Here is a 288,358-nt window from a genome sequence, read left to right as displayed (position 1 = left end):
CCGTGGCCTTGTTGATATAGCTAAGCCCTGAGCGTCACTAGAAAATCAAAAAAGTGACGTTCTGGCAGCCCACAGGGCTTGGAAATAAGCTGCTTTGTCTCTGAGGTTCTACTTTTATACCCTGAGGCCCTGGTTTTGAAAGGTGGTAAAAGGTTCTAGGTGGTTCTTTGAAGTCCATGGAATTTCCAGACTCCCCTACCCTGGATCCAAGCTAGCTGCAGTGACATGAGGTCATGAGGGCATTTGTGTTGAGGCAGAGCACACCCTATTCAGTTGCAAGTTGGGCTCCATCCCTCATTGTGCCAGCAGATGGTCCATTGTGACACACCTAACAACCCTATTGTGTGTCTGTCTGAGGGGAATTCATAAAGTCTAACTGTCAGCTACACTCAGTTATGTGACCCAAGAAAGACTGCAGGCACAAAGGGCTTAGGACAGGAAAATGCCAATTTTCTCATATGGAATGTGAAGATGCGTGCCCTTCAATGGGGAACGCCCCCTTGGCAAGACGATGTCCCCTCTGGGGTTGTAAAGGTTTCAAATAGGAGTCTAGACTCCAATGTTAAACTCTGTATTTACATCTTCATATTTATTTACTTCATATGAACAGTTATATACGTTTTTTTCATACAGAGAATTAGTTCACTCCCAACATGTTATGGTTCCTATCAATGCATTTCGTGTACTCCACCCTTTGTCAGGGAACATGAATCTGTGAATGAATAAATGTGTCTTAATACACAAGAAGACCAATAATAAGTGCTAAAAGAGTTAGTGGAAGATACCTATTAGCTAGTGCTGCAGTGTGTATGACAGTCCTGAATTAAACGTGTGATTGGTGTGTCATTGAAGTGGTCTGCTTAAACCATGCAGGCCATTGGAGTATGAATAGTGTGTTAGTTAAAGTGAACGGTTGGAAATTAGCCTCTTCGTACTGAGTGCTTCATGGGCTGGTGCTTTGCAATTTTGCTTGAGGTCCCCTCGTAACTCCTGGTCATTTGGCCTGTGGGTCCTCCTGAGGGCCATCTTGATTACTCTTGGGCTTTTCCGGTTGCTCCAGACGTGCCCTGACTCCCCATTGATTGGTGAGTCCCCTGGACCTTGCTGGTCCACACTGTAACCAGTTTGACCTTACTGCGTGGGTTGCTTTTGCCAAGACTTATTGGTGCTCCAGCCGGACACCGACCCCTCAGCACTTGACATAATTTGGGGGACAGCTCGTATCCGGCTCCTGGTCATCTTTGACATTTCCTGGTCCTCGTGGCTGCAGAGTCAAGCATCCCTTCTTCACACCTGAAGCACCCGACATCGCTGGGCATTCGTCTACCGAGCCCCTGGTCACTCTGAAGTGACCCAGACTCTGTACCCTCTGCTTTCTGGTTCCTTCCATCCAGAATCCAGGCTTGGATTTCACCGGACCCTTTTCACCTTCACAGCAGCAGAACTTCTTTGCAGACCTCCTTTGAGAACGACAGCAGTTTCCGACGCCACTTCAGACCTATGCACCCGGCTCCTCTGGGATTGGTAACTTGGGTACCTCAGTATCCATGGGTTGGGTGGCTCTGCAAACTCTTAAGTTCCAAGGGGTTCGCTTGAATTCCTTCTAGAAGGGTCCTTAAACTTTAAAAGTGTAACCAGGACTTCCCCATAGAATTGTACGGAGCCCATGGTCATGTTCCCTCACTGCACCCGGCATCCGTGGGGGTCCCGGTCTACTCACCTTGGGTGGTACCTTGGGGTCCCAGCGATTCTACGTGCTCCAGACCTTGTCTTGATCTCAGTCGTGACTGTTATACCACTATTTTAGTATATGGTTTGGTCTCCCCCTGGACTCCACTGTGTATTGTGCTACTTACAACTGTTCTATTGATATCGTATTGTGTGCTTTATGTTCTATCCTCATGTAGAAGATAGTAGAGAGTGTTATATTAATAAATACATATTTTTTTATAAAACTACTGTGTGGTTCCCCTTCATGAAGTCTTTCAGGAAGTGATATTGTTTTCCACAATTGTCTTTTTTTTAAATTATTTTGATTCATATTTTTCTAATTCAAGAGAAACCATGGTAGCCTTTTCACCAAATAAGCGTAGAACAGTGTTGGTCACTGTATCAATCATTTCTGTTATTCTAATGATATGTTTATTAATAGGTTTAAGTTCTGCTGCAGAGCAAGTTACCCCTACAGCAAAGCCTACCTTACCACCGTAGCCAAGCAAACTCTTTTACAGGAAATTCTTAAGCAAAGTTTGTTAATTCCTTTTGCATGTGAACACTTTTGCATTCCATGCAAAAGAACTGCTATTTGTGCACACATCTGCCTTCATCTGTGTTGGAGAAAATGACATCGTCATATCCCACATACATACAGTATTACCTGAAATATAATTATGAGCCTATTATGTTATACAGGTCGATTTGAGTATCCATTGTCAATTTGTGATGTGGTCTTTTCAGAGGTGCCCATGTATAAACATGTAAATCCTCACACTAACACTCATTTTATGGACACTGTTGTCCATTTCTTCAAACTCATAAATAATTTTGACGCCTCTTTAGCTGACAGACAAGATCTCACTTCTAAATTGAGTCGGGTTGAAAAAAGAATTATTGATGATTTAGAAGACAGGACGGTTGAGATCGAATCATAGGCAAAGAAAGGAGGTGAACAATCATAGCAATTTTGGACTAAGGACGTTATAGAGACACAGGGATGCAACCAAGGTTTAGTTTAGTTTAGATTGGGAGAAAGTGTTACAAGAAAGAAAGGAATTATTCCCAGTCGGATGATGATGGGGTTAAGTGAATGTCCTCATTACTTGAGCTTTTAAATTTTTCTGAGCATGTATTAGCTGGAAAAGTGCACTGTTATTCCTGCAGTTTATTATATCTGGGGAAAGTATGCTTATTTTAAGCTTCCTGCAAATTAGTGGGGGAGCTGCTTTTTAGGTTTAGTATTCCCTGGGGTGTATCTCTTAGAGAAAATAGAAAATTGTTTTTCGTGGGGGAGTTAGGCGTAGTGCTTCATAAATAGTGAGAGATATATTTAGAGTTATGATCCTTCTTTAGGTGCAGTTTTGAACGATGTGAAGATCAGGAAGCCATCTATCTTAGTGGATAAACGGGCAACCAGCATTTCAGGTGCCCTTTTGCCTATTCACACAAAACGATTTGCTATTAGAGCAATGGTTCTTCAGTAAAGGCTCACTTTAGATATTTAACTCACAAAGAATGGCAGCGTTTGCAATATGCTACACATTCAAAACTGTTGCTCGTATGTGCCAGATCAGAGCAAGGATAGTATCAAGTAAGTGAGGAATCACACAGAGGTGTCGAAAGATTTTAAGAAATTGGAGGAGGCAGGTGCTTGAGAGGTAATTTGGAGGGGATTGTCTGCTGTGGTCAAATGATTTAGTGAACTTGGTAGTGGGCTTTTAGAAGCAATATTAAGACCTACACGTATTATTGCAATGTGTATAACTTGTTTCTGATGGTGAAGAAATGTATATTATTGAAAAGAGATAAAAATTCAAGAGACAACGAGGAAAGGAGATCAGCTGAGAGCAAGGGAGTGAAAAGAAAGAGGGAAGAACAAGAGATGGATGCAATGCAGTATCATCTCTATGACAATCTGAAGCAGCAGACAGCAAACAGTTTCTGAAAGTGTCATAAGAGAAAAAGGTTCTTTTTTTTGTATGATGGCTCCCAGAACCATCAAAGGAGGGGAATTATGGCAGTGTCATTTTTATTTATTTGCGCTTAAATAATATGATAATATGTAACCCACATTAATTAAAGCTTACTTGATTTACATATGAGTTATTCATAATGTACTCATATCATGTCACATTATTTTTCATATTGTTTATTTATGTATAGATTAAGAGAATGAGCCGTATATTTGATTAACTATAGTTAGAAAAAGTACATTTTGAACTTGACATGAATGGGCCTAGGTGCTTCACTCCATCTTGAAATAAATGTTGTGTTCCTGCTTATTGTGTAGGATACCTTTCTGTTTCAGAAGATACCTGAATCACTGTTTGCTTATTTGAAATGTTATTCCATGCTAGCTTATATTTTGAAAGTCATAGTGTAGCAATTAGTTGGGTTGGACCGAAACTTTAACACCTGCAGGCGATGAGAAAACAGAGGGGGTGACTGCTCCTTTGTGTGATATCATGAAGGTTGCGGTGGGAGAGGAAGTTGACATTGTATTATCTGTGAGAAGCAGGATGAGATCAAGTATAGAGAGAACACTGGGCTTTGATTGCTCATTGCCTAGTGGGAAACCTGAAGATTATATAATTTGGAAGGAATGTAGAATTATAATAGTGTGAAGCTAGATAGTTGGTTAGATCACTTGCCCCTGTCCACCTTAGCAGGCCGACATTATTTCTCATCTCATGAAACCAATGCTCCTTGTTTTTCTGCTCATAGAGATACTCTCGAAGGCAAGTATATTTCTTCTCATTCTCACTGGATGCTTGTTCTGGTCGCTTTCCCGATTCTGTATTTGCTGACAGCAGGAACTTCTGAATTTCCTTCACCTGCCTACAAACTTGGTTTAGAATTAGGGAATTTTCTTTATGGAAATTAGTGTTTTCTGTGTTGCCTTTCATAATGGAATGATTCACATTACTAATTAAATTGCTTGGATTATATTCATGTATGCTGTATCTAGGTGGCTCTCGATTTATGCCTAACTGATTTGATTGAAGATTGTAACTTTACTAATCTGGGAATAAACCAAATGCTTTTCAATCTAATCATCTCTGTTGTAACTGTCTGGAAAAATCTGCTTCATCGTCAATGACATTTTTAATTCCTTTGTGATTGCAGCCTCAGTTCGAGACAAAAACCCCTGTTGGTGAACTCAGCGAAGATCAAAGTTTGCGTCAAGTACGTGTGGTGCAAATACCATCCGTATCTCATCTACTATCATAGGTTGGCATCAAACAGTCACTTAGAAGAGTGGTAGGTGAGCATAAGTTAAACAGAGTTACGATGAATTATAGAAAATTCAAACAGAAACATTAACATGAAAACTAATGAATTTTAATAAAGTTAGGTTAGGGACGAAGAATAATGATGAAAATGTCCAGAATCTGAGGACTTCTCAAAGTGGGGAAAATGGAACAGCAGATGTAAATAATTTGCTGAAAAACAGAAAGCTCGGATGGTTGATTGCAAATTAAGTCTCTCCTGGATTTGGCTTTGCTTTTGGAACAAAGATTTTATTGGATTACCTTGCGTGAGAAACATAGATTGATTTTCAGTTTTTATCCGTAAGGAAGCAAGGTTTTTCCCCAATTTGGGAGAAATGATGCTTAGAATGAATGTAATTATCTGGGGCTCTGGGGAGTGTTTGATGTGGGTTGTTGTGGGTTGTGAGTTTAAGCCCCTCAATCGACCACTATGACAGAAAGTTTTGGAAGGAATACTGACCTTCCTAACACAGTTCTTTTTTTGTGCATTTCAGTATTTCTAAGGTTTGAACTAGCTACTTAGCAATTGATTGTTGTATACATGAGAAATATTGTTGAATGCACTTTTTCACTTGCCCAGGGAGCCCAGACAACTGCCACGATCCAGTTTTCTAGGTACATTTCTTCTCCACCCTGTTGGGCCCTATCAGAAACAAGATGTAAAATTATGTTAGCAGTTTAGCCCAAACATAACACATTTGCGGCACTATCGGAACGCTGAACCCTTTTAATCCCCAGTGTGGGCAAATATAGTATCCAGGATGTTATCCTGCAAGGCAAGAAGGTATCTGTTAGAATTGGGGGTCTCTGATTGGCACAGGTAGGTACTTCTGACAAGCAGGGACCCTCTCCTAGAGTCAGGGCAAGGGAATTACTCTCTCCAAATTACTCCTGCTCATCCTCTAGACGGCGTGTCGCGAGCAGTCAAGGCTTATTTCAGAGGCGATGTAAGTTAAGCAGTTGTGACCACATACAGTAACCCAGTGACAACACTACAAATGGACACCACACAGGTTTTATATAAAAAATAAGTATACTTAATATAGAGTTTATCACAAGGCCAATAAACGACAAAAAGAATACACAGTACAATTAAGTTTCAAGAGTTTAGGTTTAAACATGCTTAATTCAAGGTTCTGTGTGTGTTGGTAGCCTCGTCCGGTTACAGCGTTGCTGAAAAGAACACAGAGTCTAACAAATCCAGCGGACCGCGGTGGTCCGGGCCCACTCAAATGTCGACAGACTCAGACACAGTACCTTTTCCTTGAGGTGGCCGGCACGGATGTGCGAGCCAGTTCCGGGGTTCGTCGTGGTGTAGAAAAAGAAAGTGTTGCAGGTCACGCTGTCCTTCCAGTCGCGGTGCAGGCTATGGCTCGTTGACTGCGTCGAGATGAGTCGGTGAGCTCAGAGCTTGCGTTGTTCGAGGCGGACGTTGCTCGTTGCGGTGCTTCCAGCTTTACGGTGCGGCGACAGAGCCGGAGTTCGGGAGCTGACGTCGATCACTCCGGACAGCGGTGCGAGTCGGGCAGTGCGTCGCAAAGCGTGCGAGGCGGTGCCCAACTCCGGTGCGGTCACAGGACTCGAAGTCAGCAGCAGTGACCGCGTCAGTCAGACCAGTTCGGTTCGGTGTAGCGAGGCGTTGAACGTCGCGGTGTCCTTCCTGTCACGGTGCAGGCTACGGCTCGTGGACAGAGTCGGTGAGGGCAGAGCTTGTGTTGTTCGAGGCAGATGTTGCTTGGTGCGGTGCCTACAGGACAACGGGCCGGTCGTGAGAGTCGGTCACAGCTCCAGCAGCAATTCGCAAAGGCTGGTGAAGTCCACTGGTCCTGGAACATCAGTCAGGGGGCAAGCTCTCTTCCAAGCCCTTGGAGATCTTTGCAAAAGTTGAAAAGAAAAGTCTACAAAGTCTTTCTCCTCCCTTTGGCAGCAAGGCAACCACTGAAGGCTAATCCCCCAAGCAGCACTTCAGCTTGGCAATAGTCTCTCCTCAGTTTCTTCAGGTTCCTTCTCCTCAGCAGAGGTTTTCTTCTTGTCAGTTCCAGGAGTGATCTAGTTTCATGGGATTAGGGTCCCAATATTTATACCCCCAAATCCTTTGTTCTTTGAGGGGAGAGGGGCCTGTGCCCAGTTTGAGCCAGTTCTGAAGCACTCTGTTTACCAGACTTCTCCTTTCCTTACACAGCGTAGGGCAGGCACATCAGATGCCCCACAGGAGGTGGAGCCAGCATTGTGGAAGGCAAGTACAGTCCTGGAGCACTTTGCTGACAGTCTTCCTTCTCTTCTTTCAGTGTGCAGGGCAGAGACATCAGATGCACCACAGGGGGTGGAGCTGGTATTGTAGAGGGAAGGCCCAGCCCTATTCAGGTCCCAGGTGTAACTCTCCTCCCTCCAGTCTGGATGCAGATCTCCCTATTCACCACTGGGCTGCCCCAGCCTGTCTCCTGGAATTCCCCAGTCCTGTCACACACAAACCCAGACAAGGAATACACAACCTAGCGGAGGCGGGCTCAAATGGTTAGGCAAGCAAATACCTCCTTTCTAAAAGTGGTATTTGTAAACACAGAATATTAAAATAAACTTTACTAAAAGATGTATTTTATTATTCTGAGTCCAGGCATACTAAACTCAAAATTCTAGCATGTTCTCTGAGTCTGCTAGTATTATAAACATGTAACAATCCAGCAGCCCATTTTGGCCTATGGAGAACAGGTAGCCTTGCAATAGTGAAAAACGAAAATGGCTGTAATTCACCATTAGGACATGCCACACACATCAGGGCTTGTCCTACCTTATACTTACAATTCACCCTGCCCGTGGGCCTACCATAGGGGTGACTAATATGAAGTCAAGGGAAGGTTTAGGGACTGGCAAGTGGGTGTACTTGCCCAGTCAGCATGACAGTACCAGACTGCATGCAGGCTCTGCAATGGAAGACCTTAGACACGTTTTACAAGGCCGCTTCAGTGGGTGGCACAACCAGTGCTGCAAGCCCACTAGCAGCATTTGGATTTACACACCCTGGGCACACTTAGTGCACTGTACTAGGGACTGACAAGTAAACCAAATATCCAATCATGGAACCACTAATCAACACATCAATTTACAGTAGGGAGCACTCACACTGTGGCACTGGACAGCAGTGGCACAGTGCCCAAAGCATCTAACACCAGCAAAAACACATGAGGCAACAGCAAAAATGGAAGGGAGACCCACGCCAATGGTGCCAGGTCTAACACGTGCCCCTCCAGCTGAAAAGTTGGGAGAACTACCCTACCTCCTGGGAGTTCTCATCACTAAGGCGGAAAATTCTGGACAGACCATCAGCGTTGGCGTGTTCTGTACCAGGGCGGTGTTCCACCGTAAAGTCCATACCCCATAGGGAAATGGACCACCTCAACAGCTTTGAATTCTCACCCCTCATCTGCATCAACCATCTGAGGAGCCTGTGGTCTGTCTGAACCCGGAAGTGAGTCCCAAACAGGTATGGTCTCAGCTTTTTCAGCGCCCAGACCACAGCAAATGCCTCACACTCAATAGCACTCCACCTCTGTTCCTGTGGAAGTAACCTCCTACTGATGAAGGCTACAGGTTGATCTAGGCCCTCTTCATTCATCTGTGACAAAACAGCCCCCACACCATGCTCTGAAGGGTCTGTTTGAACGATGAACTCTTTGGAGAAGTTGGGTGCCAGGAGCACGGGCGCTGGGCACATGGCAGCTTTCAGGGCCTCAAAAGCTTTCTGACAGGTGTCAGTCCAAATCACTTTCTTCGGCTGCTTCTTGGAAGTCAGCTCTGTCAAGGGTACAACCATGTTGCCATACCCCTTGACAAACCTCCTGTAGTACCCGGTGAGTCCTAAGAAGGCCCTCACCTCTGTCTGGGTTTTGGGGGGTTCCCAAGCCAGGATGGTTTCAATCTTGGATTGTAGGGGGCGCCACCTGGCTGCTCCCAACTTGGTGTCCCAAGTACACCACAGAACCCTGCCCGATCTGGCACGTACTTGCCTTGATCGTGAGGCCTGCCTTCCGCAGCGCCAACAACACTTCCCAGAGGTGGCGCAGGTGTTCCTCCCAAGTGACACTGAACACTGCGATGTCATCCAGATAGGCGGCACTGAACTCATCCAGTCCAACCAACACCTGGTTGACCAACCTCTGGAAGGGCATAACATGGAACTGGAAATGCCCATCTGGTGTGGAGAATGCTGACCTCTCCTTTGCCTCATCAGTCAAGGCGATCTGCCAGTACCCAGACGTCAAGTCAAACATGCTGAGGTACCGTGCAGCCCCTAACCGATCAACGAGCTCATCAGCTCTGGGGATGGGGTGCGCGTCGGTCTTCGTGACCGAATTGAGCCCTCGGTTGTCCACACAGAACCGGAGTTCGGGTGTGGCACTCAGCGCTGCAGCCTTCGGGACCAAGACCACTGGGCTGGCCAAAGGACTGCTGGAGGACTCAATCACCCCTAATGCAAGGATTTTTGAGACCTCCTCTTTGATGCAAGCCCTTATTTATTTATTTATTTATTTAAACTTATAAGGCGCGCGGCTACCCGCAATGGGTTTCCCGGCGCCAAGGGATAGACTAAAGAAGAATGCACTGCCAAGCATCCATCAATGAAGCTACTGAAGAAGACTGTACAAATTACTGCTGAAAGAGCCAAGTTTTTAATCCCTTACGGAAGCGAAGAAGATTTGTCTCCAACTTCAGGGTCACTGGCAGGGCATTCCAAGATTTAGTGCCTAGGTGAGAAAAGGAGCAGCTGCCCATCTTCACTAACCTAAATCTAGGGACGATAAAATCGCCTTTTCCTGAGGATCTCAGACTGCGACTGGGCTTATACGCATGAATGAGATTCTGTAGGTACCTCGGGCAGAGCCCTGTTTTATCTTAAAGATATAACATAAGGCCTTGAATTTAATTCTACTCGCTATTCTCAGCAAATGCAGATCACGAAGGGCTTGAGAGGCAGATGTTCTCCGAGGAACATTGCGTAACAGCCGTGCGGCCGCATTTTGGACGACCTGAAGTTTACTCACAGTTGTTAAATCGGCACCAAGATAAAGGACATTCCCGTAGTCCAGGCGAGATATTACCAAAGCCTGGACCACAGTCCTCTATGTAGAGGCGGGAAGCATCCATAAGATTTTTTGCAGCCATCTTAAGGTGGCAAAACAAATAGAAGCCACCCTGACGGCCTGTTGCCGCATTGTGAGCTTTTCGTCAATGAGGAATCCGAGATTGCGAACCTGAGCAACTGGTTGAGGGGTAGGACCCATGCTCTCGGGACAATGTTTAGGGCCCCATAGATCTTTGCCCTTGCCCAGGATCACAACCTCGGTCTTATCCCCATTTAACTTGATGAAATTCTCCTGCATCCACTCTGCCACTCGAGTCAGACCCTGTTTAATAGCCGAGATGTTATTACCTTCCCTGTTAGAGAGGGAGAAGATGATTTGTGTGTCATCGGCGTAAGAGAATAAAGTCAAACCGGCTTCCTCCACAATAGTTGCCAGGGGTCTAACATAGATGTTAAATAGTAATGGACTAAGAATAGACCCCTGGGGAACGCCGTACGCCGATGCACATATTTTCGAGGATGCTTTGGCTGAAAAAACCTGGAAGGTACGATCACATAAAAAAGAGGCTATCCAAGCCAGAGCTGAACCCCCAACTCCCAGAGATTTGAGAGATGTGAGAAGAATGGAATGGATGGGTATTGAATGCCGCACTTAAGTCCAGAAGGATAAGTGCGGATGTATCCCCGCGATCGATACCATGCCGTAAATTCTCAGTAACTCCCAAAAGTGTGGTCTCTGTGGAATGGTGAGCTCTGAAACCGGATTGCGATGGGTGCAAAAAGCCTGAACTCTCTACCAAGAGAGTCAGCTGTGAATTAATGTGCCTTTCCAAGATTTTAGAAAAGATAGGCAGCAACGAGATAGGCCTAAAGTTGGATAAATTGGAGACATCCGCTCCAGCCATTTTTTGCAGAGGGATAACCATCGCATGCTTCCACTTCTGTGGAACACAGGATTCTATCAGCGAAAGATTGAGGAGCTTCATCACCACACGACGAGGGTTCAAATCAAGTTGTTTAAAGATTTTAGCCGGCAAAGGGTCATGGGGAGAACCGGATTTGATGCTCGCGAGGCAGTGTGCAAAAGAAACATCATCAAAAAGCGGCCACTCAGTAAGTTTGACTGTTAGGGGAGACTGACTGTTTTGAACAGGCACAGGCATAGATGATAATTCTTTGCTTAAAGGTAGAAGACTCAAAGAGTCATAAATACCTTCCACCTTGGTGACAAAAAAGTCAGCAATAGAGTTACATTGTGCCTCATTCAGAACAGGAGGGGCGGGAGTAGAGTCTGCACCTGTCAGTTTTCTTACTACAGAAAAAAGTTTGCGGGGACAATTCTGAGCGTGTGTTACAGTATTGGCAATGTAAGTAGCTCTAGCTATTTTACATTGTTTATGATAATCTCTAAGAGCCACCCTATATGTCACCTTACGAGAGGGAGAGTAGGAACGCCTCCATTGCCTCTCAAGTACCTTACATTGGGATTTTATAGTTATTAAATTCTCTGAAAAACATGCCGCAGGGTGACGGTGGGGCAGAGAATGCATGGACGCAAGAGGAACAAATTTGTCAACAGCAGTAGTCAACCATTTGGAGACTGCCGCCTCCAACACCAAAAGAGATGAATTAACATTCGGTGAGGTATTAGACAGATGCAAGTTAAAGTCAGTGATATTTACCTTGCTCCAACAACTTAACCTTTCTCCTGTAACAGCATCATCAGATGCTGTGATCTTAGTACATGAGAGAGAGAATTTAACTGCCATATGATCCGACCATTCCAAAGGACGAGCGGCCGGTTCACAGTCATATGAAAGGTTCGAGAGAACAGGATCCAACAAATGTCCCGCGGAATGCATAGGTCCTGAATTGCACAATAGAATATTAAGAACGTCTAAATCAGCTAAAAAGGTTTTGCTAGTCATGCATTGGGGGTCTTCCAAATGTAAATTCAGGTCCGCCAAGATGGTGAAGTTGGCAGCCTTCAGGATCAATGGAGCAATAGTTTCAGAGAAGGATGTTGCCCACACATTTGAATTACCGGGAGGACGATATATCAATAGACCAGATAAAGTCATCTGAGCACTAATTGCTAGTTTGAATTGAGCAGCCTCACAACCCTGAAGGGGAAAGGCTTCAAACTTACAACTGTAACTGGATTTAAAAACTATAGCAATACCACCTTCCTTACCAGTATCTCTATCTCTCTTGACCATGACATAGCCAGGAGGAATTGCAAAAGCAATGTCAGGTCCAGAGCTGGCATGGAGCCAAGTTTCCGTCAGGAACATGGCATCAGGTTTTTCATCGACTATAAAGTCATAAATGTGATTTTTGTGCTTTGGAAGAGACCTACAATTTATGCTCCAAAACTGAAGTTTGGAAATAGTAGAAGAGGGTCTAGCAACATTCGATTTGCCATATTTATGCGGACGTTTCCACTGTTTACACCTGCTCATCCTTCCTAACGAATATCCACAATTGTTACAGTTAAAACCATGAATGGGAAAGGTGCAGGTTGAGCAGTATGTACATGGCAGATGTCTGAAAAAATTTAATTCCCCCGCAGTGTATGTAATAGTCGTACCTTGATGACCTTTTTGAGTAGAATTAGTGGCCCCAGGGCCCAGCCTTGCGCGGACGGGCGCAGACGGGCTGGACTTAGGCGTGACTTCGGCGCGCCCGCTGCACGTGTCCGCTGCGCGGAGAAGTGGCCATCTCCCTTTGTAGTCCCGTGTACAGTGCAAGAGCGCTGGGACTTGTAGTTCTTTAGGAGATAAGGCTGCCGTGTAACACAAGAGACAAGAGACGTCTCAGGCCACAGTACCCAAATGTCAGTTACCCTGTAAGACGTGTGCTTCACAGGTAAGCTGTCTCTGGTATCCGCATCATGGACGCACCAATCTGTGATACTAGGAACCAGGGAGAACAGATCAGAAAACTGCCCCAGCAACTGGCGGCAGTCATTCTGTGCTCATGGGTCAGGGTGGAAGAGAGGATAACACCATCCACTGACCCATCTTGCTCTGTGGCCAACAGGAGGTCAGGAAGATGCTCAGTCTCCTCTTCCATTCCAGCATCTTTCGCCAAGAGCATGCCTACTTCAGACCTCTCTAAGTGGGGATTAAGGCGGTTGACATGCAGGACCCTCAAGGGGTTCCTGGGAGACCACAAGTCCACCAAGTAGGTAACTGGACTCTTGCGCTCCACAACCTCAAATGGTCTGGTCCACTTATCGTGGAGCACACAGGCCTCCACTGGGGCCATAACCCACACTTTCTGACCAGGTTGAAGCTCTACCAGAGTGGCATTCTGGTCGTACCACCGCTTCATCTCCTCCTGGCTGGCTTCCAGATTCGCCTCAGCGAGTTGCCTGAAATGCCTAGTCTGGTTCCTGAAGGCCAGCATGTAGCTATATACATCCTGGGGAGGTTTCCTGGGAGATTGCTCCCAGCCTTCCTTGACCAGACTCAGAGGTCCTCTGACCGGGTGCCCATAGAGAAGCTCAAAGGAACTGAACCTTAGAGATTTCTGTGGCACCTACCGGTATGCAAACAACAGGCATGGTAAGAGGACGTCCCACTTACGCCTCATGGGTTCCTCAAGACCCATAATCATGCCCTTCAGGGTTCGGTTGTACCTTTCAACCAACCCATTTCGTTGGGGGTGGTAAGGAGTGGTGAACTTGTAAGTTACCCCACACTCCTGCCACAGGGACTTCATATACTTGGAAATGAAGTTGGTCTCCCAGTCAGACACCACTTCTCGAGGGAATCCTACTCATGAGAAAATTCCCATTAGTGCTCGTCCCACCACGGGGGCCATCACTGTCCTCAGAGGTATGGCTTCCGGGTACCGGGTGGCATGGCCCACCAAGACCAGGATGAACCTGTTGCGCATGGCTGTCTTGGGGTCCAGTGGCCCCACAATGTCAATCCCCACCCGCTCAAAGGGGGTACTGACCACAGGGAATGGCTGGAGAGGAGCCTTCTGCTTCCTCCCACTCGTTCCAATTGCCTGGCAAGTCTGACAGGTCCTGCAATGAGTGTCTGAACTCTTGCGCATTTGGGGTCAAAGGTCTTGTCCTGCCCCAAATGTCCTGCCAATGGCATATCATGAGCCAGCCCCAGTAGGAAGGCTCTGAAGCGCTGGGGTACCACCAGCACACGGGCTGATCCAGGCTAAGCAACCTTAGGCTCACTATACAGGAGACCATTCTCCCAGTAGATCCAATGTGACCCAGACTGATCACCTGCTGCCTGGCTTGTAGCCTGCTGCCACAAGCCCTCAAGAGAAGGGCATTCTCTCTGCTACCGGCAGAATTCTTCCCTGGAGGGGCCTCCTTCTTGCTGCTAATGGGTCAGCTCAGGCAGGTCCGCCAGTTCAGCTACCTGTTCCCCGGTAGGCTCCAGGGCATCCCCCTCAAGGTCTACCTCCTCCTGGGCCGTGGGAACTTCAGGGCCGGTTTCCCGTGCCCCCGCCACTTCTCTCTAAGGCAGGTTCATGGGCCTCCTTCTCAGGCTCCAGTTCCTCTGGAGCACCCCTACTGGCTGCCATTGACTGGGTGGTCACGCACGCCCAGTCAGGCAGACCCACCATCCTCAGGTGAGTACTCTTCTCCACCTTCTCCCAAGGTGAGCTCTCCAAATCGTTCCCCAACAAACAGTCAACAGGCATGGCCGGCCTCACAGCTACCTGAAGAGTACCAGAGACTCCCCCCCCCCCACTCAAAGTGAACCTGAGCCATTGGACAATGACTCTCTGTGTTGTCGGTGTTAACAACTCAGCAGAATGCATGTGGAATAACCTGCTCTTGAGACACCAGGTGACACCTGACAGATGTCACACTGGCTCCTGTGTCTCTAAGAGCCTCCACCTTTTGGCCATTAATGGTCACCCACTGCCCATATTTCTGTGTTGTTGGACAGTTGGTTCTCTGGGACCACCTCACAGTCTCCTAAAGAGACAAGGGACATCTCTGCGGTACCCCACCCACCTTGGACTTCCACCTCCTCCCCAAAGGCTACTCTAGCCATCTGCCGGGGCGGAGCACCAGTGAGCGCTGGTTTACCAAACAGGCGGCACCTGGTATCATTCGCCCTATGACCCATGTCCCCACATTCGTAACATTTTAGGGGTGCCTGTGGAACAGGATTACCTGTCTGGACCACTGGCTTTTTCTCAGGGGGAGGCTTGGAACCTTTCCCTTGGGAATTACTTTGGGGCCCTCTGCGGAACTCCCTCTGTTTACCCCTGTCCCCCCCACTCTTCTTCTGGGGACCCTGCCCACCTTTGGTTGAGCCTCTCACGTGACCCTTGTGGACCCTGGTACTGACCCAGCGGTCCGTCTCCTCAGCAATCTTCCTAGGTTTAGTCAGCTTGCTATCAATCAGGTGCTGGCGCAGCTCTGGAAAACAATTTTCAGACAAGTGCTCCCATGCAAGCAAATCCAAGAGACCTTGTAAATAATTAACTTTGCTGCCCTTTACCCAACCGTCCAATGCTCTGCAAAAGAAAGTGACATACTCTACTCAGGTACTGTTTTCTATCTTGTTGCACTTCCTGAACCTCTGCCTGTAGAGTTCAGGGGTCAACCCATACCTAGTCATGAGTGCCTCTTTCATGTGGCTATAGGAATTATGGACTTCAGAAGGCAAGTCCAACAGTGTGTCCCGCCCCTCACTAAGGAACCTTCCCCACAACCCCGCTCCCCAATCTCTCTCAGGGACCTAGTGGGAAGATATGGCTACCTCATAGCTCTGAACCACTGCCCAATATCATCATTCTTAAAAAACTCCTTTACCACATCTTTGGGGATGTACACTCTACCTTCCCCAGATGCTGACGGTGTGCTGCTTCCAGAGGGAGAAATCTCTAGGCTCCTGGATTTCAGATCCAACTCCCTCAAAACGTTGTCATGCTCCAATTGCAATCTCTTTTCCTCTAGAGCCATCTTCTTGCTTTCTAGCTCCAGTTGCCCATTCAAGTTGGGCTTGGCCATTTCCATTTCATGCATCCTGTTTTCTTTTCTGTCTGCCAACTCTTCTGGGGACAGACCTTGGGCAGAAACACTGCTACCCAGTGGGGAGGGCGCACTCCTCCTCTCAGGACCCAGTGGCCCACCAAGCTGCTCCTCTGTATCCTCATAATTAAGTAACTCACCAGGGGCATTCCTTGCTTCCACCCAGACCCTCAGCGCCTTGTGGTATTGCTCCTTTTTGGTGATTCCAGCTACTGAAATTTTAAACTTTTTGCAGAAGCTCTTGAGCTGGGTGTTGGTGTAGCTTTCTAGTTTCTCTTCCTCCCAATCACAGTCAACAGATGCAATTGATGCTGCCTTTTCCATTCTGACTGAACCAGGCATGACTTTTCAGGTAAAAAAATGGAGATCTCTTGCCAAAACAAGTATCAGAAGTATGTGGCTGCGTTATGGTCTGCACTCACTAGGTAGTGTTCACCAATCACTGCACATGAGTCACAACTGCAAATTCGGAATCCTTTCCGCTTGACTTCCAATGTTAGAATTGGGGGTCTCTGGTTGGCACAGGTAGGTACTTGTGACAAGCAGGGACCCTCTCCTTTAGTCAGGGCTAGGGAATTACTCTCTCCAAATAACCCCTGCTCACCCTCTAGGCGGGGTGGCGCGAGCAGTCAAGGCTTATTTTAGAGGCGATGTAAGTTAAGCAGTTGTGACCAAATACAGTAACCCAGTGACAACACTACAAATGGACACCACACAGGTTTTATATAAAAAATAAGTATACTTCATATAGAGTTTATCACAAGACCAATAAACGACAAAAAGAATCCACAGTACTATTAAGTTTCAAGAGTTTAGGTTTAAAAAGGCTCAATTCAAGGTTCTGTGCGAGTTGGTAGCCTCGTCCGGTTACAGCGTTGCTGAAAGGAACACAGAGTCTAACAAATCCAGTAGACCGCGGTGGTCCGGGCCCACTCAAATGTCGACAGACTCAGTCACAGTACCTTTTCCTTGAGGTGGCCGGCACGGATGTGCGAGCCGGTTCCGGGGTTCGTCGCAGTGTAGAAAAAGAAAGCGTTGCAGGTCACGGTGTCCTTCCAGTCGCGGTGCAGTCTACGACTCGTTGACAGCATCGAGACGGAGTCGGTGATCTCAGAGCTTGCGTTATTTGAGGTGGACGTTGCTCGTTGCGGTGCTTCCAGCTTTACGGTGCGGCGACAGAGCCAGAGTTCGGGAGCTGGCATCGATCAGTCCGGACAGCGGTGCGAGTCGGGCGGTGTGTCGCAAAACGTGCAAAGCGGTGCCCAACTCCGGTGCGGTCACAGGACTCAAAATCAGCAGCAGTGACCGCGTTGGTCAGACCAGTTCGGTTCAGTGTAGCGAGGCGTTGCACGTCACGATGTCCTTCCTGTCAGGGTGCAGGCTACGGACACCGGGCCAGTCGTGAGAGTCGGTCACAGCCCCCTGCCTCTGTAGCCACTTGTTTCCAGCAGCAATTCACAAAGGCTGGTGAAGTCCACTGGTCCTGGGACTTCGGTCAGGGGGCAAGCTCTCTTCCAAGCCCTTGGAGATCTTTGCACAAGTTGAAAAGAAAGTCCATAAAATACTTTCTCCTCCCTTTGGCAGCAAGGCAACCACTGCAGGCCAATCCCCCAAGCAGCACTTCAGCTTGGAAATAGTCTCTCCTCAGTTTCTTCAGGTTTGTTCTCCTCAGCACAGGTTTTCGTCTTGTCAGTTCCAGGAGTGATCTAATTTCATGAGATCAGGGTCCCAATATTTATACCCCCAAATCCTTTGTTCTCTGAGGGGAGAGGGGCCTGTGCCCAGTTCGAGCCAGTTCTGAAGCACTCTGTTTACCAGACTTCTCCTTTCCTTGCACAGCGTAGCACAGGCACATCAGACGCCCCATAGGAGGTGGAGCCAGCATTGTGGAAGGCAAGTATAGTCCTGGAGCACTTTGTTGACAGTCTTCCTTCTCTTCTTTCAGTGTGCAGGGCAGAGACATCAGACGCACCACAGGGGGTGGAGCCGGCATTGTAGAGGGAAGGCCCAGCCCTATTCAGGTCCCAGGTGCAACTCCTCCCTCCCATCTGGATGCAGATCTCCCTGTTCACCACTGGGCTGCCCCAGCCTGTCTCCTGGAATTCCCCAGTCCTGTCACACACAAACCCAGACAAGGAATACACAACCTAGCGGTGGCGGGCTCAAATCGTTAGGCAAGCAAATACCTCCTTTCTAAAAGTGGTATTAGCAAACACATAATATTAAAATAAACTTTACTAAAAGATGTACTTTATTATTCTGAGTCCAGGCATACTAAACTCGAAATTCTTTTATGTTCTCCGAGTCTGCTAGGATTATAAACCTGTAACAATCCAGCAGCCCATTTTGGCCTATGGAGAACAGGTAGCCTTGCAATAGTGAAAAACGAAAATGGCTGTAATTCACTATTAGGACATGCCACACACATCAGGGCTGGTCCTACCTTATACTTCCAATGCACCCTGCCCGTGGGCCTAGCATAGGGGTGACTAATATGAAGTCAAGGGAAGGTTTAGGGACTGGCAAGTGGGTGCACTTGCCCAGTCAGCATGACAGTACCAGACTGCACGCAGGCTCTGCAATGGCAGACCTTAGACACGTTTTACAAGGCCGCTTCTGTGGGTGCCACAACCAGTGCTGAAAGTCCACTAGCAGCATTTGGATTTACACACCCTGGGCACACTTAGTGCACTGCTGTACTAGGGACTGACGACAAGTAAACCAAATATCCAATCATGGAACCACTAATCAACACATCAATTTACAGTAGGGAGCACTCGCACTGTGGAACTGGACAGCAGTGGCACAGTGCCCAAAGCATCTAACACCAGAAAAAACACATGAGGCAACAGCAAAAATGGAAGGGAGACCCACGCCAATGGTGCCAGGTCTAACAGTATCTTTCTTAGTCAGTTTTGCACTTTGCTCGGAACTCGTTAAGGCATAGTAAAGAACCATTGGCCATGCTGTCAGGGTGGGTCAAAGGATACACAGACGACCAGTACTGACAACAGTGTACTGATCAGCCACAACTCTGGCTCCATTATATTACAAATCATCCTGCCATTCATCCTCTCACAAACAAGGAGTGGAGCCTCCCCTCTATCCGAGGTAGAACCAGTGGGATAGATAGCCCAAATAAATGGGAGGTAGACGTGCAATGAAAGTGCACCTACCGACACCGGCAGGAATCCTTCAGCCCAAAGTAAACACTGACATGCTGTAGCATATGTGGCCACCACTGAACTAATGACTTGCGCTAAAGTACAAATATGGGGTTGGCTTCTCTTGGCTGTATAACACTACCTTCTCCACGGTAAACAAGCATTGGCAAAGCCAATCGATCGTGCCTATGCTAGTATTGACTACTAATAACTCTTTCATTTTCTTTACTTTCAGCCTTGCTGCCCAGTGACTGCTCTGTTGTGCAACATAGCTAGTAAACGATTGACAGAGCCAATGGCCCTTGCATAGGCAAGACTTCTTGGATTTTCCAATGCGTGTTAATAATGGAATCCAATAAAATGCACGTAATGGAAATCTTGTTTAATCTACCAGGCAATTTTAACCCCTCGCCTGCATTTCTCTCGGAGCCCTCTACCGTACTCTGACCCTACTGATCCCTCTGCACGAGCTTCAAATCCACTCTCCCAATGTTTTATTACTCCTTCCAGAACTTGTCACAGCATCAACACATAAAGTAAGAATGAGTCCAGCCCTCGCACATACACTGGAAAGAGAAGGAGACAGAAAGCAAATTGGAAACTTAAATAAAACAACGTAATTATTGCAATAAATCACGTAGCACACTATGCTCCCGCAAACTTTCTTAAAGTAGCATTGCCAGAGCCAATAAATAGCTTTGAATGTTTAATAGCACACATGAGAAATGTGTACACGGTGGTACACAGCAGCATATGGTGCACACACAGCATGAGGGGGGACACCAGGGAGACACAGGGGAGGAGGGTGGGAGCAGCAACAACAGGAGGGGTGAAAGGCACAAGGGGAAGTATGAAGGCGAAGAACAAATAGCACCTGAATCACATTGGACGGACACTAATTAAGTTGAATCAATCTGTGCTTGGGCCACGCGCCACAGACAGGAATTGAAGTGACTTTGGCATGCCGTGGCTAATTAGGAGGCAGCAAAGAAGATTGACACTCAAACGAACGAATGATAAGCTATGGGTGGGATCCAAGCCTTATATTGTGAACAATAGTGTCTCCCAAGTGAGAGTGCATGCAACTTTTTTGAAAAGTCTGATTGCTATTTGCTCACCTGTAAGTATCCAAACTAGAAACTCTACACCAACACTTGTAGAGAGGGCTCAAAGGATGGATGTGTCCAGACCTCACTAAGACCCCATGGTAGATGTAATGTGATAATAAATAGCATTGTGTCCCATTAGCATTGGCATTGTAGCAGTGTATTTAGCCACAATGCAAGGAAAATGAGCTTCTTTGCCCCAGTTTGAGTGGTAAAAACCGACAGTATGGGGTTGCAGGGGACCCCTTATATCCCTGTGCCCCAGTACCTCTTATATCCCTGTGCCCCAGTACCCCTTATATCCCTGTGCCCCAGTACCTCTTATATCCCTGTGCCCCAGTACCCCTAATATCCCAGTGCCCCAATGCCACTTATATCCCTGTGCCCCAGTACCCCGTATATCCCTGTGCCCCAGTACCCCTTATATCCCTGTGCCCCAGTACCCATTATATATCCCTGTGCCCCAGTACCCCTTATATCCCTGTGCCCCAGTACCCCTTATATCCCTGTGCCCCAGTACCTCTTATATCCCTGTGCCCCAGTACCCCTAATATCCCAGTGCCCCAATGCCACTTATATCCCTGTGCCCCAGTACCCATTATATATCCCTGTGCCCCAGTACCCCTTATATCCCTATGCCCCAGTACCTCTTATATCCCTGTGCCCCAGTACCCCTTATATCCCTGTGCCCCAGTACCCCTTATATATCCCTGTGCCCCAGTACCCCTTATATCCCAGTGCCCCAGTACCACTGTACTGCTTGCATTAATGATTGCTATGTCAGCCAATTAAGAGCGTGCGTCCTTCCACCAGGAGATGAGTGCAAGCTGCACTTGTCCTGGTTCTGCAAGAGGCAGTTAACACCAGCTTACTGCACAAGGGTCAATACCTAGTGCAAAGCATCCCCTCGTGTTATTCCCCATTACTTACCACCAATATAAGCCATGTGGAAAAAAACAGCTACCTGTTGTAATCTCCTGGATCTAAATGACCATATGGATATGTTAAAATAATGTAACTTTTAAAAATCAGCAGCATGGTAATTCCTAGTTAGAGTAAACCCAAGCAATGGACACGTGCAGGCAGATTAACATTTTTACCACGCTTAACATTAAAATACACGAGGGAAAAGAATGTTCGGAGAAGTATGCAGCCTTTCTCTCTCTTCCCTGGAGCTCATGAAATAGTAAATTGGCCCTAGTGGGACCATTGGCTAACAGATATAATCATGCTAAAGCATAATTGTACTAAAGAATGACTGCCGGAAGGTATCAGCACGCTCCATTTCACAGTATTATGTGAAAATATTGTTTCATGCATCATCTTAGTCGAGCGTAATTCAATGAGTAGACATATGCTAAGAAAGATAAAATAAAACATAAAAAAACAAAAGCATTTCTCCACCACTCCGAAATGTTATATTTCTTTGATATTTACAGGGAAGTAGCAATTGCTGCAGTTTCAACCAGATGTCTGAAGGTTCTAAACATCTTTAAACACTGGTAGAAAATGACTTATGTGGATGTGCAGCATATCTATTTTGTAAATTTCTATCTCCAGAATGCAAAGTATTCTCCCCCACAAAAGTGCAATCGCTGTCTCACACAATGAGTTCGTGCCCCTATGATGCCACAGTGGAAAAACAGAGGAGGAAAGAAGTAGGTTTTCAGTGCTAGGTTCTGAGCAAGAAAAGACAACACAATGTTCTGAAATTGCTAGCATTGAATGCATTGATATATTTGCTTAAAACCGGTGCGCCTGACGTGCAGTGCAGAGACGAGGTGCATAACTTGTAACACTCATAAGTAATTAATTCCCTTTCTTCTTGGAACAGGACTCCACCCACAACAACTCTCCCCTCACAACTGATCTGAGCCAAGCTATGCTCTTAGCTATGACCTGGTCCATGCCCTATCTGTCAGTATTCCGCTCCTGAAATTATGCCCTATTTACACAATGTCGAGGAGTTAAACACAAGCCTCGACGATTCCATTTGAAGGAGTAGGTGCTCAGAATCCCAAGCTACGAAGTTAAGAAACGCTTAACCTGGAAAAGTATCCATATGGAGAATCTGTGTAGTGAGAAATTGCATGTATGGGGGTACACATGGATTCTAATGAGAAAAGTTAATGGTAGACGTGCTACCATACAAGGGGGGGCCAATAGGCCCCCACGCAAGCATGGCGGGGCCCGGTCCCTCCCATAACCCGTCCCCTTCGGGGCCGCGTTCCCCGCCCCCTCGCCCCGGAAGTACTGGTGTGCTTCCGGGGCGGGGGGGCGGGGTCGCGGCGGCGAAGGGGTTAAGAGCCTGGGGAGCGCGGGAAGCGGCCTCTTTGTGCCCGCGCTCCCCAGGCTCGCTCCTCGCCCCACCGTGGGGCCGTTTAATTTTCTCTTTTCTTTTACAGGTTCCCGAGTCGATCTGTGTCGCCGGAGGATTTCGCAATTGCATCGGAGTTGTCGAATTTTCCAGGATCACGAGCGGAGCTAGTGGGAAGGAGCTGGAGAACGTGTCGGGCGGTCGCGGAACCGGGAGAGCGGTTGCAGCGGAGAGGCGTTGGGACAAAGCGGCGGGACATAGAGCGAGAAGAGCCCACACGGCGTACAGCGCTTAGCGGTTGGACTGAGCAGCAGGACACGAGGTATTTTTCGGGGCGGGTGGGCTGCGGCAAGAAGGCGGGGCGGACGTGCGAAAAGCCTGAGCCAAATTGCCCCAAACAGCGGTGGTACCATTAAACGGCACCTGAGTCAGGTTCCCGCCAATAATTACGGAAGCGGAGCGTATTTAAGTCCTTGGTCTGATTTGCCTGCCTGTTTCGCGTACAATAAGAGGTGCGAGTGTCATTAACGATAAGTGGGTCACTTTACTGCCAGTATTTCGGGAAGGCGGAGCGTCTTCCAGTGATTGCAGTCTGGTCGGTGTTGCGTGTTTTTCCTGCCTGTTCCTCGCGGCAATATTAGCATAGACCGATAGGGACAGAACATTTTTGAAAGTAAGTGTTTTATCTCTCTGTGCAATACGTGTATTACAGTACAGTTAAGCAGGGACTGCGGGGGCAGGGGGCCTGTTCCTCGCATCATCATTGGTATAAGGGGCAGAACGATCTGAAATTAAGTGTGTTCTCTGTCTGGGCAATACGTGTGATTTTCAAAAACGCATAATTCGGTTGGTGGGGGCACTGGGCTTGATCGTGCTGAGGGGGGTTTAGCAGTGCATCTTTAGGCTGTGATAATTTCTTTATGCTGACAAGTTTAGTCAAGATCTTGAAATTGAAGTATTGACGACCAAGCAGTTTAAATATCCTGAGAGGGGAAGGACCTCCAGGGCAGCAGAGGAATTTGCATTTCTGCCGGTTAGGGTTTTGTGTGTCTATGCGAATTGGTGAGGAAGCTAACTGGAATTTACTAATATTGTTTTACCAGTACAAGGTTTCTCTAGTTCATGGTCACTAGTTGGAAGGTAACGCTCTTTGTTTTTCAGGACTGCGAGACTAGGTTCTGGTCGCCATACATCAGCACAGGCGCTTTTGGATCAGGTCAGGTATTGCAGGTCGTGCAGCGCCAACTGGGTCAGGTACGGAGCACGGTGTGCTCATAAATATGTCTCAAAGAAGGGGGCGTGTCAATCCAAATGTGGGGGTAATTTTACAAAAAATGATGCGCAGAATGTCTGCAATGGATAAGAGGCTGGGGAAGGTTGATAAAATGGGTAAGGCTTTAGCGGACCTGGGGGCCAAAGTAGATGCCCAGGCCGGTCCATCTGGAAGACCCAAGCGAACGATTGTACCGCCCAAACCAAGGGGCGTCTTTGTGACACCACCCAGGCGGGCAAGGAATAAGAGGGTGGGGGGGCAGCCACAGAGTATTGCTCCCATTCTACCTCCTGCTGCGCCAATTCTGCCACCACAGGTACCCCCTGCTGCCCCACTCCCGCCACCTCAGGTCCCGGTGCCCGTTCCAGCCCCGGTGCCCCAGTTGCCAGTGGCAGTCCCAAATGGGCCAGTGATACCGGCGGCGGCACCGGTGCCACCCGTCGCGCCACCACAGGCTCCGGTGCCCCTAGGTGCGGGCCCTACTCCCATTCCTCCGCCAGGGCCGGTGCCAATAGACCTAGCAGCTCAGGTGGCGGCTATTCTCCCCTGGTTAGGGGGGGGTGCGTTGCCGGTCAATACTGCCCTGACAACGGAGCAACAAGCGTTGGTGACTCAGATATTGTTGGCTAGTGGTAGGGGAGCAACGCCGCCTGCACCGGTTTCTCCCCAAACAGGTCCAGCGAATGATGGAGGCGGTGCCAAGACCGCGGAGGCAACTCTACCCAACGACAATGGGAATGGTAAGGAAATTGCCCTTCCTTTGCTGGGCGAAGGATCATTGCCCTCTAGGGGTGAGTGCTTAGCACAGCATGTGTCACAGAGCGTAAAGGAAATGATATGGGCTGACAAGTATGTGAACATGTTTTCATTGCTGATAGATAACAGGGAATGGGAATATGCAAAATCACAGAAGGAAATGTTGTTGCCCAGTGAATGGAGAGCGAAGTTGTACAAGTTTAGGGTAGAAGAAAACCTCATCAACTGGCTGAGGGCTTTTGCAGTGTTCGGCGCAGTAATGGGCGAACGTTTTAAGGGAATGCAACCAGCCATGAACTGCTATCAAAGTAGGATAACAATGTTCCATGAGAATCATGCAGGGGATGTATGGAAGGAATATGATGTCGCTTTCAGAAAGTCCAAAGAATTTGATAAAACTTTATCATGGGACAAGGTGGATTCTATCTCATGGCACAATCAATTCGAGAAGGGTCAGGGGGCGAGCACAAGCACAAATGCGGGTAGAGGTTATTTCCCAAGACAGCAGCAGCCGTTTCAACAGCCCTTTCGATCAGCGCCGGGAGGGGAGACGGCCCAAAAGCAGAGAGCAAATGGAGGGGCTAAGGGGGTATGTTGGGATTTTAATAGGCGGACATGCAACAGGGCACCAGGTACCTGTAAGTTCAGGCACGCATGCAGCGTATGTGGTCACCCGTCCCACCCCGAAACAACATGCCGAAATAAAAATAGTGGTGCAGGACACAGGGGTAGGAGGAAACCTGAATAGTAAGATCCACCCTCTAATTGCACATTCACCCATTCACTTGTCAGCATTGATCCCCTGGTTGAACAGGTACCCGAATCACACATCGGCTAGATTATTGCAAGAGGGTTTCACACATGGTTTTCGAATTCCTGCTGGGGGGTATGTCGGGAGACCACAGTGTAAGAATCAGCTATCAGTCCTTGCCAATCCAACAGTGGTGTCAACAAAAATAGCTAAAGAAGTGCGTTTGGGGAGGGTAGCGGGACCATTTCACGTTATTCCCACGCAGAATTTTGTGTGCTCTCCTCTGGGGGTGGTGCCTAAGAAAGAACAAGGGGAATTTAGGCTCATCCACAACTTGTCCGCACCAAGGGGGACATCATTGAATGATGCTATTGATGATACAATTTGCTCTGTGAGGTATGCGTCCTTTGATCAGGCTGCGGGCATGCTGAGGAGTCTGGGCGCGGGTACACTGATGGCTAAGTCAGACATTGAGTCAGCCTTTAGACTACTCCCGGTTCACCCAGAGGACCAGCACCTGCTGGGTTTCTCCTTTAAGGGGAAGTACTACATGGATAAGTGTATGCCCATGGGTTGCTCAATATCATGTGCTTATTTTGAACAGTTTAGCTCCTTTTTGGAATGGGCATTAAGACAACATACGGGTCACCGGTGGGTGATGCACTACCTGGATGACTTTCTTTTTCTGGGCCCGGCGGGTTCACGGGAGTGTGCGTCAGCATTGCAGGAATTTTGCGTGCTCATGCGCTCTTTCGGGGTCCCGTTGGCACAGGGGAAGACAGTTGGACCAGTGACATGCCTGGAATTTTTAGGCATTGAACTGGATTCTGTTGAGGGTTGTTTTAGATTACCAGCAGAAAAGATCCAAAAATTCAAACAGACTCTGGGACTGTGCTTACAAGCAAAGAAAGTGAATTTAGGGCTGTTGCAGCAGACAGTGGGACAGTTGAATTTTGCGTTGAGGGTAATTCCTATGGCTCGCCCATTTTCACGCTCAATTGCACAGGCCATGAGGGGTCTTCGTGAAAAACATCACCGGACACGGCTGTCTGCTGAGGTGCGCCAGGACATGCGGATATGGATGGCATTCCTGGCGGATTTCAATGGAAGAGTGCTGTGGGGTGCACCCACGGTGTCTTCGGAGGACATTGGTTTATGGACCGATGCGGCGGGCAGTGTTGGGTTTGGTGCCATCCTTGGCAAGAAATGGGTGGCGCAGAAGTGGCCCGCCTGGTGGGAGGAGAGCGGGCTGACGGTGAACATTGGTTTCCTCGAGCTCTTCCCAATCTGGGTGGCACTGAAAGTCTGGCCCGAGGAGCTGGCCAACAGATCGGTAATATTCTGGTCAGACAATATGTCAGTGGTGGAATGCATCAACCAACAAGCTGCAAGGTGTCCACTCATTTTACGCTTGATCAAAGAGATTGTGCTGTGTTGCATGACAAGGAATATACTTTTCAGAGCAAAACATGTCCCAGGGGTGTTAAACAATGCAGCTGATGCCCTTTCTCGCTTTAAGATGCAGGTGTTCAGGGATCACTTGCCGGAGGCAGAGACAGCGCCAGCTCAATTCCCGGCGATTCTTTGGCAAATTGGTGCCCCCAACTACATGACCTCGTGGCAGCCAGCCTAGCACCCAAGACCAGGACGGCATACGAAGGGGCGTTCAGGTCTTACTGTCACTTTCTGGGACAGGGCTGGGAGAGTAGTTGGACTATGGAGGCTAGTTTCAATGGGTACTTAGGCAGCCTACACAAGGAAGGGCGCACGGTGGCAACAGCCAACAGGCACAAGGCCGCTATCTCCTTTTTCGCACGGGCACGAGGGGGCAGGGACCCTACACACAGCTTCCAGGCCCAGAGGGCATTAAAAGGATGGCGGCGCATGCAGCCACCCTCCATAGATACTAGGAAACCCATAGGTTTTGAACGTCTATCAGCTGTTCTCCTCGCGCTGCCGGACACATGTAGCTCTACATCTGAGGTGGGCCTATTTAAAGCTGCTTTCTCTTTAGCCTTCTATGGGGCATTCAGGGTAGGTGAACTCGTGGCGGCCAACAAAGGTGATAGGGTAGGCGGCCTTCAGCTGCGGGATGTCAACATAAGGGGCGACACTATGTGGATCAGCATCAGGAAATCTAAAACTGATCAGGACGCTAGGGGCCAAAGTTTGGCGTTACATCGGGCAAGGAACAATCCCTGCTGCCCGGTGACGCATGTGGAGGAACTAATAAGACAGCGGGCTCAGGAGTGTGTGGGGTCACTACTGATGCATGGGGATGGGACTCCTCTTACCAGGTTCCAGTTCCAGAGGGTACTATCCATGAGCATGGCAAAAGCGGGTTATAATCACAAAGAGTTTGGGACACACTCCTTCCGGATAGGGGCAGCCACAGAAGCAACAGCTAGGGGTTTGACCACAAAGAGTGTGCAAAGAATTGGGAGATGGTCCTCAAGCGCTTATAAACGCTACGTGCGGTTGCACATGTTGTGAGAGCTGCCGCCATGTGGAGTATTGCTAATACCTGCTGTTTTTCTGGTTATTTACAGTTTCACGGGCCTGTGACGCAGGACGGAAACTACCCATGGAGCATCAAGGCAACTTTACTACAGCATGGAGGGACCAGGAGGACAGACAGAAGACCGTAGTCATTTGGGTAGTGGGGCATTCATATGTCAAACGTGCTAACAAACTTTTTCTTGCAGGTTCAGGCAAACAAAGGGTGGAAAGTAGGGGGTGCAGGGTCTCCTTCCATGGCCGGGGGGGGCTCCGCCTCAATCAGTTCAGGGACTATATGTCGGACTTATTAGCGCGACATACTACACCACCCTCGGCGGTAATACTTCACTTAGGGGGGAATGATCTGGCAGGTCTGGGCAGAAGGGTCCTCCTGGAAGAAATTATATCTGCAGCAGGTTGGCTAGCAAAGCGGTTACCAGGTAGTGTTGTAGTATGGTCACAACTGATACCAAGGATGCAATGGAGGGGGGGGAAACTCAGTCAGCGCGTTGAACAGCTCGTTAAAGAGGGTCAACAACAAGCTGGGCAGGTTATTTAGGACTCCGGTCTTACAGACCATCCCTCACGGTTGCATTTGGGGGGACCACTTCTACTTGCGGGATGGGGTGCATTTAACAGAGGAAGGGAATGCCCTTTTTATAAAAAACATCCTGGCATGGGTGGAAAATTTTGCAGGAGGAGTATGACCTTTCTAGATGGGGGGAGTTCTGGGGGGGGGCCAGATAGTCGGTTAACTATCTGGCCTGTGGCGGTAAGGTCATTAATCGGTGAGCAGCATTTTAAGGTCCTTACGGGGGGGGCGGACCCATTCACGAAAGGGGCCGCCCGCGGGAGGGGCCATTTGGTCTCTCTCAGAACTTCAGGGGCAGGAGATGGTCTCCATTAATTTAAAGGGTGCGGGGGAGGGAGTCTACGCTTTCCTCAGGCTGGTAGCCACCCCTCACAACACTATGACGTCATTAAGGTGCGCGAGTGTCTGGGCCCTCCTGTTATGGTTAAATGGAGTTCGGGGAGCGCACGTGGGTGTAACGTGCCCTGGGTTGCGCATGCGCATCTTCAACGCGAGAGCGCAGCTGTAAAAGGATCTGACACCGGTTGGCGACCTTGCCGTAGGCCTTTATTAAAGTTAATAAAAAGTTAATAAAAGTTATTAAAAAGTAATGGAATTATTAGAATGCAGTTTAATTTTCAGGATGACTAGATTACGTTAGGAGACACGCTGTATTAGCTATTTGTTAAGGTTAGCCCATCATACCATGTCGAAATGGATGTCAATCTAATATTCTGAAAAGTGTGCATTTTAATAATTGTCAGAAATGTTTATTTGATTAAAATTTTTGATTTGTTTTTATATTTTAATAAATACGGCCAGGGGGGGGGGCCCCGTACCCCCCCCTTGACTTCCAAAGACCCCCATGTGTTGACTGGTTGAATTGGGTAATTCAGTCGGTGTTCAAGGGGGGAGGTGGCCGGCAGTCCAAGACCATGATACAAGGGGGGGCCAATAGGCCCCCACGCAAGCATGGCGGGGCCCGGTCCCTCCCATAACCCGTCCCCTTCGGGGCCGCGTTCCCCGCCCCCTCGCCCCGGAAGTACTGGTGTGCTTCCGGGGCGGGGGGGCGGGGTCGCGGCGGCGAAGGGGTTAAGAGCCTGGGGAGCGCGGGAAGCGGCCTCTTTGTGCCCGCGCTCCCCAGGCTCGCTCCTCGCCCCACCGTGGGGCCGTTTAATTTTCCCCACCCTCCATCCCTTATTAGCAGACCTTGGGGCTTGGCAAATGGTGAGTATCAGGTTTTGTCAATGTGCCGGTACATAGTTATAAGGGGGACTTGATCCAGTAGGCCTTGAATTTCCTGTTTACTTGAAGGAAGTACAGAAGTTGAACGTGGGTGCAGTGCCGTGATTTTAACCAGTTCTTTCCTTAGGCCTTTTTCCCGCTTACAGGAGTAACTATATATGTGGATGTTTATGCTTTGCTATGTGTTAACAATTTTTCCTTAGGCCTTTTTTCCTTTTAGAATAGCATTGTCGTATTTATTATGTGTGTCTGGCGGTAAGGTCATTAATCGGTGAGCAGCATTTTAAGGTCCTTACGGGGGGGGCGGACCCATTCACGAAAGGGGCCGCCCGCGGGAGGGGCCATTTGGTCTCTCTCAGAACTTCAGGGGCAGGAGATGGTCTCCATTAATTTAAAGGGTGCGGGGGAGGGAGTCTACGCTTTCCTCAGGCTGGTAGCCACCCCTCACAACACTATGACGTCATTAAGGTGCGCGAGTGTCTGGGCCCTCCTGTTATGGTTAAATGGAGTTCGGGGAGCGCACGTGGGTGTAACGTGCCCTGGGTTGCGCATGCGCATCTTCAACGCGAGAGCGCAGCTGTAAAAGGATCTGACACCGGTTGGCGACCTTGCCGTAGGCCTTTATTAAAGTTAATAAAAAGTTAATAAAAGTTATTAAAAAGTAATGGAATTATTAGAATGCAGTTTAATTTTCAGGATGACTAGATTACGTTAGGAGACACGCTGTATTAGCTATTTGTTAAGGTTAGCCCATCATACCATGTCGAAATGGATGTCAATCTAATATTCTGAAAAGTGTGCATTTTAATAATTGTCAGAAATGTTTATTTGATTAAAATTTTTGATTTGTTTTTATATTTTAATAAATACGGCCAGGGGGGGGGGCCCCGTACCCCCCCCTTGACTTCCAAAGACCCCCATGTGTTGACTGGTTGAATTGGGTAATTCAGTCGGTGTTCAAGGGGGGAGGTGGCCGGCAGTCCAAGACCATGCTAACTTGCCCCTTTGGTGCACTTGGCAGTGTCCTTGCTTACATGGGCATCATGCGACATGAAGGAAGCAGCAGGACAGAAAGTAAAGAATTTTGTCGGTGTCTTGTCTATTTGTTCTACTCTTCAAACTCACCACAGCCTACAGCACTAAACTGGAGAATTTTGGTGGGTTAAGGATATGACATTAGATGGACCCCCCCTAATTTCATAAGGTGATCAAAAGTTTGATGTCACTCCAGCATCCCCATACAATTTTGTCAATGAGCATTCAAGGATGCACAAAATACTGATGTAGTTTGGGCAAGCAATGCACTAGCCTATATGGTGCCGTCGTTGGTCTTGCAGGAGCAACATGCAGCCACTACTCCCTCACTCACTTGCAACCACTGAAATGAAATATCAAACCGTGAGCAACACACCTGAGTGGGACAAAGGCGAATGGGGCACATTGAAAGAGAACACGTCCATTGTCCTGCCTGGTCAATACTCCTCGAGTAGGTATGCGTCCACAAGCTTCTCATGTCCCCTGTGCTGGGCATGATGTCCTAAGCTATGGTGGAAAAGGCAGCAGCTTATCCAGCCATCAGTACTTCACTATGGATAAGTCTGCATTTGTTACATTATGTTATGTTTAAAGGATTTGTAGAGTGCCTGGTTACTCCAAAGAGTGTCCTCACGCTTAAGGAAGCACCAATCCACAGTCAAATAGAGGTGAAGATGTCAAAGACCCAGAGGCTCTCCTTGCTCTGCCTATACAGCCAGGTCTTGACATTTTTACGGAAACTTGCTTCTAGAGGATTGAGTCGCAGAGCCAATGGCATTGAGTTCCTGAGTTTAGCTGCAAAAAATCTAAAGGAACTGCCCCCTGATGCATTCTACGCCCTCTAGAAGTACAGTCAGTGCCGCTTCACCAGATTGAAGGTGTCTAGAGGGGTTATAGGTTTGAATCAGAGGAGACAAATAGCTTGGACCCTCCGATTCAGTATCCTATGCGTAAAACATAGTGCCTTAAAAGAGACTCCATGCTTAACTAGAAGCCAGTGGAGTTCCGCAAGACCCAGACTAATGGTCATCCATTTTGGTCTTTTTAACAGCATCTGGGCAGCTGCATTCTGAATTCTCTGAAGCATACCCAGCCTGCCCATAGAGACTCCCAGATAGAGTACAGTAAATTAATCAAGCCGGGACACTAATAGCTCTTGAATTACCGTTTTTTTTACCGAGTCTGGCAGGAGCCCTAAGATCTTACTTAGCAACTTTAACACTCCAAAACATATACCAATCGTGACCTTGATCTGCCTCTCAAAAGATAGCTTTGCATCAAAAAGGATATCCAGATTTTTTACTTTTGGTTTAGGATTTGGAATGGGGCCAATTGTTTCGGCCACCACGCGGAGGACCATATTGAAGGCCGTTTCCCAATCCCCAGGACCTCTGTCTTGTCTGAGTATAACTTCAGACAACTAGTATTCATCCAAGCTGCAGAATCTACCAGGCTGGATTTGAAGTGCGCTGCGGCCCTCCCATCATTCTGTGCCAGAGTGATGATTAAATGAGTGTCATCAGCATATGACACGATCCTCACCGCATCCCGTTCGATTATGTCTGCCAAAGAACAAAGAAACAGGTTAAACAAGGTAGGGCTCAGAGCGGATCCTTAAGATACTCCCTGCTGGAGGGGGATAGTCTCAGAGGTGAAGGGTTTCCGAAACATCTGAAAAGAGCACCCAAGTAAAAAATCAGCAAGCCATTAATAAGCTCTTCCTCTTATGCCCTATGACCACAGCCAGTCTAGCAACAAACCATGCGATACCATGTCAAATGCTGCGCTCAGGTCTAACATGAAAAGAGCAGCAGATTGCCCTTTATCAGCCACTCTTCGCAGCGACTCAGAAGCTAGAAGGAGTGCTGATTCCGTGCTGTATTGTGGCCTGAAGCCAGACAGCGCCGGGACACCTCCGGTGGAGGTAGCTGTGCGCTTTACAAATTCCGACATTTACATTTACATTGTGTCTTATGAAGAAGGCCATTCTCATCAATGAACTTCATAAGTTGGGAATTTACATGCTTTTCAGCAATGTTTGCAAGGAATGCAAGCAAAGAGATAGGCCGAAAGCTCTCTGATTTTGAGGAGTCCAAGAACGGCTTCTTCAAAAGAGGGACAACCATGGCATGCTTCCATTCCACAGGAAGTTGACATGCTGCAAAAGATAAACAGAGCAGAGTGCATAGTTTAGGAGCAAGGACAGTAAGCCCCAGGGCAAGAATAACCTGTGGCCCAGGGTCAAGAGGAGAGCCAGATGTGATTTGGGCCGCTAGGAGGCACATTTTGTCCACTGAAATGTTCTCTAAAGTAAAATAACTTTCTGATAAAGATGAAGGAATCCACTTTGACAGAGAGTCCTAGCGCTTTCTGGGAAGGAGGCACAGAGAGACGATATTTCATCAGAGAAGAAATTAGCAATCTGTTTGCAGCTGCTGGTGGTAGGAGCTCTGACCGAGGACATAGCATTCAAGTACGTGAAGAATTTGATTATTCTAAAAATCTCAAGAGAAGAGTTCTTTTCTCATCTATTCTCTGTGCAAAAAAACGAGACTGGGCTAGTCTGATCTCCTTATGATATTCCTTCAGAGATTGTAGGTAAATCTATTTTTCTACAATACAATATTATTTTGCCATTTACGTTCTAGGCATTTGCATGACTTTTATATCAGATGGAGGTCTGCTGTAAACCAGGAGACAGACAGTCGGGAGCGAGAAATGGTCTGAGATTTCCATGGGGCTACAGGGTCTAAGGCCTCATCAATCTAGGCCGAGGCCGGTTAATTAGCAACCTGGGGACAGAACTTTAAGCAAATAGGCCAGCTGTTCAAAGCAGATGTAAAAGCCTCTTGAGTAATTAATGTCCAATTGCGAAATATAACAGAGTGGGCAGGAGGAGGTTTCAGCAAAGGAGAAGTCTCAAGAATCTGAAAGGGAAAAAGAAAGTTATCGGACCACGCAATGGGAACCGGGAGAGCAATTTTGACTATGGCAGAGTTGGCAAAAATATGATCACGGGATTTGCCCCCGAGTGTGAGTGGGTCCCTGCACCGGCTATTGAGAGCGAAAAGTCTTTAAATCCTCCGTCAGGCTTATAACTGGATGGGAAGTCACCTCATCAAAATGGAGATTAAAAGCTTCTAAAATTAGAAATTTAGAATGCTGCAGAGTATATGCAGGAATTAAGTCCAATAGAGAAATGATAGAAGAGGAGGGAGGCCTGGGGGGGGCTATAAATCAACAGGCCGCTAAGCGAGCAGCGGGCCGTTAGTGAAAGTGAAAAGAAGGCTGCTTCAGATCCATTGATCTGCACTTCAGAGAAACTAACTGCAGCTCAGAATCTGTTTATATATCACCGCCAGACCACCTCCCCTCCCCTTTGGTTTGTCTAGTCTTAACATAACATAGCAAGTGGGAATAGCCTCTAAAAGATCAGGAGCAGACTCAGAATGTAGCCAGGTTTCCACCATAAAAAAGGTGATCGGTTGATGGTTCACTATAAGGTCGTCAATTTCAATTTTATGTTTGGGTAGAGACAGACAGTTCAGCAAAAAACAATGTACAGTCAGCTGGTTGCTATAGTAGTTAGTGCCCTCCCACCCTTCTGCAAAGCAGCACAAAAGTACACTCGAGACATGCAATCTGACCTATGCCCACATTTACAGAATGGGGGCATGTGGTAGTGATCTCAGTGTTCAGAGGCCGTAACTCATCTGCTGTGTAGTGCACTGAATCTGGCCCAAAACCAGCAACATGCCTAGCCCCTGGCGTCGTAGAGGTGCGGACGGGCGCAGACGGATTTGCTAATGGTGCACCAGCGGCACAGCCACACCAGTCTTCTGCTTTTATAGTCAGCAAGTCTAGGCGTGAGCTTAAAGTGTAAGGGATTTAAGATGGCAGGCCGCTTTTACTGGAGCCGCCAAGAGTCAAGGGCAGCGCAATCTGAATACATAATCTACATTGGAATTCCCCATCTGGTTATGTACAAGCCAGGGAGGCTTGTTCTGCCCTCTTTGTGAAGTAGGGTGTACAATACAAGTTGTCTATCGATATTTGATTTCTCAGTGAATGTAATAAAAACAATGTTAACATAATTCTGTTTGAGATACTACTGAAGTAATGTTAACAACATGGTATAGAGAAACAACTCACCTACACCACTATACACTCATGGTGGAAGATTCTGGAATTCCCTTTACGCATTACATTATTGTGAGCGGGCTAGAGGAACTCTCGGAAACTTTAAGTGGTTTTAACCCAGTTTTTATTGGTTTTGACAGTCTCTTTCGCCTAGGACTGGGTGTAAAAAGGTAGAGACGCTTTTTGGTCCTTGTCGGGGGATAGGCGCCCTCTCAGAAGTTGTTTTCCTCTCCTCTTCCACTCCAGGGTGCTCCCGGGGCCAGTCACCGGTCCGGATAAAAAAAAAAAAAAAAGACAACAGACTTGGTTTCAGTCAGGGTTCCCACTATATATAGCGGTAGGGAAGGGTAGTGAGGAGTCACACGGTGCCCAATATCAAACTAAATGTACACAAGCAGGTCGATGCTACGTGCCGGTAGTGCTCTGGAAAGTGGAGTGACTGGGGTTATCGCCGGTGTGATTACGGGAGTTTAAAACCCTTCCTCCCAGCCCAACCCGAGATGCGTGCCCGTACCTGGTTGAGCCACGCGTCTCCTGACGTGTGGCTGGGCGATGCGCTGTACCGTTGGCCTCTTGGCTTCGTCGCACGTCGACAGGGAACTTCTCCGCTCGTTGCCTCCTCCAGCGGTCTCCTCTCGTCCAGCTCGGCAACTTCTCCACGCTTGCTTCCTCCTTAGGGTGTAAGACACACCTCTCCGTCATCGCTTCTGGGTTTTGGCAGGTGTGACTCTGTGACGTCCCCGGGGGCGGGTCCCTCTGCTAATTCGGCCCAGTTAAAGAAACAGGGACCGGCTTCGTCGTCCGGGCGGAAGAGCGTTGTTTCTGCCCAGTTCCAATTTTCAGGTTGCTGTGGGGAGAGAGGTGAGACTGGTATAGCTCTCGTCTTCATAACATTTCTCTTCTCGCTTCCGAACTGGCCCCCCTCGTGACAATTATGCATTACGATGAAGAGCCGAGATCAGGTAGATTGGAGTCAGAGGTGCTGGAGCCTGAAGATATGCTGCTGCCTCTTGTTCAGAAGTCTCAAACTCAAGCAGAGAGATCTAGACGTGAAGTCGCTTTTATACTGAGTCACATCCAAGTGCTGGAATGACATCCACGAACCAAAGTCAGAGTAAGTCTCACCGGTAAGAAGAGGATTCCAAACCACTGCCATATTACAGATCTGGTGCACTGTCCTTGTGTGCACAGCACACTTTTAACCTAGAGCGCCGGGTGCAATGAGGGACAGTGCACCCTATTACAATTATTGCACTGCCCTCAGGGCAGCCGTGAAACCATGCCTGCAGCACATTAAGTGAAATACGGAGTGGTTGTTTACAAGCTGTACTGTGTTTCACAGTGTAGTGGCATGCCATCTGCACTTTAAAGAGGGAAAGAGATCCCATAGCATTCAGGTGCAGTGAATGACTGCATCTGCCTGCAGGAGTGTGTCGGGGGCATGAGACTCCCTTCAAAATTTCAGGAGGCCTGGCTTAGGGAGTCACAATGACAGGGCATACCTTTTTCTTGTGCACTGTAAGTACACCGCCTAAGGGCCTGTTTGCCTCTGCACCCACGTCTCAATTATGGCACAGGGGCAGAGGCAAAGTGATCTCCTCATTGGCATGGTGCCACGAAACCAAGCAAATGATGGAACACCTTCTGAAGATAGCACTAGTGCTACACGTATGCTGGCACTATCAGTATTAAAGAAGAGGCTGCATAAGAGTCTGCTGCCCCTTCTGTAATACCATTGTGCCCCAGAGCATACTAAGTGGGTGCTCCTGGGAAACTATGTGTAATACGGCCCCTGGTGTTACTTGGACTCGGTATGACAGAAACTATGGGGCTTTTGTGACACGAGTATACACTTCCCTTGGTCACCCCAGGGCTGGCTCTAGAGTGGTGCGATTGATGGCACCAACCGGGCACTGACTTGGGGGAGCGCTGCTTTTTCGAGTACAGTATGGTTTTAAAAGCACCTGCTGCCACGTTACTTGCCTCCAGCAATTTTCAGACAACCATAAAAATGTGAAAAGAGTTCAGAGTTTTGTCTAGGGGAAGTTTTAACTCATTAGAAAGTAGCGCTGGAGGTTAAAATGCCTTCTGCAAGGCATGTATCCAATGCAGATAACAATGTTCTTATAATGTAAATAGGTCAGTGCGTTACTGCTTCTGTCAGAGAGCCCCTTCTGTTACTTTCAGTTCACAAGTTTAAATCCTAATATTGAACAGTAAGCTATTAACTATGATCAAACAGCTGCATGCAAACTGCAAGGTATAGATTAGAGTTTATGATTTCCTCCTCAGTTTTTAATTATCTCAATGTTGCAAAAAGGGTGCACTTGGGTGAAAATCTATTCTCATTAGTAAAGCCAACCCCCAAACTATGGTGTTACATTTTAAATTCTGAGTTTGTGATTCTCTAGATTAAGCCCTATTAAACTATATGCCAAGTAGTAGGCGTGACTTGTGAAGTCCTCTGTCTGACCTATCATTTCATATAGACTGATTTACACACTTATGATTCATTGCCTCTGTGTAATGTGTATATGCTATTAAGTGCTCTGACACCTTACACTGGTATGAATGTTGCTGTAAATCTTGATGGGCACTGTTAAAGGGTGGTAGTAAGGGAATTTGTGGAGAAGGAGGTCATTGGGGGCACCAACATACATTGTTGCACTGGCAGCCAGCAGCCCTAAAGCCGTCCCTGGGTCACCCCAATCCATCTCATCAGTGTACTTGTTCATGGCTCATTGCTCCCAGATCACCCTTGGATGAGATGAGAGGGAGAGTGCAACATTGTCATTTTGTGAAAAGGAATGTAACATTGGAAAAGTTGAGAATGTTCCATTAAGTTTGCTCTCATTCAACATCACATGCTGACTGTCCCAACAAGATTGTATCCTAACTCAACCCCTCTACATAGTAATATGCACCTATACATTATGACAGGCTCCCTAATTCAAAGGGAATTTTTCACTTGTTCCTTTTCGCCCCACTCTAATCTGAATATGAAAGTACCACGTAGGGTGAGTGTCTCAATACAGGGTTAGAAATACCAATAACACTTAGATTCTTAATCTGAACCATTCACAGTTTCAGGAGATGTCTTGCCCAGTATACAGAGTGTATTAACCCCTAATAATTCCCACCCGCAGTTTTTGGCCTACAGCTCAAGTCAGAATGATTAACTTCTATTAAAACTTGGCAGCATGCATGAAAAAACCATCATCACCAATTTCACAAATCACACTCAACACAAAGAAATACCACTACTACATGCTTATTTATCTCCCCAGCAACGTACCTAGAATGCAGTCAATCAGAACTATTTAGTACCATCACTTTAGGTGGCCTGTGCCTGCTCTCCACCCAGCTGTCTGAGACAGCTAGGTGGAGACGTTTACACTGCGCGAGTCACGCTGGCCGTTGCAAGACGGCTGGACAAAGTTACTTGTGCAGTGTAAACTGGTGAAGTGAGCACCACTCCCTGCCAGTCGGCATCAGCCCCACCCACAAACACTGGGAGCAATGAAAAATAATTGTAGCGTTAAACAGGGACCCCCTGAATAGAATCAGATTCCTGGATCAGGGCAAAGCAATTGATAGCAAAAAATTCACATCCAGGCAATAACGGTATAGACAACTGGCAACAACTTAGTGTGACATTATAAACACAAGTAAAAGAAAAAAGGTTTAACCAATAATCATAATGATATAAAATGTAATAACAATGATAAAATTTGATAAACACATTCATTTCGATACAAAATGTTGTAAAAAGATAATAAGGAAGAATACAGTATTCAATTGCAGTATTCACTCTACTATTGGGGAAAAAATAAAAAGCTCTGATAACTCCCAAGGCTGATTGTCGGAATTGATGTCTGTCTGTCAAGCAGGTGGTAGGCAGCCACCCTTTTCTTTTTCAACCTTTATAAGTCATGGAACTTTGAGATGGCTTGCATTATCCTTATACTTATACTGTATGGTAGGGGTTACTTTCTTGCTTATAATACATGGTCACACCATCACACTTCACACAAACTGCCTTAATCATTGGTGTTTTGCTATTTCACATGAAAGAGAAAGGATGTTTGCTGACACATAGGATACAAGCATAATCTGCAATGTAAAACTAAACTCCCCAGAAAGCAGTTAGATATGGGTTTAAAAAAGAAATCAGTGTCAGTTTAACAGAAGAGCGATTTAAAAAAAGCTGTGTAGAAACATGCAGAGAGATTCTATTTTTCCCATAATGACTTAAAGCCTGCAAAAGTAAACTTGTGGCCATAAATATCTCTGTTCTGTGCATCACTGTTCATCTAGAACAATAGAGCAGAAGAAGGAAAAGGTAGGTTTCATTTAAATTGCAGCTGTAATTATGTGCCCTGTCCTGCCTCTGCCCTTGGGTGCTGGCAATTGTAACAGGCATTGTAATGTCAGAACTCAAGTGTAATATGTTATTACACTTGAGCAGCTATGCCATTTCTTTATTTTTTTATTTTTGATAATCACATTTTATTAGCTTTTATGCGAACAAAAACAAACGAGGACAGAAAAACAGTGCACAATACACCAGTATCCATCATCAGCAGGTAATAAGAGGGCCCAAACGAAATACAAGGCCCTTGTGGCAAATCTCATGGATGAAAAAGAAAATCACAAAGCAGGTTAGACATTATCGTAGAGGTCAACCCAATATGTTTAGCCATTTGCCCCAAACCTTCTCAAATTTCTCAGGACAGCCCCGGACCTCAGAGAGGTTCTTCCTGGGCCGCACACCAGTCCACCCCCTTGCGCCACTTATGCACAGTGGGAGGCCCTACCTGCGACCAGGCCGCCAATATGTCCCGCTTGGCCACCGCTAATGCCGTGCCCAAGAAACACTTATCAGCTCGGGAGCCGTCTAGGCTATCAAACACCCCTAGTAGGAGACAGATGGGATCATGTGGGACTTGCCACTAGAGTGCGGTATATTTGTGATACTCCCCCTTTACCCGAATTGCCCATCATGACCTGAGCTCCAAGGGATGAATTCAGGGAGTGAGGTGCCAGATGTGACATGTGTAGTAAGGGCGTGACAAAGTTGTAAGTATTTGTAAAATTGAGTAGGGAGAAGGGAGCCATTTCTTTATTACAGACAACTAGAGGTAGCCCAATTCACCTGTAATAAGGAAAGTGTAGATAGGCTGCAGTATCCTATGAGTAAAACATAGTGCCTTAAAAGAGACTCCATGCTTAATTGGGAGCCAGTGGAGTTCCGCAAGACCTGGACTAATGGTCATCCGTTTTGGCCTTTTTAGGTCTCGCCTAGACGAAAGCAAAAGCGAAGCTTTTGCTGTCTAGGGCGAGACAACTTATGTTGTCACTTTTGGGGGAATGTGGACAGCAGACTGTCACGTGCTTCTCCTGCCGGAGATTTGACCTCGTGGGCGCGCACGCCCAGCCCGGCGCCGTGCACGTCCCCTGCCACAGATTCCCTGAACACACACATGCACACGCAGGCAGGAAGGCGCACACACACACACACACACACGCGCGCACCCCCCCTACTCACCGGCACCCCCCCGCCGCACACACACAGGAGCGCACCTACACACACTCACGCACACACACATACAGAGGCGCCGCCACCGCCGCCGCAAACATACAAGCCCCCCCAGCGCCACTTACCGCCATTCTAAAGTCAGTCTTGCAGCCTCCGCGGGGCTCTCCCTCTGGCATGGGAGCCCCGCGTCACCAGCACTGCTTCTCTCCGTGGGCGCGTGCGCGGGCTTCCGAAGACGGAAGTCCCGCCCCATGGAAGGTTTCGGTTTCAGTCCGAGCAACTTGTTTTTTTAGTTCCTGTTCAGCCGGTTGGCAGCTGCGAGGAGTGCCTCGGTGCCTCACACCGCCTGCGGCTGCTACAGGGAAATGCTGGTTTTATTTTGTGGAGTTTTTACAAGAGCAAACGAACCCTGGCAGCTCAGATAGGCAGCGCGTGGCACACTTAATGTTAATGTTGTCTCTGCACAGAGGAAGGCGAAGGGTGGCCCCCATGTACTGCCACAGCTCTTAAACGTAACGATTTGCAATACAATTGTACCTATTGTATTGCAAATGTTTGTTTCGTTGTTGTATGTGCATGCTGAGCGCGGCGCCCCTTCAGGGACACCGTGATCTATTTGTTTATTTTTTTTTTTACTTTAATTCGGAGCCCGGCACACCGCTCTCCTTTTCTAAACTTTTACAATGCATTGGGGAGAAAGGATGGATAAAAAATGTTGTATTTATAAATACTTTTCATTGAAAGGGCAGATGAGTCCCTCCTTATGCATGGAGGGCAATGGCCTTGAACAGGTGCGCCCCCCCCCTCTCCCCCGAGATTCCCATACACCCCCAGGGACTGTGAGGCGGGAGGGTGCGAGTAACAGGCAACCAGTGGGCAAGGGAGGTTGGGCAGAGGCTCACACTCGCTGGAACCTGTTTGTTCTCTTCTGCGTAAACATGGGGGGAGAGGGGCGGGGTGTGTAGCAGTTTCCCGCTTAGCTGCCTCTATCCTGGGAGGAAGACCTGTCGTTTTGGAAATTAAGAAACCTTTTTGCATTTCCTTCCTCACATTAAAAGGCATTACCAATGTCCTCTCCTGTGGCCCTCGAAATTCTACTTCGAATGCGTTGTATCTCATTGGAAATTCCAAGGAAGCAGGAGTTCGAATCACCTTTTACTCAATGGCCCATCACATACAACTCCCCCCCCCCCCAGGTGTGAGAATGCACCCAAGAACCGAGCCCACGCTCCCAAATGGGCGACGCCACTTCCAGGTGTGAGAAAGCACTCCTTCTGTGAGACTGCATTTATAAGCGTGAGAGAGAGCACTCGTGCTTTGAGACTGCACTACCAAATGGCAAACGGCACTCCAAGTGTGAGACAGCACTCCAGGCTGAGATTGTACTCCCATATGTTAGAAAGAAGTCAGAAGTGACACTTGAATCCCTGGGGTGAGACAGCACTGCAAGCGAGTTAGTATGACAGCACTCCAGGCGTGACACTACGTTTACTGGCGTCAGACTATATTCTGAAATGCGGGGAGCCACTCGGCCATGAGACTGTACTATCCGATGAGAGTTAGCACCCTAGTTGCATGGTGTGAGACTGCACTCCAAGGTGTGAGATTGCACTCTGAGATATGCCATAGTTCGCCTGGTATCAGATTGCATTCCCACGCGTGAAGCAGCTCTCCGGCTACGAGACTCGTCACGGGTGTTAGAACCACTCCGGGTATGAATCTGTGTTCTGAGGAGTGAGACTCGCAGCCAGTGAGTGCCACTTGCACCGTGTGTAACATGTCGAGAGCTCCACTCGTGTTTCCTTTGGTCCGTGCTGGGGTCCCTCATCTGCCGGGTGGGTGCAGGATGAAGGGTGCGCTTTACATAGCCTGCTCCAGCCAGAGGTCCCAGGGCTCGCGGAGGTCCGAGCGGCGCGGCCGGGCTGCAGGGCAGCGCTGGACACCACCATGTTTTTCAGCTGCTTGATGACGGCGAAGAGCAGGAGTAAGAGCAACACCAGCAGCGCCCCGAATAGGGCCAAGTACAGCAGCAGGACTTGCAGAGGGACCATTGGGCACAGATGTTTTAAGGCACAGGCGCATTGGCTCTGGCCCAGGGCCCCAGCCTTTCAGGGGGCCCCCTGATAGATTTGGATCTTATCTCCACACAGTCGTGCCCTGATGACCTTGAATAATTTGCAAACATACATTATTCTAAATACCATTTTCCTTGAATTTGTTTTTAATACAGGTAACAGGTGGGAGTGTATTACATTTTGTAGAGACATGTTGCGTTTGTTTTTTAACACCATGCAACATCTATAAACAAGCATTTGCAATGCAATAGGTCTCACATTTACGTGAGTTTAAGCTATTGGCATTGTAAATGACCATGCCTTTTTTTATGTTTTAAAAATGAAAACAAAAATAAAAGGCATTGTCATTTGCAATGTCAATAGCTCAAACTTGCGTTACTGCGAGACCTATTGCATTGCAAATGCTTGTTAACAGCATCCAGGCAGCTGCATTCTGAATTCTCTGAAGCATACCCAGCCTGCCCTTAGAGACTCCCAGATAGAGTACAGTAAATGAATCAAGCTGGGACACTAATAGCGCTTGAATTACCGTCTTTTTTTGCCGGGACTGGCAGAAGCCCTAAGATGTTACTTAGCAACTTTAACACTCCAAAACATATGCCAGTCATGACCTTGATCTGTCTCTCAAAAGATAGCTTTGCATCAAAAAGGATATCTAGATTGTTTACCTTTGGTTTAGGATTTGGAATGGGGCCCAATTCTTTCGGCCACCACACGGAGGACCATATTGAAGACCGTTTCCCAATCCCCAGGACCTCTGTCTTGTCTGAGTATAACTTCAGACAATTAGTATTCATCCAAACTGCAGAATCTACCAGGCAAGATTTGAAGTTCGCTGCTGCCCTGCCATCATTCTGTGCCAGAGTGATGATTAACTGAGTGTCATCGGCATATGACACGATCCTCACTGCATCGTTCGATTATGTCTGCCAGAGGGCGAAGAAACAGGTTAAACAAGGTAGGGCTCAGAGCGGATCCTTAAGGTACTACCTGCTGGTGGGGGATAGTCTCAGAGGTGAAGGGTTTCCGAAACATCTGAAAAGAGCACCTAAGTTAAAATTCAACAAGCCATTAATAAGCTCTTCCTCTTATGCCCTGTGGCCACAACCGGTCTAGCAACAAACCATGCGGTACAATGTCAAATGCTGCACTTAGGTCTAACATGACAAGTGCAGCAGTTTGCCCTATATCAGCCACTCTTCGCAGCGACTCAGAAGCTAGGAGTGCCAATTCCGTGCTGTGTTGTGACCTGAAGCCAGATTGTGTCTCATGAAGAAGGCCATTCTCATAAATGAACTTCATGAGTTGGGAATTTACATGCTTTTCAGCAATTTTTGCAAGGAATGGAGGTAAAGAGATAGGCCGAAAGGTCTCTGATTTTGAGGAGTCCAAGAACGGCTTCTTCAAAAGAGGAACAACCATGTTATGTTATGTTATGTTATGTTAATATAATTTTATAAAGCGCACGTACGCCCATAGGCTTCATGGCGCTAACTACACAGAGAACTCAGACACAGAGGGTAGAGCCTAGGCTTCCATTCCACAGGAAGTTGACATGCTTCAAAAGATAAACTGAACAGAGTGCATAGTGTAGGAGCAAGGACAGAAAGCCCCAGGGCAAGAATATCCTGTGGCCCAGGGTCAAGAGGAGAGCCAGATTTGAATTGGGCCGCTAGGAGGCACATTTTGTCCACTGAAATGTTCTCTAAAGTAAAATAACTTTCTGATAAAGGAGAAGGAATCCTTTTTGACGGAGAGTGTCTATAAGTTCTAGCGCTTTCTGGGAAGGAGGCACAGAGAGACGATATTTCATCTGAGAAGAAATGAGCAATCTGTTTGCAGCTACTGGTGGTAGGAGCTCTGACCGAGGACACAGTGTCCAAGGACGTGAAGGATTTTATTATTCTAAAAATCTCGAGAGAAGAGTTCTTTGCTCATCTATTCTCTGTGCAAAAACTAGACTGGGCTAGTCTGATTTCCTTAAGATATTCCTTCAGGGCTTGCAGGTAAATATCTTTTTCTACAATACAATAATATTTTGCCATTACGTTTTAGGTGTTTGCATGACTTTTATATCAGATGGAGGTCCGCCGTAAACCAGGAGACAGACAGTCAGGAGCGAGAAAGGTACTTAGATTTCCATGGGGCTACAAAGTCTAGGGCCTCGTCAATCTAGGCCCAAGCCTGTTGATTAGCAACCTGGGGACCGAACTCTAAGCATATAGGCCAGCTGTTCGAAGCAGATGTAAAAGCCTCTTGAGTAATTAATGTCCAATTCCGAAATATAACAGAGTGGGCAGGAGGAGGTTTCAGCAAAGGAGACGTCTCAAGAATCAGAAAGGGAATAAGAAAGTGATCGGACCACGCAATGGGAACCGGGAGAGCAATGTTGACTAAGGCAGAGTTGGCAAAAATAAGATCAAGGCATTTGCCCCTGAGTGTGAGTGGGTCCCTGCACCGGCTGTTGAGAGCGAAAAGTCTTTAAATCCTCCGTCAAGCTTATCACTGGATGGGAAGTCAGCTCATCAAAATGAAGATTAAAATCTCCTAAGATTAGAAATTTAGAATGCTGCAGAGCATATGCAGGAATTAAGTCCAATAGAGACATAATAAAAGAGGAGGGAGGCCCGAGCGGCCTATAAATCAACAGGCCACTAAGCGAGCAGTGGGCCGTTAGTGAAAGTGAAAAGAAGGCTGCTTCAGATCCACTGATCTGCACTTCAGGGAAACTGCAGCTCAGAATCTGTTTATATATCACCACCAGACCACCTGCCCTCCCCTTTGACCTGTCCAGTCTTAACGTAACATAGCACGTGGGAATAGACTCCAAAATATCAGGAGCAGACTCAGAATGTAGCCAGGTTTCCACCAGAAAAAAGGCGATCGGTTGATGGTTCACTATAAGGTCAGCAATTTCAATTTTATGTTTGGGAAGGGACAGACAGTTCAAGAAAAAAACAATGTACAGTCAGCGGGTTGCTATAGCAGTTAGTGCCCACCCACCCTTCTGGAAGCTTTGTGGACAGCACAAAAGAGCACTCGAGACATGCAATCTGATCTATGCCCACATTTACAGAATGGGGGCATGTGGTAGTGATCTCAGTGTTCAGAGACCATAACTCACCTGCTGTGTATTGCACCGAATCTTGCCCAAAACCAGCAGCATGCCTAGCCCTTGGTGTTGTCGAGGTGCTGACGGGCGCAGACGGATTTGCGTATGGTGCGCCAGCGGCACAGCCACACCAGCCTTCTGCTTTTATAGTCAGCAAGTCTAGAGCATGAGCATTAAAGTGTAAGGGATTTAAGATGACGGCCCACTTTTACTAGAGCCGCCAAGGGTCAAGGGCAGCGCAATCTGAATACATAATCTACATTGGAATTCCCCATCTGGTTATGTACCTGCTAGAGAGGTTAGTTCTGCCCTCTTTGTAAAGGAGGGTGTACACTACAAGTTGTCTATCAATATTTGAGATTGCTTTCCCAGTCCTGTGGCGAAAAGCCGGGAGCTGGTGGTACGAGGACTTTGTCCATTGATTTTAAAATAACTGCTTCTTTTTAACATTGTGTGGTGTCACTTACTTGTATTCTATGTTTAAAAGCGCCACAATTTAACCTCCTCTTCAGCGCACAGCCGATCTTAACGCTGCTCGCGCTTGACATTTCTTGAGCGGCCGCCATCAGCACAGGCGTGCGCGCTGACCACGCCCCCTACAGGCCACGCCCCCTAAATCCTTCCTACATAAGCGCTGAATCACTAGCGCTTGGCAGATTGCTTTCCCAGTCCTGAGGCGAAAAGCCGGGAGCTGGTGGTACGAGGACTTTGTCCATTGATTTTAAAATAACTGCTTCTTTTTAACATTGTGTGGTGTCACTTACTTGTATTCTATGTTTAAAAGCGCCACAATTTAACCTCCTCTTCAGCGCACAGCCGATCTTAACGCTGCTCGCGCTTGACATTTCTTGAGCGGCCGCCATCAGCACAGGCGTGCGCGCTGACCACGCCCCCTACAGGCCACGCCCCCTAAATCCTTCCTACATAAGCGCTGAATCACTAGCGCTTGGCAGATTGCTTTCCCAGTCCTGAGGCGAAAAGCCGGGAGCTGGTGGTACGAGGACTTTGTCCATGGATTTTAAAATAACTGCTTCTTTTTAACATTGTGTGGTGTCACTTACTTGTATTCTATGTTTAAAAGCGCCACAATTTAACCTCCTCTTCAGCGCACAGCCGATCTTAACGCTGCTCGCGCTTGACATTTCTTGAGCGGCCGCCATCAGCACAGGCATGCGCGCTGACCACCCCCCCTACAGGCCACGCCCCCTAAATCCTTCCTACATAAGCGCTGAATCACTAGCGCTTGGCAGATTGCTTTCCCAGTCCTGAGGCGAAAAGCCGGGAGCTGGTGGTACGAGGACTTTGTCCATTGATTTTAAAATAACTGCTTCTTTTTAACATTGTGTGGTGTCACTTACTTGTATTCTATGTTTAAAAGCGCCACAATTTAACCTCCTCTTCAGCGCACAGCCGATCTTAACGCTGCTCGCGCTTGACATTTCTTGAGCGGCCGCCATCAGTACAGGCGTGCGTGCTGACCACGCCCCCTACAGGCCACGCCCCCTAAATCCTTCCTACATAAGCGCTGAATCACTAGCGCTTGGCAGATTGCTTTCCCAGTCCTGAGGCGAAAAGCCGGGAGCTGGTGGTACGAGGACTTTGTCCATGGATTTTAAAATAACTGCTTCTTTTTAACATTGTGTGGTGTCACTTACTTGTATTCTATGTTTAAAAGCGCCACAATTTAACCTCCTCTTCAGCGCACAGCCGATCTTAACGCTGCTCGCGCTTGACATTTCTTGAGCGGCCGCCATCAGCACAGGCATGCGCGCTGACCACGCCCCCTACAGGCCACGCCCCCTAAATCCTTCCTACATAAGCGCTGAATCACTAGCGCTTGGCAGATTGCTTTCCCAGTCCTGAGGCGAAAAGCCGGGAGCTGGTGGTACGAGGACTTTGTCCATTGATTTTAAAATAACTGCTTCTTTTTAACATTGTGTGGTGTCACTTACTTGTATTCTATGTTTAAAAGCGCCACAATTTAACCTCCTCTTCAGCGCACAGCCGATCTTAACGCTGCTCGCGCTTGACATTTCTTGAGCGGCCGCCATCAGTACAGGCGTGCGTGCTGACCACGCCCCCTACAGGCCACGCCCCTAAATCCTTCCTACATAAGCGCTGAATCACTAGCGCTTGGCAGATTGCTTTCCCAGTCCTGAGGCAAAAAGCTGGGAGCTGGTGGTACGAGGACTTTGTCCATTGATTTTAAAATAACTGCTTCTTTTTAACATTGTGTGGTGTCACTTACTTGTATTCTATGTTTAAAAGCGCCACAATTTAACCTCCTCTTCAGCGCACAGCCGATCTTAACGCTGCTCGCGCTTGACATTTCTTGAGCGGCCGCCATCAGCACAGGCGTGCGCGCTGACCACGCCCCCTACAGGCCACGCCCCCTAAATCCTTCCTACATAAGCGCTGAATCACTAGCGCTTGGCAGATTGCTTTCCCAGTCCTGAGGCGAAAAGCCGGGAGCTGGTGGTACGAGGACTTTGTCCATTGATTTTAAAATAACTGCTTCTTTTTAACATTGTGTGGTGTCACTTACTTGTATTTTATGTTTAAAAGCGCCACAATTTAACCTCCTCTTCAGCGCACAGCCGATCTTAACGCTGCTCGCGCTTGACATTTCTTGAGCGGCCGCCATCAGCACAGGCGTGCGCGCTGACCACGCCCCCTACAGGCCACGCCCCCTAAATCCTTCCTACATAAGCGCTGAATCACTAGCGCTTGGCAGATTGCTTTCCCAGTCCTGAGGCGAAAAGCCGGGAGCTGGTGGTACGAGGACTTTGTCCATTGATTTTAAAATAACTGCTTCTTTTTAACATTGTGTGGTGTCACTTACTTGTATTCTGTGTTTAAAAGCGCCACAATTTAACCTCCTCTTCAGCGCACAGCCGATCTTAACGCTGCTCGCGCTTGACATTTCTTGAGCGGCCGCCATCAGCACAGGCGTGCGCGCTGACCACGCCCCCTACAGGCCACACCCCCTTCTCTTATACAAATGTGCATGCACAGGAAGCGCAGCGGACGAGCGCAGCGGGAGCGCCGTTTGCGCGCCGAAGGCGCGCCTAAGGGAAGCCTGTCTGCGCCCATCCGCGCCAAGACCGCGACAGGCGCAGGAAACTCTGCCCAATCTACCACATACATCAGGTACCGCCCAGCGCCCTCCACCTACTGCGAGGTAAGAACTACTGCTCATGCAAAATTGACCTATCCATTGTCTCTGGCTCAACCAGCTGCAAATACTGCCGCTGGTCCCTTACCTCAAACCCAACCCACTCCCTCTCCCCCCACCCCTTCCTAAAGCTTCCCTTCCACCCTTCACCGGCGGTTTGATAAACCCTCGGTCAATGTGCAAGCATAGTCAAGACATTCATGACCTCATTGTTGACTCTGACCTTGACTGTCTTCTGATCACCGAAACCTGGCTAACGGAGGACTGCAACCCAGACATAGCCAACACCCTACCCCAGGGATACTCCTTTTTTAGACAAGACAGGCCGAAAGGAAGAGGGGGAGGCGTCGCAATCATATTGAAAAATACCTACACCTGTCACACGTTTAATTTAGACCCCCTAACCAACACTGAAGGTTTAGGCTTTTCAATTAAAATCAGTCAATCCTCCTCCTTCTCAGGTGGTTTGATCTACCGTCCTCCCGGAAATGCTTCCAAATTCCTAGACTCCCTGAGCGACTCTCTGGGCCACTTCTTTCTCCGTTACCCACATTTCACTCTCCTTGGGGATTTTAATTTACACCTTGAGTCCTCATCGGACTCTCAAACTAATAGCTTCCTGCAGACCCTTGAAGTCTTTAATCTTCAACAAAGTGTCACTTTGCCAGCCCATTCACTAGGACACACCCTTGATGGTGTATGCTCCAATCTCCCTTCACTCATCACCTCACCCCCTCTCCCCATGATATGGACAGACCACAGTTTAATCCCCTTCCATATCACTAAGGTACACCCCCAAACCACCAACAGAATTAAGCCACTTCGCGTCGATTCCGTCAACTGGAAAACAGTACAGAAAAACTTTACTCTTAATCCCATCCCTCAAACCCAATCCCCCGTCTTATCTGGTAACACCGAACTAGACGCAAAACTCTTTAATAATTGGATTTCACAAGAAATCAAAACTCGGGACCCCACCAACCACCCCTGTAGAATCCATAAAATAACCAAAATTAACGCCCCTTGGTTTACCCCTGCTTTAGCCACCGCCCATCTACTTTGCAGGAAAGCCGAGCGTAAATGGCGCAGAACTTATGACACCGACGACCGCCTTTCTTTTATTCAACAAAGAAAAAACTACTTTTCCGATATCAAATCAGCAAAAAAAATCTTTTACGTTAATGCCATCAACCAAGCTAGTCATAAACAAAAAACCTTGTTTTCAATAGTCAAATCATTCACCCAGCCAAAAGCACTTCAACCTGAAATCCCCCCTTCCCAAGATTTTTGTGACAAGATATCAGACTTTTTCGAAAAAAAAATTGCCTCCATTCAAAATGACTTCCCCCCCCATCTACGTCTCCAGGGCCTTCTAGTCCTGTCCAACTGGATTCCTCAGTTGACGGACTCAAAAACGTCACCCCTGTCACCCTTGTGCAAACCAGAGAAGCAATTCTATCTTGTAAATCCGGTTCCCCCGCTGACCCCTGCCCCCCCAAGATTCTCCACCAACTCATAGAGGTGGTGAATCCCATCATTAACGACATAGTCAACTCATCTCTCAGTACCGGATCTGTCCCCCGCATTTGGAAAATGGGAATAGTGAAACCCCTCATGAAGAAGGCTAATAAATCGCCGATGGACCTGACCAATCTCCGCCCGATCACTCTTCTCCCGGCTTTGGGAAAAATAACAGAACAGTTGGTCCATAGAGAACTTAAAACCTATCTGGACGCTCACAATATACTCCACCCGCAACAATCGGGTTTTCGTCCTAAACACTCGACCGAAACAGCTCTAATCGAATTATCAGACACAATTAAGCTGCTGCAGGATCAGAGGAAGAAGGCTATTCTCATTCTTCTTGACCTCACAGCAGCTTTCGACACCATATCCCACTCCATCCTGATCAACAGATTGAAGGACATAGGGATTTCAGACACTGCCCTAGCATGGATTAAATCATTCCTTACTGACAGATGCCAAACCGTTGCTCTTGGCCCCTTTCAATCCAAAGAGAAAAAGGTCTCCTCAGGAGTACCCCAGGGCTCCATCCTTAGTCCCCTTCTTTTTAATGTCTACCTCATCCCTCTTCTATCCCTGATAGAATCATTCGGCATACCGGTAACCTCGTATGCCGATGATACACAGCTGATTGTACCCCTACAGGACAACTCAACCTCAGCTGAGCTCAATCTTAAAAACTGTTTAACAGCTGTCTTCCACTGGATGGACTCTAATCATCTTAGATGTAACTCTAACAAAACAGAGATCCTCCCCATTGGAAAGAACAAAGCTGCCACTGTTCTCCCAATAATAAAAAAACCTGGCCTGGACCCTTCCTCACCCTCTAATTTCAGGCCCATCTCCCTTCTTCCCTATTTGGGGAAGATCGTGGAAAGCCATGTCACCTCCTGCCTGTCCTCACACATTGAGAAGCATGGCCTCCTGGCTTCCCACCAGGCGGGTTTCCGCCCGGGTCACTCTACCGAGACTGTTGTCATCGCTGTCTTGGACGAGCTTAAGGGAAGGGCCGATTCCAATCTCCCCCAGGCGTTGGTGCTCCTCGACTTGTCGGCTGCGTTTGACACGGTAGACCATGCCATTCTTCTCGACCGTGTCAACGCAGCCGGCATCAGGGGGGCAGCACTCTCCTGGGTGAAGTCCTTCCTTCTGGATAGGTCCCAGGCAGTCCAGCTCGCTGGGTTCTCCGCTCCTCCCCGCCCTCTTGTGTGTGGGGTCCCCCAAGGTTCCTCCCTTTCCCCTCTTCTCTTTAATCTTTATATTTACCCCCTTATTTTTTCCCTCCGTGAGCTGGGGGTCTCCGTGTACAACTACGCTGATGACCTCCAGCTCATCTTCGATCTCTCTACTCCCGATTCTTCTTCTTTCTTCAGTTCCACCTTAGTTTTTATTTCAGATTGGATGATCACGAACCACCTCAAACTAAACCCTGATAAGACGGAGCTTGTCCTCACTGGTGGTTCCTCCAATCCCTGGTCCCCTGCTTACTGGCCCCTCTCTCTCGGTACCCCCCCTCTTCCAGTCCCTTCTGCTCGCACTTTAGGCATCAAGGTCAGTAATGACCTCTCCATGCACTCCCAAGTTAGTTCTGTAATCTCATCTTGTTTTCTATCCCTCCGTCTCATTCGCAAAATCTCCCGTTTTTTTTCCACCGATGCCCTCAAATCTATCATTACAGCCCTTATCACCTCTCGCCTCGACTACGGGAATGCCCTCTATTCTGGCATCCCCGCTTTTGAGATGCGCCGGCTTCAGGCCATCCAAAATCAGGCCGCCCGGCTTATTTTTCACCTCCTCAAATTCTCCCACGTCACGCCCGTTCTCAAGTCCCTTCACTGGCTTCCTGTACGCTTTCGTTCCTCCTTTAAATTAGCCTGCCTAGCTTTTTTAGCCTTCACTCGTTCCGCCCCTCTTTTTATCGTTTCTCTGATCACTCCCTACACTCCCTCTCGCACCCTTCGCTCGTCTTCTCAACTTCTTCTTCAAGTCCCCCGCTACCGTAAAGCCCGCACCGGTGGCACCCGTTTCTCGGTTCTGGCCCCTCAGTTCTGGAATAGTCTTCCATTATCCATTCGATCGATCCCCTCCTACCCAGCTTTCCGAAAGGCAATAAAAACTTTTCTTTTTCTCCAGGCCTTCCCCGGTTAGTCCCTCCGGTTGCAGTGTAGAATCCGTTTTTTCCCCCCCAGCGCCAGGAAGCCGCTCGGCCACAGTGCGCTTAATTAAGTTTCTTTTTCATTTCATTTCATTTCATTTCCTTCTGTCCAGCCCTGTGGTGGCCAGATAACTCTGTTGCCCCTCCCCAGACCGTAACAACAGCCAGAAACCTTGGCGTATTGTTTGACTCGGATCTCTCATTTGACCAGCACGCCAGGAATGTCGCCGGCAGATGCTTTGGGATAATAAAATCCCTAAAAAAGTTTTTTGACTTTTTACCTCTGGCCGCCAGGAAAACAGTTACAGTAGCCCTCATACTCTCGCGCCTGGACTACTGTAACGGCCTCCTGGCAGGAACGAAAAAATCCACACTGATCAAACTTCAGAGCATCCTTCATACTGCTGCCCGACTGGTTTTAAAATTACCCCGTAAATCTTCTGCCTCTGCAGCCCTCAGATCCCTGCATTGGCTCCCCCTGCATAAAAGAATACTTTTTAAAATGCTTATTATCGCCTTCCGGTCGTTTAACACCTCTGGCCCGAAATATCTAATCAGACGTTTCCACCACTACATTCCGACTCGTCCCCTCCGTTCTGCACATGACAACCTCATGTCCCCTGCAAGGTACAACTTGAAGACGAAAGGTGGAAAAATGTTAAGCTTCCTGGCCATCAAAGCCTGGAATAACATGCCCAAACGCCTGAGACAACAAACCCTGGAGAAACCCTTCAGACATCTCCTAAAAACATGGATCTTTACCCTACCCGATGACTGGACTAAAGCTGCCATCTAGCCTCCGACTACCTCTTACACTGGGCTTCAGGAATCTCAGCGCCATGATGCTCCCTCCGGAGCGAACGTTGCGCTATATAAATACCCCTTCGAATATCAAATATCAAATATTTGATTTCTCAGTGAATTTAATGAAAACAATGTTAGGAATATGCTACTTTCCAGTATGCATCTGTTCTTGGCATGTAGAGCTGCAGAGTTGTACATTTAGCAATAGATCGCCACCTGGTGTTGGGCTCGGATGATTGCAGATTGTTGTCTTCTTGGAAGAAGTCTTTGTAGTCACGAGATAGGTGACTCCTCCCTTGGACAATACTGCGCATGGTCATCGACTCCATCCTCAGATTGTTTTTCGCCATGATGGGAAAATGATGGAGTTAGTAGAAGAAAAGAGAAAAGGATGTCCATGCGTGTGCATCTAAGTAAGATGAGTACTGGAACAGATACAAGTCCCGGGGAGGCGGGAGGGCATGTACAACTCTGCAGCTCTACATGCCAAGAACAGAAGCATACTGGTAAGTAGCATATTCCGTTCGAGGCATATGAGCTGCAGATTGTACATTTAGCAACGATTGTGCAGCAGTGTCTCCCCTAGCGGTGGTCGCTTGTATCCGTTGCAGCATACTGAAATAGTGTTTTGAGTACAGCTTGGCCTACTGCAGCTTGCTGCTTGGCTTGCACATCAACACAATCGTGTTTAGTGAAGGTGTGTATTGTAGACCATGTTGCTGCTTTGCATATGTCCTCTAATGATATGTTTCCTAAGAAGGCCATAGAGGCTCCTAGTTTGTGAGTGGAGTGCGCTCTAGGAGGAACTGTTAGTGTACGTTTTGCTTTTTGATAGCATATTTGAATACACTTTACAATCCATCTGGCAATTCCTCCTTTAGAGATGGGATTGCCTTTGTGTGGTGGAGAGATACAAATAGTTGTTTTGTTTTTCTGAATGATTTTGTCCTGTTTGTGTAGTATAGTAGAGCTCTTCTTACATCTAGGGTATGTAGAGCTCTTTCTGCAATAGAGTCCGTTTTTTGAAAAAACACTGGCAACTCTACTGATTGGTTGAGGTGAAAAGGAGTAATCACTTTTGGCAGGAATTTTGGATTGGGTCTAAGAACCACTTTGTTCGGGAGTATTTGAAAAAATGGTTCTTTTATTGTGAATGCTCACTCACTCTTCTGAGAGAGGTAATGGCAACAAGGAAGGCAGTTTTCCATGTTAGGAATTGCAGTTCGCACTTGTGTAAAGGCTCAAAAGGGGGACCCATAAGTCTTGTAAGGACCACGTTTAGGTTCCATACTGGTGCAGGTGGTAATCTAGGTGGGATTATTCTTTTTAATCCTTCCATAAATGCTTTAATCGCAGGTACTCTAAAGAGAGATAGATGCTGTCTATTTTGTAAATAGGCTGCAATTGCTGCTAAATGCAGGCTTATGGAAGAATAAGCCAAGTTGGACTTTTGTAGGTGTAGAAGGTAGCAGATGATATCTTGGATGGAAACATCCAATGGATCAATATTTTTGTTGGTACAGTATATTGCAAATCTTTTCCACTTGGCCGCATAACATGCTCTGGTAGTGGGTCTTCTAGCTTCTTTAATTAGGTTCATACAGTCTTGTGGTAGGTTTAAGTAACCGAACTCTAAGACCTCAGGAGCCAGATCGCCAAATTCAGTTGGTTTGGGTCTGGGTGTCTTATTTCTCCATGGTTCTGTGTTAACAGGGATGGCGTGAGCCGTAACTTTTGATGTGGAACCAGAGAGAGGTCCAGCAGTGTGGTGAACCACGGCTGACGTGCCCATGTGGGGGCCACTAGTATCAGTTTGAGAGACTGTTCTGAGCTTGCGTACTACTAGTGGAATGAGTGGGAGAGGCGGAAAAGCGTACGCAAATCTGCCTGACCAGTTCATCCATATCACATTTCCTTCCGATTGTGGGTGTGGAAATATGGCGGCGAAGCTTGGGCATTTCGCATTTTCGTGTGTGGCAAACAGATCTATCTGTGGATGCCCCCACCTTTGGAAGAATGGTTGGAGAACTTGTGTGTGCAGCTCCCATTCGTGAATCTGTTGTGACTGACGACTCAACAGATCTGCTATTTGATTGTGAAATCCTGGCAGGTGTTCTACTGTCAGGTGTATGTTTTGAGGGATGGCCCATCTCCAAATGGTCTGTGCAAGTTGGGACAGTTGCAGAGAGGGCGTCCCCCCCTGTTTTTGTACATAATACATGGCTGTCATATTGTCCGTCCGGATTAGAACAGCTTTGTTTTGTACTTTTACTTAAAAGGTTTTGAGTGCTATGAAAATTGCTAGCAGCTCTAATTGATTGATGTGTAACTGTTTCTGTTGATTGTTCCATTGGCCCTGTGTGGTATAATGCAAGAGATGGGCCCCCCATCCTGTGAGGGATGCATCTGTCGTGAGCACTATTTGTGGAATAGGGTCTAGGAACGGCCGTCCCTTTGTCAAGTTTTTGGTGTTCCACCATTGCAGAGAGCGATATGTACGGCTGTCCACCAACACCAGGTCTGTGAGCTGACCTTGAGCCTGATTCCACTGCTGTGCTAGACATTCTTGTAGCGGGCGCATTTGCAGTCTTGCGTGAGGGACTATGAAGATGCAAGATGCCATCATGCCTATTAGTTTCATGAACACTCTGGCTGGAAGAGAGTGTTGGCATTGAAAAAGGGAAACTAAGTTCTGAATGCTTTGAATCCTGGCTTGACTGGGATACGCTAGAGCTACTGATGTGTTTATGGTAGCTCCTAGATATTGATGAACGTGCAAAGGCTCTAGGTGCGACTTGGTGTAGTTTATTGTGAACCCTAAGTCGTGTAATGTTTGAATCGTTTGTTTTGTGTGTTGTACACACTGGTTGAACGATCTTGCCTTTATGAGCCAGTCGTCTAGGTAAGGGAAGACATGTATCTCTTGTCTTCTGAGATGTGCTGCTACTACTGCTAAGCACTTTGTAAACACTCGTGATGCTGTTGTGACCCCGAATGGAAGGACTTTGAACTGATAGTGTTGTCCTTGTATGACAAATCTTAGATAGTTCCTGTGCGCAGGATGTATAGGCACATGAAAGCAGGCGTCCTTTAGGTCTAGTGTTGAAAGAAAATCTCCCTGTTCTAGCAATGGGAGTACTTGTTGTAAAGTGATCATGTGAAAATGATCTGATTGTATATAATGGTTGAGGGGTCTGAGGTCGAGAATTGGTCTCAGTGTCCCGTCCTTTTTGGGGATTAAGAAGTACAGTGAGTAGACTCCTGTTCCTTGTTCTTGTAGAGGAACTAATTGAATAGCATCTTTTTCTAGGAGTGCTAGAACTTCCTGTTGAAGCAGAGTTATGTGTTCTGTGGACATTGGACGCTGCCTGGGTGGTATGTTTGGGGGGGTTGCTGTGAGTTCTAGGCAGTAGCCATGTTGGATAATCTGTCTTACCAACTTGTCTGTTGTGATGGAATTCCAGACAGGTAGGAATTGTGATAGTCTGCCCCCCACAGGAGTGGAATGCTGTAGGGGAGGCAGAGGGAAGTCACTGTTTGTGAGTGGAAGAGGAGCGGTTGTTGTTATTGCCTCTACCTCTTCCCTTGTTGTTATTGCCTCTGTAGCCTGCTCTAAAGTAGCCTTTATTAGAGGAGGTCTGTGTGTGTGTTTTAAAAGATGATGTGGTATCTGCGCCGGTTTGCTTGGAACCTCCTCTATAAAAGGTTTGGGTGGATTGTAATGCACCCATAGACTTAGCAGTGTCGGTGTCCTTTTTCATCTTTTCCAGTGTATTATCTACTTCCGGCCCGAACAGTTGGTTCTGATTGAGGGGCTGGTTTAATATGGTAGTTTGAACTTCTGGTTTGAAACCTGAAATGCGTAACCATGCATGACGTCTGAGAATAACACTAGTGTTAACTGCTCTGGATGCTGTGTCAGCTACATCTAGTGCGCATTTAATGGAGGCATTAGATATGAATTTGCCTTCTTGTAGGAGCTCTGCTGTCTGATCCTTGTATTGATCTGGTAGGTATTCCATTAACTTTTCTAATTGATCGTAATGAGCCCTGTTGTATCGTGAGAGTAAGGCTTGTGTGTTTGCTATGCGCCATATGCTTGTTGCTTGTGCAGCAATTCTTTTCCCTGACACATCAATAATCTTGGATTCTTTGTCAGGCGGAGGTGTGTCACCAGAAGTTTGAGAATTGGCCCTTTAACGTGCATTTGACACTACCAAAGAGTCTAATGGCAGATGTCCCTTAATGTATACTGTATCAGCTGGTGCGGGCCTGTACTTTTTCTCTATTCTGGGATTTAACACTCTACACCTTACTGGATCTTTAAAAATGTCCGGAGCATGTTTAATGACTCCTTTGATCATGGGTAATATTTGAATAGACCTTTGTGACTGTTCAAAAGTGTCTAATAAGAAGTCCTCCTCAATGGCATCAGAGTCCATAGGAACCCCATGGTAAAGTGCAGCTCTGTTTAGTAAATGATTAAACCCAATACTATCCTCTGGAGGGGAGGGTTTTGTTGGGTAGTACTGAGGATAAGGGATGGGGATAAAATTCAGCATGTGAATAGTTTCTGCTACCTGGGGGTAAATTTCACTAGTGATGGCAGCTGGGGGCAAGAACTAACGAATGTTCGAACTAAAATGAGTAAAAGTTCTTATGGCATTTTTAAATTCGCGTCTAAGCTGGGGGATAGGCGAATCAAGGATATGATGGAAATCTACAAGGCACGTAGTATATCCATTGCCCTTTATGGGGCGGGGCTCTGGGGTTACTGCAATATTGAGCGTTTGCAGACAGAAGAAAATAACTTCCTTAAGAAATTATTGTGCCTCCCTAAATCTGCCCCTACAAAGTTGATTCACAAAGAGGATGGGGTCTCTTACCTGAGTGAACTTGCTTCACTTAGGCCTTTGTTGCTTTACCGAGCCATTTGGCTCAAGGAAGAGACTGAGTTCAATCAACTTGTAATTAGGGACTGCCTTGGACTAGACAATTGTTTGCAGATACCATGGCTTAAATATGTTATAGATTGTTACAAAAGCATCTTTGGTATTAATCTGTTGCTAGATCACTGTCCCCCTAGAGGTCTTGCCAAACAAGACATGAAAAACTCTTTTAAGTCTTACAGAACCCATAAACGCTCAGCTGTGAGTAATTCTCTCGTTACTGTTAAAACTTATAATAAATATATTGTTACTGAGGGATTCCAGAATTACCTGAGCATGGTAACTAGGCCTGCACATAGATTTGTACTGACTAGACTAAGAGTTGGAACTGCTCATGTACTGGTGGCTTTCCCACATCCAAAAAAGCATCCGGTTGGCCCCTGCCCCTGCGATGGGCATTCGAAACAAAGCACAGTGCACTTTATGCTCATTTGCACCCTGTTCAAGAACGTTAGGATATCCTTTTTAAAACCAATATTTCTCAAGTATGGTGTTTTTAATGTGGAGGATGCAATGTGTTTGTTGTACAACTTGGACCGCCCGACATATGTTTTTATATTGTCAGTTTTATTTGTAAATCCATGACTTTTAGGAAAAGTATGATCTTTGAATTATTGCTTGTATTTTTATCTTGTTGCATGTTGTTCTGCTTTTATGGTTACTATTCTTAATGACCGAATAAAGCTTCATGAACTGAACTGAACTGATTAAACCCAATACTATCCTCTGGAGGGGAGGGTTTTGTTGGGTAGTACTGAGGATCAGGGATGTCTGGTGCATTGTTTGGTGCAAAATTATATGCATCGTCTTCCTTGGGATATTCTGGGTTGATATCCTCATCTAAGGGGTATGTATGTGTCTCTGGTACATCATCCCCCCCACCCAAATCATACTCCTCGTCAGTGTGGTGTGATGATGCAGGAGATTGGATAGGAAAAGTTATAGGTTCAATATATGGATTAATAGGAGAGGAAGAAGGTGAAGGAGAGGAAGGGTGCATTGGAGAAGTTGCACAATCCTTTTTGGCAGGAACCACAGGTGTAAGTGGTGTGTCTGCTGGCCTTTTTTTGTAAGGAATTGCTTCCACATGTCCAGTTTTAGGGTTAATATGGACTTTTTTCTGTCTAGGATCTGGTGTAAACAGATCTTCCTCCTGTATAATCTTCTTCGGCGTTGATTTTTTCGGTGCTGATAGAGGTTGCTTAATGTTTTTTGCCTTAGAAGGAGTCATCGAGTCCTGTGGCAATTTTTTCGGTGCCGAAGGTGTCCTAGGTTTGTCTGTAGTCTTTGGTACCGATATTGGTGGTTTCGGCATGGAAACAGGTTTTGCTGGGCCTGCGGCGCCGGAATCTGGCTTCCCTTCTTTGTTTTTGGAACCGGAATGTTTCCGAGTAGAAGCTTTCGGCTCCGGTACCGATGTGTCTTTTTGTACGGGTGCCGAAGGGTCTTTGTCTGTGGGCACCGAGGGACGTTTTGGCTTCGGTGTCGACGAGTCATTCGGTGTCGAAGGATTTTTCGGTGCCAATGGAGGAGGTGGAATTGGCACATGTGATTTTTTTTCGGTGCGGAGGCACCGGAAGGCATAGTCTGTTTCCTCGGAGCCGAGCCCGAAGGCGGGGCGTTAGAGGGTACATTTCGGTCTCGACTGGGCCCCATGGGGGAGTGCCGACCGTTGCCTTTTGTTTGGGTAGTGTGTGTTGTGCAAGGGCAGAGGTACTCACGGGTTGTCGAGATGGAATCGAATCGTCCGAGTCCTCTGCCCCTGATATGATCTGGAGATCAGGCGAGTCTTCCTCGGCGACGAGTGGAGCCTCGTCTTCGGAGATATCTTCGATCGGATCTTCGTCCGCGGAGACTTCTTCTGGAGTAATGTTAACAATATGGTAAGAGAAACAACTCACCTACACCAGTATACACTCATGGTGGAAGGTTCTGGAATTCCCTTTACCTTTATGCATTATATTATGCATTACGATGAAGTGCTGAGATCAGTTAGATTGCAGTCAGAAGTGCTGGAGCCTGAAGATATGCTGCTGCCTCTTGTTCAGAAGTCTCAAACTCAAGCAGAGATATCTAGACGTGGTGACGCTTTTATACTGAGTCACACCCAAGTGCTGGAATGACATCCAAGAACCAAAGTCAGAGTAAGTCTCACCGGTAAGAAGAGAATTCCAGACCACTGGCCTTATTACAAATCTGGTACACTGTCCTTGTGTGCACCACAGCACACCTTTAACCTAGAGTGCTGGGTGCAACCAGGGATAGTGCACCCTATTACAATTATTGCACTGCCCTCAGAGCAGCCGTGAAACCAAGCCTGCCATGGAGGCAGCACATTAAGTGAAATACGGAGCGGCTGTTTACAAGCTGTATTGTGTTTCACAGTGTAGTGGCATTCCAAGACAGAACATGGAGGGACCTACTGCTGGTCATCTGGGTCACCGGTGAGGTGAAAGCAGGGCGAACCAGAGGGGCCCTGTTCCCCGGGATAGCAGTGAACTGCAATCAGGGCGGAAAGGTGTGGCATGTGCAAGGTGATATGTTGTCTGGTGATGGCGGTCCGGTATGCGAATATCGGGCTGCAGACAAGGAGGTAAAGATGGAGCCTATACAAGGTGATGTACTGTCTGTCGATGGCGTTGCTGTGTAAATGTCAGGCTGCCGAGAAAAAGAGAAAACAATGCCTCAGAAGGAATGTTTTTTTAATGTAGTACATATTATTTGTTTTTAGGTAACTTTCTTAGGCACATAAACTCAAAATCCATTGTGTTACACTTTGTCAGTTTATGGAGCATTAATAATGGTATAGTGTTTTGCAATGTAACCCTGGTTATTGCCTAATCTGTAAAGGGAGGGAATGTGCTGTAATCTATGTTGGGGCTCGTGAGGCCCTCCCTCGCGTGTGCCCCCGAGTATTCTATAGCCTTTATGACAGGCCTCGGTGAGGCGTTCTGGCAGTTGGTTGCTGCTTTGTGCAGGGATCACCGCGTCAAGAGCCATTCCTGCAATGATCTTCAATAAAATTACTTGGTTTAACTCTTATCCAGTGTGAAGGATATTACTACAAATTAAGCTTCAATACTCCCCATATAATTGTGTCCCTAGACCCTTTGCCATAGGTCTCTGCATCAGCTAATTCATGTTGAAAGAGCAATGATAGAGAAGTGGACGCAGTCCGTGAACTGGAATCCTTCTGCATGCTGGTGATTCAATGTCATTTCATTTATAGAATGTGTGCATTCAAGGTAAGCTCTTGGTGCACATTGTGCATGTGATAGAAATAATGATGGTCTATTAGTGTGTCTGACTGTATATGTCTATGAATGGTGACTGGACATCTCAGCAGGCATTATCACCTTGTTTCCATAAAACGATATGTCACTTTAAGTTCTTCTGCCAGTATTTTTAATTCTCAATTTCATTTCTCAAAAATAATTATTCTAAAATGTCTGGTCTCATGTAAGGAAAATCATCACTTGCATGTTTCATAGATCAGATTCTCGTAGCTCATTATTTTAGAAAACACAGCATCATACGTGCTTAGCCATTCACTTGGTAGCTATGTTAGGTATACAGCACTTGGAAATGTAGGGTTCGGCACTTTATTCAGCATAGCAGTGTGTATAAACTGTTCTCTCAATGGTTTAGTCAATTGAGGCTTAGAAATCGTTATGGTCAAACTCAATTAAGTACTTTAATTGCAATTTCCATTAATATTACCACAATCCCTTGCTTGGTTTACGAATGCTACGTTAAACTCTACCTTCTTTGTTTTGCATGAAAAGCAATCAGAGAATATGCAAATAGCATCTTTAACATTCAACATATGCACAAGAAAAGGTAAGCAAAGAAAAAGACTGCATAATTAAATCTCTAGACCAACATTACGAAATTAAGGCACTAACTGGTAATACTCTGGCACAACCACTGATAAAGCTGGCCATTTAAACATTATCTCAATGTTAAATATGGGTTCAATGATTATTGTCAATGGTCAATGTCAAATGTACACTTGTTAAAATCTAGTGTTCACTGCTGAGATGTCACAAAAGTAATACACCACATTTTTCACTGCTTTACATACCAGTGTCAAAGTAAACCCACTAAATCTGCCCTGCTTTTCAAAAGCAAAGAAGTCTTCACCAAAGAAAGTTCACATTTTCCACATTGGATCAGACATAACAGCAAGTAAATATCATGGTGCTATTAACAAAGAAACACAAAGACATTTCCATTGTCAAACACCAACTGTACACTGCAAGAAAGTAAATAAAAATAATTATGAACAACGTAAACAAAAAATACTGAAGTCTTAACACATTTGAAAGGTTAGAATTTCTAGAAATGAAAATAAAAACAGCTCACTTTATTAGAAGATTTACCAACACCACATATGGGACTGAAACAAAAAGTGGAATTCTAGAGAAGTTACACTCAGCAAGGTAAACATTTTCCCTCCAACGGTCCTGCAAGAAATCATAGATAAATCAATCTTCACTCTCAGTCACTGGGAACCACGCGATGAAAATCAACCTCTTCTTTGACAGATGTCCAGCTACAATTCAACATATTTAGGCATAGTTAGCCCAGGTTAGATGGCTTGAATGTTTAGGTTACAATCATTCGAGTGTGGGTATCACTTCATGCACACAATAGATTTTAACTTTGTTCCCACAGTTACTCATAATACATATTGGAAAATCTACACAATCAACACTCCTTGTAGAGCAGTATTTTAGAAATCAATCTTAGTTTTTTACTTGTTTGGAAGAAAACAACCAAAACAACCATTTGTAAAAAGTAATCTTGTGAAGAACATAAAAAACAAACTTAACATACTGCTTCTAATGCAATGCGATTCGACGATCTTTAGTGTGTTGAAACGTTCCATCATTAGCTTAAGGTATCCCCAGGAACATTAAAGTCTTTCACAGATCATGTGAGATGGAGATTTTCTGTAGGCTCCAACAAATCTTTTTACCTGGAGGTTATTTAAACTTTTAACTCAACCATCTTAATCAAAGTTTGATTTTATTAGGTGTCTTCCTGGTAAACAAAATTCCAACCCAACCTCTAATCATTTTAACCTTTCGGTGCAGCGCTGTAACAAGTAAAAACACATCCTTTTGCCAATTCTTTCAGATAAAGTATTCCTTTTTGCTATCATCCACATCTTCAAGGAGTGAGGGATCATCAGCACTCTCTGCGTACTCTGTGCCCTTGTCTTCATTGGTTTGGTAGGTGCCCTTGTGCCGGTACATGTAACGTGCAACCACTACCAGCAAGCAGACCAGGACCACAATCATGGCGGCAATGACACCTGTGGGGAGGGAAACGTATGGATTGATTAAATGGCTCATTAGGTTGTCCTACACACTTCAGGAACACATGGCCCGCACTCCATGTATGCCCCACTCTTAAAGGTACCGCCAATATGCTCTTTTTCAGCTCTGTTTTTTCTTACCAACTTGTTTTTTAAATGCAGTGACTTGCAACTCACAGGTCTTTGTTTAATAAGGAAAAAAGTGAAATGTTTTCTTTGTATATCAGAATATCATAGCCTCGAAATATCAACTGTGAAAACATCTCTTAATATTGCTTACTACAATATCGTCTCATTGGATGTAGAATTTCTATTAACTCCAGTAGGGCGATATATATTTGTTAACAATATTTAGTACACCACATTTATGTCAGATGATATTCTGAAAACAATAGGCTAGTTGCACATACATCCGTTTTTTTCTAGCTAAGGAAAGTCAAGAGCCAATCCTCCATGTGTACTACATGTAAGTGTGTTTATCGCTGCTAGTTCGGTAACTTAATTGATTGATTCTTTTCTGAATGGTATTTTGCAAGATACTGGGACTTGTGAGGTAATAGGGCTCATTTGTCATGGCTGTGCTAAACCAGCATGGAGTTTCTTGTGAAGCTTCACTTCGCAGGTGCTTAAGGTTGACCTTGTTAAGCATGACAGCATTTGAACCCTGGTATTTATCTACTGGAGGTGGATGGATTGGTTTGGCATTGCACATCTGGTGGAGCACAGCAGAGTCGGCATCTGGAGGCACAATGCAGATATAAAGACTTTGGATTCTGGGAGCCAGCATGTCACCAGCACAACACAGTCTTTAGTTTTCTATCCCACTCATGGTGCCTCTAAACTTGCATCTATTAGGGAATGTTTGTCCCCAACATGGGGGATACATATGTTGGGAAGAGTCTGAAGGCTGAATGTGGTTGCAATAGCAACCAATTGTTTCCAAAACTGTGATTGGAATACACACACCAAAGTTAACAGGTCCATGAAAGTATTGTAAAGTGGTAACCCTATCAGAATTTGGTTTGAAAGCCACACTATCACTCCCCCAAAAATGTTTGGAAGGCAATTCCTTGGGATTAATATTTGCTTCTGTGTGTGCCTTGTGGGCCAAAGGTTTCAATACACTGTTAATGAACAACAAATTGCAATGGCATGCACTACCTAAAACGCATTCAAAATTTCTCTTTCAAAAAGGCCACGGGGTACTCTTATATTATCCTACTCACAGAAAAAAACGAGAATGATGTAAGAAGGCACTGTGTTAAATCAAGAAAAGAGGCAAGCCTTTTCTAGCGGATTTTTAGGACTGTTGTCGAAGGCCTACTATGAACAAAACAATACATAGGGTGGGTGTTTGGTTAGTTCCTTTTTATTGGATGGTTTCCTTGTCTATCTTTGACCCTTTATACTGATTTGATAGCATTCCTCCCCATTCTTGTGTATGTCCTGCCCAGGATCATGACGGTCTCACCGAGTTTTGATTGGGTGGCATGTATCGTCCAACTGCCAACGTTTGACTTTGCACTGCAATGCATTTGAGCCACTCTTTTTTCTTCCTATCCCTCACTGCTCCCTCTCCTGTCCTGCTCTACCCTTTCAATAAAATGATCTCCCCTCTGTGCCATTTTACCCCTCCTCCTAAGCCTGCAGGTGTTGTAAGAACCACCCACTGCTGTATCGACAGGCAGCCATCTTAAAAATATTTTTTAACCATTTTAAGATTGCCATCCGCCAATTTACATAATCACTGAGAAATAAACACACTAATTAATCCGAGCACAATTGTGGATTTTAATAATAGAAATGGCTGAATGGATCATATAACCTTGATTATCAAATCAACTTCTCACCATCTTCATCACCATACTAGGACCAATTGTAGCATGCCATGCACACTTTCAACACATGCCATAACTTCACCGCATTAGTGCTGTCCTACTTGTGCATATCACAAGCAGAACATAATTGTGGTGTTGGTTCCTCCACATACCTGCATGTCAAGAAGCTGAGAGACCATGCACATACATCAAACAAGTTGGTTTAGTTGGAGTTAGGGGTCAGAGTGTATCTCACTAAAGTGCTGTCCCCGAGCCTGAAGCCTGTGGCTGGGACCATGCTCTGTTGCACTACTTCTTAGCTGTCTGCGAGTTGTGTGTCCTGCGAACCAGCTGCTGTCTCAGTGGGCAACTCACTGGAGTGCTAGTGGAGAGGTTAGGGATGGAGGATAGCATACTGGTACCGTGAGCTGAGATCGCTGTTCCTTCTCACCCAGTCCATTAGAAGACGCTATTTGTATGAATCAGAGTCCATGAGATGCACTGATCGTGACATTTTAATTCCTTATTACCTCATGCACACTTACCCATTACTCCTTCACTTTATTTAGCAGACTATCACTGTGACTGGGTGACCTCATCACAGCCAAGATATGCAATATAGGAATCTCCCTGCATTAGATAAACCTTTTCTGGGAATTGCGTTCTCATTTATTCCACTACAAAATTGTTGTAGGTTAAGATATATATATTTTTTAAGTGAATATATATATATATATATATATATATATATATATATATATATATATATATATATATATATATTCACTTAAAAAACCATAGGTTTCAGGCCTTATATAGTTAGGAATTAGCATTTAAAAAACCATTGAAATTGCTCCTATATAGTTAGTTGTACTAACTATATTTCGCGCACCCGCAATCCACTACTGATGATGTCACATATTACATCATTCATGACATGGTCAGTGACATCACTGATGACATCTCAAATGACATCACTGATGACATCACGGATGACATCTCATTTGACATCACTGATGACATCATCCAGTGACTGTGTGTTTCTGTAAAGTTTAAATATGTTTTACATATTGAAGAATGAGTGGATGTATAAGTGTCTGGATGAAGGATTTAGTAGGTGCGTGACTGACTGTATGAGTGAGTGATTAAATGTGTCTTACTAAATTCATGGGTTAGTGACTAAACTGTCTGAATGTGTGCATCAGTATGTCTGTTGTTGTGTAAGCTGCTGCATGTGTTGATCAGTAGCTATATGAGTGGCTATATGGGTTATTGATTGGTTGCCCAAGTATTTGAATGGGAGACTGAGTGTGTGTGTGGGTGGCTGGGAGGTGTGTGACTCTGTGCATAGATGTGTGAGCAGTTGATTCACTAGGTGTATGAGTTCAAGAGTGCATGTGGGAACAGCTATATGGGCGGTTGACTGTGTGCATGGGTGGGTTGGTGAGTGAATGGATATCTCAGTGCTACATGTCTAAGTAAGTCCATATGTAAAACACAGTGCATGTGAGAGTTGGCATATATAAATGACTATACATGAGAGCCAGTGAATGTGCGAGTGGCTGTATGGATCATTGTGTACTTGTATCAGTGATTGTACAAGAGAGTAAGTATGTGTTAGTATATGTTTGAATAAGTAAGGTGTTGTGTGTATAACTGTATAGTTGAGGAAATGGAAGTGTGATTGATTCTTTGCATGACTGACTAGGTGTGTGAGTAACTCCATGGATGAGTGGCAGTGTGTGAGTGTCTGTATAGGTGTATGAGTGCATATGATAGTGTTGTATTGATGAGTGACTGTATGTATGAGTGATTCTATGGGTGAATGAGTGAATGTGTGTGTAGACCTAGGAATCAGTGAGTGCGTATGTAGTAGCTGGTATTGGTGTGTCAATGGTTTCAAGAATGGTAGTCTGTATTTAACACTGGGTGTATCAAAGGTTATATTAGAGTGTGAGGAGGTGCATTGTAAATGCTAATTCCTAACTATATTAGGCCTGAAACCTATGGTTTTTTAAGTGAATTTGCAAGTTTTTTTAAATGCTAATTCCTAACTATATAAGGCCTGAAATCTATGGTTTTTTAAGTAAATTTGCAAGGTTTTTTAAATGCTAATTCCTAACTATATAAGGCTTGAAACCTATGGTTTTTTCAGTGAATTTGCAAGGTTTTTTAAATGCTAATTCCTAACTATATCAGGCGTCAAACCTATATTTTTTTTCAATAAATTTCAAAGGTTTTGTAAATGCTAATTCTATTAGCCGATAACGTTTATATATGTTATTATCCTTCTGGGACCACCTGAGCAGCCATCTTGTTTCTCAGGAGAAGTGAGGCACAGGAGAGCACAAAACAAGAGTGGAAAACGTGAAAAGGGGGCAGGGTTGAGACCCCCTGACCCCCTCTCAAGGGGTCCCAGAAGAAATCGTGGGGTACGCGCACGGTAGGCGTACCGTACGCGTACCCCGCGATTTTTTTGATTTTTTTTTTTTTGCCCTTGGGGGTCCTTTTGGGACCCCCTGAGAAGGGATAGAGGATTTGGGGGTCTCTACCCTGCCCCCTTTTTGTGTTTTCCACTCTTGTTTTGGGCTCTCTTGTGCCTCAGTTCTCCTGAAAAACAAGATGGTGGCCAACACTTCCTGGTTTGGACAGTTTGGAATGTTTAGGGAAAACAAAAAGGAGAGTGAGGGTATTTTCACTCAAAAGTGAGGTGAGAACTCCTGGTCCCCAGTAAATATATGAACAAAAACAAAAGGAGGAGTGCCCCCTGGAGGCGAGGCAGAGAAAGTCTCTGCGCCTAAAGATTAAGGCTTAATTAAGCACTTGTGCCCAACCTTGATAGAAGACATAACATGTCTTTTTTTGAAGACCCCTCACTCACCAACCTAGTTGGTGACATGCTTCATCATCGGGGTCCCACCCCGAAGGCCGAGTGCCAACAGGGTGTGCTACGACACCTGATTACAGTGGAGCAGGTATTTTCTCTTTTTATATGTGCAGTGATAAAAGAGGGGTAAGTGTTTTAAAAGGGGCCAGATCTACTCACTTCAAGACTTTATTCCTGAGTGACTGGACACCTGGTTAAAAAACTGTGACACCTTTGTCTAATTAGGTAGACTTCGGTGTCTATGACGTGTTGTGTTGTAAAAATAGCGACGTGTGCTATGTGATTAAAATATAGGTCTTAGGTTTACAATTGTGAAATAACCATCTTGGGAAATGATGTGGCACAATTTGATTCACTATTCAAGTGAAGCATTAATATTATGGCTAGACCATGTTCCTTTGCTTTTGAATGCTCTGTCTTTTAATCCTCCTGTTTTTATGAATAAAACGCCAAAAACCCGCGTCATAACTGTAACCTTCCAAGTGCGCCTCCGAACATTCCTCGAAGCGCCCTCGGTTACCATAGAAACTGAGTTCCAAGCCTCAGTTTCAAACATCTATCCGCCGATTGGCTGAGCGATCCACGTGATCAGCCGGACAACGCCCTTTCCAGGAAGCAGAGCGCATACTATTATAATTCAATTAAGAGCTGCAGAAAGACAATGGAGAAGTGTACCTACTATCTCCCACAGAGACAAACTTAGATCCATCCGGAAGAAGTACAACAAGCTCTAGACAACGCAAAGAACAGACCCAAGGAGCTCTTCAGTATTATTAAACAACAAACCTCCAAGCCGGATTCCTCCCTTGGACAGGCCTCCAAAGAACAATGCGACAACTTCGCCAACTTCTTTAATGACAAGGTCTCCAAAATCGAGCGCTCTCTGGTCATCAACTGCGCTCCACAACCCCATAGCAGCCGGGGGAGGGTGCTTGGTTGCGCTCCACCACCAAACTCTAAATCATGGTCACTCTTCCAGCCCATTCTAGAAGAGGAAATAGTCAAACTTATCTCCACCTCGAAACCTTCATCTCACACCCTTGACCCCCTTCCTGCTCTGCTAACTAAAAAACTGAAACTCTCCCTAGCCCCACTGTGGTGCAGGATCATTAATAGCTCCTTACAAACCGGAAATGTCCCAGATTGCCTGAAAGTAGGACAAGTCACTCCATTGCTAAAGAAACCTGGCCTTGATACAAACGACTTAAATAACTTCAGACCCGTCTCCAATCTTCCTCTCCTTTCCAAAATACTAGAAAGGTGTGTTCTCCAACAACTAACACAGCACTTGACAAATACCAACCTCCTTGACTCACATCAGTCAGGATTCAGGAAAGGGTGTAGCACGGAAACTGCAATCCTTAACATAATTGACGACATACACAAATCACTGGACCAAGACCAATGCTGCCTCCTCATTCTCCTCGATCTATCTGCAGCATTTGACACAGTTGACCATACTCTTCTCCTCAAAGCCCTCGAAGAAAGGGCTGGACTAGATGATATGGTACTTAATTGGTTCTCCTCTTTCCTGCATAATCGCTCACAAAGAATCAAAATGAGAAGCTTTGAATCCGACCTTCATCCAGTCATTAGAGGAGTTCCACAAGGTTCAGTGCTCTCCCCTCAACTCTTCAACATCTACATGGAACCCCTCTCCACCTTACTTAGGAAAGCTAACATCCCCTTCCACCTTTACGCAGATGATACCCAAATCTATCTGGAAATCTCCTCGGCGCAAGACATTCACAGACTCAACGAAACACTAAAGGAAGTCCAATGCTGGCTGTCTAGCAACCATCTAAAGCTGAACCCTGACAAAACTGAATTACTCCTCATCTCGAACAAAGAAGAGAACCCACAAATGATCGAATGGCTAAAAGATATTGACGCGCTAAATAAGAATCTCTCCCTAGCGGACTCTGTCAAATCACTTGGCATCACACTTGACTCCAAACTAGATCTAACCAAACACATCAAGATCTCGGCGAAGAGCGCCTTCCTCAATCTGAAGCTACTAAGCAAAATAAAACCTTTCATTCCACCCAGTGATCTCAAACAAGCCACCCAAGCACTGGTACTATCAAGGCTTGACTATGGGATTGCAATCCTCTCTGGAATACCCAAAATACATCTGGCTCCTCTGAAAACAACCCTCAACGCGGCTGCCAGAATGGTCACTGGAACTAAGAAATTTGACCACATCTCTCCGGCACTAAAAGAACTCAAATGGTTACCAATAGAATTGCGGGCGAACTTTAGAACAGCCTGCCTCACCCACAAAGCCCTTCACACTGGCAAACCTGAATATCTGGCATCCAAACTTAAAAAAGCGGGTCAGAACAGGAACCTCAGAAGCTCTAACACCCTACTCCTGATCCCACTTAAAACTCGAAAACAAAAAACCAAGGATCGGTCCTTTGCCGGGAATGCACCCACGATTTGGAACTCTATACCCCCTGACATCAGAACTATTCCTTCTTTCCCTAAATTCAAGAGTCAGCTCAAAACCCTGTTCCTCGATCGTTCCTTAACTATCAGATAGGTTCACCCTGGAGTGCACCTCAAATGTCTCTTTGCACTGTATTGTACTTTGCTATGCTTTGGTATGCTATGTTGGCTTTCTTTTGCACCGCCTGTACTTATGTGAAGCGCTCCGATACCTTGCGGTCTGGCTAGCGCTATACAAAACTTCAAAAAAAAAAAAAATTAAAAAAAAAATATATATATATATAATGCCCCCGCACTGAAGGCAGGGGATCACTACGGGGCGTATCGGTGATGGAACCAAGTAGGTTACCAATCTGAGGAACAGAAGCCGCAAGTAAGTCAGGCCTCACACGATCTCCTCGGATTCCATTTTTACGCACGAGATGACGACCAGTCACTCATTGCATTTTCTCGATCGTGTTTTGTCCGTTACTCCTTAGATTACGCGAGCATCACCCTTGGACCACGAACGCCCATGAGGCGGATTTCTACCGCTTTATGAGTAAGCTGAATGTTTTACCACTATCCGTGCGTGATTTTGCTACATCAAAAAGTTACGATCAGATCCTATAACTGGGATAATTGTATGTGGCATGCATTGGTATTTCGTGAGACATTACCACCTCCCAAAAAGAAGCCGTTAATCCACCATGATATGCTTAAATTGCACATTGTTTACCGCTAACCAATTTTTACTGATCTGAAGGCTTGTTTAGCCAAAAAACTCTCCCACACAAAAGGCATATATAGCGCAATTGCCTTTGTGAGAACAGCAGCAATATCAGAGCCACATACAGATGAGCTCATTGGCAGCATATTCTTTGAATGGAGTAGATATATGTATGGCTAATCGACCAGCTTTATCTACTGATCACAAAAGAAACAATTTATATGTTATATGTACAAGCAATGTTTGTCTTGTAATGTGTGTTCCCAACTACCCTTTCCTGATATTTTCTTTGCAGGTTTTTCTTCCAGAGTGGGGAGAAGACTACATTTTGCAGGGACACAATTTTTGTGTACCCATCTTTCACGGATCTAGGGCAGGGCGCTCCTTAGCGTGGGCGGACCACCCAGGTCCTTCTCTTTTTCCTTTTGGTCCTGATGAAAACCCACAATCATACGAGGTTGAAACATGTAGACCTAAGACCTATATTTTAATCACATAGCACACGTCGCTATTTTTACAACACAACACGTCTTAGACACCGAAGTCTACCTAATTAGACAAAGGTGTCACAGTTTTTTAACCAGGTGTCCAGTCACTCAGGAATAAAGTCTTGAAGTGAGTAGATCTGGCCCCATTTAAAACACGTACCCCTCTTTTATCACTGCACATATAAAAAGAGAAAATACCTGCTCCACTGTAATCAGGTGTCGTAGCACACCCTATTGGCACTCGGCCTTCGGGGTGGGACCCCGATGATGAAGCATGTCACCAACTAGGTTGGTGAGTGAGGGGTCTTCAAAAAAAGACATGTTATGTCTTCTATCAAGGTTGGGCACAAGTGCTTAATTAAGCCTTAAGCTTTAGGCGCAGAGACTTTCTCTGCCTCGCCTCCAAGGGGCACACCTCCTTTTGTTTTTGTTCAGTTTGGAATGTTGACAGTCGACTGCCAGCCAATCAGAAACTCGCTTGTGCACGTAAGGGTACGCGCACGTACGCGTACGATACGCGTACCGTACGCGTACGGTGCGCGTACGGTGAGCGCATATAGATATATAATTTGCTCAAATTCAATTTTCTCAACAACTACTGGAGGGATTTTCAACAAATATAGAAACAGCACTACTGCATACCTGTCCCTACCATTTTGCCAAGTTTGGTGTAATTCCGTTCAGCCGGACGGGCTGTAGCCGTGTCTAAAGGTCCCATAGAAAATGCCATTTGAAAAATTTCAAATTCAATTTTCTCAAGAACTACTGGAGGGATTTTCACCAAACATAGCAAAGGCACATCTGCATACCAGGCCCTACCATTTTGCCAAGTTTGGTGTAATTGATGTCATGAGTGATGTCACTGACCATGTCATGAGTGATGTAATATGTGACGTCATCAGCAGTGCTTTGCACGCGCAAGTTATAGTGAGTCCAACTAACTATAACGTGGGAATTTCAATGGTTTTATGAGAGTAAAGTTTCCAGCTAACTATAACTGGTGTGAAACCTATGTTTTTTTCAGTGAATTTAATAGGTTTTTTAAATGCTAATTCCTAACTATAACTGGTGTGAAACCTATGGTTTTTTCAGTGAATTTCATAGGTTTTTTTAATAGCAAATATCTATAGGTATGAAAGTAATAATTTTTATAACAAATTTTAAATTGTGTAAATATATATATTTTTTTTATTGTTTGCCCCGGTACGCAACTTGGGGCGCGTACCGGTGAACGTACGGGTGAGCGCAATGCTAAGGAGCGCCCCAGGGCGCGTACCGGGGAGCGTCCCGAGAGCACTATTCCCGCGAACGAAAACAACATCATGACGTTTCGCGTAGTCGCGTGATGCGTCATATGACGCACTGCGTAAGCACACCCGTAAGCACGCGATCGCATACGATCGAGCAACGTCTCGACTTGCTTACGCGGCGCGCCCCGGGGCGCGTAGCATAAGCGCGTCGGGTCATGTGATCTGAAAATAACACTTTTCATTGGTGCAGATCAGTTTTGGTTTCCAAATGATGAAAGCTTGGATCATGTGACTTGAAAATAACACTTTTTATTGGTCCAGAAAACTTTTGTTTTCCAAATGATGAAAGCCCCCTCCTTTTTTCCTTATTCTGACTTTGTCCTTTGACTGAGGAAGACCTGTCTCGAGTTCTATCTCAGAAAATGGCTACAGTAGTATCAGCAGCTGGAGCATCTGGCCCACCACCACCACCATCTAAAAGACCACCTGAAGATTACGTTGGTGGTGAACAGGAAGAGGAGGAGGATGAGGAAGAGGAGGCACCAAGAAGGGAGTTCCTGCCTGAAGATAAACAGCCCTACAAACCCAAAGAGCACTTTGTATGGCAGTTCTACAAACTCCCAAGGGGTTTTAAAAAAGTCAACGCAGCAAAGGTGACTTGCTTAATTTGTGGTGCTGAGCTATCCAGGGGGAACCCTAACAAAAAGTATTCCTTCGGGAATCACACGATGATTCGCCACATGATGCGTGCGCATCCAAACAACTACTCTAATGCAGATTTAAGGGACCTCTGCAGTAAACTACCCCCATCATCGGCTCAACGCTCAACATCAAAACAACCCACTCCATCGGGTTCGGGGGCAAGAGACACATTGGCTACTATCCAACCAAAGTTTAATGATTACAAAATTTTATGCAAATATTGTAACAAGTTACTTGCTTATGGTGAGCAAAGCATTGAACTTATCATGGTTTCTGGTGATAACCATAAGTGTCCAAAAAAACCCTAATTTTTCCAGATTTTTTTCATGCTCCAGTTGAGCCATTTACAATTCCCTGTTGTTTGTTTCTCCCCATAAAAAATACAAAAAAATATAAAAGTGTTCAGAAAAGCCAAAAAAAGTACAAAATGTTCAAAAAAACATAAAAAAATATAAAACAACAAAAAGAAGAAAAAAAAACAGTTCTTTTTAGAACTACCTTTACTTTATAAAAATAAACCTATATTTTTAAAGAATCTGTGTCAATTTTTTTTCTGCAGGGTACGCATACCGGGTCGCTCCCCGGAGCGCGTACCGGAGAGCGCACCAAAAAAAAAAAGAAAAAAAAATGAATGAAGGAGTTAGCATGAGGGAAGAACACAAAGAGAGTAATGTTAAGAGAAAGAGAGCTAGAGGGAGAAACACAGAGGGATTGTTTACTACATAGTTAAAAACAGAGAAAGTGTAATAGGGTGAAAGTGAGAAAAGTAAAATCACTAAAGGAGCGAAAGAAGGGAAGAGAGAGGAAGAACACTAAACTAGAGATAGTGGGAGAATGTGAGTGGGTGTTGAAAGAAAAAGATAGGACAGAAAAAAATTCAGAATGAACGGTAGTGGCGTAACTGGGATAAATGAAGAACGGTGAGGGAGGGTAAGAAAAGACCAGTTAGTATAAGTAAAGAGGGGTGATAGAGAGTGAAAAATTGAATTAGGATAAGAGATGGGGAGTGACAAAGACAAACGACAAAGAAAATAAAGGTAACAGTATCTGAATGGGTTTAAGTGAAATAGCAAACAAAGATAAGTAATGCAGTTTGTGTGAGTTATAGGGAGTCAGTGGGTGTAGGTCGGGGTGTGGATGTGTAAGGTGTTTCTGTGGTTGTGGCTGTGTGGGGTGTTTTGGTGTGGGTGGAGGTGGGGGTGTGTGAAGTATGTCTGAGGAGTGTATGGATATGGGGTGTATATGTGTGTGATGTATGTGTGTGTATGGAATTTGTGTGTATATGTGAAGAGTGTGTGGGGGGAGATTTTTTGTGTGTATGAGGTGTGTGTGTGCTGTGTATGTGTGGGGTATATGTTAGAGGTGTGTGTATGTGTTGAGAGGGGGATGAGATGTGTGTGTAGGAGTAAGGTAAAAAATTAAGAAAAACAAAATGAATGAAAAAGCAATGCAAGGGAACAGACAGTAAGTGAAGTAAAGAATAGGGATTGAAAGAAGTTGAATATGAGAGGAGAAATAGGGAAATTGGAGTAAACATGGAGAATAAGAATAAGTGAAGGAAGCAGAGTAAAGACACAGGAGTGAGGTTGGTTGAGAAAATATTAGTAAGCTTTAAGCAAAGGGTGATGACAAACTACATTTTTTTAGTCATACTTACCATATAATAAATGTAACTTTAATTATTCTTTTTTTACTACACTTTGTATCTGTGAAAGAGAGAAGAAAAAATAAGTTATAATTAGTAAAATGTATATTTTAAATTAAAATATACAAATGAAGAGGTTAAAAATCAAAACACTGTATTTAGAAATAAAGTAAGAGTGAAGGACACAGAAAGGGAAATAAAGTAAGGTAGAAGGATAAAAAGAGAAAAAAAGAAATAGGATGAGAGCAAATTACTAAGAGTAAGGCATATAGATTCACTGACACAGAGGAGGAGAAGTACAGAGAAATTAACTGAAGGGAAGAAAGATACTAAAACAATGTGAGTTAGCAAAACTAAATCAGGAAACAGTAGTAAGTAAAAAGATAATGACTGAGACAGAAAACAGTCTAATTAAGGATGCATTTAGAAGAATGAGGAATAGAAGATAACTGAGAGTAAGTGAAGAACAGTCATAGAGTGAAAGGATGAAGGGAGAGAGGATAATATACAACGATTGAGGGAAATGGACTGAGGAAGTTAGTAGGCAGACACACTAAGAGAAAATCTGAGTGAGGTGGAGTACAATGAGTGAGAAAAGGAAATGAGTAAGGGAGCAAAAAAAGGAAAGAGAGGAGAAGACGACTAAAACAGTGGTACTGAGAGAAAATAATTTGGTGATGAAAGTAAAGAGAAGGACATTGAAAGAAAGAAAATCAGGGATAGTAATATGAATCAGAGTAAAATAAATGGGATGAAGAACGATGAGAGAAGAGCAGTGAAGTTGTTCTAAAAGAAATGATAGAAGGTAGATAAACACAAGTGAACATAAGACAAGGAGAGTGAGGCACTGAGGACATAGAAGTAGTGAACGTAAAATAGAGAGAAGAGGTCAAAAGTAAGGATTAAACAAAGATAAGAGAGGAAGAGTGGGTGATTTATAGTGATAGAGTGCGACAATACTGCTGAGTGAGTAAAGAGGAATTACTAAAAGAGCAAAGGAGTAAAATACGGAAAAGGGAAGTAAAGCAGAGAGACTGAAAGCTGAAAAGTTATGCAAGGGAGAGAGGGGATGCACACAGTTGAAATGAGAATGAGGGGTTGTCAAAGAAGTGGAGTAAAGGAACGGGGGTTACAGAGAGTGAGAGAAAGACATTATAAGTGAGTAAAAAGAGCTGAAAGAGGACGGAAAAAGAAAAGTGAGTGTCAGAGAATGGGAATACAATTTAATTTACACAATCCAAAGTATACAATAACTTGTACAACATGTTACATAGTTTATTTTTGCTGTTCTCAGAATATATTGAATTTCAGTTAAAACAGTGAGTTCAAACTACTCATCATATGACAGCGGGAAAAAAACCCACAATCTAAAAGATTGTGTTTTAAAAAAAACCTTAGATACTGACAAATGACAAATGTACACTAATCTTGGATTGACTTACTTTTCCTTGAGGCCAAATAGTATATCATGGAGGTCCTTTTCTCGTTGCAAAGTACTTTGCTGTTCACTTAAAAATCCATTTCATCGACTTTCTATAAGAAAAGCTCCAAGAACATCTGAAATATTTTCATTATTTTCATATACTCCTTTTTTTCAGTCATGACTCTTTACTCATTCCTGCACCTTTCCATTTGGCCAAATAGTGTCAGATGTATGAGTATATATGAGTACTCCTCCCGTCTTCATAGGCCAATTACCTTTACCTAAATTTTGGCTGTAAAAACACTAGGTATGAATTTATAAAGCCAAAAGGCAAACGTTTTTTGAAAGTCAAATGAGTGTCGTTACATTGGGTCCAACCTTTAGAAGTTTTTAAATAGCATGTGTAATGCCCTGATGTTGTAGAAGGACCGTCATGAAAAATAATAGCTACAGTTGTAAAGGTTCTTCCTGATATCGATAACTGAGAAGCCACGAAATTTTTAATAGAAGTTGTCAATTTCGTTCCATCAGGTCTACATCGTTGGAACATTAAAATGACATAGTGACCATAATTTTGTAGAAATAATGTGGACAGCATTGCAAACTTACATTGGGTACACACCATATTGTGATCCGCTGCTTTAACTAGATTATTAAAAGGCACTGATTTGCAGTCTGGTAAAGTCAAATATATAAATCTTTCAGAGTCTATTCTAGTAGTACTTGATGAAGCACAGTTATCACAGTCATGTTGCCATTGATAAGAAAGGTTAAAACGATTTTTTATATCTACTCCTTCATCTTGCAATACATCAAACATATACATTAAAAATTCCTGACAATCCTGCTGAATATTCTGTGAAAATTGATTTTGACCTGAACATATGTCTAGAAGATTTCTAATTTCTGAAACACTTTCTATTTTTGCTCTATCACTACTACATTTCTCTAACACAGAATTCAATAAACAGCACAATGTTTGTTCCCGATTTTCGACAATCTGTTTTTGTAAATTTTGAAGAACAAAAACAACATTAACTACTACATTAGCATAGCAGTTGACACCAGAACTGTTTTCAAACTGAAATCCAACAACATCTTCAACAGAATCCTTTTTCTTTCTCTTTACAATTACACTTTTATCTACTTTATGCCTTTTTTCTGATACCTCACTGCAATTACTCTCATTTCTTCTTTTTCGGCCTACCACACGTTTTTCAATCAGAGGATATTGAGGCAAATGTGGAGCATACTCTCTTCTTAACCTATTGTATTCTTTAACACAATGTAGATCTGCACAAATCTTTGTTTCATCACACTCAATCAAGTACAATACTGATAAAGTTCTGACTCGTGATAATGCCACATATGCCATACCCTCTTTAAACACAGAACTTCCAATGTTCACCAAAGCGCTATCTATACTTAAACCTTGAGACTTATGAATTGTCACCGCATATGCCAAACAAATAGGAAACTGTTTTCGGCGAACATATAAGTCTTTCACAAGCAAAAACTCTAGCTGAACAACGACAAATTTGTTCTATTTCATCAATGCCATCAAATTTAATTTTTAAAATTTCAATTCCATCTCTATTTTTGTAATTCACAAAACCAACATGACCCATTGCTCCATTTACCAGACCTCTTTCAACATTTAAATTCCTTCTCAAAATGATACGACAATTTAAACACACATTCAGAGTCTTTTCAAAACCAGCAGTTTTAGATATAGTCTTCTCTAATGAATCCAATTTTGATTTCAAATTTTCAGACAAAATAATTGTTGCTCCCATATGCTCTATTTTATCTGTAGCTTCCAGTTTCACTATCTCTTCATTTTCTAACTGTAACATTTTGTTATTGAACATGGAACATTCTTTCAGAGTTGGCATCAAACATATGCCAGATTTCTTCTCGTTAATTTTCTTAAAAATATTCTCTGGAAGAATGTTTTCATTTGGGTACAAATTTGAAATTAATCGTCCATGTAAAGCTTCTTTCCCCTGCTCACTTAGTTTTCCGATTCTTACATCTTGTAAAATATTTTTATAATCTTCATCCTTTGCCTGCCGCATATTTTGAAGCAGTTCTGCATATTTGAAGTTTAACCATATATTAACGTTTCCAATGCTCCCTAAGCACTTCCTGGTATCTTCATGCGTGAGCATTTTGAACACAGGTTGTCCTTTCACTGGAGTCAACTGCAGAAGATCTCCAAAAACAATAATATGTTTTCCTCCAAATAAGACATCATAGTCTGTTCTAAGAATTTCTTGCATTCTCAAATGCACAAAAGCAAGCATTATATTTGACACCATGCTTACTTCATCAATGATAAGAAGTTTCATTTTCTTCAGGACTCTCGAAACTTCGGAACACGCATCTCCAGATAGCTTGTGATACTCCAATTTGTTATCATGCTCCACTGGCAGCATCAGTAAACGATGTAAAGTAATCCCTTTAATGTTATGTGCTGCCAGCCCAGTTGGAGCGGTAACAACACAAGACAGTGATGATTCAGTCCTTTTCTGCAGATAAGTTGTAATTGTTTAATCAGAAAACTTTTTCCAGTTCCCGCTTCTCCACTCACGTACAGTTGGACAGGCTTAAATGATGTACATGAGCACTCTTTTTTCTTATGACTGAATCCATGTTCAATCTGTTCTGTGACTTCGTCATATATCTGTTTCTGCTCAAGGTTTAGTTGTTTCACCAAATCTTCTAAGTTAACTTCATCATCTTGAGCTTGTTCCATAGCTCTTTCCACCTCATCCATGGCAGTGGCAGCTTCATTTTGGATAATTGGTCCTCCAAGTGGATCCTGACTCAATGAAGCAGAACTCTGACAGTCTTGAGAACTGTCTCTAGCAATCTCTGCAGCAATTGTAGCTTCTTGCTCTATTTCTTCGTTCAACATTTGCAGATAATTTGGAAAAACAGGACATTCTATGGTATCCTTGGTTGCATTAAAAGAATCTTCGTAACAGAGAAAATCTCCAAGTAGTTCCTCTTCTGTACGCCATGGCTTAAAGAGTTGCAAAAGAGCTAAATAGTAAAATTCCCTTTTCTCTGGATTTTCGCAACTCAATTTTCGATGATTAATCAAATGGCCTTTTTTCTGTCTCACTAGACATCCTTCACACCCAATGATAGCATATATTCCATTGTTAATATCTTCTCTGATGGTTCTCTTATAAATATAGTTTGGCAGAACTTCATACAAACAAACGTTCTCAAGATGACTACTTCTATTTGGATAGTATGTATCCAACATGTTGGTCTTCAAAATATCTGTACTTTCTGGTTCTTTCTCCGCCAAATACTCTATTTTTTGTACAGATTTCAAAACTCGATTTCGTGTTGTAGCAAGACCTAGACTCACCCAAATGATGGTTCTAGATTTGGCATATAGACTTGCTGATGACAATCGATCAGAACATTCATATGCTCCAATTTCTCGATGCGACAACATCTTCAGACTGTAACTGTATAATTTCTTGCTTAGACTCTTTTCATGTGAAATGTCCTCCCACATTTCCTTCAGTTCTGTCTTTTCTTTTTTGTGATGTAAGATGTCACATATCGAGCCACAGCAATAGAGTTGTCAGCAACGAATTGAATATCCATGTTAGCATTCCACATGGACAAAATCACTGGGTTGTAGTCGTTGATGTACTTGGACTCTTCGTTTCTTTTTAAATTGTATGTATTTTTTGGTGATTTCCTCGTCACAGTATGTCGCAGAGAAGACATCAAATTATTTACTCTTCCTTTAAAAATCACTGGTCGTGGAAAGGCGAAACGACATTTTGTGTAGAACTTGTCCTTGTTTCTGAATTTTCGACGACAGTACTTTCCACAACGATGGGATTGAAAGCGTAAAACTTGTTGCCTTAAACTGTTTTCTTCGGTAGTTTTCGGAACAGCACATGTTGAATACTCTTCAATAAAGCTCATCACTGTCTCATCCGAATCTGTTCCAAATTTGGGTGCATCTTTAATCCACAACAACATATGTATGTGAGGAGCACCTCTCGCTTGATACTCCTTTCTCCAAAAGAAATCCAAAACCTCTCCAAGGGGAGGATTTTTTTTGTTGGTAATAAAAGACATCATAGCTTCAAATCTATGATTGAAATATCTGCATACATTTACTGGATCCAAAGAACACAGTTCTCCAGGTGTTTTGAATTTTATATTTTGTATATTTGCATTTGCCTCTCGTAGAAATTGAAGTAAGTCATCCCATGCATACTCGGCACAGCTAAGAGTGAGGAACCATGTAGGAGTTCCTAAGTTTCTTAGCATACATTTCAATTCCCCATGACGACGGTACCAATACTCGTTTGTACCACGCTGACATGCCATGAGATTGATTAGATGAGATTCCAAAATATTATCTTGCAGATTCACTTTCTCCATAAAGTCCCTCGCCGAAACATTTTGCAGATGTGCTCCACTTTTCAGTATATGGTTTACTGCATAAGAAAGCCCAGACAAGTCACTTTCATACAGTAGATGAAACAAATAGGGAATGCATTGGCGAAACCTTGGATCTTCAGCATATAATCTTACAGTTCGATATTCAGATGCAGGAATTTGAAGTGGTCGATCGTCATATCGTCCACCTCGACCTGTTGGAAATAGCTGTGGAAAACAACGAGCTTCCAAACTTTCTTCCCATACACTAACGGGACTTCCTTTTGCTGCTTTCATTTGAAACAATTCAATTGCATTCCCCATTACTTCTTTGGAATGCAAAGGATGAACAGTATAATGTTCATATATTTCTTCACTTCTAGAGACATCAACTTTTTCAATTTGGCCGACTGAACAATCACTGTCTTTATCTGCAGCTGTTTCCTCTGCTGCAACACATACATGTTTATAATACTCATTGTTTTTGACTAAATACAACGTTGCCTTTTTGACTTTCCTAACATCCACTAAATCTTGCCAGATTTTTTTACTCTTTGTCGGAACCCCATTAACTAGAATAACTAAAGGTTCCTCTTCTACTTTTTCTATACCAATTGTATCAATATTTTTTTTGAAATCTAGAGGCAAATAAACAACTCTTCCCTTTAATCCTCTCTGCAAATCTGTAGGAGGCAATTTCCCTATCTTAGGCTCCATGCGAACAATTGCCTGAAAAGGGTGGACACATTGAATCAAAATAGACTCATATGTATTTAAATCCATCAATTCAGGGGGAATGTCTACCAACTCCAGATTATTATGAACAGCTCTAGCAGGCATTCTGTTTTGATTTAATTTATCATAACAATATTTACAAATACGCTGATCAGAACTCAAATCAAAACAATTCTCCACCCACAAATAAGTTGCAAAATCCTTCCACTCATAATTATTCATCTTTTCACTTTTTACGTATAAATCAACTAATCTAGTTTGATGCTTATAATGACTTCGTCGACAACACACACAAGTAAATTTCGGCCTTTCACTTGATTTCACCTTAAACCTGGTAATTTCCTGCTCAAACTTTTCTGTACTTGAAATCTGTACATTGTCTTCCACATTACCTTGAATTGCTGTGTCAATTTCTACACTATCCTCTTTTTTATCAAAATAACAAATCTCAATTTCTTCACAAATCTTCTTCACATCTAATTCAGTTCCGTGCAAAAGAGCACTGTTTAATTGTTTAAGCTTAAGTGCTGGACTTTTTGCATAATACAACATTCTCACTAATTTCCTCATTTTGGTATGATGCACTGCTAACATCCTAAAATGATGAAAAACACTCTGGCAGACTTTTCTAGAAAGACAAGCCAGTGAATGGCCTTGCAAACCTGTCTTTTCTCTCACTCTGCAAGGATCTAAGTCTTGCAACAACTTCACTTTCTGCTTTAGACTTTCCTTACTATATGTACGTAAGAAATTACAAAACAAATCAATTGATTCCTGTCGCACACTACAAATACGACTACACTTCCAAGTGTACACTGGACCCTTAGTACGTCTCCCTAAAACTTCATCAGTTAACACCTCTTCTGGTTCTCTAGGCACAAGTTTCTCTTTTTCAATCGGACAACCGTCTTTCATTTCATACGCTCGACCACTGGTGTCAACTGCATGCACTAAATCATTCTCCTGGAAGTAACTCTCCTCATTAAAAAATGGCTCACAACTTGAACTGTGCATCCATTCTCCAGAAAAAACTTTACAAAAATTAGTCCGATTAATTACTCTTTTCCATCTACTGTTTGATTTGAAAACATCAATTGTCTTGTTAAGTGTCCTAATTCTATTGATTATTAAAATAAATAATTTTTTCTTAACTTCAAAAGCCTGATCAACAATCTTCTCTACACTTTTCATTTTCTTATAATAATATTTTCTGTTTACCTTTCCTAATGTTTTTTAACAAATTTAAAACCACCCTATTGCGAAACATTCGTCTATGAATGTCTCTAAACTGATTCTGCCTTCTATTCCTATACATATTTTTCTCTCCTGCTCCGGTTGTAGGATTCTTTGAGGTTCTCTCCTTCCTTTTCAAATTTACTCTCTCATTTTCTTTTCCTACATGCTGTCCATCATTTTGTTTTAAAGTACATATGTTTCGAATAAAAGACTTAGTTGTCTTACCAGGAGCTTGGTTCCTGTTTTTTGAAGTATTTGTTGTGGAAGAGTACTGTAATTCCGTTGCTGTTTTTGATTTTTCTCGGTTATGTTGTTTTCTTGTCCTTTCCCTTGTGGGCATGTTTGCTTACTCTTGAAATCTTGATTTCAATCTGTGTTAAAGAAAAAAATAGCACATTATAGACCACTATTACCAAACAACAAAGCAATGACAAAAAGCAAACGATCTATTCAGGGTTACAGATCAGGTGAGGATTCTCCAGGGGTACACAAAAGGTGAGGCCTGTATTGAAGAGTATAGTGGAAGACAGCTCTGTCCACAGGTACAAAGAAGATGAGACCTGTGTCTAAGTCCGCTGCACTCTTATACACAGGCTTCACCACCTATGCTTCCCGGGAAAGCCCTCTCTCCCACTACAGTCTTGATCATAAACCTCACCTCCTCTGTCCCTCTGGACATGTCTCACCTCATCTGCACAATCTACTTCCTAATCTCAGGTAACACAGACGACATAATTGATCCTCATTTATAAAGCCATGCGTCAGTTTTGCGCTACTGAATCGTCACTTTTTGTGACGCATTGGCATCATAAAACATGTGCCTTGTTGCACCATATTTAAAAAGTGACGCATGTAGGTAGATGCGTCATTTTTAAAACCTTTTGCACCACATTATACCTCTGTCAAGTGTAATGTACAGAGAGGGGTCATTTCTCTGCAAAAAGCCTCGTAATAATGACACAGTGAAATCTATAAAATGTCACTGCGTCACTTTTAGGAAACTGTTATGTCAAAATCTTGCACCTGCCTCACAGTAGGGATAAGACTGAGGCAAACGCTTTCACATGGGGCTTTGCCCATGTGATACGATTCTCACACCTAAGCAGGAGTGCAGATGAGATGAAGACTCTCCAGGGGAGCACAAAATGGGAGGCTTGTGTCCAAGAGTGCAGTGGACAGGACTAAACTGGAGTAGTGTGCAAGAAAAAGATGAGCCTCATTTATAAAGCCATGCGTCAGTTTTGCGCTACTGATGCGTCACTTTTTGTGACGCATTGGCGGCATAAAACATGTGCCTTGTTGCACCATATTTAAAAAGTGACGCATGTAGGTAGATGCGTCACTTTTTAAACCTCTGCGCCACATTATACCTCTGTCAAGTGTTATGTACTTTACAATGATGTTACCTGTGTTAACTCAGTGTAGGGAGCATATTGAGTTTGTTTGCATAGAGGAATTGTATTTTGTAAAATAGTGAGGTTTCAGTAATGACATGGAATGCTTGTACATAGGACCTGTGCTGTGTTTCCTAAATGTGATGTCAAACACGATTGTGAGGAAAATGAATGGCTTTTACATTTTTGAGTATAATGTGGCGCAGAGGTTTAAAAAGTGACGCATCTACCTACATGCGTCATTTTTTAAATATGGCGCAAAAAGGTACATGTTTTATGCCGCCGATGCGTCACAAAAAGTGACGCATCAGCAGTGCAAAACTGACACAGGGCCTCATAAATGAGATTCTTTTTTTTTTGCACACTATTCCAGTTTAGTCCTGTCCACTGCACTCTTGGACACAAGCCTCACCTTTTGTGCTCCCCTGGACAGTCTTCATCTCATCTGCACTCCTTCTTAGGTGTCAGAATCCTATCATATGGGGAAAGCTTCATGTGAAAGCGTTTGCCTCAGTCTTATCCCTGCTGTGAGGCACATGTTTGTACATAGGACCTGTGCTGTGTTTCCTAAATGTGATGTCTAAAACGATTTTGGGGAAAATTAATAGCTTTTACATTTTTGAGTATAATGTGGCGCAGAGGTTTAAAAAGTGACGCATCTACCTACATGCGTCACTTTTTAAAAATAGCGCAAAAAGGTACATGTTTGGGCTTTCCTGGGGAGCGTAGGTGGTGAAGCTTGTGTCTAAGAGTGCAGTGGACTAGGCTTCATGAAGCCTATCCCTGACTGCACTCTTAGACACAGGCGTCAATTTGACTCTTTACAATGATGTTACCTGTGTTAACTCAGTGTAGGAACCATATTCAGTTTGTTTGCATAGAGGAATTGTATTTTGTAAAATAGTGAGGTTTCAGTAATGACATGGAATGCTTGTACATAGGACCTGTGCTGTGTTTCCTAAATGTGATGTCAAAAACGATTTTGGGGAAAATGAATGGTTTTTACATTTTTGAGTATAATGTGGCGCACAGGTTTAAAAAGTGACGCATCTACCTACATGCGTCACTTTTTAAATATGGCGCAAAAAGGTACATGTTTGGGCTTTCCTGGGGAGCGTAGGTGGTGAGGCTTGTGTCTAAGAGTGCAGTGGACTAGGCTTCATGAAGCCTATGCTTGTACATAGGACCTGTGCTGTGTTTCCTAAATGTGATGTCAAAAACGATTTTGGGGAAAATGAATGGCTTTTAAATTTTTGAGTATAATGTGGCGCAGAGGTTTAAAAAGAGACGCATCTATTTTTTTTTATTTTCCCCAAAATCGTTTATGACATCACATTTAGGAAACACAACACAGGTCCTATGTACAAGCATCTGCCTCACAGCAGGGATAAGACTGAGGCAAACGCTTTCACATGGAGCTTTGCCCATGTGATAGGATTCTGACACCTAAGAAGGAGTGCAGATGAGATGAAGACTGTCCAGGGGAGCACAAAAGGTGAGGCTTGTGTCCAAGAGTGCAGTGGACAGGACTAAACTGGAGTAGTGTGCAAAAAAAAAGAATCTCATTTGTGAGGCCCTGCGTCAGTTTTGCACTGCTGATGTGTCACTTTTTGTGACGCATCGGCGGCATAAAACATGTACCTTTTTTCGCCATATTTTAAAAATGACGCATGTAGGTAGATGCGTCACTTTTTAAACCTCTGCGCCACATTATCCTCAAAAATGTAAAAGCCATTCATTTTCCTCAAAATCTTTTTTGACATCACATTTAGGAAACACAGCACAGGTCCTATGTACAAGCATAGGCTTCATGAAGCCTAGTCCACTGCACTCTTAGACACAAGCCTCACCACCTACGCTCCCCAGGAAAGCCAAAACATGTACCTTTTTGCGCCATATTTAAAAAGTAACGCATGTAGGTAGATGCGTCACTTTTTAAACCTCTGCGCCACATTATACTCAAAAATGTAAAAGCCATTCATTTTCCTCAAAATCGTTTTTGATATCACATTTAGGAAACACAGCACAGGTCTTATGTACAAGCATTCCATGTTACTACTAAAACTTCACAATTTTACAAAATACAATTCCTCTATGCAGTAAAAACTTTTTACCAAGCATTATCAAAAAGCATGACACAAAGCAACATTGAAAAACCACAATTTGCTTCCAAATCTTCTCCATAGAGTATACAAGTCTCTATGTATATTAAATGAATCATAACTCACCTTTACAAATGCTTTAGGAGATTCACAACAGTGTCAGATACACACACCAATATTTCTTTAGCAGAGCAAAAGGTATGTTCTCCAGGCACTGCAAACCTTAATGGCACAGAAAACCTCTAATTCTACACACATATTGCTCATGGTAACCAATCAAAACTCTTCCCTCTATATTTTCAAACCATCACCCTTCCCCCCCTCAGCCCTTTCTACCTGTTACCATAGCAACTCCCTCCTCACTGAGCTCTCAGGTTTAAAAGTTTATTCTACAATGTTGCAAATCACCTCAGCAAGGATGTTTGACCTGCGAATACACCAGCTTATCTGGTGCAATGTTTCTTTAAATGACTTTTTTTTAACCATTCAAATTACTTCTTACACAGAACACAACCATGCACCCTAACTTTCAGTTTTCAACTATCTCAATCTACCAATCATTGCTTGTGATTCAAGAGCACTGAAAGTCTACAGTTTTTTTTGTTGCAAACTCCTATTGTTCCAACTGCCATTTCTTTCCCACACTTCATCTGACTGCACCAGAATCTCCTCTCACCATGTATTCTGTCTGGATTATTGGGCATAGCTATATCCACTGGGCTCAAAGGTATGCAGCTACCAGAAATTTTCACAACCTTGATTTACAAAATGTGAACATTAAATGGATTGGCCAGAGAGGATTAAGAGGTCACCAATTGATTCCATTGGTGAAAACCTTTTTGCATTTGCCACACCCTAACCTCATAATTTTGCACTGTGGTGGAAATGACTTAGGCACTTTGACTGGGGTAGGTCTGGAAATGCTTTTAAAGGACACCTTTGGGCAATTGATGGCACTTTTTCCTCAAACTGCCTTGGTATTTTCCAATATATGCCAAAGGCAGAAATGGAAGTGGTCCAACCAATTTTGTCCACAATTTGAGAAAGCACGGAAACATGTGAATAAATCTGTTTCTGCTTACATGAGAGACTATGGAATGGGTTCAATATACAACAACAACTTGCGTTACAACATGCAAGATATCTACAGAGGAGATGGTGTGCACTTCTCAGATGAGGGGAATAGAATATTCCTTCTGAATTTAAGACTGTGCATTGGTACCTACTTGTAGGTACCTAAATCAGCCACAGAACCCAAAAGCTCTTTTCAGAGCTACCCTACCTCTGATCACTCAAAATAATTATCTTTTTCTAACTTTTTTCACTATTTTTCACTAAAGTACGCTTCCCGGTACGCTCCCCGGTGCGCGTACCGGGCGCTCCCCCCGTGAAAATTTAAAAATAATTTTCTTTTTTTTTGGCCTATATGGGCCTCCTAACACCCCCTCAGAAAACCTAGAGGGTCAGGGAGTGCCTACCGTGCCCCCTTATACCCATTCCCAACGTTGTTTGTCCTCCATTTTCTGACTCAAATGTACCGAAACACAAAATGGAGGACTCCCGTTGCGCTGCCGGTACGCGTACCGGAGCGCGCACCGGGAAGCGCTCCCAAAATTTCAAAAGTTAATTTACATAAAAACCAATGGAGACACTTTCACCAAATATAGAATAGGCCTGTTGGACTTGGCCCTTAGGGCAGGTTCACCCCTAATCTTTTTGCTTTTATTTGTGACCCAGTGTTAGTGATTTTTGGGTCTTGGCGCACTTTTTCCCTGTGCCCCAGAGTAAAGTGCGTGCGTGTAGTATGGCTGGCCTGCCCTCCCATAGGAATGCATGGGGAATGTGTGTGTCCATGTTAGTTCCTGATGTGTGAACTCGTGAGAATGAATGCTGCGCAATGGTATGTGCGGCTTGTATGTGTCTAGAAGGGAAGTGCTACTTCTGGACATTGATGTATGTGTGCAGTGAGGGTGCTGGAGCGTGATTGGCTGGAGCTGGCTGGCATGCCAAGCTCCAGGAAGTCTGGATGGGTCTGCCCGGTGGTGAGTGTGAGATCAGCATGAGTGATGTGTGGGAGGAGTGCACCTGGGTCCTGGATGGGCTGGGTTTTTCCCCACACAATGCTGGCTCCGCCCCCCTGTGGTTTGTCTAACGACCCAAGCCTCCCCAGTGAATGAAAGGGGTGGTTGGGCCATCAAGGGTACTCCCAAGCCAGCTGCAACTGGTTTCCCCCCACCCTGCACCCTGAAACAAAGGATTTCTCTGTATAAAAATGGAGCTGTGTCCCCACAGAAGTTGTTCTACTTTTGGATCCTTGCCAGAGGGGGCTGTTGTTGCTGCTGGGGCCAGGAGGACCGCCACTTGGCTTGTCTCCCTGCCTGGAGACCCAGTGTGCTGGCTCTGGCCCTGCCTTGCCCCCCTGCCTGCCTCCAGACCCTGCTGGAGCTTTGCTTTTGGCCAGAGCGCCTAGAAGCGCTTTATTCCTCCCCTCAGCGCTGGGAGCGCTTTGCTTATATTTCTAGCGCTGTGAGCGCTTTATTTTGTCCCTGAAGCGCTGGGGAGCGCTTTTTGTGCAGCCGGTGCCCACCCGGCATCTGCCCGTTTTATTTTGCCGATTTTCAGCATAGCGAGTGCCTACCTCGCTTTATATTTAATTTAAAGGCCGGTGCCTACCCGGCATTGCCCCATGGTGTTTTGATATTTACGAGCCGGTGCCCACCCGGCATTGCCCCATGATCACCGCCGCAAGCCCCGGAGCCGTGAAAACTGTTGCCGGGCCGCTGCCTACTGCGACCCGGAAGTCCCGCCTCCTGACCCCCAGGGCCGCGCTGCCATTGGCGGCCCCAGCGGAAGTCAGGCGGAGGGCAGCGAGACGAAGTCAGGCGGGAGACGCAAGAAGCAGCCTGTAGCGTCTCTGCGAGGCTCCCGAGTGAAGGGGAGCCCCGCCCGCGGCCCCTGCAGCGCCGCCCAGAGAGGAGCAGCGCGAGAGGAGCCGTCCTGCAGCCCCAGACAGCCGGTGAGTGTCAGGAAGGGAGGGGCGCCGGGACACATTGTCGGTGTCCGCCCCCCCCCCCTCTGCCCGGTAGCGCGAGTTCGCGCTAGTTTCTAGAGTGAAGCCACGAGGGCTTCAAAGGGGGCATTTCCTGTTTACGAGCCTTGCGAGGCTCGATTGCCGGCACCCCTGTTTCGCGAGCCCTGAGAGGCTCGAGGCCAGTGCTTTGTTCGTGAGCCTGTGAGGCTCTTGGGGGCATTTGCTCTTGCTCTGGGTCCCCCGTGAGGTACTCCATCGTGCCTGCCATTGGGCTGACGAGTCCCGAGAGACTCGAGGGGCCAGGTCATCGTTCTTGGAGCCTGCGAGGCTCAGACCCGGCCCTATCGTTCTTTTGAGCCCCAAGAGGCTCTCCAGTTGTCCCTGGGTCCCCCGTGAGGGACCCCCCTTGCCTAGTGAGGCAGAGTTCTTGTTCTAGAGCCCAGAGAGGCTCACCAGTGCCACAGTGGTGGTTCTTGAGCCCACAAGGCTCCAACGTTGCCCAGCATTATTTACAACTGTCCAGCACTTAGTGGACAGTTGCTACGTTTAGGCTTTGTGTTCTTGGCTGCCTGCGCAGCCTTCCCTGACATTGAGACTCAGGGCATTTCAGCCCCTTGCGAGGCCAGTTGGCCTGGGGGACAATTCTAGTGTTGTGCTACGTGCACCCTGCGCAATTTATGATTTACTGCTTATGTGATTTCTGCGCAAAAGTTCTACCTGCACCTCTGAATGTGTTTTAATGTTTCATGTGCAATTGTCTATGTTATTACCTTTGCTAAAAGTGACCTGCTTAGGTGATTCTTTATGTTTTATTCCCCTTTGCTAAAAGTGACCTGCTTAGAGGAATGTTTGTTGTTACCTTTGCTAAAAGTGACCTGCTTAGGTAATTGTTTATGTTTTATCCCCTTTGCTAAAAGTGACCTGCTTAGAGGATTGTTTATGTTATTACCTTTGCTAAAAGTGACCTGCTTAGGTGATTCCTTATGCTTTTATTTCCCTTTGCTAAATGTGACTTGCTTAGGTGATTATTTTAGGTTTCCTTCCCTTTGCTAAATGTGACTTGCTTAGGTGATGGTTTTCCTTCCATAGGTCCTGATGATAAGGTCCTAGTTCCCTGCGTGATTTCCCTACAGTGTTTAGGGTGGCGTAGGAGGTATTTACCCTTTACCAGTAGTTACTGGTTGTATGCTACATTTACTATTTCTGTGTTACAGTCATTATATGTTTATGTGCTAAGTGTTATACCTACAAGTGCTATTTCTAAAAGTGCATTCCCCTGACAGTGGTCCAGGTGGCCCTGTCTTGTACATAATCCCTTGTAAATCTTGCCCGTGCCTGTTGGCACATTGTAAAGTGTGTGTGTTATCTAATGTGTTTTTATTATTATAATACAAAGGCTATTTTTGATATAACCTTGTGTGGAGTTTCCTTTGTGGTGGGCCTAGGGTGTTGTCGCTGGGGTGCGCGCGCAAACACTTTACACATCGCCTCTGAGATTAGCCTTGCTGCTCGAGTCACGTTACCTAGAGTGTGAGCAGGGGTTATCTTGGTGTGTAACTCCCTTGCCCTGACTTAGAAATGGTGATCCCTGACTGACTTTGGCATGAGCCTTGGCCGGCCGGGGGTTCCGTTTCTAACAAGGCCATACTACATACCAGTCCCTACCATTTTCCCAAATTTGGTGGAATTCCATTGAGCCATTTGAGCTGTAGCACTGTCTAAATATCCTGAGGTAAATTACATGACAAAAACACATCTGAAGTGTTAGGATTTACAACCAATTAAAATGTTACTTTCATTTTCTACTTTTTTTCCCTGACATTTGATTGGTTATGTACATGAATATAAATGAAAAATGAGAGGGAAACACGGCCATTTTGACTACAACTACCTGAGGTACATCTTGAAAGGATTTTCACATTTTTTCTTCTCCACCTCTCTCTAAAGTAAGTTGATAATTTGTAAGGGGCACTTTAAGTTAATTTGTAAAAACGTTTTCTGATAATTATTTACTGTCCCTCTGCTATAGTTATAGATAGAGATAGGCTCCTCTGTTATATTTATTGATTGACTTAGGCTTCTCTGCTATAAATATGAATTTACTTACGCTTCTTCACAGGCACTTTTTTTTATTTCTACTTCCTGCCTGTTACCATACACTACCCAAAGTTAACTTAACTGTTAAAAAAACAGAACTACCTGTCTGAACTTAAACACAACACTGCCCTAAATCTACTGATATAGTTATTTTTTATGCAATTTACAGCAAAAAAATGGAAGGGAAGCAAGAAAATATCAATATTTCCTTCGAGATTACATCTGAGGAGATTCTAAATGAAGATTTTTTGGATGAAGATTTTATGGATCAGTCTTTGGATGAACAATTTATCGTATGTTTACAAGACATATAAACATGCATGTTTGAGGAGATTCCAGATGATGTAATGCTGGAAGTTTTATTGAACTATGAAAATTCTGACCAATAAATTTTTATTTAATAATTAAAAATTGTTTGAGACATTATTCATTTTTATATCTAATTCATGAAGTACTACCAAAATAATTATGTTTATATTATAGTATAAAGTGAAACCTACAATATACTGTGCAAGTTTAAAACATCATAAGGGAGCAGGGTAGACTACCCATGATCCCGTATGTCTTCTCAGGGAGTACTTAAAGGATCTGTTTCTGCTTTCCTGACAGACTATGATCTGGATTCCATATACCACAATAACTTCTGTAACAACATGCAAATTATCTACAGAGGAGACGGTGTACATTGAATTTAAAACTCTACATTGGTACCTACATGTTGGTACTTAAATCACCCACACAACACATCAACTCTATTCCGAGCTACCCTACCTCTAAGCACTTTAAATTATCATTTTACTGTTTCACTGAGTTTTCCCCATGTGTGGGGGGGGGAGTGTGTGTGGGGGATGGTGGGGTGTGTCTGTGAGGTGTGTGTGTGTATGTGTCTGGGGGGGTGAGGTGTATAGGTGTATGTAGGTGTATGGGGTATGTGGGTATTGGTGGGGGTGTGGGTGTGTGTGTGGGTGTGTGGGGTGTTTGAGTGTAGGTGGAGGTGTGGGTGTGTGTGTGAGGTGTGTGGGTGTGGGGGGTATGTGTGTAGGATATGTGTGTATGTGTGGGATGTGTGGGTGTGTCGGTGAGGTGTGTGTGTGTGTGGGGGGGAGGTGTGTGTGTGGGATGTGTGGGGTGTGTCTGTGAGGTATCTGTGTGTGCGTGTGTGTGTTGGGGGGTGAGGTGTGTGTGTGAGTGTAGGTGTGTGGGATGTGTGGGTGTGGATGTGTAAGGTGTCGGTGTGGGAGTGTGGGGTGTTTGGGTGTGGGTGGAGGTGTGCGTGTGTGAGGTGTGTGTGGGGAGTGTGTGGGTGTGGGGGTGTGGGGTTGTGTGGGTGTGCGTGGGACGTACTTGTAGGTACCTAAATCAGCCACAGAACCTAAAAGCTCTTTTCAGAGCTACCCTACCTCTAATCACTCAAAATGATTATTTTACACTACTATTTTCACTATTTTTCACCAAAGTACGCTCCCTGGTACGCTCCCCGGTGCGCGTACTGGGCGCTCCCCCTGCGAAAATTGCATTTTTTTCTTTTTTTTTTTTACCCGAGGGACCCTTTTATGGCCCCCACATCAAACCTAGGGGGTCAGGGGAGGTGTACCCTGCCCCCTTTTGGTCATTTTCCCCTTTGTTTTTCACCACCTCTTGTGTCTCGATCCTACCGAGACACAAGTTGGCGGCCGCTGCGGACTGTTTCGAATGTTTACAGACACCCGAAAGCCAATCAGCTTTCCGTGCGCAAGTCGCGTGGCGCGCCCGGAGCGCTCCCCGGTGCGCGTACCGGGGCGCACTTACAGATATATAAAATTTTTTGAACCTAAATTACTCAAAATCCTCTGGAGCACATATCTTGAGACATAGCAAAGGCACATCGGGCTACCAGTCCCTACAATTTTGCCAAGTTTGGTGAAAATCCATTCAGCCATTCGAGCTAAAAGTGCGACAGACCGCCCTATGGAAATTAACATGGGGAAAACACGTTTTGGGACCCCCCTTTTATCTCGGCCCCGCTTGATGAATCCCCCCAAACTTTCAGGGAAGGACCGGAGCGCCGCGAGGCAAAGTTGCTGAAAAATTCAGGCAGATTCCTCAACCGGCGCCAAAGTTATTCCCAATAGAATGTTGCGATTTCCCTATGGAAATCAATCCTAACTATAACTACCTACTGGCGACCGCCAGTAGGTAATATACATATAATTTGTCTGTATGGTTATTGGTATTTGTGCTGCACTTTGTTGTTACTACAGCCTGCCTCAGTGACTTCATTGGCACAAGATCACAGTGACTAGATTGGAGAATGTAGCGGTGGAGTGTTCTATGGACTGACAGCTGCGAGGCAGACTGGAGATAGACAGCGGTGGAGGTGCGAGGCTTCTCGTGTAAGAATAAATCATCTAAATTATGCAAGTCTCAGCCTCGTTTGTAAGAACCCTACATAATTTACGGCGACAAGGATGGCTCAAGAAGAAGCCCTAACCACTATTTCAAGGTACAATACATATTACATCTTTCTCGCAAGTGCAATTTGCACAGGCAGCAAATCCGGTCTATTGGAACACTTCAGACAGCAAATCATGTATTTTGGAAACTTAGGGAGCCTTTCTACAGACGTCCTTTCTGCTGATTTTAGACTCGTTTAATGGATTTACATAGCGCTGCCAGTCAAATGAAGTTGGGTGAAGGAGGATATCACGATTGCAGAAAGAGGCTTTGTTTGTAATTGAAGGTAGTTTCATGTAATCATTTTATTGTTTAAGCAAGTATTGCGTGTTGCTGGTGTGGCATGTGAACATAATTTATTTATGTATTTTTTTGGGGGAGGGGGTTATTTGATACTTTGCGAGCCTAACATTCATTGTACTTTGTGGATTTTGAAATGCTTTCAGTGTTCTACAGAAGCGGTTCTTTGTTTACCTGCACTTGAGTTAGGGAGCGCAATCGTCCTAGAATACAGCCATTCTTCGTTTCTGGGCATCGATAGTAGAGAAAGGCGGGGCTGGCATCGGCCCTGCCGCAAGTATGGGGGGCGCACCGTCGCTTCACAATGACGGTGTGAGCGCGCCTTAAGCACTGATTGGACCCCGGGTCCCCTAGTGACCTCGAAGTGATTGAATCACTTCCGGGTCACTGGGGAGCAAAGGCCAGGCCGGTTAGAACCGGCTTGGCAGGAAAGGGGTTAAAAGGCCAGGGAGCGCGGGAGTCTGCCTCTTTGACTCGGTGCTCCTCGGCCTGCCCCTCCAGCCTCTAGAAGGCTGTAATTCTTTTTTCAGTTTTTTCTCCTTTGCAGGTGTGCATTTGCAGGGAGGAATCCACATTGCGTTTGGAGGCTCAATGACGTCAGGAGGAGGAGTCAGGAAACCGATGGAAGGCACTCAAGCTGTCGTCATCCTATGGTATTTATTGGTATTTGTAAATAGTTTAGATTTATTTAATAATTAATTTATTAAATATTTTTAAATGTTAATTGATTTAAAAGTATGCTATTTTTAACTTCTACGCTATATAACACTTTCCCTACTGTTGCACTCTCTGGAGTTGGAATTGTAATGTTTACCCCTACGCTATCCAACACTTTCCCTACTGTTGCACTCTCTGGAGTTGGAATAGTAATTTTTACCCCTACGCTATCCAACACTTTCCCTACTGTTGCACTCTCTGGAGTTGGAATAGTAATTTTTACCCCTACGCTATCCAACACTTTCCCTACTGTTGCACTCTCTGGAGTTGGAATAGTAGTTTTTACCCCTACGCTATCCAACACTTTCTCTACTGTTGCACTCTTTGGAGTGGGAATAGTAATTTTTACCCTTACACTATCCAACATTTTCCTTACTGTTGTTTTTTTTGGAGTTGTATTCCCTCCGTTTTTAATATTTTTTGTATTGTTTTAGTTAATGTAGTATTTAATTCATTTTAAAAATGTTAAAACTAAATTTATTTTTTTAATTTGTTTTGCATAATTATTTAATTTTTATTTGTTATTATTTTATGTGTATAGATGAATTTGTAATTTATAATATTTATAATTATTTATAAGATATTAAAATAATTATTATAATTGATTATTAAGTATCTATATTACATATATGTATATGTTTAATACATTTTTTATTACATTGTGTATATTACTTATTCATTTTAAATATTATAAAATATTTTTAACTATGTTTATTATATATTGTAAGTATTATTTACTTCAATTTACATATTTTTGTTAATTCAAAAAAACGATATTTTTAAAAAAACGATATTTTTAACATCAATATATTTTTTTTCGATATTTTTGTACTTACCATGTTGTAGATAGGATGTCGATATTGTTGACATCGATATTTTTGCTCCAATATTCTTGTAGGTTGATATTTTGTCTTTCTATATTTTGTCAGACGTTCAACTGGAATGTCTTTGGACAGTCTGAGAAGCAATAAGGGAGGATATCGTCTGTGCCTGGCCTATCTGCACTCCAAGGTCACAAAGAAGCAAAGATTTGATTGGAGAAGTCATGGAAAATCACCGGTATGCTGGAAAAGTGGAATAATTTGTCACGTGATCCATTTAGGAGGGGACTGAATTAGTCCTTTTTGTATTGTACGCAGGGACAGAAAAATCAGACTTCTAGATTTTCGGAGGAGGAGCATCTTAAGAGCGAGCTCCATAGATTTAAGCTATTTGACCCATTTGACCTGAGTACTTCTAAGGAAGTCTACACGTGCTGACACCTTTGAAAACTAAAATGGGGGAACCAGCTAGAACCATCAATTATGCTTCCTTTCCTGATGAAAGGGGATTTGGATTCCGCCTCGATATTGGGTTGTGTATTATTCTTGGAGTTCATTGTTTTGTGTCTCTTTTCCGAATCAATTATATGTGTAGATTTGGCTCTGTATTAAATTTCCTGTACCTATATTCACTGATTTTGCGGTGTGTCTAAATCCAGTTATTTTTGGCCTTATAATAAAAATCCATAAATGAAATTCAGAGTTAGTGGTCTTTACAGCATGACTACAATATAAGTATAAATGTAATGTGTTTCTTCCCCTCAACAACTTTCCGCAGACAAATAAAAGACCGTCATAGCTGAACTTGGATAGTAAGGAAAGGCCCGAAGTTTGGCTTAATCACTCCTGATACAGCAACATATATGCCTGGTACATAAGACTTTGTAAGGTGGGGGTGCCTTGGCCATGCAGGTCAAAACCGTTGGGATATTTTGGAGATACCCTTCGGTCAGCAACATAATTCCAACTGTGATAAAATAGACTTGCCAGTTCTCACCAATCCCCTCAAACCAGACCACCCCCCGCCCAAAATGTATACAGAGCTTATCTCTGTCCGGATTGAAATGAAGGATTTTAAATGATTCTGACATGCTGCTTTTAAAACACGTTTTAACGAGGAACATTTTAAAATAATTTGTATGCCTGTTTTAAGGGCATTTTTCTGAAAAAACAACAACTCACTGATGTTGATGATGATGATTCTTTTAACATCTTAAGTTTAGTTTTTCGCGTTATTCAGTTCAGGGTTTCTGCAGTGCTGCTCTGCGAGGGCCAACAGTGGATGGAAGGTTGAATCTATCTTTCAAGGAATTAGACTCACAACCTGCCTGAAACCGTGTACATCAATGATTGCGAATAGCTCACTGTCCCATCCTGCTGTGAGTAGTAATTAGCTCACTAAGCCATCCTGATGTGTGCAAGACATGTCACGGTTGCAGGCAGTGGTGGGACTACTTGTACTCTATTCCTGCTGACCTCTCACTCATTATTATTGTAACAGTACCATGCATGAACATTTTTTTTGTGTTCAGAAAGTGAGATCTATGTGCAAGGCATATAGTTGGCCAGCATTTCAGGAACAGCTTTTGCCCACGGTCCTAGTTTTAGTGGAGGAGGCTGATTTCTGCAAGTTCTGCTAGATGGTGGCTCACAGCTGCACACAAAAAACTGTGAATAGAGGCAGTCTCATGCACACTGTTACAGACCCATAGTACAGTTGCCTTCTCCTGGTGGATAGTGAGCACTGATGCCATGTTAGCTTCATCAGTTTTGCTCCTCAGTGGGGGTTTCTGTGCAGGATTTGGTGTAAGTAGCAGTGGAATGTCTGTTGTATTCGTTATGACAGTGACGGCATCTGGGCATTCTTGTGAAACGCCCAATGCGTAGGAAATAAATGAAGTCCCTGTTTCTTCTCTTCCCATCTAATGCCGTTCTTGTTTATTCGTCCCCATCTGCCCTGAACCTGTTTCTACTAGCCTCACCCGCCACCCACTGTTTCTTCTCCTCCCCAAATCCACAACATCCATTTATTCTCCCCTCTCCCAACAGACAAAAAAAAAAAACATTATGATGTGGCCGGTGCTGGCTGCTTCATATTTTTTTTTACCATCCTGAGCGCCACTAATGAGCATGCCCTTGCATTCGCCACCTCAACCCACTTCCCATATACTATCCCCACTGGACAGCCAAAGCTAATAGCTCGCCTATAGGTGAGACCTATTGGCTTTGCCAATGTTTGTTCCTCTATTGCATCAGGTAGTTGGCTGCTGACTAACCCTGGGCGTAGTACGGGAAGTAGCGCTACATGTAGCTACGCGAAGTGCACTTCGCACTAGGCAAGCTATGCGCAGGTACGCGAACTGCGTAGTGCACTGTGCAAAATGCTATCCGCATTGATTGCACAGTGCTGGATGCTTGTCCGCGCTGTGCAATCGTTGCAAACCGCATCTTGCACAGTGCAAGCGGTCGTTTTCTGCCGCTCGAGAGTAGATTTGTACTCGAGCAGCAGCTTTCTCAACGCGGACTGGTAGTTTCACATCGCAAGCGGTCACAAGCATACGCGACCACTCGCAATGAGAAACCTGACCTCTCGCGTTGAGAATCTCGCCAGGAGGTTTATTTTCCACGCTCGCCATCGGCAACTTGATGTTGCTGATCGCGAACGAGGAAAAAGTCTCGCCGGGATGTTATTTTGCTCGATCGCGGTCGCCAACTTGATGTTGAGGGCCGCGAGCAAGCAAAAAATGCCCGCTACGCGTTTTTGCACTGTGCTACGTGCAATTTGCGTAGCGCGTAGTTGCGCAAACTACGCAAACTATGCAAGCGTAGCGTTGTCCTACGCCCATGGTTACTGCTGACACATTTTGGGTGGTTTCTGTTGTTTATTTGCCTTCATCAAGATTCTGAGGGACTATAGGTTGTCCATCGGTTTTGCCTCATGGTATTATGTGATTTAAAAAAATGCAACTTTGTGTATTTAACATGCATTAATTTTAGGAGCAGTGTTTAATTTTTTATCTTGAAATATGTGACTGTTGGTGGTAGGTGTATGATCGACTTGCTATAATGCATTTTCTGAAAAGCTATGCTTCATCATTGCACAATCTGTTGAGCTTTACCTAACTGACACAAGTATGGTTAACTTTTCTTTGGTGTGTGCAGCCATGTATTTGCTTCAAGGTGTTTACTGGTCCATCCTTGTATTATTGCCGATTGGGCATAATTCCTAACTTTCCATTATCTACCTTCTGGTATTTGTGCAGCATAAGCTGCTAGAATGCATTAACAACATGCTGTTTTGAACTGTAGTTCATCTATTCTCAACTACCTCCATGTCTGTATGCTTGCTACCCCCACTCCATTTCATCTCAACTATTTTTTTTTTAATATCTTCCCCTGCATTTTACTTGTACCAACTTTTATCTACATTTTTGCTTTCTGTGTATTGTCTTTAACTGTATGCATGTCCTGCCCCTAACCATTACATATAAATCTTCATTAATGTGTACCTGTTCGTAGTGTATGCACATTTGACTGTCCCTACTGCCTTGCACGTTGTGCATCAAATTTCGGTGTTGTCTGAATGTCAATGATGGAAAACTGTTCCCATGTGTGTATGCTTTGGTGTCAATAAGAATTATGGACGATCCTGCAAAACCCAACTTGACGGCTGGGTTTCTAATACTTACCGATACAGTCTGTTTTTTTATAATGCAGAACCAGTGCCATACATCAGGAAGTGGGCATCTTTCTATACTCCTAGCAGAAAATTAAGATCTTCTCATCTTCGACTGATGATGGTGCCTAGGTTTTTCCGCTCGCGGCTCGTCTCTGGAATGGGCTGCCCACTACACTTAGACAATTGGAAGATTTAGGGCTCTTCAGGAAACAACTTAAAACATGGTTATTCCTTGATCAATCTATCTAGAGAGTCTGCCGTGAAATGTTTTTTGCACGCTCAGCTTAACGCCGGGACACTCTATTGAGTAGCTGTGCGCTTTATGTAAATGTAAATGTACATGTATTTATATAGCGCAAATCACCGACACGGTATCTAAGCGCTTGCTTAGGGAACCCGTCCTGGTATTCCCCTGTGAGATACCCCGGCAGGGTATCCACAAGGTGAAAGCCAGGCATCCCGCCGCGAGGGGCCGTAGTGGAGATTAAGCAAGCTATTGCCCAGAGTCGCAGAGTGTGACCCCGTGAGTCGAGTAGGCACAGGAGCGAGAATTTTAGAGCCCGAGACCCGCCGAGGCGGGAATCGAACCCTGGTCCACCGCCGATCTCAGTTTCCCGGTCTGCCGCCTCTAACCACTGAGCCACACTTCTTCACTTAATAAATAATTAAATAACATAACATAAGACTCGTTTCAAGATGACAAACTTTATGACATGCAGAGAGTAATCAGATCGAATTACAAAACCGAGGTATACTCATAGGAAATGGCATTGATTATCGGGAAAGTAAGTGAGTTGACATAATGACGAGAAAAACATTCATAATGAGGTAAATAAACTATAGGAACACATAGAAAAAAGAGGGAAATAAAGAGTTGGAAAAAAAGCCACTGTTAGTCTACCTTTACTAGTCAACCTTTGGGATTTATGTCTGTAGCTCAAGGAAGTGTTACTTCACCTTTCACTTATAGCTTATCTGATTGTTTTCTAGCCATAGGACTTTAGGAAGCTGTTCAATGCTATGTTACAGTCACTCATTCCGAGTGGGTCCACTTGACAGGTATGTCTGCATATGATACCCCTATACACATTTTCCTTAAAATCTTGATTAATGGTAATAGTACTTCCTACTGCTTACCTCCCATCCCTCAACTTGCCAATTAATTCTGTTTCTTGGGCCCTATAAAATATGTTGGTACATGCTCTACATAAGAAAATGAAACAAAATACGTACCTCCAATGACCGCTGCATCACCCCTGTCAGCATTGTTGGCATCAGCTACAAACAGACAAAAAAAACACACATGTTAATATGATTACAAGAGGCAGGAAAAAGATCAAGTATAGCAAATTGTGATGTATTAGTTTTCGTTCATTTTGGAATATGTATATATAAGCAAAGACTTAACATATTTGATATTCTATTTTTTTCTGAATATCGGCATCAAAAGAGTACTTTGAATTTCATACAAACTTAATGCCATGGACAAAGAAAGTGTAGGGGTGGGCGATATGTTAATAGCAACTGCTTAGGAAGCACTTAGATCATGGGTATTCACTAACCGTTGAGGGTGCACCAAGTCAAATGTTCAGTGTAACCAATGAGCACCTTTATTGTGCCTGTACACGTCTATGTAACTGTCCTTGCATTTAAAGGCATACACCAAGTCTCACTGTTCTAAAGGGTAAATGGGTTCAAAATCCTATTTCTATATTATATTATTAAGTTCATAAAAATGAAACCATGCGCCATAACTTTCAAAAGGTTTATTGAATAAGAAAGAAACCACAAATAAGATGCCAGATCTAACTCTGCACTCACATACGAGACATCAGTCAGAAACATACTTATCAGAAGTGTCTAAACGAAAAGGTGATTTGTATAATATTCCCCTCGTATCCAGGGCTTCAGATTTCGTTGGGAAGTTTTCCAGTTATGCACACAAGTATTCCATCGTTTCTGGTGACAATTAACTATGTTTCCAGTAAGCCTGAGGATATTTCTGGTCAAGTTAGTTGACAGAGAAACAGAGGTAGGGGAATGTAAATATATCTCAGGGGTCACTTGTGCATTTATTTTGAATATTAAATATTTGATATTGTGTTTTCATGTTTTTTATTTTAGCCTTGAAAAGTTGAGGAACTCGAGATACTCGTCTGCAGTTTTGATGATTGATTGGAAACTGAACCATGTAAGATATTATTGAACTAACTTGTGATCTTTGAATCCTGAAGAATCCAAGCCACTCTTCTAGAGATGACTGCGTTATTGTAGAATTTGGCGAAGTTGTAAACTGCTTTAGTTTAGGTCTGGTACAGGCTACTTTAAGTTAAAAAATATAGAATTAAAGATTAATAAGCTAATGGGCCTGATTTAGAGTTTGGTGGATGGGATACTTCGTCATAAACGTGACAGACATCCCATCCGCCGTATTACAAATGCATTTAATTCAATGGCACTTGGTAAAAGACATATGGGATATCCAGTTCGCTTGTTGAGGAATATCCCATTCGCCAAACTCAAATTCAGGCCCTTAATCTCCTTTATTTATATAAAGGTTAGATGGCAAGCACCCTCCTAATTTATGGTGGATAATTAAGCTTACTTCCAGACTCCCACACAGGCTATTTTGATCATATTGTTCAATATCGAAACTGAGGTTGATCTGGTGAAGCAACTCCAGAGTTTTCAAAATGGAGAATCTCACCCAATGCACTCGAAAGGATTATGGAAGGATAATGTGGGCAATTCGATTTAGAAGGGAAAGTTGTGGGAGATCTGCGGCCACTAAATCTTTTTCACTATGCCAACAGTAGAACTGGAGAGAGTGACGCCAATTAAAATTTTTAGATCTTGTGCAATACAGTCTGCTGTTTAGTAGCTAAAAAGGCAGCCCTCCAAGGTATTTTTCTACTGTCAAGCACCAATTAACCACACTAAGCAGGGAAACAGTATATTAAGAGAGTGTTTCACTGAACACCCAGCTGGACTTTTCGCTTGCACGAACTGTCGCTCTTCAAGAGCTCACTTGAACATTCTACTAGAACCTTTGAGCTCGTGGACAGCTCGTGACTCACGGACAGCCCGCAGATGTCACAAGCTCAACATGCCAGTATGACACATCACACTTCTCCCTCTGTTAACAATGATTGTCAGATTTCTACAGATAAAGTCCTAAATAGCAACATAGGCAAATGCAACAAAACAACATATTCAAATATATTAGAAAATGCAGCAACAAACAAGTTCCGAGCATACCTTTTAGTAACAAAGTATGACAAATGAATTAACAAAGTCCTCTAGATAAACAGGAGGTTTCTATATCCACACACTTCTCCTTTGTGCATTTTGTTCACTTTGAGCAACACATTCATCAACCCTTCCTTTATCAAATTGTACATGTGTCTTGAAATATATCTCTCTCTCTCTCATATGTATACCAATTTCCAGTGGAATTGACCATAACAACACAATTTAAATTCCACACCCTTTCATCATCAATGTTCAGAGTATTTTTACAGTTTGATGACTTTGTATACATTTGTAAACTGTGACCAAGGTGCACAACCTACTGCTGCTTTTATTCTCACACAATCACCCACCTTAGCCACCATATTCTTTACATTCATTTGCTCATCATACCTCTGCTTTCTCTACTCCTGTTTCACTATTTAACCATTTCTCCAATCACCAATAATTAAATCTTTTACACCCTTATTCCATAGCATCAAACTGGGACACAAAACAGTACTAGGTGTCCTACCTTTAAATTATCCAAAAAGAATCTTCCCTGTTGATGAATGAGGAGTCATCCAATAAGCTGTGATTCTTTCCTGTAAAGTTTGTTTCCAATCTAATCCATTAGCTTTAGCTAACTGAATACTTTCTTTTAGAGTTTTAATAACTCTCTCAATGGCACACTAAGTCACAGTGGAGTAGTGTGGCTCACTGCTTAGAGGCGGCAGGCCCGAGAGCAGAAGTCGGCCCGGGACCAGGGTTCAATTACCGTCGTGGCAGGGTCGTGGGCCTTGGTCAGCGGACTCGATAATTCTCGCTTCGGTGCTTACTCTAATCAGGGGTTCCACTCGGCAACTCTGGGCATTAGCTTGCCTAATCTCCGCAACGGCCCCACCAATTCCGGGGATGCCTGGCTCCACCTTGGGGACTCCCAGCAAGGGACCATCCCACAGGGAAAGCCAGGACGGGTTCACCAGAGTTATACAGCGCCAGGAAACCTATGGACGGGTAGCAGTGTGCTTTACAAGCTCAAAAAAAAAAAAAAAGGCTGATATACTGCACATTTCTTGTGTACCTCCTCCAAAAATCTCTCAAATGTATTTGAGCAAAACTGAGGGCCATTATCTATTAAAATCGAGCTGTGGAAACCATCGCTTTTAAAAATGTCATTCAGAAAACGTAAGATACTCCTAGTTGTAATATCGAAAACACACTTAACTTCTACCTACCTTGATTATAAATCAAGCAACACAATAAAACACTGTGTACTTTGCTCACCATACAAAAGTCCTATTAAATGAAATTTCATCCCATGGATGTTTTGGTAACTCCCTCACTACCGTTGATATGGTATTGGTCCTAAGTATCTTGTTGCTCAGATTACATTCTACACACTCCCAAACAACCCTTTCCACTGCCACATCAATACCAGGCCACCATAAGTAGGATCTAAACCTTTCCTTTATCTCTGCTATACCCAGATGCCCTACATGAGCCAACTCAATTACTCTGTCTCTAAGAGAACTTGGAGGAATAAATTGTGTCCCTCTTAATAAAATTTCTTTTATTTCTTTATTTACTGTTAGTTCATCTTTCCTTGATTCCCAGATCTTTCCTAATGTACACCAATTACTTTTCGTTTTAAGTTCTTTAATGACTGCACTTAACACTTCTTCATCCACAAGTGCCAATTTCCATTCTTCTTCTGTAATCACTTCATCAGTCACACCCACATAGCTTCAATTCATCTTCAAATTCTAACTCTAGTTCCCCACCATCTTCTATCGCCCCCATTGACTGGTTCAACTAGTCTGGTCAGGTAGTCTGCAGACTGATTTGTGATACCAGGAACATATTCCAGTATACAATCAAAATCCTGTAGAGAAACTATCCATCTCTTTAATCTTGAAAAGATCTTAGTGGTTTACGATCCATTTGCAAGGTGACTGACATTCCCCACACCAAGTTTGTTTAAAGCACAGTAAATCGCTATGGCTTCTCTCTTGATGTCTGAATTGTTTTTTATTCAGAATCCCTTAAACTCCTGGAAATACACATGATTTATTGTTCCTTGCCTTCTCTCCTCTGAACTAACATATCTCCTATACCCTTTGTGCTTACATAAGTAGTCACAAATATTTTATTTCCAGATACAAGTCTACAAAACAGGTGCCTTAACCAAATCCTTCTTGATGGATTGAAATTCCTGTGCTCATTCTTCAGTCCATAAAAAGTCTGTTTGTAAGCTTTCTTAACTAAACTGATTTTTCTGAAAATGTTTTGATAAATTTGCTATAATGTACTATTCCTATAAAGGAAATGAACTCATCCTTGTTACTTGGTTCTTGCAAATTAAAAATGGTATCAACAAATTTTTTCGTAGGCGATATCAAACCCTATGTCCAATGTAATTACACTCTGATAATCCAAACTGGCATTTATCATTCTTCAATGTTAATCCTGCCTCCGCCAACTGATTTAACACTTCAAAAACTTCACCATCATGCTCTTCCTTACTAGTCCCAAAAATCAACAAGTCATCTTGATATCAATGCACACCAACAACCTCTTCAAGTACCTTACCCTACACTCTCTGGGGCCAATATAAATAGAAAAGCATTCCCTTGTACTTGAATGCACCAAATGGTGTTATAAAGGCCGTCAAGTTTGGGAAGCCTCGTCTAGCTCCACTTGATGGTATGCAAACGCTAGGTCTAATGTTGTAAAATACTTAACCCCCTCAAGTGTCATGATCATCTCATCAATGTTTGGTAACAGACACTTATCAACCACCACATCATAATTTAATGCCCTTAGATCCACACATAACGTTATGGCCCCACTCACTTTTTTCGCAACCAAAATAAGAACCAACCACACTGTGGCTTCCACCGGCTCAATCAGTCCATTTTTCTCCAAGTCTTTCAACTCCTTTACAACACTCTCCTGTATGCATACTGGGATACGTCTTACTTTTGCCATTACCGGAATTGCTCTTCTTTTCAACGTTATATGATGTTTGTACCCAGCTAAACAACCTAGGGAATTCCTGAACAATTTACTGAAACGTTGTTCATATTCAAATTCTTATGAGAGATGGATTGAATTTGCACTAGCGGATCTGCATTTGGGTTCAATTTAACACCGAATTGTCGTTGGTCACTCTATTAATTCATCTCGTTTAAGTGATACATACTCTTTTCCTGTAGTCATGCAATTTCCTTATTTCAATGTCATTTCAAAATAACCCAACATATCAATGGGAATTCCACCATACCCCCGGTAGTTATATCCATATCAAGTAATGTTACTTTCCCTTAAAACTCTCTTGCAAATATTGATTTTGATACTATTGTCAATTGCAAACATGAATCAAATCACATTTGTACTACAGACTCACCAATTTTCACCATTTCACTGGGATGATGGCTCTTGTTTCCCATCTTTATCTCTCCTACCTGAAATATCACTTCCTATGTAACCTCATTCACCTCTTTTGCTACCATTCGTCTTACATTTTTACTATTGCCACATTTACAGAAATGTCCTTTCTTCTTGCATGTGATAGAAATCACACGCAAAGCTTAGCAGCTAACAGAATTGGCACTGTGTCTTATCCAACCACCTCTAAAACATTCTCCAGAGAATCATTTGGTAATATCTCAGCTATCTTTCTTTTCCCTTTCAATTACACTAACTTCATTCACTATCTAGTTTCTCCTTGTCTTGCTCCATCAATTCTTCAACGTATTTTACAATGTGCTCCACCCTTTTCGATACATTAATACTCTTCTCAAGAGGAGGCTCATCTTTGAAACATAGTTCCTCACAAATTTTGTCACTGCTACATTTTAATCAAGAACTGGTCTCTAATCTTTTCCTCCAATGCCACTCCATATTTGCAAGTGGAGGCTAGTTTTCTTAAACAAGTGCGAATATTCCTTCACCATTTTTTCGTGACCTGAGCCCTCAGACTAAAATATTATCTCTCCATTATAGTTCTTGTTTTAGGAAGATAAGGCTTATCAAGTTCTAACATATTTATTTCACATTCGTTTAAATTACATTCCTCTTCAGAAGACAAATCTGGTAAGTTCCTCAAGTATTTACTGACCCTCACCGCTAAGACAGTGCAACAAAAGTGCATTCTTCCATTCTGCACTAAGATTTGTGCCGCACACCCTTGCATATTCCCACACATTTTCTTTCACTTGCTCCACCACAAGTTCGCCAGGGCTACACGAAAGACAATTGGGCCAGCGTTACATTCTGTATTGTCAGGTGCGCCTATCACCATTTACACTCTTATGACAGGCAAAGTTGTGCCAGCAAATCCTCTAACTCTTTATTTGGCTGGTGAGCCTCTCACTGTTTACCCTCCAATCTTCAAGTGACAGGCAAAGAATCAATAATAAAGTGAGCCTATCACTGACGATGCAGTAAGTGTGTTAATACAGCTTCTATACAAAATAGTGTGCCTTTCACTGTCTTTGTCAGATTTCAAAGGCATCAACACTGTTGTACAACACAGAAATGGTGTGTGTATCACTGTCTTTATCAGGGCTCATAGGCATCCAAAGAAGAACTTCTTTCACTTTTATACAACAATGGTGTGCCTGTCACCGTTTTTAACAGGACTCACAGGCAAACAAAAAAGCTGTTTTCTACTGTGATTCTTAATTACACTGCCATCAACACAATCTACTGCTCACACGTTGAATCGGGGCTGCAGCTTTAATTTAATTCAAAGCTAAATGCAGCGGAGCTGTCTTTTTCCGATGGAAATAGCCCCTATACAACTTTGAAAAGAGACGCTACTCCACTAAAACAAACTGGACCTTTCAACTGGGCGACGGCATTCTACACGTGATGAGGAACCAAGTAAGCACAGCGGAGCAGTCTTTTTCTGATGGAAAACCCCCCTATATCGCTTTGAAAAGAGACCCTACTCCATTAAAAGGAACTGAACTTTTCGACTACGCAACAGAATCTACAGTTGATGAGGAAGCAAGAGAGACATTCTCTAAACTTTTCTGCATGCCCAGTTCAAAAATTAGGCGAAGACATGAGCAAGCTGTCCAAACCGCCCTTGAGCCAAAATATACCCTAAACACCAATCTAAATGGCAGTACAAGACAGTGTGGTACCGCTGGATTATTCCTGTAAAATCACCCGATCCAACCTCGAAGGAAGTTACAGTAAGCAAATTCTTATTTAGCCCCACTTAATGTTTGCTTTACACGGAGGTTCCTTCCTCAAATAGTCCCCACAATCTTCTCACCTGCAGGTCTCTAACATATAGTGGCTACCAACCATCATAGCTACTTTATCCTTTGGGGTGTTCCTCTCTCCCTTCGATCGGATCCCATCCTCTGTCGCCAGTGTCAAGTACCAATGCACCACATTAGGCAGGGAACGGGTTTATTAAGACAGTGCTTCTTTGAACACCCTAGTTGGACTTTTCCCTTGTACCAACTATTGCTCTTCAAGAGCTTCCTTCAACATTCTACTAAAACCTTTCAGCTCGTGGCTCACAGGCAGCCCACAGATTTCTCAATGTGCCAGTATGATACATCAGATACTGTACTATAAAAATGTTGATATCTTTAAGAGTGGCCCCTAACTGATACATCAGGTACAGTACTATAAAAAATTTGACATCTTTAAGGGTAGCTCCAAAATGGTTGCAACAGGTCAGAGAGTATCTTCTTACTAGGATGCTGTAGGTTACCTTAAATGTTTTTATGGCCTCTGTGGTGACACCTCTGTAGGAGGATGGATATCTGACTATGGTTCCCCCAACTTTTTGCCTAGTGTTTAGCTGGTTTTCGACTTAGTTGGCCTGGGATCCTGCTATTCAGGGCCCCAGACTATCTGCTCTCACTGTAAAATGGACTCCATGTACCTTAGGTACATCTCCAATTGGATATTGGGTCACCTTATGAGCCCCTGTATAATGTACCATGGGTACCCAGGGCATAGGTGCATCCAAGGCTAACCAGGGGCTGCAGCATGTATTATGCCACCCCTTGCTGGCCATCCAAACTGACACAACTGGCTGATCACTCAGCTGGGGCAAGGTCGTGTAATCACCTCTTGCTTAGGTATAGTATTCCTATACCTACCATTATATATAGACACATATATACCTATAAGTCACTCCTATGGCAGGCCTTAACAATCCTGAAGGCAGAGTGCTTGGTTTTATGTGAGATGAGGCTCTAGCATGAGCTGAGCCTGTCTTCAGCTTTCTGAACCATGTCCTTATAGCTGTTCTATGATATAGCCATACCATATACTCTTAAGTGCATTATAATCCACGCGGTTAAATGCTAACTCTGGTTTGGCTTTATCAAAACATGTCGTGTAAGGTGTCATACGCTTTGGAATACTACCCCCTCGCCAGTTCTGGCGACGGGGGTAGCATTCCACCCTTCTAGAGGGAGAAGAATTGTTGTTCCTGTTAATCCCAGTTAAAGTTAACCAGAGCCTCAGCATCACAAAATGGATGCTGCTGCCACAGACACAAGTCAGACATCCTGCTGCTGGGAGTCCTTCCAGCGAGGGAGGCTTGGACAATAGGTTTCCTGTCTTGGGAGGTGCTAGCACCACCCCAGACAGGCCATAGTGTATTGGGGCAGGGAGGGCTGAATGAAATGAGACATTGCCTGGGGCACACAAGGTGTACCATGCATAGCCCGGTTCAAACCAGTTGCTGGGGCACTCCAGCCCCAGCTCTGGTGCGAAACTGGACAAAGGGAAAGGGGTGTAGCCACCCCCTTCCCTGGTCCCACCCATAGGAGGGACCTAGCAGGTAATCCAGCCCCTCAGATTAGTATATAGGTAGGAGCTGAGTCAAGAGACTTTAGATTTATCCTGAACTGAAACCTGAAATGAAACTCTGGACCTTCGACATTCTACTGCAACTAGAAGACTGAAGAATCTCCCTTGTGGTCAAGGAGTGACCACCCCGTGCAAACAGGCACCATCCAGCGATCTGCGATTTACTTTGGCGACGCTCCTGCCGGAGCCCGAGCACAGAGTCCGACGAGAACCAGACTTCCAGACTTCTTTGACCCCGATCCACAGCCACAGCAAAGCTGAGACCCCTGGAGGCGACGAGAGACGTGGGACTGGTCATCTTGAATGACCTTCTCTTTGCTACTTGTGCAGCTTCTGAGGCATCCTCCAAGTTGTGCATTGGGGATTGAGAAGCCCCAGCCCCGAGCACCTTCTGCACCGACGCACAGCCCTCCACACTCCACGAGTGCCACGTGGGGCCTGCTGGTGTTTTTGTGCTCGACGCGTCTGTCCGGTTACTTGCCTGTTGGCTAGTGGCCTGTGACGACGAACCTTTGAATCTGAACTGCCTGCCTGGTTGCTCCAGGTGGGCCCCTGCTTCCCTGCAAAGGAGAAGCCCCCTAGACCTTGCTGGTATAACCCGAAGCGAATATTCGAGTCCTGCGTGGGTTGCATTTGCCAAGGCTTGTTGACTCCAATCCGGAAGCCGACACCTCCAACAGCGAGAGCCTTCGTGGGACAGTCCGTATCCAGCTCCTGGTCGTCGTCGACGCCTCCTGGTCCACGTGGCTGCAGAGTCAAGCTTCACGACATCACCTGATTGCTTCGCGACATCACCTGGTTCCTTCCTGGTCACTGGCTAGTGACCCAGACTCTGTCACCTCTGCTTTCAGGTACTCTTCATCCTCGATCCGCCCTTGGATCCAACCAGACACTTCTCTCCTGGTCGCCTGCAGCATCTTTTTACAGGTCTCCATAGGAATCAGCGACAAAACCCGACACAACTTGACATCTATGCACCTGGCTCCTGTGGGTGAGGTAACGCGGGCACTCCGGTGCTCCTGTAGGTATTGACTATCCTAGTGTCCTAGTTTTCAGTGGCTTTCTCCTAGTACATCCGGAAGTGTCCTAAAAGAACTAGTTTCTAACTCTTACGTTCCCATTATTTCCCTATGGTAACTCGCGTGTGTGAATAGACACTGCAAACGCATCCCGCGGGCCTCCTGCTCCCTTACTCTTGTTAGCTCAGCATAGCCCCAGCGATTCCCTAGGCCTATCCTGTGTTTGTGACGTGGTTCTTATACCACTATTTTAGTATATGGTTTTACGTGCCACTAGGGCTCTACTGTATATTGTGCAACTTATTGTATGATAATTAAGTAACTTGTTATGTGCTTTGTCCTCTGACCTCATAAAGAGTTCAGAGGGGTTGTGTTTATAATAAATACATATATATTTTATATATAACCTGTGTGGTGTCCTTTCATGTGGTATTCAAAGGGTTACATATGGTAAAACAGCTTGCTTCACATGCTCTCTGAAGTTTTAGCCTAAGACTGCTTTGTCCATGCTACCTCTAGGATAGCTGGTCTATAAGGTTGACTTTACAACCATCACCATAAGGTTGTTTGGACTGGTGCAAGGTGCTCACCAGAATAGTGAATATCATATACCAGGCCAACTTCTCACAACCTACCTCCTGAAAACAACATTTAGCTGGGTTATCTTAGCCCTCATTGAGTAGAGGAGGGCGCGCCTTTACTTGAGCTGGCTGTTAAGGCTGGCAGTCATGCCAGGGGATTGAAGTCACAGTGAAGCAAAGTTGGAGGAGGAATCATTGCTTCAGTCACATCTGTCTATCCATTTAGTGTTCACTGTCTGCTACTGCGAGGCAACTAAGAAGTATCCCAAGCAAACAAGACCTCTTTGGATTCAATAACCTGCATCTCTCATGTTGAAAGTCCAGAGCACACAGGGTTCCTCACCTGCTGGTGCACCACAGCGCACCACAGTCCCACACATTAGCCATTCACTGAGTCTGTGATACCAGAAGTGAGGACCTAGTTCAGCATTTGCCTTTAGAACTGGCAACCCACTTGTCAGGGCCTTGTGGAACGTTAAAGCCCCCAGATCCGAATTTCGGCATTGTAAGAAACTGCTCCCAAGAAGACTACCCATGAACCCACTCTTGGATTCATTTTAAGGTCATGTACCATCACACCTTTGAAAGTGAACCAGTTTTCAATGCTTTTTAAATCACATGGTCAACTGCCTGACACATTCAATTACCAGCCCAGCTGATTAATTTGTTCCTGGAGGACTATGCCTACACAGCACCTGCGTTCATCATGCGAATTAACCCCAGAATACTGCCACACATTGTAGATCAAGTTCCTAACTGGTGAAGGATGTCCATTCCTGGGGATTGAGTTGTATTTTGGGTCCTGAGAGGTTCTTCAGATTGTTACGGCATTTGCTTTGCTTGAGTTTCTGCTTCACTTTTAGATAGAAACAACTAATGTTTGTTATTTAAACATACTTTGGTTTGCTGAATCCTCCCAAAAGTGTTTGAAATTTCCAGAATGAGCCTCCTTTTTAGGTCTCGCCTGGCGTTAGCAGTGCACATGCTCTGCTCTCGCCATGTGAGGGCCTTTTGGAATCAATACGGATTCCAGATGTGCACACGGACAGACAGAAGATGTGCACGCGAGGACTGGATGCTTTACTCGCGGCGTGAGACGGACACACTATTTTTCCCACTGACGGCGCTTTCGCTTGTTTTATTTGTGCGCTTTTTCCCATGTTCGCTTTAGTCGCCATGTCACTATGTCAACAAAACCCCGGGGTCTTGTGTCCTGCTTCCCCATCAGGAGCACTTGGGGACCTTGTGTTGGCCCGTATATCTTTTGTTTTGGTTATTTTGCTGCTTATCTCCTCAAAACAGGGGGAGCCCTGTGCAGATACATCTACTATGTTCAGTGGGTTTCATTTTCCCAGTCAGCCCCTTTGAGCAAGAAAGCCTTTCTGATATTTGCTTTACTTTTGCAGCATAAAGACTAAGAAAACATGGGCTTGTTCTGCTGGAGTAGAAATAGCTTGTGCTTCTGCTATTTTACTTTGTTAGATGAGTGCCCAGTCGGGCCCTTTGCCGATTTGTATGAACATTGTCTGCAGCACTTGTCTGTGTATGTAAAGTAAAGGCTCCGTAGACCAGCTTTCCACGTGGGGTCACCTCACCTTTTGATCTCAATGGGGATGGGTCTGGAGGAGTTCAAGCCATGGCTCCATATTCACTTTGCACTGCTATGGGAGATATTTCGGCTGTTGCTTGTGCTTGAGGCCGCTCCCTGATGTAACCCTGCACTCTTCTCTGTACTGTCCTGCATCCTGCACTTGTCAGTGACCTGAGAGCCATTGGAAGTGGAACAAAATGTGACCTCAAGAGCGGCATGTGGGATGCAAGGCAGCTCCTGGACCTGGGCGCTAATTGCCTGCTTGTCCTTGGCTTGTAGACTTTTGCTTGTGGGCATTACAGAAGGGATTGTTTCACCGAAGTGAAGATTGGCTTGGGGCGTTTTGTGTACTATGTAAAAACAGATCGTGTTGTTGACATTTTGTTCAGGGGGAAGAATTATGATGCCAATCTGTGTTCACATTAGTGTTATTAAAACATTGTTATTCAAGAAGCGCGTTCTGCGTATAGAAGAGACCCGAATGTCTTACATTTGTTTTTCAGTGTCTGGTGTGTGAATCTTAGAAAGCACTAAGGTCTCTAATGAGTTGCTTGCTTAATAAGAACATGATGAAACAAAAGCTTTCTGTGCGCCTGCTGTCCTTTGGAAATCCTACAGTTTGCATGTCGAACGAACCAGGCCCTTGGTTCTATCTAGCAGCACTTGGATATACAGAATAAGAGGTGCCCTTTTGTTTTATGTAAGGAGAATGTCTTTTCTTTCCATTCCTCATCTCGTGGGTAAAGCATATGATACATTGGTGTTCTTCGGCTTTCACGCAAGACAAGACCTTTAATTGTTCAGAAATAACTTTTTTGATGCTGTATGCTTAATGGTTTCACTTTGGCATCTGGATAAAGTTTTGTAGGAAGCTGGCTCTCTATATAGTTCACTCAAACGAGGTATACTGTGCAGAGTCCAGGCAACCCTTATGGGTTCATAGAGGCACAAATAACAAATATAAACGCTCTCTCTTGTGATGGTATGGGTGAACAGTTCAGGCTTATCAGAGGGTATTGCTAAGTATTTGTTGTACTCACAGAGGCAATAAATGAAACACATTTCAGAATAAATCAGAGACCATTTAAAACAAACATTAAAAATGCAATAGGTCTCACCTTTCATTAAGTGAAAGCCATTTGCTTTGCTATACAATACCATTAGCAAAGCAAATGGCTTTAACTTAATCAAAGGCGAGACCTATTGCATTTTCAATGCTTGTTTCTAGGTATCAACTTATCTAATAACCTTGTATAGTCCACATCTTTCTAGGAACACATTCTATGGTAGCAAACCACCTTGTTATGGCTCTTAAAATGCCAGGTAAGGATGCACTTGACTAACTACTCTGTAGGCACTATGTTTGCTTCCATGTCTTGTGACTCCTTCTTGGGCCAGCATTTACCTTAGAAGGAAGGTGTAGTGGTAGATCCAGTATTATCTATCCTAATGGCCTGAGATTGATAAAATCTCTCTATATATGGATTCACTATCCATGAAAAAAACAGGGAGATAGCATCATGGAATTCACATTAATGATGTGATTCCGAAATTGCATTTCGTGGTACGCACAGAAGTCCTACTAATAACCACACTACAAAATGCAATTCACAAACCTGGTGGAAGAGATTTGCACACAAGTAGGTACACGTTTGTCTGGTAAAACCACTGAAATTTGCCAGTTACAGTTATCTTTAACTCACATCCCCGCCATGCAGAGCGTTGTGTTCAATAAATTTCAGATGTCATAAGTGATGTTATTATCAACGATGTCATAGAACATGTCATAAGTGATGTAATACGTAAGGTCATAAGCAGTGCATGGTGACGGTGTGAGTTATAGTTAATTCAGTTAACTATAGCTGATGCATTTCAGTGAATATTCGAGTTTAAATGTTACATTTTAACTGACATTCTCAGCTAACTATAACATCACTTTAACCTTTAAATTGTATTGAGTATATTTTCTTTTACTATAAATTAACAATATAAAGGAATGTCATTTTAAGTAAGGCAGACCTACTGACTTCCCAAAAGGGTGTGAACACCAAAATATAAAAATACGGGTCTATTTACTTTATTAGGGGCTCTGCCAGCATATCAACATATATAATGCAGATCTAATGGTTTTGTCAAAAAGTCACCATTATAATTTATCAATATTAATAACCAAATGCTTTCCTTATTAATACACACATGGCATTGGTCAAACAATAATGTCCACTATACTATTTAAAATATAGCATTTTTATTCCCAACAGCAAAAAATATGTGTTTGAGGTTTTTTTTTTAAACTCGTCACACCAAAAAAATGCAGCCATGGGACAACCACAAGGGGTCCACACACTCCAGCTGAAGAACATGCAGTTCTTAACTCGGAGTATTCAAAAATTGACGATAGGCTCTCTGTTAAGTTTAGTTCCAGAAAGTAATGCAAGCCTTTTTGATGATTCACAAGATGTTTATTCGTAGTACAGTTCATAGACCACAAATCCGAACTGGCAGCACAGTCCTCTAGATGTTCGCATTAGAGCTTTATGTGGTCATCATTGACCTAGGTAAAGTTCTAGTTGCCTACGCCAATAATGACATTGTGCCATTCTAAGTACATATTGATGAATCAATGGAATACACCAGTTTAACCCCTTGCATGCACAGCGAATTTTCGCACTGTGCGGGCGATTTACATAGTGGGTGGGATTCAGATGGCCCCCAGCCTTCCTCAGCACACGTCTACCGTGACGCATGACGGCCGGGGGCCGTCATGAGTATGCAAGGGGTTAAACTAAGTCACAACACTCTCCTAAGGCTATGCATTCGATTACCTAGGAGACTTGCAGTTTTTGTTATCTCTTTCAGGCAGCACACAACTACAGTGACATCGACCAATCCCACAGAGGCCATTATGAGGCGCTCTAGGAGGGAGCAGTGCATATTTAATGAGCATCTCATCGCTCCAATACAGAAACGGTGAGACTGCAACTAATTTCATTTATGTGTGCCCTGGTTACACCCAAGGCACCCTCAGCAAAGTTATTTTCTTCACCTTGTGCATAACCATTCATGGAGAGCACATTCCCTTCAGCCTTTCAAGATTCTTTAGGAGGCTAAGCAAATTGTGCAAGCTTACCCCCATTAACAGTACAGAGGCTATAGAAATTTGGGACTGCAAATACCTACCAGTATGTATTTCAAACTCTCACATTCACTGGTGATGGTGATGGTGTCAGGGGATGCCATCAGTGATGTCACCAACGATGTAATATGAGATGTCACCAGTGCTGTCATCAATGATGTCTTTTAAAATGTCATGAGTGATGTAATATGAAAGGTCATAAGCAAGCCCCGCAATTTAGAGTTATCTTGCTGAATTATAACTGGTGAATTTCAGTGGCTTTTCAGTGGCTTTTTGAGTTTAAAATGTTACGTTATGGCTGACATTGTCACCTAAGAATAATGTCTTTTTAATCTTTATTTTTTCAGTGAATTTCTAGGTTTTTTTAAAGTAAGATTTACTAAAACACCACTTTAACCTTTTTTAAGTACTTTTTTCCTACATACATTTGTTATTACCATGCCTAACTATAATGTCACTTAAACCTTTCATTATTTTAGTGAATTCTGAGTTTTTTTTTATGTAAAGTAAGATTTTATTAGAAAACCTAAGTGCAAAGTCTCTCTTGTGTTAGGATTTCCCACTGAATTTTCAGTGGTTTGTTGTAAATTCTCAACTAAAAGGCTGATATACGTTTTATATATTTTTTGCTTTCCAGAGTACAACAGTACTCACTCCAGTGAGACTGACAGAACCAGTGGAACAGTATTGGTATAGCTGGTGTCCCGTGTGGGGTTTACTTCCTAGAATGGCACCGCAAAACCCATAACAATTAAATAAAACTTGTTTTTGGTATGTAAGAGTGATTTTGATTTAATTTAATTTAACTTTGAGCCTAGTGCTTTTCTAATAGGCGCAATTATCTTTGTGAACTTTTTTTGTTTCTGGATGTGGCTGTACCTGAATATGATTCAGCAGTATCAATGACACAAAGGAAAGACATCTGATTGTTAGAAATCATTGTCTTGCTCTATTTACAAGATCCCTTTCTATCTAATTTGGGATTAGCACTTGAGGGTGTCCACATCTTCTGCTGCCTCCTGCTCTTTTTGGACACTTCCAATTTGTGGGGGGATTTTAACTTCCAAATGAAGTGTCATCTGGTGAGGAGAGACCCTAGGAGCTGGAAGAGAAGCAGCAGGAGAACCAAGGAACTAAAATAGTACATTGTGAGGTAGTTTTTCTGCCTCCCTTCAGGAGAGAAGAACGTGTCAGCAAAGATTGTGATGTGCAATCTCTGCCACACAAATGTGTTCTGGGGTGTAGATAAGAAGAACTCATTGGGTACTTCTGGCATAAAAATGCACATGAAGGTATGGCATCCCAGACTCCTAGCTCATGCTGAACAAACATATTATGAAGAGGAGGCCTCTACATCATCTGCTGGAACATCTCTTCAGCTTGGAGACATTGTACCACCACAAGTGCTGCAAGGGTAGAATAATGTGAACTGTGCTTATCAGAACTGGGCTATCTACCACAGCAAGTGCTCCAAGGTGGTCTGCGTTGGGGGAACAAGGAGCCTATGCCAACAAGCTAAGATGCCCTCATTATTCTTAAATAAATTCCGTAAAAAACATAGACAAATAACAAAAGAATATTAAAAGTTTAAAAAGCACAAAAAGGTTATTTTTAAAATCACTTTTACTGTTTTAAAAATATGAAAGTTTAATTTAATGCTGTTTGTCATGTCTGTCTATGTCAGTATATCTTCATGGTCTGATACAGCAGTTTATATATACCAATAAAAGGTATGTCTACTGTTGTAAATGTAAAGAAAAAGCAAACACTTATAACAATAGAACTAAACTTTAAAAATTACAATGGCATGCTATAAAAACTATAAATATATAAGAATATTCTGCTCAATAACAGAATGTACTTTTCTATGTTTACATTCTACCATTGTAGCATATACTAACCATTAAAGGCCCACTCTAAAGTAATTAACCAAAGTGAAAACTGAGGGCTTACAAAAAGAGAGACGACTTTAATGTCTATTAGGTGCTACCACAACAGCATATAAAATATTACAACATTCCACTCTATAAATGCAAAATGTTTTAACAGACAACAAAGCAGACTCCAGGAACATACAGGAACTTTACAGACGCTTGCTCCTGTGAAGTTTGAGTAGCTGTCCAAGGATTTGCTGTGTGTGTGTTAGTTACTAGCACACAAACACACAGAAAGAGCTGTTAAAATGTCCAACAGTTAAGACTAAGACCATGCACAATAGTCATGAGGCCACTCGTGTGATCGTAACCCGCAAAAGTTCAAACATACACGTAATATTAGGTATAGGGTGAAGTCTGAGCATAGTAGGGGCTTACCCACTTAATAGGGCTTGTGTTTCTAGGGGGAGTGGATTCTCTGTGAAGGGTTGTACACAGGGCAAAGACTGGGTGCAGCAGGTACTTGCCCACCTATGTGTGGTTTGCTGCCCACAAGAGGTCAACTACCCCGCAAAGGATTTGGTACAGGGCAAAGGCTGTGTCTAGAGGGCTTGGCCATCTAACTGGGCTTGGGTGCATAGGGAAAATGTGCTCCCCATAAGTGTTTGTACACAGGGTGATCATCGGGCACAGCAGGTACTTGTACATCCATGTGATTCATAGCTTGTGAGAGATAAACTATCTGTGTAGAGCAAAGGCTGTGTGTAGTTGGGGCTTTACCACCTAACAGAGCTTGCGTGTCTGGAGGGTGAGCTCTCTGTAAGGAGTTAGTGCACAGGGAGAAAACTGTACACAGTAGAAGTAGCTACCTGTTTGAGGTTGGTTGCCCACAAGTGGTTAGCCATCCGGTAAGAGTTTGGTACAGGTCGAACACTCTACATAGCAAGGACTTGGCCACATAATGGAGTTTGGGTGTCTACAGAGAATGAGTTGTCCCTAAAGAGTTGTGTGCAAGGCGAATGCAATGCATATTAGGGGCTTGGCCAGAAATGGGGACTTGAGTGTCTAGCTGGAGTGTGCTCTCTGTGAGTGGTGCCCCCACAGGAAACTGTTTTTTTTAAAACAAATTCAGAGGTCTCACACTACTCCTGCGGGACCCCGAGTGATCTTGTGAGCGTCCCCCAGGACCACATGGGGATCCACGCTGGGTCGCATGGGACCAAAGAGCCAGCAAAAAAATGAAAAAAGCATTTTGGGGATGTGCAGGGAATTCCTCTAGGTGGCCCCAATAACTATAAAGGGGTCAGGGTACCACTAATGTACCCTCTTATATCATAACATTTTCGTGGTTTCAGGATATGGGGACGAAGTCCTCACTTGGCAGGAGCTCCGTCCAGCCGACATCGATCCGACGACATTTCATTAACCCAACAGCCCCTAAATGCTCCAGAAAGGTGGCGGAAGGTGCACAGACCCCTGGAGACTACCCAGTACGGCCCTCGGAAGTGACCAGGTCCGGGAAAACGGACGGAACGATTCGCGGCGTGCAAATCCGGAGCCGGACCCAAGATGGCGGCGCCCATTGTGGCCTAGACCGGCGTTGTAAACCGGAGCGCCCGAGACCCTGTGGGGGTAAGGAAGGGACCGCCGAGAAAGTGCCCCAGCCCGCAGACATGAGGGAATGAGCCCGGCGTTGTAAACCTGAGCGCCGGAGACCCTGTGGGGTAAGGAAGGGACCGCCGAGAAAGTGCCCCAGCCCGCAGATATGAGGGAATGAGCCCCGGAGACCCCAGGAGCGCACCGCGGGAGGACGCATAGAAAGTGCTACATCGGCCGCACAGCAGTAACGCGGACACCCCTCTCCCAGCGCCCGACAACGGAGAGGGCTGCCTAACGGGCTGGAGACGCCGTGTGGGGAGTAACACAGGAAAAGATCGCCTGCCTGTCGGCAGTTAAGAAGGACGCTGTGAGTCCCTAGTGGGACAAATAAACGGGAGGAAGGCCGCGGACGGATCCCTGAAGGTACTCGCCCCCCCCCCCCACGGCCAAAGTGCCAGCAAGAGGCGCAGGGGGACAGGACACAAGGGGGCGCCTGAGCGCTCCGGCGGAGGCCGCGACTGGAGGACCGCAGAACCGACAATAAGTCGCCCGCTTCCCTGGTGAGTGAGGGGCAGGCCTGGAGTTGGGGGCCTCCTCCCTGGGGACGATTGCAGGAGTCACGCCGCTTCACATGAATGGGGTAGGCCCATGAGGACCAGAGTACGGCGCACTGCAAGTGGACCTACATTAGCCTGCCTGCAACCACACCTGCCCGAGAGAGAGCGGCACCCCCGGCGATACGGGCTCGGAGGCAAGGGGCAGACGGGGCAGCACTTTCCCCCTCATTGACTGGTGGTGCCCTGCTGACGGGATGGATGCAATGTATTGTGTGCTCAGGACGCAGCAAGAAGCCTGATACTGAAGAAAGCACCCATTCAGGGTGTAGTGCTAGCCGCCCGGGGCTGCGCAGGAAAGCAGATAGGGACGACCTGCTGGACATTGTAAGGAGATCCCGTGGGGGCGACGAGGTGGAGGGCCGAAGTAGTGACCGAGCCGCCGAAAGGAATATAGACCCTGCACTCTCTCCTCACAGGCTGCGGGACCGTACAGGAATGGGAAAGAAAGACGCGGCCGCTAAGGCCCAGAAGCAAGGCCCCATTGATAAATTCGCGACTGCGTCGACGTCCAACGCTAGGGAAGGAGTCGGAGCGAGCTCAGACACGGCCCTACTGATGGGGGCGATCCAGGCATCCAGGGAAGACATTCAGGCCACACGGGCTGCCCTGGAGGTGAAAATTGGCGAAGTGGGAGTAGAGGTCAACTTACTGCGGCAGGACTTCCGAAACCTCACGGAGAGAGTTACCACAGCCGAAACAAGGCTCGGCAAAGCGGAAGACGTTATCCATGCCCTGCAGAAGGATGCCAAATACCTGATGGCCTCTCATAAGCAACTCCAATGGAAAGTCGATGATGTGGAAAACAGGGCGAGACGCAACAACCTCCGCTTTGTGGGATTTAGGGAAGGAATCGAAGGGTCCAGTGTGGCGGAGTTTCTGCGCTCATGGTTGATCGAAATCCTGCCCCAAGCGTCATTTTCCAACTGATTTATCATTGAAAGAGCGCACAGAGCACTCATGGCCAAACCACTGGCGGGAGGTAGGCCTCGGCCGATAATAGCGAGGTTCCTCAATTTCGCCGACAGAGATATGATATTACGAGAAGCCAGGAAGAGGGGCGAGATACGAGTCGAGAACTCTCAGATAATGATCTTTCCGGACTATAGTCAGGAGGTGCAGAGGGTGAGACGATCCTTTGATACGGTGAAAGCCAAACTTAGAGACTTCAAGATACAGTATATGCTCCTCTTCCCGGCCAAGCTTAAAGTAATATACAAGGAAAAGACGCACTTCTTCACTCACCCGGAACATGCTTGGCAGTGGCTGGAGGAACGTCCACCTACGCAGAGGTGAGAGGAGGACGGGAGGAACACGGGGTCGGAAGGCCCTTCCAATGGGGATTGGTGTCACTATAACGCAGATTTTCACAACGCATTCCTTTACATCGTAATTTTTACAACGCAGGATCCATTACATCGGATGCCATTACAACGCATGGCATTACATCGCAGATGCTATTACAACGCATGGCATTACATCGTAAGTATAGGTAAGTATACTTTTAAAAAAAAATGTAATTAAGTTAATTTAGTTAATTTAATTTATTTAATTTAATTAAAATACATTTTAAAATAGTAATTAATTTAATTTAATAAATTTAAATCTATTTATTTAATTTAATTTTAATAAAAATTGTAATTAATTTTAATTAATTAATATAATGAAATTATTTTAATTTAAATATGTTTAAAATTGTAATGAAATTAAATTAATTAAAATAATTTATTTAATTTAATTAATTTAATTAAAAATGTAATTAATATAATATAATTAATTTAATTTAATAAATATATTTTAATTAATTTATAAATGGTAAATATAATTTAATTAGCCCTAAGCACAAACCCAACCCGGAACCCTAAAAACACTCCTGTACCCCAAAACCCAAACCCTACCCTGAAACCTAAAAACACCCCTGTACCTCAAAACCCAAACCCTACCCTAAAACCTAAAAACACCCCTGTACCCCAAAACCCAAACCCTACCCTGAAACCTAAAAACACCCCTGTACCCCAAAACCCAAACCCTACCCTGAAACCTAAAAACACCCCTGTACCCCAAAACCCAAACCCTACTCTGAAACCTAAAAACACCCCTGTACCCCAAAACCCAAACCCTACCCTGAAACCTAAAAACACCCCTGTACCCCAAAACCCAAACCCTACCCTGAAACCTAAAAACACCCCTGTACCCCAAAACCCAAACCCTACCCTAAAACCTAAAAACACCCCTGTACCCCAAAACCCAAACCCTACCCTGAAACCTAAAAACACCCCTGTACCCCAAAACCCAAACCCTACCCTGAAACCTAAAAACACCCCTGTACCCCAAAACCCAAACCTAGCCCTGAAACCTAAAAACACCCCTGTACCCCAAAACCCAAACCCTGCCCTAAAACCTCAGTACACCAAAACATATACTCCTATACTCATACTTATTTAAAAAATTACTTAAATTAATAAATTTAATTTATAATATTTAAAAACATAAATAAATATTTTTATTTATTTTTATTTATAATTAATATTAATTAAATCAATTATATAATATTAAATAAAATTAAAAAAAATTATATACTTACCAATACTTACGATGTAATGGTATGCGTTGTAATAGCATCTGCGATGTAATGCCATGCGTTGTAATGGCATCCGATGTAATGGATCCTGCGTTGTAATAGCTGCGTTGTAACAGCATTACGACGTAAAAGTTGCGTTGTAAGTGATACACACCTTCCAATGGTAACCTATGGGAGATGGTGAAACCGCAACGCAGACGCAGAATGAGGGGGGCGAGGACGCCGCAAACGACACCTTACCCACTGCAGCATAGGACCCCCAGGGGGACCCATGACTCTGCAACTTCACGCCAGAACACCCAGGCTGGCTCCAGATTCCGCGCCCTGGCGCCCGAGGAGCACCCGGAGGAAGAGGACGACGCGGGAAAGGCTACGTCAGAGAGCGAGGAGGATGAAGACCAGTCACTTCATCCGTTGGTGGCCGCAATTATTGAACTGGAAAAGGAACATGATACGAACAGCACCCCTGTGCAGGGCGAAGGCATAGTCCTTAACACCTGAGAGAGAAGGCGACTGGGTGGAAGAGATATCGGTTGGACTGATAGGAGACACGCAAGTGGCTTACACGCCTCCTAAATGTTATTTTCTATTTAGAATTTGGTTATTTTTGTACCTAATCACCTTTGATATAGAACTGTCACATAGAACTGTGGGTACAGTGGTACACCATCCTTACTGACCGCGTTTTGTTCATCAAGTTGGGGTAGGTCAGGGAAAGGGGAGGAGACCAGGGGAGGGCGACAGACCTTTTCCTGCCGATAAATCCTGCCGCAGAAGGGGGTAGATGGTGGGACCGGAGGGGGAGGAAGGTAGGGAGAAGGGAGCGAGGGACAGTTGGGCATGTTTACGATGTTTTAGTGGGGGAATACCACTGTTTTTTATCATGTCATATCAGGCACACACACGCGCAACACGGCAAATCCCCCCAAGAGCAAGGGCCCAGCAGTTACCATTTCAAGATTGCGCCTATGGGTAGCCCAGAACAAGATCCCGTACACAGAGGGGGGTTTAAGGTCTTGACCTGGAATGTCAACGGTCTAGGATGTAAGATAAAGAGGGGCCTGGTCAACAACTATGTGAAGAGGTCAGGGGCCGATGTGGTGCTCCTCCGGGAGACACACCTGCAGGGCACGAAATGTGCATTCCTGGCGAGAGGATAATATAGAGTCCTAGCACACGCAGGGTTTACTACAGGCTCACGTGGGGTGGCCATCCTGATTAAAAAGGAACAACCTATGAGAGTGACGCAGACATGGACTGATCAACAGGGCACATATGTAGGAGTACGTGACATGTGGGGAAGGTGGGAATACACTTTCATTTCGACCTACGCCCCACCTAAATTGCAGGCAGGCACCCTGAAGGGAGTATCAGACATCATCCTTAATACATCTGACACGATCCAAATACTCGGGGGAGACTTTAACGACGTAATGAACCTCGAGATAGACAGAACAGGCGACCACGATAGATCACAGATGGTGACACCATTGGCCAAAACCATGAATGAGCTTGGTCTCCTTGATGTCTGGCGATGGCTTCACCCAGAAGCCAGGGCCTTCTTCTTCTTCTCTGGAGCACACAAAGTGTACTCCCGCCTGGACTATGTCTTCTTTGCACGGCAGGCATTGCAGGTATCGGATTCAGCGGAGTACTGTGCCCGGGGGGGTGTCAGACCACTCGCCATTGCTCCTGAAGATAGGAGGGAGACCGAGGGAAGGGCCCAAAATACTTCGACTGTCGGCATGGGACCTACAAAACCCGGAAATCCTGAAGGGACTACGGGCAGACGTGAAAGTGTATTTGGCCGAAAACGTGGACTCAGTGGACTCCCGGGTAGTCCTCTGGGAGGCACTTGATTTTTGATTTGATTTGATTTTGGATTTGTAGAGCGTGTGGCTACCCAAGGGCGTCCCAGCGCTATAGTATCAGCTTGAAGTGCTCCTGGGGGGGAATTATTGGGGGAAGAGCCAGGTCTTCAGTAGCCTGCGGAATGACAGCAGGTTGGTTTCTTTACGGATGCTAAGGGGGAGGCTATTCCAGAGCTTAGGGGCGTTGTATGCGAAGCGGCGCCCACCCGTGCGCGCTCTTCTTATTCTGGGGATGCTGGCAAGAAAAAGGGAGTCTGACCTGAGCTGTCTGGTGGATTTATGGGGTTTGATGAGTGGTTTTAGTATGGGAGGGCCTTTACCCTGTAAGATTTTGTGAGAGATGCATAGGGTTTTAAAGGCGATGCGCTCCTGAATGGGGAGCCAGTGAAGAGCTTTGAGGGAGGGTTTAGCCGAGCATCTGGATTTCTTCCCCGTGAGGAGTCTTGCCGCGGCATTCTGAGCGTGCTGAGGTTTTTTGATGACAGCTACTGGGGCGCCCAGGTACAAGGCGTTTCCATAATCCAGTCTAGAGATAATAAGGCCATGGATAAGTATTTTTCTAGACTGGGGGGGGATAAGAGGGAGGATCTTCCGGGCCGTTCGCATGAGCCCAAAGCATGTACCGGCTGTTTTTCTCGCTTGGCATCTGAAGCTGAGAATCTGGTCGAGCCAAAAGCCTAAGCTCTTGATTTCATTTTTTGGTGTAGGGGGGGAGCCCATGCTGGGTGGCCAGGCAAGGGACTTGGGGAGTTTGTGTGGGTCGCCTAGGAGCATAATCTCCGATTTCTCACCGTTGAGTTTTAGTCGGGAGTCGCCCATCCATTTGGATATATTATGCAGGCAAGAGGCCAGATTCTCCATGGACTGGTCGGCCTGATTGATGGAGACGACAAGTTGGGTGTCGTCGGCGTACATGACCACCTTTACGCCGAATGGTGAGGCTATGTCGTCTAAGGGGGCCATGTAAACGCTAAAAAGTGTGGGGCTCAGGGGCGATCCCTGGGGAACCCCACATTGAAGGGGAAGAGCTTTGGAGTGGCCGTGACTATCGGCCACTTGGAAGGTCCTATGCTCCAAAAACGATTTTAACCAGGCCAGGGCGGTCCCTGTGATTCCAGTTTTGTGGAGACGGTGGAGGAGGATGGTATGGTCCACCGTGTCAAAGGCGGCGCTCAGGTCCAGGAGGATCACTGCCACTGATCCCCCTGCGTCCAAGATGGATCTAGTCTCCTCTGTCACGGCCAGGAGGGCGGTGTCGGTCCCCGGTCCTGGTCTAAACCCTGTCTGGGAGTGGCGAAGGAGGTTGTTGGTCTCTAGAAAGGTTGATAGCTGTTCATTCACGATTTTTTCTGCCACTTTGCTGATGCCTGGAAGAAGGGAGATAGGTCTAAAGTTTGAGGGATCCGTGGGGTCTAGGTGGGGTTTCTTGAGGAGTGCGCGCACTATCGCACTTTTCCAGTTGGCGGGAACTGTCCCTCGGGAGAAGGAGGCATTTATCAGCCTAGTTAGATGGGGGGGATATTGTGGTAGCAACTAATTTCAGCTTGCTCATGGGCGCTGGATCGTCTGGGGACCCACTCTTCACTTGATTGAGGGTGGCCACCAACCTCTCGATGGATACGGGGTGAAGGCATCCAGGGAGGGGGTGTCTTGGTTGGTGGGCCCGGCTGGTGGATCTGTCGGGGGGTGGAGCTGGGGGAAGGTCTTTAGGATTTTGAGAATTTTAGATGAGAAGAACTTGGCGAGTTGGGTGCATCTGGCGCCTGTGGGGTCAGCGACAGGCTGAGGTTCGGGGACTTTCATAAGTGACCCTACTATACGGTAGGTCTCCTTGGAAGAGTTGGCTGCAGCTAGAATTTTCCCTTCGAAATAGGCAGCTTGTGTCTTTTTTATAAGGAATTTATACTGTTTCATGGATGATTTATATGTTTTTTTGCTGTTTGAGGCCCAATCTTTCCTCCCGAGACGTTCAGGTTTTTTACATTTTTTCCGTAGTTCACGCAGTTCAGGAGTAAACCAAGGTGACTTGAATGATCCCCTTTTACTGGGGAGGTGTTTGACGGGGAGGACCGAGTCTAGGGATGTTTCTATCCAGGTTCGAATTTGGGTGTCTGCTAGTGAGGGGTCCGGATCCAAGGTGGGAGTGGAGGCTGTCAGCTGGCTGGTCCATGCATCCGTGTCTAGTTTGTGCCACGGGCGAGAGGGTGCTTGGGGTGGAAGGCTGTGAGTGGGTTTGGTGGTGATTGGGACTAAAGTGCCTTAAAGTGGGACTTAAAGTGGTACTAAGGGATAGGGCACAGTGTAGGCTGGCAGAAGATAGGAGAAAAGTCCAGAATGAGACACAGGGACTGGAAGCGCGCATACTGAAGGTGGAAGGAAAACACTTACTTACGAGGGACCCAGGGAACCTTAGACGCCTTGTAGACCTACAGACTCAATATAGACACTTAGTGACAGGGGAGGCAAGGTCGCAGGCACTGGCGACCCTACACCATGTGTATGATGTAAGAGATAAATCTGGCAGGTTGTTGGCGTGGCTAAGCAGAAGAGAGAGACGATAGATGGGTGGAAAAGGTGCGAGATGGTCAAGGGGAATGGGCACACACGGACAGCAAGATAGCTAATGCATTTGCCGAGAGCTATAGCACCTTCTACCAAGCACGTGACCTGGGGTCAAAAGAGGAGGCACTGCAATATATGGCGCTTATTGATATCCCGACTCTAGAAGAAGCGGATCGCTTAGACCTAGAGGGAGACATATCCGAAGAGGAAGTTAGAATCGCATTGACCAAGCTTCGTGCAGGGAAGGCGCCTGGCCCGAACGGGTTCCCCGCGGAGTTCTTCAAGAAAATGGTGGACCTTCTGACAGGCAACCTGCTGGGCCTCTTTCGGGACGCTGAAGAGGAGGGGCAATTCCCGCTCGACCTTAGAAAGGCCACTATTGTCCCAATCCACAAACCCAGGAAGCCTGCAGAGGACTGCTCGTCCTACCGCCCTATCTCCCTCCTGAATGTGGAGGTGAAGCTGTATGCAACAATCCTGGCTCTCCGCCTCCGGCGGGTCATACCGAGACTGGTCCATCTTGACCAAACGGGGTTTATCCCGGAAAGGGCAACTAGATATAACTTGCGAAGGACCCACAATTGGCTTAGAGAAGTGGGGGATAGGGAGGAGAACCTCACTGGTTCCTGTCTCTAGATGCCGAAAAGGCATTTGATACGGTCCACTGGCCTTTCCGGGAGGGAGTACTGGAACGCATTGGATTTGGTCCTAAATACAGACGCAAGATCAAACTACTATACACGCACCCAAGTGCTAGGTTTAGAATCAATGGGACGCTGTCGGAGGCCTTCCCTATACAAAGGGGTACAAGACAGGGATGCCCCCTCTCCCCCCTGTTGTTCGCCCTCTCTATTGAAGTGATGGCGTGCGCGGTCAGGCAGAATGTGGGAAATACGGGACTCCGGACAAGGGCCGCATGAGCACAGGAGGAAAAGCTGTCCCTATACGCGGACGATGTCCTAATGTATATCACGCGACCGGAAACCACGATCTTGGAATCACGGAATTGGATCGATATGGCGCTATGTCTGGCTACCAGATCAACTGGCATAAGTCGACTCTTTACGACCCTCGGGGTAGAGACAGCTGGCCCGCCATGCCTGAGAGACTGCAGACAACTGGAGAGGGATTCATGTACTTAGGGATATTTATTACAACGAACTGAGACCTTTCCTACGACCGTAACATTGCTCGGGTCCAACTTAACTTCAAAACAGATGCTAGCAGGGGGCAGACGCTCCCCCTGACGATTCTTGGGCGGGCAGCCATGTTTAAAATGATTTCATTGCCGAGATTTCTGTACGCCTTCCAGAACGAATATTTCCCCATGAAGAATACAGTCTTTCGAGACATACACGCGGACCTGAGGTCGTACCTCTGGCTGGGTAAGCACCCTAGGGTGGCGCTGGCAACATTACAGAGACACCAATACGATGGGGGTATTTCACTGCCAGATCTAGAAGCCTACTATTGGGCGGAACACCTGGTCCCCATAAATGAATGGATACACGCACCGGCCACACACCCCACTTACGCGCTGGAAAGACACACCATGGGCACCCACACATGTCTCTACTACATTTACGAAGGAAAAGATCAGGCCAGGCTACTGCTGGCAACTAAAATCACACTAGGGGCATGGAAAAGGGCGACGAAAGCTATTAAGTGGGACCATAAACCAACAAAACAGACGCCACTATGGGACTGCGCATGGCTAAAGGAAATCAGCAAGTTAAAAGGGTTCCAGGGTTGGGACGCCATAGGCATCTCTACTTTAGGTGACGTAGTCAAAAAAGGGGCTCTGCAATCATTCCCATCGCTACAAGCGGACTTTGGGCTCCATCGGTCCCAGTTTTTTAAGTACATGCAACTAAGACATGCGTGGAGAGCGGAAGGGGCATTGTTGGAGGCACTCCCTGAATACGCGCCCCTGGAGGGCCGCCTGTTACAGGACAAGATCCCTGGCAAGGCAGTATCCCTCACGTATAAGACTATTATGAACAATAGATCTAACAGGTTGGAGGAGCTCCGAACCACATGGGAACAGGAGGTGGGAGACATGGATGACGTAGACTGGGGTGTGGTGCTGATGCACCCCAGGGAGGTGGCGATTAAGTCGCGTCTCCGTTTGATCCAGTTTAAAATCTTGCACAGGGTTTACTTTGATAGAGTAAGACTATGTAAAATGGGGAGAATACCTGACCCCTGTTGCCTGAGATGTGGTCATGACAGGGGAGACTTTTTACACACGGTCTGGTCATGCCCAAACATTCAAATATACTGGGGAGAGGTTCTTGCTGAACTGGGAGAGGTGCTAGGGGTAGACATACCGCCAGACCCAAGACTTGTACTCCTGGGAATGACCAACGATGTGGATGTACCTAGGCCACAGCTGATCTTTCTAGTGCTAGCCCTGGTGGTGGCCAAGAGAGACATAGCCAGGAAATGGGGGGCACCAGACATACCACAACTAGAGGAATGGAGGAGGGGAATGGACCTCTACATGGTGGCCGAAAGGGTTACATACAAAGCACGAGGGTGCCCGAAGAAATTCCAAAGAGTGTGGGGAAAATGGCGAATCTATCATGGGATGGATGGGGGTCTCTAAAGGGGCACAAACACTCTGCTTCAGGGTTGGCATAAAAGGGGTGACAACCGAGGGCCACATGTTCTTGCAGCCAGCGACTCTGGGAACTATATGGATGGTACACTTGATGGGGGACAATGCGGTTCTAGACCAAGAGGGAGGAGGGTGGGATAAGGGGTTGGGGACGTGGAGTTGTTGCTTGATGCTGACATGTCTGTTGAATATGACGTTTCTTTGCTGCAAAACAATAAAAATGTTTTTTAAAAAAAAGATGGCCAATGGGGAAAATAAAGCCCTCTCAGTCAATTAGAATGTTCTATTTTCTTTAAATATTCACTGCTACAGTAGTACTCTGGTTCTCCCACTGGAATAACCTCTCAGATATCACTATATTTACATAACTTAACAATTATGCGGTGGCTGTGCAGAACCCCTTGGCCCCTGGGACCACCACCCCGTGGGGCCATATACTTCCTTTAAAGTGGGAGGGGGACTGCACGGTCCCCCAGGCTGATTTCAGATATGGGGATCCCTGCCCCAGCCTCAATTCATGGGGGAGGGGGGCTGAACGGCCCCTCTCCCCATGCCAATTTTGACACCGGAACCCTATCCTCTGAGGCTCTGCCACAAATAAATGAGAAGGGTACGCACCCCGGGAAAAACCAGGACCCGGCTAATCAATTTTGTTAAGTATGGTAGTACATAGTTTTTAAGTTTAGATGTGGGATGTGAATTGTGTGGTGTTACAGGGTAGGAAATATAAAAAAGTAATTTGATGTCATACGTAATGTTTTTGGTTTCTAAATAATTTCTAATTAAACATATATATTTGTTTGAAAGTTATTTTTTATTTTATTTAATATTATATTTGTAGGTATTTCTCATATGTATTTAACATTATAATTTGTTTATTTAAATGTTTAATATTAAATATATTTGTATTTTAATTGTTAACATATTTATATATTTGTTTTGTTTTTTAAATATTTTGTTTGTTAATATTTTGTTTGTTTTTAATTTGAACTGACTGCAGCGAGAATATTTATTGTTACCCTTATATCGATACTGTTGCATTGATTGGAGTGGGAATAGTACATTTTATCCTGCCACTATCCAATACTTTCTCTACTGTTGAACTCACTGGCGTGGGAATAGAATTTTTTACTCCTCTGCTATCCAACACTTTTCCTACCGTGGCACTCATTATAGTAGGAATAGTAATATTTCCCTCCACTATCCAACACTTTCCCTACTGTTGCACTCATTGGAGTGGGAATACTATTTTTTTCTCTCCCCTTTCCCTACGGTTACAATTATTGGAGTGGGAATAGTTATTTTCACCCCTCTGCTATACAAACCTTTCCCTACTGTTGCACTCATTGGAGTGGGAATAGTAATTTTTACCACTCCGTCATCCAACACTCTCCCTACTGTTGCACTCACTGGAGTTGGAACAGTAATTTTTACCTCTTCGCTATCCAACACTTTCCCTACTGTTGCACTAACTGGAGTGGTTAATTTACATTTAAAGATTTTTACAGAGTTTAATGTTTTAATGTATAATAGAATATTTTTTTAATGTTTAAATGTTATGTTATTGATATATGTACATTTTTAAATAATTTGAAAATTATAAAATAAATGAAAAATAATATTTATTATTTGTTTTAAAGTAAATATATATGTATATATATATTCACTGAAAAAACCATAGGTTATAGACCATATATAGTTAGGAATTAGCATTTACAAAACCTTGAAAATTCACTGAAAAAACCATAGGTTATAGACCATATATAGTTAGGAATTAGCATTTACAAAACCTTGAAAATTCACTGAAAAAACCATAGGTTATAGACCATATATCGTTAGGAATTAGCATTTAAAAAACCTTATTTTACCCACACAAAACCATTGAAATTCCATATATAGTTAGTTGCACTAACTATATATCGCGCACCCGCAATCCACTGCTGATGATGTCACATATTACATCATTCATGACATGGTCAGTGACATCACTGATGACATCACTGATGACATCTCAAATAACATCACTGATGACATGACTGATAACAACATCCAGTGATTTGTTGTTTCTGTAAAGTTTAAATATGTCTTACATATTGAAGAATGAGTGGATGTGTAAGTGTCTGGACGAAGGATTTAGTAGGTGCATGACTGACTGTATGACTGAGTGATTAAATGTGTCTCACTGAGTGCATGGGTTAGTGACTAAACTGTCTTAATTTGTGCATCATTATGTCTGTTGTTCTATAAACTGCTGCATGTGTTGATCAGCAGCTATATGAGTAACTATATGGGTCATTGATTGATTGCCCAAGTATTTGTATGGGAGACTGAGTGTGTGTGTGGCTGGCTGGGAGGTGTATGACTCTGTGCAGATCAATGTGTACTTGTATCAATGATTGTATAAGAAGGTAAGTATGTGTTAGTATATGTTTGAAAATGTAAGGTGCTCTATGTTTAACTGTATAGACAAGAAAATGGAAGTGTCATTGATTCTTTACAGGACTGACTAGGTGTGTGAGTAACTCCATGGATGAGTGGCAGACTGTGAGTGTCTGTATAGGTGTATGAGTGCATATGATAGTGTTGTAAAGATGAGTGATTGTATGTATGAATGATTGTATGGGTGAATGAGTGAAGGTGTGTGTAGACGTAGGAATCAGTGAGTGCGTATGTAGTAACTAGTATTGGTGTGTCAATGGTTTCAAAAATTATACTCTGTATTTAACACTGGGTGAAACAGAGGTTATATTAAAATGTGAGGAGATGCATTGTATTGTCACATGAATGATATCATCAGTGATGTGGTCATTGATGTCAAATGAGATGTCATCAGTGATGTCATCAGTGATGTCATTTGAGATGTCATCAGTGATGTCATCAGTGATGTCACTGACCATGTCATGAATGATGTAATATGTGATACATCAGCAGTGGATTGCGGGTGCGCGATATATAGTTAGTGCAACTAACTATATATGGAATTTCAATGGTTTTGTGTGGGTAAAATAAGGTTTTTTAAATGCTAATTCCTAACGATATATGGTCTATAACCTATGGTTTTTTCAGTGAATTTTCAAGGTTTTGTAAATGCTAATTCCTAACTATATATGGTCTATAACCTATGGTTTTTTCAGTGAATTTTCAAGGTTTTGTAAATGCTAATTCCTAACTATATATGGTCTATAAACTATGGTTTTTTCAGTGAATTTCAATGGTTTTTTAATAGCAAATATCATAAGCTGTCGAATGTCAAGTACGTGGTAAGTAAAAACATTTTCGTGTTTATGCACACTGATCTGCTTTGAATGCTGCCCCCCCCCTCATTTCTATTAGGAGTACTCTCTCTTTGCAGATAGTGAAAGGTAGTTAACGCAGGCCTTTGCCCCCGTTGTAATACGTCGTGCCTGCTTCTCTCTCCATTTGATTGATTGTTATCCAAGCATTTACTGTTTTAGAATTGGTTCTCTTTGGTTCATTCTCTATTTACAAACAAACACAGAGTCACAATACTCTGTTTAGTCTTTGCAGATAACGAAAAATCGTGTAAAAAAACAAAAGGAATCGAGCAAAATCAGTAGGCCACTAATGGGATCTCTTTTTGACCTCGCTAAAATAGAAACATTAAGAACAACCCCTCATGACAAATACGAAACTAGTGAGATGAACTGAACTCCACACCATGATGGCTGCAATACAGCTCGGCTCCGCCACCCACCCCGCCCAAAATAACGATAAAGAGCGGCTGCCATGATTGCTCGCGGAATGGCCACGACGGAGCTACGAAATGGTGGTGCTCTCATGCTAACGCCAGCTTCAGTCTGAAACATCCAGAAACACTGTAGACTACCAATTCGATCAGTTCCGGTAGCGCCCCAATGTAACCCGGTAGAGAAGAACTACCCCTCCCCTCTTTGACTGATGGTTCTTGTTGCCTGTCCCTTCTGTTGTCATTTAACAGAACTATTTAGCCTGCTGAAAGGGGTTGTGTTCCGACCGCTGGTTGGTGGAGACATTTTGACTATATTCTGGACCTGCGTTGTCGCGTAATGCGTCATATGACGCGCCGCGTTAGCGCATCCGGAAGTCATCCGGGGCGCGACGCGCAGCGCGTAACGTAAGCATAACAGGTCATGTGACTTGTTAATAAAACTTTTCATTGGTTCATTTTACTTTTCTTATTCTAATGATGAAAGGCTTGGTCATATGACCTAAAAATTACGCTTTTTATTACTTCCGAACATTATTTTTTCTTAAATATATGTTATAATGTTCCAGGCTAATGTACTTTCCCGGAAAATTTACAACTGTCCTGCAAGTAGTAAAATATATTCTTTTTTCGAGAAAAAGGGCGTTTCTTCGTCCCATGACGGAGCCGTTGAGCAAAAGAGGGTCGACCTGCTGTCTTAGTCGCCGATACGCCTGAATATGAGATTCTTATCGATCACTTTATGTTGCAGGAGTAGAAAACACAACAGCCCTTGACCATTTATCTTTACTGCGTTCCTGCGTATTATACCTTTTACTCTTCATGTAATTGGTCTGCTTTATTTCACTTGCCTTTTAATGATTCTAAAACAGTGACTATTATTAAAAACTTTACCAATGTATATACTACTACCATGTTTTCTTTTAAAAACCTTTATTGTGAAAATTTCATTATACAAATACGAGCCTATAACCACGTGGGCCGGCCACGGAGCAAACTGTAATCGTATATGATGAGTAGACATTTACACTGTAGAGGAACGTAACGGGCGGGCCATTAGGTTGCAAGAACTAAGGTGTCTAACAGTTGCGGAATCAGTGGACGTACATTTTATAATTGAAATACGACAGGGCCAGTTACAATAAAATTATCTAGATATACATTAGCGGGCAAGTACCATGCGTGACGTTAATTCGAACTTTCAATAGTACAGTAATCAATAACACATCAGAACTTAATATCAATAGGGATGTCGAAATACTCAATCAATTCTCGTCCCCGCCCGCCATGTGCTTCAAAACTGCATACGTATCTCGTGATTTCAAGGTTCTGCAACCAGTACACAACAAGGAGTTACGAGTCCCATTTATTCCGGCGCCATTTTGGGCGAGGACGGGCAGGTCCAGGATATGGTCAAAATGTCTCTACCAACCATCGACTATGATGATGTTCATATTCTGTATTTATAGAGTAACACTCATCTGTCCACATGAAATTAATTTGCCACAATCTAAACATGTCATTTTAATCTTTCCAAAGTTCTTCTAAATATTTGGGACCGTTTCCCTTGCCTCTGATGCTGTCAGTGCCACTTCTTTGATGAATGTACTGGCAGGTCGGGGGTTCTCCTCCAAATCTCTCTTTTATGCAGCACTATAATTAATTGGTGCCACCTCTCCATATGACGATGCATGGTATAGTTACCATAACTATATTTTTTTTCGGTTCCTCTGGAGAGTACATCGTGGCAGATGAAGCGTATAACGTACCGGGCATTTACCTTTTTTTGCATGTAGAGGAAAGGAAAAAAAAATCGAGCGTCCGAGTTCTAAGGTGTCCCAGGGCCATTTTAGTGGACCAGGCCCAAATCCAAAGAACAGGCCGCCATTTTGAGAGTCCTGTTGCAGCCGCCTGTCGCTGTAGCATCAAGAGCGGCCAAAACTCAGCTGAATGGCAACTGAAACGGTAAAGGGGCGCCCCACTACAGCAGACGAGCCTCCACCTAGGAAGGCCCGTTCACGCCGCCTCCCCCCCCCCTCCCCCCTTCGGGCACCCCACGCCGTTATTCGGAGCAGTATTGTAGGATGGCCACACCAGTGCAGCAACTTGCTAGACACCACCTCGGTGGTAACCGAATCTCAGCGCCTTGTGGTGTCTTCTATTCAGAAAACATTGTTGTGCTGCCTTCGACCTATTCGCCGCAAGTGCGCACGCAACTCAGCTGCATAGCTTGCTAGACACCACCTCGGTGCTAACCGAATCTCAGCGCCTTGTGGTGTCTTCTATTCCAAAAATATTGTTGCGCTGCCTTTGGCCCCATTCGCACATCGGTCCGCTACTGCCAACTGAAACGGTAAAGGGGCGCCCCACTACAGCAGACGAGCCTCCACCTAGGAAGGCCCGTTCACGCCGCCTCCCCCCCCCCCTTCGGGCACCCCACGCCTTTATTCGGAGCAGTATTGTAGGATGGCCACACCAGTGCAGCAACTTGCTAGACACCACCTCGGTGGTAACCGAATCTCAGCGCCTTGTGGTGTCTTCTATTCAGAAAACATTGTTGTGCTGCCTTCGACCTATTCGCCGCAAGTGCGCACGCAACTCAGCTGCATAGCTTGCTAGACACCACCTCGGTGCTAACCGAATCTCAGCGCCTTGTGGTGTCTTCTATTCCAAAAATATTGTTGCGCTGCCTTTGGCCCCATTCGCACATCGGTCCGCTACTGCCGCCATCTCACAGGCCAACGGGGCGCCCCACGCCGACTTTCAGCATTGTAGGATGGCCACACCAGTGCACCTTACTAGACACCACCTCGGTGCCATCCGGATCTTGGCATCTCAGCGCCTTGTGGTGTCTTCTATTCAGAAAATATTGTTGCGCTGCCTTTGGCCCCATTCGCACATCGGTCCGCTACTGACGCCATCTCACAGGCTAATGGGGCGCCCCACGCCGAGTTTCAGCATTGTAGGATGGCCACACCAGTACAGCAACTTGCTAGACATCACCTCGGTGCCATCCGGATCTTGGCATCTCAGCGCCTTGTGGTGTCTTCTAGTCAGAAAATATTGTTGCGCTGCCTTTGGCCCCATTCGCACATCGGTCCGCTACTGACACCATCTCACAGGCCAACAGGGCGCCCCACGCCGACTTTTACCATTGTAGGATGGCCACACCAGTGCCACAACTTGCTAGACACCACCTCGGTGCCCTCCGGATCTTGGCATCTCAGCGCCTTGTGGTGTCTTCTATTCCGAAAATATTGTTGCGCTGCCTTTGGCCCCATTCGCACATCGGTCCGCTACTGACGCCATCTCACAGGCCAACGGGGCGCCCCACGCCGACTTTCAACATTGTAGGATGGCCACACCAGTGCGGCAACTTACTAGACACCACCTCGGTGCCATCCGGATCTTGGCGCGTTGTGCTGCCTTCGGCCTATTCGCACATCGGTCCGCTACTGACGCGAACTCACAGGCCAACGGGGCGCCCCACGCCGACTTTCAGCATTGTAGGATGGCCACACCAGTGCTGCAACTTGCTGGACACCACCTCGGTGCCATCCGGATCTTGGCGCGTTGTGTTGCCTTCGGCCTATTCGCACATCGGTCCGCTACTGACGCCGCCTCACGTGCCAACGGATTTTCTACGCTTTTTATACCCTATGCCGCATAACAGGTCATGTGACTTGTTTATAAAACTTTTCATTGGTTCATTTTACTTTTGGTTTCCTAATGATGGAAGGCTTGATCATATGACCTAAAAATAACACGTTTCATTGGATGAAAACTTTTTTTTTTCCCAAACGATGAAAGCCCCACCTTGTTTCTGGATGTTTCACACTGAAGCTGGCGTCACCATGAAAGCACCACCATCTCGTGGCTCCGTCGTGGTCATTCTGCGAGCAATCATGGCAGCCGCTCCCCACCAGAAGCCTGCAGGAGTCGGGGGCCCCCAAAACTTTTGTTGAATCCTCAAGGCGGAGGGGACGCTTTCGAGAATGGGGTCCAAGACCTAGCAGACAAGCGTCCGATTTCCAAGGTGTCCCAGGGCCATTTCAGTGGACCAGGCCCAAAAAGAAAAGAGCCTGCCGCCATTTTGAGAGTCCTGTGGCAGCCGCCTATCGCTGCACCGCAAGAGTGGGCGCAACTCAGCTGAATTGCGGCTTTTGACACAGTGGACCAAAAGCGGACGGAATGGCAACTGAAACGGTAAAGGGGCGCCCCACTACAACAGACGAGACTCCACCTGGAGAGGCCCGTTCACGCCGCCTCCCCCCCCCCCGGGGCGCCCCACGCCGTTATTCGGAGCAGCATTGTAGGATACCAAAACCAGTGCGGCAACTTACTGGACATCACCTTGGTGCCATCGTTCTGCTGCCTTGGAACTATTCGCACAACAGTTTGCTACTGATGACCCACCCCACGCCGGATGTCGAAATCAGTGCGGCACCCAGGCAACATCACCTGGGTGCCGTCCAGAAATCTGGACGTTGTGCTGCGTTGGGACTATTCGCACAGCCGACCGCTACTTCGTTGTTTTTCCCTAAAAATGTTTATATGTTTTTACTGTTTTTGTTTTGTTGTATATATTTATAAGTTATTAAAGTTTTATAATCTTACTACTTTGTTGGAGTGCTATATATTTTTAATGTGACACATAATTGTAAAAACTTTGATGTACAAAGAGTCATCCCTGGAATCTTCCGCTTCAGGCTCGGTCCCCTCCCCAATCACAATACAGGATGGTTTTCAGATAGTAGGAACGCGTGTGCTGTGACGGATCTCATCGAGTGTGGGCCTTGATCTACTATAACTCCTTTGAAGAGGGGTGATTCTTTACAGCTGGGGCCATAAACTACATCTGCAGGGCTAGCTGATAGCCTAGGACCGGCCTGGACAATCGGACACAGAGGAAAAGGAGTGTCAGAGGGTGCGGTAGTGAATAGGGCGAAAGGGAGGTGTCGGGCGGGCACAGGGTGTGATTCTCAGGGAAGAGCAGCGCAGATGGGGGGAGGTTTATTACCCATGCATAAGACAGAGAACGAGGGTGACCAGTGCCTGGGGGAGATGTTTGCGAGGGTGGGGAGCCATGCTAAGGATCGACAGCGTGCAGAGAGTGGGTCTGGTCAAGGCATCTAAAATGACTGCCGTGCACGACAAAAGTGTGTCATTTGAAAAAAGGCAAGATGGCGCAGACAATGTTTTTCAACACTTCCTGATTTCCTTCGAATCAAACGTTAACAGACGTTGGGGCATATTACCAAAGTTAGGCGATATTTATCCCTAACGATGCTTAGCAACGAATTTTTTACCGCTAAGCATCGTCAGAAATTATCGCAGATAAACCTTGCTATTATCAAGGTTTATCGCAAATGCCATAAAAAACGACCGCAATGCATTAATATCGCTGAAAACTCAGCGATATTCATGCATTACCGAGCTAATGCTCTTAGCCATGTTATCCACCTCCCATTGGATAACATGGCTAAGAACTGCTCAGGGCAGGTGGTAGCTTTTGGAGATATTCGCGCTTAGCGCGAATATCTCCAAAAGTTGGTAATAGGAGATAGCGATGTTAGCGACTGTTTCCAGTCGCTAACATCTTGGCATGCCCACTTTGCATGTCATTAGTGATAAATATCACTGACATGCAAAGTGGGGCCCAAGATGGTCACTATCTCCTACTAGCGGTCGCTAACTGGTGTTAGCAACAGCTAGGTAATACAGAGATAATTTTATCTCCGCGAAGCGGAGCGCTGTTACAGATATATATCTTTTTTTGAACGTTAATTTCTCAAAATCCACTGAAGCACATATATTGAGACCTAGCAAAGGCACATCGAGCTACCAGTCCCTACAATTTTGCCAAGTTTCGTGCAAATCCATTCAGCCGTTCGATTATTATTATATATTTTTTTTTTGCCCCGCGGTGCCCTTTTAAAACCTCCACATCAAACCTAGGGGGTCAGGGAGGATCTACTATGCCCCCTTATGGTCATTTGCCCCTTCGCTTTGGCCTCCTCTTGTCTCTCGATCCTACCGAGAGACAAGATGGCGGCCGCTACGGACTGTTTGGAATGTTTACAGACGCCGGAGAACCAATCAGCTTCGCAAAGCTCCGTTACGCGAAAAGTACGCGAAGCGGAGCGCTGTTACAGATATATATCTTTTTTTGAACGTTAATTTCTCAAAATCCACTGGAGCACATATATTGAGACCTAGCAAAGGCACATCGGGCTACCAGTCCCTACAATTTTGCCAAGTTTCGTGCAAATCCATTCAGCCGTTCGATTATTATTATTATTTTTTTTTTTGCCCCGCGGGGCCCTTTTAAAACCTCCACATCAAACCTAGAGGGTCAGGGAGGATCTACTATGCCCCCTTATGGTCATTTGCCCCTTCGCTTTGGCCTCCTCTTGTCTCTCGATCCTACCGAGAGACAAGATGGCGGCCGCTACGGACTGTTTGGAATGTTTACAGACGCCGGAGAACCAATCAGCTTCGCTTCACAAAGCTCCGTAACGCGTAAAGTCCGCGAACCGGAGCGCTGCCTGGTCCGCTGTTACAGATATATATCTTTTTTTGAACGTTAATTTCTCAAAATCCACTGGAGCACATATATTGAGACCTAGCAAAGGCACATCGGGCTACCAGTCCCTACAATTTTGCCAAGTTTCGTGCAAATCCATTCAGCCGTTCGGGCTAAAAGTGAGGCCAACCGCCCTATGGAAAACTCAATGTTAAAAACACGTTTTGGGACCACCCTTTTTTCTCGGCCCCCCCTTGACGAACCCCCCCCAAATTTTCAGGGGCTGCTCAGAAACAAAATGTTCAATTTTCCTGAAAATTTCAGCCAATTCCGTCCACAAACGCCAAAGTTATTAGACATAGAATTTTCAAAAATCCCATAGAGAAAAAATCCTAACTATATATACCTACTGGCGACCGCCAGTAGGTAATATATATATATATATATATATATTCACTGAAAAAACCATAGGTTTCAGGAATATATATAGTTAGGAATTAGCATTTAAAAAACCTTTGAAATTCACTCTAAAAACTATGGGCCCGATGTAGGTAAATCTGATTTACCGACTCTAGAATACCGAATTTTACCGATTCGGTATTCTAGATTCGGTAAATCAGATGTAGGAAAAAAATCGGTAATTTTTACCGAATCTGTATGATTCGGTAATCACCGAATCGGTATTTACCGATTCCGTAATTGCCATTGAATCCTATGGGCTTGAGGCCCACAGGAATCAATATCAATTACCGAATCGGTAAATACCGATTCGGTAAAATTACCGATTTTGCAAGGGGGACAGGGTGTCACTTTGACACCCTGTTGCACCCCTGAATCTGGCTTGTGTGCCATGTGACACACAGACATGCCCTAAGGGCATGTCTGTGTGTCACATGGCACAGGTGTACATGCACAGATGTGCATGTACACAGGAATTCGTTATTTACCATGACATAGTATGTCATGGTAAATAACTAATTCTTAAGGGCCTGTGGCACTATTTTAAGTGCCACCTACATCTAGATTTACCGATTCGGTAAATGTACCGATTCGGTATTTTACCGAATCGGTAAATTTACCGAATCGTTAACATTTGGGCCCCCTACATCTCACAAACCAAATACCGGTCGGTAACGGCCGAAATCGGCCGTTACCGACCGGTATTTGGTGTCCTACATCTGGCCCTATACGTTTTAGGGGTGTTATAGTTAGCTGGACATTTCACTCATACAAAACCATTGAAATTGCTCCTATATAGTTAGTTGTACTAACTATATTTCGCGCACCCACAATCCACTGCTGATGATGTCACATATTACATCATTCATTACAGGGTCAGTGACATCACTGATGATATCTCAAATGACATCACTGATGACATCATCCACGTGACAATCACATACACCTTTTCATACACTAGTAAACTTTTTTTTTTGCCCTTCGGGGTTTTTTAGGGACCCCCTGACAAGGTCTAGGGGGTCAGAGAGTCTCTTACCTGCCTCATTTTCACGTTGTCCACTATTGTTTTTGAGTCACTTTTGCATCGGGGGTGCGTGCACCTCGCAATTTATTAAAAAAAAATGTTGTTTTTTTTTGCTTGTCGTGGTTCTTCAGGGACCCCCTGAGAAGGCCTAGGGGGTTAGGGAGTCTCTTTCTTGCCTCCTTTTCACGTTTAGAAACTTTTATGAAAATCGGGTAAAACACCATTTTGATGCGTGCGCGCACGTCTAGTCATGTGACTCGAAAAAAACACTTTTCATTGGTTCATAGTAGTTTCTGTTCTAGAATCTTCAAAAACCCCACCCACTTCCCTCACTATCTGCTTCACTCTCTTGGGAGAAGAATCTTTACAGCTTTCCACAGAGATTTGATAACATGGCACAAAGACAGGATTCCTCTTCAGAATCAGATAACCAAGAACATCAGGTACCTGCTAAGAAGGTGAAGGAATTGTTTATTTGGCAATTTTTTACTTTTCCTAAAGGGCAGAAAAAAGTTAATGCCCCAAAAGTGAATGCAACATTTGTGGATCTGTCCTCTCGAGGGGAAACCCTCAAAAGAAATATTCATTCTCAATCCACACAAGATATGGCACGTCAAGAATGTGCACCCTGTGCAGTTTGCACAGGCTTCAACAAGAGCCCTTGCATCGCAAATTCCACCTGCTGTGGCCAGCACATCGACAGCACCACCATATGCCTCACCATCCACCTCTCAAGTGGATCTAAGGCCATTCCTGAGTTCCGTGCACATGAGTTGCAACATGTGCAATAAAATAATCGTCTACGGGGAGCAGAGCCTCAATCTGATTGAATGTAGAATTCGAGACCACCAATGCTCCCAGAGGAGATGATTTTTTTTTATTTTTCATTTACTTTGTTCCTGTTAAACAGTTTTGCCGTTCCAGTTTCCTGTTCCTGTTTGAAAAAAAATATATAAAACTTTCAAAAAAGAAAAAAAATATATAAAACAAAACAAAAAAGTTATTTTCAGAACTTACTCACTTCTCCAAAAAGAGCTGTATTTCTTACACACTGTGTCATTCATTTTTTGAATGAATGTGTAGTGTATAAATGAATGACTGAAATGAGGGAGGGGAAGTGAGAAAAGGGGAGCATGGAACAGAGACAGAGAAGGTAAGTAAGAGATGGAAAGGGAGAAGGGGATATTACTTAGCGCACAGATGCATGAATGAGTGACTCACTGTTTGTATGTGTTTTGAACACAGCATGTGTGCAGGACTGTATGGGTGAATGAGTCTGAGTATGGGTGTGTTAGTGAGTGAATGACTGTCTCAATAGTGTCTTTATGACTACATATGTTTTAAACTAGTATATGTGAGTATTGATGTATGTAAGTGAGTATATGCGAGAGTGAGAGTTGAGAACAGTTCCTGTAAAAATAAGTATGTGTTTCTATAAGTGATTGTTTAAGAGAGTAAGTATGTGTACGTTTCTATAAAAGTAAGTGTAGTGGTGTGTGTATAGCTGTATATGCAAATAAATGGATGTTCGATAGTTTATTTGCATGTGTAAGTATATGTGTGTGTAACTCTATGGATGAGTGTTGGTGTGTAACAGGATGTATGGGTGTATAAGTACATATGATGAGTGAGTGCATGTATGAGTGACTATATAGAACTGGTGGTGAATGAGTGGATGTGAATGTAGATGGTGGAAATACTGAATAGAATGTTGTAAATGGTATTGGTATCTCCATTTTTTTGAAAATTTTAGTTTCTATTTTTGAATGTGTGTTTCAAATGTTATATAACGCTGAGAGGAGGTCTGCCACTCTTTCACAAGCATGATGTAATTAGTGATGTCATTTGAAATGTCATGAGTGATGTCATGAGTGATGTCACTGACCATGTCATGAGTGATGTAATATGTGACGTCATCAGCAGTGTATTGCGGGCGCGCGAGTTATAGTTAGCTGAACTAACTATAACGGGGGAATTTTTATGGTTTTGTATGAGTGAAATGTCCAGCTAACTATAACATGTGTCAAACCTATGGTTTTTTTCAGTGAATTTCAAAGGTTTTTTAAATGCTAAATCTTAACTATGATGTGTGTGAAAGCTATAATTTTCTAGTGATTTTTCTTTATTTTTAAAATGCTAATTTGTAAATCATTATGTAATTATAAATTTATTTTTCAACAAACTGCCTTTGTATATTGGTAAAATCCTTTTTGCATCTCCCACACCCTGACCTCATAATTGTGCACTGTGGTGGAAATGACCTAGGCACTTTGACTGGGGTAGGTCTGGAAATGCTTTTAAAGGACACCTTTGGGCAATTGATGTCACCCTTTCCACAAACTGCCTTGTTATATTCTAATATATGCCAAAGGCAAAAATGGAACTGGTCCAACCAATATTGTCCGCAGATTGCGAAAGCAAGGAAACATGTGAATAAGTCTGTTTCTGCTTTCCTCAGAGACTATGGTAAGGGTTCTATATACCACAACAACTTGCGTTACAACATGCAAGGCATCTATAGGAGAGATGGTGTACATTTCACAGATGACGGGAACAGAGTCTTCCTTTTAAACTTTAGACTCTGCATCGGTACTTACTTGTAGGTACCAAAAACACTCAATGTACACAACGGCTCTTTTTAGAGCCAACCAACATCTAAACACTCAAACTTTTTATTTAACTGTATTTTTTGGGGGGGTCTTCTGTCGACGTGAGCGCACCATGCGCGCACCTCACAATTTTCTTTAAAAAAAAATATATATATTTCTTTTGCCCTTCGGGGTCCTTTAGGGACCCCATGAGAAGGCCTAGGGGGTCAGGGAGACTCTACCCTGCCCCCTTTTCACGTTCTCGACTTTTGTTTTTCACTCTCTTCTGCCTCATACACAAAATGGTGGCTAAAGGGTGCGCACACCTCGCGATTTAAAAAAAAAAATTCCACCGATGATTCCTTCTTGAGCAACCTTTCCTTCTTGGGAAATTTAAGTACAATTAGGAGGCAGTTTTAGGACAACTAAATCTAGACAGCTAGAACTAATATCCACTTCATGGGTGTGGGCTTGATGTAAAAGAAAAGGAAGGAAAAGGAAGTGACACCCTACTGGCAAATACTGTGGCCAAGTAAGCTGCTGTTTGCCTTCGTCTAAGCCCAGTTGCCTGCTGCTGATCCTCTGACACAGTGTGCTGTCATAGTGAGAACATATTAATAGAGGTTTCTATTGTGACCCTTTTTAGGTCTTGGCTCTAGGTGGCGCGCATGCGCTGTCTGGAACCGAGACATTCTGTATCGGCTTAGTGGTCTTCCAGCCTGCTCGCGCATAGGCTTCGCATTTGCAGGTATCATCTCACTCTCCAATTCTTCATCTACATTCATCCACTGCATGCACGCGTCATACCTCTTCCTGTGTTGAGCCCCCTCGAGAGCACTGGCCAATCACACATCTCCATACACAGCGGCCATTTTAGTTAATGATTTCGGTACAATTGTTTTCATTGGTTAACAGCACTTTTCACAAGTACTATTGTTTACATTCGCTCCGTTATGCCTCTGTTACTGTCTCTCCCCTGTGTGCGGCTCTGTTTAAACCCTGCCACCTACGGAAAACACCTGTAACAGCTCTCTAAGAATGGGTGAGGTCTGGAATATATGGCTTGCTCACTGCCCGGCCCTGTCCCTCGCCCACAGTTTCCACAATCGATATAAGCACTGCTCCTTGGAACTTCGTTCCAGCTGCCCCTACCCCTAAAAACACAGCAGAGAGGTGAACACCTGCAACGCCTCTGCTGAGAACAGGTGACGTCTGGAACAAAGGGCTGGAACTGTGGATCTGAAGACATTTACCCCCCCCCCGGAACAGACACCGTCTAGTTGTGCCTTGTTTGGGGTCAGTTTGCAGCCAGGATACTCCCCACCCCCGCAACTTATACTTGTTAGCCCAGTGTGTACATGTATTCTAGAAAGATACTGAGTTGGGTTCAAGAATGCAAGTTCGGTCTTGTCTTAAAACATGGGAGCTAGATAACATACTCCTGCACACGTCATCGGCTCCCGCCCTCTTTCTCTACTCCTGTGTCTCTCTTCCCTATTCCACTGTGTAGCAGCAGTATTTCCATTTCTGCCCTGCAGCCCTTCTAATGACTCCAGTGGCGCAGTACATAAGTGGGTGTGCTACAGAGCTGTGCTTTAAGTGTGCTTTAAAGAAGGGCTTCAGCCAGAGATGCTGCAGATGGTCGGGATTTCTGGGGGCCCTGAATGCAATCCCTCTTGTTTCCTCCCCTCTTTCTGCACGCACAAATCCCGGCATCATGTTTAATGGTTGCCCAGCACTGTTTGTTGTGTAATGTGAATTATTGTTGTTCTGGAGTGATGCGGTCCCCTTCATTCGGGGAGGCACAAATCCCGGCATCATGTTTAATGGTTGCCCAGCACTGTTTGTTGTGTAATGTGAATTATTGTTGTTCTGGAGTGATGCGGTCCCCTTCATTCGGGGGGCACGGGCCTGTCTCCCCTCTGCACCCATTGCAGCCCTAAAACAACTTGCAGGGCTTGTTACAGTGATGACCTTGGCTGGAGCAGGTACAATCAATCAATCAATCAATCAGGGGTTTATAAAGCGCGCTACTCACCCGCGAGGGTCTCAAGGCGATGGGGGGGGGAGGGGGGGGATTAGCTCCGGATCAGTCAAAGAGCCAGGTCTTGAGGTCCTTCCTGAACGTGTGCAGCATCAGGCAGAGTCTGATGTTCACCTGGAGCTCGTTCCAGGTCTTGGCCGCGATGTAGGAGAAGGCTCTTCCGCCTGTTCTGGTTCTACGGATGTGGGGGACCTCTGCCAGGGCAAGGTCGGCAGAGCGAAGGTTCTGCTTGGGTACGTTGAAGGAAACTCTCTCGTTGAGGTATTTGGGTTGGATGTTGTTGAGGGATTTGTAGGTGTCGGTGAGGAGTTTGAAGTTGACCTTCTTCTCGACGGGGAGCCAGTGGAGGTTTCGTAGGCGTTGGGTCATGTGTTCGTGACGCGTGTCCCGTGTATGAATCTGGCTGCGGCGTTCTGGACCGACAGCCCTCAGGGCCTTGCATGGTCGCTGCCACGATAACACACAGGAGTAACTGTCCATCAGCACTTAACATCATTGCTGAATCATATCGATATTAACAAAGCCAATAGCTCTCGCATTGCTGAGATGATTGGCTTTGCCAATGCTTGTTTATATTGTTTTCGCATCATTCTAGGCCACTGCGGAGAGGAGAGAGTTGTGGACAGGAAAAACATCAAGGGACCAAGTGCCCCGAGCATAGCTTTCCATGTACAACAGTTCAAGGTCATGTGACCCGCATCAAGAAACGATCATTCATCTGGAGAAGTCTGTGAGGGTACTAGACTGGGTGAATATGTAAAGGGCAGCAACTGTGCGCTCTGTATTTGTGTTCACTATATATGCAATCTTAGTTTTTTCTTTAGAAAATGATAGTTCTCTATAATGTTAGTCAAGACGCACTAAGACACAGTTTGGCTACTTCCAGTCCTGATTGTGTTAGAAAGGTTGGTATGTCCCCCCAGGCACACTTGGACACAACCTGATTGCAATCTACCTGGCCGAACCAAGGTTCTAAGCTTTTGTTGGATTTATCATCTCAACTAGCTACCATGGCGCAACCTTCTACTCGTTCCTCTCAGGGCTTGACACGGGTAGGCACTAATGCTTGCAGGATTATTTACCCTCCCAACCTCTTGAAGAAGGCAGCTAAGTCTTTTAAACACAATCTACTCAAACAGTGCTCTGAAACCCTCATCTCTGATATCTACCTATGTGCATCCAAGGGCATTGTGGTGACAGACCTTATCTTCTACACAACCAGAAGAGCCCAATGGAGAAGAGTTTTTACTGATACGCTTTGTTACAAAGCTCTATGTAAAACCCCTCACGATTTCCGTATTAACATAACTCCGTCTCGTTTCCTCAATGCGGAACTGACCATCTCTCTCTACAATAACAACATCCTTATTCAAGCCTCTGACTTGTACTTGAATCGGTTTGACAGTATTTTTAATAAGATTAAAAATTCACTTAATAACCCTAATTCTGCCAATTTAGGTCATCCCAATCTCACCAGCTCGGCAACACCTTCCACGCCCTCCCCTTCTATCTCCCCTCCAAATATCCGGTACAACAACCCAAGACTTACCAGACTAAAATATTCTAGCTTCCCCATTACCACTGAACCACTGGCTACCTCACATCCCGGGGGCACACCCCCCAACTCCACTTCTCTCATGATGTTCTGCTCTGATACCGCCAGCAACATGTTGTTGGAGTTTAACATTTTCAATACCAACCCTGACACTACATGGTTCCCATCTCCTAGTCCCAGTAACCCTAATCTAACTGCATCTCCTAGTACCAATAACGCCAATCTGATTGCTCCTCCTTCCCCGCACACAACTTTAACCCCCAGCTCCCTTCCTTTGTACCCTTTAAGTCCTACCTCCTACTTTACCTCTTCAAGTCCTCCTTCCTCCTCTACCTCTTCACCTATTGCACTGGACACAACATCAGGGCCCCCTTCTCCTATGAACCCCCCTTGACCTTCAGCTTCTTCTAGCGCTACATGGCAGAGGATAAGTCCACTCCCCCCCCACTTGCATACTCATAGGTGTTTTCCCCAACTTCCTGCTCAGATCCCTAACACCATATTTGCCAATCCCACCCCACATTTAGAGCTCGTAAATGAACCCAAGCATGGGTCCTTCTCCCCGTGCAAGCACTGTGAGGAGAAAGGGTATCTCCGTTCTTTATATTCTGGGCGGGTATATGATTGTGACAGCCTTCGCCGAATTGAGGAAAAACTAGCTGAACTGAAGTTAGATCTCCTTACTGTAAAGGATAACCTGCAGACACTGCTCATTGAAAAATGAGAAGGTGTGCAAACCCCAACCTCCCCCGGGGTCCGATCTCCATAAGCCCCTAACAACTACTTTAAGTGGTGAATAGAAAGGTCCTTTGATACTTACCCTAGTAACCCATGCTGGCCCTCTCAACCTCTTCCCAACCTCAAGGCTAGGCCCCTGAGATTCCAGCCTCAGATTCTGAGGACACGCTCACACTCCTACTATCGTATGATGACTATGCAGTCTCTACTAACATCATTCCCACTATCCCTTCTGATCTGGATAGAGAACCTAGCGTTAACTTTAGATCCTTGAGTAAGGATAACTTACTTCAGATCGCCACGTCATACCGAGTGGAAGCAACTATAATCTCTCATATGAAATCAATGCTTCTCAACTGCAGATCAGCAGTGAAACACGCAGCGGATATCTCCAAACTCATCATATCACAAGAACTGGATCTACTGATTGTTACAGAAATGTGGCTTAATGACTCCTCCTGCCCTATACTTGTCATCCTAATTCCTCATGGCTTTGACATTATCAGATGCGACAGACCTATTAAATCTGGGGGGGGGCATCGCCTGCATCCATCGTTCTAGCCTCATTCTGAAGCAGACCCATAAGTATCTGATGTCCACCTATGAGCTCTTAGTCACTGACATTTGGAACAAGGGCAAGATTGTCTGTGTGCTTAACTCGATCTATCAACCCCCTGGGGATAACTTAAATTTATTAGAGCAGCTGATGGAATCCATCTCTGCCAGCTCAGCCCTCCACCCTAACCATATCTTCCTTGGTGACTTCAACCTTCACTGGAATAACACTAATGATCCACTAGTTTGCTCTTTTAAGACGTTCCTCTCCAACCTCAACTATATACAGGCCTGAAATGTACCCACACACTCCAAGGGCCCTACTCTTGACCTTTTCATAGCTAGAGATCACTTCATTCAACTGGATGACATAGTACTATGTGATTGGTCGCAGCCGTGGGTCTAAGGTGGATTGTGACCCTGTTCTCTTTGCCATTCAGAAAAGGGGTGGTGATGAACAAAGTGTCTGAATTAAGCAGACCACTCTTACCCAGTCCAAAGATCAGGGCTTGATCCATCACCGTTATTTAGCTCACTGCCCCATCCCAGCTCAGAACCTGGCTATATGCAAATTAGTCTGTCCCTGGCCCAGTGCATCATGGGAACAGGGCAGACCAAACTACCAAGCCAATTCTTCACCAGAAAGGAGACAAGCTACCGGGGACCGGTTTCTGGCATTTCAGCCTCGTCGGCCCGGCTTGCTTGAATCCTGATGGAGCAGTGAGCAAGGGACTCATGTCTGAGTATACCCTGCCACACCTATAGTGGCCAAAAACGATTCAGAAAAGGGGTGGTGATGAACAAAGTGTCTGAATTAAGCAGACCACTCTTACCCAGTCCAAAGATCAGGGCTTGATCCATCACCGTTATTTAGCTCACTTCCCCATCCCAGATCAGAACCTGGCTATATGCAAATTAGTCTGTCCCTGGCCCAGTGCATCATGGGAACAGGGCAGACCAAACTACCAAGCCAATTCTTCACCAGAAAGGAGACAAGCTACCGGGGACCGGTTTCTGGCATTTCAGCCTCGTCGGCCCGGCTTGCTTGAATCCTGATGGAGCAGTGAGCAAGGGACTCATGTCTGAGTATACCCTGCCACGCCTATAGTGGCCAAAAACGATTCAGAAAAGGGGTGGTGATGAACAAAGTGTCTGAATTAAGCAGACCACTCTTACCCAGTCCAAAGATCAGGGCTTGATCCATCACCGTTATTTAGCTCACTGCCCCATCCCAGCTCAGAACCTGGCTATATGCAAATTAGTCTGTCCCTGGCCCAGTGCATCATGGGAACAGGGCAGACCAAACTACCAAGCCAATTCTTCACCAGAAAGGAGACAAGCTACCGGGGACCGGTTTCTGGCATTTCAGCCTCGTCGGCCCGGCTTGCTTGAATCCTGATGGAGCAGTGAGCAAGGGACTCATGTCTGAGTATACCCTGCCACACCTATAGTGGCCAAAAACGATTCAGAAAAGGGGTGGTGATGAACAAAGTGTCTGAATTAAGCAGACCACTCTTACCCAGTCCAAAGATCAGGGCTTGATCCATCACCGTTATTTAGCTCACTGCCCCATCCCAGCTCAGAACCTGACTATATGCAAATTAGTCTGTCCCTGGCCCAGTGCATCATGGGAACAGGGCAGACCAAACTACCAAGCCAATTCTTCACCAGAAAGGAGACAAGCTACCGGGGACCGGTTTCTGGCATTTCAGCCTCGTCGGCCCGGCTTGCTTGAATCCTGATGGAGCAGTGAGCAAGGGACTCATGTCTGAGTATACCCTGCCACACCTATAGTGGCCAAAAACGATTCAGAAAAGGGGTGGTGATGAACAAAGTGTCTGAATTAAGCAGACCACTCTTACCCAGTCCAAAGATCAGGGCTTGATCCATCACCGTTATTTAGCTCACTGCCCCATCCCAGCTCAGAACCTGGCTATATGCAAATTAGTCTGTCCCTGGCCCAGTGCATCATGGGAACAGGGCAGACCAAACTACCAAGCCAATTCTTCACCAGAAAGGAGACAAGCTACCGGGGACCGGTTTCTGGCATTTCAGCCTCGTCGGCCCGGCTTGCTTGAATCCTGATGGAGCAGTGAGCAAGGGACTCATGTCTGAGCATACCCTGCCACACCTATAGTGGCCAAAAACGATTCAGAAAAGGGGTGGTGATGAACAAAGTGTCTGAATTAAGCAGACCACTCTTACCCAGTCCAAAGATCAGGGCTTGATCCATCACCGTTATTTAGCTCACTGCCCCATCCCAGCTCAGAACCTGGCTATATGCAAATTAGTCTGCCCCTGGCCTAGTGCATCATGGGAACAGGGCAGACCAAACTACCAAGCCAATTCTTCACCAGAAAGGAGACAAGCTACCGGGGACCGGTTTCCGGCATTTCAGCCTCGTCGGCCCGGCTTGCTTGAATCCTGATGGAGCAGTGAGCAAGGGACTCATGTCTGAGTATACCCTGCCACACCTATAGTGGCCAAAAACGATTCAGAAAAGGGGTGGTGATGAACAAAGTGTCTGAATTAAGCAGACCACTCTTACCCAGTCCAAAGATCAAGGCTTGATCCATCACCGTTAATTAGCTCACTGCCCCATCCCAGCTCAGAACCTGGCTATATGCAAATTAGTCTGTCCCTGGCCCAGTGCATCATGGGAACAGGGCAGACCAAACTACCAAGCCAATTCTTCACCAGAAAGGAGACAAGCTACCGGGGACCGGTTTCTGGCATTTCAGCCTCGTCGGCCCGGCTTGCTTGAATCCTGATGGAGCAGTGAGCAAGGGACTCATGTCTGAGTATACCCTGCCACACCTATAGTGGCCAAAAACGATTCAGAAAAGGGGTGGTGATGAACAAAGTGTCTGAATTAAGCAGACCACTCTTACCCAGTCCAAAGATCAGGGCTTGATCCATCACCGTTATTTAGCTCACTGCCCCATCCCAGCTCAGAACCTGGCTATATGCAAATTAGTCTGTCCCTGGCCCAGTGCATCATGGGAACAGGGCAGACCAAACTACCAAGCCAATTCTTCACCAGAAAGGAGACAAGCTACCGGGGACCGGTTTCTGGCATTTCAGCCTCGTCGGCCCGGCTTGCTTGAATCCTGATGGAGCAGTGAGCAAGGGACTCATGTCTGAGTATACCCTGCCACACCTATAGTGGCCAAAAACGATTCAGAAAAGGGGTGGTGATGAACAAAGTGTCTGAATTAAGCAGACCACTCTTACCCAGTCCAAAGATCAGGGCTTGATCCATCACCGTTATTTAGCTCACTGCCCCATCCCAGCTCAGAACCTGGCTATATGCAAATTAGTCTGTCCCTGGCCCAGTGCATCATGGGAACAGGGCAGACCAAACTACCAAGCCAATTCTTCACCAGAAAGGAGACAAGCTACCGGGGACCGGTTTCTGGCATTTCAGCCTCGTCGGCCCGGCTTGCTTGAATCCTGATGGAGCAGTGAGCAAGGGACTCATGTCTGAGTATACCCTGCCACACCTATAGTGGCCAAAAACGATTCAGAAAAGGGGTGGTGATGAACAAAGTGTCTGAATTAAGCAGACCACTCTTACCCAGTCCAAAGATCAGGGCTTGATCCATCACCGTTATTTAGCTCACTGCCCCATCCCAGCTCAGAACCTGACTATATGCAAATTAGTCTGTCCCTGGCCCAGTGCATCATGGGAACAGGGCAGACCAAACTACCAAGCCAATTCTTCACCAGAAAGGAGACAAGCTACCGGGGACCGGTTTCTGGCATTTCAGCCTCGTCGGCCCGGCTTGCTTGAATCCTGATGGAGCAGTGAGCAAGGGACTCATGTCTGAGTATACCCTGCCACACCTATAGTGGCCAAAAACGATTCAGAAAAGGGGTGGTGATGAACAAAGTGTCTGAATTAAGCAGACCACTCTTACCCAGTCCAAAGATCAGGGCTTGATCCATCACCGTTATTTAGCTCACTGCCCCATCCCAGCTCAGAACCTGGCTATATGCAAATTAGTCTGTCCCTGGCCCAGTGCATCATGGGAACAGGGCAGACCAAACTACCAAGCCAATTCTTCACCAGAAAGGAGACAAGCTACCGGGGACCGGTTTCTGGCATTTCAGCCTCGTCGGCCCGGCTTGCTTGAATCCTGATGGAGCAGTGAGCAAGGGACTCATGTCTGAGCATACCCTGCCACACCTATAGTGGCCAAAAACGATTCAGAAAAGGGGTGGTGATGAACAAAGTGTCTGAATTAAGCAGACCACTCTTACCCAGTCCAAAGATCAGGGCTTGATCCATCACCGTTATTTAGCTCACTGCCCCATCCCAGCTCAGAACCTGGCTATATGCAAATTAGTCTGCCCCTGGCCTAGTGCATCATGGGAACAGGGCAGACCAAACTACCAAGCCAATTCTTCACCAGAAAGGAGACAAGCTACCGGGGACCGGTTTCCGGCATTTCAGCCTCGTCGGCCCGGCTTGCTTGAATCCTGATGGAGCAGTGAGCAAGGGACTCATGTCTGAGTATACCCTGCCACACCTATAGTGGCCAAAAACGATTCAGAAAAGGGGTGGTGATGAACAAAGTGTCTGAATTAAGCAGACCACTCTTACCCAGTCCAAAGATCAAGGCTTGATCCATCACCGTTAATTAGCTCACTGCCCCATCCCAGCTCAGAACCTGGCTATATGCAAATTAGTCTGTCCCTGGCCCAGTGCATCATGGGAACAGGGCAGACCAAACTACCAAGCCAATTCTTCACCAGAAAGGAGACAAGCTACCGGGGACCGGTTTCTGGCATTTCAGCCTCGTCGGCCCGGCTTGCTTGAATCCTGATGGAGCAGTGAGCAAGGGACTCATGTCTGAGTATACCCTGCCACACCTATAGTGGCCAAAAACGATTCAGAAAAGGGGTGGTGATGAACAAAGTGTCTGAATTAAGCAGACCACTCTTACCCAGTCCAAAGATCAGGGCTTGATCCATCACCGTTATTTAGCTCACTGCCCCATCCCAGCTCAGAACCTGGCTATATGCAAATTAGTCTGTCCCTGGCCCAGTGCATCATGGGAACAGGGCAGACCAAACTACCAAGCCAATTCTTCACCAGAAAGGAGACAAGCTACCGGGGACCGGTTTCTGGCATTTCAGCCTCGTCGGCCCGGCTTGCTTGAATCCTGATGGAGCAGTGAGCAAGGGACTCATGTCTGAGTATACCCTGCCACACCTATAGTGGCCAAAAACGATTCAGAAAAGGGGTGGTGATGAACAAAGTGTCTGAATTAAGCAGACCACTCTTACCCAGTCCAAAGATCAGGGCTTGATCCATCACCGTTATTTAGCTCACTGCCCCATCCCAGCTCAGAACCTGGCTATGTGCAAATTAGTCTGTCCCTGGCCCAGTGCATCATGGGAACAGGGCAGACCAAACTACCAAGCCAATTCTTCACCAGAAAGGAGACAAGCTACCGGGGACCGGTTTCTGGCATTCCTTTTTGAATCGTTTTGGCCACCATAAGTGTGGAAGGGTATGCTCAGATGTGAGTCCCTTGCTCACTGCACCATCAGGATTCAAGCAAGCCGGGCCGAAGACGGCTGTAATGCCAGAAACCGGTCCCCGGAAGCTTGTTTCCTTTCCAGTAAAGAATTGGCTTGGTAGTTTGGTCTGCCCTGTTCCCATGATGCACTGGCCCAGGGACAGACTAATTTGCATGTAGCCAGGTTCTGAACTGAGATGGTGCAGTGAGCTAAAAAACGGTGATGGATCAAGCCCTGATCTTTTGACTGGGTAGGAGTGTTCTGCTTAATTCAGATACTCTGTCCATCACCACCCCCTTTTTGAATCGTTTTGGCCACCATAAGTGTGGAAGGGTATGCTCAGATGTGAGTCCCTTGCTCACTGCACCATCAGGATTCAAGCAAGCCGGGCCGAAGACGGCTGTAATGCCAGAAACCGGTCCCCGGAAGCTTGTTTCCTTTCCAGTAAAGAATTGGCTTGGTAGTTTGGTCTGCCCTGTTCCCATGATGCACTGGGCCAGGGACAGACTAATTTGCATGTAGCCAGGTTCTGAACTGGGATGGTGCAGTGAGCTAAAAAACGGTGATGGATCAAGCCCTGATCTTTTGACTGGGTAGGAGTGTTCTGCTTAATTCAGATACTCTGTCCATCACCACCCCCTTTTTGAATCGTTTTGGCCACCATAAGTGTGGAAGGGTATGCTCAGATGTGAGTCCCTTGCTCACTGCACCATCAGGATTCAAGCAAGCCGGGCCGAAGACGGCTGTAATGCCAGAAACCGGTCCCCGGAAGCTTGTTTCCTTTCCAGTAAAGTATTGGCTTGGTAGTTTGGTCTGCCCTGTTCCCATGATGCACTGGGCCAGGGACAGACTAATTTGCATGTAGCCAGGTTCTGAACTGGGATGGTGCAGTGAGCTAAAAAACGGTGATGGATCAAGCCCTGATCTTTTGACTGGGTAGGAGTGTTCTGCTTAATTCAGATACTCTGTCCATCACCACCCCCTTTTTGAATCGTTTTGGCCACCATAAGTGTGGAAGGGTATGCTCAGATGTGAGTCCCTTGCTCACTGCACCATCAGGATTCAAGCAAGCCGGGCCGAAGACGGCTGTAATGCCAGAAACCGGTCCCCGGAAGCTTGTTTCCTTTCCAGTAAAGAATTGGCTTGGTAGTTTGGTCTGCCCTGTTCCCATGATGCACTGGGCCAGGGACAGACTAATTTGCATGTAGCCAGGTTCTGAACTGGGATGGTGCAGTGAGCTAAAACACGGTGATGGATCAAGCCCTGATCTTTTGACTGGGTAGGAGTGTTCTGCTTAATTCAGATACTCTGCCCATCACCACCCCCTTTTTGAATCGTTTTGGCCACCATAAGTGTGGAAGGGTATGCTCAGATGTGAGTCTCTTGCTCACTGCACCATCAGGATTCAAGTAAGCCGGGCCGAAGACGGCTGTAATGCCAGAAACCGGTCCCCGGAAGCTTGTTTCCTTTCCAGTAAAGAATTGGCTTGGTAGTTTGGTCTGCCCTGTTCCCATGATGCACTGGGCCAGGGACAGACTAATTTGCATGTAGCCAGGTTCTGAACTGGGATGGTGCAGTGAGCTAAAAAACGGTGATGGATCAAGCCCTGATCTTTTGACTGGGTAGGAGTGTTCTGCTTAATTCAGATACTCTGTCCATCACCACCCCCTTTTTGAATCGTTTTGGCCACCATAAGTGTGGAAGGGTATGCTCAGATGTGAGTCCCTTGCTCACTGCACCATCAGGATTCAAGCAAGCCGGGCCGAAGACGGCTGTAATGCCAGAAACCGGTCCCCGGAAGCTTGTTTCCTTTCCAGTAAAGAATTGGCTTGGTAGTTTGGTCTGCCCTGTTCCCATGATGCACTGGGCCAGGGACAGACTAATTTGCATGTAGCCAGGTTCTGAACTGGGATGGTGCAGTGAGCTAAAAAACGGTGATGGATCAAGCCCTGATCTTTTGACTGGGTAGGAGTGTTCTGCTTAATTCAGATACTCTGTCCATCACCACCCCCTTTTTTAATCGTTTTGGCCACCATAAGTGTGGAAGGGTATGCTCAGATGTGAGTCCCTTGCTCACTGCACCATCAGGATTCAAGCAGGCCGGGCCGAAGACGGCTGTAATGCCAGAAACCGGTCCCCGGAAGCTTGTTTCCTTTCCAGTAAAGAATTGGCTTGGTAGTTTGGTCTGCCCTGTTCCCATGATGAAAAAATATTGGTAACGGCTTACAAGAGCGCACAGCACAGAGTCCAGGTATAAGTAATAAGGCAATAAATCTATTAGGTGCTCTGGAAGAGGGGGGGGACTGGTTACCACAGTCTCCAAGACAAACCAATGGTCCAGACAAATACTGTGATCTTCCGAGCACTCAATCATATATCAAAGAGTCTTTATATAGTTTTCACTATATCTTTTAATGTCCAATCTTCTTTCCAATTTAATCCAATTATCTTCAAATGATATTCGCAGCCAACGCACGTTTCGTCAAGTCCGTTTAGGACTAGTGACTTCCTCAGGGCTGCAACCCAAATACACACAATCAGTTTTAAATTACACTCATTAAAGGTAACAAAACAAAATACTATCTACATTTTCCAACATAAATTCACTATTAATCATTCTTAATAGTACCTCCGACCTTAACTTAGGTCCAATACGTATTTACAAGTATTAACACACTGGTTATATAAAGAAGACCCAACTTTACCAAAACCGTGTTGATCACATCATTAAATGCAAATCATATACATTACAAAACATCACAAACTATACTTGCATATGGGTCATATGCGAAATACTTTTGTATAGGGTAAAAGGTTTTGGTCCCTGATAACACCCTTAGCTTACAGGTTCTCTAATATATCTCCACAAATCACCTGTCTAAATCTTACCTATTTCCAGTTATGTGTCCACACTTAATTTGTCCACATGTAGTAAACCCAATAGTTGTCAAGTATATATCTCCCCATCTGTAAATGAAATTGACAGATACTGCTGTCAAGTGCTAAACATAATGTTGAACTAATCAGGTAATAGCCAGTAGGTCCAATGTGGGCAATGTAGTTGTAGGTAAACCACTGTGGCACTCACCAGATTATAATAAAATTGTTTATCAAGTAGTCTAGACTCCAACATCCGAGTAGATTGTAATCCAAAATGTTTTTCAATCAAGTGACTTAGTCACTACCTAAAGTAAAGTAACAGCGCAATCAGTACTCTTAATTTAACATCTAACGATTTGAGCAAAGTTGCATCAAACTGCATATGTCTGTTCCATGTCTCTCACCTTGTACTTCTATATCGGCGTATCCCCTCTATTATATATATCTTCCAGTCTCTCATGTATTCTCACATAATTTGCCCACGTGTTCGTGTCTAGTAAGATAAAATAACAGGATATACTTGTAGACCCCAAAACCACTATAGTAAGTAGTTACAAAGTAATACTCATGTCGCGTGCTTACCATCAGTCAGTCCGAAGTATTCCGACTTTGGCGTTCAGCACGAGTGCCATCTTGGAGTGGCAATTTATAGTAAGTAACACGGGCGCCATCTTGTAGTGTCCAATTTTAGTCTTTAGCGCGGGTGCCATCTTGGAGTGTCATTATTAACTAGTGCATATGGGCGCCATCTTATAGTGGGTTTTGATTAACGTTGTAATATCCAACTATAGTATTCAACGCGAGTACCAACTTCAAGTATTATTTATATATGATGGGTACTAATTAACGTGAACCCAACGGATTCACAATAAAGCCAATATCCCGTTTTAGTTATCTCACTACTGTTTTGGACCATAATTATTATGTCATATTGTAGTTCTTCGTCATCATTAATATTATCCAAATATTTGGACAAGTTACAAGAGAAGTTAGGATTTGATTATCGTTCCCACAGTATTATATAAATTATTGTAGCAACTATTCCTTGCTAACACTCTCTACAACCTGCAAGCCACAGGGGTCCTCAGGTACACCACCACCTTTCCCCATAGTCATCTTTACATAGCATCCATCAAATTTAAGTGTTCATCAAGAAAAGACAATTCCGAGAGATAGTAGGTTTAAAAAAAATCAGAATCAATTCAGTACTCGACCCCCATAGGTCAATACGTCAGTATATACTAACTCTGTGGGTCATTATACTTTCTCATCATATAGAGTTGTCAGTGTTGGGAGACATTTATATACATAGAAAATAGAGAACAAATGGCACCCAATTATCTTCAAATGATATTCGCAGCCAAACATACAACTTATATTTTTCTACTGTTATCCCTATACTCTCAGCTTCCTAAGTAGAACTCATACTCATGGTCAACATTAAGACCACACTCAACCGCTTTGAGTCTAATCAACCAGAGTACCTCACGCTTCCTCAAAGTCAACAATCTATTGCCCCCTCGTGGGTCTGGTTTGATGTGGTCAATCCCATGATAGCTAAAGACATGTTGGTCCTTATTCTCAAAATTCTGAACAATGTGTGACGCAATTGGGTATCTTGTATCTCCATTCTTTAGGGCCCTAAAGTGTTCAGCAATTCTCTCCCTGAGCCTCCTCTTGGTACTCCCTACATAGATTTTGCCACACTTGCATGAAATCACATATACCACATAGGCTGTGTCACAATTTATAAACATGCCAATAGTATATTTACCAGAGTTGTTATATTCAAAAAACAGCATCTTTTTCATCGCCCATCTACATGATATACATCTTCCACATTTGTAGAAGCCTTTGAAGCTGCTCAACCAATCTGCTTTATTATGTTTAGTCGGGTAGCTAGGACTCAACAAATTCTTCAGCGTTGTCCCTCTTCTAAATGTCACACTGGGTCTTTCATAAATAAACGGTTTCAAGTCATTATCTATACAAAGTAGGTGCCAATATTTGTTCAAGATAGTAAATAACTTAGGACTGTCCATCCCATAGTTGGTTATTAATCTGACCTTCTGATCTGCTGGTCTGCCCGCTTTGTTTCCTCTGATCAGTGTAGTCTCTCTTTTCACTTTTTTCACTCTTGATACAGCTTTAGTAACTACATTCTGTCTGTAACCTCGATTACAAAATCTTGACGACATATCTACTATATTCCGTTCAAATTCAATATCAGATGAACAATTGCGTCTGGCTCTAATTAGTTCACCATAAGGTATAGCTCTCTTCTGATAATTGGGATGGCAGCTCTCAGCATGCAAAATCGAATTACAACTTGTAGGTTTGCGAAACATCCGACTTTGTATCTTGGCCCCTTCCACATACAACTCCACATCCAAGAAGGTAATCCTCTGCATATCATAGGAAGTGGTAAATCTCAGATTACATGTATTTTCATTTAAGTAGTCGAAGAAACCTTTAAGTTTTTCGACTGTGCCAGTCCATATCATCAAGCAGTCATCAATGAAACGACCCCAGTAGTGTATATATGGGGTCCACTCAATTCCCTCAGGGCCCCAGATTCGCTCCGCCTCGAACCAACCCATGAACAGGTTGGCGAAAGACGGAGCAAATCTAGAACCCATCGCAGTACCCAAGCGTTGCCTGTACCACTGACCCTCAAATAAAAACACATTATTCTCCAATACCAATTGAGTCATCCGCAAAATCATTTGGGTATGGTCAAACAATTCTGCCGGTCTTGCACTAAGGAAATGGTCCAATGCACGTATACCCATATCATGATCAATGATGGTATAAAGGGATACCACATCCAGTGTAACTAATACCATGCCTTCCTCCCATACAATGTCCTCAAGTAAATTCAGTATGTGCTTAGTGTCTTCAATAAAAGACGGTAGATTGTACACGTATTGTCTCAAGAAGCAATCAATAAACTCAGATAGTCGCTCAGTTGGGCCACCAATGCCGGAGACAATAGGCCGACCTGGCGGTTTGTCCCGGCATTTGTGGACTTTTGGGAGAGTGTATAGGCAAGGTGATCTAGGCGTACTTAACATAAGGTAAAGATATTCGTCATGATCTAACAATGTTTGGTCATACCATTGTTTGATTTCGCCATTAATCCTAACAGTTAGGTCTGGAATAGGATTGGTAGTCAATTTCTCATAATACAAGATTTCATTGAGTTGGGAGTGGATCTCATTATTATAATCAGTAGTATTCAACACAACTATGTTTCCACCCTTGTCTGCAGTACGTATTGTTATTGCTTTGTTGTTAATAAGCTCATGTAAGGCCTCTCTCTCTCCAAATGTAAGGTTATCTCGAGGTATTCTAGAACTCCCTAGTCTTGACCTATCCATTACCTTATCGATATCTGTACAAACCAACTTAAAGAATGTATCGATGGTGTTCCCTGGTATAAGCTGTGGCGTCCATTTAGACTTTACTCTTAATCCACTCTCTTCCCTCTGAAATCTTGATATCTCAAGGTCCTCGATAAGTGTCTGCATGGTTACTGGATCATCTTCCCTCTCAGTAAGTGATAAAAGAAGTTGGGTGTCTTTCAATTCTTGTATCGTAATTTCACTAAGAACTTTATTAGATGACTGTTTGTCTTTCACTGGTACATTTGCAAAGTGTTTCTTAATTTTCAGATTTCTTACAAATTTAAAAAGATCTATTTTAAGCATACACCAATCTAAATTCGTAGCTGGACAAAAACCTAAACCTTTTTTAAGAACAGTCACCATATTATCAGACAATTCACAAGACGATAGATTGATCACTTCTATGTCACATGCAATGGGCTCATTATTAGTTGTCATTGTTTCCACGATCTCAGGCTCCTGATTCTTGCCCCTGGATCTCCTGCCCCCCCTACTGCCTCTCCTTGTCTTTTTGATTGTATATCTCGGTTTCTCAATTCTAAGTCCCGATTGCCCTTCCTTAGTCTTTGAACCTCCCCAAAAAAATTGGTATTCTCAGTAGTCGGGACTAGCTCTGGAGCATCTCCATTCTCACTACTGGATATCACTGAAGATGCATCAGTATCACTCATCACAGGGGTGCCACTACTTGTTACGTTAGAGGAATCTTTTTTTACTAGATAGTCAAATCTCTTTGCAAAGGTATAAACCCGTCCTGTATTATAATCTCTCTCGTCCCTCTTTAGTTTTTGTGCCTTCCTTTGCTTAATCTCCATTTGTAAGGTATTTAGTTTCTCATCTAGAACCAGATAATTCTTAACGGTAGGTTCTGGCAGGTTCATCTCCTTTATCTCTTCTTCAATTTTACTAATCTCCACCAGTAATTTTGCTATCTTCCTTTCTGCGTTATCGATAAGGATCTGTATAAGATTTCGTGAGCTATTGTTTAATTCCTTTTCCCAAATATCATATAGATCCGGTTCCAAATCCTCATAGGTCGGTATCGTGTGTGATCTCAAACCCCGTGGAATCCTATTTAATGTCAAATATTGTTTTAAAGTGGCAGCATCCCACCATTTACTTAGCTCGGTGCGTTTTAATAGTTCGAGTTTCACGAATTTGGCTCTAAGGCCTTCTTTCTTGGTACCTGCCGGAGGTCCAATAGCTTTCCTAATGGTACCTCCTGCAGCCAAATTCCCAAACAACGTCTCGGCTTCCTTATCTCTATTCATTGTATAACCTCAGCGGCAGCTCTAACACCACAAATACAGAAAAAATATTGGTAACGGCTTACAAGAGCGCACAGCACAGAGTCCAGGATGGCACTCGTGCTGAACGCCAAAGTCGGAATACTTCGGACTGACTGATGGTAAGCACGCGACATGAGTATTACTTTGTAACTACTTACTATAGTGGTTTTGGGGTCTACAAGTATATCCTGTTATTTTATCTTACTAGACACGAACACGTGGGCAAATTATGTGAGAATACATGAGAGACTGGAAGATATATATAATAGAGGGGATACGCCGATATAGAAGTACAAGGTGAGAGACATGGAACAGACATATGCAGTTTGATGCAACTTTGCTCAAATCGTTAGATGTTAAATTAAGAGTACTGATTGCGCTGTTACTTTACTTTAGGTAGTGACTAAGTCACTTGATTGAAAAACATTTTGGATTACAATCTACTCGGATGTTGGAGTCTAGACTACTTGATAAACAATTTTATTATAATCTGGTGAGTGCCACAGTGGTTTACCTACAACTACATTGCCCACATTGGACCTACTGGCTATTACCTGATTAGTTCAACATTATGTTTAGCACTTGACAGCAGTATCTGTCAATTTCATTTACAGATGGGGAGATATATACTTGACAACTATCGGGTTTACTACATGTGGACAAATTAAGTGTGGACACATAACTGGAAATAGGTAAGATTTAGACAGGTGATTTGTGGAGATATATTAGAGAACCTGTAAGCTAAGGGTGTTATCAGGGACCAAAACCTTTTACCCTATACAAAAGTATTTCGCATATGACCCATATGCAAGTATAGTTTGTGATGTTTTGTAATGTATATGATTTGCATTTAATGATGTGATCAACACGGTTTTGGTAAAGTTGGGTCTTCTTTATATAACCAGTGTGTTAATACTTGTAAATACGTATTGGACCTAAGTTAAGGTCGGAGGTACTATTAAGAATGATTAATAGTGAATTTATGTTGGAAAATGTAGATAGTATTTTGTTTTGTTACCTTTAATGAGTGTAATTTAAAACTGATTGTGTGTATTTGGGTTGCAGCCCTGAGGAAGTCACTAGTCCTAAACGGACTTGACGAAACGTGCGTTGGCTGCGAATATCATTTGAAGATAATTGGATTAAATTGGAAAGAAGATTGGACATTAAAAGATATAGTGAAAACTATATAAAGACTCTTTGATATATGATTGAGTGCTCGGAAGATCACAGTATCTGTTCCCATGATGCACTGGGCCAGGGACAGACTAATTTGCATGTAGCCAGGTTCTGAACTGGGATGGTGCAGTGAGCAAAAAAACGGTGATGGATCAAGCCCTGATCTTTTGACTGGGTAGGAGTGTTCTGCTTAATTCAGATACTCTGTCCATCACCACCCCCTTTTTGAACTGTTCTCTTTGCCAGCTCGTTCATTTGGGACTCTGTCTTTTAATTTATTTATCCCGGACCACTGCCGATTGAGGGACTGAGGACCGGAGGATTGCCTGCAAAATCGCCGTGGGAGCGGGACTGCGAGGACCAGCAGCCTGTGCGGGAGCACACCGGCCGCACCTGGTTCCTCTTCCGGCCCCCTTCATCAACTATATAGCTAAGTAGTGATCCGCGCATCGCGGGACGCGCGCGGGTCGACGCCGGGCGAAGCCCGGGCCAAGGGAGGGCCCGTTTGTGCCCGTTCGTGACCGGACTTGACCGGTCCGGGGCCCCCCTCTTGCTTCTACTGCTACCCCTTGCTATTCTCAGTGTGGGGAGATGTCCTGTCGCGAAACCAGGAGCAAATCTACCATAGCTGGTGGGGCCATTGCCGGAGGAATGGAGACATTTTTGATTAGAGCTAATACCCTAATTGACACAGAAATAAATGTCCTTGAAAAACGCTTATCTAAGGAACTATTGGCTTTTAAGAGATCCTCCCTTTGAACATTAGCCAACGCCAAAACCCCTGAGCGGCCCACAGAGTCTATTAATAATGCTGCGATTGGCCTAACTTTAACATCTACGGAGACTAACCCGGGGGCCCCTGATTTGGACTTGGACATTCTGGTCAACGAAATCCACACAGAAATCGATATGGTTCTTGATAATAATGTGTCTACCTCCTCTGACCCCGTTGTTACCGGTGACAATATGTCAAATGAGGTTAAAGACGGGGCCGCAACTAAACGTAAAAGGCCATATAACATGAAATCGGGTGGAAAATCCAAGTCAGCCAAGCTCAAACATGATACCCCAAACCCCACACCAGGTTCATCCCATCCTCTACCTAGCATGGACCTAACTTTAGAAAACCTGGGAGCTCTTTTTAAATCACTTTTATTTCCCTTAGAGTCTAAAATGGAACGGATTGAACTCCGTCTTACTAACATCGAGAAAACCACAGCTGCTATATTAGCTAGATCCCCCAAGCCCAACACTCTGTGTAACTCTCAAATCATTCCCACTGTCCCAGGCCCCCCCTTAGTGAATGACGCCGCTAACTCTCTATGTCCCCCAACAGGCCATTTAGCCCCTACTACTCATAGCAACATTAATATTCCCCCTCTGCTTTCTGTAGGACCAGCCCAATCTATGGCCACTACTAATGGGGCTACAACTGACGGCCAAATAGTTTCCCCAGCACCCGACCAGATTGCCCCTAGACCGCACAGGCCTGACTTGCCAGCAGAAGCTAACCGCTTCACGGTAGCCCCTCTACTGGAAGCTGGGGAAGCCGAGAATTTTCAATCCCTTAAAAGTAAAGTTGTCAGATGGCTGAACTGGAATAGACCTCTCCCGGCCCACCTTCATAACGAAATTATCATGGTTAGAAGGGTGCCCTGGCTGGGCAAAACTAGAAAGTCTATAAATGGGGACTGTATAACGGTCAGTTTCAGAGACCCTAGAACGGTCTCGCACATTTGTGCAGGTTTTAATAGATCCTTCGATTCCACCATTCAGACGCTACCAGTGTCTTTTTTCTTTCCCCCCAACCCCATGAACCTTGATCATGGCAGAGACAATTGGACTAGGGTTGAGCGGAGGAGCAGACATCGAAGGTTTGAAGCAAGACCGGTTCTGTTGCCCCCGGAGACCCCTTTTTGTGACTTCAACCGATTTAGTTGTCTCAACGGTTTAGATGGAGTCGACTGACTATCTACGACTCATGTCATAACCCTCCCCCCCCCTGATACTGGTAATAGTAATAGTTTACGTGATGCTAAGGGCAAAGGTATACCTAAGGACTCAGTACCCATAATGCCTCTTACCCCTACTCATTTAATATCTGGGTGCGTAGACCCCCATGTCACATACCACCCACCAGTATCTATGGCCACCCCTGTTGAAACCCTGCCGTCAATAGGATTCACTAGTGTCACTGAGCCTACTGAACCTACATCATGTATCCCTGGCTTCAAATTTGCCAGCTGGAATATTGCTGGCTGGAGTCGGCAAATGTCATCCTTGGGTTGGAGGGAATCCCTCTCCCAGTTTGACGTTTTATGTTTAGAAGAGACCTGGGTAACAACTGACATCATTTTCGATGGTTTTGTGTCATATAACAACGCGGCACAAAGGTCCAACATGGGCAGGGCTAAAGGTGGGCTTGTAACCTTACTTTCTGTGAATTTTCCTGTCTGTGTGAAATCGCATCTGGCTTTCATTCACAAATTTTAAGCTTGGAACACAAAAGGGGTCATGGAACCTTGTTGATCAACCATTATAATAACATGTTTGATGCTACAAATACCTCAGTTGTGGATGAGCTTGATCTAGCAGTGAGGAATATCTGTAAAGACACCCATAAGTCCTTTGATATTATTTGGGGTGGGGACTTCAACATTCGTACTTGCCCCCACTCCTTTACAAAAGTATGTGGGTTTGACGGGGATAATGGGGAATACCGGGCACATTTTATATATACACCTTATGGCGATTCTCTCAATTCCCTTATGCTCAACCTTGATCTACTGATTAAATACCCGGCCACAGATAATGAGGGTAACATTGTACCAACTTTTGTAGGTACGAACACGGCCTCTGTTATTGACCATCTACTGGTATCTGTACATACTGCCCCACTCTGTTCGGTCCCGATTGTTGTAGATTTTGGTAGTAGCGACCATAATGCCATCACTATGTTGACATCTATCTGGGGGTTCCCGGCCAATGCTCAGCGCAGGATAGTAGAAGATTTAATCCCCTGTAGGCAGAATGGTATCCGCATCAAATGGTGTGGGGATAACTCGGAGAAGCTGCTGCGTAAAATTGTGGGAGCGGGTTCTGAAGTGATACATAAATGTTTAGACTTTGATGCTTCCCCTCAGTGCATTATTGCCGATTTTGAGGAATTGGGCACCATTATAAAAAGATCCCTTACCATCACCAAAGGCATATCGAAGAAGGCAGCCTTGGGTTGGTTTGATAGTGCTTGCACTAAATCCCTTCAAGAACTTAAGCGGGCTCTTTCTAAACAACCCAGAGACAGGGAGGCCATCATACACCTCAGGTTGACATATAAAAAACATCTCACCTGTAGAAAACAAGAGCTAAGGGAGCTTGCTTGGCATAATCTGACTAAAGCAGCAGAACTGCGTGACAGTAAGCTCTTTTGGAGCACGGTCAATAGTCCCTTTCTCTTAAAGGAAGATTTCCCTATATTATCAGCCCAAGTTATTGAGGAAAACTGGGTACTATATTTTACAGAAATCTTTGACCCAGCCAGGGAGGACTGTGCTAGCTTTTCTGCCGCTCCTTTTGAACCCAAGCTACCCCTGGGGATTACCCTCTAAGAAGTAGAAATTGCCATTAGTAAGAGCAAAGGGGGGAAGGCACCGGGACCGGATGGGGTCCCGGTTGACCTGTATAAATCCAACCAGGCACTTTGGAGCCCGCTCCTGACTCAGGTGTTTAATGCATCAGTCAGTGGTAGTACACCATCCACCTGGAGCGAATCCATAATCCTTCCGATCTACAAGAAGGGAGATAGAGGCGAGGCTAAGAACTACCGCCCTATCTCCCATCTGGATTCCTCTCTTAAGATCATGAGCAGGGTCCTATTAGTGCGTTTGGAGGAATGGGCGGAGGACAATAAAATATTAGCAGAATCTCAATTTGGCTTCCGCAAGGGCCTTGGACAATAGAGCAGTTTAGCAATCTGGACCTCATCATAGGGAAATACACCAAAGCGAAACAGGGCTCATTATTTCTCTGTTTCGCCGACCTCTCAAGTGCTTTTGATCTGGTGGATCATACCTTGTTATGGTCCATTCTACTGGAAATGGGAGCCCCGCCAGCAATTATATACTTCCTGGCCAGATTATATAATAAACTTTCAGCCCAGATCCGCTTTGGTCAGGCCGGGGAATGTACCAAGAAAATAAGGGTTAAATCAGGTATAAGGCAAGGCTGTGTGTTGGCCCCGTTACTTTTCTCCCTGTTTATAAATTCTATGGAGTCAGAATTGAAGAGGGTTCAAGCAGATACCCCACAGATTGATGGCCACCCCGTCCCGGTGCTGCTTTATGCAGATGACACGGTCCTCCTCTCGAGAACCCCGAATGGACTCCAAAACCTCATGAATTACTTCTATTCAGGGGAGAAAATTAAAAATTAATAACTCTAAGACTTTTATTATGGCTTGTGGGAAACAGATGACATTTTTTTAAACCATTCCATTTTAACGAACACAGAATAGAGGTAGTGGACACATTTTTTTATCTTGCCATAACTTTTAATAGTAGAGGGTCATGGGCAACTGAGATCTCAAACGTGAAGGCCAAGATGGGTAAAAGCTCCTCGGGAGTATTTCGCTTTGCAACAAAACTGGGCAGCCGTCGCATCCCTGATATGTTAAACATCTATAGGCATAGATGTGCATCTATTGCCCTATACGGCTCAGGTGTATGGGGCTACTGCAACCATGGGGATCTGCAAGTTATAGAGAACCAGTTCCTCAAAAGACTCCTGTGCCTACCCTCTTCGGCTTCCACCGAACTGAGTCATAGGGAGGTGGGGCTGGACTATCTCTCAGACCTAATGGGCTTGAGACCCCTAATGGTTTGGAGGTCGATTTGGGCAAAGGACGAGACAGGATTCACCAGGCGAATTATTTTAGACTGTCTCCGGTTGGACAATGCTCGCAAGATCCCCTGGTTAAAATATGTTCTAACATCCTACAATGAAATTTTTAACCTGGATATTTTTGATGACCCTTTAAGCGCCGTTATTGTACCCAAACAGGAGTTTAAAAATGTTTATCTGGGGACCAAATCGAACTTGCGTAGTGTCCAATGTAGCCACTTTTCAACCCATGTTTTTTACCATTCTAACATGAATGTTGTTCTGGGCATGCCTATGTATTTAAAAGTCATTACCAAACAATCTCACCAGTTTGTTCTCACTAGGTTGAGATTAGGCATTGGCCATAACCTGGTGGCTTTCCCACAGATGAAAATTTATAGCCCAAACCCATGCCCATGTGATGGCACAACCAAGCAAAGCACATTGCACTTTATGCTTATATGTCCTTTATACTTGCACATCCGTTTACATTATCTTAAACCTGTTTTTAAGAAATACTCTGTGTCCACTATTGACCAAGCCATGAAATTACTATTTGCACTTGATACTTTGGATATCTGTTTTTTTACTGATACCTTTATTCTAAAAGCTGTGTCCCACAGGAAAAGTCTGGCGTTTTAAGTCTGTTTAACTTGTTAATATTTGACTGTGCGGTCGAATATTTGTTTCCAACTGAGCTGCTTCATTTACCGTAATTTATGCCGCTCGTTATGTTTTTTATTCTGTATTTCTAACATTGTATGCTTTTATGATTGTTATAAAATAATCTAATAAAGCTTTGAAATTGAATTGATTGGTCTTCACCAAATGTCCTTTCACATTCAAGAAAAGGTACAGCTCAGACAGGGTCAACCACTCAAAAATAGGCAACTGACTTGTAATCTGAGAGACATCACCTCCCTAACCTCTCCAACTTGAGCAACAATCTTCTAGAACCTCCCACTAACATGAATAATTTGGAACAGTTGACGGATCACTACTTCAACGCCATGTCAAACATTCTCAACTCTGCAGCCCTGAAGCAACTTGAAAGGATTCCTTGCAAACAATCCAAACCTTGCTTCAATGGTTCCCTTAATTATAAACAATGCAATCTAAGGCTCTCTGAGAGACGTTGGAGAAATGCCCCTCCACCTCTAGTCTCAAACAGTTAAGGAAGATGAGAAGCTCTTATAACAATCACATTCGCATTGCTAAATCAGATCATTTCAGAGATCAGCTTGACAGCGCTTAAAACCGCCCCAAAAAACTGTTTGATATCATCAAACAACAGGCTAATCCGACTCCAGCAATCAAAACTGCTGGTCCCAGTGAGGAGGACTTCTCAGTGCACTTTTCTGAAAAGTCTAGGAGTATTGATAGGGAGCTGCAACGTGCCACTGCTAACCGGTTGTCAATGAGTTCCTCTGGTTCGACAGTACCTGCAGCAGTGAGTGCTGCGCCTTACCCCACAGAGTACGCACCCAAAAACAGTTCCGGCTGGAATGCCTTCCTACTCCCGGACTTGGAGGAGTTATCACATTCCTTGGCATCTCTTAAACCATCCAACCATTTCAGTCATCCACTCCCTCTTTATTTTGTTTATATATAAATGACTCAGAAATTCAAATAAAAAAAGGGAATGTGGATGCTCCACTGGTAGGCCATTGGTCACTACCAGCGCTCTTATACGCGGACGATTGTGTACTGATGTCCAGAACTGGAGTGGGGTTTCAGAGGCTTTTGACTAGTTTTAATGATTTCATGAACGATCTTGGCCTAAAAACTAATGTCGCGAAATCACATATTATGGTGGTGGGCAAATCACCGAAGACCTTAAAGACCTTCTATATAAAAAATGAAAAATTGTCGTACGTGCCGACATTTACCTACTTAGGGATTTGGTTTGCTCAAAAAACTTCTTGGTGCCATTTAGGAGGCTAAGATTAGGGGCTTTGATCAAAATGTGGAGGCCATCTTTAGATTTACCAAAAAGTTAGGCTCTAGGCCCATCAAAGCCATTATCAACATTTATAAAGCCCGCACTTGTGCTGTTACTCTGTATGGGGCCGGAGTCTGCGGCTCTAGTAATATTAAGGGACTGCAGAGGTCAGAAAATACGTTCATGAATCGTATTTTGACAGTACCCAAAGTACAGCTGCGACAATTTGCCATAATGAACTTGGTGTGACTCCACTGTCATTTCGCATACAACTAGCTCCGTTATTGCTTTGGTATAACATCTGGGAAAAAGAGGAAGCGGCTTTAAATCGTGCACTTATCTTAAACTGTTTGAAACTTGATCATTTCAAAAAAATCCCCTGGATTTCTTACATCAGTGACCAGCTTGAGAACTTGGGATTTCCAGACTGTCTTAAAAGCCCTGGAAATATAGCCAAAATATCTAAAATAAGGCTGAAAAAATATTTTTTAACCCATTTATATCAGGCTAGAGATAACCTCGAGGGAGAAAAAATAAGGGTTGTTGATCATTCTCTGTCAGTCTATACCTCAGGTTTTGCGCCCTATCTCTCTTTCTACTTCAGTCATGCTAAAATGTTTTACCTGATAAGATTTAGGATGGGCACCTCCCACTTATTAGTGTCATATCCACGTAATGCGTACTGTGATGCTAACTTGGATGTGTGCCCTTGTGACTCAAAGTCAGTTCAGAGCACGTTGCATTTTATGTTTTTATGCAAACTTTATATGAAATTAAGACGTGCCTTTTTAAAACCGCTTTTACGATTTTTAAATATTCGAAATTGTCGGGCTGCATTACATCATTTACAACTTTTAAATGATGAATTCATTTGTCTTATGGTGTATAACTACATTTCCTCGGCTATTAGGCATCGGAACATTGTTGGGAAATGATCACTGTGCACCTTTGCTTATAGACCCATGCCTACAGACTTAAGACTTTTTATGTGAAAATATAATATGATATTGCTCACCTTGGGAAATTGATGTCAACATTTTTTATGTTTTTTGTTGATAGATGTTCAACCCTGTGCCCGGTATTAATCAAACTAAAATGCTGATATGTTTTGGCTATACACTTATTATAGACCAGTTCGCTACAAGAGATTGACATCGGGCTACCTCTAACCGTTATTGCTATTGATTTATTTGTATTTTCATCATGTGAAATGTTTTTAAGATGTTTTCTTTTATGGCTGGCATACAGCCGAATAAAGAATTTTGACTGACTGACTGACTGATCGGGACTTGCAACGTGCTGCTGCTAACCTGTTGTCGGTGAACTCCTCTGGTTCGACAGAACTTGCAGCAGTGAGTGCTGCACCTTACCCCACAGAGTACATGCCCAAAAACAGTTCCAGCTGGAATAACTTACTACACCCGCACTTGGAGGAGTTATCACATTCCTTGGCATCTCTTAAACCATCCAACCATTTCAGTGATCCACTCCCTGCTAAGTTGCTCAAAGACCTTAACCTGGCTGTTCTGCCTCTCTGGTCCAAGATCATCCAACAATCTCTCTTACAGGGGAGGATTCCAGACTGCCTCAAAATCGGGCAAGTCACACCCATCACCAAGAAGTCCAATGCAGACCTAACAGACCCCAATAACTACCGGCCGATAACCAGCATCATGTCTTTAGTGAAGTTACTTGAGAAATGTGTTCGCACACAGCTCTGCGACCACATCGAGAAATTTCAGCTTCTAGACGGACATCGGTCAGGCTTTAGATCAGGTCATAGTACAAAAACAGCACTAACTCACATTGTTGATGACGCCTTGAGAGCTATTGACCAAGATACACCTTGTCTTCTAATTCTTCTGGACCTGTCCTCTGCTTTTGACACTATCAAACATGATAACTTAATTAACCTTATGCAATACAGGATGGGGTTATCTGGCCCTGTCTGAAATTGGTTCTCCTCCTTCCTGCATAACCGAACACAAAGAATCACAGTCAACCAATCTTTGGCTGCTAGCACCACGGTCACTATTGGGGTACCTCAAGGATCTGTACTCTCATCAACGGTCTTCAATCTCTTCATGGAACCGCTAACTGTTATTCTGAACGGGTCAAACATTCAGTACCATATGTACGTGGACGATACTCAACTGTATTTGAATATCTTCTCTCCAGATGACATTAAAACTCTTAATGGAGAGCTCCATAAAACACAAAAATTGATAACACATAACCATCTATTACTAAATTCCCTCAAAACAGAATTTCTCCTGATTACCCCCCGCAACCAAGAGACCCCAACACAAAACTGGATCAAACAAATCTCTGCATTCAACTGCACCCCGCATATGGTGGACTCCGCTTGTTCTTTAGGTGTCACCCTGGACACATTTCTAAACATGCAAGGACACATCAGTTCCACCATTAACAGTGCCAATCATCAGCTCAACACTCTTAGGAAAATCAAACTTTCCTACCTCCTGAGAACATCCAGAAGGTAGTCCAATCGCTTGTTATCTCGCGAGTAAAATATGGCTTGGTGACCCTAGCTGGGCTTCTCAAATCTAGGTTAGCTCCGCTAAGAGCTACTCTGAATGCCTCTGCCAGACTAATCACAGACTTCAGAAAGCATGATCATATTACACCTGACTTAATTCAACTTAACAGGCTTCCCATTGAAGCAAGGATCCGCTTCAAGATAGCCTGTCTTACCTGGCAAAGAAACTCGAGCTCTCTGGTTCCAGTCGAAACTTAAAAAGCTCCAATAATTTACTCCTGAAACCACCTAAATTAAAAAAGAGAAGCACCTACTATCGCACCTTTTTAGGGCTGGCTCCAATAATCTGAAATGCCCTACTGATGGAGAGCAGAGCCAACCCCTCAACTGGTTCATTCAAGAAACAGGTCAAATGGCTATTTCTGGAAGAACTTCAGCAGCAGTAGCTTCTGTGTCATGTGATAGTCACTTCCCTCTAGTGCTTGACAATCATTTTTACCTTGTGTGTTGAAATGTATGCCTGACAATCTTTTTTTCTTTAGGTTTTGAACTATGTACTTGACAATCACTTTTATTTTGGATTTGAAATGTATTTTGTCATTGGTTGGACTTTGAGCGCTGCCTAAACTGCACAGCCCTGTTTAGTAGGGCTTTTACCTGTTTCTCCACCTCCTACCACGTCCTCCCCTAGCACCCACATTTTCTTTTATGTCTCAGGTTCCTCTTATGCTGCCTTTTTGTATTGTACGGTTACTGTTTCTTCATGTCAATGAAACTTTTCCTCTTTGTACAGCATTCTGATATCCGCCTGGGTCTTGTTTGCGCTTTATAAAACTTTTCAAATAAATGACTCTTCATTTGAAGCGTTCAAAGGCTACAATTTCAGAATGTGGCAATATATGTTGACTAACACCAGTCACCCACATGCTCACCTCAGCACCCACACATAACATAGCCAATTGCTACCCAAACAAGCATTCACAATGCAATAGGTCTCGCATTTTCGTGAGTTTGAGCTATTGACATTGCAAATAACAATGTCTTTTATTTTTGTTTTCGTATTTAAAACACAAATAAAAAGAATTGTCATTTGCAATGCCAATAGCTTAAAATTGCGTAAATGCAAGACCTATTGCATTGCAAATGCTTGTTTAATGAACTCAACAGCTGGTTTGTTGTTATCATACATGACATGACTTCGAACCCCTAGAGGGTAGGGGTGTTGATCCTTGTATACGGGCTACCAGAAACGGTTTGTAATTTGAAGGTGGCCCCCGCATTGGGCGGAGCAAGGGCCAGACCGGGGAGGGGGCACACCCGCAGCCCTGGCAAGAATGCCTAACCCATCCACTCCCCCTCCTCTATGATCGCCTTGTCTCCGCCTCTCTTGAAGCACCCACCTCCCTTCCTGGTGCAATAACCTTGGGGTAGAGGCACCAGGAGCCGCCGAGGACCTCCACCTCGAGACAATACTTTCTCTTCCCATGCAATCTCTTTCCATCCACCCTCTCCCTCCGTAATTGCCCCCTCCCTGGTGCAATAACCTATGGGGCAAAGGCACCAGGAGCCTCCCAGGACCTTCACCCCAGCCTCGGGCGCTACCTTTTCTCCCCGTGCAATCTCTTTCCATCCACCCTCATTCTCTTGAAGTCCTCCCCCTCCCTGCTGCAATAAGCTGGGTGGCAGAGGCACCAGGAGCCTCCCAGGACCTTCACCCCGAACTTGAGGCGCTACAGCCCCCGGGAATGTCCGGTGGGACACAAAGGTAACTACAACCCCAGGAGTGGACAGGAATGTAGAACGGGCTGGGCTACAAACAGCCACAGTGCTACAATCTAGAGCCACAATGTGTTTTCTTAAATTATTAACTAACCCACTGCAAGGAGTGAAACAAGCACAAAGGGGCAGAAGTGGCATTAAACCTCTGTAAGAAGACTGCCCGCGTTTTAAGGAAGGTGTGATACCTGGCAAAAACAGGCCATGATGACATCACACCGACTCTGGATACATCTAGGACATTAACCCTGCTCACCCTAACAACAAGTTCACCGCTTTAAACCTTCTTTTCTCAGCTCCATTCAACTCGAAGGCTACCTCTAGGAGTTGGGGTGCAGGTTCCGCCCTTCCACCCATTCGCCCACCAATCTGGCACTACCCCAACCCCGGTGTACTACCCCCCCCATGCCCACCCAGTTCCTGTACCCTTTCACACTGCCTGTCCTCTTTCACACTGCCTGTCCTCCTCGTGTCTCTCCAGTACTGGCAGTTACAGACAGTGCGCAGAGGCCGTCCTAGCCTGGTGGGTGCGAGGCGAGGCGAGGGCATGCTCCTGGGAATGCTCTTGTGACTAGGGATGCTGGCACCAGGGTTGTCAGTCTGGTAGCCGGGTCCTTAGGGGGCAGGGTGGGTGTTTAGGAGCTTCCAGTGTGGGGACTGGGGTTTGAGGGCTGCTGGGCCCCTCAGCCTCCAGAAGACTGGCATTATTATGAGGCGCTTTGAAGACAAGTATGCACAGTTACACACGTTAGCCACTACAATGTGAATGTGTGTGTGTGTCGGTGTGCCTACTCGCAAGTGTGTGCTAGTGGACACCTCCTTTACATGGCGTGTGGTTTAAATGAGATGTACTGTGAAGATTTTCGTCTTCCTCCTATTTGTACCTGTCTCCCTGGGCATCTGAGTGTAAAAATGTTTATGCATCAGTATTACTGCGTGTAATTGGCTTGGTGTCGATATTGTTACATGTATGTCTTTCATTCTGTTCGTATATATAGATCTGCATGTATGTGTGTACGTGTTCCAGTTTGGGCTCGTACAGTCTTTGTAAGTGACTATGAGGCTGTGTGTCTTTTGTCCTTCCGAGAGCAGGTTTGATGTTTTACAAAAGAACGATTTGCATTATTCGTGAAATGTCCTGGGCAGACGCCAGCGAATAGATAAACATGAATAACACGATCCCTGTGATTATGTGCATGCAGCTACCCTTTCAAGGACAATTTCATGGCTCATACTTCTAAGTCAGATATATTATTACCAATGCCGTAATCCGCATGCATCCACGAAACACTTCACAAATTGCCTTTGCCTTTAAACAGGGTCTGCTAGTGGCTGTGGGTTTCACATGCAGCGCCTAGAAGAAGCTGTAAACTTCACGCGGAGCGCCGAGAAGGAGGTGTGAGCTTCTCATGCAGCGCTTTGGAAGTGCTTTGAGTTTCACATGCACCGCGTGGGTGGTGCTGCAAGCTTCAAACGCAGCGCCTGGAAGGTGTCGTGAATTTCTCATGCTATCAAGCCAGGCAGGAGACACAGCGGTGCTTGAGACTGGTATCACGTGTGACACTGTTAATGTTGTGTACACATTTTATAGGCCTTGGGCTGGCCCTCAAGAGGACCCCGTGCGCTAATAGCGGCTGCAGGGAGAGAGACGTGGCACCCCCTCATGGACAGATCTGTGGGGGCATGCTGCAAATTCAAGCGCCGCCACTGTACCACATTATTTACTAAAGAAAAAAGTGCTCGCGCACTATTAAAGCATCTCGTGTAACCAGCAAAGTAAATGGTCCAGTCCCTATGGGCAGTCCCAAAAGGAGACAGGGGGTAACAAGGAGGGACTAAGAAGCCTCATTATCAATGGGAAGCCAGCATTTACCATGGACGACGATGCCAGCCAATGAAAAATATGGGCGGAGCTTCCACTGCACTTCTAAAAGCTACCCTACCACAATATGCCTCGCAGAGCGAGCAGTGCATGCGCGCGCTGTAACGCTAGGCGAGACCCAAAAATCACTAACCAAGACTCTTTTACGTCTCTCACTCCCAATAAGATTCTCAGACCTCACTCATTCACACTGACCCTTCACCCGCATCACTATCTGCAACATAATTCAATGCTCCAAACTAGGATTCAGCCCTTCTCATGCTTGAATCATCACTCGGTCTGGGTCAGACTTCTAACCTCTGTGCTGCCAGACGGCTGACGCGTGTGTCTTCGAACTGGGAGGTTTGTGGGACATGAGATGCAATGGGTACGCGATGGTTTCAATCTGAAATCTCAACATAAATTGAAGATTGCTGTGCCACGTGATGACTGAGTTAATAAGAAAGTTAGATCATCCAATGCAATATAGTTCTGCTGTCTTGGGCCACCCAGTGTTGCTCTGTCGTATAGATAATTTGCAGTCTTTGGCATAAGACTATTACTTCTGCATAACCTCACTTACAGTACCCACTTGTGTCTGCATGTGTGCCCACAGAGTGTTGCTAACCTGCATGTCTGCTTGTAATTGTTGTATGTGTGCATATGTGCCTCTATGCATATTGTCTGTGTGTCTACATAAAGCGTTTGGGCCCTCACATCATAAAATGTAGTCATTACAGTGTAATAAAACAGAGAAAACAGTCACCTGAAATACATCCCACGTATTGCCTTTGACAAAGCATGTCACATTAGTAACTGTTAGTGCGTTTATCTCAAGGTAACGTGTCACACTGTTATCTTATGCTAAATAATGTATAAAGTCGAACCTGGGGTGTCTTGGCGCTAGCACAGCTTGAGCGCAACTGACAGATCTATAGATTAGAATTAATTGTTAGAAAGGCCAGGTTGTCAGGAGCTTTCTTTTGCACCAGAGGGGCATACGAGTACACAAATGGGGTCTCAGGGTGTAAGGTGTTAGTGGCATTAGGGCACAGTGTATGCTCGGTGGTAAACAACCTTTACAACGAACCTTTTACAACGCAAACCATTACAACGCATTGCGCTGGGGGCGCTCTAGGATAGGGAATAAGTTTAATTTACTATCCAACACCTTCCCTAGTGTCCACGGGGACTGGAGTTGGAATAGTAAAGTAAACTATTCACTATCCAACACCCAAAAGCACTATGCGTTGTAATAGATTGCGATGTAAAAACCGCGTTGTAAAGGCAGGCGTTGTAATAGCCTGCGTTGTAATGCCATACATCCATGCTCGGCATCAGAGTGCGTGACATTAGGGGACAAAATGTGCCAGGCAATAACGCCTAACATAGCCGCGCATTACAACACAGTGAAGTCTGTGGGTTAGGATATACGAAGATTATACATAAGGACACAAGAAAGATTGCGTTTGTGCTCGTATATTGGTGTTTGATCCTAGGCACATGAAGGATGTGAGGCATGCATTATTTTACCAGTGGTTCCTTATGCTATATACTGTGTGCCACGATGCACCTGTATATTCCGTGAATTGCAATGAGTCAGATGTCTCGTATTCGTTTCACAAAAGTCTTTCTGAAAATCCAGCAACTGGCAGAACGTCTCTTCGTGCTTGAATATCAAGCCAGAGGAGAAGACAAACACCGGATTCACTTCCTGCTTGAATAGTCGCATTACCAAGAGTGGTCTACCGCATCCTGTGCTGTGGAACAGAGGCCAATGAAACACGCCAGCATCTGGTTCTGACTGGTTTTATCAGCAGACGCAAAGGCCCTGGAATATAATTCATCCTGAGGCATTTATTCACCAGGCATTGTCGCCCGCGGCAGTTCATGTGATTTCTGTGTACACAACAGCTGCCAGGAAGACACATCATTAAATTTCCCTCTTTCTTCAGCCGACTGGGAGTCTTATGAAAAAAGTCAGATGAGATGAAAACATTTCACTTGCCTTTAGAGCCATCAGACATCTATAAAAGAGCATTCTGTTCTACTAATTTTCAAAGAGGACACATATGTTGCTCGGATATGAATTTACGCCAGTGCTTAATTTGTAAAATATTAAGTGCCACTGTAGCTTGGACCACCCATCTCCCTTGTCATCGCTGCCAAAACAACTGCTAACCATCTCTCTTGCATGTAAATGTGACCGTTCAGATTATTCCAGGTCCCCAAAGCTAAAGAAATGGCTGGGGAGGCAGGTATTAGCAATTTTAATGTATATTGTATTCCTAAACTATCATTGTTCTGCTCATCTCTAAATTAAGTGAGCAGCGCCACCATGTGGTGAACTGTTTCAAGTATGGTGTTGACAATAAGATGCTGGTGCAAAGCACCAGAAACCAATTAAGTGCTGTTGCTGAGCACCGGAAAGCACCGGCTCAAATTAAACACTGAATTGACTTAGAAAAAATAAAAGACAAGAGGTGTTTGGCAAATTAGGAACAGGTTGGTTAAATTATACGCAGCACCCAGGAGAGGATCGACAGTCATGTCTCAAGACAGTCTCAATGTACAGAAAATTTGGGCAATCATTTATACAGTTCATGAGGTACAATAAAACGATTTCACATACTTAGAAAGAATGTGGGTCCGGAACTAGTCATATATCATAAATACAACCATTTGACACAGGTGGCTCTCAACCCCGGGGAAAGCTAGCTTGGGCCAGTGTGTATGCGTCCACATGTTCAGCATGGGGAACATCTAATCACCCCTTGTCCTAATTTGCTTAGTGTTCTTGACTACGTGTGGTATTTAACTTTGTGGTATTTTGGGAACATGTGCATTTGGCCAATTGGTTTTATTGGGGCCAGTTTCCTCAGATCTGTTTGTTGTGTAACTGCCTATCTGTGGGATCGATCAGGGTTTTCCCTGGTTGGGCGTTTTTCTTTGGGCTGAGACCTATCAATCGGTAGCCTGGGTTTGGGAAGCAGGGCCTGTCTGACAGTGTATCTGTGGTTCAGGGTTGATGGGGAGGCTATCTTGGGTTAATTCAATAGCAACAATACAAGTTCGTTATTGTATGTACATAGAGTACAGCGGCCACTGATATAATATTTTCCGACATTCTCATTATTATGCGTACAAATGTCATAGCATATATCGGCATTGCTTTTACTGGTGTTTTGTATTTGTATTTTTGGGTATTTGTAGAGCGCGACATTCATCCAGAGGGACATCACAGCGCTAGGAGCGAAAGAAATGCAGTGCAGGTTATTCTAAGATTAATATTTGGTAGGGTCAGTATCTAGGGAACAGGAAGGTTTTCAACTTCTTTCTGAACAACAGATAGTCATTTGTCAGTCATAGGTCGAGCGGGAAGTTGTTCCAGAGGACAGCCGCTAATTTAGAGAAGGATCGGTCACCCATCCTGACTTTGATCGTGTGTTTGACTGTTGCCAAGGCCTGATTACGCGATCTCAGGTTGCGCGATGGGACATGGAATGCTATTTGGACCTTTCTTATGTAAGGTTCTGTGTGCGTAGCACATGAGCTTGAAACTGGCTCTTTGGCGTACTGGTAGCCAGGGTAGCTCATTCATGATGCTGGGCTATATTTACTTTTATTACAGATCAATTTAGCAGCTATGTTTTGGACCACCTGGAGTCGAGTGAAAAGATAATCGGCCATGCCAACATAAAGTACATTGCCATAGTCCAACCTGCTCAGAAAAAGTGCCTGTGTCACTGTTTTTCTGCAATTCAAAGGGATCCAGGTAAAGAGTCTTCTAAAGAGTTTCAGTGTGGCGAAACCTTTTCCACACAGTGTGCGTACTTGATCCTGCATGGATAAGGTATCATCGAAGATGATGCCCAAATTCTCTGCAGCCCGCTTTGGTTCAGGGGCGGTGCCTAACGCCTGGGGCCACCAGCTACTGTCCCATGTGCACCATCGAAAAGCAAGATCTCAGATTTTCTGGCATTCAATTTTAGACAGTGCCCGGACATCCAGCTTTCAATTTCAGTGAGGCAGTTGATTAGGTTGCTTCTAGTATCAGAATTGGTCAGCCTGTCAGACAGGGGGATCATTAATTGTGTATCATCGGCGTATGAGTAGATGTCAAAACCCTATTTCCTGCTGATGTCCGCCAGGGAGGAGACGTATACATTAAAAAGAGTGGGGCTCAGAGTAGCTCCCTGTGGAACTCCATATTTAATGCTTTTTGCAGGAGAAACAGCCTTAATAACGAATCTTTAACAACAAGTGTTGTAAACAACGATTCTTAAACAACGACCTTTTAATGAACCACGACTTCCTAAACCACGACCTACACGAACAACAACCTCCTCATAAAACTGGCCAATAGATGGCACTGTAAACAAAGATTTAGGAAGGGCACGAGTAAGGTACCTACCTAAGTTATGCATCTTCGTTTTGCTGCATCATGGTTAGGAGGCTGCAGTGGTTTCCTTTGCATCAAATAATAAGCCTCAAGGTATTTGAACTAACTCACAAAAACTATTTCAGGGAAGACACTCTGGGTGTCAGTTTTCATCTGAAGCACTACTGTTCTCAAAGGTCTCCGAGACCAGTAGATTGACTGCTACACATGCCATTTATTTAATTTTTTTAACATTGCTGAAGTTTGAAAAGGGTGTGTTTTTAATATTCAGGATCTTTGCAAAGCTCCGTAGATTACGTTCACCACCCATGTTCTTTAAATTGTTTATGATTAAAGACATGTTTAAAATAATCACCTTTTTTTCAGGGGTTTGAAACATGCATTTTTAAAAGTACATAGTTGTATATTTGGGTAATGTAGTAAAAGATTATTTTTCGTGGTTAAGGAAGTCGTTGTAAAGAATGTAGCGGTTTGGCTGTGTTCGTGATTTAGGCTTTGTGGTTAAGGCATTCGGTATTTGAGTAGTAGTTGTTTAATCATACATCCTTTTTGCAGTGGAGGTGCAAGACACCATTTGGATTGTTTGGGTTCGATCTTTCAGGAAAGATGCGAACCATGATAGGGATTTTAAGCAGAGCCCTTTTTCGTGGACGATTCGTAGTAGGTTATTGTGAGATACAGTGTTGAAAGCCGCAGAAAGGTCAGAAAGGATCAGTGCTACGGCTCTACCTTGTTCAACTAGTGATCTGATATTGTCAGACACAGCAAGTAAGGTGGCCTCAGTGCTGTTTTTGGCCCTAAAGCCAGTTTGTAAGGGGTCTAGTAAGTTATTAGTTTCAATGAAAGTGGTAAGTTGTCTATTGACCATTCTCTCCATGACCTTGGACAAATATGGTAATTGAGAGATTGGCCGATAGTTTGCTAGATCGTAGATTTCAAGGCCCGATTTCTTCAGTAGGGGAGTTGACAATGTTATTTGTGCACAGTTTATGGCATGCATTGACTATATCTTTTGGTATTGCTGCAGTTGTGCATGTATATATCATGGTCTAAATTGACATCACTTTCACAGATATTGACATTCCCCCTCTAGTTGAATTTTCAACAACATTATTTTCCTAGTATGTTATGACAGTTACATTATTTGCAGCGGTATGTGTTACTGTAGTGTCTGAAATTCTTTCCCTAGCTATTTGCTTACTACCTAATTTAAGGACTGCGTTTTTACAGCAGGAAACCCACATTTGTAGGAAACCACACAGCAGTAGTAATGGCGTGAATAGTTTGAAAACCGATAGGGGATCCAAGAAAAAAATATTAAGAAACCAGTCCTGCTCAGGGGCACCTCACTCCTTCTTGATGTGGGCTTGTAGACAATGCAGTGCTATTTGCAAAGTGAAGAAGGGTATTGACCCTCCTGCATTTACCTGGGATTCAGAAAACAGTCAATATTCTTCTGTAATGTCCTTGTACTGAACCAAGCCAAAATAATTAGCAGTTCTTCCTCTTCGAGCCTGATGCAACAAAGCTGCTTTCTTCTGTAGCGGATGTTGGGACAACTCAGACAAATCTTCACCAGGAATGACTAGTGTTGGGGAGTTTATGGTCATGAGGGTGCAGAGGCTCCACCATCCGGGTACAAGCTGGGTGTAGGCAACCTCACAGCCAATACATATCCATCAATGTGGAGGTGCCCCACTGCAGGTCCAGTAATGCAGTATTACTTCACAGTTCTCCTTAGAAGTAAGCGGTACGGTTCCTTTGCCTCTGAAATGTAATTAATAATAAATTGCAACCTGCTTCCATTTTACAGTTGTTCAAGAAAAGGAGCTGAAACTCCAAATGGATATTTAATAGCAGCCAGTTGTATTAATTGCCTCAACAAGGAAATCTAGTAACTGCTTATACTACTGTGCTGACGATTCTAGAGGGACGTCTAGTACCAGCATGTAGGTTTACACCCTGGTGCTGCTGACTCAACTGGGACATTTAATAACAGCTTGTGTTACAGATTAGTGCATAAATGGCAGATTTGTTTGTTTTGCCAATCCACCATATTTAAAGGGGTCATCCTGGAAATGTCACATTGCATCTCAAAACCCAAGAAGACATCATCACACAAAGCAAAATTCTAGAACAGTGGGTCTTAAACCTTTTGACTTGTGAGGACCCTCACTTAATCATTACTATAACCTGTCAAACCACACTGAATCATTATTGGAATCCAGAGACCCCGACTGAGTCATTTCTGGTGATTTGAATCTCAAAACAAAACACAAAAATATAGAAACAAGCATTCCTCAAACAAAAACATAAATGATGAAATATTTTATGAAATTCACAGGTAAAAATAATAATTCGAATAGGAAGGTTGGAGCATTTCTAAATTTAATTGAGGCCACTCATTGTCCATACTGTATTCTGTTTGATGAACTTGCACTGCTCCCGCAAACCAATCTGAGGATACAAACTTAATTTTTTGCCTCCAATTTCAAATTGCTAAACCTTTACAGAACGATTTTAAAAGCTCAATTTTACATTTTGCTTCTTTATTTAAATATACTTTAGTGATTTGTTAATAATATTTAATTTTCTAAGCAAGTAAGTAAGCTTTGCGGTCCCCCATCCGTCCCCAGACCACAGGTTAAGAACCACTTGATAGTTGTGCAGGAGTTGGTCAAGATAACAGTTTTTCATTTCTTCACAGGATGGCCCCTTTAATTAATGATTGGTAATATTATAGCCCAAGTTAATGACGTGGAGAGGTGAGAGGGGCTCTCGGTCTTCAAATCAGCATTGCACATTAACATTAAAAAATAAGAACTAGTCATCTACCTCAACTAAATCTATACTGGGAATCTAGCCCCACTGAGTTATTGCATTCTACACTGTAAACATTTTTAGCATCCCTGCTGATGTAATAGGGGAAATACATTCACCTTTTTGTTTCGCAGTCTTAACATCCTTCCAATCCCAGAGAAGTCAATACCCCTTCACTTTCACTATCCAGTGCAGCACCACAGCAATAGGATCACAAAATTTCTTTTTCCATCATTCCCATTAGCTGGGATTAACCAGAAGTCATTCTTGTCATGCGTGCTTAGTGGTTGTTATGTGCAATTCCATAGTAAACGGTGATGACAGGCATTTAATGGCCGATATAGCTTGGTAAGTCTGGCTATAAAGCTATAATACAATTATCAAAACGCTTTTTTAAAAAAAAAAATAGATATTATTAGTCAATAATTATTTATCGTTTGTTCCTGGTTTATATTCTTATGTTTCTTTGTGAAGAGGAGCACAATATATAATAGCATTATTACGGCATTCTTCTTTCATCAATTTTCCCTAAATCTGCACTTCCTTTTGTTCATAGCCTCTTTGCCTTATATATCTTTGACCACTGTCAGAACTGTCCTTACCTACTGACTCTAGACTCATTTGATTGTGTTAGTGTAAGTTCACCTGTTAGTAAATCCACTTGCTCCGGTGAATGTACCCAAACCTGTTGGCCCTACAATAAAGTTAAACCTATACATGATAGTAAGAGTGTCAGCTTTTTTCAAGTTTATATTGAATTTGTAATTTTGTGGTTTACCTAACTATTTCTAAGAGAACTGCCCGCAAATTAATTATGCGTTATTTTCCTTTTATGAAGAATCTATATGCGCGAGTGGGCTCTGGTCAACTTAAAGCCACAGAATTTTTGTTTTGATTTTGGACCGCCTGATTTTTGGATCTCTATTATGAGTGAGTCTAACTCATGGGTACTCACAAACTTTCTCTCGGGGCCAAATTTACAGTGTGGTTTGTGTCCGAGGGCCGGACCGGTGGGGCGGGGTCAGTGGGGGAGGGGGTGGGGCTAGAGCAGCAAAAAAAAAACTGTGTCCATGAGGTTGAACACAGGTCCCTGCAGCGGGCGCCTTCGTCCACTGAGCCACCAGACCCGGCATACACACATCTCTCTCTCTCTCTTTCTCTCTCTATCTCTCTCTCTCTGTCTCCCTCCCTCTCTCTCCCTCCCTCTCTGTCTCCCTCTGTCTCATTCCCTCTCACTCCCTCCCTCTCCTTCCCTCTCGCTCCCTCTCCCTTTCTGTCTTCCTCACTCTGTCTCCCTCCTCCCTCTCTCCCTCTGTCTCCTTCCCTCTCGCTCCATCCCCCTTTCTCAGTCTCCCTCACTCTGTCTCCCTCCTCCCTACCTCCCTCTGTCTCCTTCCCTCTCGCTCAATCTCTCGGTCTCCCTCTCCCTTTCTCTGTCTCCCTCAGTCTGTCTCCCTCCTCCCTCCCTCCTGTCTGTCTCCCTCCTCCCTCTGTCTGTCTCCCTCCTCCCTCTCGGTCTTCCTCCCTCCCTCCTCATTCTTTCTGTCTCCCTCCTCCTTCTCTGTCTTCCTCCCTCCCTCCTCCCTTTGTCTGTTTCCCTCCTCCCTCTCTGTCTTCCTCTCTCCCTCCTCCCACTGTCTGTCTCCCTCCTCCCTCTCTGTCTTCGTCCCTCCCTCCTCCCTCTGTCTGTCTCCCTACTCCCTCTCTGTCTCCCTCCTCCCTCTCTGTCTTCCTCCCTCCTCCCTCTGTCTGTCTACCTCCTCCCTCTGTCTGTCTCCCTCCTCCCTCTCTGTCTGTCTGTCTCCCTCTTCCCTCTCTGTCTCCCTCCTCCCTCTATGTCTCCCTCCTCCCTCTGTCTGTCTCCCTCCTCCCTCTCTGTCTGTCTCCCTCCTCCCTCTCTGTCTGTCTCCCTCCTCCCTCTGTCTGTCTCCCTCTCCCTCTCACGTTGTCTGTCTCCCCCTCCCTCTCTGTCTGTCTCCCTCCTCCCTCTGTCTGTCTCCCTCTGTCTGTCTCCCTCTGTCTGTCTCCCTCTGTCTGTCTCCCTCTGTCTGTCTCTCTCTCCCTCTCCCTCCCTCCCACTCTGTCTGTCTCCCTCCTCCCTCTGTCTCCCTCCTCCCTCTATCTGTCTCTCTCTCCCTCCCTCCCTCTCCATCTGTCTCCCTCCTCCCTCTGTCTTTCTCCTCCCTCTGCCTCCCTCCTCCCTCTGTCTGTCACCCCCTGTCTCCCTTGTCCCTCTGTCTCCCTCCCTCTCCCTTTTTGTCTCCCTATCTCTGTCTCCCTCCCTTTCCCTCCCTCCCTTTCCCTCCCTCTGTCTTCCTCCCTTTCCCTCCCTCCCTCTCCCTCCCTTTCTGTCCCTCCCTCTATCTCCCTCCATTTCCCTCCCTCCCTCCCTCTGTCTCCCTCCATTTACCTCTCTCGCTCTCCCTCCCTTTACCTCCTCCCTCTCCCACCTTCCATTTTCCTCCCTCCCTCTGTCTCCCTCCCTTTCCCTCACTCCCTCTCCCTCTGTCTCCCTCCATTTCCCTCCCTCCCTCTGTCTCCCTCCCTCCCTTTCCCTCCGTCTCCCTCCATTTCCCGCCCTCCCTCTCCCTCCCCCCTTTCTCTCCCTCCCTCTGTCTCCCTCCCTCCCTTTCCCTCCGTCTCCCTCCATTTCCCGCCCTTCCTCTCCCTCCCCCTTTCTCTCCCTCCCTCTGTGTCCCTCCATTTCCCTCCCTCCCTCCCTCTGTCTCCCTCCCTTTCCCTCCATCCCTCTCCCTCTGCCTCCCTCCCTTTCCCTCCCTCCCTCTGTCTCCCTCCATTTCCATCCTTCCATCTGTCTCCATCCCTTTCCCTCCCTCCCTCTCCCTCCATTTCCCTCCCACCCTCTGTCTCCCTCCCTTTCCCTCCCTCCCTCTCCCTCTGTCTCCCTCCATTTCCCTCCCTCCCTCTCCCTCTGTATCCCTCCCTTTCCCTCCCTCTTTCTCTCTCCCTCTGTCACCCTCTGTCATCTCACCCTGCCTGTGTATGCCCGGGCTGAGACGGCTTCCAGGGCACACACACACATAGCCGCACCAAGCACTTCACAGGTCTTTAAAAGACCATTTGCATGCTAATGAGGCTTTGCTGTATTTCACCTATTCACCCCTGGAGCTCCACTTTGTCTATCACTGGTCGCCGGGCCCCCACAGAGCAGCAGAGTCTCTTAGAATTGCGCTGCTGCAACCGGCAGTGTTTAAAGACACTATTATTATTATTTTTTAAAACACGGGTACGATGTCTGAAAGGTTCGCGGGCCGCCGAGGAAGGCTTTCCGGGCCGCTGGCGGCCCGCGGGCCGTACTATGAGTACCCGTGGTCTAACTAATTGGGACTCGTATACCGTAAGCTCCTGTAAAATGGAATTGAATGCTAACTACCAGTGTCCCTCTTTCAAAGTATGCCCAGTGCCCACCCTTTAAAGCACGGTCCACTGCTGAGCAGCTAGGATAAAAGACTCTGCACAGGTTATATCTAATCACATGTGCACACACATGTACATATGTGAAGGCGGAGCGAGCGGAACTGTCTAACTCAGTAATGAGCAAACTGTCACACTCAGGCCTGTATCTGTGTACAGGTAACATGTAACAGATAGGAATTTAAGTAAATGTGTAACCGTCTGTGCAGGCCTTTAATTGGGCTTTCAAAAAGAAACAGCCCTATTTCTTTCTGACTAAAGTGTAAATCAAGAGTGTTTTACTATAAGTCTGTGATGTTGTAACTATATTCACACTTTACGTGAATGCTGCACCAAAATATTAACTTTGCATTGACCCAACAACGAAAAAATATTCCAATGCTTAAAAAGGTCCTGAGACCAAATAAAATATTAATTTGACCATATGTGCTCTTCCTCATACACTATCTTGAGTCAGCCCTTAATGAGATTCAGGCTTTGAGTAACCCTGCTGGTCTATGGTAACTACACAGCTTGCCATTAGGTATATCAGAGTCTCACCCTGAAAAATGGCCAATTTAGAGGGGACTACGTCTTCTCCTGGAAAAGAAACCACATAGAAAAAGGCCAAACAAAGCCAGAGATATATAGATGTGTGTTTTCCCTCATGGGAGAGCTGCCCGTCGAGTTCCCAGAGCTGCCAATTATGTGGCTGCCCGCGGTCCTCATAAGAGGTCAGCCGCCCTAGTGCCACATGAGGGCACACGATACAACCTAGTGTTGAGGGACCCCCTGTGGGTCTGCGCTCCCTGCATCATTTCCGAGCACGGGTGGGCGGGGAGATAGGTATAAGTACCTCTCCCTCCTACCTAGCATCCTCTTTTGGCCGCTACCCTTCACGCCCCCTCAGAGGCGTAAGTAGAGGGGTGGACTGGCAGTCCACCGGTGGGAGGGGGTAACCCCTCCCCCAAAATTGGTAAGCACCGATTGACAAGGGCCACGGTGCAATTTGGCTCATCAGGTGAGAAGGCGGCGCAGGGGCTGCCTGCCCTTGGATCGCCCGTAAGCTAACCCACCATGTTGTCATGCAAATAAACCTGCAGCAATTTTGTCCAAGAAAAAAGGTGTCCTGTCTGTTCATTTCATCAAGAGATTGCTATATGTATGATTGGGAGTGAGTTGCTGATATTGACACTATAAGACGTGATGTATGGTGCCAAGCAGTTCATAAAATTTTAATTCTCTCAGTGTCCAATGCACAAACAAAGGCATGAAACCATCTGGTTCCTGCCGGGACATTCTAAATTACCCCAGGAAGGGCTAAGGCCGCAGATGATTCCCTACAATTGGGGATGCCTTTGTCTTGACTCTTTGCTTAACCCTGTGTGGGGACAGTGCCCTTGGTATTCTTCATATCTGCCGAGGAAGGCCAGTGGCACCATGAAAAACTGAAAAGACACCCCATCCCAGCTCCAGGGTTGACCTCCACTTCCTGTGCTCGATGGGAACAGGAAAGCAGGATGCAAGGTTGCTCCAGCCTGCATAGATGAGCACTACCCAGACAAGATGAGCACCACACACACATGGGCAGGAAGAAAAAACAAAAGTCAGCTACCCCGCCAGCAGGAATAAATTGGCAGGCAGGGGACTGGCCAAGTCCATCAGGGCTGTTAGTGGCAATCATGGACCCTTTATGCAAATCTCTGGTGTCCCACTTGAAGCAGGGACACAGGCTTCACAGAACAAGCATTTACAATGCAATAGGTCTCGCACTGACATTATTTTGAGCAGTTGGCATTGTAATTTTTTTTGTTTTTGTTATCCTTTTGAGAAGCATTAATCAAATGGTGTAATGCCCAATGACAATAGCTTCTGTTGTTGTTATTTTATAATGTAGTGTATTGCATTTGTACTGGTGTGAGTTTCTTTATTGTAAATGGTACTGTCTTACGCAAGCGTACTAGAGCCCAGAAGGTCCAATTATACTTCTTGGACCTCGCATTTATCCTGGCCATTAGAGCAATTACCATGCGGTGGAAATCCCCTAGGTGCCCCTCACCACAAACATAACGGGATGAGGTAGCTCAGTGGGGTAGCGCCGAAAGCGCGGCACTCAGACGAAAGCACCCGAAAGCGCGGCACTCAGAAGAAAGCACCCCATTTCAATGGAATGGGATATCAAGTTAGAAAAAATCAAACAGCTTGATCTAATACCTACACACGTCAATCCTACCCCATTAATAGTCCAGGCCCAAATGGATTCTATCAACTGGTTTTTGCGCATACCAGCAGCAACGGACAGGAAAAGATAAGGCATTAGCCGTACTAGGCTAAACAGTAGGCGGGAGGTAGGCAGACCAGGAAGAGGGTGGAGGGAGGGAGGGAGGGAGGGGAGGGGGGTTGGCTCAGTTTATGATAAAATCCTAAAAACTGTATTATGGTATACTACAGGATGTATTGTGTTTTAAAGTCTGTTTACGGCTGTTGTTGGCAAGGATCGGATGACAAACAACAAAAACAAAAATACCAAAAGTACTTGTTTTGACATAATGCAACTAAACTGTGGTTTTCAATAAAATTTGTTTGGAAAAAAAAAAAGTAAACGGTACTGTCTTTTAGTTAGGAGTTGTTTGTGTATTATATTAATTTAATGCAAAATTAAGGTTAATACCCACTTATTTTGGAGTAAGGACTGTGAGTGGATATTACTAATCACACATTAAACATAATATCACACCTAAATCCAGACACATAGTGCATTCACAACTTTCTTCAGTCCCTTACACCTACATGTGCAGTTATACTAATCTCACACCTATATACAGAGGGACAGTGATCTCATACGTATAAGTGCTGTGATTGTAATATCACACCAATATCTATAGTAATAATAATCTCACATCAATATCTACAGTAATACAAATGACAACCTATATCAACAGCAATATTAATTTCACCCCTATATTTACAGTGATAATGTCACACTTATATGAAGTCATAGTAATTTACACCTATACCTGCACTAACATAACCTCAGACGTATATATGCAATAATGGTTATGTTACACCTGTATCTACAGTGATAGTAACCTCACATCTATCTCAACTAATCAGGATTGCATACCTATATCTGCATTAATACTGATCTCACACCCACATGTGATGTAAGAGTGATCTCACACTTATATCTGCAGTGATAATGATCTCACACCTATCCAACAGTAATGGTAACATCACACATATGGCTGCAGTGACAGTAATCTCACACAATTAACTTCAATAATAGTAATCACTATTATTGCAGACATATGTTTTAGATTATTGTTACTGCAGATATATGTATGATACTAGTACTGTAGGTGTAAGATCACTATTACTGTAGCTATATATGTGTGGATCAGTGTGTTTTCAGATTTATGTGTTATGACAATACTGCATATATTGGTGTGATACTATTGTACTGCATATATTGGTGTGAGAGTAGTATCATGGCAGCTATAGGTGTGAGATTATTATTACTGTAGATGTAGGCGTGTGATTAATATCACTGCAGATATAGGTGTGACATTATTATTACTCCAGATCTAGTTTTGAGATGACTATTAGTGCGTTATAGGTATGTGATTATTATGACTTCAGATATAGGTGCAAGATTATTATTACTGCAGATGTACTTGTGATTATTATTTTTGCAGATATAGGTGTATGAATATTAGTGCAGATATATCCAGAATACTTACATGTTTGGTGTATGAGAGTTGCAGCTATTAGCATTGGAAATGTCTTTTTTTATGTTTTAAAACTGTAAACAAAAATAAAAGGCATTGTCATGTACAATGTATGGCTGAAAGTGGTGTAAATGCAGGATCTATTCCATTGTAATAATATACCTATTTAGTTTGTACTGATTCTAAGTTGATGCAATGGCTTCCCTGTGGGGGGGGGGGGGGGGGGTGCTGGCATTGTTAGGATATTTACTTGTGTTTATGTTGTATAAAATTATTTCAATAAACGTACATGTGCAAAAATGTATTTATGTATTTATCTTTATTGCTTTTGAGCAAACCCCTAAAGCAATGGATAGAGACTCCCAAAGCAACGCAGACCCCCCAAAGCGACGCAGAGCCCAAAACGATGGACTGGAACGCCCAAAAAGATGCAGAGCCCAAAGCGATGGACAGGTAAACATACCGAAAGTGATAGGCAGGCACCCCTCAAAATGATGCAGACTCCTAAGGGAAAATAAGGGCGGCGTGCTTCCTGCCTGTGCCCCCACACAGGAGCATGTGTTCAGTAATTCATTTCCCGGCCTGCTACACATTTTCTAGTCTCCCTGGAACACATCACTTAGACGCTGTTTACACCATCACACTATTGTGCCGGCAGGAGTACTGCCTGAGAGACGTGTTGAGGCAAAGACACCGGTAGCGTGAGGTACCGAGGTACTGTACACAGGAGCCAAAGGGCCATGTCACATGGGCCAACTGTATCCAATAGCTCCCAATAATGAGGCGCCTCTCGCTGTATAGCGCCTTATGCCATGGCAGCATTGTACTGACTCACGCTCTGTGAGGAGTGCTGCGGTCTGCGGTGTCTCGCCGTGTATCACACTGAAGACGAGGTGCAGTCAGTCAACCCCTCCTGCACTGCAGGATGTCTGCCCATTCCCAACTGTGGGGGAGGGGGAGGTTTGATCCTTTCCTGGACTAAACCTTTCACCTCTGCGGATTGCCAAGACCCCGCCCACAGCCCCCACCCCAGTCTAGGGACCCAGCGGAGTACACAGGTGAGCAGCAGCAGGTATAGGGCCGGGACCTGCCTGTCTGAGATCAGAGGGGTGAACGGAGTGTGCACATCGAGCTAAATGTGTATATATTGTATTGTAATTGCATTTATATAGCGCATATTGGAATGTATGATATGTGTATGTTTGTATATGTGGTCACGTGTAACCCACACTATGGGGCGCGCCAGTTAACAGAGACCGAGGCAGACAGACACTGGAGAGAGCATCACAGTGCAACGGGGACAGCCCTCTCCCGTTTACTTCAGTATTTTAGAGTGAGCTTTTTAAAAATATAAATGTGCAAAAAACATCTATTTTAATCATGTGTTCACATGTGTGTGTCTGTAGCGGTGGGCAAGCTACTGAAGGCTCAAGGCAGTCTCAAACCAGATCCCTGGCTGCGGCTCAGCACTTCAGTCTTGGACTGTCGGGCCAAAAATGAGCAGAGCTTTCATGTGGCTTCTGCATGCCACAAGCCCTCTACGTGCACCAAACATTAACTAGAAAGGTCTTGAGTCCGATGAAAAGGAGTGTTTAATAAAAAAGGAACGAGAGCAGCGTTGGAGCGTGACGAGCTCCAAAGTATGGCCAGACTGATGCTGTCAAAGGCGCTTATTTTGTATTTTTACACTCGGCGGTGGAGAGGCACGCTCGCACGCACGGGTCTCAGTATGCAGGGTAGTGTAGGTTTTTTTGTTGCCGCTATTTACCCCCTTCGTTCGGCCCATCCGGACAGGATCTTCTGCTTCACGGCTGTTGTAAAGCACTTTCTTATCTTTAGGGGGGCCATCTCTTTCTAATTAGCATGGCCGCACTAAGCACAGCATCTACCTTGAGAGTCAAGTCTTCCCTTTGCACCTATTGCTTTGTAAATTTGTACTAGCTATCCTGAACAGCATCCCAAATGTTGTACAGCATGGCTAAATAAAAATAGAAAAATTATATTGCGTCAGTTTTTAGGAATGTGCACCTCGCATGCTTGCACCTAACAGATGACAAAATACAAAAGCCCCTTGAAGGAGAATACTTTTCATAGTTGCAGTAATACAATTGACAATTTAATTAGAATATGAGGCGTACTTTTTTTGTAAATCAATATTACATATGACTATACTCCCAAAAACACAAAATAATAACAACACAGGGTTTAAAAATGCATTGCAATTAAATTGTACTTCTTCATGATAACACTCGGATATTTTACAATACACAGAAATGACACTCCAAGGTATAACGTTAATCACTCAACAACAATGCTATCTTCCAGTTTAAACAAAGTATTATGAGGAAAATGAATTTATCATGTATATTTAAAAGTTGTTGCACATATGTTTGAGCCTTGTGTTATTATTTTATGTTTTTGGATATAATAAATCATATGTAATATTGATTTACAAAAAAAGTATGCCTCATATTCTAATTAAATTGTCAACTGTATGTAATTAAGTTAGCAGATACATGTGTTACTGCCACATTGAAAAGTATTCTCCTTCAGGGGACTTTTTATATATTGCTACAGATATCATTACCGGGTTTCCATATTGGTGTTTGTTTTACAAAATGACACAGTCACTTTTCTCTTTTTTTATAGCTGATCCAATTTGGATCGGCAAATAAAAAGAATAAAACGCTTGACAACGTTTTGTATTATGGAAAGCCTATGGCTTATTTTGTTGTTGTTTTTCATTATGATCATTCTTTCTCTCTTTACTTTCCTTTCAAATATGCTGCTACGATGTATAGACGTATGCAACATGTCCATTGGAGGGACCCACCCAATCTGTGTTCATGTAATTCATAATTCATTCACATGTTTAAGCTCTGTCACCTAGATTACAGGATGGTAAACACAGACCAATTATTTCTATCACAGAGCTAACAATACAATACTGCATAAATATATGGTTGAGCCAACATCAATATACATAATAATTTTATCAATTGCCGATTAAAGTAAATCAATTATCCAAACGTATGCACCAAAAAAGGCATATAAAAAGGTACAGGCACTGATGTCTGCTCTGTCTCCTGCAGAAACACAAATGGGAGAAGGGTGATTTAACACTTCCAAAAAAAAAAGTTGCCAAGCCACTTTTAAAAAGGCACGGGAATAAATTATTTAACTACACTAACAAAATCTTGACCATTTGAGGCAGTTAATTAAGTAAGTGGGTAGATTATTATTACTATAACTACCATTTTATGTTTCTGCTCCTCGCACTGGAAGAAAGCAGAAGGGTTTGGTTGGGGGTGGGTGGAAGGGCGGGTGGGTCTGCTCGAGGGCAGGGGAGGAGTGCTTAGCCAATGCTGTGGGCCCTGACTGTTTGGTCGGCCCTCTGGGGCCGGCCAAACAAGTCATGCGAACTCTCCCTTAGAGAAAATGGCCTCCCTATAGATGCCTGTGTGGTCGGCGTCCCAAGCAATCACAACGCTGCCATTGTAGCATTGTGATTGGCTCAGGGGAGGTGAGGGAGGCTGCCTGCTTCCTGTTCTTGCGGAGGCAGGAAAGCAGGAGCCAGATCTGAGAAAGCGCGGGACCCAGGAAAGGTAAGTTTAATTTATTTTTGTTTTTAATATTTAACCCCCACCCCCCACGAGCCCCCTTCCCTCGCGACCACTCGCCCATCCCCTTTCCCTCTCGACCACTCGCCCATCCCCTCCACGCAACCCGCTCCCGCCCCCCCAACCCGTGAACCATGCTGGCCGCAACTGCTCACAACCACCTAAAGCTCATCCAAGATTCAACTAATTTTAAAGGCTGAGCAGCTCCCTCCCCTTCCCCGATGCTAGAATGGATAAACTCCATAGGCGCTCCTAACTGCACTCTATCACTAGCCAACCCCGTCAAATCTCTAGGCAGCAGTGTGGACTGCAAACTAACCATGAAAGATCATATAAAGAATAGTGCAAAGAGTGCCTTCCACAACCTTAAACTACTGAACAAAATCAAACTTCTGCAGGAAGATCTCAAATCTGCCACACAAGCAATGGCGCTGTCTAGACTGGACTACAGGAAGGCCACCCTCACAGGCACGTCCAAAGCCCACCTTGCACCCATCAGAGACAAACTCAACGCAGCAACCAGAATGGTCACGGGAATCAAAAAATATGACCACATCTACCCAACCCTGAAAGAACTGAAGTGGCTCCCGATTGAAGCTCATTGCAGCATGTCTCTCCCACAAGGCCCTGCACATGGGAAAACCAAGCTACCTTGCCTCTAAGCTCAAAAGGGCAGGACAGACCAGAAACCTCATTATCCCACCCAAAGTTCACAATAAAAAAACTATTTTTCCCTCTTTCTCATCCACGCCCCTAAAATCTGGACTTCCTTACCAATACACATCAGAATCAACTCCTCCTTCTCATGCTTCAAGAATCAGTTAAAGGCTCCTCTCCTCACAGACATCTCAACTAGTGGATCGTTATTTGCCCACTCTCTGCTCTCCCTGGACACCCCCTTACTCTTTCTCCTACGCTATGCGCATACACTGTTTGGACTTGATATAACGTTCTTGATTTGATTAGACTCGTTATCTTGATGTAAACATATACTGATGTAAAGCACTCCTGTACCATCTGGTCTTGTCAAAGCTATATAAAATCTTTTAAATAAAATAAATAACTGGGAACTTGAGGATAGAGCGGTTGCAATCACACTCCGTTTAGATTGTTCCAGTTATTTTGCGGAAAATAAGAACTTAGAATCATCATTGATAGAGCTGTGGGAGACATAAGTCAATGATTCAAAATAATGCACGGAACATCACAGCCCCAAACAAACATAAAAAGAATAAATCATATTACTGGAAAGAGATTAAAGAAGCGGAGGAAAGCTATACAAATACAGGGAAGCAAGCCAAACTCCACTGGGTCTAGTGGCTCAGTAGGCTTGTGCGTCCACTGCAGGAGCCTGTCTTCGACCTCATGGTCACAGGTTCAAATCCTGGTGGGTCCACTCAGCCTTTCATCCATCTGAGGTCAATAAAATGAGTGCCAATGAGTAGAGTAACAATAAACATCTGTTATTCAGAGCTAAGATATCCAAGGGTGAACGTGCGCTTTACAAATACACAATATGTTATCAGTTGGGAGACATGAGTAAAGTTTACTTAGCATTGACTCACACTAAGCAACTTTTAGTCACAGAAAGGAACCTCTATGAAGTTGGGGATAAGGTGGGTTGATTTGTGATTTGGCTAAGTAAGAAAGAGGAAGGGACAAGGTGGTTTGGAGAAATGTTGAGCTAAGATGGCTCACAGTCCACAACGGTTAGCAATATTGCAACAGCATTCTCCCGCTATTACAAAATCCTTTATGATGCCAGGTATAATCATACAGCTCAAGACACTGAGGTGCTTCAGGGGGAACTCTGTCCAGAGCCTAGATGATGGTAGTAGAAAATACTCAAATCAGGAACTCTCTCTCACTGAATGGTTACAAGCAGTGAGATTAATTTAACTGGGTAAGACACCGAGACCCAAAGGGTTGTAGGTGGAATGTTATAGGCGTATTCTGTCGGTCCTAGGGCGACGTCTCCTGGCTATTTTATATGGGGCTCGGGAATTGGGCTAACAACCCCACGACCTATGTCATGCTATGATAGTAGTGATCCCTAAAGAAGAGAAACCCGGTAACTTAAGTGCCTCAATCAGGTCACTATCTCTGCTGATTATGGAGATCAAAATACTTGTGAAGATCTTGGAAGTCCATCTAGTGAGAGGCATTTCTCCCTTGAAACATATAGTCCAGACAAATTTTATAGGGCGATTCTTCTCAGGTTCTGATGTAATTCGGGTCTGAACCGGTTTGCTACAGTTGGGTGGACATCCTATATAGGAATGCCATGGTGAAAGCAAACAGATCATTGTCACAAGCTTTTATGCTGCAAAGTGGAACAAGGCAGGGGTGTCCGCTGTTCCCCGTTTGCTTTCTGTATGGAACCATTAGCGTTCTTGTTTACAATTAAAGGTGATGTGGTGAGCTTACACAAATGACGGGTGAGTCAGAGAAGATGTCACTATACGCCACTGATATTCTACTGTACCTTTTAGACACTGAGATCTCGTTGCCTGCCGTTTTGTGGGTGTTCAGTAATTTTCAAACCTTTTAATTGGGACAGTCAAATTGATACTCTACAACAGTGTCTCTCAAACAGTGAGGCTTGACCCTCTGGTGCGTCGCAAGCTGATTTTTAGTGACTCCTGAAAGTCAGAGCAATAAATAAAGATGTCTTTATATTCTGTGTTTAACTTATAACAGTTTCCTTGATTCAAAGTCAGAGGTCAAATGTCAGGCTGTTTATTTCTTTTAATGGGGATTCATGTTTACTTGTCTTTATCTGACTGCAAAGAGAGAGGATCTTTTAAAGTGAATTATGTGGTAATGTAGGATGTTGCTTTTTGCAATACACAACAAAATGTAAATTCCTTTAAATAAGCAGTATGCATCCACCGTTTAGTAAAGTGGAAATATAGGACAGAGATGTTCATAGGACCAAAACAAATTACGACACTTACTTGGTGATGTACAAATGATATTCACTGAAACACGATTTCCACACAATATCATTTTGGTGTTATACATATGTATCAGTAACACGGTAGGTCTGTGCAAATTTAGTGGCCATTTCAATGGCAAATGTCCTGTCAGTAAAGGACAATGCACTACCACACAATACTTCCGTTACATTCAACAATCGCCCGGCCTCATATCCATTAAAGGTAGGTCGCAAAACTTTGTTGTTCTCAAAAGTGGGTTGTGGTTCTAAAAAGTTTGGGAACCTACTTTACAAGATTGGGAAGTGTGTTAGTAGGAGGCCCATACTTCCTAACATAAAGGTCTAGATGGACGGATTTCCATATTTGGATAGCGAGATAGCGCAGTGCTGGTCGCCATTTCTGTAGAAGAATCTGGAAATGGTCTAAAGGCATTTAAAACAGGTGGTGACGACTTCCCCTCTCATTGATGAGTACACCTGCCCTCTTTAAAATAATTATTATACCCAAGTTCCTCTAAGTGCTTCAGAATGCTTGTGGTACATGCCTGACACTTTCTTTGATAAAATCGATGGAACCCTAGACACACTGGTTTGGGACGGAGAAACTCCAAGAACTGCACAAGACGCTTCAACAATCAATATATAATGGGGCTATTTTACTCTTGGTCAATGAAGCACATTACTCCTCTTCGCAGCTTCAGACAATTAATGAATAAAGATTTCCCCCAAAGACGAACTGGCAAAGAGGGTCGCGAAGTTCCTGATTGAGGCAAACTCGTACATGCACTACATATATGGGAAGCAGTACAGGGATACCCTTTTGAAACCGATAAAAGCTGCATTGGTTGCATGGGACAAAGCCAGCAGATATGTGGGTTGGCAGAACAGGCTGTCCCGAGCCTCTTCCTTGTGGCTGGGAGAGGAGTGGAAACTTACCATCTTCACCAAATGGGGTTTAATAGGAATTGCAAATTTGGGGGGTATGGTTAAAGGGGGATGAGATGATACTGTTTTAAGATGCACAGGAACAATTTGAATATGATAGCCCACACCCAGAATTACAAATATTTACAGATGTGGCATGAGTTAGTTGCAGAGTTAATAGATTAGATGGAGCTACCAGTAGTGGTAGAGGGGAGGAGTAGCCCAGTGTAGGGCAGGATCCTAGAGGAAAAGTTGACGAGTAAAGTGATCTCCCTTACATGTTGCACTCTCGTTGACAACGGACCAGATAATATGCATAAACTCAGATTGAAGTGAGAGGCGGATGTTGGACAATTGGAAGTCATAGATTAGGAAGCAGCCCTAATGCACCCCGCTAGGTATAACGTAGTTCAACACTGATACTAAGGTAATCATTGCTGCGCACCGGGTGTATTACAATAAAAGTAGACTATTTAAGATTAGCAGAGTGCAGTATCCCCAATGTCTGACATTAGAACTGGACAGAGGGCACTTTCCTCCACATGATCCGGTGCTGCCCCTAAATACAGAGATGTTGGTGATTTATAATATCTGGAATAACAGCAACACTGGGGGCAGTGTCTGGAGATCCACATACCCCCCAGTTTATCCTAATATGTATTGCCAGTGAGGTAGATCTGCCTAGGTTACAACTGTTGTTATATATACTGGGATTCGTGCTGATGAAACAAGATTTAGTGTGTGATGGGTGAGCCATCAATCCCCAAACAAGGACCTGCTGAAAACCTGAATGACAGCCCATAAAGAGGAGCACAGACTGGTGACTGAGGCAAGGGGCTTCCTCTGGAAGTTCAAGAAGGTGTTGGGTGGCTGGAGGGCATACTACAAATATCTTTGGAGGCCTAGATCCTCTCTAGACCATCCTCAATGGCTTGGCAGTCATGTCAAAATCTGGTGGACAGCCTCTTCGTCCCGGTGATGGAGTAAATTACTCCAACGCCCTGGCGGAGAAATGGGAATTCCGCCAGATTATAAATTTGGCCCTTGGTGTTTTAAGTCCCCCTCCACCAGAGTAGAACGCTTCTAAAGCTCCGCCCCCCCCCCAAGACCTCAGGGGATGCACTTAGTGACTCACATGGTGTCATGCAGAGGCCAACAGCAAGGTCTGGCCCAGTCCAGGTCCAGTGGCCACTGTTCAAGGCGAATCATTGGCTGGGAGAAGCTAGAGTAGAGAGCCAATGCAAATTAGGCTACAAGAGCTTCAGTCAGGGAAAAGGGAACAGTTTGTTTTCCATAATATTTACTGACAATCCAACTTCGCCTTTGAATTGGATTTTGAATAACTATTTAAAATAGTTGTTTCAGTATTTTATTGCTGGCCCAATTTTTGACATACAGTATTACTATTTAGTATTGCTTCCCAGTGTTTTTCCGTGGGCCAGTCAATATTCAGGTTGTTCTGCAACCCTCACTACACCAACCCAGGAGGGGGGGCGCCCCCCGACCAGGGTGGTTAATGAGAGGTTGCCCAAGGTGGGCTACACTTCTAGGCCAAGTGGAAGGAGGGAAATAAACCTCCTCTCCTGGAACATTGCTGGGCTAAAGAGGAAGTTAGATATCCCGGAGTGGCACACACAAATTGAGCAGTTCGATGTCTGCCTGTTTCAGGAGACATGGAGTTTTGTGCCGCTACATAAATCAGGGTATACCACCCACTGCGTGCCCGCTGTAAGTAAGGGAAAGGGCAGACCTTCGGGCGGTCTAATAGTCTGGATAAAAATAGATTTGGACTGGGTGGTTACAAGACATAGTGTGGAGTGTAATGATATACTCCACCTTTCGGCAAAAGGAGGGGAGGATGTTGCCAGGCTAGACCTTTTTAATGTTTATGCAAGAGGGACACAGGGTGACTCTCCCTCTTTGACCCTAACATCCTTGGACTTGACCTTAGCCAATTGCCCCTGCTCAGCTAAAATTCTGGTGGGGGGCGATTTTAATTGTACATTTGAACCCCTTCTCGGAGACGACCCTTTAGGAATCGAAGAGGAGGATTCAAAATGGTCTATTCCATCTCTCTCTCTGCCCCCTGTTAGGAAGTGGTCGCCTAGAGCCATACAAATTAATGCACTGACAAGGGACCATAAATTAAGAGCCCTGAATGGTAGGACTATATCCGACCAGTCGGGGGCATGGACCTTTAATAGACTTTCGGGCCCGTCCAGAATCGATTACATCCTAATGGATGTTGGATTCTGGCCGGACCTGATTGATATGGAGGTCGTCCCAAGCCAGGATAGTGACCACAATCCCCTGTGTTGCAAGTTTCACTGGGGTGTGCTGAATGACAGGCGAGGGGTGGTCACCCTAAAAACAACTAAAGAAGTTATCCCATTTAATAACAATCGTAGGCTGAAATGGGATAAGGCCAAGCTCAATGAGGGCGATATAGGAAGTATTAAAGCAATGGTTGAGGACTTGTCTTCTACCTTAGATATATGGGTTGGTGAAAATCGGACCGTCAATCCCCAATACCCCTCCCTTGACTCTGCCTATAAAACCACAATAGATCAAGTTGGCCAATTCTTTATCACTAAGAGGAAAGGTAATAGGGCTCCTGCTATACCCTCTACTCTTAGCAAAGTATGGTATAATGACCTTTGTAAAAGCAAAAGGAAAAAATTGACAGAAGCTCTGCTTTCAGGGGACCCTCCACTGGTTAGAGCGGCCAGGAAGGATTACCTGAAAGCATTATCATTGGCCAAACGGGAGTGGGAGGAACAGCATTGGCTGGATCTTTCCAATGCAGTGAGTGGCAGGAACCCAAACCTCTTTTGGGAACTGGTCAATAGAACAAGGCAGAGAAGATCGCAACCATTGGCTGATCACATAACTTGCCAGCAATGGTTTACACATTTTTCATCTCTTTATGGAGACTCGGAAGAAATAACTAGTCCAGGGGTGAATAGCCAGGGTGAAGGGGACCCTGGGGATAAAAACGACCTTTTGTTCTCAACGGGTGAGGTAGTTTTGGCGATTAGACACCTAACCCCAAAAAAAGCCGCTGGGCAGGATGGGATCCCTGGGGATCTATTGTTGGCGGATCCGGAGGCCTGGGCTAAACTAATCGCGATTATAATGAATCTGATCACGAGGGGACACCAGGTTCCAGACTCCTGGAAAGGGGCTGAGGTAGTCACTGTATACAAGAAGGGGGCTAGAGATGACCCTGCAAACTACAGACCCATTAGTCTGATAGACATAATTCAGAAAGTGGTCGGCAGGGTCATCATTTCAAGAGTAGGCGACTGGATAGAGGAGGCTAGTATCCTCTCCCATTTACAAGCGGGGTTCAGAAGGAGGGTAGGTACGATGGATCAGGTCTTTCGACTATTCGCCATATATTGGAAGGCGGTTACTATTATGAAGGGTAGTTTGTATATGGCGTTTATCGATCTTAAAACCGCATTCGACCTGGTCCCTCGCACAAAACTATGGGGAATTCTAAGAGAGATGGGTATTCCCAGTGGTCTTCTGAGCCTAATCGTTAAGCTACACGAGGGGAACTATGCAAGGGTGAGATGGGGATCCCAGGGTCAACTTACAGATAGGATCCCTGTGCGTAGAGGAGTGCGTCAGGGATGTGTCATGGCTCCGACCCTCTTCTCCCTATTCGTAAATGGAGTGGTGGATCATCTAATGGGGGAGGAGTCGGATGCTCCATCCCTGGCGGGGGAGAGAATCCCCACACTTCTCTTCGCTGACGACACCCTATTAATTTCTAAATCCCCGATGGGCTTGCAAAAACTTTTGAATCGGTTTAGCTCCTTCTGCACCAACAGAGGCTTAACCATCAACACATCGAAAACCAAACTGATGGCCTTTGCTCCCTCGAAAAGATTTAAAAATAATTTTGTGCTCAACAACGCCCCCCTTGAACTGGTCGAGTCTTTTGACTATCTTGGTGTCCGAATTAACAGCCACATGACCTGGAAGGATCATTTGTCAAAAATGCTATTAAACCATCAAAGAGTATCCGGGGTGACGCTGAAGGAGATCCGTGAGTCAACCAGCAAACCGGTCTCCCCAGCTATGACCATCTATGAGGGCCAGATCCTACCCGCAGCACTTTACGGCTCTGAGCTGTGGGGGTTTGAAGGGATTTCTGACTTGATGAGAGCGGAAAACAACTTTTTTAGGAAAGTGGTAGCTCTTCCCACTTCCACCCCAATGATCCCTTTAAGATTAGATCTGGGTAGAAAATCAGTTAAGGACTTGGTGAGGCTTCGCCCGTTGTTATTCTGGTCCCGATTACGAAGAACTGAAGAGCTGGCAAAGTATGCAGAAGGGCTAGATGAACTGCTATTACTGGACACCTGTAAAAAAATAGCATGGCTAAATAACCTGAAGGAATTGGTTTTCACGCTGGGTCTCAGAGAGGCATGGGAGTTGCAGTCACCACCACCGAAAGATGTCATAAAAAAACTATACTGGGACTGGGTACAGAATAATGTTATGAGGTCTAGGAAATTGGGTTCACTCACTGACCAATTTTTGTCTATTAAGTGTATGCGTAAAATGGAACCCTTTCTAGATTTAATAACCAAACCATTGGATCGAGCACTGTACCTAAAATTGCGATATGGGACGCTCCCGGTGTGTGAGTTTACGGGTAGATGGAAGAATACAGATGCTTGCTCGCGTGGTTGCCCGGGTTGTGCGGCCCCTAAGGAATCGGTGGCCCACTTGTTCTTCGCCTGCCCAGCTTACAAAGGGGCTAGGAAATTCTGGTTGAAACCCGTCTGTAGGGAACTAGGGCTGAGGTGCCATAGCCAGGCATTACGTGTCCTTTCTTCAGACTCTTCATCTGCCAGTATGATCTGTGGGGTGGCCAAGTTTTTAGGAAGTGCGTGGATGACACGTTGCCGTTTGCTGAAACTTCAAATTGGAAGTCCCATTAGCTAAGGGCGATTTTACTGCCAGTAAACTGTTGAATGATGTGTCATTGTTTTTACTGTATTTTATAATCTTTTACTGAAGTGAAATGTTTTATGTATTTGTATTCTTTTATGGTGAAAAATTGCCGAATAAAGATATTACAACGTATAATATTTACTGACAATCCAACTTCGCCTTTGAATTGGATTTTGAATAACTATTTAAAATAGTTGTTTCAGTATTTTATTGCTGGCCCAATTTTTGACATACAGTATTACTATTTAGTATTGCTTCCCAGTGTTTTTCCGTGGGCCAGTCAATATTCAGGTGGTGAAAAAAGCTTTTGGGGGCTTGTCAATGTAAGGACATGATAACCTTAAATTTAAAAAAAATGAAATACCATACACCCTGCTTTGTGGGCTTCAAGGCCGAAATAGGGATGACATATTCATATTTAAAAAGAAGCCTTTTACGTGTCAAAACAGGTCCACTTTGAAGGGTCACAGTGCATGTATTGCACTGTTACTATCAAGCTACAATGGGCAGCCTGAAGCCATCTTTGCACTGCCACTGTAGTGGATAACACAATAAACGCAGCAGTCCACTAGTGGCATTTAACATCCAGGTCCTGTGCAGATGTTGTGCACATGTTGTACCATATACTAGGGACTAATAGGCAAGTTAAATATACCAATTAGGAGTCTGCTAATTTAACCATGATAAAAGGGGGAGTACAGACACTTTATTACTGGTTAACAGGGGGTAAAGTTACTAGCATTCCAAAGCTAGCAAAATATAGCGTCCAGAAAAAGGTGAAAAATCTGGGGTGACCATGTAGAAAAGGCAAACTTCCTGTAGTAATGTATGAAGACCCTTAGGATTTAGGACTAGGACAAGGTGAAACTCCCCTGAACTCTTTTGTACCAGGAACATGGGGAAGTAACAGCCCTTGCCTCTTTCATTTTGAGGAACAGGGAATAGATAATTTCTCCAGCAATCACCAGATTTCATTGCTTAGTCCTGGCAGCTTCAGACAATTTTGTAGGAGTTGGGGTAAGAACAAAAGCTGGAGTAGTTGAGAACTCCATCATGCAGCCATATTCCAACAAATTCTGGACTAGGCAGCTGAAATGTCCTTGTAAGAGGTTGAAGAAAACGCTTGAATCCTTTCATCGACCGATATTAAACAGGCAGGACTATGAAGTTGAAGGGGTGGTTGGAGAGGTTGCAGGGATTTCTCAGAGAAGGGACCACCCCAGCTATGACTCCTGTTTTGAAATGGCTGATTATCTTCCTACGTCAATAAGAATTGTTGAAAAGCCCTGCAGTAAACAAGCCATCCCGCCTTTAGACAAAGGTTGGAAGATGCCAACAATTTACACTCCTCTGTCAACTTCTAAATAAGCTCCTCCAATTGGGGACCAAATAATTTGCCTCCAAAAATGGTAAGTGACTTAAAAGGACCCCCTGAGCATCGTCTACTTTCCAGGACTTCATCCAAGTACAATGTCTGGCTGCGAAGGAACAACCAGTTAAAGCAGCTGCCTAAGAGTCAAATGTGATATCAGAGAGGATCCTGACTTGTTGTTCCATCACAAAAAACATGAAATCAATTTCTTTGCCCTGATCAAATTCCTCTGCTAATGCATTCAAATCCTGTTACAGAGATAGGACTGCACAGTGCACATGTGTCATATGCACCACCTCTAATGACAAAATTGGCAGCTGAATAGTACCTAATTGTTCCGTCCACTTTCTTGTCTACTTGGTCAAGAGGGGAAGCCTACTCCGAAATGCTAGATTCATTGGAGGCACGACTGACCATGAGAGTGACATAAAGCCCCTTGGATCCGACTCCATTTTAAAAAGGCCCAACTTCACCATTTTTCTCAATTTTAAGCGACAGGAGTCACCATTTTCCTCAATGTATGCAGATTCATTGTCATGCCTGCCATTGACACAGATGCTGTCTGACCTTATCATTCTAAAAACTATTAAGGTTTCACGTCATTCCGACGACAAAGATAGAATACCTGATGCGACTTTAGCCTAGGACACATATCTAATTATCAAAATGACACGGTTAAATAAAAGCAAAAACAGACATATGGTCAAAATAGTGTAGTCTGATTTGACATTTATTTGTCTTAACTGTTCATAAGGATACATCTGGGACATACACCTTCATGAACATAATCTTTGTCAGAAATTCTGGAGCTTATGTCAGAAATTCCACCCCTCGATAAGGGATAGTATAAAAGGGCTGACATTGGACCCCTTGTCTGGAGAGGTCCTGCGCCCAGATTATCACACACAATACTGACTTAGACGATCTTGACTGCTGCCAGCACACCAATAAGATGCTACATCACATTTTATGCAGATAACGAGCCGAGTCCAGGAGATAGGACGCTACTCCAGGGTGTGTTTTTCTTTCACAGGGATCCCTGACTTCACACATCACTGATAACCACAATGTTGCAGTCAACAAGGTATGCAGTGTGTTGCTTCTCCTTAAGAAAGTCTAGATTGCAAGTTCTACTCTCCATGCTCTCTTAGTATAGCACATAGATGTAGGTCTTAGGATGTGAACCACCTTAGAAATGTTAATTTTATTCTTGTTGTTTGCAATGTGCCTATTTCTGTTTTTTTAATATTCTGTGTGGTTGTTTTAGGTGTGCTGAGAAACAGGTTCACCCTGTTGCAATAAATGCTTTGAGTTAATTGTGTATGTTCTTCTAATACCACTTGTGTGTATAATATTGTTAAGAGTGAATTAGGTTTGTTTAGGGACCCACGGTGCCCCATATCCCGGTTTAGGAATTGTTAATAACCCAAAAGCAATGATTCTACTTCAACAATGTATTGGCTGGGGTTCTGTGGAGCTACAATAACCTGTCTTTTACATTCAGCACTGGTGCATTAAAACAAGTTCACCTATGTCACCCGAGGATGGGAAAGCCAACCTTGTAGAACTATATCAGAGTCGTAGTTTACGCAACAAGGGAATTCCCCTTAAAAGAAGTGGGAAATTCCTCAAGAACACCCTGCAAAAGGTAGAGCTTTGCTAGAAAGCTTGGGGAAATGGGTTTCATCTTGTCTGCCCACTCTCTAAGCCTATTCCCCTGCATTTTTCTGGACTTTAAAGACATCTGAACTGGAGTGGGAAACAATCAAGTCATACCCCTAAGCTGAGAATCAAGAGGTAAAAGACTATCCTGCAGGCAAAGATGCATCATGCCACGGGTTTCATGATGCTGTGCTGTTCAGTGCCCTTGCTAGAGTGTAAACACTCAGGCCACAAGATGGACATCACAATTAATCGGTGCACAAGGCAGGTGCACGGCTAACATATTTTTGAGTTTACTTGATTGAGTATGCAAACCCTGTCCCTGTTAGATGTGAACACAGAGAGATTCACATTCCATTCTCTTGGAATAGGAGCAGGGACCACAGCAGCCACAGTACGTCTGCCCCCACAGGCTTATAAGGCAAGTCAGGTTGAATCCTAGCTGCTTTGTACGTTATGTCACATTCCACCTAGCCTGAGTTTTCCAGCCTGTCCTGCACTCCTCCGCACATTACACCAATTACTTGAACCCATCAGCTCTACATGTTCACAGGTTTGTGATATTGATATTCTCTCTGTATCAATTTCTTCCAGCAGCCTCACCCAGAGATCACCAAATGTCTGTTTGTGAAACCATTTGTTTCTACACAGAGAAGGTGAAAGTTTCTAGGGATCTGGTCTGGAAATGGATCAGTTAGCCACAGTGGTCAAGCAATACTGGTTGGTTGAACACAAACAATGGGAGAAACACTCAGTAACACCAAAACATTCAAACTTTTCAGAGCTTGATCCATAATATCGCCTATAAGTTAAATTAGTTGTGTGACCACAATCAAATGTTTTGCTTTGAAATACAAGGGGACTCTTGCAGCAGCTAAAAATCGCGGATGCAAACTGAGGAGCTTTAGACTTACACTTTTGGGTTAAAATCATATGCCCTGAAGAAGTCTCACTGTCTTTAGGACAAAGTGTGTTTGCTGTGTCTATGTCCTACTTGTATTTGTCAAAATGAGAATAAAGAATACAATGTTAACCATACATGAGCATTTGTCCATTGGATATTAGACAAATTAATCTGTTCCACTTATAAGATATATTGTGATCTCGCTCTGAAAAGTTTAAACGTTGTGGTATTACCTACTGAGTGCTTCTCCCATTGTTTTTGTTCATTTGAGAGAAGGGTTTTCTTTGGAACGGTCAACTCAGGTAGTGGAGCACCTGTGCTTTGGAAAGAATTGGAATGCAGTGACATACACCACAACAGTTCCTAACCGCTAGTTGGATGTTGGACAGCTCAAGCATGTATAACTGTTAAAAGCAAAAAGAACAATTGATGGACAGAATGCAGAATAAGGTCATACCCCAGTACAGAGATCTGGGCCTAAATCCGTTGTTTTTTTGCTCACCATGCCATTCCAGTTTGGACCCAGCCATATGCAAATCAGTCTTAACCCTATGCCCCATGGGAACAGTCCAGCCCGAACTGACAGGCCAGGTCCGCCCTGGACTGGAAACAAGCATCCCAGGACCGGTTTCAGGCTTTCAGCCCTCATCAGCCAGGATAGCTTGACTCCAGTGGCATGGGAGAGCACGGGACCCACGTCTGGGCAACCTGTTCCACTCGGGGTGACAAATGCAAAAAGAACAATTGATGGACAGAATGCAGATGTCATACATTCGCCCCAGTGCAGAGATTGGGGCCTAAATCCATCGTTTTTTTTGCTCAACATACCATTCCAGTTTGGACCCAGCCATATGCAAATCAGTCTTGACTCTGTGCCCCATGGGAACAGTCCAGCCCGAACTGCCAGGCCAGGTCCTCCCTGGACTAGAAACAAGCATCCCAGGACCGGTTTCGGGCTTTCAGCCCTCATCAGCCGTGATAGCTTGACTCCAGTGGCACGGAGAGCACGAGACCCACGTGGCATGTTGAGCAAAAGAGTGACGGATTTAACCCAGATCTTTTGACTGGGGGTGAATGTTTTGATTTGTTCTGCATTCCGTCCAGCAATTGTGTGTCTTTTGTATATCTGTTAAGACATCTTCAACAGGACTTTCATTTGGGAGAAAACCCAGCCCCTGATGGCTTAGTCATTCATACAGATGGTAACTATATGAACTTTTTTTTCGAAGGTGGGAATCTTGAGACTTGCTAATAACCACATTATCCAAAATGATATTTTCTAGGAAGTTTCAATTTTCTGGTCTGAGATCATGGCTAGGTCAGTCTGGCCGAATACCTCTATTCACAGAACGCTAAATGAATAAGCGAAAATGTTATATGACTTGATGCACAAACTATTTTCAGGCTCATAAATGGGTATCTTTAGGCATAGCTAAGTCCAGCTTAGAAACATTGCCTATTGTTGGACTTGGCCCTTTTTGGCTAAAGTTCCCTAAACTTTTTGCCTTCGCCTAGACGATTTTTCTGACCTGGTTTTCTCAACTTAGATGCTTTGGGCACTTTGCCACTGCTGATCAGTGTTCAAAGTGCAAGTGCTCCCGGTATAAAGTGCTATGGTAATTGGTTGTCCATAATTGGTATGTTTTCCTTACTAGTAAAGTCCCTAGGAAAGTGCACTATGTATGCCAGGGCTGGTAATGCAAATGCAGCACTAATTGTGCCACCCACACAAGTAGCCCTAAAGAGAGAACTCAGGCCTACCACTGCAGTGCCTTTGCACAGTTTGCTAACTGCCATGTTGTCCTGACAAGTGCATCCACTTGCCAGACCTTACCCTTCCCTTTCCATGCGCATCAGACACCCCAATGGTAGGACCAGGGTACCCCCCCCTAGGGAGGGTGCAGTGTCTGTGAAAGGTAGGACATGTACTAATGTGTATACCATGTCCTGACAGTGAAATACTCTCCATTTCGTTTTCCACTGTTGCAAGGCCATCTTCGCCCATAGGACAGAATGGGGAAGGCTGTGTAATATGTTTCCAACCTATCTTCCCCAAAGGCTTAAGATGGAGAGGTGAAGTTTAGTGGGCCTGAACTCACAATTCAATAACATCTTTTTGGGAAGGTGGTTTCTGCATTGTGTGTTTTGAAACCACATGTTTAGAAGTGGCTGTTTTTTTGTGTTCTAACAATTCTGTCTGTATCTGCCTGGTTGTGGGTTGACTGTCTGGATTTGAAAGTGATAGGAACTGGGCAATGTCTTCTCCCAGAGGAGGAGGTGAGACAGCAACAGGCTGACCTTCATCTGGAGTGTAGGGGGAAGGAAAAGCCCCTGAAGGTGAAGAGGCCTGGGCTGCTGCCATAAAACAATGGCTCCATCTCCTGCTGAGTGATTGATGATTCAGACCCCCACTATCAAAGGAAGAAGGTGTCACTGGCAGGGAAACACCCAGAACTGGTTAGGACAGGGGTCAGTGCCCCCTGAACGCAAAGACTTCAAAGACTTTGAGGGGTATAACTATGAGAGCTGAAACCCCTGGACTTTGGACTGATCAATCCTGAAAAGGATTGAAACTACTTCATGGTCAAGAGGAACCTCTCCAAAGGAAGAAACAGCTGAAGAGACTGAAGAAAAGGACTGACCCTTGCTGTGCGTTCTGGGGCTGGCCTGCAGTTTGCTGGTTTAACCAAGGAGAGGCTAAGGGACTTTGCTGTATGCTGTGTCCCACTGCTTGAAAGGACTTTGCTGTGTGCTGTGTCCTGAAGTAACTTGTCCCCAAGGGCCCGAGGAGAGCTGGCTGCCTGTTGTGGAAACTCAGGAACATAAAAATGTCCTAGTTAGTCTCAGCGACGCTGTGTCCGTGTGCTTCGTGCAGCCTGAGATCTTCATGAGGATTGCCCTGTGATCGTGGGCACCCGGAGTCCAGGTGAGTCTCAGCGACGCTGTGTGCGTGTGCTTCGTGCAGCCTGAGATCTTCGTGAGGATTGCCCCGTGATCGTGTGCATCCGGAGTCCAAGTGAGTCTCAGTGACGCTGTGTACATGTGCTTCGTGCTGCCTGAGACCTTTGTGAGGATTTCCCTGAGAAGGTGTGCACCCAGAGCTCAAGTTAGTCTCAGCGACGCTGTGTGCGTGTGCTTTGTGCAGCCAGAGACCTTCGTGAGGATTGCCCTGTGATCGTGTGCACCCGGAGCTCCAATAAGTCTCAGTGAAGCTGTGTGCATGTGTCCTGTTGCAGCCTGAGACAATCGTGGGAATTGCCCTGTGACTGTGTGTCCAGGAGCAGTCTTGCTCTCTACTTCGATCGACAGTGTGACCAGAAGTGCTGCTATCGTCATTGCTATCGGCCCAGACCAGCATCCCCAGAGGAGCTGTGAGAATTCCCCGCCGCCAGCCCGAGTTTGCCTTAGCCAAGGAGAGACCTCAAACCATCACCGTCGGGGGTCTGAGTTCCACTGCCCAAGATCAACGAAGTCGCATCAGAGGCCCAAGCCGCGAGGAGAGGACAGTGAGATCGTATCCCCCAGGTAACGCTCAGCAAGCGTGAGTGTGTTGCCGCCTGGGATGGGGTGCGGAGTACAAGAGAAACGCTCTTGGCCTTTCCCATCTTTGCAGCGCGAGCCTCCGCTCAAGTCCGTATCGCAGCCCGTACTTGCCGAGGAGTGGCAGTACCAGGGACAGAGTGGGGAGCTACACTTTTTTTTCCATCATAACAGTGTTGGGGGCATATTTTGCAGGTAGCTGACCGCGAATTAGTAAAGAGTGGCATAGAGGCCGTCCAGAGCACGGCGATCGGTGCCAGAGTACATTATTTCTGCATTACGAACTGCCTGATTGTTGCATTACGAATTGCATTATTTTGGCATTACGAACTGCCTGATTGCTGCATCACCAATTGCATTATTATGGCATTACAAACTGCCAGATTGTTGCATTACGAATTGCATTATTTTTTGCATTACAAACTCCCTGATTGTTGCATTACGAATTGCAGTATTTTTGCATTGAAAACTGCCGGATTGTTGCTTTACGAATTGCATTATTTTTGCATTACAAACTGCCTGATTGTTGCATTATGAATTGCAATATTTTTGCATTATGAACTGCCTAATTATTGTTTTACGAATTGCATTATTTTTTGCATTACGAACTGCCTGATTGTTGCATTACGAGCTGCATAGCAGTGCATTAGGACTGCATTGGATCATCGAGAATTGCTCATTAATACTGCAAGAACCTACAAGGGCTTGCTGGCCTAATAACCAGTACTGTGAAATATTAAAAATGTGTGGTCTCATCGTATATCTTTTTCATAAACATATAATTGTTTTTATGAAACTTGTGTGGAGTCCATTTGTGGTGTTATCACTGGGTTACTGAGAGTGTGGATGCAAATACTTCACACATTTGCCTTGGAGATAAGCCTGGCAGCTCGTGCCAAGCTACCGAAGGGGTGAGATGGGGCTATCTGAGAAAGTGCCCTTCCTTTCCCTGACTTAGAAGCAAGGGTCCCAATTTGGACTGAGGTACATACCTCAGCCAGCTAGAGACCCCCAGTTCTAACACCTATGTGCCAGCGACCACATGCTCCTATCTGACATATGTCAAAAACTGTTCATTCAAAATGCCATTCCCCTATTACAAGGACAGTCCTGTTCGGGAGAGGCAGAGTTCGCCGGTGACCTCTTCACCCTATGGCGGTAATTTCCAAAAAGATAATAAAAATACTCTAGGCATTTTAGCCATTTTACTGGTTGTTTTCTATATGGATAGGTGATTCACTGGACATGAGGCTAGCTGCTGGAGGGGGGACTGACCTATGGATTGTCCTGCACCTTCTGTCTCTACCTCTAGGTTGCCTGTGGTATCAGTATTGGTAATATTTTGTGGCTGACTAGTTACGCCTCTGAAGCCTTGGCAGGGACAATGTGTTATACATTTCCCTGGTGATTGCGTCCTATTCTGCTACTCAAATTTAAGCACTTATCCTATCACACTGTGGAAACTTGAGAGGCATAGGCAGATCTCTGATGGTGTAATGCAGCTTCTCTCACAGAGTGGGGGATGTTAATTATTGCCATCATGCATCTACCCATGCAGGGGATGTTCAGTTCATAAATCTTTATTCGAACTCCAAGAATTCATAAAAGCACATACACAATTTACACAATTATTATAAAATCCAAATAAGGTCAATTAAGCCATAGAAACACCAGAAAGATTTACGAAGTAATATTCAGAGAAAAACTCAGGCATTGTCCATCATTTTGCGGGCTCGGACGGCAATTCTCAAGAAAGTGCTAGTGCGACAAATTAATTCTTCATTATACAAGGAGAGCAGCAGTTGATAGGATTCCCCCAGAGTAATTGGTCTATGTTTTTTTAAAAAGGGAGTAAAAAACCATTTTACATATTTTAGATAAAATTTACAGAAAAAGAAAAAGTGCAAATCGCTTTGTGTGCTAACAAGGACATTTTATGTTATCGGAAATTGGCCAGTAGCCCAGAGGAAAATTTAGCAAGAATCTTACAGTTCCAGCCCTCAGTTGAAAAAGAAGACATCTTTCCCAATTTATCATTGGCAGAGTTAGATATAATAACAAAGGGTGTCTGTATGATTCCCTGCCCATGTAAGTAAGGACTGTAGTTTTCTTAGATTCTTCCCGGAGTCTGTCTGTATTATAAAGTGCGTAGAGTGCTTTCTTCAAGTCATTCTTATGTGTCAAATTAACTTTGCTTGGGTCAATGAAGATGCTACCTTTGTCAATACTACACAAACTTTTATAATCACCAGAGAGCCAAGGAATCTTCATACCTCTTTCGCATTTTAGTCAGTTATAATTTCTTGGGTCAGGGTAGCTGATTTATTCCTCCAGACAGAATGCCAAAATAACGTGGGGCGAGCACTAATAAAATCAGATATAAAAGGTAAATTTAGTTCCTTGTGGCAGATGTATTGGGAGGTGGAAATCGGCGCTCCCAGCAGCTTTCTACAAAACCGATTTTCTTCCTGCTGGATACACTGGTTCTTCGCCAGACCCCATACCGCTGCCCCATTGGTAGCTACAGGGACACATTGTAGTTTAAAAATCTTTACAATTGCTTCAATGGTGTCTGTTTTCTTAGGTCGGGGGATACTTAAAATGGTGTTGATGGCCTTTGAGAATTTGCTCGTGGAGTGGGCCAGATGACCAGTCCACGAGCCATTTGCAGCAAAGACCATCCCCAGGTATGGGAAATTGTGAGTGGAAGTAAGTCTGTCTTTCCCTACCAATATAGAGTTGAGCTGACATTTCCCTGGTCCACATGACATGATAAATGACTTTTTAAAGTTCACCCGTAAATCCAGTCCATCCATGTATTCTGTAAAATGTTTGACTAGGGTGCACAGGGAGTTTGGTGTGCGGCCCATTAGGACCGCATTGTCAGCGTAGAGAAGTACAGGCAACAATTTGCCATTAATTATAGGGACAGTTGTAGTAGACTGTTCCAGATGGTTATTCAATCCATTAATATAAATAATAAAAAGCAGGGGTGCTAAAACGCACCCGTCTTACTCCCCTTCCTACCTTTATTGTTCCTGATAATTCCCCTCCCATTCCTATCCTTATTCGCGCCTTAAGGTCAGTGTGTAAAAATGCTAAAAAAAACGACCAATAAATGGTCCAAACCATAACTCAATAAAATAGACCAAAGTTTGGGCCTGTTAACTAAATCAAAAGCGGATGACAGGTCCATAAATGCTAAATAAATGGGGGCGGAGTGAGCAATGTTATATTTATTGATAACCAAATTAAGATTTAAACATTGTTCAACTGTCCCAACCCTACTTCTAAAACCCAATTGACACGAGGATAAAATGCCGCTTTCCTTTGTCCAATCTAAAATCCTGTTGTAAATGACGCAGCCCAAAATCTTTAGGGTGTTGTCGAGTAAAGAGATCAGTCTGTAATTAACAGGATTCGATCTGTCACCCTTTCTGTATATTGGGACGATTACACTTGTTGCCCATGTATCAGGCATGGGTGCTTGGGGTAAACTATTAAAAATATTCACAAGGACTGGGGCCCATAGTTCCGGTTTACATTTTATAATATCTATAGGTAACCCATCGGGTCCTGGAGCCTTGTTTCCAAGGCTCTGTGTAATCGCCTCTTCCACCTCCACCAGTGTTATCTGTAAGTTGCCAAGATGGCACTGCACATAATGGTCCGAGCTGTGTGATGGCAAGGCATAGATTTTAAAAAAGTGGTTTTCCCAAGAACTGCTAGTAATAGTGCAACTAACAGGTGTTAACTGTTGGCCCATATTACGCAAGTCTCTTACTGCGGGCCAAAATAAGTTACCAGTCTTCCCCCCTGCTGTTTCTGCAATGGCTTCCCATCGCTCACCCAGAAGGATGCCCTTCCGCTCATTTATTGTGGTTTTATAGACTTTCCTAGCTGCACTAACATCTGCCCTGCATCTTGGTTTAGCTGCTAGGGCCTTACGCAGTTTCTTATTGGCCTCACAGCAGTTGTGGTCAAACCATCTTGGGTCTTTTGGGCCCTGGGAGAATTGCACTGATAGGAGGGATCTAATCACAGAGCATATTTTAATAAAATCTTGAATTACATGGAGCTGTCGTCGATAGACAAGAATTGATTAGAGTCTGATGCCCTGTTAATAGGGACTCAGTTATTTCCCCGCTGTCTATCCTCTTCCACTTTAGTCTTAATTTATCTGTTGAAGGGGTTATATCCTTTCCCCCTTGAGCAATAGCATACACGGTGTCAGGGACTGTCCGGGACTATGTGGGGAACACAGTCAGGGACTTTGGCAAGGACTGGGAACTGGGTAGAAAACTTACACAGGAAAAGGAGTACAGCGCTGCCCAGGATCATACAGGAGTCAGAGGAGAAAAAGGGATCCAAAGGGGAAGCCTGTACAAGTGAACAAGATGGGTAAGACTTAGAAAGGAAGGGCACTCACAAAGCAATTTAGCATTCAGAATAACTTCACCCAGGATGAATGTGCAAGACATATATATGAAACAACATTAACAATAAAGGGGGTGTGGGGTAAAGCACTCAGGAGCTCCACACGGGAAGACTGAAGCTCAGTAAGTTTCTTACCCACAATTGCTATGACAGATACTGACTACAAATACCCACATGTAGGATATGGATACAAAGGCAGGGTCTGTGGAGCTTATACCTATGGTGATGTTATACATGTAAATCAAAGACAATACTAACATTGAACAAGAAACACCACCTAGGTAGTCAGCTGTGCCCATGGACCCTGGCGATCAAACAGGAACACGCAAGGCAGTAACAGCAAAGGGGTAGAACTAAACACAAGCACAATAGACAAGGAGCTAGCAAGGAGGAGTGCTTAACAGGAAAGGAAGGAAATAACCAGGCACACTTGGCAGAAAGCAGGTAACAAACATACAAGGTAACAGAAGTAAGACAGCAGAATAGAAAGACAGCAAACTAGAACTGAAACCAAGGAAATGGGAAGTAAGGCAGGGACTGGAAACGGATATACAAAAGAGGAGGCTACAAGGGTATACTAGAATAGTGCAGGTTAAGGAATCAAGAAAACAAAGTAGCAGAGAAGACAGTGCTGGGGCAGGAACAAGAAGTGAGTTAAGGCTCAGGAGTCAAGGCAGCACTGCAGACAGTGCTGGTTCAGGAACAGGGAACTACCAAAGCTTCAGGAGTCAAGGTAGCACTGCAGGCAGTGCTAGTTCAGGAACAGCGAAATTACTAGAGCTTAGAAGTCAAGGTAGCACTGCAGGCAATACTGGTTCAAGGACACAGGACATAGCTACAGCTCAGGAAACAAGGAGTCAACAGAGCACTGCAAGCAGTACAAATCAGGAACAAGAAATAGCTAAGCCCAGGAACAAAGAATAACTATAGCTCAGCGACTCCGGAAACAAGGTAGCACGGCAGGCAGTGCTAATTCAGGTACAGGGAATAGCTATAGCTCAGGAACTCAGGAAACAAGGTAGCACTGCAAGCAGTGCTAATTCAGGAGAAGAGAAACTGCTGCAGTTCAGGAACAAGGAATACTAAGGCTATGGGGTCAGAGTAGCACTGCAGGCAGTGCTAATTCAGGAACAGGGTAAACAGCAGCAGGTCAGGAACAAGGCATAATCATAATTAAAGCTCAGGAAACACTGGAAACCAGAATAGCAAAAGCTCAGGGAACTCTGGAACCAAGGATTGGTCTCACCGGTAAACAGCTACAATGACCAACCTTTGCCTGAAGGGAGCTGGGGCTTAAAAGAGCTCACAGTAATCACATGCAGCTGGTGTGAGCAGGCTAGCAGCAGCCAGCCACAGGTGAGCTGAATTCCTCCTCCCATTCTTGGCCTGCAGGGGTGGAGACAAAGCAGTGAGCAGGGAATTCTGGGTAATGGAGTTTCAGGCATGAGTAGGCTGGCTTTAAGTCTAAGCAGGCTGGCTTTCACAAAACCCGGCATGGATTGGGAATGGATGTCAATTCCCAAATAGTGTCCAAATGGCTGGAAGTCAAGATATGCATGCAGGGGAGTGTCAGGAAGCATATTAGAACACTGGAGAGTCCCACAGTTCAGCCCCCTGGTGGTGGACACGAGAACATAGGGAGTGAATCGTGACACACGGGCCTTAAAGCTAATCTTAGGGCCACTGTCAGAGGGTTATGATCCCGAACTCTGTTACAAGAACCTCTTTGGCCGATAGGTGGTCTCACTCAGGGGAATATTTCTAGTTCACTGGTTAGACAACCCTATTTCCCTTGATGTTCAGTTAAGGGGTACCTCTCATATTTACCCTCGATAGGTGGTCCGCCAGGCAGGGAGAGACAAAAATGAAATCAATAGTTGAAGCACTATCCCTGCCTCTATATGTTGGCACCAGTTCGGTTGTAGGGGGTGAACATAAATCCATTGCATTACTAAGAATATGTTCACTAAGAAAAGAGTTTAGTTCTAATCCCCTCCACACAGCTGGCTCCGCCTGTCCTATGCCTGTATTACAGGTATCTGTTGGGAGCTTGGCGTTAAACCCTCCCCCCCCCCCAAAGGATCCCCAAGCCCTCACCTAAGCCCTGAATTTCCTCTAATTTAGAAATAAATTTAAAAAGCGCAATGAAATTTTTATTCGGAGTAGAATAAAAATCATTATTATAGAAATGTATTAAATAGAAAGGGACTCAACACTTATATTCTATTGCTTGTATATTAGGATTATTAGTGTTTATTATCTTGAAACTCCCACCAGCTGCTATGCTGATCCCGATGAATAAGCCCCCTGCTGCACGGACGAAATTTGGCTTGGGCGTCACTACACTAAAGCAGTGAAATTCTTCAATATGCAAATCGTGAGTGGCCCATGTTTCTTGAAACATTATTATATCCTGAGAGGATAATATATGTAGCCATTCTGTATCGGCGAGTCTTGGCTTGAGACCGGCTACGTTCCAGCTTAAGAATCTAAGGTCAGAGTCATTATTACTTCTAATATTATTCCTAGTAACCTTAACTGTTGACCTACCACCGGTTTTGACATGGCTAATACCATCCTCTACCTGCTCCTGATAATCAGTGAAAATTAATGACTGCGTGTTACGTGTTTCCAGGGGTTCCTGTTCCTTAGTAATTGCAGATCAATCGATACATAGAGGATCCCTTGATATGTTGTAATTTGCCATCCTATCTAGCTGTCAGTCTTGTGCATCTAGTTTGGAGAAAGCTAGATCAAACCGGTTAAATGTTGGCACATTGTACTCATACCTCCCCTGATTGTGAGCGCAAGTAAGTGGTTGGCATCTGTACGTAGGTAGAAGAGGGGGGGTCCGGTAGAAGAAACCTTGGGGTAGAATATGTATTCCTTCCCTACCCAACTGACTTGTCCCTGCTCTCTCCAAGATGTTTTGTACTAACTTTATTGAACCAAAATTCAGTATTATGCAGTCGCCTCTGCTAGATTTGATAGATCTACCTATCCATGGAACCCTTCTGGCCATTTTAAAGTCCTGAAACAAACAGATGCCCAGTCCCGTCTTAGTGTCCAATAGGTGAAGTGCCCTATTTCTTAAAGAACTCCAATGTTCCACTATGTTGGGAGCTAAGGGCGGTACGTTGGAGAGGGCAATAACATAGGGTTAACATTCGGGGGGTAAATTAAAATAATCCTTACTATAAGCAGTTTGTGCAATAATTGAACTGTCCCCATTCAAGCCCCTATTGTTCCCCTCACTTGATGTCCCCCCCTTTGTTTAGAATTGCATGATGTCAAATTTGCGCCAATAGTACATGATGTGGGGGAGTGTGTGCCCGTTCTGATAGGGTCGTTATTTACAATTGATGGCTGATCGGGGACGGTGCCAAACATGCATTAGACCCCCCTGATGCTGCCAAAGATCCATTTGATAACTGGCTAGGCTGGGTCGTTAGTTTTTGCTCGATAGTGTTTAGTCTTATATTAATATCGGCAAGTTTATTTAGCAGTGGGTTTAACAATACCGCAAATTTGTCTACTAGCTTGGATAATAACACATCTCCTAAATCGATTTGGGGCTGCTTACAGGGGCAGTGACATCCAGAAGTACTTAAGTCTGGGGGGGGGGGGGTGATGACGGTTACCTCATCAAGTGGGCCCGTCTTCCCACGGGCAAAGCCTTTTGTTTTGGCTGCTTTGTTAGTTTGTTGGGTTGTAACAGGTAAATCCCTCGCCTTCCTTTTCTGTGTCATATTTAAAGCTGTATTTTCCTCACCCTGTAGCCGACGTGTAGATCGTGTAACGATTTGAGGAGGGGGTGAAAGGGGCGAAGGGGACAAACCTATAGTTATGATAGGTAGTTCTATGGCAGCCGTCTCGGTCTCAGAAGGCCCAGTGGCTGGATGATGAATACTAATTAGGCTGCATTCAGCTTGTTGTGGTGGGTTAGAGGAGGGACCACCTATGGATGTTTCAATGGGGGCACAGTGTGTCTCCATTGATAATCTTTTTTACGTGGATTTGATCTCTTTGTTTAAAAATGATTCTGCCCGGATAAAAAAAGCATCAAGGGTACCCACAGCCTCGTTACCCCCAGCCCCATTACGAGTACTCATTATTCAACAATGAGGCAATAGGCAAAAATAGCAAGCAATGAAATGTTAGAGTCACTGACCACGTGAGCAAAGTCCATAAGAATTAAGTCTAATGTTCCAATGAAAGGGAGGGGGCCCAGCCCTGCCTTATCCTACCTCTGGCGGCCTAAGACGGTCACGCTCTTGTCCCGGGCTTCTCCCGGCGTCGCCTGCGCGCGTCCCGCGACGCGGAAGGAGCCTCTCTCCTTTAAACGCCTCCGGGCGCGGATGTGGGCGGAAGTGGGCGTGGATGTGTCAGCAGGGAGAGCTGGGAGCTCTAGTCTCCCCCCTCGGCGGCCGTGCGGTGGACCAAGCAGCAGCGGCGAGGGAGACCAACAGCAGGCAGCCCCCGGTACAAGCAAAGCGTCAGGGCAGGTAGGTGGTAGAAAGGCAGCCCGCAAATTGTGACCAGCAAAAGCCCCCGCTCCACCGAAGGAGCCTCTCTCGTTTAAGCGTCTCCGGGCGCGGATGTGGGCGGAAGTGGGTGTGGATGTGTCAGTAGGGAGAGCTGGGAGCTGTAGTCTCCCCCCTCGGCGGCCGTGCGGTGGTGCAGGGGATGTAAATAGGAATTTGTGTTAACTGTTATCACCACTATAACTATGTTTGCAATGTATTTTACTTTTGAAAATATTTTGAAAAATGAGCCTTGTGTCCATCAACATCCAAGTAATTTACAGGTGCTCTGTGGTTTGGAATTGTGTGCCACCTTTTTAAATCCTTTTTTACAATTAAAGCAAGCTACATCTGCTTGGCTACATTTTACCAACCCCCCTCTCTCTGTTATTTCTGCAAAGAGGAGGTGAGTGATAATAGTGTGGGAGTGGTCTTGAGACAGGTGGGTGCTGGTGAATTGCACGTTATGAGCGTTTGATTGTGTATGTGAGAAGTCTACTTTGAGATCTCCTAATGATGTCACTAGACCTTCGAAGTGTGATCCATCCCTGAGACATTTCTGCTTCCACTGGTATGAATGTTTAAAGTCTGCAGCTGTAAGGGTGCCTTACTTCTGAATGGAAATTTTCTCTGTGGCTCTCAGCTGCCACCAGTATAAGTGTTTGAGGGGGGACTGACTCTTGTACAGTATTTTAGCAGCCTGGCTGATATTTATATACCGAGGCTCGTAAAATCTGAGGAAAATCATTAAAATCCGGTATTTTTCCCCTTACCAATGTAACCTGAAAGCAAAAAATACCAGATAAAATAAAAATTTGAAATAATATTTATGCTCTCTAGACTATCCCTGAATGTTTTTAAAGCAAACAGAGGCCACATTGCTGCGTTAAAAGAATACAGAAGATTTTACACAACCTGTTATTTGAATACCAGTTCCTTGCCCTTCCAGAACCCCAAACGACACATTTCTCTCAAGTTTGGAACCCACAGTTTGAGGCCCGTTGATGTGTCAAAGCATGGGTACTCGCAAATATTTTCCACGGAGCAAAAAAGTGTGGCCTTGATGTGACCAAGGGCCACTTTGATGCCAGCGGGGTGCAGCCTTGCGTGGGGTGGGGCTCATTGAAGCTAAGGCGGTAGAGGGGAAGCAAAGCATTGCACAATGTGAAACCAGAAAGCATGGAATTAATCCTCGGGTTCTCCACTTTACCAAACTGTGTAATCCTAGCCAAAAGTTTTATTTCACTTTCCTTCCTTTTCTCATTATCACTGTACAAAACATTCTCATGTGTTTGATTTAATAAACTATAATGTTTTACTTGTAGGAACCCAGTTCACCCAAAGAGTCACATAACAACTAACTTCCCTTATTACGTCACCATGGGCATTGTTGTCAGAGTGGAGGGAAGAATTAATGTTTCTAAAGCTTGTTTGAAAACTAACACTTTTAAAATAATACTTACCAATGCACTGATATAATCGGATGTACTAAAGTGAAAAGGTCCTGCTTGATAATTAAATACACTTTTTGAATTTTGAAGAGACTATCATATTTTTACACTTTTGCTGCAAGATGGATTTCAAAATGAAGGCGCTCATAAAGTTAATTGGTGCAGAGCTCAAGCTCAATATTAATTTCTTACCAAAAATTAATCTTAAAATACACTCTTGCCTGTTTGTCTCCTAGGAGATTCTGAACAGGAGCAAGCAGCTTCCAACTCCCTGGCCAGCAAACCTTGTCTGAGGTTGCTGGGACCTTATATGGTGTGCTAGTGGTTGGCAAATGTGTACACTGATTGGTGGTTGTATCTGGTGTTTCTATTGGGTTAGGATAATTGTCCTCATTGGTTGGGTATTTGAGGGTTCTGATTGGCTTCTCGGTCTGTGATTCAATCATTGCAGGGTTGGGACTAGGGCTAGGGTTAGGATTTCTATTGGAAGTAGGGACTAGGGCTTCCTATGTTATTGGTTGTTGGGAGTAGGGTGGGACTAGGGCTAGGGTTAGACCTTTAATTGGAAGTAGCTATTTAGGGCTTCTGGTGTGATTGGTTGTTGGACGAGTTGTGGGACTAAAAGTAGGGTTAGGCTTTCTATTGGAAGTAGGGACTAGGGCTACCAGTACCATTGGCTGCTTGGACTTGGGTTGGGACTAGTGGTAGGGCTAAGGCCTTTATTTGGACGTAGAGATCAGGGTTTTTGAACTGATTGGGTGCTTGGACTATGGTTAAGATTGGCTGCAAGGTCCTGGTCTCCTATTGGTTCTAGATGTTAGGGCTAGTGTTGTGATTGGATAGTGTTAGGGCTAGGGTTCCCATTGGCTGAAGGGGTCACCTGATTACTAGGGCTACAAAAAAGGCCAGGTTTAGGGCGTCTCAGCGAAGGGCGGAGAGGACAAGGGTAGTTGCCTGTTTGAGCCTGTTAAGGGCGGAGAGGACATGGGTAGTTGCCTGTTTGAGCCTGTTAAGGGCGGAGAAGACAAGGGTAGTTGCCTGTTTGAGCCTGTTCGAGACTGGTCAGTACTAGGGCCAGAAATGCTGCCCTTTTTCTCATTTAACAATACCCAGCCCACACCATCCACAACCACAAACAGAGCAACACACTCACGCCAAATATACACCACGCACAACACTATGCACAGATTAATGTACCAGCATGCACCACCAACCCAACCAAACCACATCTACACACCCTACTATCCCAACTACCACACATATCCACCATCACCCACAAACAGTACACAACTCTATCCTATACCACTAACCAATACACTCATTACTAACACAACGCCAATCAACACCATACATAACTACATCCCAGTCAGACACACTCTCCCTGCTGTAATTAAACCTAACAGTCCACCTTTTATCACTAACAAATATATAATGATCCTTTCATCAGTTGTCCAACAAACACCCTCCTCTCCCTTCTACCATACCACACAACACACACACTGCACGGGAAACAACCTTTACAAAGCAATTTTTACAACGCACTACCATTACAACGAAACGTTTACAACGCAACATCCATTACAACGCATGCATTTACAACGCAACCATTACAACGCATGACACTACAACGCATGTCATTACAACTCAGTCATTACAATGCATACCATTACAACGCATAACATTACCATCCAACACTTACCCTACTGTTGCACCCCCTGGAGTTAGAATAGTAATTTTTACCCCTACACTATCCAACACTTACCCTACTGTTGCACCCCATGGAGTTAGAATAGTAATTTTTACCCCTACACTATCCAACACTTACCCTACTGTTGCACCCCCTGGAGTTAGAATAGTAAATGTTACCCCTACACTATCCAATACTTACCAAACATGCAATGTAATGTAACGCGTTGTAATGGTATGCGTTGTAAATGTAGTATGCGTTGTAATGGAATGTGTTGTAAATGTAGTTTTTAAAATTTCGTTGTAATTGCATGCGTTGTAATGGATGTTGCATTGTAAAAAATGCGTTGTAAAGGTGTGCGTTGTAAAAGTGTGCGTTGTAACGTCATACATCCACACTGCACACCACCACACTTTGTAACTCTTGAAACAAACCAGTCTAAGATAAACATTCTCACCTCTACTTCATTCCCTCCTACACACAACATACACTTTACACATAAACACATCACCACCCCCTCTACGTCACAACCTCCTCTCACAAACAATACTACACAACCAAATCAAGTGCATGAAACATATACATTTCTTTAACTCTCCCCTCTGACTCCTTGCCTCCAAAACTCCTTTTTACTCATCCAAAAGGCTCTTCCTACTGCTAAGACTTAAAAATAAAAATCCTTCACTCTTTTATCCCTCCACTATCCTTTTTCAATCAAAATTAACAGACTAACATGTTCACTTCTCAAATTCCATATTCCATATTCAACTATACTAATATACTGCCCAAATAACTGAATAACATATCCACTTCTCAAATTACTTCATATTTTTTTACTATACTAATTTTCAACACTAATCCTTTATGGGTTCCGGAGTGGCGTGCTACTCGCCAGAAAAGCGCTTCAACACCCATCAGGGATAACAAGTGCTATATGAATGCAAATCTTTCTTCCCCTTTTATCCATCCGCTATCCTTCTCACTCCAAGTAACAGACTAATATCCACCACTGAAATTACCTCATATTTCACCATATTAATTCACCACTAATCCTTTATAGGCTCCCTGAATAGCATGCGTCAACAAGTGAGCGATAAATGCAATTACAATACAATACTTCTGCAGCCTTCCCCATCCTATTACCCCTCCCCCCACACCCACAATCCCCCACTCAATCCACCCAGGTCAAGGCTTGGCCAAAGGCTTCCGTGTCTGGTATTTATTTTTGCAGATTTATATACAGCTAACTCGACACTTGATGGCATTGGAGCGCTTTATATGGGCACCGGTTATGTTACAGGCGAACATCTTAATTTTTGGTAGGCATAAGGCCACATCCTCTCGCCATGTACGGTAACTCAGTTACCACTCTACCCTGCAGAACAAGAAACAAAGTCGGACCCTTGAAGGCAAGCAGACACGCTTTTGCTGACAGGGCTGCCGTAAGGATTGCAGAGTGGCCGCACCCCCCTAGCGTGGCTACCAGGCCTTTCGGGTAGGCGTGGCGACGTAGTGAGGGAGAGGCCGTCGGCGGTGGCGGCTCGGTGTGCGGGGGTTGCCGTGCTGTGAGCCGGCGAGAAGCTGGGAACAAGCTGCGGCTTGGCGAAAGGCCAAAGGCGAGGGTCGCAGTGAGGCAGAGGCGGTGAGGCTGACCGGAGAGATCCGCGTGAGACTCAAGGTAAGACACCCGGAGCGCGCAGGATTGACGGGTCTGACGACAGAGAGGCAACATTCCGCACCTTCACTGCTGTTCACTCTGGTGAGCAGCCGGCCTCTCTCACGTCTCTCCCGCCTCCCCCGACGCGCTGACAGCCCGGTGTTTGCTTGGCGTTTGAGCTTGCACAAGCACGGAGAGCTCTGGAGCTCCTGAGTCTCTCTCTCGGTTCACCACTCTGCCTGCTCCGGAAGCCTTCGTGCCTTACGGCTGCGGTGCCCCTGTTGCTCTCCCTGGGGCTCTGGCCGGCGCCCCAGCCTTCCCACGCCCCTTGGTCACCCCTCACTCCCTGTTCACTATCTGGCTGGCCACGGGAACCCACCAGCTCTGGGGCTGCTCCCCCTGCCCCCCGACCCGGAACTCAGCCCAGGCCCTGACAGTCCCGCCCAGACCCTGCTGGCTCTGCTTCACCCAGTACACTGCCCAAGCTGCCTCGGACCCCGGTGGTAGTGGAGAGGTGGTGGAGTCAGCGGGTGGTGGTGGGGCAGGGGGTTCTAGTGCAGAAGGGACGGGGTGAGCAGGGGGGTGCTACACCTGAAGACAGTCATACAACGCACAGCCTATGCACAGTTCAGTACAATTCGAACAGCTCCAGAACTCAGAAAACTCTGAAAAGCTCATTGCTGTAAAAGAGCTGCAAAACAAAGTCCCACCGGTGCTGGACTTGTGAGCAACTAGAAGTCCTCAGGCCTTTGGGAAACAATGAGATCAGGAAAAGTGAGGAAGTATACAGCGCCCAAAAGAAGGACAGCTACACGACCTGACACCGCAGAGGCCTCGGCCAACGCCAACCAGAGCCCAAAAATACAAAAACCCCCAAGCATACGGGACTTCTTTAAAAAAACGTTATCAAAGCCCGCGGAATCACCACAACTACAAGCGCAACCTCCGGAGGCAACAACTACTATCACTCCGTTGGCCCAACCAGGGATGTTTAATCTGGTCTCGGCGCAACATTGGGCACCTGCAACAACGAGGGCAACTGAGCCATCAGAGGTCTATATTTTTGGATCCCCCTGCATCGACCACAACAATAAAAACGCTCAACCAACCCTCCTCTTATCGGATAAGTCCCCAGCTTCCCCAGCAGAGGACCACTGGCCTTATCAAACTCCTCAAAACCAGTCGGAGATCACTATATCCCCAACAGAGGTCCAACTAATGTCGCCCCAAACTATTGCAACCTGTGTAGCGACCTCGCTCAACCCTCGTGCGGCCTCTTTTCACCAAACAACGACAGCACAAATTCACGGGCAAGCCAGCCCCGAGCACTCTAATAGCAGTCAATTATCTTTAACCCCACAAACAATAACCACCACAACAGCACTACCAACAGCACCACCGGCTTTGAGCCCCCCGTACATGTTATTTTCGCCAACTGGCCAAACAAAGGCCTCACTGCAAAGCCAGCCAACACGGTCTGTCCACAACGATCAGCTCATGACGGACCTGTCCCTTTTCTTCAAAACTTCTCAAAGTTCCCCAAGGTCCAGCCCGACCCCCAACGAAAAACAAAACACTGAAGAAAACTCCGGGACCAGTGCTTGGCCACAACTACTACAGACCCTGCAGCAAACAGTTAACGCACTCAATTACCACTCGTTAAAACTTGAGGTGCAGGTTGACTTATTAAACACTCTGGCGCTATTTACATCTGGGATCGACAGCAAACTAGACAAACTTAATTCCTTAATTTTACGGGCGCAAGCCTCTACGAAGCTTGCCCAACCACCCTGCTGTTGCTCCCCAATTATAGACTCTCTTTCTCTGCTCCCAGAATGCTTAACCACTGTTATAAGGGAAGTGAAGTTGTTGAGGGGAGGAAACGTATTCATCAAACCGCTATCCTCTACACAACAAGAACATCTAAAACCCACTGAGGCTCCTGCCAAGCAGAACATAAATACAAATGAAGGAGAGGCGCCAATCACAGGAACAACTACTGACTCAACGAAGCTGAATGGCCATCCCCAGAGCGCGCAACCACAATCAATCCTGACGGCTGAAAACGGCCCCCCTTCGTCACCAACCGGACAAACAACTAGGCATGACCAACTTGAGCCTGTGCAAACAAACAGTCCCGCTTCTCAAAGCGAATCAACAGCGGGTGCCCCCCCAGGGCCAGTGCTACCATGCAGCAAGAGAGAGCGCAAGCGTCAGCGAAAAGCCAGAAACAAACTTAGGGCAAACTCCAAAATGGTCCATCAGGATCTCTATCCTATCTTCAAAAAACCCGAAAACAAATAATCCCCCGTCAAAAACAATGCCGTAGAGCAAAGGACTATCCTCAAGGGAGTTACCTTGGAAAAACTCACACAAGAATCGGTGATGAGCCCACAGGACCAAAGCAAACAAACTACGGCCCCGGAAACAACTAAGGGCAGTGCCCCCACAGAAATCACTAGGGAGAGCCCAGTGACGGCAAGCACAACGACACCAGAAAAATCTAGGCCATCAATGGCTCTCACTTCCCCGGGAAAAGAAAACACAAGGGTAAGACTTAATTACTCCAAAACCATCTGCAATGTAGCTCAGATCAGTCATAGTCTACATTTGAAGAAGGCTTCGCAACGACTGTCACAACAGTTATACGAAACCAAACCGGATACGATAGCGGAAAATTCCAATATTAAGCCCATAAGTGTTCCGGAGTCAATCAATAATGATCCACTGCGCCATCAGATCCTTCTGGCTCCTGAATATAAATCTAAAGGGCGGCACGACATTCTTAACAGATCTAATCTGTTAAAACTAGCCGAAGGAATCCCGGGACTAGCTGGCCTGACCTCGAACAACATAGAATCCATCGAATTTCTCTCCCCCCAGGAAACCAACCCTCTGAGGTCACTGTGGTGACTTTCTCCTCGGCCAGTTGGATAGGAGCCTTTCTTGAACAGAAGCCTATCCTGCGGAATTGGGGAATTAGAGTATACCCCTACTTCACCCCTGGATATCCCACCTCCCTGCTAACAAGATCGACTTCACCCAGTCACCCGGCAATAACTAACAAAACAAGACGTATGAGACCCTATTCGGTCTTAAAAAACGCCTCAGGGTCAGATGTTGAATCAAAAGGCCCCGAGCAAGCCGGAGACAATTCAGAATCTAACTATAGCTGGGGGTGGCTGCCATCTATCCTGTCATCAAAACACCCAAACTGACCGCCAGCCGGTGAAATGCTTGCAGAAATACATAATCCCTTTAAGAAACCTCTCTCAGCGGCGGACAGACAGTACAAAGGAGACATCAACCAAGGGCGGCCTCCATTTTTATTGTGTTCATGGAACATCAGCGGATTTCTCCAAAAAACCTCAAATGAGGATACTATGGCTTTCTTGTGTAAACATGCAGCAATCGCTCTACAGGAAACCTGGGCAATGGGGGACCACCCCATAGAAGGATACATTGAATTCCGAAAACCAGCACTCAGGGACAGCCGATTTGGTCACCCCAAAGGCGGACTGTTCATATATATCTCAAACAACTTAAAAAGAGCCTTCAACCAACTCCATTTTGAAGAAGATTGGTTACTTGGGGTCAAAATTAACCCATGGAGGAGGCAGCGCTCACTCCTCCTCGTCAATGTGTACATCAATCCCAGCACCTGTACAAAAAAAGACCATCTGGCCCGACAGTGCGAGATCATGGATGACATGGCCGCTGAACATCCCAACTCGGATCGCATAATCACGGGAGATTTTAACACAAATCTTTTTCAGGGGAACGTTGCAGACATGGAAGGGCCGGACCCTATTAATATCATCGAGGCCATGACTCAATCTAAACCCCTGAAGCAAGCCCCAAATATACTAGGTGAGCTCACTGTGACGAGATTTTACAACGCAGGCTACTTGGTAGTGAATGGCAGGTCAACAAGTGACTCACCTCCAAACTGGACCTCAGCGGCTATATAAATCAGACATCCCCTTCTGGTCCACGGTCCTATTAAATCTCTTTAATTACACCCTGAGGACATCGACAATCCCGGACTCATGGAGGGGTGCAATAATTCACCCCATTCACAAAGCTGGATCTCGAGCCATTCCGAACAACTATAGATTAATCGCCCTACTGGACATAGAGGAAAAACATTTTGCGGGACTAATTCTGGAGGATAAGGCAATGGACAAAGGATAACGATTTGATTCCTCTGAATCAAACAGGGTTTGTTGCCAATTCAGGTACCACAACAAACTTATTGGCAGTTTCCACTATCATTGACAATGCTTTATTAACACGCAGGTTGGCCTTTTGCTGCTTTGTCGATTTCAAGGCAGCATTTGATAGAGTACCCAGGGAGGCCCTTTGGAAAAAACTGACACAGTGGGGTATTCCAAACAAGATACTGAACCCAATCATTCAACTCTACTCTGACACCTGGGTTCGAGTGAAGTTAGGGTCCGGCTCGCATCTCTCGCGAAAAATCATGACCTCACGTGGTGTCAAACAGGGATGCGTACTGGCCCCCCTTCTCTTTAACCTATTCATAGCAGACCTGTCAAGCACCCTAGACAGGGTAAACAGCCATCCACCCAAAATAGGAGGTGTGGCATTATGCAACCTTTTATATGCCGATGACCTGGCCCTGTTTAGTCTTACTAGAGTAGGGTTACAAAGGCTTCTTGATGCACTATCGCAATACGCGCTTGACAACCAACTAGAAATTAATATGGAGAAAACCCTGATAGTCCCTTTTGGTAAGAAACGCTACAGTGGCGGTGGCTGGTCAATAAATAAAACAAGTCTTATGATTGACCAATCGTATAAATATTTAGGCGTCCACTTGGACTCCAGGGGCAGTTTCACAAAGCAAAGCAGTGTGATTGCAGCCAAAACCACGGCTCTAGTGGTATCCTTGGCCAAACTATCAAAGAAACTTTCAGGCCCAACCCTTGCCCCCTTACTAGAAGTACTTAGAGCAAAGATCTGGCCAACACTCTCATATGGCATAGAGATCTTTAAAGGTAAAATGAACTCTGCCCTAAATAAACACACTACTAAAATCTATAGAAAGGCACTTCACTTGCCGAGCACCGCTTCCCCGGCCCAGATTAGATTAGAGCTGGGACTAACTAACTATGAAGCCTCTAATGTCGGCACCTATCTTAAGCTGTGTCACAAACTAAGACAGGCCGAACCAGGTACACTAGAATCTCTAACCTGGAAAGAAATCAATGAGACCAACCCAGGGGGAACATTCGGCCGCCTTTTGAACAACTATATCCACCAAATGTCAGTTGCCGAACTATGGGCTCTTAACCCCAGTCAGACTGTTTTTAAAAATATAATCAAAAAATGTGTAAGAATGAAATCTCTGGCTGCAGACAAAGCTCTTGTCACAAAGCGTAGCCATTCCTGGGCAGTAGTTAATTCCTACAAACGACTAACACCTGCTGCCTACCTCTCCACGACATTTTCACTTCATCTAAAGCGCTGTCTGATTGCCCTAAGAATGGGAGATTGGCGCTTTCTTCAAAATCTACCCACCTGGCGCCGCAAAAAGGAGGCCACAATATGTAGAGGATGCGGGTTAGCAACTGAAACAATTTTTCACGTGCTCTGCATCTGCCCTACATTTAACTCTCAACGCAGGCATCTGCTCAAGCCAGAATGGAACAGGCTGGGGGTTCGGTCCTGTAGGCATGCCATCATTGCTGCTTTGTCTCCGGATAATATTAATTTAAGTATAAATTTGGCCAAATTTATTCAGCAAGCGTACCGCAACCTAGAAAATATGGATACTGCTGAGGTCTCTGCTCATCGCTAAGTCTGAATATGCATTATAATAGAACTTGCAAAGACCAGGAGGGCAAATCCACAAATTGTAATGTTTTAACTGCCATGCTTTCGGCCACATTTTATTGTTTGCTTCTCTTTTAATCATTTTTTAAATTATTTTTATAAAACTGTATACAATGTGATTTGTGCGACTCTTTAAAGATATGTTTTATATCTAAACAAAGGAATTATTACACAAGAGACGGAGCGTTTAGTCAATTGGCAGCAAACAGAAAATGCACGAACAGTTAAGGATCCTAGCCCTCAAACAATAGATCTGATGGTCTACCGATTTCAGTGTTTAATTAAAAGAAAGGCACTAAAAGCCACTTGCAACACACAGATCTGCTGCATCCTTGATATTCTCATAGTGCTCAATTGCAGATCTTTTCAAGCTACAATAACTTGCGACTTAAGGTGACTAACAAAGGTTTCAGTGGGATATTGAGCGCAGGTTCACACTTTAGCGCGCTGGGTTCCCTGAAGCTAGCCATTGTTTGCTTTATTATGAGCAGTTGAAAAGCGCGTCTGGTATTGCGGTTTTCAGAACAGACTTGCAGCCTGCCCCCACCTCGCGGCCTGCGCCTTCCCTCCCTCCGCCAGCCCCCCGAGCATTGGTCTCATATTGCACAGCGTCCGCGTCTCTGGTTGCTTACGTCACTCACAGCACAACAGCTTTGAGAAGGCGCGTTTTCTTTCATCCTGTCTACAGAACAGGCTTTTTTCACGTCTAATTCTATCAACGGATGTGAATGCCAGACCCCCTTTCCGAGACTCTAGTATTTTATTTCCGTGACTTTTATTGATGAGTCACGAGAAGCGTCAGGAAGCTGCCTCGATGTCCCTGCGGATGTCATCGAAACACTAGAAAGAGTGCAGAGGGGGTGGGGGGTTGACCATCTGGGTCCGGAGGTTTTTCACAGAAACAACAAGGAAATGAATGCTTTGTTAGATAATTAGGTACGTTATACGGCTGTTGGATATGGGCGGAGGTCCGGCCAAAGAGCTGTCTAGGTTATTTGGCTGGCGCGGAGCCCAGCAGCTTCGCATGCGTGATTCATTGGTCCTGCCCTGCCTGGAGCCCTGATACCCAAGCATGGGGTCACCTGGGTAGGGGTCATGGGGTTCGTTTTGTTAGCTGTGCACGTTTGTCTGATGGGCCGGGGTGATGGTAATGGGAGAATGCTGCTGTAGCAAGCTGACATCCCCATACGTTGTACATCTGATACAACGTTGCCTGTGGATGGTCTTCTGTGTAAAATCTTATATAAGAATTTGGACTGTGTTGTTTTTGAAAAACAAGTCAATAACCATGCTGCACATTCCCCAGTGCCATACGTTGACAACTACATTTTAACATGCAATAATCGGTCACTATCTGTATATGCTGCACATTTAAAAATGGAACCAGCAGCTTTTTTAATACCATCATTCACAATAATACCACGTTCATCCTATTAGTGACATAAATGTATTACCGTCCCCAAATTTAAATAGAATTTTCTGAATGTAAACATAAAACAACTAAGCAGCTGCACTTCCATATCTTCTGCGTTTAACATGGCCTTCCATACGCTCTGAAGCTTTATGGCAGCATAAGCGTTATTAAAAAAAACACCATTATAGGACATACACACGTTCAGTTATAAGGAGGTTAAACGTGGGAAGACATCTTTTGATATTTTGTTGTGTGAAAAGAAGATATAAGCAGGAATATTTGCAACCATACACGTCTTCCACTTCTCCCCAAAATTGTATAGAGGGATTCACCCCAGAATCACTGCACATGTAAAACTGAGTTGCATGAGAGCAAGCACCAAGTTTAATTTTCACCCTCCCAAATATGGACTTGTGCACCGCTATCACTGGAGTAACTGTCACTGTGAAAAAATACCATGGGTGCAAATATAACAAATCTTAATCCTAGAAATTATTAAAGAGACAATCTAATATGTTTGCTTCTGGCACAGTCTGAGATCTGTGAATCAGAGGCATAAATTAGGCCTCTGCAGCAAAGAGGGATGGTTCAAGGGCCGTGCTCAACCCAGGTCCACATACCCCGAAGGGTGCCCGAGTCAGACAATCTTTTGGGGTCCAACTTATGGGGTGTTGTTCTATACCACTACAGGGGATGTAAGGCTTTGGCAGTTCTCCCATTCAAACAAATAAGGAAATTTGGTCTGAAATTTTAGGTCGGGCTCTCATATGTGGAACCCTGATGGAACTTTTTCAGGAATCCCCGGGCAATCGGGGTCAAACTGTAACAATGAAGGCCTTTTACCCTTATGGTCCTGAGGCTTATCCAGCTGTTAGACACAAGCAAAACACAAATAACAACCCTTAAGCACCTATAAGGGTATGGAGCCAGAGTTCTCCAAGGCTTACTCTTGTGTAGGGTAAAGACTCAGAACTCAATCATGAAAATAATAAAAGTTAAAAACGCATTGTCCAGTCAGTACTTATACTCTAGATGCTACTCCACAAAATTAACACTTCTCTAGGACTATTGTAAACCCACCGATGTGGCTATGGAAAGATTATGTAGAAATTACAGTCACAGTTGTGCAAGTGTCTTTTGTGGCCCCGAAATGTCTTAATTAGGTACTGTACCCATTAGGAAGCCCAACATGGGCTTTCCCTATATGGTGGAACAGAGGCTTTGATCTGTTCCTGCGGGTGGCGTCTGCGCACCTAGCACAGAGGGAGACTGCAATGACTCTGCTCCTGCTCTGTCATCGCTGCAATGTCTCCAGTCCACGTCACTGGGAAGAGGATGTGGCGTTACGGTCAGAGCTGCCCACTTCGCAACGAGGGAACCAGGTTTGGGTCTTTGCATCGACTCAACTTCCTCTGACTCTGGGAAAATCACTTAATCATCCAGTGACTAAAGATAAAAGTGGCCCTGTGTAATATAACTGGTGCTCAACTAAAGTGCCCTAATACCTTTGGGTCAAGTTCACACTTTATAAAAAAAAAATGCAAATTGCACATTAGCATGCAACTTCGAATCTGATTGGACAGAACTCTGTAGACCGAGGTAAGGGAAGATCCGACTCCACTGTCTGGGAGTGGATGAAAAAGTTTGTTTTGTGGATCTTCCTAGGGCCTAAACTCAACCCTACCACTGAAACAAAATGAAGAGCTCATCCCTGGGGGAGTAACGGTGATCTTGGTGGTGGTAGACATGACATCATCAAAGTTTGTTGGGATCATACTTAGCTGCAAACCTTCCAAGGCACTTTGCTGTCTTGAGGTAACCCATGTTTAATAGATTTTATTTAAAAAAAATCATATGCACAATGTATGGTGAATTGGTCTGGGTTTGTGACATAATTATGAATGTATTGGTACATTTGTAATAATATTTATGGTACAGATTTTAAATATTGTGTGAAGTGAAGATGTTTATTAATCAAGCAATAAAGATCTTATCACTAAAAACAAAGATTATTTTTAACAACAACAGTGGGAGACACTGTCTCAGCTGATCTTTCCTTCAGAATCACAGACAATGTCAACAGTCAGTAACCTTCGGCAGTTCTCCACAGACCATCAAGTGAAAACCTCTAAGAACCCATAAGCAAGCACAGATTCAGGAGTAGATTATTACCCTTGAAGCATACAGCACAGGGAACCAGGGTCACAAGGCATAATCTTACGGCCTGGAGGTGCAGTTCCTTCTGGTGGCTACAGCTGACTACCTTCAATTCCTCAAGCACAGCTTCTCGACTCTCCTGCCTCTCTTGCACCATGTTTATACTCCATTAGGAGAAAAAGATTTGGGTCCCAGAGGTCCAGGTAGGGGACTGCTTTCATGCAGATCTTGCTTTTTGCCTATTGCTCCAAGACTCGTCAAGCTACAGTTGTTATCCTCTGGTGTCAGAGGGACCGATGGGTGGGCCTTGGAACTGCATGTCTGGGAAACCCAAAACAAAGATGCAAAGGAGGGAGAAGATTCCTTCCTCACTTAGGTAACTCATAAACTCTTGAGGTTAACACTTCTGAGGAAGAATGGAAGGGGGCAAAGAACGTATCTACATTTCAAATGGGTCCTCTCTAACCAGTCCTCTACACCATAGTGTCTAGACCATGCCAGAAAAGGAGTCCTGTTATTCACATTACTGTCTGGAAGGCTCCACACAACCTATAAATTGTGTACCACTCATACACAGTTAATCCAAAATGGATCCCTTGGCTTTAACGATAACATAAACGCACACACTCCACACGCACCCTGCTACACATAGTGCAAATCTCCAGGAGACATCTATGTCCCACATGGGTGGAGCGAAGAACCCAGTAGTAATGGCCTGGCAGATTATTAAAAACAGGCGACACAAACTCACCCGTGCAGGCAACAGATAAATAAATAACTGCTCTGCAGGTAATGAGTGAGTGTCACCAATGTCAGCTCTTGCAGCCCCCGAGACCCCCACCCCCGCGAATGAAGGGAACTCACGTTCACAAAAGGAGGGGTACACATGCCATGCCTCCTTGGGTGTTACGGTCACTTAGTGATTAAACGCAATGAGCAAATGCTTCAGTGGGGGAGTGAATAGTCAGTGGGGTTTGCCATCAATGTGCAGTTTCTTAATGATTCTGTAAAGGGCTTTAAGTGGGCCGGGTCCAAGCAGGTGCTGTGACGGGTCCCTATCGGGCTCTCAATTTTTGCCCTCACTATAAGGGTGAAAAAAAAGTCTTAACTCTGCAGCAAAGACTCGTTACAGTTGGTGATTATTTATCCTATACAACTAATATCCATTGACAAAGCCAATAGTCCTGGCTTGTTGTAGGTGTAATGTTACTAGTTATAGTATATATCTGGATGCAATGACAGAAGCAGTCCATTGACACACTCTGCTAAACACAGATTTTTGGCTTATGTGTTTTAAGCCACACCCCTAATTACATCGGCCACGCCCCTTTGAGAGACACCACTACCCCATTTTTTTCATCCCACCTAAAGTTCAGAATCTATACTTTTTTTTTTCTCTGCGTGCGTAAAACATTCCAAAGCGCTCTGGGCTGTCTCAACTCAAGGTATGAGTAATACAAATAAAGCTGAAATGACTTAACTTGTATTCCACTGAGCTGGTCGATATTGTTAACTAACTGTTATTGTGAAAAGCAACTAAAACGACAATTATTGTTCACCTTTAAAACAAAAAGCTTTCAAATAGGAATTTAAGTCTATAGAAGTCTCATTCTAAACCACAGCTGTCTCGACACAAAAAGCAGATATCCGTTTGCCCTTCCAGTGTCTCAAATCATAAATAAATTGACTTGAAATATATAACATTAATACATAAACACGTATAGACGATGTTAGGAAATACTAATTTTATACCTTTGTATATAGCAATTAATAAGTGTTTCTTTTTTCTCTTTTCTCTTTTAATTGTTGGAAAATTTTACTACAATGAACTTTTATGATTGTAAATTCAATCGAAATAAAAAAAATTAAAAAAAACACGTTAAGAGCACTTTGTAAACAAAATTGCCTTTTTAAGTACAGTAGAGGTTTTTATTAACAAGCTAAAGGGCTACTGTTTTTCAAAGCTAAAGTACCAGGTGCTTTCGCAAGCCTTGAGCGGGTGGTTTTCTGAGTGGGACTTGGTTGGCCCCGCCTGCGCCTGTCAGTAAGTAGTGCACAACTCACGTGGGATCGTTTCCACGTCGCTGCCGTTTGTCGAGGCCATGCTTGTTTCCGATCGGCCGTATGCTGTTCTCTGGTGGCCAGTTGCCGGCCCGGGCGGGAAACGCTGCGTAGGTTATGGGCCGCACACGGCCTGGGTCCTCCTTGGCTGTTGTACAGCCGCTCTTGTCTGCCTCCCTCTCCCCTTACAACAGGGAGAGTAAACAGCGCCCATGTCATTTCCCCTGTGAGGAGGAGGGGCTCTGGCTTCCAGACAGCTGCACAGCGAGGGTTATGTTTTTTTAAAGCAATGAACTGATGCTGTCTCAAGTGTTTGCCAAGGCACAACCCCACTCCTTTAATGCGAGCATTGAAATCGCGCTTTGTGGCAAGCCGCCCCTCTGCTGGAGAATATTACCGAAATGAGCTGCCCCGCCCTGTCTTTTACTAAAGCTTTGTATAGACGGTTTATTTAACAGGGCCACAGAGCAACTGTAATAGCGGCGTTTTCTTATTATTAGGAGACAGACTAGTTTGTACAACTTCTGCTACAGAACACTAGGCGATAGCCTCAGGTGGAACTGGAAGCTATTTACTGGCTAAAATGAAATGATGTACTATTTGGTTAGCGGCTTTACAAATAGCAGAGAAACTTCACTATTTCCCTGGCTGCTCGCTAAAGTGTCTGCACTGTTTGGCCTGCAGCTTTCCTAATAACAAGGAAACGTCACTGTTGACCCGGCCACTGGCTACATAGCATAGATGTTCTATTACTCATCCATCCAAATAGCAAAGTAACTTTACAGTTTACTTGGCCTTTGGCTAACTAACTTTACTGGTCCTGTGTGACCAGTAAAAGAAACAATTGATGAACGGAATGCTGGACAATGCAATCTTTCACCCCCAGTCACAAGGATCTGGGTTTAATCCATTGTTCTTTTGCTCACCACACCACCCCAGTTTGGGCCCAGCCATATGCAAATCAGTCTTGACCCTGTTCCTTTTGGGAACAGTCCAGCCCGAACTGCCAAGCAATGCCCTCCCTGGAACGGAAGCAAGCATCCTGGGACCAGTTTCAGGGCATCACCCTTCATCGGCCACATGTGACCAGTAGTCAAACAAATAGCAAATACATTTCACTCTTTACTCGGTTCCTGGCACAAAAAAACAGCGTTATGTACAATTCTGCCAGTAGCCATATAAATAGCAAATATTTACCAGGTTGCTGGTTAAACATCAGAAATAATGTATTATCTGTCCGGTGACCTTGCAAATAGCAAAGTTACATCGTTATTTATATCTAGCCAAAGACTAAATAGCAGAAATTATATACTCTTTGTACAACAGCCATCAAATACAAAAGAAGCTTCAATATTGACCTGGCGGGTAACTAAATAGCAGATGGTATGCACAACTTGGCCAGTAGCTATCCAAATAGCAGAGAAACTTCACTATTTACCCAGCTGTTGTCTGAACATCTTACATTTTATATTATTATTCTTTATTCATATTTCAACAATCCCTTACCACCAGGTAGAGCTGCAAATAAGGAGTGACCACAATTGGCATCAATCTACCTATGCAAGTTAGTGTCCAAATGTATTACTACTCAATTTACAAAAAGTGGTCAAAAATTGCATACATAGTTTTTTGCGAAAGAAATAGTATTTTGCAAACCGACCTAAGGACCTATGCTCATCCTCAACCTACTGAGAAGAGCCCACATCACCCCCCAACTCAGAGAGCTCCACTGGCTCCACGTCCAAAAAAGGTACCAGTTCAAACTACTGACCCTCGCCTACAAAGCCCTGTACAACAAAGGACCAGCCTACCTCAACCACAGACTGAACTTCCACCAACCTGGCAGGTAATTACGCTCCACCTCCCTCTCCCTTGACCACATGCCCGCTTCCACAAAAGCAGAAGTGGTTACCGCACCTTCTCCTACCTGTCCACCAAGACCTGGAATGGCCTTCTACTCCACCTCCGGACTGCACCCACCCTACAGAAGTTTAGAGATTGCCTAAAAACCTGGATGTACGACTGACAACTCCAGCAGCAGTCCCTCCAGTGTCTGGATACCCTCACGGGTGATAAGCAGCACTCTACAAATCGTTGATTGATGTACTGTTAGGTCAGTTCTCAAAATACTGAATCACTAGAGTTGCAGAACGACATGCCTAATTAGTATTCATTAGGAATGTGGCAATGCGATTGGCTGTAATTACATGGATGGTGGCTTGCAAGGGACAGTTCCCTCTCCATCTCCGAGGCATAGTAGGGACATACAAAGAATTAGGTGGGTGGCAAGGAAGACTGGTCCTAAACCAATTACTTTGCCTGCATATTTTATTATTACAGACGTAGATTCTACCTGGGTTCCCAGTTACTTTTCCCTTAAAATGACTGTCAATATTAGGTAATAAAAACATTGAAACCAATTTATAAACAAAGGTTGAAAATATAGTGACTGCTGTCCAAGTTTTATCCTAATTGTATAGCTTATTCAACTTGACTTCTTGTGTGAGGACATTGGAAGCATCAAAATAGTTCATGAGGCATTCATATATTTAGATATAACATCACCACGTCATAAGCAGATGTTCTTCAAAAGTAGAAACCCACAGATTAAAATATATTAATATTTTTGTTGTGATTATTAATACTGTAATCACAAACACATTGGACATTTGCAACGTATAGGAATCTAAAGAAAATATCTTCACATTTAAAAGCAAGTTCTTATTGAAATTTCACAGACATTAAACATTGTAGTTATTTGTGAGAGAAAACTCTCAGAGCACAATCGTTTAGAATTCAAAAATCAACCAACAGAAACAGTAACATATGGTCCAGACCTGAGCTTGCTTTAATAAACCAAATGCACTTTAATCTAACAGCAAAATGAAATACTGCACAGTTCAAACAGGAATAAAGTTACTGGGTTGTAATCTCGTATAGACGTCTGAATGAAGTTTTATAACCCTACGGTGCCCTCTCCCAGCTCTAGGAGTTCTCCTAATTTCTATAGTCCCTCCTATGAATTCTGGGCATGGCCATTGAATTTCTGGCTAATGCATAGACCAGTTAAACAGTCTGTGCCGCTACAAGTTCACACAGGTAAAGTCTGCAGTTTTTATCGGCAGATTTGCCTCTGTGTTCAATCTCTTGGTTTTCTTGCTAGACCACGTTTTACCATCTGAATGAAGAACTAGCTCTTGTGCCATTGGCAGTGCTATTCTGCCACCCTGCTCCTCCATTAGTGACTTCGATGATGTGGGACCACAAAGGCAGTTTTACTCAGCGCAGGGGCTCCTGGGCTGGGTTAACATGGTAGGCCTTTATAGAAAATGCGTGTCTTTAGCAGGTTCAGCCTTTCAGACTGGTTGCAGATGGTGCTTTTTTTCAGCAGCTTTAGCTCCCAGGCTGGATCTCCAGCAAATGTCCATCTTCAGCAATTGCGGCCTCCGAAGACTGAGCAGGTCTTTTGCTGTGATGTTGACAATGACACTCCTTCCATGGGAGCCCTAGAGTCTTGCAGCGGTACACAAATATCCTATCACATGGCATGGATGCCAGACTAAACAATGTTGCCCTTTAGTTGAATGTTTTGATTCAGTTCACTATGTGACCCATTCAAGGAAACCAGGAGACTATTCACAATATGGGTCGACTCCTGCCTTAATTCTCGTCTGGCTGCTTCTCAAGCCAGGAGCGTGCTGGACTTCTCCCCCGGACAATCGCTCTTAGTACAGGGCCAGGCAATCGCCTTCCCATTCTGAGTAGGCGGGCAGACATGTTTCTTTCTAGTAAACAATCCATCAGCTCATCAGCAAGAAGTGCAGGCTCAGGTGATATTCATCTGCCTCTAGGAGAATGGCTGTCATGCAGATCCCTGCCCTGATTACACAACAGCTTCTCAAGCACTCTTCAGAGTACTCAACTTCTTTGGCCATGAAGAACCTGAAACTTGAACAAAGTGGAGTAGTTTGGGTCCCTCTAACAAGTGTCAAAGCAGGTCCTGCCCAATACAAGTCCTACCTTGTAAAGGCAACAACGGGGCGAGGCATTGCACACAGACAGCAGTTTTACAGTGGAACCCAAGAGCAGACACCACCAGCAGTTTTAGTTTAACAACCCAGAACTGGATTGTTCTGGTCAACAACCATGGATGGGACGGCAGTGTCTGAAACATTGAGAGGAAGGCAGCTCTGAATTTATTCCGGCCCACACAAGGGATGACATAGTGGACCACAGCCATCCACAAGTAAACCACCTTTTCAGAAGCCCAGAGATGGCCATTGCCTCTTCTTTCTCTTAGAACAGGTAAGGCTTTCCTTAGCAAGATTATGGAGGGATGGTCTGGAGGAGTCAACTACTCCCCCCCCCCCCCCCCCCCTCACACGGTCAACTCATGGATATTGTCTTCTTTACTAGCAATAAATGGGACTATAATTAAATGAACGGAATGTTATTGCAATATGAAGGAATATCCTCAGTAAATCACAGAAAGACAAATAAACATGAAAGACATAGAACAAAAGAAACAGGCAGAGATATTTTATTCACGAACTGACTTTATTATATTGTAGGAAATAATGCAATGTGACTAAACAGAGACTTTCTGTAACCTCCATATATTGCCCTATGGATCAATCATTTCACAGTTCTACTTTTATACACATTTTCGTTACAGGAGATATGCATCTACTGTCTAAGGTTTCAGCATTGATTTGGGGTGATTCTCCATCATATGTTATTTTCTGCCTGTACCTCAAACACAGCTTTTATGCTGTGATGGCTCTCACAGCAGTAGCAAGGGTGTTGTCTCCAAGCAAAAGAAACCAAAACAAGGACACAATGAAGCATGAAATCTCGTACCTAGCTAACATTATCCTTTTTGAAAGAGGCATCAGACACATATAAAAAGCCAGGCCACCATGGATTTTTTTTTGCCTTTAACAAGTTAAATTTCGAAATTACCCCTCACTCCTGCCATCTACCATATGTTGTTGCTCAGAAAGAACTAGTCAGCATCCCTTTGCCAAAAAGGACTTGTTAGACCTGGCACCATTGTCGTGGGTCTCCCTTCCATTTTTTTACTGTTGCCTTCTATGTTTTTGCTATGCTTTTGCTGCTCTAGATGCTTTGGGCACGTTGCCACTGCTATTCAGTGCCAAAGTGCATGCGCTCCCTATTGTAAATTGATGTATTAGATTAGTGACTCAATGATTGGCTTTCTTGATTTAGTTGTCAGACCCTAGTACAGTGCACCATGTGGGCCCAGGGCCTGTAAATCAAATTCTGCTGGTGGGCTTGTAGCACTGGTTGTGCAACTCACAGAAGCAGCTTGTAAAGTATGGCTCAGGCTTGTCATTGCAGAGCCTGTGTGCAGTCTGGGACTACCATGTCGACTTGGCAAGTGCACCCACTTGCCAGTCCCTAAAGCTTCCCCTTTTCTACATGTTAGTCACCCCTAAGGTAGGCCAAAGGGCAGAGTGCATTGTATGTGAAAGGTAGGACGTGCCCTGGTGTGTGTGGCATGTCCTGATAGTGAATTACAGCCAATTATGTTTTTCCACTATTGCAAAGCTATCTGTTCCCATGGGCCAGAATGGGCAGTTTGATTATAACATCTTATAATGCTAACTGACCCTATGAACAAGATAGGAAAACAAAGTTTAGTATACCTGATCTCAGAATGTTAAAATACATCTTTTAGTGTGGGTGATTTTTACATTCTGATGTTTGAAAATACCAATTTTATAAAGGTAGGTATTTTCTTGCATAACCATCCAGCATGCCTCTGCCATTTGTGTATTCCATGTCTGGTTTGTGAGTGACAGGGGGCTGGAGAAGGCCTTGGCTCCAGCAGTCTGATGGGTCAGGGCTGGGCTGAATAGGACCTGCATTGAATAGAGAGTAGGGGGAGGAGATTTCCTGTCACTGATCTTAGCCTTCAATGGAATAGAGAGTAGGGGGAGGAGTTTTCCTTTCAGCTACCTGGGTCAGGTCTGCTTTCAACAATTCTGTCTCCACCTCCTGCCAGGAAGCTTCACCAGGGAGGACAGAACGTGGTTTTGGCTGGGCACAGACACTCTCTGCCTTCAGAGAACAACAGATTTTGCAGTATAAATATTGGGGCCCAGACCCCAGAACTTTAGATCACTTCTGGAAATCAAGACAAACCCTTTGCCAAGGAGAGGAAACGGAGAAGCTGAAGAAAGATTACTGCCCCTGTGCTGTTGCTGTTTGGGGTTGGCCTGCAGTGGTTACTTTATAAAGGAGATATAGGAAATGAGAAAAGGAACTTTGTGTGAACTTTTACTATCTTGAGGAAAATCTCCAAGGGCTTGAAGTGAGCTTGTCTCCTGTTCTGAAGTCTCAGGGACACAAAGACTTCACCACCAGCTCCCCCTGATTTTCCTTGCTGGGAATTCTACCTGCAGTGAGGTGCCAGCTGTTGTTTTGTGCCCTCTGAACACTGCATGTCGCTGGGAGCTCAAAGCGTGACGCAACGAGGAAGAAGTGTGTCGCTGCCGCAGCAGTTGCCATCGCATCGCCGAGGAAGCGTGTCACCGCCGAAGCTGTTCGCCGTTGCGTTGCCGAAGAGACATGTCGGCCTAGGGTGGGTAGTTCTCCTCACATTTCAGCTGGATGGGACACGTGTATGACCTGGCACCATTGGCGTGGGTCTCCCTTCCATTTTTTCACTGCTACCTCCGATGTTTTTGATGGTATAGATACTTTGGGCACTTTGCCACTGCTATTCAGGGCCCAAGTGCAAGTGCTCCCTATTGTAAATTGATGTATTAGATCAGTGACTCCATAATAGGCTTATTTGATTTACTTGTCAGACCCTAGTACAGTGCAACATGTGTGTCCAGGGCCTGTAAATCAAATTCTGCTGGTGGGCTTGCAGCACTGGTTGTGCCATCCACAGAAGTAGCTTGTAAAGTATGGCTCAGGCCTGCCATTGCAAAGCCTTTGTGCAGTCTGGGACTGCCTTGTCGACTTTGCAAGTGCACCCACTTGCTAGTCCTTAAACTTTCCCCTTTTCTACAGGTTAGTCACCACTAAGGTAGGTCCTCGGGCAGGGTGCATTGGATGTGAAAGGTAGGACATGCTCTGGTGTGTGTGGCATGTCCTGATAGTGAATTACAGCCAATTTCGTTTTACACAATTGCAAGGCTATCTGTTCCCATAGGCCAGAATATGCTGTCTGATTATAACATCTTATAATCCTAACTGACCCTAGGAACAAGATAGGAAAATAAAGTTTAGTATGCCTGAACTCAGAATGTTAAAATACATCTTTTAGTGTGGGTGATTTTTACATTCTGTGTTTGAAAATACCACTTTTAGAAAGTAGGTATTTTCCTGCCTAACCATCCCGCATGCCTCTGCTAGGTTGTGTATTGCATGTCTGGTTTGTGAGTGACAGGGGCTGGGGTGGCTCCAGGAGGCAGAGTGAGTCAGCACTAGGCTGAATAGACCTATCTGCATTGGGAGTGGTGGGAAGAGTAGCCCCTGGGCCTGAGTAGGGCTGTGTCTACCTTCCACAATGCTGGTTCCACCTCCTGTGGGGCGTCTGATGACCCTGGCCCACACTGACAAAGGAAGAAGTTGTGCACTGGCAGAATGCACCCAGAACTGGTTTGGACTAGGTACAGACACTCTCTGCATTCAGAAACAAAGGACTTGTGTGTATAGAAAGGGGGACCCAGACCCCAGAACTTTAGATCACTACTGGAAATCAAGACAGACCTTTTGCCAAGGAGAAGAACCAGAGAATCTGCAGGAGTTTTTGACTGCCCCTGTGCCAGTGTGTAATTGCTGGGGTTGCCCAGCAGTGTTTTTTTATTGCCAAGGTTAAGGAGAAAGACTTTTATTTGCAATTTTCATCATCTTGAATAAGAATCTCCAAGGGCTTGAACTGTGCTTGCCTCCTGCTGAAGTCTCAAGGATACAAGACTTCACCACCAGCTGATCCCCTGAATTTCCTTTCTGGGAATTCTGTCTGCAGAAGTCTGCGTGTTGTTGGGAGCTGGAAGCGCGACTCAACGAGAAGAAGTGTGTCGCATCCGCAGCTGTTGCAGTCGCATCTTCAGAGAAGGGTGTCGCCACCGCAAGGGCCGCTATCGCATCACCAGAGAAGCGTGTCTCCGTTGCAGCTGTTGGACGTCGCATCCCTGGAGAAGCGTGTCGCCACCGCAAGGGTCGCCGTCGCATCCCTGGAGAAGCGTGTCGCCAGCGCAAGGGTCACCGTCGCATCACCGGAGAAGCGTGTTGCAGGGCCTGTCGCGGCTCCAAAGTTACAGAGTCGCCGCAAGGCAGGGGGGAGTGCACGTATCGTCTTCACTTTGTCGCATCACATCATGGGTGCCATCTTCTTGCATCGCACCGGATCATTGCATTGCATCAAGGCGCCATCTTGTCGCATCGCAACCGGGATGCACTACGAGATTGTCACATCACCTCCTCTCAGGGAAGGAACCGATGCATCGCCTACTTTGCGAAAGCACTGAGGAATAGACCCATCGCCTCCCCTGAAGCAAGGAACCGACGCATCGTTCTCCCTGCGAACCTTTTGTTTATCTTGCGTGACGCATCAAAAGGTACTTTGTGAGAAACGTGTTGCATTTACCATCTAAAGTGAACTGAGTTATTTCTACCATCTTAAAGTCATTTTCTTAATACTGTATTGTGGATTTTTGTCGTTTGGGTCTAGGGTTAAGTCTGGCAGGACTTTTCTCAACAAATAGGAAAAATCAGAAATCGGATACCTGTAAGCGCACTGTGGTTTTATTAAATCCTGGTCGGAGTCCGTAATAATACCCATCTTTAAAAAAGGGGACTGGGAAACCCCTGCTTGTTATTGACCCATATCCCTTTTAGATTCATTTATGAAAATTGCAGGCAGGGTTATTCTGAATAGACTCCAACTGTGGGCCGAAGACAATAACATTCTGAGTCCGGTACAATACGGTTTTAGGGAGGGGAGGGGTACCGTCGAGCAGGTTTTAAATGTCTCTATCCTATATGGAAAATACCTCCAAGCCAAGGCAGGGAACTTATTTGTGGTATTCGAAGATCTTACCGCTGCTTTTGATTGTGTTGACCATAGCAGGTTATGGCAAATTTTAGAGGGACTGAAGGTTGAGTCCTCACTGGTGTTATTTCTGAGGCAATTATATGTGGGGGCCTCAGCTAGGGTGAGGTATGGACTTAAGGGACAGTGTACCAAGCCTTTCCGCGTGGAGAGGGGTGTGAGGCAAGGCTGCATACTGACCCGTTCCTCTTCTCATTATATACTAACGCTTTGGAGGAGGAACTGGTGGCCAGGGCGAGAGACTCTCCGCAAGTTAACAACAAGCGGATTGTCTCCCTCGTTTAGGCGGATGACGCGGTTTTAATGGCCAGAACCCAGCTCGGCCTACAGAGGGCCCTTAATACTTACATTGATTTTGTGGACAACAGGGGACTGAAGCTCAATGTAAAGAAAACATTTATGATGGCATGTGTTAAGGGAAAGAATAAACGTTGTTCCCTTGTAGCAGGGAACGGTAACATTGAACCGATGAAAACGTTCTCTTATCTTGGCATCTTTTTTGAGGACACAGGTTCCTGGGGGGTCAGCAGTTAAGAGTAGAGCCCTTTTATTTAAAAGGACGACGGCGGTAGTGATGATATTTTCGAATAAAATGGGCAGAAGGCCGCCAGAGATCCTATTAAAAATTTACCAGGCCAAGTGTATAAGTATCGCCACATATGGGGCAGGGGTGGTTTTACGACGTTTCCCCTATACAGGTGGTAGAAAATGCTTTTTTAAGGTTCATATTAGCAGTACCTCAGAGTTCATCTGTTTTTAACTGTCACAGTGAACTGGGGATTTCTCACATCACTGATGTCATTAAAATGCAACCAATGCTACTTTGGCACAGAGCCTGGTCCTCACCAAATCTAGGGTTAAATCGAGATATTATTAAAGATTCGATGGGCTTGGAACATGCTAGTAAAATTCCCTGGTTGAACTATATAAGAAAACTGTCAAACGATTTGAGTAGACCTGAGTTTTATGTTAACTCGGATCCAATGCATACAATATCTAGAAAAGAGCTTAAAGTTTTATGTCTGAATCACTATGAGTCTCTTAGAATAGGGGTGGAATTCAATAAAAACACTTTAATCCAGCATCAACTGACCGTGGCCTGTACCTCTATTCAACTTTATCTAGTGTGGTGCTTAAGGGGTTATGATAGATACATCCTGACCAGGTTCAGGTTTGATTGTTTCCATCAGCTGGTTTCATTTCCAACTACAAATGACTGTTCTAGACAGCTCTGTTTATGTCCATGCAATAACCTAGCTACTCAAACAACACTGCACGTGATTCTTTTATGTAAATTTTATGCAAATGAACGTGCCAGGTGGATCATCCCCTTTTTAAAGCCGGGAGCATGGCGGCAATGTCGTCCGGCTTTCTTATTTATTTATTTATTTTTTGTTTTTATTGGCATTTCAAAAAAATAGACATCATATGTCAAACATCAAAAGAAAATGAACATACAGACCACTGCACTACAACATCCCTCGTCCATATGTGAGTATACAGCAACTTACATATCAATATGTGAACATACTGTAGCTGGTACGTACTATACATCAACATTGGTTGCATTCAAATATTCTATGAGAAATGTCCAATAGTCTCGAGGTCTTGACCCCGCTGGCAATTCTTCTTCATAAGTCTTCAGAGTGTCCTTACAATAAACTAAATCTTGAAGCCAGTGTTTGATCCGTGGTACTTTTTACTACTCCAGCCCAGCGACACCCTGCATTTAGCCATGAGTACAGCAATTGCACAAAACTTGCGTTTCAGAGCGCGGACTTCTGGAAGCAATCCTAATAAACGTGCGAATAGTGCATTCAATATTTGTGTCCACCATAGTGCTCAATATTGGTGTCACCTTTAACCAATAATCCGCTACCCCGGCACAGTACCATGCAAGGTGTATAAAATCTGCATTTTCAGCATTACAGCGTTGACACCGGGAGTCCGCCCATAGACCACGCCTACAAAGCCGCAGGCGTGTAGTAAGTTTGATGCAGATATTTAATATGCAATATACGCAAGTTCTCGTTAGGTGTTAATAAACTTGTCAGGGTTCCAGTTATGGCCCATTCCTGTTCTGACATGGGAGTATCCCAAGTGCTTTTTGCGCAGTGTCCGCTATATCTTCCTGTAATTGGATATATAGTTTGGACACCATGTGTCTAGGGGCGGAGGTAGTGAGCAAAAGCTGCAGTGTCGACAATTGCTGCGGTTCTACCGGGTAAGAAGGGTATAGTTTCCTTATAGCCCCTTGTAATCTGTGATAAGTAAATTTGAATAAAAGTTTTTGATTGCTAACAAATGACAGGTCCTCCAGTGTTTTGAATTCCCCATTACAGTGCAGGTCGCCCATGGTGTCAATACCTACTTGTCGAAGTAGCCCCATTCCCACCTCTTCTTGTGTCACTGATAAGTAGGGCTGATGATGGAGCAGCAGCGCAGGTGCATACAGGGGTAGTTTATTTGTCTTGCGGCCCATCATTTGCCAAGCCTTGTTCGTTGTGTCAATGGTGTTTATATCTCTATTATGAAGCGGGGGCCTGCGATGCGTTATGATTGCATTCAGCGGTATCGGTAGTGCATCCCCCTCCTCAATTGCAACATGAGTGAGGTAAGGGATTGTGTGATACCAGAAATGAGCATACTGTGCTTGCGCGCATAGGTAATATAATAGGAAGTCAGGGACTTCGAATCCGCCTCGCGAGTAGGGTATTGTTAATGTACGCAATTCAATACGGGCCTGTTTACCTGCCCATATCAGACGTAGTGTCATAGTGGAGATTCTACAGAACACTGCCATAGGCGGTTGGATGGGAATATTATTAAAGGGACAGAGGAGTTTTGGCAGTAGCACAATTTTTAAGTCCGGTTTTCTTATTTTTACATTTGTTGAATAATGTGTATTACATTGGAATCATGACTGGATTTTTAAAAAGTATACTGAGGAAAAAGAAAAGCATAAATTGTTAGATTTTCTTCTAATTTAATGTATTTTTTAATTGTATATTTTACATGAACTGTCTTTTGTATTCTCTGCTTTTATGGTTTTATCAATTTTCTAAAATTGAATAAAGCATTTTCTGAATTTGAATCTGACTCTTTACTGTTTTCTTTGTTATTTATTTAAAAAGGCAGTGACTTATAGGTGTTTCCCAAAGCTCAACGAGGCCCAAGGTGGTCAAACCTGCTAGTTAGTATTTTGCCGCTGGTGATGATTTTTTCTGTTGTAGGTCTGACCACAAATGCAAATTTAGGGTTCCTGGTGTTGATTTTCTTAGTTTGTCTCAAAAGATGACTGTCGCACCTTGTCTTGCCAGGGTCTGTTTTTGAACACCAAACTCAAGCCTAATCTGTGCTGTAGAGATTCTTGTTGGTAGACAAAAGATTATTCTATACACTTTTGCGACCACACTATCCAAGAGCTTGGAGTCCCTTCCCCTCGGTGCCTCGCTCCCATAGTTTATTGTAGGCAGGAGTTTTGCCCGTATTGCTTCAACCAATGGGGCAGTGAGGGCCCGCTCAGTTTAGAGTTTAGATTTCTCATTGAGACTGCTAGGACTGTTCCCTTCCTTTTGATTGTGTCCCTTGGGGCGGCAAAATGCCCACCTTTGTCGATGATCACCCTTGCGGGTCTTGACCCAAAACCAGACAGGTGTTTTCTTAGAATTCTTTTTGATTGACATAGTTTTGGTTTTCTCCAAGTTAATATTCAGATTATTTGCCTCAGAGTAATCAAATGTAGTGTTAAGAAGATGCTGCAAACCCACCTTCGTTTGACTAATCAGAACTAGACCATCAGCATAAAGTAGACATGGTAATACTAGTTTCCCGACTTTTGGAGAATGTGAATTGCTGGCATTTAGTAGCGGCATAAGGTTTGCAAGAAACAGATTAAATAGGGCTGGGCCAGCAGACAGCCTTGCTTGAGTCCTTTCGTTGTTGTTATCTTTCTTGATAGATTTGACCCGTCCCCCAGCTTTACTTGAATCCAGGTCTAAGTATGCATATTGATAAGCAGATTTAGCAATGCCTGTATTATGCCCCAGCCGGCCAATTTTAACCAAAGTCTGTTGCGATTTACACGATCAAAAGCAGTCTGGTAATCGATAAAGCACAAGTATAGCAGCATTTTTGTAGTCTCTGCCTTATCTAAAAACAGAGCCATGGCTGTTATGTTTGTTACAGTTCCAACAGATTTGAAGAAGAAAGTTTGGTTTAGGGGAATAATCAAATTGTCTTCGGCCCAAAGTTGCAGTTTGTCCAGCAGAGTGCCTGCAAAATGTTTTGCCTCATTGTCCAAAAGAGCAACTAAGCGCTAGTTCCTAGGCAGAGTATTGTCTCCTGACTTAAAAATTGGCGAAATTATTGAAGCCCGCCAGGATAGAGGAAGTAGGCCTGTCTACCTTATTTCCATGAACAGAGGGCTAAGTGCTTTTGCCAAATAATCTGCATCTTGTTTGTGAAGCGCAGGTGGTATTCCATTGGGGGCCGGCGCCCCTTCTTGTCTACAATGGATAATTCTAGAAATTATTTACAAACATCTGTTGCGCAGAAAGGCAGAAATACAATAGGCATGCATTATTCTTTACAAGTTAACAGATAGAGCGAATGCCTGCTGACATGTCTTTACTTAGGCAGATAAAAATAATATTCAGTTTCCTAAGGTCCCCTTGTGGGGATGAAAAGTAGATATTTATTCTTATGAATGTGTTAATAAAATTGGATCACAAAAATCAAAATAACATTTGAGACAAGATGCTGTTGTGGTAAGATATTAATGCAAGTATTGTTGATAGTTGTGTGTAAATATGTTTGCATTTAAAGTTAGTACATGTCCGTTTTGATGAAATTGAGGCATGACTTGGTGAAAAGTTTCTTTTATAAGTATTGTTCATGTCAATGTATATTGATGTGGCTACATAAAGATTATTTGTGTAACTTTATGTTAATTTAATGAAAAAAATGTTTTTAGGTCGAGCATTCAAGACCTCTTGTATATACTTTAGTTTATACTTATATATGTATGTACTTTGTGGGCTCTGGTGATCATTCCGAGTACTTGTCTGCTACCGCTTAGGGACTTTTTTCTATTCAACTGCCTCTATTTAACTGTCTTAATAGAAAACGGCCAGTAGAGGTCAGCAACATACCAGAATTGCTTTCTGCTGAGGGACTTTCTTTTTTTTATTTTACTGGCAACTGCCTCTATTTGCCTTTCTGGATAGTTTCAGTGGTATGACCACTGAAGGCCCTGATTTTATATTAAAACCGAACTTTGGACTATACCACTTACTGCTGAAAGGCAATATTTCTCTCCATTTGTTCCCATACCTGGCATGTCACTCAGTTTGGTGCTTGCTTTCCCTCCTTGTAAAGGAACAGTAGATGTTTCAGCACCCAGGCTAATGTGCTGCATAGATAAATACATATAAGGTCCCAAAGGCGAGACCGATTGCATTGCAAATGCTTGTTTAAATTGGATGTGCATGTTTTTGGCCAATGTAAATATGTATGCATGTTTATATTTCCATATACATGTTTTTACAGCCCTTATGAAGTTCCGATGACAGAATAAAATGCATTGGTGTGGCGGACCAGTGAATTTTAAATGCATTTCTTCAATAAAGAGTCAAAAGAAGAGAAGACTGTCCCAATTGTTATTCGGGAACTAAATATGGAAACCAATTTGGGTGCACTGTCGCTTATGATGGACTAATATATTATAAGAACTTAAACTCAGGCGTGCTTCCTCCGCTTCCTCAATTTAGTTTATAGTTGCTTTGGTCATATGGGAAACATGGCCAATTATTGGTATTGCACCCCAAATCTGATTAATTAACTGCTGCATGTGGAGTGCTACAAGCACCTTTGTCCACTGGGGCCGTTTTTTTGCACCCACTGGTCCTGTATCTAGATTCAATGTCATTCGTAATGATGGCATGATCAGTGTGAAAGGTAGAAAATTGTTTAGCCAATAACAACCCACATTTGGTATCGTTCTATGATGTGTTCAAATGTCATTTATGGCCAAACAAAATTAAATTGGAGGAGGTCGCCCCTTTGAATAAACAGGTGTACCTGTAGTGCAATCAATATGTTTACAAGGTTTTTGTGTACTGTGCAATTTTAAAAACTGACCTGCATTAAAGAGTAAATATTTATGTTCAGGAATAAATATAGCCATATCCAGAATGGTTTTGGTATAGTTCATTTAAGGCACTTACTATGGGAGAGAACCCATTTCACTGCCTCTAAATTATCTTTTTGCTGAATAATGGTGTACAATGGTACTATTAAAGGTACCTCAAAGGAGGAGAAATGATCACAAAATTGCAACCAATAGACAGCCTTCTGGCAAACCTCCCATTCTTTTAGTGGCTTCTCATGTGTCATTCACAAGCAATGATACCAACTTTACATATGCTATCAAAAACTTGTCAATGAAGAGTTGGCGGTTTGACCAGCACGAAACAGCTGGCTTACATGGGGTAAAAGGTAAACCCTATTAAGGGTACTCCCTCCAATGTTGTGCCATTTTTTTCCTGTTTGTGTTTGCCATGGGCAGGATGGAATTAGCTTAACCGCTACCGCGCTACCGCGTTTTCCCGCTGTACGCAGGAATTTCAAAAATGGCTTGATCGTGACAAAGCCAGCTCGTCATCCGCGCACCGCAGGTAACGTTGATGACGAGCTGGCTTTGTCATCAGCATCGAAGGGGTTAGAGAGAAATGAAAACAACAATTTTCCCCACGTGCTAAAAGAACACTTTCAGTGCTTCAGAGACATTGACTTTTTGTTTAAAAAGACTGTTTGGCTGTTGATCTTTTGAAAATAAGAAAACTGTGGACTGGCCTGCTATATTACCATAGTATGACGGGCATCTGTAAAGATTCCTCTCACCTGAAACCCAGGACTTTTGTGGCAGCGAAGAGTGTCCTTGCAGGAGCCAGGACCAGAATGGGACGGGCCGCCATTATGGCGGTCCCCCCTAGCCCCGATTCACAAGGAGGGAGGGGGTGAGGAAATCAATGGCGCTGCCCTCGCGCCCCCCTCCCCTTTTTGTAGCCAATCGCGCCCCCGCACTCCATCAGCGAACCGGAAGCATTTCAAGGTTCCAGAGATCTCACCCCGGAAGTCCTCAGGCTCGCCTACCCTTAAAGGGGGAGCCTGCGAGGGAGACAGCCTCTTGGTTTTCCCGGCTGCCTCCCCCTTAGCATCTGCGCGCGCGCTCCCTGTCCTTTTAATCGTTTGCCCACCTACCATCCCCTAAAAGCAAGATTCTGGGTAGTTGTGTGTCGATCCATGCTGTATATAGTTCATTTATGGCCACAGAATTGTTTTATTCCACAGGTTGTGATCTTCGAGCTGTGATAATGTAAATAAAGTTGATATGTAATTTGCATGCTTAGCTATTTGTCGTATTTTACGTGCCCTTGGTCAGGCGGTAAGGTCAACACTGGTAAGCATAGTCTGCGGTCTTAGCGGTCAGTACCATGTAATTCCGGGGGTAGTGACAGCCGGTAAGTAGGCTGTCGGGGTATGGGGGCCGGGGGAGTCATCTTCCCAGTGGGCCTGGGGCCACCCCCGTACGCACATGCGCAGCAGTCTGCACCCCTTTTATGGAGTTCAAGGACCAGGCGCAGGGGGGGCCCGGGGGTAAAAGATCCGTCCGATAAGCTGGACCCCCTGCGCAACCTTGCTCCAGGAATAATAGTGGCAGTACCCTTAGGACTGAAGGAGGGAGGGGAGAGAAGCTTGCCAGACGTTGACTTTGCCGTCAGGCTCAAAGGGACACGCAGAAAGTCATATCGTACATTGTTAGATTTATGGTAGGAGTGCCTTCTGTATTAGCATGTGTTAAGGTTAGCTCTGTCAACAACATGTTTCTACCAATGTAAACTGTACTTTCTGCGTTTTAAATTTTTTGTAAACTAATGGTTTGAAATATTTGTTTGTACTGTTAATAAATACGGCCGGGGGGGTCTCTCCCCCTAATCCAAATAACTTTCAAACTCTTATTCTGGTTGTCCAATCCCTGGGGAAAGAGAAGGAAGACCGGGGCGGGACTAACCTTGCGCCAGGGGTCTGTTAAAGTATTGAGAAGGGGCCATAGGGGGTACCCGACCATATACCAATCCTCCTGAGACTAGCCCTCTATCGATCAATCAAAATACTTTATTAGGTTAATAAAAACCATAAAAGCACATTACATAAAAAGACAATAAATAGAATAAAAGAAAATCTCATGTCTTCATAAAAATACATATCAGTGGCTAAGTACAAAAAGAGAAGTAAAGATCTCAATGGACTTCAGCCATTTAAGTGTATTTTCCTACTTCTAAGGACACCAGACACAACGCTAACCACATTAATGCAAACTAGAAGAACTGCAGCATTTGGAGATAGATAAGGGGGGTTTTGCTTGCCCAAATCTCCTCTCTTTAAGCCAGGGTAAGATGTCGCAAGGTATTCAAAGTACAGTGCATTGTGTCTTGGACACAAAAAGTTGTCACATTAAAATATCCCTTGATCTTCCAGATCATGTTGACTCTGGGGTCCAGCTAAGAGCCAGTGCAAACAATTCTATCTGAAGCATGTTAACAGGAATCAATGGTGGGGATTCGCAACAACTCTCAGATAGGGTTCCATAGAAAAATTTGATTTTAAGAGAACATGGACCCTAACTGTAGGTTCTGAGAGTTCTTGAGTTTCTCTGTTGGTTTTAGCTTTTGTATCGCTTTGTTCGCCCTAAGTGTGGCAGAGTATGCTCAGACGTGAGTCCCTTGCTCACTTGGCCACTGGATTCAAGATAGCCTGGCTGATGAGGATTATGAATCCGAAACCGGTCCCAGGATGCTTGATTTGGAGTCAAGCTAGCCGGGCTGAAGAGAGGTGTTACCTCGAAACCGGTCCGGTCCTCGGATGCTTGATTCCGGTCTGGGAAAGATATGGCTGTTGTAGTTCGGACTGGACTGTTCCCATGGGGCAACAGGGTCAGAGCTGATTTGCATAAAGCCATTATCTGACCCAGGGTGGTGTGGAGTGCAAAAAAACGATGGATTTGGGCCCAGATCTTTTGACTGGGGGAGTGTGTGACATTGATCCACATTCAGTCCATCACTTGTTGTTTTTTGGGACTGTTCCCATGAGGCACAGGGTCAGACTGATTTGCATATAGCCATGTCTGAACTGGGGTGGCCAAGTGAGCTAAAGAATGGTGATGGATTAAACCCAGATCAGTTGACTGGGGGTGAGTGTTTGATTTGCTCAAGCGCTCCGTCCATCATCCCCTTTTGTATCGCTTTGTTCGCCCTAAGTGTGGCAGGGTATGCTCAGACATGAGTCCCTTGCTCACTTGGCCACTGGATTCAAGATAGCCTGGCGGATGAGGATTATGAATCCGAAACCGGTCCCAGGATGCTTGTTTCCGGTCCAGGGAAGACATGGCTTGGCAGTTCGGGCTGGACTGTTCCCATGAGGCACAGGGTCAGACTGATTTGCATATAGCCATGTCTGAACTGGGGTGGCCGAGTGAGCTAAAGAATGGTGATGGATTAAACCCAGATCAGTTGACTGGGGTGAGTGTTTGATTTGCTCAAGCGCTCCGTCCATCATCCCCTTTTGTATCGCTTTGTTCGCCCTAAGTGTGGCAGGGTATGTTCAGACGCGAGTCCCTTGCTCACTTGGCCACTGGATTCAAGGTAGCCTGGCTGATGAGGATTATGAATCCGAAACCGGTCCCAGGATGCTTGTTTCCGGTCCAGGGAAGACATGGCTTGGCAGTTCGGGCTGGACTGTTCCCATGAGGCACAGGGTCAGACTGATTTGCATATGGCCATGTCTGAACTGGGGTGGCTGAGTGGGCTAAAGAATGGTGATGGATTAAACCCAGATCAGTTGACTGTGGGTGAGTATTTGATTTGCTCAAACGCTCCGTCCATCATCCCCTTTTGTATCGCTTGGTTTTAGCTTTTGCCATATATTGTCTTTTGATCCAGGGCAAGGCCTTCTTGGCGATCCTTTCTGTGCCCCATATAGGGGAGGACACTGCTGTTTCTCTAGTGAGTCTTTAATATTATATAGCCATAGGATGGTGTAGCCTTTCTCCAAACAAGGACAATCTCTCATGAAAGCATGATTGAACTCATACTCCGTTCTTGAAAATATTTTAAACCATCTAACTCGGGGCGAAAAGACCAGCCTATCGGAGATATATTCCAGCCCCAGTTCTTCATGAATTAGAAATGTGCTACTGACTGGGGAATTAACAGCAATTTTCTTATGAAATTGTTTTCCACACTCGGTATCTATTTACGGTCCTTATAACCCTAAAAAAACACTCCCATACCTGGCAATATATTAACACTTTGCTTGATAAACCGTTACCATTGCCTGTGTCAGTCTCCTTGCAAAATCAAAAACTGAGGCTACAGATCTGGCCAACAGATTTCCCCTAACCCTGCATTGTTTGACCCAAAATACCCTCTCATAAAAAATTAATCCCAGATAAGAAAATCTGGTCACTTCCTGATTTTCTCTGGTAATTTTCTTCTGAGGTTTTTTTCTGACCCCAATAGCCATAGTGTGAGATTTAGAATAATTTGTATTCATATCAAGGGAGACCATAAGCTCAACGAAAGAGTTAAGTAGTAACTGAAGGTCCACTGCTGTTCTAGCTATCAAAACAGTATCATCAGCATGTATAAGTGCTGGAATGACCTGTGGCCCCACCCGTGGAATATCCTTGGTGGCCGCACACAAAGATGGACCTAGGTTATTAATATATAGCATAAATAACAGGGTGCCAAAATGCAGCCTTTCCTGTCCCCTTTATGTACCATTATTGGAGGTGTCAAGGACCCGTTAAAAGTTATATCTGACTGCTGATGTGAGGTCCTGGTGAAGATCATGTAGAAAATTAATAATGTTACGGTCAAACCCCAGATCAGTTAGCAGGGATGATAGTTTGGCTCGATTGACACGGTCAAAGGCTGATGACAAGCCATAAAAGCGAAGTGATTCGTAACAATTTTGCGTAGCTCTGTCCATTTTTGGCCACCGTGTACTCACCATTTATCAGGTGAAGGTTAAGGCACTGGTCAAGTGCCCCTTTCCCCTGCCTAAACCCGTCCTGAAGGCAAGAGATCACGGTAAATTGTTATTGCAATGTTCACATTCGGTAGTGATGCTCAATGCATGGTTATGAAAGAATAACATTTCCCTTGCATGTATTTAAAAAAAACTTTTTTGTGTTGATTGTCAATAAAAAAATGTAAATAAACTTTAGATCCTGAGCCCAATATTACTTACTAGTTAGTAAACAATTCAGAAAGCTAGTAGTTGCCCGAGTTTTCTGTACAGTCTGGTTGTTTGAGCAAACGTGTTATTCCAGAGTATTCAGAGGTTCTTTCCTTCGCACTATCCTATGTAGCAGGTAAATTGCCGCTTGAGGAAGATGATGTCCGTGAAGTCGCACTAGGGGAGACACGAGCTGAAGAGGACATCTCGCTGGAGCCGAAGCAGGTAAGTTTTAGGACCCAGAGCGGGAGATCCTTCAACTGGGAAATCGCCAAGCAAAGGATGCCTTAGATGGGTGCGGTTTTTATGCTACTGCACCCAAGATGGCCTCCAATTCTCGAGAGAATTTTAAATGTTGCAAGAATTCGAGTCACAGGTAGTTTCCACAGTCTAAAATGTTGGCATGAAAGGATTTGGACTTGAAGTAAATTACATCTAGGGACTTGCATGTTGGAAAGGGACTCGGACCCAAGAACTATGAGAAGGCAGACAGATTTTCAAAGGAAATTCATGGTCTAGGTGAGTGGTTCCTAACCGGTGGTCCGAGAACTGTTGGGGATCTGCAAGGCCTAATCAGAAGGTCTGGGAAGATTTGACAAAATAACCTGATATTAGAATAATGTAAATTAAATCAATAGCGTTAATACAAAGAAGCAAAACTGAAAAAATCTAAACACCTTTCTATATTTGATTGTGAATGTATAAAAATATACCAATAGTTATATTTCTTTTTATTTGTGTGTATTGATTTGCGTTTCAAGTTATAGAGATTGCTAGGGTGGGGGTCACCGGATTCTAATAATGACTCAGTGGAAGTCCCCCAATTCCAGTAAAGTTTCAGTGGGGATCCACAGAAGTCAAAAGGCTAAGGACTGCTGGTCTGGATAACTGGAAGAATAATTCATTTTTTTAGGAATGGCGCCCATCTTCTTCAGCCCAGCAGAGGGTGCTATTGAGCACTCTGATGGCTGTTGCAACAGAGATACCATGTCTAGACTGGAAGGTCAATGGAAGGAGATCTGCTGTGTCTATCTGGAGAGCACACTTCAATGTCGGGGAGAGATGAACTGGTGCAGTGCAAAATGTTGGCTTTAAGTCTCAGGGCTGCCATGCAAGTAAAGCGCAATGTATGCGTATTTGCCCCACAATGAACTGAGAGGGTTTCTGCTGTCCCTATAGAGCCCTCTAGAGCCCTCAGAGTGAGGAGCAGAGCATGGGCTGAGGCTCCACCACGCTGACCTGCGGTGCTCTATGGAAGGAAAAGAAAGAACAACTGTGCTACCTCCAGGGCCGTCAGATATGGGGAGACAGATGGGTCATTATAGCTCAGGCCCAAACTTTTTGAGGAACCGTGTTTGTGCTACAAACATTCATTTATAGATTTTGGAGCAAAGCCGCCATCTTTAGTAATATAAAGACCGCTAACACAGCTGATGTCATTGGATGGGGCCAAATGGTGGGTTAGCTGTTTCCATGTCTATAAGGCATTGTTGTTTAAAGTACACTGGGCCTACTCCAGTATGTTTACGCTAGCCTCACACAAGCCTCTGACATGCCATGCTATGCCAGGACCTCTGAGGCATTGTAAGGAAATGCCTCTTTTTGCATGACATATCCCAAAGTTTTGGACTGGTCCTGCTGTTTTTTTGCCTCTGAGAGTGCACCGCGGTCTGCTAACCAGACCTTTGTGCCAGTGTTCTGACCCTATAAAGTATATAGCTGATTGGCCTACACCCAATTGGTATTAAGTTACTTATTATTAATTCGCTGATATATAGTACCAATGGTACCCAGGTTAGTTAACCTTCATCCACAATCATTTACCCTCACACATCTACACTTATGTATCCAATCACCCATCGCTATGCGGCCATCATACACCCTCACTCAAGCATATATGTACCTACCCTATTCATCCATCCATCTACTAACAACCAAGAACTCATCCTCCCAGAATTAACACTTGCATTCACCCTGGTAGGCAGCAAAACCCATCCAGCTTCTCTCCAACCTATCACTGTATGCACCCACAGACATTAAACTATCCGCGTATAGTATTGTAGCATTTATATTATGCTTTATGCCCCTGTGGGATGATAAAGTGCATTTTCTGATGGGCTCCAAGCTACACTGTGAGGGGAGTGTGAAGATGGCATGTAGACAACCCTCATCCATCCGTTCATCTGGCATCTTATCATCAAGCACCTCATTCTGCAAGTGCCGGTATGAGTGCCATTTGACTAAACATATGTTGTCTCTGCGTTTATGCATTAGAGTATTGTCTGTGTGCACATGGGGGTTTTGTATATTTGTTTTCTGTTTGTACATCCAACCATATCATACAGCAACATACAGCAAGTATGACAAAGAACACAGTCCAGACGTAGTGGCGTTGCAAAGAGGTTTCTGAATAGAGTATGTTTTTCATGACTAGCAAGTCCTTTGATTTTGGCTAATAACAAACGTATTTAATAAACTCACATTCATGTGCAGCTCGAAAACATTTAAGGAGGGTTCCTAGTGATGAGCACCATGGGGTCGACATTCCTGGCATTTTCGCAATCTAGGAAATTTAAACAGATGTTCATGTTTAGTCTTCCGGCTTTTGTAAACGGTCCCTAACATTCCAGCCTTTTCTCGCCTAGAACAGTGATTTCCTTCTGGACTTTGCTAAGCTTGTTGAGCACTGGCGTGTAAGCGGCGATGCACTCTTCTGATCTGAACGGAGTTTTCTGCTACGAGCCACTTGCAAAGAACGTATTTCACTCACTCACATTTTGACCTTGATGTTTTATAACTGTGGCACACGCTGTGAATATTTTCCCACAACCAATACACACAGCTGCTTGCTCAAAGTGCTAATCAAGGGAGTAAGCGAAGTCAAGCAATGCTACACACAGTCATTAAAAGGCTACATCTGTACCCAGAGTAAACGCGTGGTGTTTCCGAGAGAGGCGCCGTGTAAAAATGTTTTCAGAGGAACAATTATTGAATAAGCACTCTGTAAGATGCAGTATTGTGCATTTTTAAACTGAGCCTGTCAAAAACGTGCATTCACCTATGCATATTGTCCTATTTACATACCGGTAATCTTCGTTACTCTGAGGACAGGTCTTCCATGTAACAGTGCTTAATCTTTCCTTACGGATATTGGTTGCCTAGCACAGCCAAAAAAATACACCCAATATGGTGCCCTATCTTCCCAGGATACTATACCACATGAATTTGTCGAATCATAATTAATATGAGTCAGGAAGGGAAAGGATTCAGGACTGTGACAAGGAATATCTGAACTCGGAGTAATGAAGAGTACTAGTAAGCAACCAGGACAATTACTTTCTTGTCTATCTTGCTCCTCCAGTTCTTACACCAAGCAATACAAAAATTATTTTGATGTTGTGAAAACTTGGATAATTGGGGTGGATGGTGGCCCACCACAAGTAATAATGTCTCTGTGCTTGTTAGGTCCAGTAAAGGTATCAATAATGTATTCCTGAGGACAACCCCTGATAGCTTTGGCGCAGAGCAGACAGACTTTAGAACCTCAACAGTTGGTTACTACCTTATCATTAAAAGGCATGTCACCCGAAGAGGAGCGCCAACAATTGTATCAGGAAGCTAGCAAGGCTAAAGGTAGGGACAACAACACAAAACGTTCAATAGTCTCCTCAACCTCCGACTCTCCCCTCAGTCTAGCTCTCATCCTACCCCTAACACTGATCTTGACCCTCAAATGGGAACAGTCAGGTGGGTGGAACGATCGCTAGTTGATCATGATAGCAGAAGGGACACACAGGGTTACATCACAGGGAGTTGCGGATCCGGCTCCAGGCTTAAAAATACACACACAAATACTGCAGTGATAGTCAAAACTTGCCATCCGATAGGAGCACCCACACAACAACCTACTAGTATACCTCACAGATCAGACGTGGGAAAAACCAGACCCCTACACACAAATGGGAATTTTATAAATCTCAGCTCGCAAACTAGCAAGACTTACAAAGCTATGCTCTCCGCTATTAACGATATGAAAAACCTGCAGTATCTATCAGAAAAATGGCTTGCTAAAATGGAGGTCCTTCAGGTTACCTCGAGGGAAACACAAGTTAAGCACAGGTCCACCCCCATGGCGGCATCAAACAGAATTTACCGTCCTCGTTTCCAACTCAACTATCTGACAAATAGTGAACTATTATCCATTCTATAGTCATATGAACCTACTCCTCATAATAAGACAGGAGAAAATCACATCCAAAAAATCAAAACAATCATTACGAATGGGGACAGAACTTCTCAGTTCAAAGATAGAGGGCTTAATGCCAACAACCTTAAGAATGTGCCATTAATTCCTGAAGAGTCTGTCTCGGCTAGGATCAATGATCAGGAACACATGCGGTGTATACTACTTAACTGTCGCTCAGCAAATAAACACGCGGCTGACATAGACGACATCATACTAAGCCATGTAAAAGACATTACCATCTTAACTGAAACATGGCTATCAGACTCATCCTCGCCATGCTTAGACCTGTTAGTCCCACCGAACTACCAGATTATGAGACAGGACAGAAATGAAGGAAGGGGTTGAGGTATCGCTTGTATTCACAGATCAGACATTTCCATCACAAAAATTCACACTGACCCATTAGAGTCTTATGAATATATGGGCATGTCCCTTAGATCAGCTGAAAACCAAAACTGTAAACTCCATGCACTCTACCACCCCCGATACAAAGACCAAATTCATAGACCAGCTAATAGATATCATTACCACCAACTCTAACCCGCAGTCTAACAATATCTTCTTAGGAGACTTTAATATTCATTGGGAAGATCAGGGAGATAATCAAATCACCATCCTTAAAACCTTCCTGGTAGAGCAATCGTTAGTCCAAGGATGTCATCTCCCCACCCACTCTCAAGGATCCACCTTAGATTGGAACATAGCTAAAGAGAAAGCGATAGAGAACATTGTAATCACACCATGTGACAGGTCCGATCACCATATAATCACATTCGAAATTCCCTTAAAAAAAACTAAATCGTCTTCACAAGCTGTTAAACCAAAAAAATGGATCAAGGACACTCGAGGAACTAATATGGAAAAAATAGCCGCACGCTGTTCATTAGATTTGCAGGCACCCAAGAGCATGGTTGACGTCAATGACCTCACTTTGCACTATAACAAGACAATGTCAAGTATTCTCGAGGACATAGTCCCTTTAAAACTGAAAAGGGTCACTGACAAAGTCAAAAACCTGTGGTTCAATGATGCCCTTAATGAAAAAAGAAGATTAATGAGACTCTCAGAACTCAAATGGCGACAACACCCTTCCTCGCCCCATTTAACCCTACTGAGACAATCGAGGAAGGCTTAAAATAAAAGCATTATTAAATCTAAAAAATACTTTTTCAGGAAAGAACTGGATAATTCAGTAAACAGACCCAGGAAAAGTTTTGATCTACTTAAAGAACAATCTAATAAATCAGCTAAAGTAGCACCAGCCATCACCATAAATAGCCTAAATAGTGAAGATTCCTCGGTCTTCTTTACAGATAAAGCTAACTCTTTGGAGAGGGAACTGAAAAAAGCAGCCGAAGACATTGAAAGTAGGAAGGATACGGAGGACGAAGAACTGGTTCAACAAGAATTAACGAAACCTAAAAACAATGCCAGATGGTCAGATTTTAAAGCGGTCAGTGAATTAGACATCTCAAAGATCATGTCGACCACTAAACCAAACAGCCACTATAACAATCCCCTACCAGCAAAGTGCTGGTCCACCTTAAACCACCTGTTAATTCCATTTTGGACAACAATCATAAATGCCTCATTGTCACAAGGATTCAAAAAGTGGGGGTGGTGATGGACAGAGTATCTGAATTAAACAGAACACTTGTACCCAGTCAAAAGATCAGGGCGTGATCCATCACCGTTTTTTAGCTCACTGCACCATCCCAGCTCAGAACCTGGCTATATGCAAACCGGTCCCCGGAAGCTTGTTTCCTTTCCAGTAAAGAATTGGCTTGGTAGTTTGGTCTGCCCTGTTCCCATGATGCACTGGGCCAGGGTCAGACTAATTTGCATGTAGCCAGGTTCTGAACTGGGATGGTGCAGTGAGCTAAAAAACGGTGATGGATCAAGCCCTGATCTTTTGACTGGGTACAAGTGTTCTGTTTAATTCAGATACTCTGTCCATCACCACCCCCTTTTGTATTCATTGCTCCGCTAACCGTGGGATGGTACAAAAGTTTATCCTGTTATTTAGCTGCGCCATGGTAATATTTACTACTGAATGTATATATGTTTATATGCTATACTGAAGTGTAAAACATTAATGACTGATTTTTCCTCTAATGTTCTCGTTCTGTTGAAACGCTACTGTAAAGTGCTCTGACACCCTACACTCGGTCATGTTCGCGCTATAGAAAACACAAAATAAATAAATAAATATAAAAAAACTTAGCTGAAGAAAATGTGTAAAGCATTTGAAAGTACCAAAATGGTCAAAAAGTCAAAAGCACAAAAAAGAACCTTCTCCAAGTTATAAAAATATAGAATATTTTAATGAACAAAATGACAAAAATGCAATAACCGGAACCAGAGATGGGAATTGTCAAAGTTCTAACTAAAAGTAGTACCAAAAAAGTCAAAGCGCCAACCACTGGACACTGGTCGCCCTAGACTGGGGCAAGTGTAAGTTTTCAGGTTGACCACCTTGGAGCGCGGGTCACATACAAGTGCCAGGTTCATCCCGGTTGAAAAGTTACCTGGAGAAAAAGCAGTCTGTGGGCTAGCGCAGATAGAAGCCCTCCAGCGTCAGGATGGAGCTGTGGCGAAACGTGATTTTGGCGGGAAAATCTCTAACTAGAGAATTTTTGGTTTCTGCTCACTGGAGGTCTTTGGCATCAATCGGCAGTGTCAAGTGAGCTGCGGGATAGATTCAAAGCGACTTCGACATCGACAGATTCCAAAGTCGAGAGGAGAACATAGAGGGAGCTACAGCAGTCAGGCCCACCAAATGTTTGTATCAAGTTTCTATGTTCTAACATAGAAACTGGGACTCTGACACCAGTCAAAGGTTCTAGTTCCTCAGGAACATTGCTTGAGGGTCAAAACAAACTTCAATAGATGTCACCAGCAGGGTCCTGGGCCGGTCAAGTTGAACCTGGTCCGCTAAGGTGTTCCAGGAATGTGGGCTTATTACAGCTTTTTCCCCCTGTAGCTTAACAGGAAATCAGTCATCTGACCCTTGGAGTCCACTTCTCTGTCTTGGATACAAGTGGGAGCAGGTGCAGCCCTTAGTGAAAGGTAAGCCTATTGTTAGATTATTTAAAATGTTTACAATGAAAGCAATCCTAATGATCTTATATTGATAGCAATTAAAAAAAGAAAAAAGAAAAAGGAAAATCAGGTGCAATTTCTTGGAAAAAATAGCCAGGAATAAGATTAAAACAGTCAGAAAGCGAAGTATAATTTAAAACGTATTTGTGCATAAGTCTCCTGGAGTAGATGGCCGAAAATGAATAAACACATTATGTAGAGCGATCCAGTGTCTAAGGGGTTTTTGCCCATCAAATAGAGGATAAAGCAGGTAGCCCGGAGAAAAGATTGGGGCTGCGCAAAGTCAAGGTAAGTATTGATTGTAGCAACAGGTCGATGTGTTTAACCCAACTCTATTGCGCTGCCATTTTGAGGGCTTTCTCGACCCCTTGTAAGCACTTGACAGTTCTGGTAATTGAGTCCTGGTCTGAAGCGTTGAAGCAGGACAGGATGTCCGTCTTGCAAGTACACACACCTTGCTGATTCCATTGCAGCCGTAGAAGTTTCCACCGAATGCCCAGGATGTTGTCACAAAGAAAGATGAAATGGACCAAAATTTCTGTAGTCTTGCCGCATAGCCTCCAGGTCATTTCCTCGGGTGTCCTCAACCAAGGCTTGCTATGTGGTAACATTGGAAGTTCACGCATTTGATAGGTCAAAATATTTATCCTGGGGTTTAGTGCTTTCCCCAGGTATTGCTGATGTTTCAAGTTTGTGTAACTGTTTAGCACCACTCATGCATTTGACCTTTTAGCTGAAGTAGCCCTGTCTGTATTTGATGCTAGGATTTTAGAGGATTTTGTTACTGTTTTGATGAATTGATCTTAGCTATCAGTTATTGACCATAGTTCCCCCAGGCTTAGTTGTTCAACAGTGTCCTTCAGATGTTTGCAAGCTGGTGAGAGTGGCTTCTTTGTTATATCTTCCCATACATAGCCATTGATGGAATTTGCCTCCTGTTTTTTTAATTTATAGCCGAAGATGACAAAGGGTGCCCTTCTGGTGTAAGACTGCTTTGTTAGTCTGAACTCGAGCCTATTTTGAGCTGCGGAGGTGCTACGAGGGAGCTGAAAGATTTGCCTGTATATTTGAGTGACTGTTTTCTCAAGGACCGAGGTGCGTCTCCCTCGGAGGGCCTCACTGACGTAGGCCAGGGTGGGCACCACCTTTGCTCTGGTAATTTTGAGAATCTGGAGGTGTGATGAGCCGTTTAGATTTGTTTATAGCTCCCCCAGCCCAGCTATAAGGGCTACACCTTTCTTTTTGATTTCTTCTTTATGTGTTCTGAAGGAGCCATTGCTTTCGAGTGTAAGGGGAAGGTATCTTTTAGTTGTTTGTTTCCTCGATCTGTCTGACTCCTGCCTAATTCCCAGCTGACCTTCCCCTTCAATGCCTTTGTGGCTGAGACCATGACTTAATTTTTTTTTATTGTTTATTTTCATCCCATTTGCATCAGCGTGCCCCTTGGTGACCTTTATGAGGCACTTCATCCCCACTTGTGTTCTGCTGAACAGCACCGGGTCATCAGCATAAGGTAAATTGGATAGATGGGTCGACCCTAATTTGGGGGCATGTGAGTTAATGGAGGCAAGTGTAGATGTAAAGTCTGCTAGGAATAAGTTGTTTGAGCTCTCTTTTTGTTGTGATGGCCCTTGAGAGGTTGCCACCATTGCCTAGTTTGATCCTGGCCCAAGTGTTGGAATATAAGGTTTCTATCTCTTGCAAAAGAGGTGGTGCGATTTGCCATTTCTTCAATTTTTCCCAAAGCTTGTACTGATCTACCCAGTTGAAAGCGTCCTGGTAGCTAATGTAGCAAAGATAAAGCTGGAGCTTTGAGATTTTGAAAGAGTCAAGTAAAAGAGATAGGGCCATTATATTTGTTGTCGTACCTGAGTTTCTGGTGAACCCGGTTTGATTATAGGGAATGATTGACTTCGATTCTGCCCAAATCTCTGAGCTGCTTCAGGAGAACCCCTGTGTAGTATTTGGCCTCGGTGTCAGTCAAGGCAATCAGCCTGCAGTCCACTGGTTCAAGTTTGTTGCCTCCTTTGAAAATGGGGGAGATGATGGATCCTCTCCAGGAAGGTTTGATTGGTTGCCCTGCAAAACTATAATTCAAGAGTGGGGCTAGTGCTTCCGCCTACTTTGCTGGGTTGCTTTTGTACATTACCTGTGGGATGCCATTTGGTCCTGGTGCTCTGGTGAGCCATCCCTTGATTATCTGCCACTGCATCTCCTCTGGTATAATTGTGTTGATGCCAAACTTATCAGATCCCACCTCCAGGACCGGTCTTGGATTGTGCAGCCCTTTTTTGTGCCTATCTGTGTCAGAGCCCTCTAGTTGGCTGAAGTGGGCTTGCAGGGGGGTGGCCTAGACAGCTTCAGAGACATTGGAGCCAAGCTCCCCATTGGTGGGCTTTTTCAAGGCATTGACCGTGCTCCAGAAGTCGCTTGCATTGTTATTTTTTTAGATCTAAAATAAGTTTATCCCTATAAGTCTCACTATTTTCCCTTTTGATTGCCGAAATAATGCATCTGAAGTTCCGCTTTGCATCCCTCAAAGTCGCTGCATTTGATTTAATGGAAGGGTTCCATAGAAGTGCTCGAAGGGCTTTGTTGACTTTCCACTTTGGAGTTTTGAGTTTAGCTATCTTGTATTGGCTGTAACCTCTCAGGTTCATGTGCCCAGGCTGCGGGACCCAAGTTTTTACCTTTGCGGAGAACTGCCTTGTGAATGTGGTTTCAAATTCTACCCATTTATCCTTTAGTGTGCCATGGGATTGTTCGGCTTTGTGCAGGTATATGGTGGCCTCCTGTTCCAGATTCTTGATTGTGTCGGAAGACCATTTAATCTTTTGGAGTTTGGTTGAGTAAGTTGTCCCAGCTACTTTGCCTGTGGTCTTGTTTTCCATTAGATGCATGGCTAGGTCTGTCTCCTGTGGAAGATGGTCGCTCTCTGATCTTGGGCTCATTTTTTACGTTTAGTCTATTAATGAACTCCCTGTTTGAGAGTAAAATGAGAGTGCTGGGGGATGTCACCCTTAGTGTGGCCGTTGAGGAAACATAACCCCCGGTGTGCCAGTTTCCTGAGCAGGGACAGGCTCATCGGGTCCTTTCTTATTGTGTTGAGCTGGGTTTGTATTGGCATCACCCATTCCCGTACATGGACTTCTATGGTTTTGCTAGTAATGGTTTAACCTAGTAGTATCATGTTGAAGTCCCCTTGAGCTCCATAGCATTATAGCGCTTTTTCACGCATAGCGCCGCTGTTAGTATTTGGCTGAAACGCTCCGTGATAACGCATCCCTGGTATCGTTTCTTGTGATTACTACAGCACTGTTTGTTTACCGAGCTCCATAGCATTATAGCGCTTCTTCACGCATAGCGCCGTTGTTAGTCTTTGGCATAATTAGCGCGACCTCGCTCAGGCTGTTGTGCTAATTTTTCTTGTGTCTGTGCATTTGTTTTGATTGTACTGCTCACTCGACGCATTTGTAATTGCTGCCCCTGTCTGCCTTTCCCTTTGACCCTCCATTTTGTTGTTGGTATCCCCTGGCCCGCCCCTCATCCACACTACCGCCTCCCTGCTGCCCCTCCCACGCTCCGCCCCCTCCACTCTCCATTTATGGCAGATGGTCCCACGCGCAGCGTCCACGCGCTACGGCCACGCCGAAGGTGCGCCAAAGGTAAGCCCGTCTACGCCCGTCCGCGCCGAGACCGCGCCTAGCGCCAGACCCCCTGGTTCCCACAATGCCCAGCACACTCGCATCACTTACGATGCCACCACCCTCCTAGCTCTTAACCCCGGCCGCTCTCCCAACTGCGCCCAAGCCGCTCCTGGACACACCCATGGACCCTTCTCTTGCAACTCCTGCAAGTTCGACGGCACCAAAACCAACTCCTCATCCACCAACACCAAACAGAGACCTGACACCATCCACCTAAAATGCATCCTGCTCAACACCCGCTCGGTCCACAGACACGCCATCGACCTCTGGAATCTACTAGACACCATCTCTCCGGACGTCGCCTTCCTAACAGAAACATGGATGAATGCCTCATCAGCTCCAGACATCACCATTGCCATCCCGGAAGGATACAAGATCATCCGTAAGGACCACATCAAGCAAACAGGAGGAGGCATCGCTATCGTCCATAAGAACTCCATCCGCATCTCAACCAGCTCAGACGTCAACCTTGCCAGCGCCGAACACCTCCACTTCCAGATCCACACCGACCCCAAGACCACACTCAGAGGCACCCTCCTCTACCGGCCCCCAGGACCTCGTACACAATTCAGTGACGACATCATTGACTTTATCACCCCACACGCCCTCCCCTCCGAGGACTACATTCTATTGGGAGACCTCAATTTTCACCTGGAAAAGAGCAATGACAGCAGCGCCACCACCCTTTTGGACAATCTCGCCGACCTCGGACTCAAACAACTTGTCACTACCCCCACCCACATTGCAGGTCACACACTCGACCCTATCTTCACCTCCAGCAAACATGTCTCATTCAGTCACACCACAGCTCTTCATTGGACGGACCACAGCTGCGTTCACTTTATCTACAATAAGACCACAATCCACAACCATCCTCAACCCACCCTGCGAAGAAATTGGAACAAAATCACCATCGACCAGATCTCCTCATCGCTTCTTCTAAACCCCCCGCCCACTCCTCTAACCCCGACCAAGCAGCCATTAACCTCACCCAATGGCTATCCAACAGCGCCGACATACTAGCACCGTTGAAAAAACGTCAAATCAAACTAGGCAGCAAAAACGCCTCCTGGTTCAACGATGATCTTAAGAAATCGAAGAAACTCTGTCGCTCCCTCGAGAAGACCTGGAAAAAAGACCCAAACACCAGCACCAGGGACGCCTTCAAAAACGCCACCCGCATACACCACCAACTAATCCGGTCTGCCAAGAAAGCCGCTCTCAAAGACCGACTAGACAACAACGCCCACAACAGCAAGGAATTATTCAACATCGTCAAAGAATTTACCAACCCATCAGCCAACTCCAACGACATCACCCCCTCCCAAGCCCTCTGCGACTCCCTAGCTTCCTTCTTCCACAACAAAATCGCAGACATCCACAACAGCTTCGACAACCGACCCGGAGACCAACCCACCCAACCTGCTGCAGGACCTTCACCCCCCTTGAACATCCTTAAAGACTGGAACACAATCTCCACTGAGGACACCATCCGCCTGATGAACTCCATCCACTCAGGATCCCCAACTGACCCATGCCCTCACCACATCTTCAACAAAGCCGACTCCATCATAGCACCACACCTCCGAGATGTCATCAACTGCTCCCTCAACTCCGCCACCTTCCCGGAAAGCTGGAAACATGCAGAACTCAGCGCCCTTCTGAAAAAACCCACAGCTGACCCCACCGAACTCAAAAACTACCGCCCCATCTCGCTTCTTCCATTTCCGGCCAAAGTCATCGAGAAAGCTGTCAACAACCAGCTCGCCGCCTTCCTCGAAACCAACAAATCCCTCGACTCCTCACAGTCCGGATTCCGAGCCAAACACAGCACTGAGACCGCACTCATCGCTGCAACTGACGACATTCGAACTCTACTGGACAACGGAGACACAGCCGCCCTCATCCTCCTCGACCTCTCCGCTGCCTTCGACACAGTCTGTCATAGCACCCTTCTACAACGCCTCAGAAACGTCGGAATCCAAGGAAAAGCACTGGAATGGATCACCTCGTTCCTCACCGGAAGAACCCAGAGAGTCCGCCTCCCACCATTCAAGTCAGAGGCCACTGGAGTCATCTGTGGCGTGCCACAAGGATCTTCTCTCAGCCCCACTCTCTTCAACGTATACATGAGCCCCCTTGCGTCCATCGCTCGCCAACACAACCTCAACATCATCTCCTACGCTGACGACACTCAACTGATCCTCTCACTCACCAAAGACCCTAACACCGCCAAAACCAACTTACATGAAGGAATGAAAGAAGTAGCCGAGTGGATGAAGCACAGCCGTCTGAAACTGAACTCAGACAAAACAGAAGTCCTCATCTTAGGCACCTCCCCCTCCGCCTGGGATGACTCTTGGTGGCCAGAGGCCCTTGGAAAAGCACCCACCCCGACAGACCACGCACGGAACCTGGGCGTCATCCTGGACTCCTCACTCTCGATGAACAGACAAGTCAACGCCGTTTCATCATCTTGCTTCAACATTCTTCGCATGCTCAAAAAAACATTTCGCTGGATCCCCACCGAAACTCGTAAAACGGTCACCCACGCACTGGTCACGAGCCGCCTGGACTACGGAAACACCCTATACGCCGGTACCACCGCAAAACTCCAGAAAAAACTCCAACGCATCCAGAACGCTTCAGCCAGACTCATACTAGACATCCCGCGTAAAGAACACATCTCTGGTCACCTGAAAAACCTCCATTGGCTCCCCGTAAATAAGAGGATTACTTTCCGCCTCCTAACCCACGCACACAAAGCACTTTACGAACTCGGACCCGAATGCCTCAACACACGACTGTCCTTCTACACCCCCTCCCGTCAGCTACGATCCTCCAACCAAGCCCTTGCCACTGTACCTCGCATCAACAAAACCACCATGGGTGGTAGATCCTTCTCCTACCTGGCAGCTAGAACTTGGAACTCTCTTCCCACTCACCTTCACCTTACTCAGAACCACCTAGCATTCAGAAAGCAACTTAAAACTTGGATATTCGACAAGTAATTCTCCACCCTTCCTCAAGCGCCTTGAGACCCTATGGGTATGTAGCGCGCTATATAAATCTCCTGACTTGACTTGACTTGACTTGACTTCATTATCAATGGAGTGCCTGGATGTTGCACTTCAAGGCTGGTAATGTGGTCAGTTAGAACAATTGATAGCTTCATGTGACTTTTTTTGTAGGTGGCACATAGAGTTTTATCAACGTTAGATGTTGCTTTCCATTGACTGTGATTGACAGATGCAATATCTGGAGATGATCTTGGTCTGTTGTTTCTTTCTTGCACATTAATTTGAGCGTGTTTGATATTTATACTCCTAGTCCCTCTTTCCATCGCCCACATTTGGCATTTCTGATGGCTGGGTTGGTGTATGACGATAGATGATTCACTGTCCAGAGTCCTCTGTTGAGGGGTATTCCATGTGTGGCTGTTTATTACCATCCTGGTTAGTCCAAGTGGTCCGCTTGTTGATGCTTTCGGTGTGTCCTTGGGGTGTAGTTGGCGAGGCTCCTTTTGTCCCCTGCCCCTTGAGGGTGGTCAACCCAAGGCCTGATGTTACTTTTCATCCTTGCTAGAGGAAATGGTAAGTTTGAGACAGGTTTTGCTTAGCTTGCCTTGCAGCAATCCAGATGTTTTTGATTCTTCCTTGGGTGTTGATTTCTTTGGAATCTGTTGAACCTAGAAGATGATCCTTTATGACTCCTGACCCCAGATGTGTTTTCAGTTTCTCTGCACTCAGCCTCATTTATGGTTGGTGTAGTTTTTGCTCCTTTACTCCCCTTGAGCTTAATATTTCAGTTGTGGTCTTGTGAAGCAGGCACCCACCTCGCTGGAAATCCTTCAGGCAAATTTTTTCTGCTGGGGCCCCATGTGCTTGTTCTAGTTTGTGTGCTGCACACAAAGTCCATTAGCGATGTCGTTTTTGAAAACGTTTATTCCGAGATTTCCTTTTTTTACTCCTTTTTGATTTTATTCTGTTTCCATAGTCACCATGGTTTTGATTGTCCTCTTTTCAAATGACTGATTTTGCCTGAGGATTGTTGTATTGCTTGTGATCTCATTGTTTGACTACCAACTGGTCAGGCTGGGGCTTTGTTGCGAGACCTTCACGGGCAGGCGTGTTCTTTATATGAGGCATTTGGTTTTCTTTGGGGGCCTCATCTATACCCATTGTTCTTAGATGTATTTCCAAATTTAGCTCAGTGTCCCTGCAGTGTAGTGTGCAGTCTCCCCCCATGGTAGTAGTATTCAGTGTTTTTATGGTGTTAGATGCTTTTAAGTCCTCAAGGACCTCCCCAAGGGCTCTAGGTAAAGGAGCGCATGCACCTCTGACTTAGTTAAAGTGTGTTATCTTCTGCTCTCTTGATCAGGTTATTCAGGATGGCAATTTTCTGGTCTATCCCGGTCATATAGGTTGCAAAGGTGTTGAGCACTTCAATTTATATGTCCATTTTCATTGAGTGATATGTTAGTGCGTTGACCATTGACTGAATGGTTTTTAGCAGTGAGGGCCAGGTCCAGTTATCTGAGTGAGCGCTGTTTTTTTGTCTGAGTGATCTGCTGGTTTTTCAACAAGTGAGGGGTGTGTGCTGCCCTGTGTAGAGGCTGTTCCATCTAGACCATCCATTACTTTGGTTTCCAGATCAATAGGTGTGTGGTGTGTAGCATGTCAGAAGGGCATTCCATTAGTCATGTGTTAGGTTTGAATAATCTGTTTCTGCTTCCGACTTGATGCAAAGGTGTTCTTGGTTTTCCTGGTCAGAGTTGTTGTCTCCCATTTCTATTTTGCTAATTACTGGACTTGTTCAATCCTTAGTTGTTCCTTGGCTCAAATTGTGTTAGGTTGAGGGGTTCATGACTGCCTCCCTTCTCTGGCCCCTGGCTGAGGTACTGTGAGGGAGCTTTATGTAGATTTGGTCCTGGGTCACCCAATGGTGATTGTGTCGGCATATTTGTGATGACTTGGCAGTCAGCTGATGCTGTCACTGCTGGGTTGGAGTAGCCGGCCCCCGTGAAGGTCCATTCTTTGCTGTTGAAATTTAGACTTGTCTTGCATCCTGGGATTTTAGTTAAGGCTAGTTCTGAGTGGACAAGGTGAACTTTGGAGACTCCCTGTTGGTTCTAGTATGCCTCTGCCAGCACTGGTTGTTGTGATCTGTTTTGCAGTTTGGCCGAGATCTTGGTTGGTACCTCCAGTCCGTGATATGTTATGTTATGTTATGTTATGTTAACTTTATTTTATATAGCGCACGGCTACTCCAACGGAGTGTCCCGGCGCTTTACAGTGGCAGCTCATAAAAAACATAACAAACACAGATATTCAGAGAACAGCTAGACAGCACAACTAGAGAGTAAAAAGCCAAGTTTTTAGGCCTCTCCTAAAAGACAACAGATTGGAGGTGCAGCGTAAGGCCAATGGCAGAGTGTTCCAGAGCTGGGGCGCCCTCAAACCAAAGGAACGCCCCCCAATCCGGGCCTTCCTGACTCGAGGCACCACAGCAAGAGACAGAGAATTAGAGCGCAGTGCTCTGGCAGGACGATAAAAAGCAAGCCTACGTTGGAGATATTTAGCTCCCAGACCGAAGAGCGCTTTATGGGCCAGGGTCAGTGCCTTGAAAATTATCCGCTTACGGATAGGCAGCCAATGGAGTGACTGTAAGAGACCGGACGCTCTGGCTCGCCTGTGAAGGCCAAAAATGGCACGCGCCGCGGAATTCTGCACGACCTGTAATCGCTGCAATAAATAATCCGGAAGACCCAAATGAAGCACGTTGGCATAGTCCAATCTGGAGCCAATCAGAGCTTGCACCGTTATCCTCCTGTGCTCTTCAGAGAGCAGAGGAAGAAACTTCCGGAGCATCCTAAGGATGCCAAAACATGAGCCCGTGAGGCCGAGAATCTGAGATCTCATAGTCAGATTGTTGTCGATCTTAACTCCCAGGTTTTTGGCCACCTGGGATGCCTGAGCTGGGGGAAACATATCTGCCGGCCACCATGCCTGCCAATCAGGATCCGCGGCACAGCCAAAAAACAGCACCTCCGACTTGTCAGAGTTACATTTAAGGCCGCTCCGCTGGAACCAGTTGAACACCACCCCGAGACAATCCCGAATGCTCTCTTCATCAAAATCCTCCCCTTTCCTACATGTGAAGAGAAGCTGTGTGTCATCGGCGTAAGAAACGATCTGGGCCCCGTAAGACTCCGCCAGTGCCGCCAAGGGGGTCATAAAGATGTTAAAAAGAGTCGGGCTCAACACAGAACCCTGCGGAACTCCGACTCCCAGTGGCGGCATCTCAGCAGAGCCCGGGGGAACCCAGACCGTTTGTCGACGGCCAGCTAGGAATGATGTAAACCCCCTCAGACCAATGTTATATAGTCTGGCGAGGAGCCCCTCATGGGGGACGGTGTCGAAAGCCGCCGACAGATCAAGCATGACAAGCATGGCTTTGCCTCCAGAATTGTAGTATAGTTCCTATTATCCCAATAGGCTCTGCGCATTGGAATAATATCTTCAATAGTATAGACGTAGGACAGAGGTTAACTAGGTCTTCTACTGATGATATTAGACTTAAAGTTTAGTGTTTGCCAGCTAGCTCAGAGTTCACTAGAAACTTTCTCGAATAGACAAGGAGGAGTTTAACCTCCCTGGATAGACAAGAAGGGATTTAGTTTCTGACAACCATAGAACATGACAACTTTGCTCTCCCCTAATCAAGAGTGTATCTCTAGAGTCGTGTGAAAACAAAAGACAACTTATTTTACTCAGTCAGTTCAGTGCATTCTTAGTTTCACCAGATTGTAGAGAAAAGGAAGAGACGGGCGTGTTCAATAAAAAGATGTTATTTATTGACCAGTCTCTTTTCTCATACAAGAGAAATGAATCGCTATTATTGCAATACTTATAGTTAAGTAAAGTGCATACAGTAATAACAGAATTATAAAATAATACTGTAAAAGCATTGATATGGTTTCTTAGCCATATGATACTTAAAATGGATAAAATAGATACATACATATATACATTGACTAATCGTACTCAACTGGTGCTTCTAACTACGCCTACCCCAATGTACCTGACCTAAGCCTAATACGTGGGCGGGAGTAGATAAGTAGCAGTTCAAGTTAAGTTTGCTTTGCCAAGGGTCTGCTTCAAGAATTCTCTGCAAGGGGTTATTCAGTTCAGTACCTGGGATTTAGAAGGCTGGAGGGCTGGTATCTCTATCTCAGGGCTTGATATCCCAGCTGCCTGCAAGGGCGGCTGGAAGCGCCGGAGCTGGATTTCTCGGCAGGAGAAAAGGCAGCGTCTCTCTCTCAGCGCGTCAGAAAGGAGGGGCAGCGTCTGTGGGCTTCGCTGTCAGCTGGGCTCCTCGGCAAGTCTCGCTGCTCCAATCTTGTCACCACCTCGTGTGTTTGCTTAAGGCAATGTCGGTATTATTTATACCTGAAAGGTGCCGAGATTGACGTAAGGATGGACATAAATACGTCAATAAGGATGTCATACGAACTGGTCGTTCGCACATTCTTTACTGAAGTTCTCGGCTAAATCAAAACAATGGCTGCGGGGATTTCCCAGGTCGCTGTAGGTTTGATTTGTTTTGAGAACTCCGTATGCCTATTAGGGGGCTGGAGAAATAGTGCTTGGCTAATGAGATGGCATGCGCTATGACCTAATCAGATAACGGGTTTCTGTGCCGTTGTATGGCTAATCAGATAACGGGTTTTTGTGCAGTTGAATGGCTGCTAGTTAATTATTAACCAGACAAGGGTCAGAAATAAGGGGATCGATACAGTACCCATAGTAAATACATCACACCCACTCCACGTAATCTATGTCCATATTTACAAATCTAGGCATAGTAAACAAAACTAGTAGTGCATGTGTATACCGAACCACCCCAAAATACAATCAAATGCATTTTGAAAATTGGAAATGCGAAATACACGAAAAGATGAGTATAGTTACTATATGCACTTCAAGCAGTATAATAATGCTAAATCTAATACGCATATTTTGAAATCAGCATGAACGAAATGCGAAAATTACACATGAAATGGCTCTTAATACAGAAGAAAAAATTCGAGACCATCTCATCACGAAATCATAAATACTTGTGAACATGCTAGAGGGTAGCTAATTTCTCTAGAGTAGCTAAAAATAGAAATTTTGTTCTCTAAGAATAGTTTTACTTTAAGCAGAAGATAAGTGTCCCAAAAAAATCGTAAATATTTTTGGAAATGGAAAGAAAAAAAATGTCCCACTCTCCGTAAAAAACTGGTGAGAAAATTTCTTATTGCTTTATTTTCAAAGTTGAAGGCCAAATTCAGGGTGTAGGGAACGCCGTGTGCTAGTTTGCTCAAAGTCATTCTTTCTGCTCTGGTGAAAACATCATATTGTTGAGACTTTCGAAAAAACTGTCAACTGCTTCTTGCGAAAGTTCCACTAACTCGGAAAAATTAATTAACATGCATTCATGAGCATGATTGCCTTCATTGATGTTTCGATCAGCATAGCTGACAGAAGGTCGTACCTGATCGATGCTGCTTTCATCTTGTACTTCACTACTCTTCAATCGTAGTGGTGAAGTCTCCACGAATGCCGTCATCAGGATTGGTAGCCGCTGGGGACAGTACAATGCATGAGCCGTTACCGGACCCAACAAAGTCTCTGCGTCCATTGGCACATCCGATTGTAGTGTCAGACAGGTGTCCAACACGCATTCTTCGCCGCATAGCAAGCACCTTAATACAGGCATAACACAACTTTGCCACATCGGTCTAAATGAAAGAAACCAAGTCATGTTCAGGTCTCTAAGCCGGGCTATTCCAAGGACTTTAGTTATGCGGTCCCTGTAGCGTATGGCTAGGATCGTTTCTTCCATTGTCGCTGGTGTCTTGTCTGTGACGTGGTTTGCCATAGCGAAGTAACAGGATCAAAAATAGGATGCCTGCCACTAGTCCCAAAAGGAGAGGAAGTCCGCCAAAGATGGAATGGACAAAATCAGGAAAAATACCCAGGATGGCTTTGAATGGGGTTAAAGCTCCCGAAAACACTGTCTTAAATACACTTGAGATTCCACTTGTATCAGAAATATTTAAGATTTCGCTCAGTATTTCTGCGAAATGTATGGGGGAATTGGTTGATAACAGTGAATGAATCTCTGCAGTTGTCCTTGCAACTTAGAGATCATATGTTTCTTTTGATGACGTTAACCGGGTTGGCGTCTGTAGGAGCACAGTCTTCATTCTGCTTAAAGTATCAATTCGAATAGAAGAAATTTTCAAACTGGGCCATAACCTTGCCTCCCTGTCTCGAGCATCGTTTGGGAACAATACTCGTTCACAGCACATGACCTTCGTAGTCACGGTTATGAGATAAGGTTTTCCGGGCAGCAGACTGCAACATCTGCGATCTACAATTAGAATGTAACTCCCGTTCGAGAGTCTCCTAAAGAATGGTTCTATTTGTGTTGCAGGTGTGCCTAGCTGGTGACATGAAAGGTTATTTGTAGTCCCTTCACAGGCTCCATGCAAATTAATACCCTGACACAGAAGTGTACCGCTTAGTGACCTTGCACAATTATTGCCACTAAGAAACACAACTTGCCCTATACACATGTGTGTGTATAGGGCAAGTTCCATGTTGACTTAATGTACCCTTTACCCAACCTTTCATACTGGCCTGCCTGTATATATTTTTGGCAGTATTGAAACTGGAAAGTTGTTATCGGGATATTAATTATCCCATGTATTATCCATTCAATGACAGGTCGTTCTGACATTGTCAATGGTAATCTCTCAAGTTTTTCAATGCTCAGAATTGTATAGTCAGCACCCTTCTGTGCCAAACTGATTTGTTTATCAGTAAGGTTAAAGATATTAAACAGTGACGTTGTGTTGATTAAACACCAAGGCACATAGCCTGAACGCAGATTTTGTAACGTCCAGCCAAGTTGTACAATAGAACGCAATTGGGACTGACCGTGTTGTAACATCAGTAAGTCTTGCGATATTATATCGATTGCTGAAGACACAATACTGTCCAGTGAATATATTCTGGAGGACAGAGTCATTAACCCATTGTCCACAACAGAAAGTGATTTTTCCAAATTAATAAGGTCAATTTCCCGTATTTTTTCTGCTGTCTCAATTTGAGTTACTTTCCAGGCTTCATTGTAAGCTGCATATATAGAGGCCGCTATGAAACGTTTTTGACGCTGTTTGCGTGGTCCCATAATGAAATCACGCAAGTCAGCACCCTCTTGAAGTAAAGTTAGGTGTTGCTTAATTTCTGCCAGTGTGGATGTTTGTAGCCATTGAAGGCAGAGCTTGCCCACACTGTAAGTAGTTACTATCCCTGGATGTTGTCTTTGGGAATATCTAGGGTCTGGCCTGGTCAATTTGAACCCCTGTATTTTGTTCAGGAATCTGTCTTGACAGTTATTTGTATCAGTGGGCCAGATCAACCATTGTTTCCAATCAGGATGTGTTCTGTTTTGGTTTAAAATATGGTTCACGTCTATCTCAACATCTATAGAGCTATTACTGTTCGTTGTTGGCTTTGGAATAGACGGTTTGTTTAAGTCTTTGATTTTGGCTAAGCCAAGACAGGTAGTTTGTTGAATAGTGTCATTCAAAAATATAATTTGTTCTGGTATCATACAGGCTCTGAACAATGATTCTATACCTTGTACTTGCCAATCTTTTGTACCCCAAACAGTTTTTGCTTCAATGTTATTGTTCCAGAAATCAAAACCAAATGTATTCATTTGCTCAAAAAATGAATCTGAATATATCAATTTCGTGTTTGTAAGCATGGTCTTCATACCTGTCTTATTCGACAATTTGAAATAAAATGTTTCTGCATTACTTGTGTTAAACCCTGAAAAATATGAATATTTATCATAAAATGTTTTAGAACTACCCTATGGAGGAGTAGCACAATGTTCCCATTGGTTATAATTTAAAACATTTCTAGGTTGTGCAGATTTATGGAGATAATGGTTACCATAGTGGTTGTAGCAGAACATTTGATCATAATTAGACGAACCCTGCAAATAATCATGTTCTGTAAATTTAGCAGACATTACTAGGTCAGACATCATATCATTAATACTTTCAAAGTCCCAATCATCAGCAAATGTGCTTGGTTTTACAAAGTCACTTAACGAGATCTTAAATTGATGTGGATACTTCAGGATTTCAACCGGGCCATAGATTTCATAATCAGTATTGTCCCATGCTACACCGCCTGGTATAGGATTGGCTGTGAAGTTCACTGAAGAAAGTTCTCTTTTCTCGACATGTGAAGATGTGTGTGGTTTAAGGACCAAGTTGATTTTCTGGCTTGCTGTGTCCATTTTAGCATATTTTCCCTCAATGAAATGTCCCAAGCATAGTACCATGATGAGCCAAAGTATGAGGACAAATGCACCTAATGTCACCCAAATTTCAATCCATGGAGAAGTCAGATAGGTTCCCTTTAGTTGATGAAAAAGTTCCTTTGCTTTGTCTTTAAAAGTTTTTGTTGATGGCTGTACTTCTGGTTCACTTGGATCTTCAGAAAAATCATCGAAGTTGATGAAGTAGCCGGATGCCGTTCTGTCAATTGTTCCAATTGTTTCTGGATTACTTTTTGCTTTTGGATTTTGCTTTGTTTCATTAGAAAAGTCTGTAGTTACATCATCGTAGGTCGGTGTTTCTTGATGAAAAGCTTTTATTTGGGTTTTAAGAGGTTCAAGTTCCATTGCTTTATTGCATAGTCCTTGTTGTTTCACTGTAGATTTTTCAAATGTGATCAGTCTTTCAGTTTGAACCTCTGTGGAGGTAGCAAACTTTGGTGTTCTGCTACTTCTTGGGAGTCCACTTGGCCTACTATTTGTTGTCGGCCACATGATTGTGGTTTAACCAGGTCGATGGATATGACTCGGTTCTCCTTTTTACCAGCAAGGGGCGGTAGTACTACTGATCTTGTCCCGTTGATAGACAAGACAGGAACTGATTTTCTGTAAGAAGGCCCAAATTCCTTCTTTACCGCGATCTTCTCTCTGACCAGATACCCGACTTTTGGAATCCAGACAGGCCTTGCTGGGACAGGTGGTTTTTCTTCAGTGGTTGTTGGCTGCTGTTTCAACTTTATGTTGCTCAGGTCTTTTCTTGTTTCATTTAAGTCCTGTAAAATAGCCAAGCGATCTTTGATATCAAAGCATTTTTCTTTAACCACTGAAGTCTGACTATCTAAGTCCTGGACTAACATTCTAGTCCCAAACAATAGTTCGTACGGAAGGAGTCCTTTCAGAGAATTTCTTGGCAGGTTATTTAGACTACGTTGGACACTTATTAAATGTTTGACCCACCCAGCTCCTGAACCTAATATCTTCGCTGTTATAGATTGCTTTATGCCTTGGTTTTTTCTTTACACCATCCCGTTTCCCTCAGGAAGGAAGAGAGAAGAGTCCCGCAATGCAATGTTCATTCTGGCCAGGCACCCCCCATAAGCTGTTTTAGAGCTAAAGGAAAGATTTTGGTCAGAACGTAACATGCTTCTAGCGTATATGCCATTATAGACTCGCAAATCTTTGTATAACAGTTCCGACGTCAGCCGAAAGTTGGGGTCTACATTATAAGTGAAAATAGTCTCTACATGTTAATATGACGCATTATTCATACTGGGTTTTTATTTTTTTTGTTGATTTGATACATTCTGGAGTGAAACGCCATGGTATTAAACCGTTTCTCTCGCCACTGCGATCTCTGTTGCAGTCTGGGCAGTTTTTTACAAAAATGTGATGATGCAGGCTCATGCCTGGCCACCAGTACACTGATTGTAATTCTTCCAGAGAATCTTTTAGCTTAAGGTGTCTGAGACCCTCACCCATATGTGCGTCTGCTATTAACAAGCCTCTCCTGTTCATGTTTGGAATCACTCTATCCCCCACTCCAGGGATTCGAGCAAAAGGAACAGAGTTTGCATCGATTATGTATGTATAATTGAGTGGGTAATTGATCGGTAGCGCTGAGCAGTCGCCTTTTGATGACGTTTTTACTGCCAGCACAGTTTCACCGTCAATGTATTTTACTGCACGCTTCTTTGTAGCTACGGAAGCCGATTTAGTTGCTACCGCTGTGGCTGTCTCAGCCAATGATTTCCCTGCAACGTGAACGCCATCACGCTGATGACTCAGTGAATGTATCACGTGAGTTTTTGGTAGTTCTTTCTTTAAAAGAACTACTTGTTCCCAAAGCACTTTTTGCTTTATTGTTGCACCTGTGTCATCTTTGTAACCGTTTTGAATCCATTTCTGTAAATCGTTATTGTATGATTTGACGCAGTAATACGAATCGCACACTATAAGTGTCGGGAAATCCCGATCGGCATTATCTAGCGCCATTTTTAACGCTATTATTTCAGTTTGTTGTTCTGAATTATTTTCCACTGAGTGTGTTTTTGTAAATAGAGGTCTCAATTTACCTCCGCGCCACACGTCTTTTACAATTTCGCATGTGGCGTTGTAAGCCAGCTCTCCCCAAACTGAGGGTTGAGCATGACCGTCTGTATATATTACACAGGCGTACTGTCGTAAAGGCAGAATGTCGATTGGCAGAGGGTATTCTCTCTCATATTCTAGATATTTTAATTCTTTCATTTCCGGGTCAAAATAGTATTTTACTTTGTCTGTAGCAACAGAATTTACCCATTGTATCCATTCTGGATTCAGTGCAGTTGTGGGTAAATTACATGGTGTTGTTAATGCCTCAAAAGCTGATTCTGCTGTTCTGACTGTAACCTGTCTACCGTCGGCTTGGTATTTTTCCTTTGCTACAGCTGTTTGAACCGCATGAACAATGTTTTCCTTAATGCTAAACCTTTTTTCAGCTTCTGTGTACAAGTGTGATTTGTATGCAATTGGTACCTTCTCTCCCTCATTAGAGGTTAGGTACGTGAATCCGCATCTTCCTGGGATGACTCGAATCACAAGGTTGCGTGTGTTATCACGTGTTTGTAATTTTGTTTTAACTAACATATCTGTTTGTAAAGATCTCAAAATTTCTGTGTGTTTTTGAGTCAAATTGATTCTTTTAAAATCTGGTTTTATAAGATCATAGAGAGGTTTAACTCTCTCTGCATAATTTATAATGTAAGTTCTTCCGAAATTTAGGAAACCTAGAATTGATTGTAAGTTTTTTAGTGTTCTAGGTGCTTGGATTACAGCACATTTCTCTAGGAAATTGTCAGCCAGGCTTTTGCCTTCACTTGATAGTTCATATCCTAAAAACAGGACAGTTAGATGGGCAATTCTTGATTTTTTAAAGTTGAATTTGTAACCCTCTGCTGCGAACCCAAGTATTATGGTGTTCACTCTCTTCAAGTGAGTATCCAAGTCATCATCTGTTAGATAGATGTCATCGACATAAGATAATGCCTCATCATCATATATTTGTAGTAACTCTGTTACTCTTGCTGAGAATAATCCTGGGCTGTTCTTGAACCCCTGGGGCAAACGACAGAAATTCTTTTGCGTGCCATTTATTGAGAACGCGGTCAAATATCTGCTCTCTGGTGCTATATTTTGACAGAAGAATCCATTAGAGATGTCTAATGTTGTTTTGTATTTTTTGCGCACTATGTTATTCATTAGTGCAGCACTATGCGAATTTTGTACTGCAAAAGTTTTTCAACATGAGTTCAAGTGTCTGTAGTCCAAAACAAGACGATATGAATTGTCTGGTTTGGAGACAGGAAACAAAGGATTATTCATTTGTGAGGTGCAAGTTTCAATCACCCCCTGGTATTCAAGTTGATCTAGGATCTCTTTTACCCGTTTTTTAGCTTCTTGCTTAATTGGGTACTGCCTCTGTGCAGTAGGTTGTGATTTTAACTGGATTTTGTGAGGAGGAGAGTCCTCATCCCATCCCACATGGTTTTTATATAATGCAGGAGCTTGCGCTACTGCCCACTTTCTTGCAAGTGTATATTTTTTATGAATTGGAATATGATTTGAGAAGGCAGGCATAATTATTTCTTCGCCATGAGGGCACTCCCTGACAAACTCTGGTGGCCAGTCTCTTTCAGCTAGAAGGATGTCATAGCCCTTGGAGAGATTATCCCAAAAGAGACCCCTTATTTTCCTAGTCTTATCCCCCTCTATACGCAATGTTATTTCATATATTTTATGAGGTTTGCTAACTCTGGTATCTGCAGTTTCCACCTGAATGTATTCATTCGTGTCCACTGTCTCCAGATGATTCATAAGGATCTTGCGAGCTATGCTCACTTCTGCTGCGCTGTCTAGCATTGTCTGAGCCCATTCTCCGTCTTTCAGCTGTGTCCTCAGTATTCTCGGCATGGTTGATTACTTTAATACTGGCTACCTTCTTTTTTGAAAACTGTAATTTTTTATTTTGATGAGCAGGTTCCTTGTCTTTGGACTTGACGTGCTCTTCCCTGTGTTCTGACCGTCCTCTTCTTTCCGATTTCTGCGAGGAAGTCTGAAAAGATCGAGAGGGACGTGTATCAATATCTTGATATCTATCAGGTTTTTTCCGATTATCCCTATTTCTAAGGTTGTATTTTTTCTCAGAGGGCTCCCTCTGGGGAGACTTGTGTCCTTGGTCCGGAGATCTTTCTCTCCGCCGAGGAGACCTTCCTCTGGACTGGAATCTTTTTTCTTTTGGAGTGGATTGTTTATTTCCATCCCAGATCTTCTTTGAAGTGTTTAGATTATTTTTAATAAATACCTTTTCAGGATTTTTTATTAGTTGGGGTTTCACTGGTTTCCCACCCAAACTATCTCTTCCTAGTTCTTCATAGGATTTTTCTATGATTCTGGCAAGTTCAAATGGTTGGTCTGCTATATCTGTCTCTTTCAACCTCTGGCGGATCGCCATATTTGCTGCTTCTCCCTTTATATTGGCTAATAATATTGCCGAGACCTGCTTGAAGTCTTTTAGTAATTTCATACCAAGAGTTAAAGCAGGTTCTGGACCGTATTCATCTTGAATTTGTTTTAGCACATCTGGTATTACTGACATGGATGGAACACCATGTGTTTTTGTGTAAATGGAAGCAAAGACTGTACCCCAAGTGTCAAAGTCCTCCACATGTGGTGCGATTCCCATTGGAAGACAGATAGTCAGAATCCTGTGTTTCTCAACCGGGGTGGTATCTGGAAATACCGCCTCTATTTGAGTGATTTTTTGTGCTAACCAGAATGGAATTTGTTCCCGTTTTGCGGGTACTTTACCTAGACAGGACTGTATGTTCTGTGGTGTAATTTTATTTGTGTTCCCCTGGTGAGGGATCAGCTGTGGAATTTTAATAGCTGGTTGGACTGTTGAAGTCCGCATTACATATTGGACTAATTGTCTGTGTATTTTAATTAGTTGTTTTAGCTGTGCTAAAAGATCTGGTGCAGACATTTCTTCAATGTCTGGATGTGGTGTGTATCCGGCTAGGACCGGCCACGTTGCTCCTGGTCTACCTAGTGGACCGAGCCTGGTGATGTGATTATTATGTTTTAGGGCGCCATTAAACCAGAGCAGGTGCTCTTGGTATTTGAGTGGTATTTCCACCTCCTCGAAAGGAGTGTACTCATTAGGAGGTTCCTCTATTTTGTAATGGTGGAAGTCCTTTGTTACAGCGTTTGCTGCTGGAAAGTTTATCCATGAATAGAATACCTCTGTCTGCGGATATTCGTGTGCCTCGATTACGAATATGACTGTACCACCTCTCGGTGTCAGCCCATTTTCTATAAGTTTTAAAGTTATAGATTTTCTTATGTTGACCGGGATGAGTATTGCATCCGGGTCTTGCTGTAGGAGACTTGTGTCATCCGCTAGGAGTTGAGCTGCTAGTCTAGCTGTCTCCCTTTCTTCTTCAGCTTCTGACATTCTACTGTCAAGAAAGTTATTTTGTTTATTTGCAGATCAGGTTTCTATGGAAACAAAGATTAGATGCACAATATTTTGGAACAGTGTATCCTTCAACGTTGAATAAACCAAGAACCATACATAGGAGTCTCCTCCTACTAAGTTTGGTGGATTTAACCTTTCACCCACTCCAGACGTCTTTGGAGTATTATGGGGAAAAAGGGGTCTGTGTGAAAAAGCACGACTGAGTTACTCTAATGTCTTACGTTAGATTTATCGCCTATCCAAACAGTTGGGCGCCATGTAGTGTAGTTCCTATTATCCCAATAGGCTCTGCGCATTGGAATAATATCTTCAATAGTATAGACGTAGGACAGAGGTTAACTAGGTCTTCTACTGATGATATTAGACTTAAAGTTTAGTGTTTGCCAGCTAGCTCAGAGTTCACTAGAAACTTTCTCGAATAGACAAGGAGGAGTTTAACCTCCCTGGATAGACAAGAAGGGATTTAGTTTCTGACAACCATAGAACATGACAACTTTGCTCTCCCCTAATCAAGAGTGTATCTCTAGAGTCGTGTGAAAACAAAAGACAACTTATTTTACTCAGTCAGTTCAGTGCATTCTTAGTTTCACCAGATTGTAGAGAAAAGGAAGGATCGGGCGTGTTCAATAAAAAGATGTTATTTATTGATCAGTCTCTTTTCTCATACAAGAGAAATGAATCGCTATTATTGCAATACTTATAGTTAAGTAAAGTGCATACAGTAATAACAGAATGATAAAATAATACTGTAAAAGCATTGATATGGTTTCTTAGCCATATGATACTTAAAATGGATAAAATAGATACATACATATATACATTGACTAATCGTACTCAACTGGTGCTTCTAACTACGCCTACCCCAATGTACCTGACCTAAGCCTAATACGTGGGCGGGAGTAGATAAGTAGCAGTTTAAGTTAAGTTTGCTTTGCCAAGGGTCTGCTTCAAGAATTCTCTGCAAGGGGTTATTCAGTTCAGTACCTGGGATTTAGAAGGCTGGAGGGCTGGTATCTCTATCTCAGGGCTTGATATCCCAGCTGCCTGCAAGGGCGGCTGGAAGCGCCGGAGCTGGATTTCTCGGCAGGAGAAAAGGCAGCGTCTCTCTCTCAGCGCGTCAGAAAGGAGGGGCAGCGTCTGTGGGCTTCGCTGTCAGCTGGGCTCCTCGGCAAGTCTCGCTGCTCCAATCTTGTCACCACCTCGTGTGTTTGCTTAAGGCAATGTCGGTATTATTTATACCTGAAAGGTGCCGAGATTGACGTAAGGATGGACATAAATACGTCAATAAGGATGTCATACGAACTGGTCGTTCGCACATTCTTTACTGAAGTTCTCGGCTAAATCAAAACAATGGCTGCGGGGATTTCCCAGGTCGCTGTAGGTTTGATTTGTTTTGAGAACTCCGTATGCCTATTAGGGGGCTGGAGAAATAGTGCTTGCCTAATGAGATGGCATGCGCTATGACCTAATCAGATAACGGGTTTCTGTGCCGTTGTATGGCTAATCAGATAACGGGTTTTTGTGCAGTTGAATGGCTGCTAGTTAATTATTAACCAGACAAGGGTCAGAAATAAGGGGATCGATACAGTACCCATAGTAAATACATCACAGAATCAAGAACCTCCCTAATAGCCTCAGACACTTCTAACAACGCCGTCTCGGTACTCAAATTGGGCCGGAAGCCAGATTGAGACGGGTGCAGCAAATTGTTAGACTCCAGAAAGACGGAGAGCACACTATGAACGTGCTTTTCCGTAATTTTTGCCAACGCTGGAAGCAGCGATATATAGGCCTATAATTGGCCGGCGCCTCAGGGTCTAACCCCGGCTTTTTGAGAAGGGGGATCACCATAGCCCGCTTCCAGGCCTGCGGGACCATCCCTTCTCTCAAAGAGCGGTTCAGAAGTGGGTTGATCAATGGGTTAACCACATCGGCCATCCTTGCCGAGAATTTGGCCGGGCAAGGGTCTAACGGTGACCCTGATTTAAGGTTAACTAAGAGTGCCAAAGATGTAGAAAGAGAAATAGGCGGGAAGACTGGCAAGACCGAGTCAAGAGTAGGCACAGAAACCAACCCAACCCCACTGCTGGGATGAACTTCCACTGACTTCCCCAAAAAGGAGTCCTGGATCGATTTGATCTTATTAGTGAAAAACTGAGCAAGGTCACAGGCCCAAGACTCAGAGGGAGAGGTTTGAGGGAGATTGGATCTAGGGGTTATGAACTCCCTTACCACAGTAAAGATCTCCTTGCAGGAATTAGAAGCTGCCTCAATCCTCCTTGCAAAAAAGTCCTTTTTCTCGCGAAGGATATCACGGTGATAGGCTTTAATAACAGTCCTATAGGCAAGTCTAGCCACCGGGTCATACTGGGAGCGCCAAACTCTCTCGGCCACCTTGCACTGGCGGCGGGCGGAAAAAGCGCTTCCGTGAACCACGGAGCAGAGACCCGTTTAGAAATAGCCCTAGGCGCCCGCACCGGAGCAAGGTCGTTCAGCCTATCAGTCAGCCACAGCTGCAAGGAGTCCACAGCCCGGTCTAAGTCACCTGTGAGGGGACACGGATGCTCAAGAAAAGCCTGATCTAAGGTCTCGGGAGTCACGAGATGGAGTGCCCTAGAGGCAGACCCCTGTGGTCTGGACGTAGTGCTAGACAGTTTCTCTCTACCATGAATACAGAACCTGGCAAGCATGTGGTCGGACCAGAGCACCGGGACAAGCTCTATATCCTCCAGCAGCGCAGTGGAGAAGACCTGATCCAGAGTGTGACCCTTGTCATATGTGGGGCCAGATAGAAAAGGCACCAGACCAAGGGGAGCCGTGATGTCAGATAGCTTAGTCACATCTGGATCCTCGCCCTCATCCATATGCAAATTAAAGTCTCCTGCCAACACACAATGCTCCACCCTCAAAGCTAACCCTGCCACGGCAGCTTGGAGATCGTCAAAAAAAGATCCCGCCGGGCCAGGGGGTCTGTAGACCAACAGCCCACTAAAAGCTTGATGGGGGGCTAGAGTAATGGAGAATGCCAGGGACTCAGAACCTGTGATTGGTTCTATCGGAATGATGGAACAGGTAGCCCGCTTGTTAACAACAAGAGCCACCCCACCTCCCCTCCCCTTCAGTCTATCTTGACGGAAGATGTTATACTGAGATGGAATAGCCGTCAAGATATCCGGATTGGATGATTCACCCAACCATGTTTCCGTTAGCATCAGACATAATGGTTGTTCCGTCGCAAGGAGTTCATAGATATCCAAAGCGTGTCTGCACACAGATCTGGTGTTGAGAAGTGGGCAGAGATGTTTGATTCCAGCCCCCATCCCTCTGTGACGGCGCGGCCGGCGCACCGGCGGGTATCCAGCCACATCCAGGGCAGAACCTCTTACCCCTGTAGCGTCCAGGAAAAACTGAACGACAAGTACCAGACATATTTTGCAGGGAGCGAAGTTCCTGCGATGAGTAATGAACCATCCTTCTAACCCCTGCGGAGAACCCTGGGACACCCGACCCGTCCGCCACTCCGCCGCCTCCGAGACGCTGACGGGCGCAGACGGGCAGGACTCTGGCAAGACTCTGGCAAGACTCTGGCAAGACCGACCCACTGCGCGATCCCGCTGCGCTCAGAGGACTGGTTTAAGTAGTGCCTCCAGGTGAGGAGCAAAGCGCACCACCAGGACACTCAATATGGCGCTGAAAGAGCGTCAATGCCCTTCCCAAGATGGCGCCCGATTGGCAAACTCGGGAGACCCCCGACCACCCCGGAACAGGGCCCGCTCGAGCAGCGGTGTTCAACAAATTATTGTGCAGGTAAGGGGAGAGCCCAGAAAGCACTTCCGATTAAAATCAGGGGGAAAATACATAAAACGAACAGAAATACAAAACGGGCACTTAAAAACGAAGCGCGCTCACCACGCTGCGCAAGAAGCTATAATGAGCTGAC

At 44.6% G+C, this 288,358-nt stretch overlaps 1 protein-coding gene across 1 annotated transcript; it reads right to left on the bottom strand.

Moving 5' to 3' along the window:
- Window positions 1-61,871: 61,871 nt before the first annotated feature.
- LOC144823520 (glycophorin-C-like) lies at window positions 61,872-236,294 on the bottom strand. The gene is made up of 3 exons (XM_078682095.1): window positions 236,054-236,294; window positions 101,179-101,223; window positions 61,872-63,603 (listed from the first exon to the last, which is right to left on the bottom strand). Exons 1-3 carry the CDS (start codon window positions 236,091-236,093, stop codon window positions 63,422-63,424), a joined length of 267 nt encoding a protein of 88 aa, XP_078538221.1. The 5' UTR covers window positions 236,094-236,294; the 3' UTR covers window positions 61,872-63,421.
- Between the last annotated feature and the right edge of the window lie 52,064 nt (window positions 236,295-288,358).

The sequence above is a fragment of the Lissotriton helveticus genome, chromosome 3_1 (genome assembly GCF_964261635.1).
Source record: "Lissotriton helveticus chromosome 3_1, aLisHel1.1, whole genome shotgun sequence".
NCBI lineage: Eukaryota > Metazoa > Chordata > Amphibia > Caudata > Salamandridae > Lissotriton > Lissotriton helveticus.
This window is presented reverse-complemented; position numbering and strand designations above follow the sequence as displayed.

Excerpts from the sequence above, each read along its gene's own strand:
- LOC144823520 (XM_078682095.1), bottom strand. The coding sequence starts at position 236,093 with ATGGCCTCGACAAACGGCAGCGACGTGGAAACGATCCCAC. Across the intron at positions 101,224-236,053 it reads CGACGTGGAAACGATCCCAC|CTGATGCCAACAATGCTGAC; the intron begins GTGAGTTGTGCA and ends GTCTGTTTGTAG. Across the intron at positions 63,604-101,178 it reads TGATGCAGCGGTCATTGGAG|GTGTCATTGCCGCCATGATT; the intron begins GTACGTATTTTG and ends CCCTCCCCACAG.